This window comes from Clarias gariepinus, chromosome 19 (assembly GCF_024256425.1).
Source record: "Clarias gariepinus isolate MV-2021 ecotype Netherlands chromosome 19, CGAR_prim_01v2, whole genome shotgun sequence".
Classification (NCBI taxonomy): Eukaryota; Metazoa; Chordata; class Actinopteri; order Siluriformes; family Clariidae; genus Clarias; species Clarias gariepinus.
The window spans coordinates 8,651,138-8,926,950 of NC_071118.1; the positions used below are offsets into that span (position 1 = coordinate 8,651,138).

At 37.8% G+C, this 275,813-nt stretch overlaps 19 protein-coding genes and 2 pseudogenes across 28 annotated transcripts; 11 read left to right on the forward strand and 10 right to left on the reverse strand.

The window, feature by feature from the left end:
* Window positions 1–1,118: 1,118 nt before the first annotated feature.
* On the reverse strand, window positions 1,119–7,239 carry bicdl2l (bicaudal-D-related protein 2-like). Its single transcript, XM_053478939.1, has 6 exons — window positions 6,682–7,239; window positions 5,320–5,442; window positions 3,807–3,962; window positions 3,241–3,320; window positions 2,977–3,097; window positions 1,119–1,685 (listed from the first exon to the last, which is right to left on the reverse strand). The coding sequence occupies exons 1-6, from the start codon at window positions 7,090–7,092 to the stop codon at window positions 1,365–1,367; spliced, it is 1,212 nt and encodes a 403-aa protein (XP_053334914.1). The 5' UTR covers window positions 7,093–7,239; the 3' UTR covers window positions 1,119–1,364.
* Window positions 7,240–8,497: 1,258 nt separating this feature from the next.
* Window positions 8,498–14,318, forward strand: phkg1b (phosphorylase kinase, gamma 1b (muscle)). The gene is given in 13 exon segments (XM_053479011.1): window positions 8,498–8,570; window positions 8,775–8,916; window positions 8,918–8,970; window positions 10,818–10,896; window positions 11,220–11,285; window positions 11,757–11,831; window positions 11,833–11,924; window positions 12,066–12,102; window positions 12,104–12,305; window positions 13,845–13,866; window positions 13,869–14,014; window positions 14,062–14,107; window positions 14,110–14,318. Coding segments are annotated over 13 exon segments (1,242 nt in total).
* Window positions 14,319–16,625: 2,307 nt separating this feature from the next.
* On the reverse strand, window positions 16,626–21,749 carry sumf2 (sulfatase modifying factor 2). The gene is made up of 10 exons (XM_053478871.1): window positions 21,701–21,749; window positions 21,489–21,587; window positions 19,601–19,748; window positions 19,259–19,373; window positions 19,137–19,181; window positions 18,317–18,467; window positions 18,159–18,214; window positions 17,808–17,892; window positions 17,546–17,687; window positions 16,626–17,402 (listed from the first exon to the last, which is right to left on the reverse strand). The coding sequence occupies exons 2-10, from the start codon at window positions 21,565–21,567 to the stop codon at window positions 17,297–17,299; spliced, it is 927 nt and encodes a 308-aa protein (XP_053334846.1). The 5' UTR covers window positions 21,568–21,587; window positions 21,701–21,749; the 3' UTR covers window positions 16,626–17,296.
* tmem179bb (transmembrane protein 179Bb) lies at window positions 18,174–28,849 on the forward strand. Of its 2 annotated transcripts, XM_053478873.1 has the most exons (6): window positions 18,174–18,273; window positions 23,827–23,936; window positions 25,263–25,459; window positions 26,496–26,633; window positions 27,297–27,375; window positions 28,458–28,849. In XM_053478873.1, exons 2-6 carry the CDS (start codon window positions 23,838–23,840, stop codon window positions 28,599–28,601), a joined length of 657 nt encoding a protein of 218 aa, XP_053334848.1. In that variant the 5' UTR covers window positions 18,174–18,273; window positions 23,827–23,837; the 3' UTR covers window positions 28,602–28,849. The 2 variants fall into 2 exon arrangements, with proteins under 2 accessions (XP_053334848.1, XP_053334847.1); XM_053478872.1 differs by lacking the exon at window positions 18,174–18,273 and having other exon boundaries at window positions 23,699–23,936.
* Window positions 28,850–31,559: 2,710 nt separating this feature from the next.
* On the reverse strand, window positions 31,560–41,448 carry LOC128507774 (transmembrane protein 151A). The gene is made up of 2 exons (XM_053478869.1): window positions 40,927–41,448; window positions 31,560–35,524 (listed from the first exon to the last, which is right to left on the reverse strand). Exons 1-2 carry the CDS (start codon window positions 40,984–40,986, stop codon window positions 33,908–33,910), a joined length of 1,677 nt encoding a protein of 558 aa, XP_053334844.1. The 5' UTR covers window positions 40,987–41,448; the 3' UTR covers window positions 31,560–33,907.
* A 3,761-nt stretch (window positions 41,449–45,209) lies between these two features.
* ovol1b (ovo-like zinc finger 1b) lies at window positions 45,210–49,089 on the reverse strand. Its single transcript, XM_053479040.1, has 4 exons — window positions 48,816–49,089; window positions 46,671–46,864; window positions 46,176–46,389; window positions 45,210–46,089 (listed from the first exon to the last, which is right to left on the reverse strand). The coding sequence occupies exons 1-4, from the start codon at window positions 48,913–48,915 to the stop codon at window positions 45,770–45,772; spliced, it is 828 nt and encodes a 275-aa protein (XP_053335015.1). The 5' UTR covers window positions 48,916–49,089; the 3' UTR covers window positions 45,210–45,769.
* Window positions 49,090–52,085: 2,996 nt separating this feature from the next.
* On the forward strand, window positions 52,086–53,503 carry tmem223 (transmembrane protein 223). Its single transcript, XM_053478955.1, has 2 exons — window positions 52,086–52,701; window positions 53,057–53,503. Exons 1-2 carry the CDS (start codon window positions 52,224–52,226, stop codon window positions 53,353–53,355), a joined length of 777 nt encoding a protein of 258 aa, XP_053334930.1. The 5' UTR covers window positions 52,086–52,223; the 3' UTR covers window positions 53,356–53,503.
* A 2,139-nt stretch (window positions 53,504–55,642) lies between these two features.
* On the forward strand, window positions 55,643–58,188 carry fosl1b (FOS like 1, AP-1 transcription factor subunit b). Of its 2 annotated transcripts, none has more exons than XM_053479061.1 (4): window positions 55,643–56,141; window positions 56,451–56,717; window positions 57,182–57,289; window positions 57,465–58,188. In XM_053479061.1, exons 1-4 carry the CDS (start codon window positions 55,995–55,997, stop codon window positions 57,600–57,602), a joined length of 660 nt encoding a protein of 219 aa, XP_053335036.1. In that variant the 5' UTR covers window positions 55,643–55,994; the 3' UTR covers window positions 57,603–58,188. The 2 variants fall into 2 exon arrangements, with proteins under 2 accessions (XP_053335036.1, XP_053335037.1); XM_053479062.1 differs by having other exon boundaries at window positions 56,454–56,717.
* A 2,528-nt stretch (window positions 58,189–60,716) lies between these two features.
* LOC128507705 (acidic fibroblast growth factor intracellular-binding protein B-like) lies at window positions 60,717–70,853 on the forward strand (annotated as a pseudogene).
* Window positions 70,854–74,299: 3,446 nt separating this feature from the next.
* Window positions 74,300–87,119, forward strand: LOC128507876 (EGF-containing fibulin-like extracellular matrix protein 2). Its single transcript, XM_053479010.1, has 11 exons — window positions 74,300–74,430; window positions 77,089–77,288; window positions 79,102–79,150; window positions 79,321–79,533; window positions 80,140–80,262; window positions 80,360–80,476; window positions 81,659–81,778; window positions 82,552–82,671; window positions 82,842–82,968; window positions 85,263–85,458; window positions 85,570–87,119. The coding sequence occupies exons 2-11, from the start codon at window positions 77,196–77,198 to the stop codon at window positions 85,729–85,731; spliced, it is 1,320 nt and encodes a 439-aa protein (XP_053334985.1). The 5' UTR covers window positions 74,300–74,430; window positions 77,089–77,195; the 3' UTR covers window positions 85,732–87,119.
* A 12,856-nt stretch (window positions 87,120–99,975) lies between these two features.
* Window positions 99,976–103,492, forward strand: npas4b (neuronal PAS domain protein 4b). Its single transcript, XM_053479026.1, has 8 exons — window positions 99,976–100,150; window positions 100,430–100,593; window positions 100,768–100,870; window positions 100,967–101,258; window positions 101,362–101,471; window positions 101,569–101,704; window positions 101,801–103,326; window positions 103,432–103,492. The coding sequence occupies exons 1-8, from the start codon at window positions 99,976–99,978 to the stop codon at window positions 103,455–103,457; spliced, it is 2,532 nt and encodes an 843-aa protein (XP_053335001.1). The 3' UTR covers window positions 103,458–103,492.
* A 5,007-nt stretch (window positions 103,493–108,499) lies between these two features.
* Window positions 108,500–111,022, forward strand: mrps12 (mitochondrial ribosomal protein S12). 2 transcript variants are annotated; one of them, XM_053478880.1, is made up of 3 exons: window positions 108,500–108,664; window positions 108,819–108,877; window positions 110,596–111,022. In XM_053478880.1, exons 2-3 carry the CDS (start codon window positions 108,829–108,831, stop codon window positions 110,976–110,978), a joined length of 432 nt encoding a protein of 143 aa, XP_053334855.1. In that variant the 5' UTR covers window positions 108,500–108,664; window positions 108,819–108,828; the 3' UTR covers window positions 110,979–111,022. The 2 variants fall into 2 exon arrangements, with proteins under 2 accessions (XP_053334855.1, XP_053334857.1); XM_053478882.1 differs by having other exon boundaries at window positions 108,500–108,653.
* A 1,469-nt stretch (window positions 111,023–112,491) lies between these two features.
* Window positions 112,492–121,103, reverse strand: nlrc3l1 (NLR family, CARD domain containing 3-like 1). Its single transcript, XM_053477780.1, has 6 exons — window positions 120,888–121,103; window positions 120,499–120,711; window positions 118,002–118,193; window positions 117,809–117,908; window positions 115,329–115,569; window positions 112,492–114,404 (listed from the first exon to the last, which is right to left on the reverse strand). Exons 2-6 carry the CDS (start codon window positions 120,648–120,650, stop codon window positions 112,861–112,863), a joined length of 2,229 nt encoding a protein of 742 aa, XP_053333755.1. The 5' UTR covers window positions 120,651–120,711; window positions 120,888–121,103; the 3' UTR covers window positions 112,492–112,860.
* A 6,002-nt stretch (window positions 121,104–127,105) lies between these two features.
* cnksr2b (connector enhancer of kinase suppressor of Ras 2b) lies at window positions 127,106–182,648 on the forward strand. Of its 7 annotated transcripts, none has more exons than XM_053479287.1 (22): window positions 127,106–127,400; window positions 144,039–144,202; window positions 147,003–147,205; window positions 151,476–151,581; window positions 152,595–152,636; window positions 154,376–154,495; window positions 155,432–155,491; window positions 158,074–158,142; window positions 158,345–158,491; window positions 159,863–159,996; window positions 160,471–160,661; window positions 161,972–162,061; window positions 162,641–162,846; window positions 164,056–164,104; window positions 164,224–164,399; window positions 164,644–164,717; window positions 164,804–164,875; window positions 165,327–165,394; window positions 166,615–166,706; window positions 170,133–170,634; window positions 178,470–178,669; window positions 181,358–182,648. In XM_053479287.1, the coding sequence occupies exons 1-22, from the start codon at window positions 127,337–127,339 to the stop codon at window positions 181,406–181,408; spliced, it is 2,880 nt and encodes a 959-aa protein (XP_053335262.1). In that variant the 5' UTR covers window positions 127,106–127,336; the 3' UTR covers window positions 181,409–182,648. The 7 variants fall into 7 exon arrangements, with proteins under 7 accessions (XP_053335262.1, XP_053335263.1, XP_053335264.1 ...); XM_053479288.1 differs by having other exon boundaries at window positions 170,136–170,634; XM_053479289.1 differs by having other exon boundaries at window positions 151,494–151,581.
* A 7,494-nt stretch (window positions 182,649–190,142) lies between these two features.
* On the forward strand, window positions 190,143–203,716 carry sms (spermine synthase). The gene is made up of 11 exons (XM_053477875.1): window positions 190,143–190,319; window positions 193,889–194,009; window positions 196,958–197,045; window positions 197,396–197,460; window positions 199,435–199,610; window positions 199,711–199,865; window positions 200,286–200,375; window positions 201,983–202,097; window positions 202,231–202,310; window positions 202,617–202,732; window positions 202,913–203,716. Exons 1-11 carry the CDS (start codon window positions 190,274–190,276, stop codon window positions 202,941–202,943), a joined length of 1,083 nt encoding a protein of 360 aa, XP_053333850.1. The 5' UTR covers window positions 190,143–190,273; the 3' UTR covers window positions 202,944–203,716.
* A 6,993-nt stretch (window positions 203,717–210,709) lies between these two features.
* Window positions 210,710–222,105, forward strand: ppme1 (protein phosphatase methylesterase 1). Its single transcript, XM_053479074.1, has 14 exons — window positions 210,710–210,948; window positions 213,096–213,187; window positions 214,376–214,470; window positions 214,629–214,686; window positions 214,809–214,860; window positions 214,948–215,102; window positions 215,253–215,343; window positions 216,696–216,761; window positions 216,847–216,973; window positions 218,868–218,997; window positions 219,458–219,502; window positions 219,619–219,683; window positions 221,109–221,176; window positions 221,658–222,105. Coding segments are annotated over exons 1-14 (1,131 nt in total). The 5' UTR covers window positions 210,710–210,862; the 3' UTR covers window positions 221,659–222,105.
* A 6,390-nt stretch (window positions 222,106–228,495) lies between these two features.
* Window positions 228,496–229,461, reverse strand: LOC128507860 (odorant receptor 131-2-like). The gene has a single exon (XM_053478994.1). The coding sequence runs from the start codon at window positions 229,459–229,461 to the stop codon at window positions 228,496–228,498; it is 966 nt and encodes a 321-aa protein (XP_053334969.1).
* Window positions 229,462–238,712: 9,251 nt separating this feature from the next.
* On the reverse strand, window positions 238,713–239,690 carry LOC128507870 (odorant receptor 131-2-like). Its single transcript, XM_053479003.1, has one exon. It carries the CDS (start codon window positions 239,682–239,684, stop codon window positions 238,713–238,715), a length of 972 nt encoding a protein of 323 aa, XP_053334978.1. The 5' UTR covers window positions 239,685–239,690.
* Window positions 239,691–250,246: 10,556 nt separating this feature from the next.
* On the reverse strand, window positions 250,247–251,218 carry LOC128507865 (odorant receptor 131-2-like; annotated as a pseudogene).
* Window positions 251,219–260,250: 9,032 nt separating this feature from the next.
* On the reverse strand, window positions 260,251–261,324 carry LOC128507841 (odorant receptor 131-2-like). The gene has a single exon (XM_053478968.1). The coding sequence runs from the start codon at window positions 261,214–261,216 to the stop codon at window positions 260,251–260,253; it is 966 nt and encodes a 321-aa protein (XP_053334943.1). The 5' UTR covers window positions 261,217–261,324.
* A 792-nt stretch (window positions 261,325–262,116) lies between these two features.
* Window positions 262,117–272,704, reverse strand: LOC128507706 (odorant receptor 131-2-like). The gene is made up of 4 exons (XM_053478772.1): window positions 271,742–272,704; window positions 266,770–266,892; window positions 266,577–266,691; window positions 262,117–262,286 (listed from the first exon to the last, which is right to left on the reverse strand). The coding sequence occupies exons 1-4, from the start codon at window positions 272,696–272,698 to the stop codon at window positions 262,117–262,119; spliced, it is 1,365 nt and encodes a 454-aa protein (XP_053334747.1). The 5' UTR covers window positions 272,699–272,704.
* Between the last annotated feature and the right edge of the window lie 3,109 nt (window positions 272,705–275,813).

A 275,813-nucleotide genomic window follows, 5' to 3' on the forward strand; every position in this document is an offset into this window, starting at 1 on the left:
GTGGACCTTGTGTTCGGGTCCCCTCCACAAGTGGATTTACCCAGGAAGCCGGGTTTGGATTATTTTTTTTCATTGAAAGACAAACTGTTCCGTGTCCACGAGTTGGCACGTAGACACTTGGCGGACGCCGGTGTTAAACAGCGCCGCGTGTATGACACTCATAGCCGGGGGCGAGACTTTGCTACTGGGGAGCAGGTGTGGGTGTATTCCCCCGGAAGGAAAAGGGGGCTCTCCCCTAAGCTCATGTCTCACTGGGTGGGCCCCTGCACGGTCATTGCCCAGCTCTCCGATGTAGTCTACCGGGTGCGGTTGGCGGGGCGGTCGCGAGTGGTCGTGCTCCACCGGGACCTTCTCGCTCCCTATCGGCCCAACGCCAGTGCAACACCGAACTCTGTGGAGGCCAGCCCGCCTCAAGAAGAGGGCTGCAACCCTTCTTCCCCCGCTAAAAGACTCCGGCGTTCACAACGCCAGCGCCGACCACCTCCAAGATTCGCAATAGTGTCCGGGGACGGTCACAGCTCGGGTGGGGGCAGTGTGGCGTGGGTGGGGTTTGAGTTACAACCATCATGCTTTGCGGGAGGGAGTGTTATGTGTTCACCGTGTTGGGGAAAGGTGTTTGGGGTAGTGGTTTCGGCCAGGGTGTGTGTGTGTGGGTAGATGTTTGTTTTAATTAGTGTGGATGTGTCTTTTGGGAAGTTGGATGTGCTGTCTTGTGCTGGTATTCAATAAAATACTCCCAGCCATTTGCATTGGGCAGCCAGGAAGCTCCCTCGTCTCTCCATATTCCTGCTTAGCGGTGAAAAACGCTACAATATTATATTATATTATATTATATTATATTATATTATATTATATTATATTATATTATATTATATTATATTATATTATATTATATTATATTATATTATATTATATTATATTATATTATGCTTTAAAGTGTAAATAAGTGTGGTTGGTGGATGCAGTGTCGGTCCCAAGCCCATTTAAAATGAGAGGGGTGCGTCAGGAAGGACATCCAGTAAAACCTGTGCCAAACTTGTATGTGTGGACCAGTTGGTCCACTGTGCCGACCCCTTGCCGGGAGCAGCCAAAAGACCAACAACAACAGCAGCACAATGAATGTTTCTATAGATAAAAGTCATTTTATTCTCTACATATTTAAAAAGTATATACTGTATAATTTACAACAAAAGAATTTGTGCATAGCAGTTTACGGGAATATGGCACCAAGTAACACACAAGCTAATCTGTAGATAGATTTTGTATTCCCAAAACAACACACTCACGAGAAATCAGCAGCAGTTGACACCTTCAGGTTTTTTAGACAGTTGTGTAGTCTATAATACAAATTAACTAAGTAATGCTTAGTCAAGAGAGACTGATTGGAAACTATCGTCTTTGCTGCTGCCTGAAGAATCCAGTTGGAACGGGCTTTCTGGCTGGCTGAGGACTGGAGAGGAAGGCTGACTGGCACGTCCTCGTATCAGTCTGTCTTTCCAGCGCTGGGCCACAGGTGTGTTAGGGGAACGAGAGGCAGGAGAAGATGCCCGACTCAGGACTGGAGACTGGAGTGGACTAGGCTGTTTGGAGCGTCGCAGTACGCCAAAACCTCTGGACTTCTTCTGGGTCTGTTCTGCCTGCTGCTGACTCAGGAGCTGGTGGTGAAGGATGGTCTGCACATCATCCTGTTAGAATTGTATGAAGGTAAAGTACAGAATTATGTAAACTTTCAGTAATGTTTAGATACACAAATATGTAGGACTGTTTGGCCCAGGCATAAACAAACAAAATAGATTTTTCCCCAAACTGTGAGCTCATACTGTATACTGTAAAAACAGGAGATCATTTACATAGACACGTTTGTTAGAGGAGTTAAATAGGGAGTGTAAGGTGTGAAAATGCGTTATATGAGTGCCCTCCTGCAGAGACACAGTTACACATACCAGTGACCTTATTTCTGGTCTTGTGTGAGTTTTTATGATTTAATACACACTTGCGGAAATCCTTATGTAGGGCAACTTACATAACTGATCGAATCTTACAATCTTTTCAATTTCAATTTAGTCATAAATTAAGCAAGTCTTTAAAAACATCTACTAAACTGCAGACAAAAAGACAGAGGGAGTTTAGAACACTCACACTCACACCCACACACACCCTTTCACCTACGTCTATTCAGGACTATTTATGGTATGTTGTAGAACCTGAACTCTTTATCATTCACTTTTAATAATGGTCCCTCCTAGAAACCAACTGTCAGGAATGCAAGCTTACTAAATTAGCCTGCAAGATCAACAAAAAGCATTTAAAAAACAAAAATTATTAATTAACTTGTCTCTTATACAAACAAGAAATTACCAAGCCTGTAGAATAACCCACATCAGACAATGCACCAAATGCTTTGAAAACTAATAATAACAAATTTCAAATAATGAAACACACCCATATTATGCTGATACACTGATTATGTATCTGAGTGTTTAAATTTTATGTGGTTTATGCTTAAATTGTTATGGGGGCTATACAAAAAAGTGTTCATAACATTTTTTATTAAATGACATACAGAAGTATATATCAATATCTATTTAATATATTATCAAATAAATAAATAAATAAATAAATATATATATTGTATATATATATATAATATATATATTGTATATATATATATAAAATACATATATATAAAGATTATATATATATATATATATATATATATATAATACATATATATATATATATATATATATATATATATATATATATATATATATATATAAAATACATATATATATAAAGATTATATATATATATATATATAATACATATATATAAAGATTATATATATATATATATATATATATATATATATATATACACACAAAGATTATATATATATATATATATATATATATATATACACACACACAGTATATATTCAATGTAATGTTACATTGAACAGAACACTAAACTCACCTTCCAGGCCTCCAGCTCGACAGCCATCTCCAGTCGTCGCTGCACCGCCTCCAGGAGCTGATTGTTCAGTGACATCAGTTCGTTCTTGCATTTCAGGAGCTCTGTCTCCATGGCTTTTTTCCTATCAGGTTCAATTTGTGCCACAGTGCAAATGTTAGAGTCAGACTTATTAAAAAAAAAACTGCATTTCAAAATTAATTTCCAGAAGTTTCTGGGGATTTATGATTTATTTGCATTCACTAACAATAAAAACGACACACTTACTTTGCAAGAGCATCATCTCGGTCACGTAGAGCTTGTTGTAATACACCGACATCATCTGTCGTCCCATTTTTAGCTGTTCCCTGTGAATGAAATTAAATTTAGGTACTCCATCCAAATGTCCACCAAATTCAACAAGTCCTAACTTTGATCATCCTGTAATTGAAAGCTAGCTACCTTGAAATTAGATTTTAGGGTTAATGGACAAGTTTGAGATCACTCACACACTCATCCTATATACTGCCTATCCTCTATACAGGGCTGTGGGAGTCCTGAAGCCTAAGTCCTGAAGACTGGAAGATTGCATACCAGTCCATAAGGACACATGCTATGAGGAATTTGGAAACACCTATTACCCACATCTTTATGTCTTTGGACTGTAGGAGAAAACCAGAGTACCTGGCAACCAGAAAAGCCACCAACTCACCAGAACATGCAAACTTCAGACATAACATAGGCCTGAAGGTGGGACTCAACCCCGGAGGTGCGAGCCCACAAGGCTAACCACTACGCCACCATGCTGCCAGTTTGAGTATTGAGATAAAATGATAAGGATGGTGAAGATTTACCTGAGATGCGTGGTTGAGAGCGAGTGTACGTGCAACAGTCTTCAACTGAGTCAGCGCATTATCCAGTGAGTTGCTTTCAGAGGGCAAATCTGCTGTTGTCTCTGAACCAGTCAGTGGGATCAGGAGCTTTACAATGGACTGAATTTCCTCGGTCACCTAGAGATTAGAAAAATTTTTTTTTAAATGTACAATGTATCCCTTGAAAATTAGCAGAGTAAAAATAAAATGCAAGAATAAAAATGGCCCTAGTTATTACAAATATGACAGCAATTCCAAGCATGACATGTATAACTATTCTAAATATGACATCAGTCAAAAAACTGTGGAATGATATGCATATGGGAATTATATATATATATATATATATATATATATATATATATATATAGGTTATGTATATATTTTTAATAAACACTATTTTTTTATTTCATTTGATTCACTTGAGTTAAAATTGAGGTCCTTTGTACTTTTAGCACACTCGTTTGTGCTATCATCGGTACTCCTTTTCAAATCTCTACAATTCCGCAGTCATCCACAGCCAGGAGTCCGAGAGAGTGATGTAAATTGGCCATGCTTTCTGGTTGGGAGGGATGGCATACTCTCTCTCTAACCTGTCAATCACAGCAATACTAGCCATTTGTGGGTGCCAGGAAGCCTGCATTTGCAGAAGGGGGTAGGCAGCATTTTTTTTGTTTGGTGTTACACTGCCCTATGATGCAACATGTGCAACAGGTCAAAAACATTTGGTTGCCTGGCTTCACTCGTTTTAAAAGAAGCTGTCAGGTGGGAATGCGTGACAAGTTTGGTGAGACAAAATCAATGTGAGAGTAATGCAAAAGTTGACATGTGTACGTACAGTGGTTGTTGCTAATATTAAGACAACATTATGTATTATAGTGCTTCCTGCACAGAAAACGAGTTCAGCTAGTTAGTTTAAGTCTACCAGACTAAAAAGTTGTGTAAATTAGATTAATCTGGTTTCATTAATGGTTGGAACAAACCATTAATTAAATGTTCTTGTTTGTCTAATTGTGTGTCAAATTTCTGTACATGATCTTCAGGAAGCAATCAAGCATGCAGAGATTCAGCAAGTGACACCAGAGTACTGCAGAGTACTATTGGAGTGTGTGTCCGTCCGGATCTAGCATGTTTTTTTAGGAAGAAAGGACTTTATACTAAATTTTGCTTGTTGTATAGTAACAATCTTCATTGCATGAAATAAATTATTCTTATTATCTTGATAATATTTTCAAAAAGATTGTAAATGTCATTAAAACACTGAATTTTACTTGAAAATCTAATGTAAAACAATGTTGAACATTTAACAGATAAGATACTGCATCATGAAATATGCATGATACCACTTACAGAATGTAAATGCAGGCCACATTATACCATTCTATGAGGTAAAGAGTGAATGTGTGTTTAGGGCTTCTTTCATTTGAATATTCATAAAAGTTGATTTTTTTTTAGGTTTGAGTAAATAATTGTTTTAAGGACTTGACTGACTCACCCGTTCTCTGTGCTGACTCCAGACAAGCCCATCTTGACTCTGCTCCTGAAGTTTATCCACTTGAGCCTTCAGTCTTATACTCCTACGCCGAGAAAGTTCCACGTCCCGGCGCATCTGCTTTAACTGCGGTGCAAAAACACACAAAGCAAGTCAACAAACGCCCGTACGCTGGAATTTTCTGTTTCTTTATCTGTAGAATCTGCTTTCATTTTGTTATATTCAAACAGATGATAAGACCATAGGATGCACACTATCCTCACAAATGCCTATTCTCAACCTAATGTAGACCTAATTACAGTGCAAGGAGGCTTTTCATGTGATAAATGATGTCACCTGAAACCCAGCACGTCCACATTCATCATGCGGAATCTTGTTATTCCAGGTGAGAAAAACTAAGCATTTCCTTAAATTGCGTAACTTTGCTTACGTTGAGGTGAGCCCACATGACCCATACCAAAACTAGGCTGGCTAGATAGGATCAAGAACAAAACTAAGAAGTGGAATGGTGCGGGTTCGCTGCATTTGTATATTTTTTATGTAGTCATCACACTCATACTTTAACATTAATAATGTTTTTGGAAAATTTTACAAATTGTGTCCAATTTTGCAACATATCCCAATACATACCAGAATGTAACAGCATACAGTAATTTACCTTATTAGCAGCATTAGCCTTTAGGCAATGGTACAATGGTACAAATCTACACCACCTTCCAGGCATGGATATGTTACAGTATTCTTGGCACATATAATATAAACATAGGTGCTTTCGTGTTATAAACAATTTTATCATATCGGTCTGACATCATACAGGTACAGTAATGAAAAGATAAATTAAGTAGCCATACAAATCAGGTGTTAACATGGATGTCTTTTTAATGTACTGTTTTTTTTTAACTACTGTATGATCCACTTGCAAATTTTCAACTATAACCAATATTCAAGTTGTATGAAGAGTTTTAATGATAAACATAAGGGTCTGGACTCTTTCCTATGACCCAATCATACTTTGAATGAAGTCTAAACCTATCACTCCCTTTTATACAAGCTTATAAAATATGACTACAGTACCAATAATGTTATAATGTTACCAGCCATTGTGTTGAGCAACAATGGGTGCAAACTTTGGTGCATCTTATATTGGGCTATAAAAAAGTCTCAGTTTGCAGCACAGATAAATTCTTAGGGTAATTCTTCCATTATATTCAACATGAATTTGCATAATGAAAAGAAATAAAACGTAAATCCTTTTTAGCTTAGGTTCACCCTGATGGCTTAACATCTTGTATTATAACATCATAACATCAACTATTATACAATATATGTTATAAGGGAAGGGAATTGTATACTTAAATGTCTCACCGTGTCTGACATTGGGCTTGATACTCTTCTCCGGAGAGGACTCCCACTCCTGAGCAGATCCGGCAGACCTTCATCTAAGTACGCCCGAATAGGCTTGCTTAAAGATTGATCTTTTGACTCCAGGCTCAGTTGTTCTATTCCATTAGTTTGCTCCATCACACTGCTATTATTACTGCCTTCTAGCTGTTCATCTCTCTCGTTAAGCGTGGATGGAGCTGGCCTCAACAGTTCTGTGTTTGTACCTGGAACGCTTGCTTCATCCTGTATCGCAGAAACATGACCTCCCCCTAGACCATCCCTACTGGTTTCATGCATATCTCCAACAGGATGAGATGACTTAACTGGATCTCGGAAAGCAGCTGGTATTTCTTCTGTCAGATGAGTTAAATAATACGGCTTGAAGCTCTCCATTAACTCTGAGAAGTTACCACAGACGAATGCTTCTACCTAAGCAAGCAAGACGTAACTTGAATGGGTGGCACCACAAAAACAGAGTGAGAGAGCAAACTTGTTATTCCAGCTCTTGACATAAATAGCACATGCACTTTCAGCACTCATCCCACATGAAGAACAGCACATGTATTATCAAAGCTCACCTGATACAAAAGAATCACACCTGTGCCTTAGGGACAAAGGCTATCTCATCTGCTTGACGTAATAAGGACTGTAGCCAAGATACACATACATAAACACATTTATGACAGTGGGATAGGCATACCATATATTAGATATGCCAAGTTTGTTTTGTCGAAGAAGCTTTCGTGCTGCATTCTACTTACTGTAGTAAAAATAATATGAAAGCAGACTTTCTTTTATGTCCCCATTTTTGAAGTACTGACCTAATTGATCATGGATGAATGTTTTCCTAGCTAATCCTAAATTTTAATAACGACGTCAGCTTATTTATAGTAATCCATTTCTTTGCCACTGCAGGTGTAAGTGTAAAGCACAGAGACTATTAAAAAGAACAACAAACAGGAAGGGATGAACAACATCCATCCATTCATTTCTAGCATTTCTTTTTAAAGGCAGTCATTCTATTCCTGGGAAATAACAGGAATCATGTTATGTAGGTAAATAATTTCATTTTAGGTTAGCAGGACATTTTTTCAACAGTGTATTTTCCAGTGTGTATGATTTATAAAATGTATGTGTGGTTTGTTTGAAGTTGGGTGGATGTAATGCATAGGTTTACAAAAAGGTTTATAAAAGAATACGTTTAACAAAATTTATGTTATGGCATATTACATTTTCAGAGTATTAAAGTGAATAGTAAAAGATTTTCTGTTATAGGAGAGTAATCAGTGTTATGCGCTAGACGGTGGTGGCTCAAATTAATATGGCTCTAGGTTACTGATCAGAAGGTTGGGTGTTCAAGCCCCCAGCACCACTAATCTACCACCACTGAGTCCTTGTGCAAGGCCCTTAACCTCATTTACTACAGAGATGCAGTATCCTGGCTGGCCCTGTAGTCTGATCAAATCTTGCTAACTGGGACATGCAAAAAAAAAAAAAAAAAAAAAAAAAACTATGCTGTAAGGTACATGTGACAAGTAATTAAGTCTTAATCATAAAAGGCTGGTGTAATGTTGCCAAAACAAAGTGGAGCAGCTGTTACCATCAAAAAGTGGATTATTTTCTTATTTAGAATATCTAAATGTCTAGGAGTGTCTCATTCATTGTACTGTATAATACAGCATTTCCCAACAATTTCAGAGATGGTAACTACTAACAGGACCTTGTATGGAATGTAATCAATAGTACTAACATTTATAATTTCCCAGTTAAATCAGATCAGCCTCTCTGAATCTTCATGATGACCAAAGAGGACCAGAATCCAGAGCGGGTGGGTGGAGAAGAGTTCTTTGATAAATATGGACCCTGGGAACGTAAGTGTTTCTGGGCAGAGGTAGCTTAATGGTTCCAGAAGGTCCCATGTTTAAACCCCTCCACCACCCTTTAGCAAGGCCCTCAACCCTCAACTGCTCAGATGTATAATGAGAAAAAATTGTGCCTCTGGATAAGGGCATATGAAATATAATATGGGATTAAAATAAAAAAGGAATGATAAAATGTCTAGTTTTAACTCCTAGAATTTACTGTTACCTTCAGAGGTGTAAGTAGTGTGGTCTGCTGTTGTGTGGAGAAGAAAACTGGCCAGAAATATGCTGTAAAGATTATAGACATCATACCATCAGATAAAATGACAGCTCAGGAGATAGAAGAGATTCAAGAGGACAGTGAAGGAAAGTAAACTGCTTTGTAAAGTCTCCAGACAGAAGAACATAGGTATGAACAAACAAATTTCATTATTTATTGTACATAGTTTAAGAAAATATTAGGTACATTGCGACATTCAAAATGGGCCCAGCTCATGAGGATTCCATATCAATGTCCCATTCTTGCAGTATTCCAGAGTTTGCAAGTAGACACTTGTGGCTTTTTTTCCTTTCTTTTTTTAATATAAGGGAATGTATGAAGGGTCAATTAAGGGATGGTGCTATGTGTAATTACACTATTTGAATTAGACGGTGTCTTTTCATAATAAAGTACCATATCATTTATAAAAGCTTTGTTTTCTTTCCAGTGTCACTGTGCAATTATACTGGCTGTATAAAGGACACAAGAGCTACATGCTAGCTAGTAAAATCATGCACTACCTCAGAAAAATAGCTAGCTTATGCACTTAGTATGTTCAAATCCATGTTTCTAAATGTTTTTCTTATGATATGCAAAGGTGAAGACACAATTTCCCTCACTTTGTAGTTTGTAAAAACTTTAAGTACATGGTTGCTAGCTAACTGCTAAAAACATGCTAGCATTTAGCTGTTCAGTCTTTTATATGAAACATTTAAAGGTGAAAACAGAACAAATTTGTCACGGATATTAGCATTTACCTCATAGACAGTGGTAGATTATTTAGAAAAGACTTTGTGTTGTTTTGACTACACTGGAATACTTACTAATAATTGCACCATACTGTATGAATAATTGATATTTTTCACATATTTCACACATCACATCATATGATCACATATTTCTGTGAAGATTCTCAGTCATCCAGGTGAGGTTATCTGGAAGTTGAATCACGTCATCTGGATTAAAGAAGCTACTTGGATAAGTAGTAAAACGTTTATACCGAACAAGAAGTCCAGTTGACAGAATAATGTCCAGTGGCATGACTCAACTGCCAGATAATATTGCTTTAAAACTTGTTAACTCCAAGTTGGAATTGAATAGAATTTTTCCCATAAACTCATTGACAGCCATCACCAACTACAGAGCGTTGTTTATCCCAATAGCTCAGAATAATTACAATATTTAGCTGGTAGATCACATATTAGTTGCTTTTAGTCAAACCGAAAATTACACTTCATTTAATAGCAATTAAAACTAAATTATTACTTTGGCTGGATGACTGGATTTTTATAAAAGCAGAACTACTTTCTATTTCTTTCCTAAAATACAACTGAAAGACAGTTGTCCAAGATTTAAGTTCAAGACACACACACACACACACACACACACACACACATATATTTATTTATTTATTTATTATTATTATTATTATTATTATTGCTGTTTACCTGTGACCTAAGGTGATACCTCAGGTAATATCTGAATTTCACCTCTGAAAAACACTTCAGTATTTCTGTGTATTGTTGCTGTGGCAACCAAGGAGCATGCTGAGAGTTTATCTATTTAAACAGCCTCATACTTGACCTTTGCTTACATCTAACTGCATACATGTAGATATAATTAATATTAGCACTTTACAAAAACTGTTTACGCACAAGACTCACCCTTGCTTTAGTGGATAATCTCTAATACTGTAGCCCAAGAACTGGTGCTGTGATCATGGCGACTGTCCTGTTTTCAATAGGTCTCTTCTTCAAAATAAACTCATACTTATTATTTTTTTATTTGCACTGTTTGCCTTAACAATCCTAATATCAGGTGTCGGTGAAAAGATAGCGTAGTGGTTAGTACTGTGGCCTTGTTACATCCAGAGTTAAGAGTTCGAGTCAACGTCCATGGAGTTTGCATGTTCTTCCAGTGCTTGGTACATTTCCCTTCTTTTCTTCCAGATAAGCAGTATAGAGAAAGAATGAATTATATGAGGTGTCACTAACAAGAGGATGTGTTAATTTTTGAGTGTGGTTTGTCTAAAGATTTCTTCTTTATCTTGTTTTAAGGTGACCTTGTCACTTTTGGTCTTAACTGATTTAAAAATGATACCAGCTGTAGGACAAACGCTTAATTTAATAAACAACTAAACTTTTATATAAATCCTATCTTGTTCCCTTTTTCTTTGTGTTAAGCACCCAGATCTATTCTCATTTGTCCTTAGCCACAAATAGCACAAACAGATCTAGTTACTGTTTCTTAGCACAGCTTCCACTTATTCCCTTCCAGCGATATCACAAACACTGTGCATCACATCTTATAAGGTATATCCGGTTATTGAATACCCTGAATTAATTATGTAGTTATAACTATAATTAACTATATTATAAACGCTTTATTGTCTTTCACTTTACATTCTTTGACAATTACATCACAGAGAAAGTGACACTGAGTGAAAAAAGATAAGGTCAGAACCTGTTTTGCTCTCTCAAATTTTAATAAAGTAATTAGGACAATGCAGTAAACTTAATGAAATCTGAAATATTGTTAAAATACTGGCTTTACACACAGACACATACTGTACATATACACAAACACTTACTTTACCTCATAAGGAGGTGGAATGTGGCTTGAATTCGCATATTTTGCTGATTTTACCCAAAGTCTTTCCCTCCTAAACTACTATTCAGGAATAAGAGACATCATCCTCGATAATTTCACACATGCCTACAGATGAGGTTTAGGATTGTTTAAGTCTGTCAGTGAAATACTGTAAACCATGCTGTTTAAATTGCCGTTGGCATTACGTTGTCATGCAACAGCAGCTTAAATATTGCAGCTTTAATACTCTTAACACATTACAGTGAATCATGAATCATTACAGAAAATAACAGCCAAACCTATAACCACACATATGAGTCCTCATTAAATGCCTTGTTCTGAAACAGAAAGATCATGCATGCTCTCCTGGAGGTGGTAGAATTTCTTCATAGTCACAACATAATCCACAGACACCTAAAGCCAGTTTGATGACGACATGACAGTTAAGTTGACTGACTTTGGCTTCTCCCTCCAGATAGAACCAGGGCATGTGCTGAATGCTGAGTCATTCTGTAGTCATTCCTCTTACACTAACTGGGATATTAAGCTTGTACTTATATTCTCATTCGAAAATAGGCTATAAAAGGGCAGTTGTAATGTTTAGTGGATGTAATAGGCACCTTATGGGGTGTAAAAAATTACATACCTGCCCTCAGAGGTTTGTGGAACACAAGGTTTCTTAGCTGGTGAAATTAAAGTGCTTCAAGGAGCCCAATCATGCCGGCTATCTAGATAAAGATTTTGAAAATTTTGTTATCTCATTGTCTTCTCTTTTAGTTGGAGCTGTGGCATTCTGGAACAGAAAGCAGATGCTGATGCTTTGAATGATCCTAGCTGGGAAATATGGCTTTAGGTCTCCAGAATGGGACGACCGCTCAGACACTATGAAATACTTTGTATGCCTTAGTACCTCAGTGACAGGTCTGTATAATAAAATAATCAGTTAAGGATCTGGATGGTTTTGGTCTACTAGGCATTTTTTCAATGTTTACAGAAACATTTTTAGGAAGATTTTCAGGGAAATCTTCCCGGAAAAAAGCTACAATTCCATTGGAGTAGAGCCACTAAAACACACAACATGATCTTCAGTGAACTGGACCTTTGCAGTGGGAACAAGAAATCTCACTTTAAGGTAAGATTCTCATAGGAATTTGGCTTCTAGTAAATGTTATGTCACTTAACTGGAGATAAAAATACTCAATATGTGAGGTGGGACAAGTGCATATCGTTTACCTCATATATTACCAGTAAAGTGATTTTTTTATTTATTTATTTCACAAAGCTAGTTCCTATTGCAAATTTCTAGTCCACTGAAGACAGCACACCTTATTTCAGTTACCCAGCTGGTATTGCACTCGACCTTCAGCCAACCTCTTACAGGTGACGAACCCCACATAATGGTTCTAGCTGACCATTTCGGGCTGAGCCTGACTTGATGATTTGGGTGGTACAGCCACCAGATACCACCACCCAGGCCTGGGTCCAAGAGCAGGTCTGAGTAACTCTAACCTGGACAGGCTACACTTTAGCTTTGTTGCCCTTATAATGAGAATAATTCAGTGGCTATCCACAATCTTTCACATACATGAGCTCACATATACCTGAGATACACCTATTTAGTGTCCCTGCGATTGCTAGGGAAAGAGAGAGCATGCTACCACTCAAACCTAGACATCATTGCCAACTGTGCCCTTTAGACTTCCTCTTGTCATGCATGGCTGTGGCATCATTAGGTTTCTCTCATAAAAGGTAACTCGGGTAACTCATAACATCCCAAACAACAGTGCAAAAAAAATTCCCTTGTGCTACTTGAAAGGCCCAGAGTATTAAGGGGCCAATAAAATAGAAAATTTGGTCTGGAAAGTAATTAAAGAGATCCCTTAAACACAGCCTCAAATGAGCAAGGTCTTTTTTTTTTTGTCTGAGTATATGCAAGAGTTTTATTGCACAATTGTCACTTCTGTTATTTAACCAGTGTATTTGCAGTGCACTGCCAATGCATAATAGGAACTTGCTAAGGAATTGTGTAATTGTGGAAATTTTAGTTCCCCATAATCAGGAGTGGTAAACTAAAACGTATGACTGTTCAGTTCCTTTAAAAATTCCTTGGTTACAAAGGCCCAGATAAGCAACTAACTCAACTGAATGGCAGACAACAATTAATGAAGAGTAAATGGATATATACTGTGTACAAACAGTATAAGGTCATTCACAGGGATAGGTTTTGATTTGTAGCAGCGCTTAACATTACCATGCTTTTCAAATTTTATGAATGGAATAGATGACCCACTCACATGCATGTACATAAATTAAATCAGCTGAAATAGCTTATCAGACCTAAATTCAGGGAATATAAATAATGTGGAAACACACTTGTGGAAAGACAATTGTTGTAACAGGTTGTAAGCAGTCTGTGCAACATAGTGTTTTTTTAGATGTCCAGGTTACTGGTGATGGATCGAAAAAACACTACACAAGCAAAGATCCTCTAAGCCACTTTTTCCTCGAGCAGTATGATGGAGCAGAACACTTACAGGAAATTTACTATAAAAGCATAAAGCTGATTTGTTTCCATTTTTCCCCAATGTTGTTGTTTTGACTAACTGTTCAACTGCAGAGTAAGTAAGTATGAATAAGTGTATTATTTCCCAGGTTATCTGCCTCAACATACTGGCCACCATGTGCATCTACTGCAACTATCTATGCAACTAACTATGGAAGTAAATTACAGTGACCCTTTTGCCATCAAACCACTACAGATAATCAATGTCTGTGCCTTTAAGATCTTCGGTCACTGGGTGAAGAAAGGACAGACTCAAAATAGAGCAGCTCTATTTGAGAACACTCCCAAATTCATCCTGCTGTCTATTGCTGATGAGAAGAGCGAGACGTCCGTGAGGACCCTGTGAGACTGTATCACATGACTGCAAAAAGGTCACTACAGAATAATTCATCCTATAAAGCATTAAACAAGAGTAATGTCTTTTTCATTTCATTCAAACCTTAATAACCTTAAAAACAAGTAGCAAGCAAATGTTGATGTGAACCTAATGTGTCAGTGGAAAAGTCAGGATTAGAATAAGTTCTAATGAATAATCAAATATTATTGTAAATACTTACATAATGTTCTGAAAATAAATTTGTTCCTCACCATGAGTTAAAAAAACAAACAAATTCTGCAAATTCAAAGGTTAGGTTCATGAGAGTTGAAGTTTGTCTCTCAGCCACTAGAGGGCACTGCCTCACAAATTACCGACAATTTATTAGTGGTGCTTGCAAAGCATCACTATTGTTATCTTGCAAAATTCTTCCGTACAAAAGTTTGGCGCGTAACCAGTCCCGCACCGTTTTTCATAGACCAATGAGTGAGGTGTCAAATCGTGCGGCTTATACGGGAATGGGGTGCTATGACTTTTCTAAGGGGTGGGCGGTTAATTGCCGCCCTAAAAATCCCATTGACTTAACATTGAGACCAACTTTGACGAATTATAGCGCAGAGAGTGAATTTTGTAGAGACGTCAGATTTACCACATTTGAAGAGGTTTGCAGCCTGTGTCAGAAGATACCCGGCACAGGGGGATAAGTTTGACCCCCGGGGCAGGAGAGGTCCCCAAAGTTGCCCCATAGAATTTGAATGGGGAATTTGGTGACTTTGCCCATTGACTTATAATGGGAATTAAAAAAAATTACTAGTGCCGCACCGTTCGTCGTAGACCCATGAATGAGGTGTCAACCCGTGCGGCTTATTCAGGAGTAGGGTGCTTTGACTGTTTGAAGGGGTGGGTGGGCAATTAACCGCCCACAGACTTAACACTGAGAACAACTTTGACTGAGTCCCATGAATGAGGTGTCAACCCGTGCGGCTTATTCAGGAGTAGGGTGCTTTGACTGTTTGAAGGGGTGGGTGGGCAATTAACCGCCCACAGACTTAACACTGAGAACAACTTTGACTGAGTCTTGCACCGTTCGTCGTAGACCCATGAATGAGGTGTCAAACCGTGCGGCTTATTCGGGAGTAGGCTGCTTTGACTGTTTGAAGGGGTGGGTGGTTAATTGCCCCCGCAGGGGGCAATTAACCGCCCACAGACTTAACATTGAGACCAACTTTGACTGAGTCCCATGAGTGAGGTGTCAAACCGTGCGGCCCATCTTCGGGAACGGGGTGCTGTGACTTTTCTAAGGGGTGGGTGGTTAATTGCCCGCAGGGGGCAATTAACCATACACACACTTAACATTGATTTAACTGTGGAACCGACTGTCGTAGAGACACTCTTTTGCATATATCATCATGCTCATAAACCACGCCCCCTAGCACCCTCATTAGCATGCTGTTAGCATGATGCTAACGCGATTAGCATTTTGCTAGCATGATGCTAGCAAAATTAGCATCTTGCTAGCGTTATGCTAATTTCATCAGCACATCGCTAGCATGATGCTAACGCTATTAGCATGTCGCTAGCATTATGCTAACTTTTCGCTAATAACATGTATAGAATGTTCCTAGCATCATGCTAGTGTAATTAGCACAATGTTTAGCTGATTAGCATGGTGCTAGCTTGATGCTAGCTATATTAGCATGTTGCTATCAAGATCCCATTGTCATAGAGATATGGACGGCCAGAGTTTCGCCACGGCAAGCACCACTCACATTTTCTTCAGGAAATGTACCTCTCTAGTTATTGTTGTTGTTTTACATTTATACTATAATATAACATTTATATATAATTCCTTAGGGCCACACAATATTATAATATATTTTAATTTATATATATATATATATATATATATATATAAATATATTTATATATATATATATATATAATTTAATTTAAATTGTATAAATGTAAAACAACATATTACCATAAAAAATATTTTACCCATGATCATACCAATAATTAATAATTATAACTTTTATTAATCCCAGAGGGAAATTGCTTCTTCGCATATCCCAGCGTAACTGGGGTCAGAGCGCAGGGTCAGGCATGATACGTCGCCCCTGGAGCAGTTAGGGTTAAGGACCTTGCTCAAGGGCCCAACAGTGGCAACCTGGTGGAGCTGGATCGAACCACCGATCTTCTGATCAGTAACTCGGTGCCTTAACCCTTTGATCTACCACTGCCCCAATAACTTTTGCCATCCTCACCTGTTTAGACATAACTCACTAGGATTCATACTGCTGAGTTTGGAAAACTTTAATAAGTTTAATTTTATTCGAATTTAAATGAGTTACACATATGGGGATGGCTTAAGCGGTTGGCGATTCCACAATTAGGACCAGTTATGTTTCACTGATTTTTTAATAATATAAAGATAATATAAATATACATGAGAAGGAAAATAAAAACATTTAAATTGGAAGTGTTAGACTCAGACTTCAGAAAAATAACTTGCCACTTCTGTAATGTTCTCTGGCCCAGCTTTCTGAACTGCAAATATATAATACCCTGAAATATAATAATTTTTGCATTCATGTCTGACTCAATTAAACCTGCCATTCTTCAAACATCCTTTTCCATTACACATTTCGAGGATTTATATTTATATATTTTTTTCCCTTTTATTTTCAATATGTACGACACTGTTAACACTGTAACCAAAATTACAGATTGAAAGATTTTTAGCAATAATAATAATAATAATAATTGGTGCTGGTTAGCAGTGATTATATATGTAAATTCTATAATTATTAACATTTTAAATAATTGGAACAATATAAAAAAAATATTTTAAAAAACAGGCACGCTAGAAATGCTGTTTGTATTTTCATAGTGTGAAAGTTCTTTATGTGGAATGATTTTTCATAATTAATGTCTCTGGTCTCCACAGGAGAGATGCATTATTAAAGTATCTGCTTGCCAACATAATCATTGATTTATCCATCAGCTCCTTACAGCTCAGTTTTTCCTTTGGTCTTGGTCTGTTTTTTGGCCTTGAAGTCCGAAGCACAGCGAAAGCCCAAGTTATCTGAGGCTGAATCTGGCGTGTTCCCCATTCTAAACATAAAGACGAAGTAGAAAAACATCATTCCTCACAAACCACAATAATAAAGTGTGTTTGTAAAGGTACAGAGGAAGTAAGCCACATGCGATAAAGAGTATGTTTAAAGAACAACCAGTAAGAGGAAGTTAGTACTGACCGTGTAGTGACACGTGCCCTGTGATTGGCTGATCCGTCAGCCGTGTCGATCCAGGATGCACCACGCAGGACATACATGATCTGACGCGAAGTAAAACGTGTAGACGTCCACTCCCAAACATTACCCAACATATCGTACAGTCCTGGGAGCGCACATCATACCATGTCATGACATGTCAAGCATATATATATATATACATTAATACTTTCCTGGCAGTAATTTTCTTTTTAAATGTTTTGTGATGTACAGTATGCTAGTGTACCATAATTATTCTGTGGAGGAAATGCAGTTACAGGAGCTACGCCATGATAACCATCTTCAGCCTTGTCCCCTTCTGGGAAAGACCCCTATAGTAAACACCTTATTAATTGACATGTTTAGCTTTGACAAGATACATCTTATGTTAATATATATGAAAAATACACATAATAAATAAATAAATAGAAATAAATAAAACTGTTGATCACAATTAGATCTCACAAAATGTAAATAGTGATCACAATAATAAACAGATAACAGTAATATCTGACTAATATCAGTATTTAATTATTTAACACTATGACTGAAATTAAAATGTAATTGAATCTGCAGGCCTTAAACATCCTTCACTGACCTGCCACAAATTGGTGCGATTTTGGAGGAACTTGTTGCCCCATGGGTACGTCCTTCCTGAAACACACATTGAAAGGATTGGAATCGATGTGAAACATTGACAACGAGCCAGCGAGGTAAAGAGAACTCTTCTGCAATGCTGATTGATATGTGGTTTACCATCCAGTCCTCCGCGTGCAGCTATTTCCCACTCCTCTTCACTGGGCAGCCTCTTCTTCTTCCACTTACAATAAGCCTGAGCATCGTTCCAGCTCACCTGCACCACCGGGGAGTCTAGACGGTCTTTGATGGTAGAATTTGGTCCACTTGGCTACACTCGATGTGAAAAAAAAGATCTTTGTCAGTACACCTTAAATATTTAAAAATCCAATATCTTTTAGTTATAGTTTAAACATAATTAAGTGCATGTATGAACAATATAAATGAGCACTTTATGAATTACAGAACTGTGCACAAGTCTTAACCCACCCTTTATTACTATATTTTAAATTAAATGGTGTAGATTACATTAAAAAAAGAAAAGATATTTTACTGTGACGGGTTGCAAATTGTCTAAAGATACAATTCAAAAATTGATTATTTATGTAACAACCTCAGCAGCAACCTTATTTTCCCTCTCATCTGTTTCAACTACGTAGCATTCAGCATCACAAGTATACTAATTAAACTAGTATACCGACCTGATCATCTGACATCATCTGCACCTGTTTCTCACTGATTCATGCCTTTTTTTTTTCTTGAATAAGTCATAGGTCAATGAAATCAAACAGAAATGTTCCTCTGAAACTGGTCAGGTACAGAGACTAGACTGGAAATGAGAGCCATAAAAAGTTATTCAGGAAGCCTAAAGAGCTATTCCTCAAGACTACATTAAAACATACAAGAAAGCCTGGTTGTTAGGAAGCAAAATATAAAAAATAAGGGGTTGCTCAAGACTTTTGCACATTACTGTACATACCTGAAGAAATTAGTATGTTACCTGTCTCCAAAATGCTTTCTCAATTGGCAACCACCAGGGTGCAGACTAAAAAGGGATGAAAAATGAAAATTGAAACAACCTGCCATAAAAACGTAATATCTGCAGTCACTGTGTGCTCATACCTCAATTCTCTGAGTGATTTTGCTTTTTAATTCCTTAGACACAAAGTCCTGGAACACAAAACTCCATCCAAATGTTTGAGCCTCTGTTTTATACTTTTGCAATCTGACAAATTCCCTGGAGAACAAAAACAAACGCTCTTTACTCAATAAATATACCCTGTAATCATTCTGACCCGTCTCAGTCTCTCCAGATTAAGTGTTTCTGTGGGCTTATACATCATGGGATTCTGAACAATCCAACAAAACAAATGATACAGGCCCATCTTTAACCATAAACAATCAATGATCAGCGAAATAAGCAACAATTTCTTTAGTTAGCCCGCACTCATTTTTGACAGTCACCTAAAATCAGAATTAGTTACAGGATACTTGTCCATCATAAACGTCTCGACTGTCACAGCCCTGGCAGGAGATTCGCCGTCTCGGCCATCGGCAACGTTAGTTCCTATTTTCATGTTTCCACCAGGAACCAACACCATGCTCTCATCAGCTGGAGCAAAACAGAAACAACAGAATAAGAGCCCGGATGTTTGGATGTACAGTACCTACAAAATATACCTCAATTAGCTTAGAATTGAAATCAACAGAAATAGTTTGGTTTAGTTAGTTATAGTTTTGCACATGACACTCTTATATCGAACGAATATAGAACAACTGCAACTTTGCAGAGAACAGAATATCCGGAGAAAACTGGTGTCTGGATAAACAAGGCATTAGTCAGAAAACCAACCAAGACTCAACTTTATGCTACTGCCAACATTCTGCATACCAGGGATGTTTTTTTTAGGGCAAGTTGAGTTTCTGCCAAACACAGCACTGTACCAAGACCAAAAGCTTTAGTATTATGGACTATTTTGTGTAGATTAATAATATTTACCAATTATTTCCAATTCAGTTCCAAGTTGTAAGCGGGGGAACCCTGTAAGTCACTGTGCCTACCACATGAGTGGTATTCAACATGACATTTGGTTTTGCAGATTAACACAATCATAGCAACAAGAACACCGTTATCAAAGTAGAAACTACCTTTATTTCTTTATATAATCCCCTGCTATACTGATGCACTTATCCCAGCATTTCACTAATGCTTGGATAATATCAATGTAGAAAAAATTCTCAGTACACCAGAGCCACGATCGGAATGCCTGCTTCATGTCTAAACTGCTGGCCTCCCAAAAACTCCTTAGCCTCAACATGTGAAAATGGTTGGGAGCAAGGTCAGAACTGTACGGGGGATGTAGCCAGAGGCGTCACTTCCACAAAAAAATTCAGAAAATCTTCAGGGATCAGGCGTTCCAGTCAGAACTTTAACGGGGACAACTGCAGTCACCTCAGCCAGGATTGTCATTCACAGACGTATGGATTTGTTTGCCACATTCAAATATTTTACTGTGGCTAACAGACTCATCATGGTATTGGGCTTGAAGTCTTCTATAAGTGTCAATAAGTTGCATTCATGAGAAATTTCAATTCCCGGTTTAATGTGAACGTGATTTATAAAAACCTAAATTAGTTAGTGTATTAATTAAACATTAACCTTAGTGATTTTACCTAAACAATCACTTACTGATCATCTACCATTTTATCCAGTATACAGGGTCACTGGGGGGCCTGGAGCCTATCCCCGGAGACTTAGGCCACTAGGAGGGGTACGTCCTGGATGGGGTACCAATCCATTGCAGGGTGAACACACGCACAATCATACACACACTTGGCACCGTCAATTAGCCTAATCTGCATGTCATGGGAATTAAACCCAGACCCTGGAGGTGCATGGTGACAGCGCTAACCACAAAGCCACTGTGCCACCCCTAAATAAAACAATATAATAATAAATATAATAAACTGAGGGAACAGTGACCTGGTTAGAAAATATAAATAATGTGAGTAAGAGTTATATACGTATTAGAAAATATTATTCACACTTAAAGGGGAAGATGAAAACTTTTTATGTTGATCCTTCTGGACTGATACAAGTTTTAAGGTTTTATATATATTTATATTTGCTGCTGTCCTGTTTTGTTACTTGTTATAATAAAGGAACATTTATACAGTATAGTTTATAAAATTCTTTATTTTATTTAGGTTTGCATTTCAAGCATACAAAGTACTAAACTGTACAAACTTAAATCAAACAACATGCTGATAAAGAAAAGTATAAAATTATAATTTAAGCGTAAACAGAATTTTAAAGAAAAGATCAAAAATCTGGAACTCTTTCACATCTTACCTGTTACACACATGACTCTAATCCAGAACAGTATCAATGGAACGTTATAGATCATGGTGTTTACTACTCGCATAGCCATTTCTGCACAGCTCTTCCAAGCTGCAAAAGAAATTCTAAATTATATCGCGAAAGATACACTTAAAAAGAACATAAAAAGAGTTCATTAGAGAATTTTTCATTTGTCAGTTAATATTTAAAATACAATGTAATACACTGTAACTCTTCACGCAAGCTTTAACACCAGTCTATCATCAGACCCGCTTCTTGTCTGATTCAGTACAGTTTCCTGTTTATGGCTGAGGAATATCGCCCCCTGCTGGTCTGGGGAGAACGCTACCCCGAGAGATAATCCAGTCAGCTGTGATGAAGTCATCCATTTTCCACACCATTTACTATGTATACTCATGCTGGAAGACTGGGAAATAACCTGAATTGGATGCCAAGCACAGACAAACACTCAGTCATAGAGTATGATCAATTTGTAAACAACAATCAGCCTACAGCATGTTTTTGAAGTGAGGGTGAAACCAGGGTACTTTGAGGAAATATTAGCACGCACATAGAGGAGGCAAGATTTAAACCCATAAACCCTGGAGCTGTGAGGCAACCATGCTATTCACGGCACCATTATGTTATCAATTCGACACTTAAAATTACACACTACTAGTTAATATTTAACAAAAGTAGTCCTGTGCCATGGGTGGGTTTCCTCTGGGTGCTCCAGTTTTCGCCCACAGTCCACAGACATGCAGATTAGTCTAATTGGTGTTCCCAAATTGCCTGTAGTGAGCGTGTACTGTATGTGCGCCCTGCCACATGACCCTGTGTCCAGGATGAAATATTATAGACAATGAGTGATTGAGTCCTGTGCCTGGAATAATAGTGTCTTCTCAAACACTGGAGCCAGAGATGCACTAGACACGACAGGGAAAATAATGAGATGTGTAGTGTGAAAACAGATCACTGTATGTCTTTGGTTACAACCTGGGACTTAAATGGACTAAGTTCGGATTGTATATCTACACAAAACAGCTCATAATATCTATCTATCTACCTATCTACCTATAATATCTTTCTATCTATCCCATAGTTTGCCAAATAATTTGGTAAAAAGAAAAAATCTTTTTTTAAAGTTGCTATTACACAAATTACCTCAACACTGCAAACACACCGTGCTGCAGGACAAAAGGTCCTGACCTGATCGAAGCTCATCCTACCTGAAAGAAATGCAGGAGGTGAAGACAACTCCAACTCGCATTACAGAATGAATACATGTGCTTAATGGCTTGCTGTGTGTTATGCAATGTTGGAATAGGACAAGGTTTAATGAAGACTCTTAGCATAAAATTCAGATCCAACCCCTAAACATTTGGTTAAGAATTATCTCTGTTGCTCTGAATCTCCCAAATAAGTTATGGTGCAACTAGTTAATTCTCAGTATAAAAATACCTACTCCTAAAAGATCCCAGATTTTGTTAGGGAGCATACCTAACAGCATTATTAAACCATAAGTAATAATCAGGAGCTAAACACCATTCCAATCATTGAACATCCCTCCAAGCACAATTTAATTCATTCTTGAAATGAATGAATGAAAATGAAAGAAAAAAATATATGGCACTATTCCAGAAATAGAAAACTAGAACATCTGCCAGAAAAAAAAAAACATAATGCCAACACCATCATGCTAGATGTGTGCACTACATCACAGAAATACACAAAAATACACTAGAAGTACTTTTCCTTTAAGTTTTGGTTTTTTTTTTTGATAGTAGACCTTTGTGCAAAAAAAAAAAAAAAAAAAAAAAAGGTGAAATATTGTGAGCTATATTGTGTAGATTATAAAATATCCCAGTTGAGCCTATTTCAGTTCCAAATTATAATAGTGGAAAATGTAAAAAAGTTTAAGGTAGTGCTTATGCGACCCTGATCCTGACTACGACCCTGTACACAGGATACAGAAAATGAATGAATGTGTGTATATACAAACATTCATTCAGGGTCGTAGTCAGTCGTAGTCATAATTTGGCTACCTTCCACATGATATTTCATGTGCTTAACAAAACTGCTGAAGGACGACTGTATGTTTGTTACCAGCATGGACAAGATGTGCACAGATTATCTCACCAAGAATCCTTCTTTTTAACCACACTCATCACATTTTTTCTGTAATTGGTATGAGAGAGTGTGACCAAATCAACAAATGGGAAAGAATGACATTGTCGCAGGGGAAGTGAAATAGGCTTGCGTTAAAGAAACCCATGTTCCAAATCACAGTACTCATTTTCTCCCAGACGAATGTTAGCTAGGTCTCAGTGTGTTTTTGTCTGAATGACAGAGCATGTGGAGATGATGGGGCTGCCATGGTTGCTGGCACTTGAACTTGTGCTGCATGCGGGATCGTTCATGTGTGGAGTGATAACAGCTGCCTCGGTCACCATCACACAGGTATGACAACCTGCATATATAAACACATTTTATAAGTGCACATTTCCTATTAGAAGAGAAAGTTTAACTGAGGTCAGTGCATGAGGCATTATTAGTAATAGTATTTCATTGTAATGTTACTTTTATTTAGATACTGTATCCTTATATAGAAGTGGAAATACATTTGCATTTAGTCTATGTAAGGAGAAGGTTCATGGCAAATTTGTCTATGTAAAATAAATATACACCGATCAGCCATAATATTATCACTACTGACAGGTGAAATGAATAACATAGATTATCACTTAAATACCAGTAAACTGGTGCCATAATCATGAGCACCCGAAGCGCATCTATGCCTATGGGGACCAAAGGCCAGCCCATCTGGTCTGACTCTACAGGAAAGCCAATGCAGCACCAATTGTTATGATAAAAAGGTATAGAACACCCAGTGCTGTGTATTGGGCTTAGCAGGAAAAGAGTTCTAAGTTATTGATCTGGCTTCCAAATTCCCCAGGGCATCTATGGAATGCATCAGACAATCAATTGCTGATCCACCAATTGGGAGCACCATCCTGCAAACCACAGTACCCTCCGCTGCTAACATCCTGGTGCCAGACACTATAGCACGCCCCCCAGAGCTCTTGCGAAGTCATGCTCAGAGGGACCAGAGCTGAGTTGGTGGCACAGAGGGCACCTTCACAATATTGGGCATAATGCTTTGGGTTTTAATACTATGGCTGATTAATGTATACTCAACACCTGAAATAATGTAGTATATGTACTTACAGTCTAAATGTAAGTGTATCTTTATACTATGATAAAGATTAATTATTACACTGGAAGACTGCCACTTGGTTGTTTCCTTATTGTATCTACTTTGCACCATTATTTGTTCTTTAAACCATACATTAAAATTCCTAAAATTCTTTTTTAATTAATTCTACCTCTAGCATTTATATCCTAATTACACCTTATATTTTATGCTTTGACTTACATGCAGTGCACGTGATCACTATGCAACCTTGGACTTGGTTGTCATTGTTAACAACATAATTAATAGATGGATCAGAATGACATTGGTTGGGTTAAATGGACCATTATTTGTAATTGAATTAGACATGTGAGTAACAACCTATGGTTCTACATTAGGCTTTATGAGAGTCAGATGATGAACTCTAAACAGTGTGTGGGTGTGTGTGTGTAAGAGAGAGAGAAAGAGAGGGATAGAGAAAGAGCGAGAGAGAAAGGTCAATTATAAGTACTTTTAAATTAAATAAATGTTTTAATGCTCACGCATTCATTTTTACTCAATACTTTAATTGAATGTTATGTTTTGTTTTGCAGCGTCACTTTGCAGGACAGTGTATCCTCTATGGCAGTATATCGTTCAACACCACTGACCAGTCCTTGACAGTAGAAAGTTCCAGTTCTCCCTCAGTCTGCTATTTTGTGTCAGCGATTTCAGTGTGTGTGGCCATTTATTGCTTCTCCCTCATCCTTTACTGGATCTATGCAAGCTGTGTGGATGATTATGTAAAAAGGTGAAGTCAGATCAATGCACAAGCTAACGGGAAATTTCCTCACATTTAAGTTTTAGTTGCTGGTTTGCCAGATTTTTTTGGTAGCATTTGCAGATCAATAACACATTAAATAATTGTTTTTATTTGTTATTTTGGTGGAAATATATAAGGAATAAAAAACTATGGCTCATTTATGGCTGACATAAAGCTAAGGTACCTCAGCCTGAAGGTCCTTATCCAATAACTTATATCCTTTAGTTTTTATTTTTTTATATATCATAAATGCCAAAAAGTTGTATTTTTTATTTATTTAAGAATAAAACATTATACTTTTAATTTGTTTAAAGTTATGTTTAATGTTGCAGAATGTCGATGAAATAAGTTAGTATTAATCAAAAGTCTTGAGCCCTTCATTTCCTAATATTAAACTAAATTAAAGAAATAGGAACAATTGTTATACTGTGACATCTGCCATCATCTGTACCTCTCAATGGTTTATGCCTTTGTGTGGCACCTTGAAGGCAACATACAGTATGAAGAAATTAGCCTCATTAAAATAAAAATATATATATATATCTGCTGATATAGAAAATTAATAAATTGCAATTAGAACAATTAGATTAGAGAAGTCAACAACGCTGGCTTAGTTGTTAGCATTGTTGCCTTATACCTTCAGGTTCTGGGTTCAATTACCGCCTGTACCGTCTGTGTGCATGGAGTTTGCACATTCTTCTTATGCTTAGTGGGTTTCCTCCGAGTACTCTGGTTTCCTCCGACAGACCAAAGACTGTGATTAGGAGGAAGATTAGGCTAATTGGTGTTCCCTAATTGCATGTACTGTAGTGTGTGAATGCATGTGTGTGTGCCCTGCAATAGGTTGGCACCCTGTCCAGGGTGTACCCCGCCTCATGCCCTAGGTCTCCTGGGATAGGCTCCAGGCCCCCCGCGACCCTGTACACAGGATAAAGTTGTATAGATAATGAGTGAGAGTGAGTGAGTCAACAGTGCTCTATTGTGGAATAGAAAATAATTTCTGTTCTGTACTTGTGTCTGTTAGGAGAAGTGTGGGTCTTAACGTGTCCCTAGGGCTGTGTGGATTCCTCCTACTTTTTCTCTTGGTGTCAGGGTGTATTCTGAAGATTGGTAGAGACAGCCTATGTCTCTCTGTCCTTTACAACAACTCCTTCATCAGCAGGTGAGTCCAACTAAGATGTTACTCTGGTTTTCAATACAATTGACTGTTTTTTTGTCCTGTTTTGCTCATTTATGGATCAGTTAGTCAATTTCCTATAAAAGCCCATCTGTCATTGACATTTGGTGGTTTAAGTACAAAAGTAGCTTTTTGCCAATTTTTGCTTTACTGATTATTTAAACATCAACTTGCTCATAGTAGAAATATTTTAGTGACCTTTGCAAATGAAAAATAATGGGCCAATGTGTGTTAAATTTAAACCTTTAAATGAGTATATTGTTATACCTCACAATGTTTCTCTTTTTTTTCTGGTTTAACTAAATAAAATAAACAGCTAACAAATTTGCAGTGATTAACCTGAGTCATTTGGAAGTTGAAAAAGATCAGAGGGATGGAGTTAATTTTTATTATTTAAGAATTAAGCAAGCCCCACCCACATTGCCCTCACTTGTATGGCGTTTGTATGAATTTGTCATTAGAACCCATTTCACACAACCATTTGGGCAGAATAATATATATAATGCAATACAGAGCACAAAAAACGTAAATGCATAATTTAAAGTAACAATGATTTACTTTTGAATGAGTATAAATGTATAAACTTTAATAATCTACAAATGAATAAATAATTAAATTGCATTTCATATTTTTCACATGTTGTTTCAGTTGTAAGGAAGCACAGAATATGACATGGTCGAGTCCCTACGAAGGGAGCGAATTTTACACCAAACTGCACAGTGCTGAGGTATCCCCCACACTAACACACACACACACACACACACTAATAACTTTAAAAACAGTTTGCCTATCAATCTTTTGTATCCTTTTTTTTTGTCTTATAAAATTAGATCATAAGACAATTGTAATTATTAATTACAATTATATATACTTCTAATATATATATACACAGTACTATGTACAGGTCTTAAGCCACACCTCACTTTTTGATATTAAATTCAATTCAATTCATTTATGAATATTAAGTATTAATAAGTATTTAAGTGTTATTAATTATAATCAAGTATTAAGTATTTATGTATTTAAATTAATACAGTTTTACTAAAACAGGCTGCAAGGTGCCTAAAGATTTTTTGTATTTTACAATTTAACCAGTTTTTGTGCCTAAAGAAATCAAATTGCTTGTTATTGTCACAACGTCAGCAGCAATCTCATTTTCTCTCTCGTCTGTTCCAACTACAACATTCAGCCTCACCGGTATACTAATCATCAGCCTGATCATCTGTCATCATCTGCACCTGTTTCTAATTGGTTCATGCCTTGAGTTAGATGTTTTTTTTTTAAATGCTTGAATGGTTTAATAGGTCACTGTGTTGCTTAACAAACAAAACATTCCTCTGAAACTGCTCATGTACAGAAACTGGACTTAAAATTCAGGTCAAAAAGTCAAAAAAGTGGTTTAGAAAGCTGAAAGTTTTCTTCAAGACTACGTTTAAAGGACAAAAGAGTGTGACTCCAGATCTTTTCGCTCAAGACTGTCGCACACATTTTTGTAAATATTTTCTTAGTTAAATGCCATAGTAAAGGATGTTAAAAACTGAATGCTATCCTAGTGGTTATAGTTTTAAGGCTTGGTAAAGTAAATGGGGCACCAGGACAAAACTAGGACAAACACTGTGTAGACAGTAATAGTTAGAAACCTCATGCTTATATGTATGTCAGCTATGAAAAACTGGGAAGATACATTTGATCTAAATCATATTTTGTAAGAAGCTCATTGACAATAAAAAGTTGTAGTTCTCCATTTCTTTTTCAATCATGATACTCTCTTGCTGTCACTGTCGACCTTATTATGTTTTTTTTCCTCAGAAATCCGTGTGGGTGAGCTTCTTCTTCTGGCTGTTGGTTTTGGCAATTGTGGTGGTGCAGAGACACCAGGCTCTTAATGAGGAGCGCCAATGGAGCTGTGATGAGACTGAGCCCTTCCTCCGCCGTCCAGCTCGAATCCTATGAACTCCACCACAAAACCCAGAAGTTGGGAAAATTGAGTTGGCTGAATCCCCACCCTCAGTCAAACATAAGGAAATGGTTGCTCGAAAGGCCTATTTATATATTTTTTCAAAAGATCTGTTAGTGATCACAGATCTAGTTATAAGATAGAAAGTATTTATAGTTTAAAAACTAAGTAATGAATATTTGATTAACATTTTGGTAGGCACACTGTATCATCAATATTTTCCAGTCAACCCTAAATTGAGCCTTCACCACAGCTCTAATCTGCAGGGCTGTTAATTGGTGATTTTTGGTAACTGGCAACTCTAGTTGAAGGTTTGATCTTTCCTTCCTTGAATGGTCTTTATGAGAGCTAGTTCCATCATGGTGCCTGATGGGTTTTGCAGATGCACTTGTTCTTACAAAAACTGTTCCAGAAAAACTGACTTTTTAAAAAATATATCTTAAAATAACATCTGATTGCTGTTGCTGATGTTCCTACTTAATTACATAATTCCATATGTGCCAATTTATTAGAAATTGGATGATTAGTCCAACGAATTATAATTAGACTAGTACTTAAGTTTAAGTTACTGCCACTAACAATCGTGTTAAATTGTAAAAAAAAATATATATATAAATTTCTTAAAGAGAAATACAAAGTTTGAGCAACAAACAACAGGTTATAAATCCTGTCTATGAGCTACAATAATTATTACAGTGTTGTACTATACTATATATTGGCAACACTAATGGGACAAAACCTAGACAAGACTACACCAGTAAAGAGCTGCTAAAGTACATTTTCAGAGATGGTTCAAAGTAAATAAAAAACACCTGTCATTTTCCATATTACAGTACGTGTGTGGGGGTGTGTTTTTAGCTATTTTAAGCTTAAAATCATGACTAAAATTAAAAATTTTAAGTAATGTTGTGAATATGTTAATGTTGAACATCTAGTTCCTGTTCGAACACTTAATACGGCTAATACTTTTATAACAGAACTCTACGAATGTTTAAAGTTTTAAAAACAATTAGTTTCTTCCTCTTTTTGACTTTAAAGGCTACTACATTAGTGTCTATCAGCGCCTCCAGGGTTTTCTTTATTTCATTCATATCCTGCTTTGTGAAGGAGCTGTGCGGGTGTAGGCTCTGAATCTCCTCCCTCAGCTGAGCAGCCTCACCTGCCGAAGCAGCAATTTGCATTTGACATTCGATACTGTTTTTGAAGTTATAGCCAACGCTAGCAGACTCTCCACATGACTCTCCATTTACTGCTTAGCTTCATTAGAGCCACAGTGGCAAGAAAAATACATGCTAGGTGTCTCACAAACAAGTCCTTGTGTCTGTTACTAGGAAAACAAGATTGGTACTCCCAGAGACACTGTGACCTAAATCTCTAATGGCATAAACGGGGAAAACAAGCAGCTTACTGCTTAAATCATGTCATGCTAAAAAACATCTCACAGACAAAACTAAGCATCTATACACTTCATACAGAAAAAAGTAGCATTTATTTCCATTAAGAAACTTGACTATACAACACAGGTCTTCATAAGAACATATAAATGTTGTATTCAGTACAAAATCAATGAGTGTATCAGTTTTTCAGTTCCAAGTATGCAAGCTCTCACTTACCAGAGAAGCAGAATTGATGCACTGTTATTTTGTTACTGCAGTCTCTTGTCCTTGTCTGTCCTCCGCAAATCCAAAAAGTAATTTCCAGGGCAGCTGAGCCGCTATTTCTCTCCTGTGTGCAAGCATTTTTTGGTTCATATCTTTCTCTCCCTTATTTGATCTCATTTATCATTAGGGCAGTGACTACAAAAGCAGTGCCCTTCATGCACAAATTATAGGAGAGAGAGAGAAAGAGACAAGTGGAATTGAAGGCAAAGCAGTACTGTATATAGAAATATTAGGCAGAATTTGTTTATATGTGCAAGTTAATAAAAATAAACCCACAATCATTGTAATATCTATCTAACGAGAGTTTTGGTATAAATCAATTCATCCACAGTATATCACGCATTCTTAAACTGATTATTTGTTTGTAACAAATGTTTGTATCTGATTGTAAGGTACAGCAGGTTAAAAAAATGACAAAAATAAGATCTTAAGAAGATAAAAACATATAATAATAATAATAATAATAATAATAATAATAATAAACAAGTAAACACTTAAAATCAATCTAGTAAAAGTTTAACTAAAACTGTTACTGGGTTTCGTTTCTCACGCTGATCCGCATACCTTTTCTTTTAATTTTTATTACTAGTAATTACTGAATAATTCCTTTAAAAAATATTTAATATGAAAACTATGCTTTAGCATGCATAAATAACTCAGAATGAATCTGGAATTTTTAATTGATATTAGTTATGTTATTAGTTATTAGTAAGAACCTATCCACTTCCTCGTTAATGCATAATAATGTAAACAATTAACACTGTACCAGTTAAATGTGAATGAAAAATGAAATGAAAAAAAAATTTTAAATAAAATAAAAAAAAAAAAAACCTTAATTGATCTTTCTCAATCATACATCTTTGAAGGAACTGACCGGTTAAAATGTAAAAAAAAAAAAAAAAAATTACAATAAAGAAAATCAGAGTTAAACATCTTATGCAAAATCTAAATAACACAGAAAAGTGTTATTGCATTGTAAAATATGGGCGCCGATCATGTTTCAATATACAAACAACAGGGAAAATTCTTGCTGCCTTTAGGAAATTTGGAAAGTTTCCAATATGCAGATTCATAAAAAAACATGTTTCTTGATAAGGGTATATGTAAATGTAAAGACTTTTTAGTTGTCTTATTTTTTATGAATTTGATTTGGTCGATTTCTAATTAAAAACCTGCTGTAACAAGCATTGATAACCCAATAAATTCCAATCAGTGGGTGTAAATGTTTGGTCTCCACAAGACTTTTTATATATAAATTCTGTAAATTTACCATCAAGACCATAAAATAACAGAGACTCGATGATGATTTTCACATGAAAACATGACTACTTAATTCATCAGATCAGTTTACTTTTTCCCTTCTACTACTTGAGTCTTTTTAAAATGAGCAACTTTTTTACTTTCACTTAAGTACATTTTGGCTGGACCCTGTTAATTAAGTAAGAATTTGACAAAGTCGTTTAACATTTACTAAAGTATCTCTGAAGTTTTTTCCAGCTGCTAGCAAACAGCATAATAACAAAACGGGGTGTTGCAGTGGTTAATAAAATAACTACTCATTAAACACATTTCTAAGTGTTGGACTTTATTATGTGGCCCCCAGAATTACCATTATTATCAACATCACCATCAACATCATGATCATCACACAAATAAGGTTCAGTTCTAGTGGAAGTTTCAGTAGTAACTAGTCTAATCCTACATTCACACTAGCAAGCAACAACGCAACAGATTACCATTCAACATTCAAATTGAGATTTTTACAGTTATATTCTATGCATGTTAGCTATAAATCCAAATGACTGACTTGAGGGGTTCCTTGGACCAATCCTTTAGCACATATGGTGCAAAATGTCTTCAGGTCCCCAACTACAAATTTTAGTTCCTGTTGAATTTCTGATAAGCAAGAATTGAAGCAAACCATGACAAACCTATATGCAAAGCATTATCTTATCAAATCATGTGTATAGAGAAACATGTTTAAAATGTTTGGTTCTATGCAAAAATTACCAATTTTATACTGGTTTGTGTTTTACTAATAAGCTTTAGATGCTACTACTAACTACTACCTTTTTCATTAGAACTAAATAGAACTGCTGGACAGAACATGCCCATAAATGACAACAGTAGCAGTTGCTACATGTCCTTAAGAGACAAACTACAAGCGATATGAGTGACTTATGGCTCGCTAGTGTGAATACAGGGTGATAGCAATCTTGTTGAAAAAAATGCAATCGAGAGTATTGACATCCCAGATTTTGTTGAAGAGTGAATTCCACTCAAATATGCAGGACACTGTTGTACATTCATTTACTCTGTGATGAGCTTCTCAACAGTTAGTCTTCATTCACACCCTTCCCTGCACTGTTTGTAAATCATACAACTTGTGCTTGCTAGTGAGCCTACACTACGTGTAGATGCTGATTTGAGTCAGTAAACCTGGACTCAAGCTGGTTTGTGTCTAATGAAATGTTAATCGTGTAGCTCTGGATCATGACTTGTGTTTTATAGGCATTTGTGTTGTTTTCACTAGTGACAGTCATTAGACATAGAAGTAATCTATATAGATTTTTCATCAACATACTTAAGGGCAGTCTGCTATAAATGGAACAAAAGACAAAAACTGCCATTGTTCAAGCAGCACAGGGAGCAGGTGATGTGAAGAGTGACATATGAGATTTTTTTTTTCAATGATGTTATCTTCTCATTTAACATTATCGTTTTACATTCCTCTAGTCCAGTCCAGCGTATGCAAATCATATATATGTATATGTAACTATGCAAGCCTTAAAAATTATGCTGGATATATGCAGGTTTCTTTTTTTCTTGCAGTACACATGGAGCTGAATAGAAACAACTTTAAGGCCAACGACTGCGGAGTCATGAGCACCAAGCTTTTAAAAAAGTAGTGTAAGCAATTAAAACAACTATGAGGCAATGCAATTGATTGCAGCACAAATACAAAAAGCAACGGACTACCATCAGTCTGCCTGCTCACTTAACAAGTCTTTTCCATCACTCTTTCATTCCCCATTAAATAAAAAATGATCTTTTCCCCTGAGATCTTTCGACTTTGTTTCTATTTGCTCTGATTTTTTTTTAAGGAACTGAACTTCTTTTCTATAGTATAGCTACTGTTATACCTCTAGTGGTGTTTTGCATGAACTACTTAAATTATAAATTGCTAGGTGTGGAATGTCTTCACTAAGTGATCAAGTAAAATGGTCCAAGGTTCCATGTAAAGTACATTACTCCTAGAGTGAAAAGGTACATGGACAATTTTTTTTTTCAGTTTTCATGATGCTGCTGCAAAGTATAAAATAACAGGATACTGATATGTAATCATTCATGCGTATTAGAGTTTTTTTTTTTCTTCTAAAGGGTCGTCCATGTCAACTTGACATGACACAGATTGACCTACATATGTCTCGTTTTTAAACATTTGCTGACGAGTCATTGATCACTGCTGACATAACACATTTTCTCCATCAGGTTTTACCTTACAGTTTAGCCTCTATTTTTCTTGTGTGAACCCTGACCCTGTATCATCTCTTTGATTCACTTACCTGAGTTCCTTCTACATGCAGTCTAAACACACCAGTGCAAACTTTCTAAACTACATTATCTACTGATCCCAGCCATTATCCAGTATCAATATCCCGTCCACCATGACAGCTTTCTTCTCCATGGATGATCAACACAGGAAAGTACAGAGCATCCTGATAGGCTGGGGGCCTGTCTCTCTCCTCTCCTCTGGCCTCGCCATTTTCTATGTCATCTCCCTGCCTCTGTCGTTGTTCCTCGACCTCATTGTTCTCCTCATCTTCTAGAACACCCCTTCTCTCCTCATCAGACCCGCGGAACCCCAGGCCCAGAAATCCACTTCCCTCTTCCCCTCGTCCTGCCAATCCTCCACCAAGACTCCTTGAGTGAAAAAGACAGGTATGACGGTTTCGGGGCCCGTGCAAGCGTCCCAGGGAGAAGCCACTGCGACTCAGAGTCAGTCTTCCTCCTGCTCTAATGGGAAATGAGTTGGCTCCTATAACCATGTTCCCTCTGACCCAGGAGGGCAGAGATGAGCTGCTTGTTGTCCTCCGGCATCGAGGACAGGTCTGGAGGAAGTAGCTGGAGTTGCGTCTCATTTGGGCAGCCATTGCAACAGACAACGGTGTGTTCGGATTGATGTCAAGGTCCATTAACAAGGCCTCTGAGTAGCTGGGCACTATTTGCTGGTTGCAGCGAATGTGCCACTCCAGTTCAGTAATATCCACTGTGTTTACGCGTGATATGACGTGCAAAGTGGGACCTCCAGAGCCATGCTCGAAGCCTGTCTGGTAGTTGTCTCTACTTTCATTTTCATTTGCATCCTCATTCTCACCAAACAGCTTTTCAACATGATAGTGAACATAGGCTGTGCTGTACTCAACCACCACACGGAGAGGCCAGGACAGGAGCAGAGCAGATGCCAGCCAGTAGACGCAGCGGCGTGTGTACCAGGGTGGCCGAGCAGGATCTGGGAATGCCAGCATGTGTTCTCTAAAGTCTACATTCTTTAGATGCATACCCTCACGTGCTTCCATGTAGTCATCCAGACCTTCATTATCCCCAAAGAAGCGTGCTCGCTGTGTAAGGTAGGCAGTCTCTGCACGAGCACTGGCAAAGCTGAAACACTTTGTAAAGCGCAGTCGGGTTACAGGGTGGTCCAGTAAGCCCTGCAGCTCTTTGGACACATCCTTGACACCGTGCCGAGAGTAGTCAAACTCAGAACTGGCGGTGTGCGTGTTGACCCGTTCATGGTATACCTGTGTGGTGGTGTAAGCATCTCCATTGCGATAGCGTGTCACTTGCCTGGTCCGCCGTACATAATGATAACTGATGGCCTTCCACCAGATGCATGGCGTGGCCTGCTGCAGACGCTGAATCCTGTCATACACCTGAGTGATCTCCACTTTAGCCAGGTTGGCTGTTTTTGAGTAGCAATGCCAGCACTCCACCAGGTAGACGACATAAAGCATGGCCAGGAAAGCCACAGGGATGTAGACATATCCATTGGAGCAGGGACTATCATGGTAGAGCCGGGCTCGGTCACCATAGTAGTAGGCAGGACCTTGGTCATCAGAAGCCATGACTGTGATCCGATAGAGAGAGCACCAGCCTAGTGTACCAAAGCAACCGTACATGAGCAGGGTCAGTAGCAGGCACTTCCAATGAGACTCCCGGCACAGAGAACCACTTAGGGACTGCTTGAGAGGACGTTGCTGTAGGTTGGAGATGGGATGGGGTTTGGAGAGGTAGGGATAGACAGTGTGAGGGCCATGTATGTGAATAGAGGGTAATAGTTAGTAGAGATGTGAGTGGGTAAGGATATATAGAGGGTTTGAAGGGGATGGGAATGGAGATGGAGAGAAACAAGAAAGGTGTAGAAATTAATATTAAGTTATGTGAGAAATAAACACAATGTACACTTTATTGAGTGATTCAGTTGTAAAAAGAAATAAAATTTATCCGCATTGAAAATACATGACCAAATGATAAACGGTCTCTAAATTTCTGACACATAGCTCCGACAGTAACTTGGTGAAATGTACTTTTCTCTTCCGCAGTAATTGACTTTGCTTCACCAGTCTCTTGTGGGATGAATACATTTCCTGGCTGCTCGTAACTCAAGCCAAGCCTGCTTTTAACATGCTCTGCATCAGTGTAGAGTGAGAGCACTGAATGCTTTTAGACGCATCGATGCATTATCATAAGAACCCGTGGCTGTCTCTATATAGCCATTTCTTTCACCCTAGTGGTACTTTAGGGTACTGCATGTGCTGCTTTCGAAAGGAACTAACCAACTAAGCTGAAAAAAGTGTGCATTCTCCACTTGGTCCATAACTCATAACTATTATTGAATGCCCATATGGCTTTTTTTTCTTCATGCTCTAACAGTGTCTTCCTCTCTTTAAGAACACACACACACACACACACAAATCTAAACATCACACTAAACGTCAGAGACATGCCCTTGCTGTAAAAGACTGCAGCACTAAAAGGCAATCTACAGTCCCGGAGAGGCTGTGATAGCCTGTGCTTTTCTTGGATGAGGTGCAGAAGTTTAATTGTTCTAGTTTACCAAGGACACGAGTGCAAAATGGTGTTGTGTGCAACAGAATCAATTAGGACATACAGTGCAATTGAATGTTATCTGATTGTTGCACTATCCCATATAAATAGGGTTTGTTTAATTAATTTTTTACTTATCCTATATACTGAATCAATTTTGTCCATGGTAACATTAGATTTTTCCAAATGTAGTAGGGTACATTAAGGAATATGTGTGTATATATCTGTATTCACCCATAAATAGGACATGTTGAACTCAAAGTATCATTCCATAATGATCTCTGAGTGCAAAACAACAGGCTATATTATCATTGATTATTCAATGAGTGGACGCTCTGAAGCGAGTGACTCAAGTACATCATCAAAAAGTAGAATATGGCATTAGAACGGTCAGACAGTAAAAAGGTGCATATGTTGTATAAAAAAAAATTCTCAGAGGCAACAATTATATTCTCTGGTAAACCCTTCTGGAATGTTCTATCATTAGCACTATTTGATTACACCATGGCATAGTGAGTTGGCACAAGCATATAAATAGTGTATATAAATCTGACTACCAGTTCAGGGCCACTCTAATGAGGTAAATTATTTAGCTGCTCTATACAAATCCACTGCCTTGGAAGTTGATGTGAATGCTTTTACATGATGGGCACTAGAGTGCTAAGTGCTTGAGTCAGACAGAGGGAATAAATAAGCATGAGTGCACTGTATGTGTATATGTGTGTTGCCGTGGTATTATTTCACTTTACGAAGAAGACAGCTAAAAAGTCACTGTGTTTTCACAATGCTTTCACAATAAAAAAAGGTCCCCGTGGCTTGACATGATAGTTTGATGGTTTTTCCGATGGACTGTTAAAGTGTAATGTAGGACTCTGGTAGCCTCTGTTGGTGACCTTGTGGTTACAGACTGCGGTCTAATGATTTGGCATAATGCTGCAAATCAGACTGTCAGCAAGGAAAAGAGGAATCACCAGTCCATAGCATTCATGATTATTAGAGCTGGCATATAACATAAATCTTTTGCCTATGAATATAAACTAAAAAGAAAATCCAGAAACAATTTTAATAACTTTCACTAGAGTTTTCTCAGTATGCTGGAGCCATGATTGGACTGGCTGCTTCATATCTGAAATGCTGGTCTCCTTTAATGGCCATGGAAAAATCATGGCAATCATGATTTTTTTTTAATGGCAATCATGGGAAAATTACTCATTCATTTAAAAGTAATTTCATTACAGGTGACAGTTCGACTTGAATACACCCTGTATACAGTACTGTGTTTTAATACAAACTTTTTAAAATATATTTTATGACTTTATTATTGAGTCAGCACAAAAGCATTTCTAATTTTTAAACATCAGTATTACCCCACAAAATTAAAAGCTTCAGAAAAATATTTGCATGCCAGGAAAGAGAGCAGCATATTATATAAGCGACCACTTTTTTGCCGGGTTTTGCATGCAAAAAAGAAGCAGGTGCAACATTCAAAGTGCTTAGCAAAAGTGTGGCTGGTTCTGTAGGAAACTCAGTAAAACGTAGTAGCAAATTTGCTTATAAAACTGAACTAATTGTACCGGAGTCTTAAGGTTCCTCAAAGCATTGTGACATAAAATACTTGCTTCATTAAATTCTGTTTTTTTAAGACATCCTTGCCTTTACAGCATTCATATACATGCTGTTGCAAAATAATACACAGCAAGTAGAGAAAGAAGAAGATAGATGAATTTTCCATTTGGAACCACACCCATGTGCTCTCTATGCAAACAGAGATGAGATGCTAGCAAATGAGCTTCGAAACAAAGACAGCACAGTATGTCAGTGCTGGAATCTGAGTTTCTTTCGCTTTTCTTCATTTAGTAATCAGAAAATACCTATAATATACATATTTTATACAATATAAAAACTGTACCTTTATTTTGTTCATCGCTAACATTAGCAGAGCTAGCAAACGTAGCACACAGACTCTGCACCTAAAGTTTCTGGTTACCATATTTCAGGGGTACTTTAAGCTAAGAGCATAGTATTGTGGAATGAAGGACAAAGCCTTTTTCTCATGTCATAAAATATTCAGTTGATCAGGCACTGGCATTGAAATGAATCTCTCTTCATGACAGAAAGCATAAAATTATCCAGCAGCCAGTCAGGACATACTGAGTTTGTTTGTAAAAGCAATACAGTAAATGAGGAAACTATTAAAGTGTTATAATAAATAAGAAAAGATGCTCTCTTAGATCACTGGATTTCCCACTCAGCATATCATCTATCTCTGTCTTATATGGACACTACACCACAAAAGCCTAAAAGCAAGCACACACCCCAACATGAGTAATATACATCACAGGAGAAGGAGATAACAAAAAAGAATTTAAAATTGAATAGTTTTTAATGGAATTCAGATGAACAGTGTTCATAAGTATTACATAACATTTCTATTAAAAAAAGAAAAAGAAAAAAAAACCCTCAATAATATAATCCTAGACACCCCTCATCCCCTCTCTGTGTCTCCCAGTCTATCGATTACTATGTAATATAATATGGGCGGTTAACTGAGCAAGCATGAGTGTGAGTGAAGGAGTCTCTCCCTAGGTTTAGAGCTTTACATGAAAATCATACAAGATGAACCAATATGACAATTATACCTTTGCCCCAAAATAACTCCCTCTTCACATTTAAATCGATCCCTATGGTTATATTCAGGAAACGTTATGGGAAAGGGTACTTGGGTACTTCTCGATATTACTATTAGGAATTATAAGACTTGCATTTTCAAATTTGACATCCACAGTGCTTCTCTGTCCTTAAAGATTTTAAAAGTATTTTAAAATGCTGACATTAAACCAATAACATTGAAGTTACTAAATAATGTTAGTACTATTTATGAGAGTGAAAAAGACAGACCAATTATGGATGTTAGGAGTGCAGGTTGATTAAAGGAGTGAGAGACAGAGAAATGGTAAGAGAATGAGTAAGCAGACTGTGATGTTAAAAATGACCTCGCTACACTATAAGCACATTTCTTTGCAACATAGTCACATGTTTGAAAGTAAGACGTTAATCACAAAGCCAATATGAAAAAAGGCACATATAACTTGTAACGTTGTAAATGAGAAAATCATAACAATATTTATTTTGTTTATTTACACACATACACACATACCAACACACAGAACAAACCCTTATCCATTAGTTTTTATTTCGCAAATATATCCATTTGTAACAGACTCCAAGCAGACATACTATATGCCAGTACTTACTGTAGCTAAGGTTTTCTCAAAAGCTTGTCTATGTTATGGTCATCAGACATAGGTGCATTACAAGGGTTAGCACTTCTTAATAATGCATGACCCAAAATGAATGAATTGTCCAATCCTTCCAGGAAATGGCTGTTAGACAAACCTACTCAAATCAACATGTCAGTCAGCATGTGCTGGGATCCAATCCAATTTTCAGTCTTAACTACTTGGCTTGCTTTCTTAATTGGCCTTGGGTCACTTGTATGATAATAAAAAGCAATGGACACGTTCAAGTTGTCTTATATCATCCTAAAGATGTTAATATTAGGACTTTCCAGTATTTTGGGGTGTATGCAGGACCGCAGTATTAAAACATTTTGCATTTAGACACCTAATGTAAATATGGAGAATCTGGGACAATCGATGCAGAGCATGTTAAGACAACATTAAATTCAGCAACTACACACAAAGAAAATGTACAGACATGCATTACCTAAAATATTATAGTTGAATTTGGCCACTTAATTACGCACAGGAGGACTTTACGAACAGGAGGACTTTAAATGCAATACGTGAATATTTAAAGTTTCATAAACATTTGCCTGTGCCTGAATGACCTGAATAATAATTTCCGCTCATAAAGCAGACTCTACATGGTGTGCAGATTTGTGGTGAAAAATTATTATCCAGTTATTTGTGGCACTAACAGTGCATAAAAATGTTATGCTTGAAAGAAATCACCTTTTTAACACTTCTAATTTTCTTTACGGTTTCCATGACTACTAAGAAGGTGGTGAAATACCCATAACCCCGCCCCCTTTGTAAACAGGTTATTACTTAAAATCACGTAAACTGGGAGTAAAGCGCTGACCAAAGATTAGGGATCATACGCAATAACATGAGCTACACTGTTATGGCAGACGCATTAGGCAGACTAAACTGATCGATCTGCTGCGTGTACAATACTTCTTGATGAATCATGTATGACTGATATGGAATAACGTCTGCAATCTATATTTGTTTGTTTATCTTTTTGCGTTTTACTCATGCATTCCAGTAAAAGGGTTCATGCATGATCCATTTAACCATATGCATTACTCTAGGACAATACCAATTAGGTATAACAAAAAACAAACAAACAAGCTTTGCATTTAAATTCTGCTTTAAATAAACATTTATGTGCTGTGTAAACTGTTTTAGGAAAAGTATATGTTAGGAAACAATAATGGCGCATCTTCTTAACCTTTATTTTAAAAAATAGCATGGCACAAGTCAGGACTAATTCTTATCCAGCCTAGATGAGCACTTAGATTGCTTACCTCTTCCCGTCCTCCCCCGTTCAGTGTGGGCGCCTCTCCGGTCACCGTCACCCCCTGCATCCTCAGTCGCTGATCTCTTTTTGACTTGCATACATTAGCGTTCTTGGTTTTGCTGTTGTTATTATTGTTGTTGCTGACATGTCCTGTGTCGAGACTGTCCACCGGTCCAGTCTCGGGACCTTCTTGCTCGGATGCGTCTCACCCCATCTGACAAAATGCATGCGCCGTTTCTCCGAAAATAACCTGCCATCCGCGCGGCGGATAAAATGTGACTCTGTCTCCAGCGGGAACGATCGTGTCCTTGCCCTACCTCTCCTTGACTCCGCGGACCCACATCACCAGGCCAAAACCTGCTCGTTTTATTAGGTTAGGAATACTCGGGCATCCCTAAACAAACCATTAGGTCAGGAAATAACAGGTAACAGGTACCGTTACGCCTCACTTCCTCTGTGCTCACAATGTGCACGGCCACAACACGCAGCGGTCGCGCGCCTTACAGAAAATCGCGCGTGCACCCACCTCTCTCTCTCTCTCTCTCTCTCTCGAAGTCTATCTATCTATCTCGACATTCACACTCGTTCCCGTAATGTAATTCCTATTTAAAGTCTTACCTATATTCTCTATACACGAAACCGAATTTCAGACTTTTGGGTTTCCGTCGTCTTCCCCCCTCCCTCCCCTCACACCCCTTAAACTAACTGCGCTTACCTGATCAGTCACGCTCGCCGCGGAGTGACGTCATGCTCACGCCCACTTTTTTCCACGCTATTAAAAAACAGACAAATGACTGACGGACACTTTAGATCAATAGGCTATCAAAGTCAGAAGATAATATTTTAGACCCTATATATATATATATATATATATATATATATATACTGGCCAGTGGTGACCTTTGTGTTTATTCCTATTTTCACAGCAGTGGTAGTACCTCTGGTCAACATTATCATACACAATAGGCAATTTCGAAATGCCAAATACCCTAATGAGATAGCCATATGTTTTTGGGAGGAAACCGGAGTACCTGAAAGAAACAAGCTAGTGGAGAACATGCAGACTCAGTGCACCCTGAGGTGGGAAGTTCCCTGTACTTGATGGGAAAGAGGTTGTAGAAACAGTTAAACGGTTAAAGCTAAAATAAGCTGATCAGCTCTATTGTATTCAGCGAAATTATTATTTCAGGTTGAAGCTCACGTACATGTCTGTCTGTCTTTCTGTAAGTTATTAACTCAAAGAAATAAAAAATTTGTAAGGTTGCGCATCTTATGCCTTGTTTATGCTAAGTTGTACTTCTTTCATCATCAGCCAAATAGACTCCCTGTTCGAAAATCAAAGAATCACAGAGGAAAAAGAAAATTAAGTCATCTTAAAATGACTCCAGCGCGTAAACATTCACTTATACTAATTCAGCACTGCCACTACAGTGTTGAAAATTTTAAGTAATCCCACAAAAATATTTAGTTAAGCTTTTTTTTTAAATATATATATATATCTATTGGTGCAGGTGTTTGTTTACATGGAGCAAGTAAAGTAGATTATTAAATTTTGCACATAACTGTTCATACTGTAACATCACCATTACTAAACATTTTGATTTGCGTGCATAACACTGGAGTCTCAGTCCGGGTATTATCCTTAGACAGGGTGCCAATCCATTAAAGGGCACACACAGACAAACTCACATGCTCATTCACACACTACGGGCCATTTAAAAATGCCAATTAGCCTAATCGGCATGTCTTTGGGAGGAAGGAAACCAGAGCACCCAGAGTAAACCCACCAAAACTGCACGCAGACCTGAGGCAGAATTCGAACCCAGGCCCTGGAGTGCTAACCACTAAGCAACTGTGCTGCACAATTTAGAATCACTTTGATGAAATGAGAAATACTTTTAAAATAATTCTTATGGCTGTACTGTGAAGACGTCACGTGTAATTTGCCCTGTAAATGCAAATGTCTGGGACACTCTATATAACTTGAAAGTATAAAAATAAAAATGTAAGTCTAGATCACCCTGGGTGTTGTTTAGACATGCGGTGGATAAGTAAACAAGGAACATAGAATAACAAAGGACAGGACAAGATTTATTTGATCCTAATAGATTCTTGAAGAGATTTGGCATAACAAACAATCCCATCCTATGTTACATGTGCTTAGTGAAACCTTTGTGAATTTTTAAATGCATCATTGCTGTTATTTAAGGTAAGAATTGCATGGCAAGGCTTTATTTCAAACCCTGTGCTTATTTTCCATGCACATGGCCACACCTTACAGTGATACTCTTTTTGTGCACATATTAAATAATAGATGGCTTGCGCATTTATTGGACAGAAATACACTGCCCTGGTTAAAAAGTAGTTGCTGTTTCAGAAGGGTCAATTAATGGCCTGTATCAAACAATGAAGGCTTAAAAATGACTAGAATCAGGCCAAGAACTGTCCAAACATTATTAAAACCTGGAAGGGTGGTGTTAAATAGCTAAAATAATAAATCAGTGTGATCTGAGATAACTTGAAGTTGCATCATAAAAAAGAAAAAAAGCAATAGCAATTACAGCTATGTTTGATGGTGAAAATAGGAACATTTCCACTGACAGTCCAATGAGAACTTGAGTGACCATAAGTAAAGCACATGGTAATGAGCCTAATTGTTGAAGAAGAAGAAAAAACAGGCTACATTTTATAGGAAGCATTAAGATTGGCCTGTGGAGCAATAAAAAAAAGGTTATGTGGTTTGATGAGTCCAGATTGCCCCTATTTTAGAGGGATATAGGAATGTACAGCTGCTATAAAGTCTCTGGAGAAAATATAATGATCGGAGGTTGCTTCAGTTCATGAGGTCTAGGCTCAACAACATTATGTGGCAATAAATAAAGTCAATATTTTAATAAAATGAAGTCAGCTGATGAGCTGATTCTACTGAAGGGCCATCATTGGATTTTTTTATTCCCTGATGGCAAAGAGAGCTGAGGGAGCATGAGCAATCATTTTCACACAAGAACTGACCACTACATTGTGCACCATAATCAAAGCTAAAATCAGTAAAATGATTTTAAAATTACATTTTTCTTGGCTGGGTAATGTACGTCATAAAAAAAATTAAAAAAAATTCTCATAAATCACAGTTGGTTTTCAGGCAGTTGGTCACACCTGGTCAGATGTGATCAGGAGCTCTGTGTATCTATTACTGTATGTTTTTAGTTGCAGAAATGTATGCCTGAAACACATCTATAGATGGCGCCATGTCCTGAATTACAGACCCTGGGTTATTTTGTCAGTAATTCAACAACAGCATACACTGACCAGCTAAAAGAAAGTCACCACCTGATTTAACTTCAGCAAGTAGCTTAACTGGATAATTGCTGCAGTGAGTAATATAGTTCAGGTGGCAACAAGTTATTTAACTCTCAGCTGATCTACTCATTTCTTACACAACCATGTCCTGTGGCCATGACAAACATGTTACTCTGTTTAACAAGGGTCAAATTATTGCTCTGCATCAAGAAGGAAAACAACTAAAAAGATTGCTGAAACTACTAAAATTGGGTTAAGAACTGTAAAAGGCATTATTAAAAACTAGAGAGATAGAGGGGAGCCATCATAATTAAGGAGGAAAAAAAAAAAAAAACATCCTAAATGAGCATGACAGAATGTTATATACACGCTTAGTGAAATCAAATGAAAAAAAAAATTGTAGAACCCATGGCCATGTTGCACAATGCACAGAGAACACACAGGTTTGGGACTAAACAGCTGTGTAGCAGTGAGGCTAATCAGAAAAACGTTGTGTGGTCTGATGAGTCCAGATTTACCCTGTTCCAGAGTGAAGGAAGCAGTGATGGTATATGCCAACAACAACAAAAAATCGATTGATTTCTATTTCACTGATGGAACAGGCTTATTTCTAGATGATGATGCCAGGATTCCTTGGGTTCAAACTTTAAAAGAGTCATTCAAGGAGCATCATTTTAACCCACTGAACATCTTTGTGATGTGCTGGAGAAGACATCCAGCACATCCTACATTGGTTCTTACCTCCCATCATCAACACAATATTTTAAAGAGAAATGAATACTGTATGACTCCGGACAGAAATACATGTGACATTGGATAAGCTTATCAAAATGATGCCACTGCCATAGTCAAAGCAAAAAGCAGTGTATGTCAGTGTTTGCAGTAGCAAACCCTATGGGAATAATCATCTGGTAATAACTATTCATCATTTTGCTATCTGGTCATTTACTCTCCTAAAGTGACCTTATGACAAGTTTTGTATGTTGCAAAATAAAAAGAGATCACATTTTATTACTCAAAAAGATTCAAAACAATCCCCAAACATTCAAGTAAAGTATGAACTAAAGGCACAAAATATGCATTAGAGTCCTCTACAGCTCTAATAAGCTGATTTCATCCGTGCTACCACAAATATAATTTAAGAGTGTGCAAGTATGTAATATACAATATTAAGTATGAAATATTTTCCTTTTCTGTGAACATTAAGGATTACAAGTAAAATACAATATCCTATGTCTACTTATCCATAGTGTAATTGTCGTACAATGTATTTTTTTCTTAATATGAAAGGAATACAGTCTATATTCTAATTACACATAAAACACACTGAAAAGCATTTATTCACATATCCCAAATAGGAAGGAAATTAGAAGGTTGTCAGAGCACGAAGTACTATTTTTTGGTGCAAGTGTTGGTTAAAGGCTTTGCTCAGCAGAAAGCATTTGGCGGTGCTAGTATATAAAGTCTCAGTGGTCTGATCTTAAGCATACTTATTGATTTGAAATCATGAACTGGTGATTTTTTAAGTTAATGCATAATTTTAGCATTCCTTAAACACAACAATCGGCATCGCTTAATGAGTGAGGAGAACAAGGAGACACACTTCCTCCCCGGTCTTGCGCCTTCCTTCTCCTGTTTTTGGATTTGGCTTTGATAATCATGCTGTTGGGATGTTTGACTTGGATGTGGCTGTGCAGGCTGTCCTGTGTCTGAGCGGTCACGCCACACTCTTCACATACATACAGCTTGTCCCTGCGTTCCTTGTAGGCATACTGTTGAAAAACACCATGAACTTTCTTTAGGTGAGCCTCCAGGGAGCAGCGTTGCGTGAAGGCTTTTTCACAGACAGTGCACTTAAACGGCCGTACACCTGCATAAGAAATTGTTTGGTTTAATAAGATGTGACAGAAAGAAGGGAAGAGAAGAAAGGATGGTGACATGTGATGACCAGCTCACCTGTATGAGTACGCACATGCCTCTTGAGGTCAAAAGTGTCATTGAAACCTTTCTCGCAGTATTCACACGAGTACCTCTTAAAGTCGCTGTGAGTCCTTAAATGACGTTTCATTACTCGGGCAAGACAGAAAGTCTTATGGCATACTGGGCAGAAAAAAGGGGATCCGATTGGGGTTTTTGAGAGATTCACGGCTTCATTTTCCATCTTGGTCATCTGTATAAATGATGGAATCAAAAGAGATGTCCAAATAATTTAGAATTGAACAAGACCTTCACTATAAGCATATTGTAAATAAAATGTTTCACCAAAGGTGAAATTTAGGTTGAGACTACACACTGTACAACTATAGCACTTATGCTGTATGTAATATCAGTAAAAACATTGCACCAAATTAATTGTGGCAAAGAAAATAGAGAACACATCTACTGTAAGTTGTGGCAACATGTCCACCATAAGAATCCTAATTAATTCCTCCAAAATGTAATTAATCTGACCTTATTTTTGGAGTAGATAAAAGGAGTTCGGTGAGAGCTTGACTCCTGAATGGCAGAGCAGGACAGCTGAGTATTCGAGCTGTGAGATTGAATGTGCATGTGTGTGGTCTTGCTCTGTGTGGTGGAGGGACAGATGGGCAGCTCAGCAGGGCTCTGCTCACACTCTTCATGGCCATGAGCAGAGATGAAAGACACTGGAAGGCAAGCAAAATTGGCCTATTACATCATCCAGTTAAATAAATTATAACATTTCCACTAATGGGTCAGGACCATGTTGTGTTTAGTTAGCTGAACACTCTTTCTCCTATATACTCAGTAAAGCTTGTGGTTATTTGATAATTAAAATTAGGAGCATAGAAATAGCCAAACAAGACCTAAGCTGGACACCCTTTAGTACATCACTAAGCTTTACATGATAAGTGTGGTCCATACTGATGTAATGCCTATGCATGGAATTTCAAAGGAAAAAGACTCATGGCTATTTTCAACACTCTTTATGTTGTAAAGTTGTATATTAAAAAAATACTTTAAATAGCCCTTTACAAAAGTTGTTGTTAAAGAGAAATTAATGGACTCTTTTCTGTAAAAATTCTTCATGTTATTCTGATACTGAAAATTAACAGACATCAGAATATTTTTTTTGTCATTGTAACAATTACAATGAAATTAGGTGCAATCCCTGCCTCAGAGTGACATGCAAACAATGAAAACAAATATATAATAAGGGGAAAAAGAAAAAAAAAAAATCGATAAATAAAATAAATACCAAATACCAAAATATAGTATCAAACTCAATCTGCATAAAACTGCATAATATATTATTGCACATAAAATTATGATGAGATCTAGCTGAAATAAAATTAATTGTTATTCAATGCCCTAATGGCAACAGACATACTTGTGTCAAGTAAAATGTAGGTCAAGTTAAACATAAGTGAAACATCCATCATCTATATTGCTGAGCCTTTATCAAGAGACTTGGGGCACAGAGTGGGCTACACCTGGGAAGGGGTGCCAACTCATCACAAGGCCAATAACCAAGCATAGCAAAAACATGCAAACTTTATGTACACGAGATGAGATTTGAACCCTTATCCATGCAGGTGAAACAACTGTCCTTAATACTAAGTCACCATACAACTTAACATAATTAACCAATGGAAAATTGTAAACTATACTTCCTGGCTAAAAAAAAAAAAATTTAGAAAGATGAAATTATTCACCTGCATCACCTTAAGCAACTAAGGAGAATTGCTGAAATTACTGAAATTTGGTTAAGATCTGGTCAACCAAAAAGGTTGGGGCATATATATATAGGTCAGGTCTAGGCTCAGCGAAGTTAGGGGCAATAAAAATAAGTGAGCTGATGACCTGAATGTACTGAGTGACCAGGTTATCTTATTATTGCATTTTTCATCTGATGGTCTGATTATTTGGACTGCATATACAATCAGAAACAATTATTTTACTATGGGACAATTTTACCATTTTTTACCTCCCTTCCTGGGACTGTTTTCCCAGTGCATTCCTTCCGCAAGTATTTTTTTTCTACTTTTCCAACATTCTTTTCTAGATAGTTGTTTGCACTAGTTTCTTACAACCAATACTGGCCTGTTGTCATGTCTAGTTAGTGTGACCAATTTTGTTTATTTATTGTATAAATGCATACCAATCTCTCTTTTTTCATGTTGTAATGTGCACTGTGCTAACTGTTGTGTGTCACTCAAAGTCTTAATAAAACATTTCATTCGAAATTACACAAGTTATACAGTGGAATGTCCAGAAAACCCACTTGACTTTATTATAGATAGTAGTTCTAGATGTGTTGATTCTTTCAGGATAACTTGAATGCTCAGCAAGACTTGTGGGCATTTAGATTAGAAGTTGTATAAGTAAGACTAATAAAGCTATAAATGATTAGAATTGCACCCTGAATGGCAGTTCTTGCAGAGCAGGTTGAAGTCAAGGGCCAAAATCACATTCTATGATCTCCTGTTAATAAACAAGATCCCTAAACTCTGCAACAACATGGATCAGTTCATTCACCGCACGGCTTATCTTAAAAGTCTTAAGAGTGAATTAGTAAACATAATAGCATATAAAAACAAGTTAAGTGTTAATATTTGCATCGTGAACGACACTCACCTGGTGTGTACATGTCTCCTCGGACACAGTCAGGTACTTCGTTCCAGTTTCTTTTCCCGGAAGTGGTGCTCGTCTTTTTAACCAGAAACGCTCGTGGCATTTTTCTTTCTGTTTTACGGTTTTTCCCCCTTAAAAGTCTTTTGGTTTTAATTTTGCGAATCGTTATACTTACTTTTCATCTGTTCCTTGTTGAATATAATTACTTTTAAACCTCTTTCAAACTGTCGTTTTTAGTGAACGTCACTTTTAGCTCACGCGCCCAACAATTCATCCACCTAAGAACAGGTAAGTCTCACGCATGCGCGGTAATGTAACGGTTCAACTCGCATAAAAAAAACAACACCACTTTATATTCCTCCTTTTTTCGCCGAAAATTTAGATATCTTCATACACTGTATAAAATATTAAGCCATTTAAAATAGATTTAGTGCCGACAAACCAACTCGAAGCTAGGCTAGACTCGAACCTTTATGAAGTTGAATTGTTTGTCTCATGGGTGTGGACATGCTTAGAGTAATTACTAGGACACTAGGCTTTGTTGGTGGAGTGAAATAAGAGTCGGTGGGCCTGGGGGTGTGGAAGGTTGAGATGGGGGTGCAGGTCCCATTGCTTACATATATTCAACAATTGACATTTATGTGTGGTCTTTTTATGTTTTTATACTGTTCACATCAGTGTTCCAGTTGTAACTTTCTAAAAAATTAACATAGAACAAAGTTTAATGCAAAGACTTACATTAAACACATAACTAACTAATTATGTTCATTTGGGCCATATGGACTATGAATTTTCAGAAAAAAATTCCCTCTTTGCAAGTTCACAACACTTATAAGGTTAGTTATTAGGCTTAGTGTCCACTTTCTGGGTTGAGTTAGTTTTTCATGTCTGATGTATTGCATTTCTGTATTCTATGTTATTACTTTATGTATATATTTTTTCTATTTATTATAAGTTGTTATATTGTTTTATTTTGGATGATTGTTGTTGTTGGTCTTTTGGGTGCTCCCGTCAAGGAGTCACCACAGCGGGCCATCTGATCCGCACACAACTTGGCACAGGTTTTACGCTGGGTGCCCTTCCTGATCCCAACTTTACCCAGGCTTGGGACCAGCCCTCATTCAATGGCTGGATTTTTGGGCATTGGGTTGGAATTGAGCCCAGGAATTCTGCATGGTGGGTGAGAAACCTACCACGGAGCCACCAATACCTGTTTAATTTGACGTGACTGCAAATCAGTTTTTAACTTTGAGTTTTCTTCTCTAAATGATTTATTTTCCCAAGGTCTATTTTTTCCACACATATTTACATAAATAGCTCTGTATGCAAATAAGAAGGGATTCATTGTTTGTGTTAAGATCTGATAAGGGGTATTCAGGTAGAACAATGGGCCCCACTAACGGCTCCAAAAGCAAACACACACACGCTCACACATGCACACACACACCCACACACACCCACACAAACACACACACACCCACACACACACACACAAACACGCACACACACACGCGCACACACACACACACACAGAGCTTTCTTAGGTGTTTTTGTACTAAAAAACAGAGTAGGATCGCTCCTTTTCAGTGGCTGGCCCTAAACTCTGGAACACCATTCCACCTGAGTCACGTAACATTACAGACCTCCCTTCGTTTAAAACAAAAATAAAGACTCATTTATTTAGACTGGCTTTTAATATTTTATAATTTTATGTTTTTTAAAAATAATTTTATTATTTTGTATTTTATTGTTATTGTCATTATTATTATTATTATTATTAATACTATTATTAATATATTTTAATATTTTTCATTTATTTATTTATAATTATGTGTTGTATTTTGTTTTTTTATTTTATATTTCTATTTTTATTGCCACTTTATTGTCATTTTTAGTGCTGTGAAGCATTTTGTTTAACTTAGGTTGCTGTAAATCCAATCCATCGCAGGGCACACCCACACACCCACACCAATTAGCCTAACCTGCATATCTTTGGACCGTGGGAGGAAACCGAAGTACCCGTAGAAAACCCACCAAGGACAGGGAGAACATGCAAACTCCATGCACACAGAGACAGGAATCGAACCTGGACCTTGGAGGTGCAAGGTAATAATTTAATGAAAGTTTAAATTCATGTATTTCCAGGTGTTACTTATGTACCTTTTTCATCTACTTTACACATAGACGAAGTAATATTATGTAATCAGAGTGGTAAATGTATTTGAATTAAAGGTTTTTATACATAGAATGGAAAATGCAGGGCGCGGTCTAATACTGTATAGATCTGCAGAAATCTGATTTTTCCATGGTGAAAAAATGACATAGCCAATTTGGCTCCAGGCTGCACCATGGCTTAGTGGTTAGCATTGTTGCCTTGCACCTCCAGGATCTGGGTTTGATTGCTGCCTCGGGTCTGGGTGCATGTAGTTTGCATGTTCTCCCTGTGCTTGGTGGGTTTTCCCCCTCCAAAGAAATGCAGATTAGGCTAATTGGTGTACCCACATTGCCCGTAGTGTGGGTATGTGCGTGTGCCCTGTGATGGATTGGCACCCTGTCCAGGGTATACTTCTGCCCTGGTACACCAGTGTTCTGAGATAGGCTCCAGGCCCCTGCGATGTATACAGGTAAAGTAGAAAGATGATGAGTGAGTGATTTGGCCCCATTTTGCTCTATAGTTAGTTATTATGTAAAGATGCTTTTTGGCTTACATTTTACCTCAAAGAATCAAATTAAATTGTATACAATAAATAATTACAATATTTATTATATATACAGTGTGTATATATATATATATATATATATATATATATATATATATATATATACAGTATATGGCATACATACTGTATTAATGTGACTAGAGGTCATTTTTATATTGAAGTTAGAAACATCAGATCAAAAAGAACAAGATGCAAGCAAACTGTAGAAGGTTCTGTAAGTAAATGATGTAAAGTGGCATCAACATTTTGAACATATATTTTTTAATAATATTAAAATAGTTTATAAATCAGAGGTGTTTGAAAGATTATGAAAGATAATTTTTACAGTTTTTCCTATTTCGTGTACATGCTGCAACTCGTACATATTTTGCAATACAAATGTCATTTTTATATTCCTGGGTCTTCAAAACTGTGTCTGTTTTAGGGCCAATAAACATTACGTTTGTCGAAATCAAATTCTGTGAATAAGTCACTAAGGGGCATGACGTAATCAAATTACAAAGACAACTGTAGTTTGGACCAACGCGCTTTCCGTACTAATGTGAGTGAAGTACAATATGGCGCTGTCCTACTAGGGAGCCGTTTTCGTAAAAAAAAGTAGGCAACGCGGAAGCAGACACTGTCCCCTGTACAAAGTTAAATGGATTTTATTGTATAATACGTTGGGGTATAAAAATACGTTTAAAGCATTATGGCGTCTCAGTGTTTAATATTGACAGCTCGGGTTTCTTTCTTTGCACCCCATCGCCTGACATGTGTACAGCATTTACGCACTTTTCCGCCTCTGTGCAACCGGTATGTGGGAATTATACAGAACCGCCCGGTCTTGAATCGATTTAAATGCACGTACTTGACCTCTGAAAGGCGCCACTTTGTGCCGTTACTCTGCGGTCCGCTGGTCCGAAGCTCGCATTCCGCCGTGCTGCGAGATGTGGTGCTGTTCGAGCATGACCGAACCCGCTTCTTTAGGCTCCTGGCTCTGTTCTGTGGAGGTCAGTTTCTTTTCTGGAGCTACTTGGCCTATTTTGCATTTACGGGACTTCGAGACACGCGAAAGAGCAACAAAGAGGGCAAAAAGGTCAGGACGGACCTGGGTTTTTTTAGCTTTGACATGAACCTTGGTTCAAATTCCTGGAGATTTGGATTCACTCTTGGCTGTCTTATTATAGGTAAGTGTTCTGACAGTACATCTTAGACTAAATAAACTCCACCATGACATGTGTACATACTGTACACAGACATTCAACAAGTAAATCTCCAGGGCTGAGGGTTTGATTTCCACCCCCAGTACGTGCGCGTGGAGTTTGCATGTTCTCCGTGTGCTTGGTGGGTTTCCTCTGGGTACGCTGATTTCCTTCCACAGTCCAAAGATCCTCAAATTCTTATGGATGTATACTTATGGGGAAATTTGCTTTGATATATATATATATATATATATATATATATAATTTTATTTGTATAGGAACATGACTGTATTTTACCAAACCTTTGCTCTGGTCTTATTTTTGTCTTTCTCTGCTATAGGTGGAGGGATTGTCGGACTGGGCATGTTGTTCAGCCGACGCTCCGTGAGTCGCGTGGTCCTGCATAAAGGAGGTGGAAAGGTGACTGTGTGTACTCAGTCACCTCTAGGCGTAAGCAATGCCTGGCAACTAACTGTACCTTTGAATCAAGTGGCTTGTCATGCGCACAGACAGGAATCACCTTCCTTCATCCCTCTCAAAGTAAAAGATCACAAATTCTACTTCCTTTTGGATAAGGAAGGAAACCTGACCAATATGAAACTGTTTGATGTCACTGTCGGTGCCTACAGACCGTTCTAGATGTTGTTCCATTTACACGGTTAAAAACCAAGGTTAACAAGAATAAGATTTTACTGCTGATGAAAAATGTGTGTCTTGTAGACTTTTTTATTTGAACCTTTGTACACACATGTGGCATGTAATAAAAGCTGAAATAGCAATAACAAGATTTAGGTGTATTACTCATTTACATTACATCAGTGTCCTGACTTACAAATACAAGCAGCATCATGAAGATATGCTAGTTAAATTTTTGAAGAAAATAAATGTGATTACATTACAATATTTATTTTACACTTACACCTACACAGTGTAGTATTAACATAGTGAGGCATAAATGTATTCATTTTTTATTTAGTACAAAAACAAAAAAAACTACAGAGTTTTTTGTTGCCTGCAGTAAATGGATGCAGATGACACATTGGTATTTATTCAATGAGAACAACATGCTGTAGTTTTTAGTCCTTAGTAAAGCAATTAATTTGAAATGATTCATATAGAGCTGACTGTATTTCCCTGCGCTTGTAATTCACATGAAATGTTCACTGGCAAAAGGGGATTTAAATGATAATCAAGATGTGGGGAAGGCTGTGTAAGCAGGTTCTATTACTAATCCTACAGGGAACTAAGTGCTGTCATGAAAATAATAAATGAATGACTAATTCACATTTGTTACCAAGCAAGTCAAATATGCAGAAGTACTTCAAAACCAGACCTCTGAGTGTAACACCAGGTAATAACCGTTTGGACAGCAATGAGAGATTGTAAAGTTCTTGGACCCAAGCCAGGGTCTGATCAGGCACAAACAGATCGCCTGGACTGTTGGTGTGATAATGAAAACCCTAATTATATTGGTTCTTGCATTTTGTCAAGTAATATAGTATTAATACAAAGGCCTGCCGTTTCTGTCATTTGTTTATAATTGCCATTATAAACAACTTTTTGGTGGTATATTGAGTCTGTCCTAACGATAGTGGACAGGAGTTACTAAGCTGGTGCAGAAATATCATACAGTTTTGAAAACTGAATCAGATGGCCTAAAGCTCAGTCTTATTTTTTATTATTACAGATATTGAAATCTGAGTCACAACTACTGACAAAGACAACAAAGCAGAGGCTGAATGCCACCTGAGGGACAGAGAAACAAAAAGAGAATAGGATGACTGTGGACATTAGGTAGATATCAAATATTTAAAAGGAAAAAAACTAACATAAAAAGAAACAGAGTAAATAAAAGGATTAGGGAAAAGAAATTTGAGCTAGGTATACTAATAAAGAATTATTTACACCTGGCTCAGTGTAGCTTTCAAGTTTAGTTTTAAACTGCTATGTGTAGTATAGTAAGAGTAAAGAGCAAAAAACTAAGCTGAAAAATGAAAGAGCTAGCTATGTCTGACTAAATGAGAGACTGTGAGGCTGGACCCTAATAAGATACTATGAAAAGAGAAAAACAAAGTCTGCACCATTTATCTGACTCATCTGGGGTAACATAACAGTGGAGTGTTCAGGGTAGTTTGTTATTGATTAACAGTCATACGACGAATATTAAGACCACCTGCCTAAAATTGAGTAGCAGACCACAGCAGACTAGGAACATCTTGCAAAAGCTGCAGTTTTGGAATTGCCCTAACACAGTCCTCTAGCCATCATAATCTGTTGTCAATGTCACTCAAATCATTATGTTTGTACTTTTTTTTTCTGCTTCTAACATATCAACTTTAGAAAAATAGATTCACTTGCTGCCTAATATATCACACCACTTCCAGCCGCCATTTGTAACGAGATATTGAAAATGTATCTATTGTGAGAAGGGCCAAATTGTAACGGCTAGACAACTGGGTCAGAGCAACTCCAAAACTGTAGTTCGTGTGCGATGTTCCCAGGCTGCAGTGGTCAGGACACACCAAAGGTGATCCAAGGAAGGAAAACCATTGATCTTGCGACAGAGTCATGGCTGGCCAAGGCTGACGGATGACGGGCAACGGCTAGCCCGTGTAGGCCGAAGCGCTAGTGTAAATCAAATTGGATGAAGGTTAATATTGTTTCTAAAAGAAATGGGTCGGAACACATGGTGCGTTACTGTTTTGGTGGCAAAGGGGGGGGGCTATTTAATATTAGGGCCCTATTTAATATTAGTCATAATGTTATGGCTGATCAGTGTATATTTCAATGAACCCATAAATATAAAAAAAAAAAAATCTAACATTTAGAGTTAATTCACAAACATTAAATCGGAACAATTTTGATTTGTTTAAAATGATTGATTTTTTTCGTAGTGCCGTATGTTCTGTAGGAACCCACAGAAAAGCTTAAGGCTATTAGAAACCACTTGTTTGTGTTTGTTTATTGGCGACTGAAACATGATGATGATGAGGAGGAGGAGGATGATAATAATAATAATAAAAATAAATCCCCTGCTCGTTTGTCTTTTTTTTTCATACCGGGATAGAGTATCACGTACTCACGAGGAGAAGAAGGGAGGGACTGAACCGCAGTAGTGGAGTGAAAAATGAATTGAATCACGTGCTTGACTCTCATCCCTGTTGGAGCGCTGGGAGCCGTTTGAATTCACGCTGTGGCGCGAGGGATTTCAGATCAGGGATTAAAGCAGAGGATGAGATGAAAACCTGCGAGTCTCGAGAAAAAAAGGACTGGAATAAATGACCGGTTTTGACGGTCATGATAATCCTGGTGAACTTTTTGGAGAGATGGATCCGAGCAACAGGAGTGCAGCTTACACTTATGAACTTTACACCGACATGGCAGCACGATTGGATCTGAACTCCACAACCACCCACATGAGCAAGGTGCGTTTAACAGATCGAATAGCTGTGTTTAAAAAAATAGATTGATTGCATACGATACAATACAGAAAGACAAAGTATAAACGCCTTACGCATTGCAACTTTGGCTAAAATGAGAAACATAGTCTTAACAGATACACTAATCAATACATACTTATTCCAATATACTGTATATATATTTATTAAAGGATTGAATCAGTATACCTACTCTCCTAATCATAGCCCGACCTGTTAACACTCCCAACATTTTGTTTTCTTCCTCTTTTATTAGAGTCTGTTGTTGTTGTTTTTTAAGTTTACAATATTTTGCAGAAGATGATGACAGATGCAGGCACATCCACCCTCAGTGCTGACTCTGTCACCTCCAGGCCAGATGATGAGTGGCTTCTCGAGTCCTCTCTAATCTCAGAGTCTCTAGTCTCAGAAGCAGTGTGCGCCTGGGACACCATGGCCTCGTTTCTGCCCTCTTCTCTGCCAAAATGTCCATGTCTCCTGTCACAGTGTTTCACTCCAGAGCTGCTCCATTCTGGGACACAAGACAGATCTCAGGATCCAGACAAAGTTCACAGAAATCAACTTGTACGTTTGATTTTTAAAATTTATTTTTTTACATTTATTCGTAGATGATTAATGTTCCTTTGTGCGGTTTAACGTCCTAAACAGTGGAAGTAGGGACGAGGCTTTCATTTGACTCATCCTATGGTAAAGAGGGCTGTGTGATTCACACCTTAGTCACATAGGATCTCATAGGGTGAGTCAGTGTAGTAATATTTGCGCGGGATTCAGAAAGGACACACTCAGACCAGATTGTAAATCTGGCCGTTGATGAGTAAGTGGAGTAAAATTTGGGGAAATCTGTGTGTGCTGTACAGCTGTCCTCCCACAAGATGGCAGTATCATCATTCACCTGATCCTGCCATTCTCGCTTATGTAAATGTGGGAGAAGGTTTGAAAGAATTGCATCATGAACTTTTATTTTCTTTTTCAAAATAGAGTTCCTCCTTACAATTAACTGTTATTTTTTGCCTCTGAATCACTTCTAGAGATCCGGTGAGGAGTGTGAGAGGAGGAGAGCGCGGAGGGAAAGGAACAGAATAGCAGCAGCTAGATGTCGGGATCGTCGACGCATGCTTACGGACACGTTACAAAACGTGAGTCTCTAAGATGGCATTGTACTTATTTGCTTTTAACTAATATTACATTGTTACCAATTAACCAATTGTTTTATGCCAACTCAAGTTCAAATATAATACTAATTCCTCCCATAATATACAGTATGACACTATACTCTATACGTACTGCTAAACTCTTCTGTTTGGCCTTTAGGAGACTGAGGAGTTGGAGCGTGTGAAGGCTCAGTTGGAGGCAGAAATTGCTGGGCTGGAGAGAGAGAAAGAAAGGCTGGAGTTAGTTCTGGAGGCTCATAAGCCTGCCTGTAAGATGAACGGCTCGAATCCTGAATAGTCATCATTGCTGAACATGTTCAGAACTGAATCTGCAGGTTCAGATCAGTCCTGACAGCTGATATTTTAGTTGAAGAAAGATGAAACCCAATTATGTTAACATAATACACATAAATAACATAATATTTTGCATGTTGTTTACAAATAGTACTGAATAGTACATTTTAATTACTCTGATTTTAAAGAAATCCCAGTTTTTCAGTCTAAATAGTTTAGAAATTTAATAATCAAAATTTTAGCCACCCCATTTAATATGAACTTGTATATTTAGGTCAGCATGGCCTGTCTTACAAGAGTCTATGAAACAGCTATTTGTTAATCTTAGTGTTCTTTTTGGTCCATACTGAGTCTTTAATGTCACAAATTCATCTATGTCCATTTTCAAATTTATTTTAAAAATTGGATATTGCATGAACCCTTGGCCAAAATGCTTTTCTGGACATTTTACTTCTATGTCTTATCTTGCCTGGTGCTGGAAAAGACAATTACAGGCACATAATCACAATAGACATACCTGCAACATGACATACTGTATATGTGGCCAGTAACTTCTGCCAGTGAAACACAATAAAGATATTTAGTCGATACATTAGTTTGTGACTGAGTTATTTCATGAAATCATTTATTTAAATTAATGAATTTTATTTATTCTAAATACAAAGAGTCATAAGCAGATGTCATATTTTCAATGCTAACGGAAAATTCCTGAAGGTTTTAATTTCTGAAAAAAATATGGTGCAAAACAGCTGCAATTTTCAAACTTTGACTTTCCCAAATACTTTCCATGCCATCTAATCATATAAAACACAATTCCTAACAAAGCCCTGTGGGTGATACTACTGCTTAATAATAATAATAATAATAATAATAATAATAATAATAAAAAAGGCACAATCACATCCTAACAAATTGTTTTATACAGTAATTAATAACAATTTGCACATATACTGTAAACATTTTCAATATCTACTTGTCTGAACTAAATCAGACACTTGGCAGTTTTTCCCCAGAGAGAATGTTGATTATTTTAAAATATGCACCTTCAAAGGTTTCAGGCTAAAATGTAATAATCAAATGTCATCAAGATGTGGTCAGGAATATGTATGTTGTGGCCATGCATTAGGTCCCTATTAAAAGCTTACTTATACACATCATTAAAACTACGCAGGAAAGCTTTACTTCTAAATGTTCAACTATTATTATTATTATTATTATTATTATTATTATTATTTGGTTGCCTGTGTGTCAGCAGTAGGTGGCAGCAATGTCTTCTCCAGTCTTAAACCTAATCTCTGGGATAAATGGGTAATGTAGTGCCAAACAAACAGGTCTTGTTGCTATAATCCAGAGAGTGCCTGATATGTACTGCGCATGTGCCAGGCTTCATGTCAGCAAGGTAGAAGGTATGGAGCTGGTAGTGACATGATAAACCAAAGACAGCCATGTGAGTTATCCTGTCCTAGAAAGCAGACATTTTTCAGGTTAATTTTTTTTCACCATTTACCACATTCACCATTTTAAATCTGTTTTCACCGTTATAAAATGTAACATTAATTGTTACATTCTTATAGAATAGTTATTAGCCCATTTGGCTTGACCCTTGAAATACAGGGGTTTAATCCAAACATCAATAACTCAATACAAAGTCTTTTTTGTGTGCGGATGAGTCCAGAACAGAAAGCTCTATAGCTGCAAGAAATATACAAACTATTATTGCACATTTTAAAAATATGTTAATTAAACATTTGGCATTCTCAAATTGCACATGTGAATGAGTGTTGGTATGTGTGTGCCCTGCGATGGACTAGCACCTTGTCCAGGGTTTACCCTGCCTCGTGCCCTATACTGGGATAGGCTACCCCATGACCCTGTATACAGGATTAAGAGGTATAGACGACGGTGATGGAAAAAATCTGTACTAATTGGGCAGTTTAATTTATTTTATAGTTTAATGGGCCCCTGGCCTACAGTATATAAACATTCACTAATCTTGCCTTAATGCTCTTAAAGTCTATCGCAAACAATAGTTATAATTTACGAGATTCCTTGTAATTAAGCTATTTTTAGCATTCTATCTAAATGCTAATCTATTCTATAATTCTGGTTTGTAATCCCTATTTGAATTTTTCCATGACAACACATAATTATTTTTACATTCACACATTTTTTAATGAGTTCTTATCTTCTTGGGGATTTGTTTAACCTTATAAATGGTTTGAAATTCAAGTTTTTCATGTGATGTCAATGGAATTATACATAATTGTAAGCAACAATGCCATTATCGATGAAGGAAAGGAAAGATGAAGGAAATGTACCAGCTATAGTTGAATAGATATTGAGGTCTGGATATTTATTGACTCACAGCTGATGGCATGGTGTCAATCAGGGAAACACAATTTAGCACAAGCTTGGCATATTATGAGGATAAAATGAATAGGTAAAATTGTCTTATTTATTTCACACAAATAAGACAATTAGTGTGATAATATGTGGTCTAGGGAACATTTCATTCTGAGTAACAAATTGGCCAAGGTATTGACATTCAAGTAATCCAAATGGCATCAAAAAGCTTTCAATAATTCTGAATGTAATGCAGTTTAATGCCTTTCAAATTATAAACCCAGAATTTAGAATTGGGTGGCTTAGTCCATACTTAGTCCTTTTTTTCTTGCCACCGTCGCTCTCGGCTTGCTCATCAGGGACAATCTGATCATTTAAATTCTTACACATTTTTCATATTTTGTACAAATTTCCATATAATTTGATACCATAATTTTCTTTTGATTGTCTAAAGCTGCTTTGCGACAATAACAATTGTTAAACGTGATATACAAATAAAATTGAATTGAATTAGTGATTAGCACTGTCGGGTCTGGATTCGATTCCTGTCAAATTCCCGGCTCTGTATTTGCATGTTCTCCCCATGCTTGGTGGGTTTCTTCCCAGTAGTCTGGTTTTCTTCCACAGTAAATAAACATCTGTGAGTCTGAAACACAATACGTACCTGTAAAATGTGCAGCTTTCTAATAATAAAGTTTCCTATCCTAATTCCAAGCTGTAAGAATATCAGAAAATATATTGCAATTGTCAGGATGCGGCTCTTTCTATGAGAGCAATGTCAGTGGAGATGCCCTTTAAAGTGAGACCATGGGCCAGTACAGAACCTTCCAGATGTGCAAGCATCTTTTGCACTGCCTAGCTCATAAAAAGTTATTATTTGAGGTGTTTATCTAGTGAAGTTTATTAAAATTGTGGAGAATACAAATATATACTGTAATATAGATATATATTTATAAGCTTTATGTCTGCCGTTTCAGGAGGAATGCATATAATTATTTTTGGTTTTGTTTGGTTATGGGTATTGTGAGTTCGGCCATATGTTTGCCAGCTCAACGTTCTAATGTTGCTGAACCATGACTTTACAGACGCAGGATTATTCGGGAGGCATTACAGTATGTGTCTTCTGACATGGTTGTTTAAGAAATGAGAAGCTACTCACTGGATCAGTTAGTGATAAATAGGTTTAACAGGTCAATAGTTGTCCAAATTTCCCAAACCTCAATCCTTAATGCAATTTGCCATATTCAAAGGATCTGCTGGAATGTCCTGTTGCAAGACATTTGTGAGGAGATGTGTCTCAGTGGGTCAGAGCTGTTTTGATGGTGCAAGGGAAACCTACCCAATATTTGGCATAATGTTTTAATGTTATGGCTGATAAGTGTATGTTGTTTATTTATGTATGGGTAACATATAATTGTGTCACATAAATACACCACCATTTATTGAAATTGTTAATATATGTTTTTTAACATATATGACTATGTATGTTACATACAGTATGAAAGTCTGTAATTCTCCGACTGATATGTCCATATATTATTTTTCTGTATTGGTTGTTTTGCAGACTTATACAGACTATAATACAAATGTGATATTATTTTATAATTACCAAAAATGTAATTGTTGGAAAATTGCTATATTACAACAGGAATAAAACAGTTTGAGATGCAGGGTTTAACCGGCATGCCATCAATGATAATTGGCCCATTCCAGCACACTCCATTGGATTTATTATATACTTATCATTCCTCAGAGAAACTGAGATTATAGTAAAGTTCACCTAGATAAAGACTTTATATAGGGGGTTAAATCTTTGAATCAAAAAATGAGTGATCATGCAAAACATTTTTTCTTTTATTTATTAATAGTGCTGAAATGCAGCTATTCATCATTACAGAAACTTCCCTCTATCAAATTTATCCTATTCACATCTGAAATTACAGCGGGCTTTTTGTTGAAAGTTCATTTACTCTCTAACCCCCTACTGCATTAGTAACTTGTAGGCTTTTTTCTTGGCAGAAAGTATTGGGTTTAGTAGATTCTTTTGTTGTCTTGCATGTACTGCAAATCTGTGTTCGCTCCAAGGTTTCTCAGTGATGTTGAACTTTGGGGACTGAACCTTCACTTATATCATCTGCAGCTTCTAAAAGGATGACCTGTTCATTGGATGATGGTTCATCGAATCCTTCTGGACATTATTTGAGCCCTACCTGCAGCCATTTTGTCAAATTGGTAACTTTCTCATAGCTCACAAAAACATCATAAAAATAGTAGAGATCCACCTCAGTGCTACATGTTCTACCCCTTTTATAGGCCTTGGTGATAGTCTTCAAATGTTTATAGCTATAACCTTAACTCTAAGTTTTGGCCCATCATTCCAAATCGGTTTATTTCATAATTCTTGAGATTTTTCTACACTGAAATAAAGCAATATGATTTATCATCATATTTACATTTACATTAAAATTTTATTTCCACTGAAATGGAAAATCACCCAATTTATTCAAGGAGATTAGTGCAGTTTCAGATAAGCCTGTATTTGAGTAGTACTGTAAGTTGTTCAGGAGAGACTTTTTCCCTTTTTAACTTTCCTGGTGTGAAAGATTTCTTGATATACATGATCATGGTTTGGCTACACAATTACTGTTTTTTTACTTCTTTTTTTTTTTTTATCAGAGTTTGAATAGTTCTGAGTGGCAATGCCTGGATTTTATTTATAACTTTTCTCTAATTTATAGTGTTGAATAACTTTTTCTTGGAAATCTGTTGAAAATTATTTTGGACTTAGCTATATTTTAGCATCCAGTGTACATAATTCAATAATAGTTTAAATGGATTCCCTCCTCCCCGTGCTTGGTGGGTTTCCTCCGGGTACTCTGGTTTTCTCCAACAGTCCAAAGATAAGCAGGTTAGGCTAATTGGCGTTTCCAAATTGCCTGTATTATGTGCATAGGTGTGTGTGTATGTGTGTGTGCCCTGCGATGGATTGGCACCCTGTCCAGGGTGTACCCTGCCTCGTGCCCTAAGCCTCCTGGGATAGGCTCCAGGTGCCCGCGACCCTGAATACAGGATAAAGTGGTATAGAAGATGAGTGAGTGAGTAAGTGAGTGAGTGAATGTTTTTTCTAAACAAGAAACATTCTTACAGCGCTGGTGCATATGTTCTGATTACAAACAGATTAAAAGCTTTACAGGGATTGCAGTATTCTTAAGTGAGTATTATTTAAGCGTATATCAACCTCTAAATTGTGTAATTTCAGCTATTATTATGCTTTATATGGAATCTTAATATAATATAAAAGTATGATTTGTGCAATCACTATTACTTCTTTTAAAAAACAAAAAAGGGTAAACATATTATAAATTCTAAAAGAAAACTTACAGTATGAGCAGAACTGTGTGATATCTAGTTTAACTGTAAGTGAAACGAAACACTTGAGCTCCTTTAGCAGTATTCTAAGTGGAGGAGCTAAAAGGCCCCCTGGTGGAAAAGCACAGCATCACTTCCTCCTGTCTAATTCTCTGGCCAGGTGAGAACTCATTCAGAAAGCCTCAGGAAAATGGTCTTAGAGTGAACTAGCTAAATATAGCTCCAGAATGATCTGATGATTCACAGTATTTCACTTTCCTTCATTTCCACACTTCCTTGGCCCTCCATTCATTCTTTATACTATTCAATCTCATTTTCCATTCTCCTCACTGACTCATTTCTCCAAAGCAGGGATTACGCTGCTGTCGTGTTCTTCGCCGATTTGAGAATGGCGAGAATAAGCTGCAGTATCTGTCCTTTCAGGACTTTGCCTTCTGTGCAGGCCAGCTCATCAGCTATTGGACTGTGGAGGCCGTTGGGCTGAGCTCAGAGTAATGCACCTAACACTAAATTATTATCTTTGTTGTTGTTGTTATTGTTTATTTATTTTTTGGTTTAGTTACAGTTAGAGCCAAATGTATTTCATTACCAGCCACTGTGTATTTCCAATTAGTATGAACAGGTTCTCAGTAGGGGATTCAAACATTATGAAAATAAAAATATTTTTTTAGAATAAGTATTGGTTCTGTTCTGTTTGACTAAAAAAAGTTATTTTTTGTAAACATGTTTTTATTTTCTGCGCTATGTGCAGTCTTACATTTCATGTCTTTCCCCATCATGATACTATTCATAAAAATTGTATAGATTTATTGTCTATGAGTTGAAGTCAAGGACCAACAAACGTACCTAATGAAAACTGATGTTGTTAAAATATTGTGAATTATAAATCAAGCCTGTGGTTTAGTACACTAGCAGGCCAATACAAACAAAAAATCCTGTTGGCCCTGTTGTTTACATCACTCCTAAAAATAGATGCCTTGCTGTCCCTGCCAATGGAAAACCAAGCACTGCTTATCATTGGGCCAACACTTGGCTGGTTTCAGTCTGGAAAATGGTAGTAATGGACAACTGGATGCCATGATAGAAAAAAATGAATGGACAAAACATAAAGTTTTTTCTATTAAATACTAATTGGATTTGATGAAAGTCAAGAATGTAGACCTAGAGAAAAAATATTTGCATGAACTAAAAGAAAAGGTTCTTGCTAATGATAAAGGCATGCTGGATCAACACAAAAGATACAGGAGAAGCTGCGTGTAATATCAAACTTTTAAGAACTTGTAAAGGTTATAAGGTTTTTCCCTCAAAAATTATTTTTGTTGCGGTCTGGTTATTATTCTTATTAAAAACACTATCACCTACAAGAATGCATAATGCAGGGTTGAGAAGAAACCATCACAGCCAGTACCATTGGTCAAATAAGAGGCAGGCAAGGTTAAAAAAGAAGGGAAAAAATATGGAACCACAAGACATCTTTAAAATACTTAACAAAAAAACCAAACACAAAAACAAAGGATCACACATTAACATAAATGAGCCTTTCCGCTGAAACAATAAAACAAAAGAGTTTAAATAAGCGAACCAATGAAGAATGAACTGAAAATAGGTTATAGCAATTATTGCACACTAATAACGTGTACTAACAAAACACGAGGCAAAACATGAAGCAACAAAAAAATGCATATGGTTATGTTCAACACATCCATGGTATATATTTAAATATATATACGTATCATTAAGGAGAGGATGAACGGGGCTATGTATTGTGACAAATTGGGCAAAACCTCCTTCCCTCAGCCAGGGCATTAAAGATGGGTCGTGGCTGTGTCTCCTAACATGACAATGACCCACAGCACACAGCCAGGAAAACCAAGCAGTGGCTCCGTAAGAAGCATATGGACTATTTAAAAGCAACATAACAGGTCTTTTAGTGTCAGAAATCTGGCTAATAAGCGAGTGATCAAATACTTATTTGACACAGTAATTCACAAATAAATTGTTAAAAAAAAATCATACAATGTGATTTCCAGATTGATCTTTTTAGATTCTGTCTCTCACAGTGGAAATGCACCTATGCTGAAAATTGTAGACCCATCCACGATTTCTAAGTAAGAGAACTTGCAAAATCACAGGGTGATCAAATACTTATTGACCTCCCTATATATATATTATTCCATGGGCAGAATAGAATATCCCCAATTTTCCTGAGGCACAATCATTCATTAAGATAGCAGATCATGGATGCCATCTGAAAAGCCAGCAAGAGTCAAAAAATGAAGCAATGACTTCATAATGAGTCAAGACTTGGAGTGACAATGCCCTCACCAAAGTCAGGAGGTATACTGGACAGGACATGAGTGGCCTGATTGTCGGCCTTTAGGCATGTTTGAAAAGACACCTTGTCTGCATTTGGCTTGCCTGGGCATGTTCTCTTGTCTGCTTATCCCTTCCCCGCACTTTGGTAGGCCGCCTCATCAGGCTTATGATTGGCTTAAGAGGCTACCTTGTTGGCCTTGTGCTTGGGTTTGGCTGGAGAGGCTGCCTTACTGGCTTTGTGCTTGGGCCTGACAGAAGCCTTCATTTAGCCAACTAGAATTGCACTCTATGGCCCCCTCTACCAAAATAATTCCAGGGGAGGTTTATATGCACACTGTGCTTATCCTTCTGAGGAGGATAGAAAACTCTTTGACTATTGTTAAGCTCCAAGGTCTCCTTATAAACACACACATTCAGCCCATACACATGCTTCACTTGCATACATGGTTAAAAGAATATGGACCCCTGACTATCACACCAATACAGTATGTGAGTCTTTCCAAAATTGTCGCCACAAAATTAAAAGCACAAAATTGTGCAAAATGTCTTTGTAAGCTGGGGCAATATGATTTACTTTCACTGAAACTAAAAGACCTAGCTCAAACATGCTCCAGCATGACATCACTCCTGTGCACAAAGCAAGGTCTATAAAGTTGTACAGGGTTTACAGATGTTTGCGTGGAAGAATTTGAAAGACCTGTGCAAATTCCCAGCCTAAACCCCATTGAATACTTTTGGGATGAATTAGAACACTGAATGCATGCCAGGCCTTCTTACTATTGCTCTTGTGGCAGAATGGGCACAAATCCTCATAGCCAAAATCTAAACCTTAGTGAATAGTTTTTCTTGATGAGTTGAGGCTTTTATAACAGGAAACTTGGGACCAACTCCATATTATTGCCTGTGGTTTTGATTGGATTTCCAAATCCTTTTTATCATATTGTCTTACTTTCTGTATCTCATGGGATTGGCCAGGTGGTGATGAGGCGGCCTTCCAAATAACAGCAGCCAGGAAGAAGCAAAGACAGTAAACATGATGTAAACATGGGCGTTGGCAAAAACCGGAAACGTGCAACGAACAAGTAATACTTAACAGGGAAACAAGCTTAGAAACACACTTAATAGGAACCAGACAGCAAAACAAGGAAACAGAAAGGCTTAAACAGACAAACAAAGGAGGATTGTAAGGTTGTAATCACAAGTATCTGTTATGACATGTGTAAAACATCGTCCTTATTACGATTTACATTTATTAGATACTAGTATTTAAAATGGTCCAAGTAAATATTTTACAACCTTCTGATCAGTAGCCTAAAGCCCTAAAGGAAACATCCTGTGTATATATACACTATGTTGAAATGTAAATTATGCCGAAACTGTATACTGTTTTTTTTTTTATTTTGTTTGCTCTTATTAATTGTTATTTGTGATAATTTCCAGTTTAATGTTATATTAATGAGAAATAGTGAAGACAGCAGAAGCTGGACTCTGTATGCATATGTAATAAAGACGGGGGGAAATATTAATTCAGGAATGTATCCTGATTCTGTTGTGTGGTAATTCATCCATCACCACATTGACTCCAAAATAGATTTATTATTATTATTTATTTATTTTTATTATCCTTTATTTATTTTTATTTATTTATTTATTTATTTTTTACATTTGTAATAGAGATACACTGAACAATCAGCCAGCAACATAAATAGACTGTTTTTTTTCTGAATAGACTTGATCGACCATGACCGATCAGCCTTGGATATAATCAATGCTGTGCCAAGTGCACGAGCTGCCAAGTGGTGCGACCCAAATACATTTTTATTGTGTAACGAAGCCTGCAATCAGTTTTTTTTTTCCAAACTCTGACTTAGAAGCAGACCTGTGTTAGAAGCAATGTGTCAAAGTATTACAATTGTAACAAAATAGGGGAAAGGATTAATGCATGGCATCCCTCGGTCCACCAACATACTAAGTTTGTGGTAGTGTTTTCTCTCTGCCTGCTAAGATTTCTTGTTGGGGCACTGGTGGCTCAGTGGTAGGTGTTTCACCTGCCATGCAGAAGGCCCGGGTTCGATTCCCAGCCAGTGCCCAAACCCCAGCCACTGGATGTGGTGCCAGTCCTAAGCCCGGATAAAAATGGAAGGGTTGCTTCAGGTAGGGCATTCGGCGTAAAACCTGTGCCAAGTTGTAGTGCGGACTGGGTATTCCGCTGTGGTGACCCCTTGCCGGGAGCAGCTGAAAGTACAACTGCTAGGATTTCTTGTTAGTTATGTTGACACTTCTGCAATGTGACCTGGATGACATGTGATATTGCAACAAATTGTCACAGTAAAAGTGTGTGAGAGTACAGTAGTATATACCTTGCCACCTAGGTAATATTGAATCAGAATACTTATAAAATCTTAATATAAATCAAATTGTCACCCAAGGTTCATGATTATATTCGTATTTGGTGGTTACTTGTGATTCAGATCTCTGATGTACAGTATAACTGAAGGCTGTTCAACTAAATGCAGTCCTGTTGTTTGATGCAGTTTGGTTGAGTTGCGGCAGACATTCTGCGCCTGTAGTTGGCAATGTAGGTTGTGCCAAGCATGTTGGTGGACAGCAGCTCTAGACACTTTTCTGTTTAATCTGCGTACAGATTATGTAATGTGAGACCTAGACACACTTAAGGACTAAAACTCTGCTGTATCACTTAATATCTACCTAAAAAGTGATACAGCAGAGCTTTAGTCCTTAAGTGTGTCTAGATCTCACTAAACCGTGGTTACGGGATTAAATTAAGCCAAACACTTTAGCAGTGATAAATTTACATGCGCTCACACGAGTCACTACCTTGTCCACAAGGTCAATGAAATAAGCCCTGTATATGTTTTGCATTTGTGAGTTTGGATGAGATTTAAGTGGCTTATTTAAAAACTCATGATACCAAATTTATTAAGTTTAAGCAGGCTTTCAATATCTGTAAGACATTAAACTTGTCTGTTTAAAATCGTTGTGTAGGAAATAAAAAATTTATGTCATTATGTATTACTAATCCTCTGATTCATACTGATCCTTAATTTAGCATCTGATTTCCCACTTACATCCAAAACAGGCCACACTTCTGTCATCTCTCCACAGTTCACTTGCAAAACACAATTAATTAGCAAGAATATTAATTAGGCTATTTCGTCTGAATTTATAAGCGTGAATGGAAAAAAAAAAACATTTGTATGTTGCTCATACTCACACATTACTGATGACTTTGATACCAGACTGAATGTGACTAGGTGTTGTCTTAGCACAGATCTCACCCCCAGTGTAGGAGACTGACATTCCAGATACATGAATGAACAAATAGAACATGTGTATGTGGTTCATTCAATGGATTTGTCATCAGCTTCATTTATCATTTGTACAATGATGATCAAAGTGCTAATATTTATTTGGGGTTGATATAATAATAACGTAGCATGAATCAATCTTGATATTTTTGTTTTATTATGTTTGTATAAACTTCTGATCAGTATTGCATCCAAACTGACCAACGGCAAATATGTGCAGGACCTTGTGGAGAAGCTTGTGCGAGTATTTGTGTAAGATACTTAATTTAAACCCATAATCACATATTAAAGTTCGGTACAGTACTATTCTGTAACATGTGGTTTGAGATTAATTGGATTTATGATTTTTGTGCTTTTGCTTCAGTGACACACACAAAAAAAGGTGAATCAAAATTGATAAATACAGTTCAACTTGAAAATCAAAAATTCACAGGGAAAGGACATGGGATATGAAAGACACTCATTTGCTTCTAGCGCTGGTTACAACTGCAACTGCAAAAATGCAAAAGGTCTCTATTATTAAAAAGCAGTCACAATGATTTCTGCCTTACCGTTTTCTTATTGCAGATTTTTCTATGGAAATAATTAACCAAACCCATTAACACTCGATTTATACCAAATTCACACCTTTCATACTTTATAAATAAACCTTTTATTAGTCAAGTTGTTTCTTTTAAATCCAGACATTTCTGTAGATTGATGTTAAATATCAGGCCATTTAACACTTTATCATTTGGGCCTGCTAGCATGGTATCCAATGCTCCATGAACATACTGGTTTCTATGGTAGAGTTCTTGTTAGTAATGTTCACACATATGTACATTTCCACTCAATCACATTAATAGTGTGTGAGAATGGTATATACCTTGCCACTTACTGTTCACAGTCATTTTTTAAATTTGGCTGGATATAATTTTGGTTATTTGGATACAAGGCAGGGTATCACGCAACACACCCATGCACGCACGCACGCACGCACACACACACACACACACACACACACGCACACACACACACACACACACACACACACACACACACACACACACACACACACACACACACACACTATTGGCAGTTTGGAAACACCTATTCTTCATGTCTTTGGAGCGTCGGAGGAAACCAGAGTATGCAGAGAAAACCCACCAAGCATAGGAAGTATATGCAATATCCAAAAACACAAACCCAAGGCAAAACTTGAATCTTACGACACCATGCAATCTTTATATCAATACATCAAAGAAAAAACTAATTAAATATAGACAACTTCTGTAAAATTTGCAAACAAGATAGAGAAGCACACAGATATTGATTCATCCCTATTTTTGTTAAATAAAACCTGTCAATTTTCTTAGTAGTCAGGACTTTATATTCAACACCTTTGTCTCTTTAAATTCAGTTTTATGTCCTGCAGAGTCATAGCAGAGTCGACTCTGATAAGAAATAGGAAAAACATGTAAGCTGACCATGGCCTTGGGTAATTTTTTTCACACTTTAAACAGGGCTGGAACCATTTTAACTTAAGGGGACATTTTCCTGGTTGTAGTTTTTTTTTAGCTGTCGCTGTCTGGACTGCCTTGATTAGAGATCACTGTCGTAAACACTACTTTCTCCACTCAGCTCATTGTACCCTGCCGATCAGATAAATGGTCTATTGGAGACAGGCTTTTCCTCACTTTCCTACACTAGTTCTGCCCACACCCTGATTGCATACCTTAGTTTGTGCATGAGTCTGTATGTATGTGTGTGAATGCACACGATATGTTAAATCATTACACCTTGGATTGGATTGAGAATTTCTCTAAAACATACCTATGTCTTCTAACAGGTATTAAGTGATACAGAAGAGATACATCAGCGTCATCAAAAGCTGCATCCTGCTAATGTACCATGATTAAAACGGTCTCCTGGTACATCAGAATATTTTAGACAGTGTCTTTCTTACATTCTCAAGTTCCTTGTTTTTTGTGTGAAAATTTTAGTGTTTACACTTTATGGCCATCCATCCAGCTATCCATCCAGGAACCTCTGTAAGTCCAACTAGGTATCATGAAGGCCAATGTTGATTACCATTGTATTTATTCCCATTTTACCTCCGGTTAACATGCACACGCTTTCACACACTACGGGGAACGCCAATTAACCTAATGTGCATGTCTTTGGACTGTGGGAGAAAACTGTGGGGGAGTTTCTGGGGGAACCCTGGGGGGAAACCCACCAAACATGCAAGCTCCAAGCACACAGACACTGAGGTGGAAATCAAACCCTGGAGCCGCCATTTACACTTAATGTATCTTGAGTAAAATATATTTTTTTACACAGACGTGGCTAATACCTTTCCTTCTCTTCTCTCCTACCATCCATTGTGTGCCTACTGGCAGATACAGCCTAAATGTCTTTTGAAGCCTTTGAAGAGGAAGTAAGGAAATTGTAAAGTTTTCTCTGAGTAAAATGAAAAAAAAAAAAAAAAATCAGTTTGTGAGTATTTGCCTAAAGGGGTGACTCAACAGCAGGGGGTTTCATTTACCCCGGCAGCTCAGGAGACAGCGGATGGGGGTTTGGGTTTGTGAGACTTTTACTGCCTTGTAAAAATTTGTGAACCATGATTGCAGTCACCCCAATAACCCTCACAAATAACCATAAAAACCTGCCTGAACCAGAACAGTTGTGTTACTCCTGTATGACAAATCTGACTTATATTGAGTTGTGCTCAGAGTATATTACGGCTTATTATAGTATCGGTAGTGTCTCAAAAACTTTAGCCATCTAGCCATTTGTACCTTTTTGTACTGCGCAAAAAATACCCACAAGGCTGAGACTGTGATTTCACCACTGGCCTTTTAGTTTTGTTGTTACAATTTTTGGTATCTGTTCAATATCAGCACCATGGCACTCCAAAGTTGGGGTTTGCAGCATACCATAACATGTTTAGTTAAACTTATCATGTCAAAAACAAACATTTCCAGCAATAACTTAGATATTGGCAGTGACAGACTGTTTGAGGAAAAAGAAAGGCTAACAGGAGCTATTCAACTGTGCTATATTAGGGAGACACAGTACCCGCCAAAAGTATTGGAATAGCAAGATAAATTAGTGTTTTTACTATGCATAACTCAAGTTCTTAGTGTTAGTGATTAAAAAGACGTAAAAATCGATCAGAGATGTTTTACAAGTATTGGACATAACCAGTACAATAATCTATAATACAGTAAAGTTTGGTGTAAAGAAACCACTAATGCACTAATATCCTGACCCTGAACAGTACAGCCAAGTAAAACAATAGCAGTCAATGACTGAGCCAAAAATACAATCCAGTATTTGAAGAAGACTTTGAGAGCAGAAATACAGAGGCATTGCCACATAAAAAAAACTCTCAAAATCAGAAGACTAGATTGAAATTCTTAAAGACATAAAGATAACACACAAAAACAACACAACAAAGGGGTCGAGAAGCCAGAGTGTGAAGAACGAAAGGATCTTCTAACGGTCCAAAATATACAGTTCACAGGTCAAGCACCATGGAAGTAGTGTAAGGGCTTAGGCTTGCATGGCTGCTTCTGGTACAAACTCATTAATCTTTATTAATGATGTAACTCATGATGGTAGCAGCAGAATTAATTTAATAAAACCCACAGAAACACTGTCTGTCGATGAATGTGTCTAATCTGATTTAGAGGAATTTCATCATGCAGCAAGTCAATGAACCAAAGCACAGTGTGAACACATCAAAGGACTTTATCAGCTGTAAAAAAAAAAAAAAAGGCACATTTTAGATTGTAATCAACCACAAGACCGTAACCTAATTGAGCATATTTTTACATCCTGAAGACTTATTAGAGAAACCCCCGAAACAAACAACAACTGAAAGAAGCTGGGGTACAAGCCTGGAAAAACACCACAAGAGATGAATGCAACAGTTTGGTAATGTCAGTGGCCTGATGTAGTTATGGCAAGCAAGAGATATGCCAATAAATAGTATGTCATTTACTTTAATTGACTTTAGGACTATCTGGTCCTTTAATTCTGTTCACCAAAAACGTAAGTTGGTCTGCCAACAACGGTACCATTTCCTGCCTTGTTTAACACATCTAGATGAAAGTATCAGGGAATTCTAATCTGTTGTCTCAAATTCAACTTTTGTTCTCAATCCTAAATTCCATCAGGGTAGATCAAAAACTAAATTGTTCTATTTGTTCCAGTACTTTTGGAGGGGACTGTGTGTTGGTGAAGCTTTCTTTTAGTCTTTCTCTCATCTCTGCCATCTTCATGCTCCAATAACTTTTCATGGAGATCAAAATATGGAGAAGTAAGTACTATATGGGCCATTTCCATTTTATTTTTGCAAGTTTGTGCAGGCTGAATTAAATGAGTCAGTATGCTGTTTTTGGCCTACAGGGCATTGAGTTTCATACCTGCATGCTAGTGCATTGTTTATATTACTAAAACAGAAATGCTTTCATTTTAATGGTTATATGGGTTTTACTGCATTAGTAACAATCTTAATTTGCCATTTTCAAAGGAGCAATGTTCATTCAAACAATTCCTCCATATGAAACAATGGTGTTCCTGCCCCTCGTCATAATAATGTATCCGCCGGTTATATTGTTAGGTGCTGTGACGGTGTCTGTTCCGGGTATAAGATTGGTGAAAACAAAACGTAAACCAGATATCAGAAAGTGTCATTGGTTCCAGTTTTGTGCAGATCCCTTGTTTTTGAATGTTTTTGAATCACTATGGCTTACGCACACGGCACTTAAAAAATGATGCAGTTGGTGGAAAATGATCCAGAACCCCAAGTCTCCCGTTTCTCTTTTGCTTAAATGTGCAGAGGGAAAAACACATTAAAGGGTTATAAACCTTAGGATAATTAAGGAATAGAACATGTTTATGGCAGTCAGAGGCCTGTTTTCTGGACTAAGTTTCTGTGGTGACCCTCATTAATTTGTGTCCACATTGCTTAGGCCCCCTTCCAGCCAGGAAATCCCCAGCTGAGAAACATAGGGGTGAGGAAACAGTTACTGCAGCTTCATACTGTATAACTTGGAAAAACATTATGTAAAACAATGTTTTCAGTAGCCCAGATTTTATAGAAGAACTGATTGACATAACCCAGGTGCATTGTTTTCCTCAAACTGGCAGGAGACAAGCGACAACACATGTTGCTTGTGTTTCTTACTGCTTGAGAGATGAATTTGGAATTTGGGCCCGAGACCAGGAATTTGAATCCTAGGGGGTTAGAAGGAGACAGGGCGGGAGAAGGGTGGCAAAGGGGGAGTGAGTGGGCTGTCTTAGTTGATTTTATCTCACACACTGGGAGTGGGTCCACCAGCTTACCTCACTCTGAACTATCCAAACCTTACTGGAAGCACCCTATTTGTTACAGGGAAATTCTGAGCGAGAAAAAAAAGAGCAGATCACAAAGTCACAGGAAAAGAAGAAGGAGCGGAACCTCACATGTGAATAGATGTGCATAGAGTAAGTAGTTTATTATTAATTGTCTATTTGTGTTCTGCAAATGTTAATATTAAACAGAACCTATTCATTCTCTGGAACAGAGACAATATGCAGGTTTTATTGTATCACTCATGGCTACTCTGAGCAGTTATTATTTACATTCTTTTAGTCACATAGACTTTGTGATTACATGATAGCTAAAATTGATTACAGGATCAATATGAATGCATCAAAGAATATTCATATTATAGAGTCTGGTTAGATAATAAGATAAAGATGAAAGCAAGCTATCAGATATTTTAGTGCTTTGTTTATTTTTTGTTAGATTTAAAAAAGTTGATAAGCTGTAGCATTGTTTATGATTTGGTGATACCAAGAGCATTCAAGGGAAGCAAAGGCTATCTTGTCTGGTCCACTCACACAAAAGATCTATTTTAGGACAAATTGCTTAAAAACCTTAACGCTGACTATGATAGAAAGGTGTCCGAATATACAGTGCATCACAGCTTGCTGTGTATGGGGCCGCATAGCTGCAGACTGACCAGAGTGTCCATGTTGACCCATGTCCACCACTGAAAGTGTCTACAGTGGTCATGTGTACATTAGAACTGGACCATAGAGCAATGGAAGAAGATAGCTTGGTTTGATGAATAGCATTTCTTTACATCTTGCGTGACATGCATCTATGTCACTTACCTGAGAAAGAAATGGCACCAGGGTGCACTATGGGAAGGCAAGCAGACACAGGCAATGTGATGCGTTGGGCAATGTTCTGCTGCAAAACCAAAGTCCTGGCATTCATGTGGATGTTACTCATACCACCTATCTTAACACTGCTGCAGACCAAATAGACTCCTTAATGACCAAAGTGTTCCCTAATATCAGTGATCTCTTTCAGCAGGATAATGTGCCATGCCACATTGCAAAAATGAATGGGGACATGTGTTTAAGGTATTGACTTGGCTTACAAATTCCACAGATCTCCGCTTAAAATATTAAAGCTTATATCAGATTATATCTGATCAGTGAATAAGCGGGTGGGTATCTATCCATGACACCCATACAGGCTTTTTGAGCATACTATTCAAAAGGCATGGCATTTATATGGGGTTGGTCCCACATTGTTTCCCTTTTGTGAGTGCCTCTACTTTTCTTCTCCTCTACTTTTTTCTTGGGGAATTTGTGCCCATTCAGCCTCAAGGCCATTAGTGAGGCTTGGCAGTAGTGTCAGGCAAACAGGCCTGGTGTATTCATTGTAGTTGAGTCCAGGCCTTCCAAGCCAACACTAGCAAACCACGTCTTTATGTCCCTGGTTGTGGCATTATCATGCTGGAACAGGTTTGGTCTAGATCTCTTGCATCTATTGAAGGTAATTTATAATGCTAATTAATACAAAAACATGACTAGATAATATTTTGTGACAAACGTTTGAGAAAAGCCAAAATATGGGGTCATGGTCAGGCATCGACATACTTTTAGCCATATAATGTATGCACAACCATGATCCTAAATACATACCCTGTTTTAAATTACAGTACGTTTATAATTTTGTACTTTTCTTTCTGTGAGTAATCAAGTAACAGACTGGATCTGGACATCAACTTATGACTTTGATTTCTCACAAGTAAATCACACCATTGAATGAGTGGAAATGCTGGTTAAATTGTTCAGTTAAATACAGTTTATAGTAAGCCTTTAGAGTTCTGACATTTATTTAATGTGTAACATTGATTTCAAAGTTTTTGGAATCCCTACAATTAGTAGAGAGAACAGAAACTCCGAGTCTCAGAGACTCTTCCTTAACAAGTACTAGGTTCAAGGCTTGAACATACGTGTACATTAAAACACTGATTAATTGTTCTGCAACTATTTCTGTATGTTCAAATAATGATGTTCAATCCCCTAAAACATGCAACAAGGCTTTAGGCTAAAATACTGTATCTGGTACTTGGTTGAATTCACATTGCCATCATGCTTCACAAGAGCTCTTGGAACACCAGCCACAAAAAACACCCTCATTTTACGATATTTTGCACAGGGAAATCTTTTTTTGTAGGCAGCTTCCTGCTTGATTTTAACCATCGCATACAAATTCTAATGAAAGTTGCCAATATTTCTCAAGCTAACTGAAGATCTTGTGTATGAGAACATAGTGGATGTAAACTGAAAGTTTTCCAAACATCAATGCTGTCTTTATCCAAAACCATGCTCTTACCATTTAAGCCCAGCATACTGAATACTATTGTGTAACCCTGTGATTTTGGGAAAGCAGCCTCAGTGTGATTATTTCCTTGCAGTGCCGGCCAGCATTTATGTTCCAGCACAAACATCAGCTGGTAGACTGCGCCCATCACGTATTCAGGATATAATTATTTAATATTTCAGTGTAATAATACAATGTTTATAAAAAAACAGATATGCAGTTTTTATTTCTCATGCAATTTTTGCATGCACTGGCTGATTTGATATAGGGTCATACCACAGCGATTTGATATGAATAAAGTATTTGTTCAGATTCCTGTCTAACCTTTGCCAAGCTTGCAATATGCACAGGCTTACACAGAGCATTTTTATTTCACCTCCAGTCTAAACAGTTTACATCATCTGCAGGTGTGTTAGATTCGTAATGACTTTTAGTGTTTCTTGAATCTAAATTTCTCTCTCCCTGTTGCTGAACAGTTCCACCTGCACTCTTTGGGAAGTACTGTAATTTGACTGATTGGTATCCATGTAAAAGATTCTACACATCTGTTTCTACATTCAACTGTGCACGAGTGTGCGTAAATATGAAGTGTTTGTGCTGTGTGCTGCTGTGTGTCACTCTGGTCTTTCTACCTGTGACGAACAGTCAGGCACCTGTGGAGGCCAACTCATACACGGTAAGAACAAAAAAGTATCTTCCTTATCTTTAAGTTTTAAGAATAGGGTCTACTGTCACATCTTACGTTTAATCCATTATTGATTTTATTTATTTATAATAAACTGTGTTCAGGGTTTAAACTGGAGTTTATACAGTTTTTACATGGAGTTCATATCAGTTTGCTGGCCAGACCTTTCAACGTTATTAAGTGCATTATTTTCTGACTGTCAACTTGGTATTTAAGCTAAATGAAAATTTCTTTTCTGGCCAAGATACATTGGCTTGCATAAGAATTCACCCCATTGAACTTTTCACATTTTGTAGTGTTACAACCTGAAACCATAAATGGTCTTAAATTGGGATTAAATCTACACTGAATAGACCATGTTTGGGCAAAATTGTTTACAAATCAGCAAGCATACCTAATTTTGCATAAGTTTTCATACTTAAAGCTGTTAAACTTCTAAATTTGTTATTATGACAAGGTAAAATAATTAGCTGAATGGTTAAAATGTTTTTGCAAATAAAGTGGGCAAATAAAAAAATCTATATAAAAATTCTTATTTATGGGAAAAACCCAGTTTTTATTAAAAAACTAATAAGAAGGCCATAGAACTATAAAAATTGATGATTATGAAGCAAGGCACAGTATAGAATAGTATAGTTTTCTATCGTATTGTAAAGTATTGTATTTTATTGTATTGCATCTACAGTATGTGTACACTTATCAGCCACAACACTAACTCCAAAGCTAGGAATAATTATCTATTATATTACACTAAAATGGAGACAGGATCTTGGGTACCAAAGTCTTGTCTATGCTCTTGGGGAGCAAAGGCTAATTTATCTGTTCTGATCACACAGAAAAGAACAATTTGCTGAAAATAGTCAATGCTGGCCACGATAAAAGGGTATCAGAACACTAACTGCATTACAGCCATCTTCCTATTGGGATAGCAAGCAAGGAGTTCAAGGTTGTTGATCTGGCCTCCACATTCCCCAAATCTCAATGGAATGCACAGAACAAAAAAATCTGATCGATGAAGGGCTCACCTCACAGCCCACAGCATTAGAAGGTGCTGCTGCTAACACCCTGGTGGACACTACAGCACACCCCCAGATGTCTTGAAGAGTCATGTTCCGAGGAGCCAGAGCTGCCCAGGGAGCACAAGGGGTTGGGGTTGATTTTTTGGGTTTTAATGTTATGGCTGAGTAGTTCCTGCATTGCACTGTACATTACAACTTAATAATGTAATGTTAGATGAGGTTAATAATTATTTTCAAACTATTTTATAGCCCATTGCCAAATTTGGGTTGGATTTTTAATGAATTAGGAAGCCATTAAAAAGGATAAGGTAACCATTGACAAGCCCTTGGCCCTTTCTCTCCAACCAACCTCACTCATCTGTTAAAAGCATATAAAATCCTGTTCCCTGTATGTGGCCTTTTATGGGAAAAGTTTGTGGCTCTGTGCAAGCCTTTCCAGGCTGGAAAAATGTAAAAAAAAAAAAAAAAAAAAAGAAGCTTGAAACTAGTGAGATAGATTTAATAGCAATATAGCAGATTTATATTTTTTAAGGTATTTTTGAAGTTTAAGATTATTTCAAGTCTAGAAATACTTACAAAAATTACAAACCACTTTTATAAAAGACATTAATATTTGATATTAATCTCTGAATTAGTAGTCCTGATTATTATATGGCCAGAAAAGGTTTTGGCAGTGTGATGCTGTAACTGTCGATCTTTGCAGATACAGTATGTCTCATGTATGTCTCAACTGAGTATGAAAATGTGTCTTGGTGTGTGTGTCTCCGTGTGTGTGCCTCTCTCAGGAGTGCACAGATGGCTATGAGTGGGATGCCCAGAACCAACACTGTAAAGGTGGGTGGCAGGTGATTAGAGCAATGTGATACAGTGATTCAGTGATTTGTCCTCTGATTAGCAGGAGACGGTGAGATATCACAGACTTTCTGCCCTTGCTGTGATTTTTTTTTTTTATGTCTGCCAGCCTGCTTCAGCCTCTCTATCATCCCTTATTACTCTGTTCTCAGACATAAACGAGTGTGAGACAATTACAGAGCCATGTCAAGGGGAGATGAAATGCTTTAATCACTATGGTGGTTACCTGTGTCTACCTCGCTCTGCCTCTGTCATCACTGCCCCCGAGCCATCTGGCCAGTCAGAATCAGTTCTTGCCAGCGTGTCCAACGGAGCTTTTAATCCCTGTCCTGTGGGATATGAGGCCCAGGGAGAGAGCTGTATAGGTAAGATATAGTTGGACCTGTGGCTTTCTTCATGTATCTACACAATATACTGAAGTTGAAACACCTTAAATTGAAAAGTAGCAGATTGAGCTTATTGGAAATTATATTTCAGTAAGTGAATTGTAGTATTTTTTTATTTAACATTAAGTGAGAAAATAGTAGTAAGGATATTACTGTAAGTAACCTAGTAGCCTGGAACTGAAACTATTTGATTTACACAACATTTAGGTTGCAACATTTTCATTGTGATGCAAAGCTTAAGTTAAACAAAAAGCAGTAATTTGTAAAATAAAGTAAATAAAGTATGTACTCCCCGGCTCACTACTGTATTTGGCTGCAATCCCAGCTGCCAATTAATTACAAAAAGTCTTGTGCAATATGTCAGCTTTGGACATCTGGATCCAGACGTTTTTGCCATTGCTCTCAAGAAAATTACTCAAGCTACAGTATGTGAAATAGATACCACTATTAAACTGTCATTTAAACTTTCAGGTTCCTGGTTTTGAACCACTCCAATGTAGCTCCATCCCAGCCTCTGTTCTCTTACAGATTTATTTCATAATCTTAATTAAGTCATACATAATGTTGGTGCATATTATTTTACAGATGTAGATGAGTGTGAAATTAACCTGCATGACTGCCAACCGAGTCAACATTGCATTAACACTCTCGGATCATACACCTGTCAATGTTCGGATGGCTACCGAAAGATAGGCCAGGAGTGTGTCGGTGAGACAGATGACTTTTTTTTATAGCATATCAACAAACTTATCCACAACTGTTTCCCACTGTAAACCTGTGTGCTAACTAATCTCTGCACTGGTAGATATCGATGAGTGCACATACCGCTACTGCCAGCATCGCTGTATCAATTATCCTGGATCTTTTGCCTGCCAGTGTGAGCCAGGATTCCAGGTGGCAGGCAACAACCGTTCCTGTGTGGGTGAGTGATTAACCCAACGTTAATCACACAATTTAGTGTCAGAAACAATGTACTGTATGCTTCACAGCTACAACTACAGTGCTGTGTGCATCCAAAATAATGAAATGTTTATTTCACTCTAAGTTGGTGAAACTTTAAGATATATACTCAGCAAAAAAAGAAACGTCCTCTGACTTTCAACTGTTTTTACTTTCAGTAAACTTAATGTGTAAATATTTGTATGAACACTAAAAGAGTCAACACTATAAGACATAAAATAAAAATGTTTCACAATGTGCCCCTGAATTAAGGAAGGCTCAAAATCAAAAGTACCAGTCAGTATCTGGTGTGGCCACCAGCTGCTTGAAGTACTGCAGTGCATCTCCTCCTCATGGACTGCCTATTGCGGACAGTCTGAGCACTGATGGAGGGATTGTGTGTTCCTGGTGTGACTCAGGCAGTTGTTGTGGCCATCCTGTACCTGTCACGCAGGTGTGATATTCGGATGTACCGATCCTGTGCAGGTGTTGTTACACGTGGTCTTCCACTGCGAGGATGATCAGCTGTCCTTCCTGTCTCCCTGTAGCGCTGTCTTAGGCGTCTCACAGTGCGGACATGGCAATTTATTGCCCTAGCCACATCAGCAGTCCTCATGCCTCCCTGCAGCATGTCTAATGCACGTTCACGCAGATGAGCAGGGACCCTGGGCATCTTTCTTTGGGTGTTTTTCACAGTCGGTAGACAAGTCTCTTTAGTGTCCTGCGTTTTTAGAACTGTGACCTTAAATGCCTACTTTCTGTAAGCTGTTAAGGTCTTAACGACCATTCCACAGGTGCATGTTAATTAATTGATTATGGTTAATTGAACATTGAACAAAAAAACATTGTTTAAGCCCTTTACAATGAAGATCTGTAAAGTTATTTGGATTTTTACAGCATTATTGTTGAAATACACAGTCCTGAAAAAGGGACGTTTCTTTAGTTGCTGAGTATATATATCTTGAAAGTTTTATATATATAAACTATTATTATTTGTTATATATATTATTATTATTTATTTTTGTGAATTGTTATATATATATATATATATATATATATATATATATATATATATATATATATATATATATATACTCTGTATATAACAAATGTTTCTTGTATGTGTATCATTATGGGATGTTTTGAGGTTTGTTTAATTTTCTAGATGTAAATGAATGTGAAATGGGAGCACCATGTCAGCAGAGGTGCTACAACACATATGGGACATTTCTGTGTCGCTGTGAGCAGGGCTACGACCTCGACCCTGATGGCTTCACATGCAATGGTGAGTGGTTTAATCCTTCTATTTTTTTTTTTGTGTTATAGAATTGTATTAGAGATTTAACAATTGGAATTATTGACAAGTGATCTTTTTTTACATCAGTGTTATATTAGAACTGAACAATTTTGAGGGAAAAAAAGTAAAGTTGTGTTTTACTGTATGTATACAATACTGCACAATAATGTTCTTGCAAGAAATAGTTTTAGAACAGCTGACCATCATATCTTGAAATAACAACTGACTGTTGTTGTTGTTGTTGTTGTTGTTACTTAATTGCCTAGTGCTACAGTAAATGTGTTATTTTATAGTTTAATAAATCCAGTATTGTTCTAGAATGCAGAAAATAAATCAAACTTGTATCCTGGTGCTATACAGTACATACAAATTGGATTTTGCCTAAAGATTAATTAATAACCACACCAGTTATTCTTCTGTCAGCTAAGACCAGGAATCTGAGACTACAGCGAGTACAAGATTCAGTTTCTTTAAATGCATACTGTGAGCTATAATTGTAACCCCACTTATAATTTTATATACAAATAAATTAATTATTTAAAAAGGAAGAGGATCTTGTGATCTTATTCCATTGAACTTTGGTACACAAATGCGTCCCTCTGGTTCCCCAACATTGAATTAAAAAAATAGCTAATGGTATGTTAGAACAGTGTATAACAATGTGCAATCATCGCATTGTCAAATGTTAATTTGTGTTCTTCTTATGAGTTAGCTTCTGTTTGACATCTCCACACTCAATGCCGATCTTTCTCTATCAACAGACATTGATGAGTGCAGCTACTCCAGTTACCTGTGTCAATTCCAGTGTGTAAATGAGCCAGGTCGATTCTCCTGTGTATGTCCACCGGGCTATCAGCTCGTCGGTTCACGCCTCTGCCAAGGTAAGGCCTCATGCTGTTTTTCACCAGCTCCCACCTACTGCTCCCAGTGGCACCACCAATGACAGTGGAAGCACATTAAGTCAGTGACTCATTTTTTCAGTCCTCCTAAAATCTGTCCATTCAAACTGTTCTATTCTTTTTTTTCCCACAATGTTCCTGTCTGCATGTAGATTTGAATGAGTGTGAGTCAGGGACCCATCAGTGTACAGAAGGGCAGAACTGTGTGAATATCCATGGTGGATACCGTTGTGTGGAGTCCAATCGTTGCCAGGATCCTTACATCCATGTTTCAGAGAAGTAATTGTTACACACACATACCCATATGCGCATCCTACTTAGATCTACCGATTCATTCATTCATTCATCATTGTGATGGTATGACATTACTTTTTAAGAACAGAAAATTAATTCACTCATTATTATTATTATCATTATTATTATCATTATTATTACTATTATTATTATTATTATATAATGATGGAAGTCTAAAAATTTATAGATTCCACAATCCAATGCATAATGTTTTTAACACGTTTTATAATGTGTTAGAAATAAATATATAATAAATTTGATTACCTGAATGATCCCTCCTTCTAATCAATCCCTCCCCTGATTTGACCGTTACCACTCAGGATAGGGTGGGGGCTAAAGAGTGCTTTCTGCAAGATGCCCGAATCCTACTCATGCTGCATCACAGGGCAGTGTAAAGCCACGTTTCTATTTAAAAAAAAAATTATGCTATGAATCACTATGAATTCAGGAATCGTGATGAGCCTGGGGTAGTCATACAGTAAGAGATGTGTCAAGGGGACCTGTAGTGATCCTCAGAGTGCCAGCATGAACTTTTTGATTTGAGCAGGTTCGAAAAGTTCACTGCATAGCTACACATTTTTATGACTTGTAAGTCTGCCACCTGTCCGCCGTAAGCCTATCTGTGGTCATTCCTGAGCTCCATATGCAATTCTAGACACGACAAGGTGCCATGTAAAGGAGTTTTAAGTGCCAGGATGGTATCACTGGTAAGTGATGTATGTATGTATGTACAATAAGTATGCATGTATACACCTAGCCATAACATCAACACATTAACATTGTGTATGAATTATACACCTATAATTGTCTGTCAACTGTCATTTTTAGTAGCTCCTGACCACTACAGTTTTGCAGTTGCTGTGACTCATTGTCATAGTAGCTACAGTTACAATATCTCTTAACAGTGGCTTTTGGAAGTGGGTGAGATATATTAGGCAGCAAGCGAACATATTATCAATGAAGTTGATGTGTCGGACGCAGAAAAAATGGGCAAGCATAAGGATTTAAGCTACTTTGACAAGGGCCAAATTGTAATGGTTAGACTGGATCAGAGCAACTCCAAAACTGCAGCTCTTGTGCAATGTTCCTGGTCTGCAGTGTCCAGGACAACAAAAGTGGTCCAATGAAGACAAACCAGTAAACTGGTTACAGGGTATATAAATATATATATATTTGATTTAAGGTGGCCAAGGCTCACTGATGTACATGGGGAGTGAAGGCCTGTGTTGTCCCAAGCAAATAAAGAGCTAGTGTAGCTTGATCTTCTGAAAAGGTGATGTCATGGCACATTCTTGCAGGTCACTCCAGAGTGGAATTCCCAGTGCACCATAGACCTATTTTAAATAATCTGCAACATTCTTAGTCTTAATGTTCCAAATCATCTTGTTTTCTGTCTTTGCCTAGCTCCAGTGTATTTTGCCTTAGCTCTACCTGTAATACTCCATGGCTAATGATATCAGATTGTGACAGAGGAATAGCAAGCTGTGATTTTAAAACTGTAGTATTGAAAGTATTTTCAGCAATTGTTGTATGCATGAGCTCAAAGGCCACGACAATTTACTAGTATCATTGAGATTGACAGGGGTGAGATATAGTACAGTAATACACCATCTCTTCCACACCATTTTCCTGGCATGGATGAGAATGGCATTGCAAGATTTCAAACTCAGGATCTCCTGACAATAGGACAAACATTTTGCTGTCATACCAGCCAGGAGTCACTAAGTACTGTATGTGTAACTAATCCTTCCAGTGATGGGATTGCATTCTCAAGGGGAACATTTTATGGGAAGGCATTTCCAAAGTTGTAGTGGGGGTCTATGTGAAAGTACATCGAAATATTTTTTTAGTACTGCATTTCTCCATTCTTTAAAATCGGACAAAACTAAAAAGAAAAACTTTGGCTTGACTCCTAAATCTTTCTTAAGATGACTCTAAAAATGACTTGCATTCTCATTATGTAGTCACATATGTTAAATAATAATAGATTGACTTCAACAACTGGCCACAGACGTCCATTATAAGTGAGTATCGAGTAAACAAAGTTTCTGTTCTTTTCTCAAGATGTAGGAAACTTCTTGTCTATGCACATATGCACCAGATGTGACGGATAAAGCTTAGTTAAAAACCCCCTGCAGTATTTCTTTATTTCACACATGCCAGACAGGAACTATCAGTGCCAACAGGGTCAGATGACAAGTTTGATCACAGAATATGTTCCACACATTCTCTCTCGCTCTCACTCACACTCTCTCTCGCTTCTCTTTCAAACCCTCAAGTCGTTGTGTGTGTCCGACGGTGAAGCCGGAATGCCGTGACCTCCCATTCTCCATCGTGCATCGCTACATGAGTATCACCTCTGAACGCTCTGTCCCGTCCGATATCTTCCAAATCCAGGCCACCAGTGTCTATCCTGGTGCATACAACACGTTCCACATCCGGTCTGGAGATGATGGAGGAGACTTTTACATTCGGGTAAGAGGAGATTTCATTCCTCCAAATCATAAGTAAAATGACAGTTTACATTTCATAAAGCACACAACAACAAATTATTAAAAGACGTCATTTTTTTCTGTGCATTTTTAGCAAATCAATAATGTCAGTGCCATGTTGGTTCTGGCTCGGGAAGTCAGCGGACCCAAAGTGTATACTCTGGATCTGGAGATGGTGTCCGTTAACCCTCTGATAAACTACCAGAGTAGCTCGACCCTCCGCCTTACCATCTATGTAGGACCTCACGCTTTCTAAAAATAAAAAGGAAAAGAAACCAAGGATAACAGGGGCATTGTAAGGTGGTGGGATGAATAATACTACATTGAAGGATGTCTACATAACACTTTCATAACATTTTAACAGGGTCATAATACTTATGCATTCCTTGTAGATACTGAAATATCACATGAATGGCATAAATGGATATAGACTACCTTGCATTTCTTTCAAGAGAAGGAAACATCATGCATTTAAAACAAAAGATTGAGGATGAAAAATGCATGTCTTTGTCACTCTTTTTTGTTGTTGTTTAAATATCAATTTAAATATGTTGTTTAAGATTTTAATTGAAAATAATACAATATAAACAGATTTTTTTTTTGTTGTTTTTATATCTCTTTGAGGAAACCAAGCAAGCAATGTATATTTAAGATTCAGAGAATTTGCAAAAGCCATCATATGCTACCGCTATCTGTTATTAGACAGAAAATAAGTAAAGTCAGCCCTGAGATGTCTGAAAATCGGCACAGCTGTCAATGAAAAGATTTTCTCCCTCAGTGTGACTTTAGCCTGATTATTCTGGAATGTGCGAAATCATAGTTGCATTCATTTCTCTCACTTTCCCACCATAGAGTCACACATAGAGCACACACATATACACACACACACGCACACACAATTTTTGTTAAGAACTTCCATTAACCTAATTATTACTGCAGTTTATTAATGCTATGCCTAATCGTAAATTAATAACACTTAAAAATTATAATCTTAACCTCGGTAAAAGCACATATTCCTTTTGTTACACTATTTTTCTTTAAACAGAAGAAAAGCAGATGATCCCTAGAATTGTCAGGACATTTGGTCCCTACCAGAATATAAAAATAGCCCCCCCCCCCCCCCTTCACACACACACTCAGACACATACACACACGCACACACACACACACACACACACACACACACACACACACACACACACACACACTTGTTGGTGACTCATTTAGAATAAGGCTCTTTTGTGCTAAATTATCTCCCAGAGACTTCAACTATCTCTGATCATTTTATGCATCAGGTTTCTATATATAGTTAAGGAGGATATTTTCTGCATCAGAGTTTTTAATAAAAGTAAAAAAAACTAACCAGGTACATAAACTAAGAGGAACACTTTTGTTGATGTTGGAAAACACCACTGTGTGAACATGTTTGTTCCAAAAAGGGGTGTGTAAAATAGTTTCCTTTTTGATGTTTTTCTTAGCTATCACAACAGATATAATTGTATCAGATGTGTGTTTTAGTGGTAATAAAGTGTCACCAGGTGCTTGTCTGTGTCTTTCATTCACATTTGCCTAGTTTGGCTTTCATCCATATCTGAGCAGATGAAGGTTAAGGTCAATAATAGCAGTTTAGTGGTGATGCTATTTAAACTTCTGGGCTGGTATTCACACAGCTTCTTAAGCCTAACAATTTGCTCCTGGTGACAAAATTCTTTAAATTATTAAATTTTCTTAGAATTTTCGCTTAAATTTAGTATTAAATCTTAAGTAAGATAAAAATGATTTACGAAACATCTTAGTCGTAAACACAGCTCCTAAGGTAAAAATTGTTAAGAGTAGAGAGGAGGACTATTAAGAGGCTTAAGAGAAGAAAATGGCGGAAAGAAAAAATATTCTTCAAAACACTGAACATAAAGCTAATAATAAACACTGCTCATCTGTTTAATTTGGATTTCTTGTTGTCTTACTTCCTTCCATCTCTCTTGGATTATTGACTATATGGATTATTGCCTTTTTGCTCCTATCAATTTGAAATGGATTACAAGTAATAAAATCAGTATGGTAAATAAATGTAAGAACTTTGCTGCATCATCCCTAATGGGGTCAATCACACCTCCTCACTAAGATAAAGGTTTTTGTACTTTCCTTACTCAGGGTCGTTTCAAGAAGTTTTCTAAATCAATTTCACTCTAAGACTCCCAGCTTGGACTTTTTAGGCTAAGATAGGAGCTTTGTGAATACGGGTCCTGATCCATAGACGAAAGCATTAACCACTCAAGACCTTCCTGTTTTCCAATCTCTCTTATTGAAACTGTTCTAATTATTATATGTAGCATAAAGAAAGATACATTGTTTGTGCAGTTTGTCATCAAACCAAAGCCATATGCAAGTCTGCATTAATACAATCATATTAGATAAATATCCAGATTAAGCAAATATGCCTTTTTTAAAAACCCAGTTTTCTCTCAGGTTGTCAATTCCCACACTTTAATGGCTCTCCCATATTACATTTGAACCCTTCATCAGCTGTCAACCCCAAGACACAGAGCTAGCCATCACACAGTATCTTTTCAAATTATGGCTCAGGCTCCATCACAGCACAGCCAAAATCTTGAAGGAACACACTGTCTGTGCTGTCTTTCACACATACTGCATAACCTCAATGACACTCATGATTCACTAGTGTCAGTCAGATTGATAAGAGAGCGAATAAAGCCATCCCTCTTTTAATCTTTGCTCCTTTTTGACTCCTGTCTATAGCCATAATTGAAACTAAATATATCACACAATAAATTAGACATCAATAGTGTGGATTCTTTTTTCTTTTTGTTCAGAAACACTGAATATGTAAAACATAAGCATAACCAGAGTGTTATATGGCCTGCATTCACTTGCATTTAAGTGTCTCTTTCACCTATGGCATTTTTCTGATCAACAAGGGTTAAAGATAACTGTGTGCCCTCACGGTGTATCTATACTTTACCTGAGTCATTTTATTAGTGGATACTTTTTTACTTTTGCTCCACTACATCCTACAACAAATATCTGTACTTTCTACTTTACTACATTTCTGCATGGCATTGCGGTACATAACCACAGTGGTGTGTAATGTATAAAGCAGTAATGTCGCCACCTGTTGAATATTATTACTGACAATTACACATAATGATATGCTTTGCATTTCATCCGAGAGACACTAGCAGGTGTTTAAAAACAGAAGTGGAGATGCTTGCAGACTGCGAACAACAGTGACAGACTTTCACAGTGAGAGCGAGAGAGCCTTTGGAACCTAGGGGATCTCTACTTTTACTTAGGTACAGGATTTGTGTAATTTGCCCACCAGTGTTGATCGAATAGCCCTTAACCAAGTCAACCTCCTGATAATAACTAGTAATAAAGTGTAAATATTTCAAGTCAGAGCTTTATGTCAAAGTGCTTATGAATAAAAGTTCTCCCTAAATTGGCACATCTTCTTTCTTTCTTGAATTGCAACACTGTTTATCATTATGTTTACCTTCTAAACCCTTTAAGTTGGAAGTTACTATATTCTAATGTACTCAATCAACCACATTAATATAAACCAGTGATTTCTTCTTCTGGTTTGCTCTGCAAGCACCACTACTGTCAGAACCAATATGTTACAGAATTAACTTTCTGACAAAATAGACTCATGACTATGAAAGTACACATAATTTCCATAATTTGATGTGTCTGTGAGCCTGAAAGGATTCCGTAAACAACAAGATACTGAATAAAATACTGACTGAGCATCTCATATTGCTAGATGTTTGAGCAACAATTATCTGTATAGTATGTGTTTAGGGTATATAGGGTGTGCAAATACCTTGATTGCATTAATCAGCAGCCTCCACAGGGTGACAGTGTAACACAAACACAAGCTGTGGAACAGAAGCGTGACACTCTTTCAGAGATAACATAATGAATAAGAGATAATGTTCTGATCTCATGTGAGCATGGTGAAAGAAAAACAGTTTGTAAAGTGATCGGTGCTTTGCCGTTATATTAACAGTGATCATTAATATTTCTACAAAATGTAATTACTTTATTCTTCATGTGCAATAAATGCAATTATTATCCCTAAATTAATAATCTATTATAATATATATATCGCAGGGCATGCACACATACTCATTCACACACTACAGACAATTTGGAAACACCAATTAGCCTAATCGGAGTACCCGAAGGAAACCCACCAAGCGCGGGAAGAACATGCAATCTCCACGCACACACAGACAGGAATCAAACCCGAAACCTGGAGGTGCAAGGTGTCAGAAATAATCCCTACATCACCGTCAAATTAGCTTAATTGGCATTGCCAAATTGCCCGTAGCGAAGGATTGCCACCCTGTCCAGGGTATTCCCGGCCGTTGCCTAAATTTTCCTGGGATAGGCTCCAGACCCCCGCATTCTTGTACAGGATAAGTGGTACAGAACATGCATGCATGAATGAATGAATGAATCCTTCATGCCAGTCTGCCAGTGTCTGATCGCAAAGTAAGATCCATAAAGACATCATTCAATAAGGTTGCTATGCCAACCCCAACCACACAACCCCACTTAACACTATTAAAATGAACGAGAATACAGACTGTACTTGCTTAACCTAAGTATTTGTCTTCACTAATGCTCTTGTTTCACAAATACCCATTAAAAAAATCCAGTGGAAGTCCTTCCCAGAAGAGTTAAGTCTGTTACAACAATAAAGAGAGAACATTTATTAACTTACTGAACTACTGTCAGAGCTATTATTTGGCCTTGTGTCACTTTCACATAGTGATACTTTGTAAATGTGCTTGTAACGATCAGATAACGATTCGTGATCGTTACATACTTCTGTTTAATAAGTTTACCCTAAACATACTATGTTTAAATTAGAATTAAAGTTAAATTTATTGAATATATTTACTTGTCCATCTGTTGCTGAATCTTTCTGGGCACAGCTGGCATGAGCATATTAGGCACAGCAGCGTTTTTGTGTTGTGTATAGTTACTGACACATTTTTAGACAATTTATTACAATTTATATCTGTTAAAAAAAGGAGTTTTTGTTTTTGTTCCAGTGTGTGTTAATCTTCCTTTAGCCCTTAATCAGCTGACCCCAGGAATACTGTTAAGTGAACTTTTTTTCTTTATGGCTTGGCCAGGTGTCTCTCAACCCTGCTGTTTCTTAAAGCTGTTTCCTCCAGTGCTGCACCTGATAAATTAGCAGACACTCACACACACACACACACACACACACACACACACGCACACACACGCACACACACGCACACTCACACACACTCACACACACACACACACACACACACACTCACACACACACACACACACACACGCACGCACGCACACACACACACACACACACACACACACACACAAACACACGTGTGTATGTGTGTGTGTTATTATTATTGTAGTAGTAGTAGTTACAGTCGCCAGCTTGGAGTAGATGACCTCACTCATGGCTGGTGCTGGCACAACAGAGGCCTTGTGGGTAGAGCAGCAGATGGAAGTAGGTGGGAGGCAGTGGACATGTGACTTACAGGGTGAAACAAACCTTTAGACTTTCTCCCCTCTCTCCTTGGCTGCCCTTTATATATTTGATTGAGATCTGTCTTTTACGGCATCTTCAGTCTCTACTTTAAATCTCTTTACTTAGTTGAATTAAATGATTTACTACAACAAGAAGCGAAGGGAGAATCCTGTAATACAAGATATTTATGAAGCTCACATCATTGGCTGCTTTGTTTTTAATTTAATATTTATAACAATTACATAAGCACTCATGATTTATGATTAAAAATATCAACTAGGAAGACAAACAAACAACTTAAAAGGCACGAATTAAAAAAAATGTCAATCACGATTCTATGTTTGGAGGTAAAATGTTAAAAATGGTATCTGGAATGTTAAAATAAGGGTATCACTGTCTATTTTTGTGAGAATACAGAGGCCGGGTCAGAGACACAGTAATTTCCTCTCCTCCCCCTCATAGAGCACCTCACTGTCAAGCTTTTAGAAACATCATCAATGAACTACCGCTGACAGCAATGAATGATGAACAAATCTCTGCCAGTGACTGCAGTGATTACATGGTGGCTAAAGAAAAGGCTGTCATGTAGTCGTGTAATTGTAAATGGTGTCACTTCGCCCTTCCAAATAACTTCCTTCTGATTTTGCTGACTAATAGGTCACACTTGGTTGATCCTATTTCTGTAACAGGCAGCATGGCGTTGTGCCACTCTATTGTAGAGTAAGAAAACACACACACACACACACACACACACACACACACACGCACACAGGACAAATAAGAACCAAAAGGACAAAGGTAGGCTTTACAGATATAAATGCCCAAAATTAAATTAACCCATTCAAACTTGATTTCACACAAAACTCTTATAAATAGAGTTAAGAAAATGTGGACAAGATTGTTGTTATATCCCACCATTCTCTGTAATTAATGAATAAAGACATTTGTAAAAAAAAAAAAATTCAAGATTTTATCAGCTTTTCAAATTTAACATCCAGCCCATCTGGCAGCAACAAATAAGTCACCGAGATCACATATTTTCACACTTTCTAGTTTAAAAAATATATATTAACTAAAGCTGTATTTGCATGTTTTTAGCACTATATAGCTGCCACATAATTGACTGTTTTGATAATTGCATGACCTTTGATGTTTGTATTTAATATTCCTCCTGCACTTTGAGAAAATATTTTTTTAAATGCAAATGCTCTGTGGTTTCTTGCCAATTAGCAAATTTTGCCAATTATGAACTGATTTAGCGCAGGTGTGTCATAACTTTAATGCTTTTAGTTTTTGCCGAAATGAATCACCTTGGCATGACCCATTCTAGTATTTATTTTCCAAAAAAGATAAGTGGCAATATGGAAAGATATAAAAACTGTCAATCACTGTAGTTTCATTGATCATCAGTTGTACAACCTTGGGCAGTTAGTTGAGTCTTAAATTATTTTTTGAAAATTATAACTAATGCATGAGTAATCTGCAATAAAAAAATAGGTCCAAAACCTAAACGTTACAAGAAAAAATGTCAATATCCTGATCAAAGCAGACTAAGAAACATAAGGTTTTCTGTCTTTTTTGATTCTGCAGTACTGGCTCATACAAAAGTCAGATTAAAAAGTACATTTGTGGTTTTTTTCCTCCCCTATCACTTCATTGCTACATTCTGTTCCGTGTTTGAAAAGGTTCAGTATTGCTCAAAGTTCAGTACAGCATCCCTGCTGTGCTATTAAAAACAATTTCTCCTCCCATCTCTCACAATGAACATATTTTGTTACTAAGATACTGCAGTTCTGTTGCCATGGCCGCATAGTCAAGCATCAAATGTTCCCTCCAGAAACAAATGACAATTATGAAGTGGAAAGGAGAAAAGGACAGATTTTATCCTGGGAGAGATGAGCAAATGTGTCCTAATACTAATTGGTTGATAAATACTTATTACTCATATCACGACATTTATATTATTCTGTGATCTTGTATTTGTAAATATGGTGACTTTTCCCCTTTTTCTTCTCAGTTTGGTCTTGCCGATATCCTACCACACCAAAACTTCCACCTAAGGTGGCTGGGGGCAAACATGTGTTTCTTTACAAACATGTAAAGCCCAAATGCCCTTTTCTGCCTGACACCTCACAGATGCCTGTAACAGGCTAATATTGCTGTGATTAAGAGAGAGAGAGAGAGAGAGAGAGGGAGAGAGAGAGAGAGAGAGAGAGAGAGAGAGAGAGAGAGTATGCCATTTTTGACAAGCAAGTAGCATGGCCAAGTTTGCACATAGATGGTCAGGGTGGACTTTTGGGAATTAAACTCAGAACTTCCTGATGATAGTGTCAATACTTTTCCATACAGACACACTTTCAATCATCAGTTTCAAGGAGTTGCTCCAAATACCCATTAAATCTAACACTTAACTTAGACCGAGAGAACGAGACCTGATACTCTTAGTGATTTGTAACCTCAGCCTTATCTGATTCCTTGGGGAAAGAGGCACTAATTTACCTAGTATCTAAAGCCAGCCTGGGATTTGCAACAGATGTCACTTTCATTTGAAACTATTTATTTGACTTTTTTATTTTTCTGCAGAAATTGAAGCTCTAATTCAATTTAGAGTATATATAGTTATTTACAGTATATACAGTAGGTCCTACCACATTTGTGATGATAGGAATAAATACAGTGGTCATTACTGGCCTCCACAGTCCCTAGGTGGCCTACAAGAGGTTACAAAGTACTGTACATGGATTATAGAAGTAAAAGGAACTGAACATTTTCTGGGGTAAAACATTTTGTGCACTTGATGCTCACATATATATACACTACCGTTCAAAAGTTTGGGGTCACTTTCTAACTCCATGATGGTTCCTGATTTTTATTTCTTTCTACATTGTAAAGGAATGCTGAAGGCATCCAAAAAAAGCATTAATCTCCTTTGAACAGTTAATGGTGAGATGTTTCTGCTACTTATGCTCTGTAAAGACTTCATATCGCCTCTAATCTGATTAGCTGTTAATTGGTCATTTTTCAGGCTGATAACTCTAAGTAAACTTCTCGTCTGCGGCAGAGGTAGGTTTTGGTCTCGCCCTCCTGGGATGGCCTTCACGAGAGCCAGTTTCATTATGGTGCTTGACGGATTTTGCAAATGCACTTGACAATACTGTTCCTGCAAGAACTATTACAGAAAGGCTGACCTCTGTGTCTTAAAGTAACAACTAACTGTTGTTTTTGTTGTTGTTACGTAATTACCTAATCCCATATGTGTTATTTCATAGTTTTGAAATCCCCAGTATTGTTGTAGAATGTAGAAAATAAATCACTAAAAAAACAAAGAAATTTGCAAGTGACCCCAAACTTTTGAACAGTAGTGTATATTTGGGCCTAAGTGGATGACCTTAAATTTTATTAGTCAATCTGAATCTAATTACAATCCAAGTAAGTCATACAGATATTCGATGTGTAATGCCCTTGTGTACATGTTTTTGACAAAGTATTTAAGAACTCAAGGATCAAGAAAAAGCGTGAACATCATACACACACTTGATTGTATGTGCATCAAAATGTTTGATAACCTAAAATTAAGCATAAAGAACAACCTTAAAAGCATGAGCTTCCAGTCATCTTGTTAAAATTAGCAACAGTTTTGAGAATCAAATATTACACAATTCCAAAGAATCCCCAAGAGCACAGTGTCATAGTGCTTGGCATTGTCGCCTTGCACCTCCAGGGTCTGGGTTTGATTCCCACCTCAAGTCTGTATGCATGTTTTCCCTGTGTTTGGTGGGTTTCTTCTGGGTAATCTAGTTTCCTCCCAGACTCCAAAGACATACAGATGAGGCTAACTGATGTTCCCAAATTGCAGGGAATGTGTTTATGTGTGTGGCCTGCAATGATTGGCATCCCATCAAGGGTGTACCTGGCCTTGTGCCCTAAGTCTCCTGGGATAGGCTCCAGGCCCCCCTGCACCCCTGTATACAAGATAAACTAGTATAGACAATAAGTAAGTGTGTGAACCCCTTCCTTTATTGAAAGCTGTCCTTCTTCTCAGCACATGTACATGGGGCACAGGATAAAACACCTGAATGCTTTCTTCATTGACAAACTTTAATAACAAGTAGACACAGAGAAAGTTGGTATCAATACTGCATTTGCCATTTCTTTCAAGCTGTATTTTTTAAGACACATGCTACAAATAATTGCAGTTTGTGCAAACAGAGTGGACATGCACGGATAATGTCTTATGGACATTACTCATATTCTGGGAGCTTGCATCAGTCAGCAGCTAAGGAAGCCCGCCCACCGGCATTTTGTTTTCAGCAGATGGCCACAACACCCACGTAATAAACAACAAAAAGCCTCAGGTGGGAGCTTGGGGGTCAGGGTGGCAGCTCTTAATGACTCATTCTCCCCCAGGGCCAAGTACTCTAAGAATCCAGGAAAGTTTTCATCTAGACCACAAGCTCTAGATTACAGTATATCTTACCATACTCTACGTCAACTTTTTGCAGATGTCCCTACCTTTATACCAATTTCTTGAACCAGGCTTTCTCATTTTCCTCCGCTCATTACATGGGCATTATTGTGAGTGGGGTCAAGCATGCTCTTATTTGATCAATAATGGACTAAATTGCAGGTAGGGAAATGGCAAGCAAAAGCATTATTAAAGGTAATATGTTGGCTCAGAGATACACAGGAAATGAGAGTACAAAAATACAAAAGAGGAACAAACTTATCTCTTACAGAATGACATCAACTCTGGACAAGAAAATGATAGAGACTATATCTAATAGCTAAAAACACATGTCTCTAATACTTTGATGCTGCATGAATTCACCAAATTCACTAAATTACTTTGTTAGATTTGCTCTTAAGTGAAGAGTTGGGCTCTGCAGATGTTTTGCTCTCTCTCTCTCTCTCTCTGTTCTTACATACTTTATTTAGATAGATTTTTTATGAAAACAGGTAAATTCAAAAAGATGTTTTGTGCAGAATACTAAAAATAAACCTAAAGCTCAGAGAAAAGAGAGAAAGAAAGAAAAAGAAAGAACATGCACAAGGTTGCAGGCTGCACAAGCTTTGTGAACAGAAGGATGGAGGGAGGAGGGAAATGTGGAGGCGTTCACTCCTCTAATCTAATCGTTGTTTGTGTGTGTGTCTGTGAGTGAGTTAGTGCGTGTGTTTTAAACTTTCACACACACACACATTTATGCGACCCACATATATACAATCGGCAAGCACACACTTAACACACATGCACGCTCACACTTGCATATACAGACACATATTTCTGAGTCGCACGTTCTCCTTCACACCTATATGCAGTTGTTAAAAGACTTGAGAGAACAGCTCATTTAGCACCAAGCAGCATACTGAGAGCAGACAGTACAGCTCAGGAAAGTGATGAAGTGTCACACAGTAGCATTACAACTAATCACAGTCCATAGACTCTTTGGCTAAAGTTGGTAAAGTGCGTTAGGTTTCATAGAAAAGCAGGATCATGTGCAACTTATATAGATTCTGTCTCTAAGAAAACATGACATGGTGTGCTGTTAGAAGAAAAGTAGCTGTTATAGAAAAAGAAAATTAGTGCTGATGCTTCAACCACTCTGATAACATCATGCCCAGATGTGTTGTATTCTACTTATACCACATCAGTCTGTCCATGGTAAATTGTTTTAATTGATTCAAAAAACAAAACAATTTTAACTAGTGTGTTTAAAGCTGCAGTCCATTCCCAAAATACAATACTAGTCAAAGGTTTGGATACACCAGTCAAAAGTTTGGATTAATTTTCTACATTCTAAAACAATTTTGGATTTTTTACAACTATAAAATTACACAGGCAGCACAGTGATATAGAGGTTAACCTTGTGGCTTTGCACCTTCAAGTCAATGATTTGATTTCCACCACGGGTGTGTGTGGGGTTTGCATGTTCTCCTCGTGCTAGTTGGGTAATCCATTTTCCTCCCACGGTCCAAAGGCATGCATATTACATGGGATATGAGTGAATGAATAAATGATTAAATTAACACATATTTTATTTAGGTAATCAGGTAATTAAGTAAAAACATCAACAACAATCAGTTGTTATTTTTAGAAGGGCAGCTTTTCTGAACAGTTCTTGCAAGAATAGTACTGTATTGTCAAGTGCATTTGCAAAACCCATCAAGTACCATGATGAATCCCAGAATAGCAAGTAAACTTACCTCTGCTACAGAAAAGTAGTTCATTTAAAGTTACCAGCCTCAAAAATCACCAATTAACAGCACCTCAGATTAGAAAGAAATATAAATCAGGAAATACCATGAAATTAAATAGTGGGTCAAAACGTTTGTCTGGTAGTGGTTTACCTTATGTAATTGTTTGTAAAAGCTGTGATTAACTTCCCTCATCAACCTCCATTTATTTACTTTCTTGAAGTTAGCAAAAAAAAAAAAAAAAAAAAAAAAAAAAAAAATATATATATATATATATATATATATATATATATATATATATATATATATATAATTTTAAGAAAAAATGGGGCAATACTGGAGTCTCCATTTCTGGAATGAACCGAAAAGCTCAATGTAAAATAGGGTGTTGACAGAGAGTTTCCAGACTCTTTCAAGTATTTCACATTTCATTATATTTCACACTCAACTTAAAATGGATTCAAATCCTTTTTTTAATTTAAGATAAGTGTAAAACATAATACAATGAGGAAAATTTGAAAGGGTCTGAAAACTTTTTGGCGCAAATTTTTTTTGTTCTGTTTTTAATTAGATTTTAATAATGTGGTGCATTGGCCAAACCAGTCCCTGTAAAAGTGCTTTATAATAGAAACCATATCACAATACAATAAGCATAATAGTATAAAACTGTGATTGGAATTACATGAAGTACCATTGTCTTACATGCTGTTACAGTACCGGTAGTAGTGTTTGTTGATAGTAACAACAATAACACCTCAGCCGGTGCAACTGGAATCCAGTGGCACATCGAAAGCCTAACTATCCAGAAAGAGGAGGTAGGAGACCATCAGGTTCAGCAACATTGTCCATGTTGTGCTATCTTAGTGTTTGAGTGGGAGAGTTGCCAAGCAACAGAAATTATCTTTCCTTTAAGAAACGAACCACAAGGACCTTGATTCTCTTGATTTAAAAATAAACAGGAACAAAAAGATGGAAAGAAAGATATGAGAATAGATAAATGTCCTTCATTTTTTGTGTGCATGTCGAATGTTTGGTTATACTGTAAAGTATGCATGCATGTATGTATGTATGTATGTATGTATGTATGTACAGTATGTATGTATGTATGTATGTATGAATATATATATATTCAGCTTAATAGGTATAAGTGTACTGTGGTTGAGGTAAACTTGTCAGATGTCTAGTATGATACAAGTTAAATAAATGCAGCTGATTAATGATAGTTATTATTGTTTATACACTGTGTGTGTGTGTGTGTGTGTGTGTGTGTGTGTGTGTGTGTGTGTGTGTGTGTGTGTGTGTGTGTGTGCGCGTGTGAATGCGTGTGTGTGTGTGTGTGTGTGTGTGTGTGTGTGTGTGTGTGGTACTGGGTAGACATGGTGGCTGTTACATCGTGAGCGAACAGCCTCCTACTAGTGTTGCTACCTGCATGCCTGAAGTAGAAGAGAGAAGTTGAAAAACACAACTAGTGATGATTCATTATTAATTAATATTAAATTCATATGAAAAAGAAAAGAAAAGAAAAGTAAAAAGAAAAAGTTACTATATGCCCCCTCTGTCTCAAAATGAAAAAAGCATACTGTCACATTTTATGTATATAGAGAGGGGGCAAAAATCACCATGTACCCCCAAATGTAAATAAAATCTCGAAACACTATGTTTTTACATATAAATTAAATAACATAAGTACAACTATCTCTTTACAAATGCACAGATAAACATAAAAAGCCACTATGTCTTTCAAAATAGATAGAAAAACACTAAAACTAAAAATAAAAAATTCCCAATTTCTCTCTCTATAGACAAAAAAATTCAGAACCTCACTATGTCTTCTCATATGAACAGAACAACAGAAAACCAAAATCTCCTTTCAAATTTACAGAAAAAAAAACATAAATATCTCCATATGGGCAAAAAAACCTAAACCCATGATGTCCCTCAACATATGGACAAAAAAACTGTACCCCACAAGCTAAGTCCACCTAATGAACATTAAAATCAAATGTCCTTTTAAATGGGCAGAAAAACCCAAAACACATCTATGCATGTTGACTGAACAATAAAAATCACACCTATATGTCCCTCCAAAAAAGAAAAAAAAAAAAAGAAGAATTTATATTTCCCCATGGCTAATATAGACAGAAAATACCCCCCACAAAACCCACTATGTCTTTCTGCATGTCCCTTCGTCCAGAGTGACAGTTAACCTCCGCTCTGTCCTGCTTAGACTTATATAAACACAGACGGACGTACAGATACAGTAGCTATCCACTGTCTCCGCCTCATGCGGCCTTATTTTTTTGTCCATATCGGGCTATGTGCGTTGAAGGGGATCCCATCGTCTTCTCGCGTCATCATCAGGGAGTGAATGTAGGAGATGGAGAGACACATGAGGATACTGAATCCGACGTGTCATTGCACGCCCCCGGCGCATCTTTTCTCAGACTCCTTCTCTATATAAAGGACCTGGATGCGGTATTTCCACCAGAACCCACACATCAAGCCAAGAGAGTTCTTATATTTCAGCCTGTTTATCTCTGTATAATAACAGCCTTCTCTGAAGCGCGAGGATTCGGAAACAATGTTGGTTTCTTAAAGTTTTCGTTTTCTTTTTCTTGCGACTTTTCACTTCTAAACAGTTGCCCCAATGATTAAATAGGCGCTGTAATATTTCCAGCCTGTCCCCGAACTTGCGCTTGATTCCAGTCAGTGGTGAGACTGAGAGACTGACACCTGTAGTCCAGCTTGGGGAAAATGTACCGCTCCACGAAAGGCGCTTCGAAAGCGCGGAGAGATCAGATCAACGCCGAGATCCGCAACCTCAAGGACCTGCTGCCCATCTCGGACGCAGACAAGGCTCGCCTTTCCTACCTGCACATCATGTCCCTCGCCTGCATGTACACAAGAAAATCTGTCTTTTTTTCTCAAGGTAGGTGCAGCGTTTGACTAATTACTTTTTGTCTGAACGATTCGTTTTAACCCGCTTTACCAATTTACGGTGTAAAAACATCATCGCATTCAGTCACGTTAGAGAAGTAGCTGTCCGTGGTGCTGATGTTCACACTTCTCATACAGTGCGTTCTTTTTGGATAAGTCATTGAGCTTTTGGGTTGTTTTGCTACTGTAGTGGTTTACAAAGCATTATTCTTAAAAATACATCAAGTTTTGGTGGATTTTAAAAATTAACTTATTGTTTTCTTGTGTGTAGATTTAAGCGCAGCTGGAAGCCAGGATGTGAACCCCAGCTTCATGTCTTTTCCTGCACTCTCTGAGCTCATGAACAGCTTACCGGGTTTTCTGCTTTTGCTGACAAATGAAGGCAAACTCCTCTATTTGTCTGACAACGTAACTGATCACCTTGGCCACTCAATGGTGAGACTTAATTTTTGCACTACATGCACCTAAAAACTGTCCTTAAAGGCTCAATTTCCCATATGTTTGTTTATAAATGTTGTCTTCTAACTTGACAAGCATGACAAGGATTGTTTTGTTGTTGTTGTTTTTGGAAATTGTGTAATTTCTTTTTTTTTCTTCCTATGACTACAGGTTGATCTAGTCTCTCAAAGTGACAGTGTCTATGATATCATTGATCCTGCCGATCACTTTGTCATGAGGAGCAATCTTGCCCCAGTCAATACACCTGATACAGGTAACAGAAAATAATTGAGTCATTCCAGCTGTCTTTTTCCCAGATGTTAAAACTGACATGTTTATTTATAATCTTTATACATATGTCTATTTTTAGAGCGCCTCTTTCGCTGTCGCTTCAACACTTCAAAGTTTGTGAGAAGGCAGGGCACTGGTAACAAGGTGTCTCTAGTACGAGCACGCTGCCTCCCATTGCCCTACCACTCATCATCTTACTGGACCTCCAACACAGTGTGGGTGTGTTTCTGCTCACCTCTGGAGCTCCAGGCATCAAATACTGCCAGTACCAGGAATCCACTCCCTACCCCACCAGCTGAGCAAGCTTTCCAGCTAACCTCTTTCCACTCCCAGCATAGCCGTGATATGAGGATACAGGCAGCCCAAGAATGGTGAGTTTTTTTTTAATGATTTCTTTACACATTGATTCTGATATTATTAGCCAAAATAAAATAAAACGACTGTCTACTTTACTTTTTGGTTTTTTTATTGCAGCGTTAGTGTCTATTTGGGCTATGATGTGGAGACACTACGATCTCGCTCCTGGTACAGCTTGTTACATCCCCGAGATCTTTCTCATGCCTCTGCACAGCACTGCGCCCTCTGTAAGTAATATAATATGTACCACTGTACTTTGAGTCATGCATTATAGCAGCACAAAAAAGGATTGCATGACTGAAAAATTTCTTTATTCTTTTCTAGTACGTGAAGGAGGGGAGAGGCAAGTGGAGATGGTTGTTCAAATAGAGGCAGCTGACCATTCATGGGTCTGGGTATACATGGTTCTTCAGCTTCAGACTGGAGAGCATCCTATTACCTGCCAGAACTATGTCATCAGGTACTACTTTTTTTTAACCTAATAGCTTTCTTATAATTAAATGTGCACTTTGATGTAAAAAGCCTGATACACTTTTTTTGTTCTTTTTTCCCTTAGTGAGTCTGAAGCATGGTCTGTTCGTCAGCAGCTGACCTCTGAGCAAAACCAGCTGGCTCTCCTGTACCAGGAGGGCTTGGCTCAACAGTTCTCTCATCCCATGTCTAGCCCAGAGCAAGTCTTTACTCCCAGCAGCAGTGGCTTGTCTGCTCAGTCATTTGACTTTAGCTTTACTGTCTCTGGACGCAGCTCCTCTGAGGAACTGCCTGGTACTTCCACCCTTCATTCAGGCATGTCACTAGGCTCTGGTCTCCCTGACTTCCCCCTAGATGAAAGTGATTTTTCCCAACAACATGAAAGCCACCACATAGGCTTACCAGAGAGCACAAAGTTTTCCACAAGACCATCCCCCACTCCCCATTCCACTCAGACAGTCATGACCAATAAGGCATGCCCAGCTACCCAAAACCCTCTGCCCCCTGCACCTCTTTCCAATATTGGTATGCCCAAACCATACAGCACAGGAGAGTTGCTTTGCACTCCTCCATACACCCCAAGCCTCGGAGGAGGTCGTTTTATGTTTGGTGAAGATTTTTTTAAACCAGCATTAACCAGCACAGTCACTCAAACCATGCACTCAATCAGTCACCCAACATCCCACTCAACAGAAATAGGGGTGACACTATCTGTACAACATAGCAGCAGGGCTCTATATGAAAAGTTACCTCCCACCCCAGATAGTCCATCTAGTGATGAATGTGTTCTTATGGCATTACCAGAGATCAGAGGGCCTCTGTACGTAGATGTCCCTCATCCCATCCCTCATGGTACTCCCGAGTGCCTCCTGACCCCGGAGGCTTCTCCCACTGAACAGCGCTGTCCAGGTTTTTTCTCCCAGCAAGCTAAAGATGAAAGAGAGAAAATAGAGATCTCACTTTTGGCTCAGTATCTCAGTTCAGTTGCTGAGGGATTCTGGAAAGATCACTCACCATCCACACGTCCCTCCTCCCCAGTTTTCCTGCAACAGAACACTAAGGCTCTGACCACTGATTTCCCACCCACCTTGTGCTGTGGAGAAGTTCGCTCAACAGATCAAGATGACATCTTTTTACCGCAAGACGAATTTGATACCCCTGACCCAGCTTCTTATTTGACTTCCCCTTCCCCACCTCCTCTTCCTCACACCTCATCTGAGCATACTCCTCCTGCCCCAGTGAGGACTTGCTCTCCGGGATACATCCAGAAGGAGGCCCTAGTTGGTGTGCAGCACCTCTGTAGCGTCCAGTCGACGCACTATACCAGTACGGTTGGGGGAAGGTCACTGGAGGCAGGGGTGCATGATGAGGTAAAGGATCCAAATGAGAGCAAAATGGATGAAGATATATTCACCTCAGCTTCCCCACAGTCCACCCCTGCTCCAGCAAATGACCCCACCCCTGGTCTACCTTGTGCCCAGTCCCTCCTGGAGGAGCTGGTTAACATGGAACCCATGTTCGAGGCAGCTGTCTCGATTAATCCTGCCTTGAGGCAACAACCTGAGTTGTATCAACTCCCTTTTCAAGAGTCACCACAGCACTTCTATCAAGGTGAGAATCAATTAAGGTGATAATATACCAATTGACTATTTTAAAGTAAGACATTTATTTGGGTTTTATTATTCTAACCTTTCTTTGTGTCTTGTTCTCTTTCAGATGGAACCAGTGATCACATGTTCTAAAATAAGTCTGTGACTTAATTGATAAAGTATGACATATTGTCAGAGTTTATTTTATTTAATTTTATTATTATTTTTTAAAGATTATATAAGTGAGTATACTTAATGAACATTTTAAAACAGAAAAAATGTTACTTTGTGTTTGTACATTAACAAAATGAATGTCATATGAGCACTTGTATTCATGGACTGTCATTTTGAGAAAAAAAAAAAGAAATACTTAAATGTATTCTTGTAATGGCAATTTTACAAAGTGCCACTTTGGTATTCACTTATAGTGAAGACTGTGTTTTACACAAGGATAATATTGAAGAATATTGAAACTAATTTGTATTAGTTCTATTGCACCCATACACCAATGTAGAGTTGTCTACAGCAAAGTAGAGGATTGATTCCTAAACACTTGTTATTTATTATTCCTTGGCATTGTTTACAAGAAATGCTTGTGCATGTGCAATTATATGAGTACATGAAACATTTTATCCTATCAAAATGTTATCAGTGATAATAAAGATCTTACCACATTTTCATGGTCATCACGTTTTTAATCTGAAACAACATTTATGTTAAAAATACACACTAGTCAATTAATTTAATGCAACTTCAAATGCAAATCAATGAGCAAGAGTTCATAATTGCTGCCCCTAACATTTTTTTTGTTTGTCTTTTTATACTTCCTCTTTTACATTTAATGCCTTTTTAGTGTGTCTCCATGGTTTCATGGAGCTAAGAGCTGCTAACTGACGCACATGATGAGGCGCTAGCTATTTTCCTGACGTATGCTCTTGACTGGAGGCATGGTGGAGACAATCAGTTCCCACTCCAAAACGCAGAAGCAAGCACGCGCACACACACACACACACACACACACACACACACACACACACACACACACACACACACACACAAATCCTATACTCATTCACTCAGCCTACACAGTCCATGACAATACCCTATATGGCTTTTCCTGCCTCCCTCTCACTTTCCCTGTCAGCCTATGCCTCTTCTTTTTCGAAATGTCCCTGGCACCATTCTACCTCCTGTTGCTGAGGCATTTCGAGTCCTACACAGACTCCTCCTCCATGGCCCTGATAACATGTCAACTTTATTCACTTCAGTTTCTGTCCATTAAGAGTGTCCAACCTACCAACGATCCACCTACTCCCACACATATCCAAAAATATCATCAATACCATGCCCATCCGCATCCTCCCATTGGCCACCACCAGCACACTTTCTCCCTCTCTGTCTCATCTTCCTGTCCTTGTGAGAGCAATGGCCTTTCAGCACTGAAGAGGAACCAAAATAGACAGGTTTGAAAAGAGGAAGAAAAAAAGAGGTTTGGAGGCCCACAAGGACTTTAGATGCTCGCTTGCTCCTCTCGCTTTCCTCCCACTACTGCAATCAGTCAGCCGCACTTCTTTTCATCCTCCCTCTTTCACACATCTGTGCCTGCTCATTCATTAGTCCCCTCTTTCCTTATGACTCACCCTCGCCCCTCGCATCCATCCCTCGCTCTTCACTCCTTCACTTCATTGTTGTGTTTATCACCCTCTAGTTGAGCATCCTCCAGCAACATTCACACAAACAGCCTGTATACAAGCCCACTTGTACAAGAGCGAACAAGAAACTCTTCAAGCTCTCTGTGTGCTGCAAAATGTCATAAACAGAATATTAGTCATGTTATGTTTGAGAAGGAGTAAACAGTTGTTAGGTAACAATGCCATAATATTAGCGCAATAAAAAAGATCTCTATGGCAGACAAAACCTAAAACACACTAAACCAGAGTTATTGTGTAAATCTCTGAGTTCCTTTAAAAATTCGAAAGTGTCTTCTTTATTTAGCATTGCATTCATAATACAACTGATTCTGAAAATATATCTATCTCCAGTTGGACATCTGCTGGTAAACAAAATGAACTGCATAGGCCAATGACATTCATTAGGCCACGTATAAGCTGTCACCATGTACACCTGCTGCATCATTTTTATGTACACCGCTGGCTGTAATTCAACTTGGATTTTTTTTTAAATGAAAATTTTTACATTACCAAGATAATAAATTTAATAAACCTGTTTTGGTTTTGCCTGTAGCACAGTAGATAAGTTGGTTACTAGATAAGTGCTGATTACTAGATAAGCCAACTTGTTTCTTCCATCTCTCCAAAGCATGCCAGTAGGTTGACTGAGTGTATGCACAAAATCACTCACTCATCCCAGCTGATCCACCATGATCCTGACCATGATACTGTACCTGAATGCATGCTTTCATGTGTTTTCAGTGTTAAGGACACTGTTCATAACAAATAAGATTACAAGCAGAGATACATGCAGGGTGTATTTCCTGAACAGTTGATATAATAGTTTTGTTAAACACCACAAATTAAAGCTTAAAGTCTAGAATTCAATCACATCTTGATTGCTTAATTACAAATCCAATCAAGATGTAACTAAAGTGTACACTTTAAGTTTTAAATTATGGGTTTTAACAAAAAGTTACATTTGTATTAACTATTTAGGAATTACACCCATTTATTGCATTTTAACATTATTACATTTATTACAGGTCCCTCCATTTTACAGCCAAGGTTTTTACAGTAATTTTCGAGTTGGGGGCATGTCAGAAACATAACATCATAACTTCTGCTAATATGTCAACTCTTTAGTTCTTTATTTTGTTTCTATAAGACAAAAAAAGCCTTATTCATAACCCAAACAAAAGACATCTATGGTTGCATATACTGCTTATACTGTACAGGGTTGCGGAAGCCTGGACAGGGTCTACAATGACTCTTATTGGATTTCCTGCATGTAACCCATCTATCTCCATTTCTGTCTCTAGCTCTGCTGCTTTTAAACAGTTTGCACCCATCTCTCTATCCTTTCTGTTAAAGGTTATTAATATTATGAAGCCTGCAGGTTCTCCTGCTGATCCCATTTCTTCACATCTTCATCAAAAAGTTGACTCCCATTCTAGGTCCTATAGTTTTAAATATTATAAATACTGTAGCAGCTTGGGATTTGGGGTGGTACCCAGAAATTTTAAACATGCAGTTGTGCAGCCTCAGTTAAAAAAAAAAAAAAACTAATCTTGATCTGTCTGTGTTGTCTAATTACAGACTAACCCCCACGCTACAATTTCTGTCTAAGATTCTAGAGAAGGTAGTTTATACACAACTAATAAGTTATTTTGGTGAGCATGGAATTCTTGAGGTCTTTCAGTCTGGTTTCAAGGCTCTTCTCAGTTCTGAAACAGCTCTGTTAAGAGTCTTAAATGACATTTATCGTATTACCGATTCTGGTGACTCTGCGATTCTTCTGCTGTTTGATTTAACAGCTGCCTTTGATAACAGTAGACCATGACATTCTTCTGTCACGCTTAGAACACTGGGTGGGAATTAGGGAGACAGCTCTAGACTGGTTTAGGTCCTATCTTACTGATAGAACTTTTCTATTAGCCTTGGAGATCTTGAGTCATCATCAGCTCCTCTTACATATGGGGTCCCACAGGGGTCTATCCTTGGACCCCTTCTTTTCTCATTGTATTTGTAGTCAAATTTATCTCTGTTAAAACAGAAGAAAGCCTACTCTATCAAAGCGCTGTTAATATGTCTAGATGACATAAAGGCATGGTAAGCCCAAATTTTTTTATTTATTTTAATGATAAAAAGACAGAGGTTTTGGTATTTGGTCCTGGTGCCAGGGGTAGAGTTCCACCTCTGAATTTAGGAGAATTGGAGCAGTATGTTAAACCCACAGCGTCAAATTTAGGGGTTATTTTTTACCATGGCCTTAAATTTAATAAACAGATTAGTGCTGTGGTTCAGTCCAGTTTCTTTCAGTTAAGGCAACTGGCAAAACTTAAACCTGTTTTGTCATTTAGGCTTTTCGAAATAGCCATCCACGCATTCATCACCACTCACATTGATTACTGTAATGCTCTGTATTTTGGGGTTTCTCAGGCCGCATTACATCGGCTACAGCTGATTCAAAGCTCTGCTACTCGACTATTAACGTCTGCACGTAAAATTCTCTTGGTCACGTTTAAATGTTTACATGGCCTTGCCCCGTCCTACCTCTCGGATCTGCTTAAGCCCTATGCTCTATCCCGATCTCTCAGATCATCAGATGAACTTTTGCTGATGGTACCTAGGACCAAATGCAAGCTCAGGGGTGATCGGGCGTTCTCTGTGACGGCACCCAAATTGTGGCATGACCTACCATTGACTATTCGTGAGGCCACATCATTGAGGGTGTTTAAGTCCAATCTTAAAACCGACATGTTTTTATGGGAGCCTCGTAGTGATTGGCCACGACTAAATTAGGGAGAAAATCAGGAAAAAATCAACAAAAAGAAAATATAATATATATGTGTGATGTGATTTAGATTTAAATAAAATTTTATTTATTTTTATTATCATTATTTTGTTTTTATTTTATTTTATTTATTTTAGTAGATTATTATATTATTTTATTATTTATGTGAAGCACTTTGGGGCATTCTTGTTGTTAAAGTGCTATACAAATCAAGATAAGTTGGGTTGAGTTGAGTTGAGGGTGCACATCCATTGCAGAGCACACACATTATGAGAAATTTCATCATACATCCATCTTGGAACCTCTGTACTCCAACTATGGACGGTGGAGGCCAATGGTGATTATTGCTGTATTTATTCCTATTTTTATGACTGTGATAAGATCTCCGGTCAACATTTACACATTTGGAAATGCAAAATAGCCAAATCTGCATGTCTTTGGACTGCGGGATGAAACCACAGTACATGCCCACACACAGACCTGAGGCAAGAATTGAACCCTCACCCTTGGAGGTGCAAGGCAACAGTGCTAACCACTACACCACTGGTAGCCTGCAACGCTTATCCTGTGTACACCCTGGACAGGGAGCCAATCCGTCTCATGCATGCAACTTTCTCATTGTGTTTTTTATAAGGGATTTTTGTGCAGTTCCTTAAAATTCCGCTAGACGTCAGTGTGGACTTGTCACTAAGTGAAGCGTCGAAGACCAGAAGAAAAAACTTGAGCGTGCGCGTTGACGTCAGTTCCAACATGGCGGCGATTATGGCTCTAACATAAACGCAGTAAGAGGTCAAAATCTCTCCCAGTGTAAACCCCGCTCTTGTGCAAAGAGAAAGTGAAGACACTTTTGACATTTTACGTTTTTTGGACGTTTGTCAGCAGGTAATACACAGGTATGTCGTGTCCTTTGTAGCGAAAATATCAGGACAGTATCAGTGTCTAACGGTAGTTTGCTGATATCCTGCACATGATGTTCGATGTTCATTCAGTCAGCATCGATTAAGTGTCGAATCAGATGTGTTGTTCTTTGTGTTGTTTTGGCTGCAGCCTGCTCGGTATGGCTTTCCTTGGGAATGTGAGGGCGACGCTGTCCTCAGTCATGCGAGGTGAGTCAGTCACATGTCGAGCAATTTGTTATATATTTTATATGTATGTATCACACAATGGATGGATTTATTTTGACCTTGATTTTAAAAAATGGATGTTTCAAAGCATGTTCCCCCACTACTGTTTATACATTTTGGATGATGCCATTTGTGAACCAGTCTCTGGATTCTCCATCCATTTAGGAATCTCTGTAGCCCATTTTTTTTTTGTGTTTATGACCGTGGTAGGTCAACATTCACACACTCATTCACACACTTTGGACACACTAATTAGCCTTATCTGCATGTCTTTGAACTGTGGGAGGAAACCGAAGTGTCCGTAGGAAACCCACCAAGACAACGGGAAGAACATGCCAACACCCTGATCCAGGAATTGAACCCAAGCCTGGAGGTGTGAGGCGACATTGCTAACCACTAGTGCCAGTCTCTGGATTGACCCATGTTCCATTTTCCTTGGTCACCCTTATTTGAGCAGGGAAAATGTGGTTAGAATTTATTTATTTATTTTAAAAGCTGGGGATTTAGAAATTTGGTGCTTAGATGACAATCTTTTCAGAGGAAAACGTCGGATGGTTTATTGCCTGAATGACGTTACTTTAATGTGATCAGTAACCTGGTTCTGTTTTTGTACACTGTCATCAATTCTGTATAATTAATAGTACATACTATTTTATAAAGTAATATGTATTTACATTTAGTTACATTTTAGCCATTTTTAAAAATTTTAACTCCCATATATTCTAGATACATTACCTTTAAGGTGAAATATTTCAAGCATATTTTTTTTTGTTTATTAGATGATTATGGCTTACAGCTCATTAAATAAAATAAAAACAATCCAGTATCTCAAAACATTAGCAGAACTGAATGTAATTAATACTTGAGGTGAGTTCTTTAGGCTTCTTTTCCTATAAGAAATAATGTTAATGCACCTAATCCATTCCAGCCACTCAAAAACATTACCAATATTATTATTATTATTATTTTAAATCACACAGCTTTGGAACGCATGCCGAAGGCAAAGTTGCTATTGTAGGTTGACTCTTGAAACTCTTGACTCTTTGTATTGTTTTGGCTGCAGCCTGCTCGGTATGGCTTTTCTTGGGAATGTGAGGGCGACGCTGTCCTCAGCCCTTGAAACAGCTTTTGTTGACTGAAAAAAAAAAAAAATCTTAAAATTTGTTAACTCGCTTCGCTTGGATGATTCAAAACTTGAAAGAGCTTCACAAGAAGCTGAGTAAGGCTGGTGTCAAGAGAAAGCCACTACACGCAGATACAGTTGCATTTGCAGCGACTGTTGCATTACTAGTATCAAACCACTCCCGAACCAGAGATGATGTCAGAAGCATCTTACCTGAACTAGGGAGAAAAACAACTGGACCGTTGCTTAATGGCCCAACGTCCTTTTATCAGAAGAAAATAAATTTGAGTGCATAAATAAACATACTTTTTAGTTTTTTTGACGACAAGTATGCCATAATCATAGAACTTTTTAAACAGTTAAATAAAACTTATATTGTAGAATTTTTTTTTAGTTTATTTTTTAGATATAATTGAGCTAAATATTAAAAATAAATAATTATCATTCTTAAGTTCCAAGCCTCCCAGTGATGACCTTGCAGCTCTACATTAGTATTGTAACTCTAAAGCAAATCACAGCTGTTTCATGTGGCATATACAATAAATAAATGTTCTGTTTTATTTTGTTACTTTTGCAGCCTCGCAGTTTGCATACCCCTGGCCCGGACCTCTCTTAACCAGGACGATGGCGACACTCAATCAGATGCATCGCCAAGGCAAACCATCCCCACCCCCTAAAAAGCTTGGTGCCACATTTGGTCGACCGCAGCTGAAGGCCGTAGTCCTGAAGACCATGATCAGGAAGCCAAAAAAGCCCAACTCCGCCAACCGCAAATGTGCACGGGTTCGCCTCTCCAATGGCAAGGAGGCGGTGGTGTTTATCCCCGGCGAAGGACACAATCTACAGGAGCACAATGTCGTGTTGATACAAGGAGGCAGGACGCAGGATCTGCCAGGAGTCAAGCTCACAGTAGTCAGGGGCAAATATGACTGTGCACATGTCGTGAAGAAAAAACAGTAAATAATATCAATGCCTGAAACAAGTCAGACTGTCATATATTTTTTTTTTTTGTATAAATGTTTCTAGTATCTTAAGAAAAATAAAGATGTTGAGGCCTAAACAATTTGCAATATGTAGTACTGTATATAAAGGATTTTAGTTTCTCCTTACACAGATAAGATTTAGAAAATATATGAATATTTTGGGTTTCCAAGAGCTCCCACTTTTTTTTTTTTTTAACCAGGGAATCCTTTCTAAAAAGAACTGTGTGCCCCCATAACAAAAACCTCTACAAAGCATTTTCCTTCTCGCCATCAATTTTTTTTTTTTCCCCAGTGTGGTCTAATTATGTAAGACAAAAGTGAAAAGTTGTAAGAAGCCTTTAAAGAAATCAACAAAATAACTAATTCCTTTGAATGCAACATGGACAAAGCTGCTTGGTTTCTGCATATCGGAGGTCAGGCTTAGGTTGGTTAATTGGTTGCCACCATGAAAGAGTTGCTTCACACATTTAACATGATTTTACACCAGATACCCTTCCTGATGCAACCATTACATTTTATCCGGCCTGGGACCAGCACTAAGGGTGCCCTGAATCCAGTGGTTGGTTTTGGGTCACTGCCTTAGAATCGAATTCAAGCTTTCTGCATGAAAAGCCTAACAGCGAGTCACACTGAGCATACAAAATCATCACTGTAATATTACAAAAAAAGATGATGATATTGGACTTCCTTTAACCTTAAAGTTCAAAAACTAATCCCTAAATTATTATTTTTTAATTGAGGAAATATCACTAAAACAGATCTAACAGATATCTTGGTATCATTGCAGTTAGATTGTATGTAGGGCTGCAAATAACATTTTGTTAACTAATGTTATAATAATATGATTATTGAATTGGTTAATTGGATTACAAATGGTGCATTTACTCATCAGCTCTTATTTTGCTATTAGCTAAAAAGGATTTAGCTAGAGGTTGCATATGGTAACTAACAATCAAGATAATAAAAATGAATAATCTCATTAACAATATGTTTTTTAATGAACTTTCCAAACTCTGCAACCATGGAAAATCTAAGTATCAACAATAAAATATAACTATAAAATAAAGTTTAAAATGGCAGATGGTAATTTTAAATAATTTAATTTTAATAATTAAATGATGAGTTTAAATGTTAGGAAAACTGAGACTTACGTCTGTGGTGAGAGTGAGGTAGGTGGAAAAAGGAGACTAAAAGAGAATATGGCTACTTAGCATGTGTGCGTGTTGCTGTGAGTTGAAAAGAAGTGGAGAGCACAACAGTGAGAGTGTGAATGTATGTGCAGACGTCAAAAGCCAGCAACAAAATGTGTGTTGCTAAGCTGAAAAAAGTGGGACAGTACAACAGTGTAAGAGAGAATGCACATGCAGTGCTGAACAGCCAGGAGTTGTGCATGTGTAAATTCTCCTTAAAAACAGGTGCTTTGGTGAGAACTAGAAATAAAAACCTGACTCACAGCAACACACACTAATTATCCACATCCTCTCCATGTGTATATTGTTTCCCACTCATTTTATTTTTTTGTGAGACACTCAGGTCTATGGTGTATGTAAATTTAAACCTCTTTAACAAAAAAATAATTTTGCTTGTCATGATTGTAGCAACATTTCATAGATTCATTTGTCAGTCTCTGGCCACAGCACTGCTGTTTAGTTCTGTCCACCAACCAAACCTAGCACTAATATTGAGCATTTTTAAAGCTGTAACAGTGTTTCACCTGATACCATGTCAGGATGTCTCTTGTGTCAAGAGTTATGTTAAGAGAATTATTTCCCTGCAAATCAAAAACATAATACACTTAGTGCTGACAAACTGTTCCCTCATCCAATCCATAAAACAACATAGTAAAATTAGTTCAATCCTCAACCCCTTTGAGGATGAGGGAAAAGTTCATCTATGCATCTTTGAAGGTTTTCTCTCCTGTCAGGATGGACCTTGATCTTTGTGATGTAGCGCGCAGTCTCTTCCAGAGCGTGCTGGTCAGACCCTGTACTGGAGGGAAGCAAGAAGCTAAGCTGCCTCTGATTGGTCTCTACTGACATGCCCAAGAGAAAACGTAGGAAGAGGTCATAGTTGCCATTTTGAGCTTGTAAAGCTTTGTCTACAGCGCTCTTGTGCAGATCCGTGAGATCCATTTTTGAGCCTTGGAAAAATTTAAACTTTTGACTTTCCACCAGAACATTCTTCTTTTGATTCTTGAAACAAAGAAAAACATAAAGAGCCGCCAAGTACTCCTGCATCGTTGGATGAACGAAGCAGTCCACTTTCTCCTGATACATCATAAACTTTTCTCGGTAGAACTGCATGCACAGGCCTGCACTGACCACGGCATCTTCAGCCACCAGACCATACTCTTTCCAGTGCTCTTTCTCAATCTTGAACACACCCTTCTCAAGTAGTTGGAAGGCCATCATTCCAAGCTTCATGTAGAAGTCTTTTGACAGCAGTTCCTGACCTCGCATTTTCATATGCACAAGCAGAAGGTTGGTGTAGAAATAGGTAAGAGCTTTGGGAAGTTCTCCATTTTGGAGATTCCTCTCAAGGTATCTGCGCACCACCCAGCAGAACAGCGGCAGATGGCACATAATATAGAGCGTCTTGCAGGACTTGATATGAGCTACAACTCTTTCTGCAAGCTCCTTATTGGGGATGGTCTTCCTGAAGTAGGCTTCCTTCTGTTCATTTGCAAATCCACGGACCTCTAACAACTGGTGGATGCATTCTGCAGGAATCAGGTTGATTGCTACGGGTCGTGTGGTCACCCACACATAGGCAGAATACAACAGGTTTCCCCTGATCAGGTTAGCGATTAAAACGTTCATCTTTGCTGGCTCGTTGTGGTCACACCAATAAGCAATGTTGCGAAAGTCAATGGGGGTAGCGTACTCGTCAAAGCCGTCACAAATAAACAACACCTGACAGCCGTCACATTCAAGGTTATCTACTTCTTTCATCTCTGGATACAATCTGCAGATTAAATCCATGAAGCCTATTGTTTCCTCTGTCACCTGGTTCAACTCCTTGAATGGCAAGGGGAGCAGGAAATTGATGTCTTGGTGTGATCTACCTTCCACCCAGTCTAAGATAAACCTCTGAACTAGGAATGATTTGCCAGTCCCTGGACTTCCTTTAGTTATCACTGTCCTTATGTGCCTTTTCTCAACAACCTCAGGGTCAAAAATGTCTGTGAAGGACAGTGGACTTTTCTTGCTGCGGCTGTCCTCTTGCAGATCCTGTATCTGCCTAAACTCATGCTCGCTGTTCACTGCAGCATTGCCACCGTCTGTTATATAAATGTCTGTGCACACATTCGCAAAGAGGATTTCTTGTTCTTGCTGGCTCTGGCCTTCATAAACATACTCATACTTCCTTTTCAGTGTCTTTTTCAACACATAACTGACCTTATCTGTAGGGGAGAATGAAAAACATACTTTTAAAATTTTGACAAAGAAGGATGGCATAGGACCTTCCTAACATTAGTGAACAAATACTAGTATGTAACTGGTTACAGATGGGGAGAAAATCTAATTCAGTTGTTTATCACTGTTTTTATCTGTCAATTCAAGTAAACTTATATACAGTATGTATATCTGAAATATTAATACATTGGTAGGAGCAAAGATTATTTGGAAATCTAAGCTGCTCGGTAGAAATCTGTCTTTCTGGTCTAATTTAAAATTAAGTTAGATTTTATACTCTTCTATTTGAAATTATTTTGTATTTGTATTTTATTTTGTACTGTTTAAATATATAAAGCTTATGGGTATAAAACTTTTATAGTTAAAAAACCTTTTTTTTTTTTTTTACCTGGTTTAAGGTTTAAACATTTAAACAAAATAATATTAATTTCCCCATGATATACTGTAGCAGCATTAACAAAATATCTGCCCAGAGTAGAAATTTTGTTTTTTTCGGTCACCTTAAGCTGTGTAAATGATTAGAAGTACTGATAAAGACTACTAATTATTACCCAATTAGGACAAAAGGGGGTGTATCTACTTGCCAGTTCAAACCTGGGCAGATTGTTACGTGCATTATTAGAAACGCTGAACTTACTAAATAATACAACAAAAACAAGGAGATTTAGTGCGTTTTCATACTGGGAAAGATTGTTCCGTTCCAAAGCACGATTTCTCCCCTCCCCAACAGTCTGCCTGATAACATCATAATCTGGACCTTACTTAAAGTACTCATCCATTTCAGAGTGCAACAGAAACACTGTTCTTTTAAAATTAGCATTAAAATATGTTCCCTGATTGACTTCCTCATTATTTAATTCATGTGTTTGTTACTCAATCATGATTATTTCAGTAGTCTTGACGATACTCACTTCTCTTGCACATTGCCTCCAGGTTCTCAGCAACATTTTTTAAATTCATTTCTTTTAGGACCACCAATGTGATCTTTAGAGACACCACTATGCCGCAGAGCTCCAGGATTTTATCCACCAAGTCTATAATGTCCAAACTGTCAAGCCGATCTCGAAAGCACTCTGGGTAACGTTCCCACAGGATCCTCTTGAAACGTTGGAAATTCTCTTTGGAAAGTTGCTGCAGGCTGCTCTGGAGGGTCTGAAAATGGACAAGAATTTATTTTGAAATCATTTGGCACATATCAAAAACGTGGAGATGAGATGATTTGGCTCAGTGTAAACTATTTGAATGTATTATTGAATTTCAATTTTATTAAATTCAATTTTATTTGCATAGCGCTTTTAACAATTGAAATTGTCGCAAAGCAGCTTTACACAATCAAAAGAAAAATTTAAATTTGTATGTGTGAATCAAACTGATAAGACCGTCCCTGATGAACAAGCCGAGGACAACAGCGACAGTGGCAAAAAAAACTCCCTGAGATGTTAATAGGAAGAAACCTTGAGAGGAACCAGACTCAAAGAAAACCCATCCTCATGTGGGTGAAAACGGATAGCAGGGAATTGATCTGCATCATACCGTGTGAGACTGGAAGTTAAGTATAACAGGAGATGTGTTAAAGTTAAAATAGAGTCCAGTTTGTTCCTGGAGGCTCAGGTAGACTGTATTATATCAATGTAACAGTGCTGCACATTATAATAGCAATGTACTTTGACCTGAGAGTAACATATACAATTAAATATGGTTCAGACAACGATAGTTGCGTTTACATGCACCCTAACACTGCACTACTAATTATAATTAGAGCTCAATCAGAATAGAAATGAATTAGGTAAGCACAAAGAATAAGAATAAATCAGAATCAGTAAGAATAAATCAGAATCAGAGGGGTGGTGTAAACTTTTGATAATTTGTTTAAAAACTAAATATCAGCCATAGAAACACTTGATCTGATTGTTATAAAAGGTTTATACATCTATAAATGTCTTGTTTTGTCTATAAAAAAATAGCAATAGGATTCTCATACAACGTGGGTCCACATTGGTCATCCTTAATTACAATTTTTTTTTTTAAAAACAGGGTTCCAGTTCACGATGATAAAATCCTGCGTAAGCAGTGGTAAAACCCTCTTAAACATCAGTAGCTTTATTAGTTTAGTTTTCAGCTTTTATGAGTTTTTTTTTTAATAGACATGGTACTTTTTGTATAAGATGCTTTCATGCGTTTCTCTGAGTTCAGTCACATCCCTGAGTGTGAGACTGTTATTAAACAGAACAGCGAATACATTTTAGTGTGGTACAACTACAAGCGCAACCAGTAATTACGAGGCACGATCAAGTCAAACCGTGTCTTTTGATGAAATTTCTGTTGAATAAAGGCGTAAAATCAATTAACATTTACAGAATACTTAAGGCACAGTACAGTGATAAGACTGTAAACCACAATTTAAAAATGCTGTACATCTGTGAATGACGATCCCAGCCGAGGTGGCTTCGAAGCCCACAGTAGTCGTTTCAGTAAACATTTAGCAAGTAGAAAGCCTAATCCTTGAAAATCTATTAACTTGTTGCTAACTTGCAGATGAGGCACATCTATAGGATCTGTACACACAAACACCGCTTGCACATTACAGGAACTTGGCTGAGATTTATAGTCACAACCCCCGTACAGTTCTGATCACGCTCCAAACTATTTCAAAATAAATGACATGAAGCAGGCAGTTCGATCATGGCTTCGGCATCCTGAGAACATTTTCTTCTTCTATGGTGTCCAAGCACTAAAGAAATGCTGAGATAAGTGCAATAGTGTAGCAGGGGATTATATAAGGAAATTAATGTAGTTTTTACTTTCATAACTGTGTTCTGTAATTCAGCACACTTAAAAGCCCCCGTTTGACTTGAACACCCCATGTCAATTCACTTCTGACACAAAGTCATCAGGCTTCTCAGTGTATAACATTTTCTTCATGTCATTAATGAAACACAATATAGCTTGTAGTGTGCATTTCACCTGCCTTGGTTGCTTTTTTTAATCTTAAACACAATCCACACAGAGAGCCAAATATTGTTTTAAAAGTGGATTAAACAATGCTGATTGTTTTTACTAAAGAGATCAGGAGAAATGTAGTCATGGGTTTGTCTTTAACTGTGATACATTTTCTGTATGTAATTAACAATAAGCAATAAAATATGTGTATTGTATTTCATGCTTTTCGCCAGTGTGATTTTTTTTACTGAAATCTGTAATTTTGTGGTCCTAATATATTAACATTAATAGGCCTGCACATAAGTACACGTACATATACACAACATAGTTCTCTTAAGTTAAGCTGGCAGGATAAAACACTAACTTATTATACAACAGGAATGTACACACACACACACACACACACACACACACACACATAATAATGAAGCTTTAATGAAATGTCTCTCACCTTAAAGGCAAACTCAACAACCAGGGAAGGATGCTCATCACTAGGATCAACTAATAACTCTGGCTTTAAAGGCGGAGCATCACTTGGTTGTTCTTCTAGTCTGGGGTTGAAAAAGATATAAGTTTTATTCAGGAGTCTGTGTGCACAAACAGAATAACCATCAAAATGAACGAAACCAAACAGCTCCCCTTACATTTCTTCTTCTACTTCTATGGGCTCTTCCTCTGGCTTCTCACTAGAGTTAGAAGAGCCATCGCTTGATGATGATGAAGGCCGTCTGTTCAGCCGGACTCTACACTGATTATTAGCCCCTTGTCCAGACCAGTCGTCACTGTGCATTGATTCGTAGCTGGGAGCAGGTGATGCGGCTCGTTCCACGTGATAGCTGCGAGAGGAAAGGAGAAATAAAAATGACACCATCCAAATATCAGATGTTCCCCTAGTTGTTCTTTTAGCTGCGATTAGAGTCACTACAGCTAATAACATTTTTATCTGGGCTTGTTACTGACACTCTATGAGCCCAGTGACTGGGAACACTGGTTATAACTGAGCCACCAATGCCCTCTTACGATGTTTCTCAAATATTTCTTATAAAATTTCTTATACCGGTAATTGTAAAAGTATTATAAATACTCATAAGATAAAAGGATATTTCTGTTTTAGGAAGAATGTTTTAAGCAATTTATTACTTTATTATTTGTACTCATCATGTTTATAATTTATAGACAAAGGCACATGCAGGAAGGACAGGTACAGCTCTTCACCTCACATCAGAAATGATTTTTATATGAGTTAAGAGAACCGGCTTAAGCATCTCAACACTAGTAAAGCCGCTGTTTCCTATGGTCGATTGCTGATCCCCAGTGTTCCTAACAATTACTTATTACCAAGGTTTCCCCAGACCAATTAATGATCACTGTAGTTTTTCCCCACCCAATACACTTTATTCTTTAGTTAATAAACTCTCTTTATGGGTATATTTATAAGTAATAAATAAAAGTGAGCCAGGTCTAAATGTTATACAACAGATAGTTCCAACAGAGTAATCTGATTGGACATGAGGCATTCCACGAGTGGTGATAATAACGATTACAGCACCAGCATTTTCAGCGATTAAACACTTCTGATAAAACTGTCATCTTAAAAAACACTTTGTTATACATAATTGCTTCTTAGTCATTACGTTTTGTTTACGCCTAATGCTGCAATGCTAACCAGCTTCTAACACAAGGCTGAATCCCTAATCTTTCTTTAACTCCTGATCAAGGGCACTACTTTGTATTGTATACCCTAGTGCACTAGATTTCCATTTAACACTATTTGGCATTTAACACTGGCAGCTGAATGTTAATATAGCTAATATTGTAAAGTGTGATAAAACTTACAAGATTTACAAGACTGTCCACCACCTCTATGATTTATTCTTCTCATCTTTTGGCTACATAGTACCAGTAAGAGTTTAATACTAAATGTCGGTCGATAGTTCCATCAGTCATGGTTAGTTAGTTCCGACAGTTATAGAAGTATATGTTGGTGGAGCAAAATGACTGCTTAAATAAACAAACAAATTATAATCTGTTGATAAAAAATGATGATTTACGTATATATTACAACTTGAAGTTGATGATGGAAGTTGTCGAGCATTTTTTTTATTGTTTTTACATTGATAATAGAGATAAACTGGTTGATCAACCAATAACCAGAATTGGCTAATTGTCAGTTTGACTGGCCATGACAAGTAATGACAAGTGATCAGTGATCAGCCTTAGATATAAACGATTCTGTACAAAGCTCAGAAACCTTTAAGTGGTGCAACAGAAACGCATTTTTATGACGGTACATTATAAAAAATTGTGCACGTTAAAAGCCTCTGATCTGCCTTTTTTTCAGTACTCTAAACCTACTCATGACACACTTATACAGGTCCTTAAACACAGTGAGTGCTAATTAGTCAAAAATCACACGCTTGCAGGGACTCAACTTGAATGCTTCCTGTCAAGTTGAGTGTTGAGACTTTAGAGGCATTTGAAGCAGTAAAACATCACCGTTACTTTATAATCCTACACAAAGGACACTCTGACTTCACTATTTACTCATTTTCATCCCATTTGGTAGGAATTAATCATTTGCTAAGTTTGTTTAGAAATAATAATTATGGAGGATAACATAACAGAGATACTGTAAATTGCTGCTCTCGTCATTTGCTCTGCTAAACTGTATTTGAAGTTAGTTTGTAGTATTTAAATGCTGCCTTTGGTATTTGAGTGAGAAAACTAATGTGATAAGGAACGGGCAACATTTAATTACTTATTATTCTTTTTTTAAAGGTTTAAAATTGTAACAAAATTGGGGGAAACATCTTATTGAATCAAATTCATAAAAATAGTGATACTTGAATTTTAATCGATCGAATAGGCACAGAGGTATCATGATAATATCGAATCAGGAGATGATTAGTGCATAATGTATAACACCAGATGTGCTGTCAGATGTTCATCAAAGGTAGAGATGACTACTTTGTATAAGAAAAATGGCTTTTTATATTGTTTCCTGTATGCCCAGAAAATCCTATGATATGCAAATGACCATAACTGACCAACAAGACTAATAAGCTTATGTACGTCACAAGGGGCCATACAGCGAGGTTTTGAGCTGATGTTATATTACTCTTTAGTACTTTAATGCTGTACCCCTCTGCGACTGTCTGCCACTCCATCCGCCGGAGCGCGAGCTCTCTGTGCACGACGACATCTTCCTCCTCTTCCTCTGCCTCACTGCCGAACGCTGAAGCTCCGTAGCCGAAAGGCACGCTGTTATCCGACATCGATTCATCATCCTCCATTCTTCACCTCTCCAACAGTCTTGTCTGATCTGAGGCGCAAAATGACAGATGTCAGGATAATCTGTGGACAGAAAACCAACACCGATACATGAGCTCAGGTTTCTCCCGTCACACACAACTTCCGGGTTACAGCAAACACCAGGAACAGCACAAAACTAATATGCTCCCCCGTGTTACACCGGTTACCTGGCACAAAAACATTTCCGCACTACAATCTAAAGCATTTAGTGTTTTTACCTTTCGTTCCCTTTTCCTTTGGAGAGCTGTCAATCAGTTAAACTAGTTCTGACTTAAAATTTCCTGTAAAGCTGATTTTAGTCAGCTATATTTAAAATAATTTTGATATTCTCGCCTAAAAATAATCGTACAACACGTAAATAGTATAATGTTAACCATAATTCATGATTAATCTTTTACGTTGTCCATTTCCAGAACTTTCGATTTCGAATGCGTCTGGTTGCCAGAGCCTCATGATAAAATCCAGCACGGCACGAAAATTTGCTTAATGATATATTCTCCTCATCTTTGCTCATCTAATCGATTTTGTTGTGTGTGTGTGTGTGTGTGTGTGTATGTATGTGTACATAAACCTAGGCACTTAAAACCTATTTTGGGACAATTAAGGTACGAAACAAATATGATGCAGAAAAAATTAAACGTGCATGATGGGGTATTTTCTACGATTCACTTTTGCATTTTTTGCAATAAAGAAATCACGATTGTTATTTTTTAATTTAATTTTAAGAAAGGTGGTTTGTCTTTAAATAGATATTCCTATAAGACCTAGCTACACCATTTGGAACTGTTTTTTTTTTTTTTCTTTTTTTTAAGCATATTTTAAAAATGTATCCACTTATTTTTGACGATTTTAGCATGATAGACAAATGGTTTAACTAACTAAATATTTGTAAAAAGTCAAATGTATGTTTATTTATTGTGATATGCATTAAACCGACTTGTAAATACAATTCATACAGTTATCAGCAGTTTCGGAATGTCGCCCATCCTTACAATGAAAGTCTACTGATGACATGGCAACCCTCGTAGGTCGGAGCTACTTTTTCTTCTTCTTTTAATGGAAGTTTCACTACCTAGAACTGTTGCTGCCCCCTCCTGTACACATTTACAGCATGCATGTGTGATACATGATTGGAAATTGCTTGTGTTCAAATCAGCTAAAATGACATTGGAGTTTATTTATGCAGACATGCATGATAAATAGTTGCATAGTTACGTCCCAATAAACGTAAATGTGTAAAGTCACTTAGGGAAATTCTTTTTTATAAGGCTATTTAGCAAAAGTGTTACTTAATTGACTGTTGTTCAGTTTTTATGATTAAATAAATAAATATTTCCAAAATGAAAAAATACCTCAAATCCACAGTGCAAAAATAGGCTACACTAGAGCTCATTCATACTCTTTTTGTTATTTTGCATTTGATAAGCATCTGATTGTAGACTCATATTTCAAGAAAACGTTTAAAGTCCAATATTCAGTTAGTGAATATACATTACTGTGCAAAGGTCTTAGGCACCCTGTGTTTTATAATACAAACTTAAATAAATATTATGAGTTTATTACTGAGTCAGTAAAAAAAAACTTTTCTCATTTAAAAGGTACAGAAAAATATTTATATTTCAGAAAAGAAATCTGCATATTATATAAGTGACCACTTGTTAGACACAAAACAAAATGAAAGCTGGTGTAACAGTCAAAATACTCAGCAGACCTCTGGGTGCAAAACAAAATAACAGAACAGAAAACAAAATAACAAAATCAGAAAACACAATGACAAATCTGGAAACAAAATATCTCGTCCAATTAGCAATAAGGTTTTAATTTGCAAACTATGCCTGCCTATTTATTTTGTTTTCGGATTTGTTAGTTGTTGGTTTTTTTTTTAGTTTTGTTTTGTTTTTTTGTGGATTTGTTATTTAGTTTTGTTATAAATTTTTTGTTATTTGGGTTTAAAATTTGTTAATTTGTTTTGCACTTCTCGGCCACCATCACTTTGCTTATAAAACTGCACAAATTGTCCCTGAGACTAAAGAGTCCTCAAAGCATTGTCACACCAAATACTGACTGCATTAATTACTGTTTACTAAGCTTAACAGGGTTTTTAAGGCATCATTGCCTAAGTTTGTACAGTACATTATAAAATTTTATTACATTGCCCACAAATCAGAAAAGTCTTAATCACAAGTTTATTATCTCGGAGGCCATGAGATGTTCACGTGTTTAAATGATTGTGGACTTGTTTATGCATCTGTAGAATGTAAATGTGAAAAAGTAATTTGTTTGGTTTCTATATTTAATATATCAAGACTATGTTTGTCACCAGTCAGAGATACCGAATTATCTCATGTATCACAACAGAGGTAAACCTAAATCTCAGGTCATTTTGTCAGATAGAAAAGAGACAGCATCAATATTAAGCCAATGGATTTAAAAGCAATTAAATGATATGAGATGTAATCTAGGCTTTCTTCCAGGTATTTTAGATTCCTCCCACAGTCGAAAGCTATGCACAGCAGTCTGATTGGCATTTTCAAATTCCCTGTGGTGTGTGTGTTGTGTCTGTGTGTTTCTGCATTTAGATTTTACGGTACCTTGTACCCAGAGTTCCCTGGGATAGGCTTCTGCCCACCATCACCCGACACACCAGAACTTACCAGAACTGATTTGGCTGATGGATGGATGGCTGGATGTTAGTTGGGTTGTCAGATTAATAAAAAAAATATATTTAAATATGACCTCTTTGAAAACAAAGGTTAAGAAGATCATGTTTTTGATAGGGTTGATTTTGAAGAGAAGAAGGTGAGTGAACAGAGCATTGCATTCAAGTCAAACTGGGATTTTTTTATTGTGCAGAATAACAGAACACGGTTATGAGAGGAAAACTACCTTCATTTTTCGGTTTTAATTCCTCCATTTAAAAGAACTTTAAATTCATCCCTGTTTGACTTGAATGTCCCTTGTATATTAATTTTATTAATTATATGAATCAACCAGTGATCAATTAAATTTTTTATATTTTTATTTTAGTGCCTTTAGATCCTGTGTCCATTAAATTGGATTTTTATTTTATTAAAATGCGCTAAGTTGTTATGTAAAGATTTAACATTATTACAGAATTACAGATAATACACCATGTGGAGCATATTTTTAGAATAAAAACAAACAGTGTGTAACAGAAAGGCTATAGCTGTAGGTCCATAATTGTAGGTCAAGTGTCCACCTTAGTTTAAACCCATATAGCTCATGCATTTGTATTTAATTCTATTGCTTCTGCATGTTTGGTCACATGATGTGTTAATATTCATTGCGCATATGGAACTGAAGTGTATGTTTTGTTTGTATACGGTAAGTGTCATTGATGGTGCAACAAGGAAACAGATTCCATTTTATGTGATGAGATTATAGTGTGTCCCAAATGACTGATACTTTTCACCCCTGTGAGAGGAGACTTCAGAGATCTTTCTGTGAAAAAGGGAGTCTTCGGAAGTAGTAGGGCTTATCGTGATCACTTAAGAACTGTGAGACTGAATTACTCCTCTCATTTATGTGCACATACACACACTCCACAGATGGTGAAGAAGCCTGGGTGAATAGTGAAAGACTGATTAGGGGCACAGGTCTTGAACCTTTCCCTCCCCCACCAATCCCTTTCTCCTCAAAAGCCTCTTTTTAATGCGCTTAGACTAGTAAAGATCAAAACATCTGTTAGCATCTCTCTCTTTCTCTCTCTCTCTCTCTCTCTCCTCTCTCTCTCATCTTCTCTCTTCTCTAAACCCCCTTATAAACGGTGGATATTCCTTATATCTGACTCCCTAGACATAATTCAACTGGTTCCTTTGAAAAGTGAACTGAACTGATAGGGAGATTTCCTGCAGCGGAATGCGTATTAAAGATGTAGGCGTGCTGGTGCTTTTAATTCTTTGTTGTAGATAATCCAAGCTAAAATTCTTCCCAGCATATGCCTGAACCAGCATGATTTGGCAGCTGTGTGACAAAAAAAAAAGTAGCAAACAAAATAAAACAGCAGCTACACTATCTAGGACTAAGCCTACAAAGCCTACGAGAATTATTTATACTAGTTATGTAAGAAATAAAAACCCAACAATGTCTTGCTAATTTAGAAAATGCATTGGCAAATGTCTATATTAGAAAAAGTTGTCATTTGCTAATACTGAGATGTTTTATTGCTTATACAATGGCTCCTTAAAATCAAAATGCAAATGTTTTCTGTCAATCTTACTGTCATTACTTTTTATTTTTGGATTAAACAAACTTGGAATTCTAGCAATTTTGTCCTGCATGCTTGCTGTCTCACATATTAACAGGTTAGCATTATGTAATTGTTGTTATGGTTACATCTTGGATGGTGATATCTTGCTGTGTTTTTCACACTTTTAAATAAAACATTTGTCTGTGAATACCATCTGGAGTAGTACTTTATGAATGTGCAAAACATCTTACCTAAAGATGTACCCACTATCCTGTTATACCACTTGCAGTCAGTTTTGAACAGTAACACACTTGAGTTTACCATAACTGACTGCTTTCTAGAGTAGCTCAATAGATATCCAAATTATCCAAATTGGAGCTTTCACTATTCATATCATCATTATTTGATGATAATAAAGTGCCACATGTTTCTACTAGATTTTCCTAAAAATTGGCCACCGTTATGTTAACATTTAAGGCAGGCTGACTTTATTTAAGATTTAAAAAACTTTTATTGTCTTCAATATGTACAGTGAAAACTTTTTCATATAATGTAAAGGGCTCTTAGTATATGTTTCTTCTGAGACAGTTATATAACTGATTGTGGTGGGTGTTCCATATTTATCCTGTCATTTACAAAAAAAAAAAAAAAAAAAAAAAAAAAAGTTTACATAAGCAATGCTTTCATTTTAAAATGTTCTTCAGAATTACCTATTTACAACATTTGCCTCAGAGTTAAATGAAAATGACCAAGTGTCTTGGGTAATTTATAAACTCATCCTTTGCCACTTTCCATTAAAGCTTAGCAGAAACAAATAAATATATGGAAAATCATGGGACATGGGGCACACAATTACTACAGTTGTGAATGACAATTTGGGAATGCTGATTAATCTCAACAGCATGTCTTTGAATTTGGAGGAATTTAGATGGAAACCAGAGGAAAACCACCAAGCACAGGAAGAACATGCAAATTCCACACACATAGAGCAGAGGCTGAAATCAAACCCTTGCCCCATGACGTGCAATGCCACATACTGTACTGTACATGGCGTCTATCTATCTATCTACTGTATCTCTCTCTCTCTCTCTCTCTCTCTCTCTATCTTTAATTGTATATCTTTATCCATCTATTTATATGTATATAGGGTAGATGAGTAAAGTAACCTCTCTTTAAATACTCAAAAGATTTCAATCTTTACATCTACAGTATTCTTCACACTTTCACACACTTCCAGTAACCACTGGTCAGGCTTGTGGTGGGGCTAGGGTCAGTCCAATGAACTCTAGGAATGAGACAGGCATGCGCTCTTGATGGGACATGGACAGATTTTTTTCATTTTTTGTTGATTTATTTGTTTTTGAGAGGTGGGAGGAAACCTGACGAAACCCACACAGACATGCTGAGAGAATGCACAGACCATAACCGGAGCTCAGAAGGGAACTAGAGATAGTGAAGCTGTTCCATCTTGAGACCTATTACTGTTACACTGTTAGACAATTTCATGCCTTGGGATGCTGATACATCATGTTCGCACCTTGTTACCACATCCCCCGAGGAACTGAAATGAAATGAAAGAGCGAATTCAATAATGTTACTTAGTACACTATATGGCTATTCATTTTGCACTAATGAACAAATTAGATATTCTCCACACAGTTACTCCCTGTAGATATACAGTAGAGAAGTCATGCCACACCTTATGACATCTCTACCTTTACCACAGGGATTTATTATTATTATTATTATTATTATTATTGTAATAATATGGAGTATATAAATCATTGTGTCCATTAAGTCACAGGAGACTTATGGCTATTGATGTGAATAGTTAAATGGTCTGGCTCTGTTTTGAGGTTGCACATCTCCGTGCAATATGTAAAATAAATATATAATATAACACAAAATCAATCAATCAATCCAGGATTGCGAATGATCGTCTTTGTTCGTTATGTTCCACATGTGACACGACAAGGCAAAGCGATGCGAGAAATCCAAAGGAGAGCTGGAAAGACGGGTGGCGCGCTGTTTACTACCGCACATCCACCCACTGCTCCTCATCCACCGACGCGATGTTGACGTAGTTCAGCCCACCGTGCACGAGCTGGAGAGCTGCGCTCGCGCTCCGACTAGAAAAGGACAACCTTAAGCTCGTGAGAAATCAAGTCAGCATTTAGATGGACAAGTGCGGAGGAATGCGCTGAACCGGAGAGATTTCCTCACACACACACACACGCACGCACGCACAGGCAGACACACAGACACAAACGCAGGGATGACTTGGACTTGACAGAACACACTCGGCTCGTACACATCGCCCATGGAACGCACGCGCCAGACGATCAGAATGAAACGATCCGATCTGAGGTCTGAGTAGCACAGAATTGCGCAGCTGAGTGATCCGAGTCGCTCCCTTTGCGCCTTTGTTTGGCACTGACTGCAAAAACTTCCACTAGGATGGCTTTGGTCATGGAACCTGTAAGCAAGTGGACAACGAACCAGGTGGTGGACTGGATGAAGGGTAAGGCACAGCGAGCCTGGGACAATTAAACACACAAACATGGAGGGGTGGCACTGTAATCTGATGTGCGTAACGCGCATTTAACGCACAGGGTGAAATCCGGTAGTGTTTACAGTTTGAATCACTGACGCAATGCCTGAAACACATGGTGGCACATAGCTATGACGGAGGACGTGTGTATCTATCTATGTGTGTGTGTGTGTGTGTGTGTGTGCTCTTGTTATAGTGTAAATCCACGGCAATACATTGCAAGCATGACAGCATTATAACATTGCTGTTTTTTTTTTTTTTTTACAATAATTCTACTAATTAATGATAACAGAATGAATCCCGTGCTCTTGTCGTGACGTCACACTGAAATACTAATGACGTGGCCACGTACTAAGTAAACAGACGTCCACTCATTCTGTATACACGGTCAGGGAGTCTATCCCAGGAGACTTGGGGCACAAGGCGGGTAACACCCTGGATGGGGTGCCAGTTCATCGCAGAGCACACACACACACACACACACACACACACACACACACACACACAAACATGTTCATTCACACACTACAGGCAATTTGGGAACGCCAGTTAACCTAATCTACATGTGAGGGAGGAAACCGGAGTACCCGAGGCAGGAAACTGAACCCAGACCCCGGAGAGGCAAGGTGACAGTGATAACTAATTGTCCATCCTGTCTTAATAAACAACCCTCAGAACACAGTGGAGTGTTCATCAGATCTCGCACACACACACACACACACACACACAGCTCGTCTGTGTGGCATTCCCTGATGTTTCCCGTGTCCATGTTTCCTCCAGATTTCCTCCAGGTTCTTCTATTCCTCCAAAATCTGCCTTTAGATAAGCCGAATATGCAAAATTGCCCTAAGGTGTGAATGAACGTGTGGGTGAGTGTGTGCAAAGTATTCTGTGACAGATTGGTGTCCCATTCAGAGTGTTCTTCTACCTCCTGTCCAGTGTTCCAAGGACAGGAATTCATATATTTGAACTTTAAACACAGCAAACCACTCAGGGTGGGAGATGCCTTGGTTTATATTCAATTTTTTCAATTCAATTCAATTTTATTTGTATAGCGCTTTTAGCAATTTTCATTGCCGCAAAGCAGCTTTACACAGTCAAAAGAATTATTTAAGTTTTTATGTGAATTTGTATGAATCAAAATGGTCAGTTTGTCCCTGGTGAGCAAGCCCCTCGGATTCTTTTTTCCCAGAATTTAGTTAGGACACCAGTACTGCCTGTTGCTTTGATTGACTTTTGTGAAGAATGTGGATCAATATCTTAATCCTGTCAGAGAAGATTCACACACTAGCTGGTTCACACACTGGCTTGGCTGCTTTTATGTATCAGACTGGGCTCTCTATGTGATACTGCAAGTGTATTCAGATTAGCGTAATCTACCAATAATAGTGGCTTATAGATATAGAGTTATTGACCTGCTTGCTCTCATACTCATTAGTCTGTATTCTTTCTAAAAATCTTTTTTACATGAAGTTGTTTAGCCTGTGTTTGTGTCAGAGTAAGTTTCTGATCTGCACACCCCTCAGGTCAAATCCAGCCTGCCTAACAAGATTATATCGCCAGTCGATAAAATAGGATTTAAAAAGGTCTATCCCCCCCCCCCCCTGATTCCCCCCCTCCCACCGATTCCCCCCCTCCCACCCGATTTCTTCATATTAAATAAAAGTGCCTAAAGATACAATAAAAAAAAAATGGTTGTCTATTTAACAGCCTCAACAGCAACCTCACTTCCCCTCTCGTCTGTTCCAACCACTCAGCATTCAGCATCACCAATATACCAATCATGACCTGATCATCTCTCATTATCTATACATGTTTCTCACTGGTTTATGTCTTATGTTATATGTTATATATTATGTGCATGGCTTAACAAACAAAAACATTCCTCTGAACTGTTTGTATTTGGGTATTGGACTAAAAATGAGAGCCCTTAAGGAAGTCTGGAGAAATATTCCTCAACACTGCATTAAAAATACAAACAAAAAAGGCCTTGTAGATGCAAAATATAAAGAAATAAGAGGTGGCTCAAGACTTTTGCACAGAACTGTGTGTGTGAATGTTTATAGACAAAGATTGTCTATTCAGAAGCGCCTGTGGTGAGGCAGGCTGGCAGTAGAGTCTTGGTTGGTGTAACAATGAACACTATACTGTACAAAGAAACATTATACATCATGTACATACTTGAACACATTGCCATACATTTACATAGAATTTCTGACTTATTGTAACCTCAGGCTAATGTGAACGTACTTTGAATTATAATGATAATAAGGCATTATAATGATTATCAGTCCTGATAATAGTATTGCAATAAATTTTAACAGACCTCATGATAACAATACACATTCACATAATACCCTGGAAATTTAAATTATTTACGGCTAGCCCTTGTGTGGGATCACAGGGCCGTTGGTGGCTCAGTGGTAGATTTCTCAATTCCTATGCCGGTCCCAAGCCAGGATAAAATGAGAGGGTTGCATCAAGAAGTGCACCCGGCGTAAAACCTGTGGCAAGTTGTATGGCGACCGCTAGACATGACTCTAGTCTAGCCAAAAGACAACTTGTGTGGGGTCGCTGGTGCTTTGATCTTTTTAGCTGGTGTTAATGTTAGACTGATTCTTCCTTTTTACTTTGATCTTTTCAGACAAATGAAAAGCAAAAGAAAGACTCAAAAACATATTCTTCAGTTATATGGAAAAGCAAATCTGTCAATAAAGACGGAGAACCGCAGAGAGCGTTCAGTGTTATTAGCGTTATTGTTTTTAGCAAATCTCTGTGCAGGTGACTAAGTTAGCATAGCCAGCTATAATGTGTGTTAGCAGCAACCTAGCCTACTGAAATTTTACATAGCATATTTGTCTGCTGAAAGAGCACAAACACTAATCTGCACCAGAAAAAAAAAAACATAATACAAAGACTGTAATCAGTATGTTTTTATAAAATGTTTTATATACTGGAAACTTAGCAGTGGAATTGGTAAACTAATGTCTTTTTGCTATAATGACACATTGATTACTTGTTTACCTCCTATTGCTGAAAGTACTGTTTCACAGAAATTATTTTATTGTTAGTAGGTTTAGCAGTGTCTAAAGCGGACATCTGAACAACTGGATATGCGTGAATAAACAATATTTTGCAAAGATGAGCTTTAGTAAGGTCCTGGTTACATTCTCCTTGCAGATTGGGTAAAAAGTATTAACGCCCAAAATATTTTTTTTATATGCTTTGTTCTTAATGTTTTAAGTCTTTTTATGTTTTCATTAGTGAGTGCATCTCTAGTTTTGTTGTGATTTTCAAAGCACAAAAACTTTGGTGATTCCTGCTGGTCATGCCAGTGCCAGGAATGGCTTGATATTACATTTACATTTACGGCAGTTGGCAGGTGAGTTCAGGGGTTAAGGGCCTTGCTCAGGGGCCCAAGAGTGGCAACTTGGTGATGGTGGGGTTTGAACCTGAGACATTCCAGTCAGTATTTATTATTATTTTATTTTATTTTATTTTACTTTATTTATTTTCTTAGGAATCTGAAAGATATTTTTTCCAAAATTCCAGTTGTGCTCCAACAAAACTTATATTGTAACATTTATCATTTATCCTAGAAACAGACTATTTTTGAGTTGAGGATATTGTTTTGGTACCCATGTAAAACCACTTTGCTCCCCAGCTCCTAGCTCACTTGTTTTTGGTCCGATTGGGAATTAGATATGACATGTTTTCAGCCACTTTCAGCGTTTTTCCCAGGAAATGCAGTTGGCCATTGCGCCCCCTACTTTACAGTTTCTCCAGGAATTGTATCTCATTTTAGTTTATTTCTTTGTAAATGGTTAGGATTAGGGTTAGAAGTTAAGATTAGGGCTAAAACCTAACAATGAGGGCTTACCCTAAACATGGGGATCCCCACATTTCCAAAATGAAGTACAATTAAAACATGTGAAAGATCCCTCTGTGCAACATGCTTCCTCGTTGGTAATCCTAATGTCTCTGACAGCTGGCTCTGACGCCATGTGTGCTGTGTGCACAATCAGTTTTTTATTTTCACATACGTTGCTTCAGCCATGCCCAAAGGGTGTGTTGTTATGCTGTTCAGTGTTCACATGCCCTAGATATCTGGGATATTTTGAGGAGGATGAATGGGTGTCGAGGCAAAAGTGTTGTTAGGGTTCACCATCTGTTTTAGTGCCTATTCACATGTTTTTACATTGACATTTGACCTGTCATAACACAGTTTGTGTGCTATCATGCTTAGACTGGTTTATTTCTCACTGTGTTTCCTGTGTTTTCTTTCATATTGCATCTAACCGTTTGTGTAGTATCTTGCATAAACTGGTGATTATTAATGTGTCCAGGCAAAATATCTGGCTAGATCTACCTGTTTGTTTTTTTTCTCTCTTGATTTTCTGTTTAAAATTTCCTGGTCCTGAAATTAGGTCCACCTACTGATAGAACAAAGCCGCTACACTAGCTCTGCCCTTTAGATACATGGCATGGATTGCAGGAAATCTTATCTGTAATTTAAAGAGCTTAAAAGAATTGCACACTGCCTCTTTAAGGCTTTCAATCAGATCACAGTTAGAACATGATCATGCTAACCACAAGGCACGCTACATTAATTCATCTGTTGTCTATGTTAAATGGTGTCTTGCGATCTAATTATGAGGAATATTACATTTCTGTGACCTTAAGAAGGCAGGTGAAAAAAAGGAGATTACAGTGAAAAGACAGAGGAAATAAAAGGTATTGCAGGCATGGTGGGAGTAAAAGATTAAAAAGACGCTGTAGTGACTGTATACGGATATACCACCAACAAAGTTAAGCTTCGGTGTGACTCATTGCGTTCTCATTGTTGTTTGACTTAAATGAATCCCTTCACCACAACTTGCCGCTCGCTGTGAACAGAAAATCAATGAAATGGCAACAGGCTCAGAAGATTAGAAAGCAGCCTTCAGTACACACTTCAGTGTTTGAATAGCAATTAGCACATCATCACTGCAAACCCAAATCTCTACAGATTCAAACATTTCTGTGTGATCTCACAAGATAAAAAAACCTGATGCATCACATAGTTTCACACTCTCAGTCACCAAGCGCATCACAATTATCATACTGCAGCACAGTCATTAGCATACAGCTTTGTGGTTGATGCCCCAAGGGGTCAGATAAGGTCAAACTGCAAGTTTTACAAAGCCAGAGAGGCCCATGGTCTTCACACAAAAAGCTGAATTCTGTCTTTCTCTAAGCTGGCCCCTTGGAATTCTGGGTAGAACAAAGGTGAGAAGGCTAGAAAACCAGAAAAGTGCATGTTTCAACTTTATGACATTTTATAGCAAAATGACCAATGCGTATTCACTGTGTTCATGCTGTACATTTTAGGAATTAATATTAGAATTCACCTGATTTCGAATCAGAATTTGCCTCAATAATGTGCTAATGAGTTTTTATTTCCCTAAAAGTTGTTTTTCTAATTTGTTGTTTGACACTCCATAAAGCCATTTCCCCAAACTTATTAGTCAAAAGTTGTTTATTAATGCAAATGATTTATGTTAAAGTAACATTATATAATAACACAGGTAGTTCCGGTGTTCTATTCGTTTTTCCTACCCTGTCAGAACTTCCTACCATTTGCAAAAATGTATAGTTATCAGTCCATTCTAATTTCTCAATATCTTGTTCCGATTGAATCCGTTTTGAATGGTTGTAGCACTGAGGGAAAAAAATAGAAAAATTTTATTATAGATAACATTTCCTGACATTGGGTAGCACTTTGTTACATGATGTTTTCTACTAGTAGCACTTTCTAAATCGTTGATTTAATACTATCTTTCAATCCACTGGTTGCCTGTTAAGTTGCTCATGCAACTTAAAAATAAATCCCTTGAAACTTAAGAGGCATAGATATGTGCGGGCAACACAGCAAAAATCAATCTTTTTTTTTAAACGTGCTTATATGGAAGCCTTGCTGGTGTGTGTGTTAAAGAAAGCTTCAGACTTCAAACTGTGTATTTGGGTTTTTGGAAATGTCAAATAAAACAAAAGTTATCAGTACTTTTATAAAGGGTGAATTGTGCCACTACCAGATTATGGGAATGACGTGGCAAAAATGGTGAACTCTCGAAATATGTGTATCTTTGCTATTTCTTTGCTAATGCTCCAAGCTTTTCTTCACAAACCCCACCTCCTAATCTAAATTAAAAACCTTTAAAATGCATGTCTTTTAATAATAAATTAAACAATCCAGTCATTGCCAAATTGCTGTGTCAGAATAATCAGAGTAACAAACCACCGACTGTTGCGCAAAAACAATACCTTCACCCCTGCATGCATTGTTTTTGTATAACAGCATGAGCTGTTGTGTGTTACTGCTTACATAACAGCGGCTCTAACTACAGTGCCAGCTGTAATTTAAATCACAGGTTTATATTAATGCACTTGTTCTTATAAATAGCTTTTTCTATAGTTAAAATGTAGGAGACAAATAAAAAAAAAAAAATTGGCAGATGCTCTACAGCTAATAAACAATTGATTGAAAATGTGCTGCTTTTTAATTGAACTACCGATAATTGTAAAATCTGCTATTTATGAAAAGACATTTTTTCCCATTTGGGGATTTATATTAATTCATTTATTCATCATCTATACCGCTTGTCCTGTTACAGGTTTGTGTGGCGCCACAGGAGACTTTGTGCACAAGGAGGGGTACACCCTGGACAGGCTGCCAATCTATTGCAGGGCACATACACACACACACACAACAGGCAATTAGGGAACACCAATTAGCTTAATGCATGTGTTTGGACTGTGAAAGGAAACCCACCAAGCACGGGGAGATCATGCACACAGACCGAAGGCAGGAACGACCCTACTGTAGAGTCACAAACCCACAGCACTAACCACTACACCACCATGCCTCCTTGGGGACTTATAATCTTACAATAAAGCAAAAACAAACACATCAGTCAGTCTAAGCCTTCTCCATATAAATAGTTTCTGTGGTTTTACTTTATGCTTAAATTGATGTATTTGTGGCCCAGTACACATCATGCATTAATTGACGTACCTTCTTCTGCCTCACTCACCAGCTTGCTCATTTTCGGCTTTGGATGGGAGATCGTTATGCATCTTCTAAAAGAGATTAATGATCTACTAGTTTAACACACTACACTCTTCTGTGAGTCTTAATGGCTTTGTCAGAGTAGCTACAATTGCCAGCTGGTAAATGTCCTCTTAAAGAGTAAGCTCAGAGTTTGTATCTGTTGGCTCTCATGGGCTTTGCACGTTTGGGATTAGCTCATGCATCTGCTTTAAAAGTGCTTAATATTAAACTTGATGTGAGACAGTGACTCTGAATCATGACTAGTCATTTGTAATAAGATGAACAACTACAGTTCCTTTTCTTGTTTTTTCCTCCTGTTGCTTATTATATTATACTATGCACGATCGGCCATATGAATAGTAAAATGTTAATTTTTTTGGTCACATGTTTGTGCCAAGCACCCATAACCCAGATTAACCTCCAGAGTCTTGTTCATGATGATGTAGCCTCTTGGACAGGCAGCTCTGCTCAAGTGCCTTAAAGTGCCACAAAACCCATAGTTCCTCAAGACTGCTTAATAAATGCCTTAAAGGAAACATCAGAGGAAGAAGCTGTCTGTATTTGCACACGGTGTCTTGGCAGGTAGACATACTGTATATTGCAGGCTTTTAGGTATCTCAAAGTCAAACCATTGCCTGGTCTTATCTGTAACTCAGTTATGGTTCAACAAATTTCCTCAGAACTGAAACTACTGAATAAATTAATATTTTGTCTCTGGAAATTTCAACAGTGCGCTTGTGTTTGGTGCAATAATAAACTACAATCCTTTTCATTAAGATGATCCATTTGTAATTGGAGATCTTTATAATCATATTTTCTAGTGTTTGAAGCGTCTGAACAATATTACCAGATGCTCCACAGCTAATAGCAATATTACTTGAACATCTTGTCGTGCCCAAACAGGATTGGAAGCAATGCAGACAAAACCAAAACTGCCCAAAATCAAAGTTGAAAAACCAGCAAAGTGTCATGAGATCAGTAGACTGATATCAGCAGGCTAGACAGAAACAGACAGGTTTAATGGGTTTGAACAGGTTTGAACAGGTTTTAATGCTTTGCGACAATGACCGTTGTTAAAAGCACTGTACAAATAAAACTGAATTAATGCTGGGAAACTATGAACACTAACTCAAAGGTTGTAATGTAAGTAATGTCGCTGTACTGCTAGGCGTGAGACTTCACAAAGAGTCAATGAAAGGCTAGACTATTTATGATGAGGCTTCGGATTAGAAACAAGAGCAGGTGCTGGTAGGGCGAGCAGATGTGACATTTGTCAGTATACTGTACATGTGCGCAGTTGAAAAAGTGCATGGCACATTTTCAGTGTGAAACAGTTGATCCTTCAGCAAGTTCTAAATGTAATTAACAGCCCTTCTGTTTCTCTTGCATATTTTTATAGCAGTCCACAGAACATTTGAGCATACAGTAACAACATGCTAGGGTTTATTAATGCACAATAATTGAAGGGCATATTGTCATAGCTGCCAAATTTTCAGAAAAGCTTGGCATGAGATTCTGAAAATACAGGCATTGGTTCTGGGCATAGACGCTCACAAAGCAGCATTGCACATGCCCAGCCATTTTGTCTAACACAAACCATACACTGCACCCAGCATGCCTCAGGTTCTGAATACTTTAGCGTTGCATGTGACTGGATTTATTCCAATTGGTACAATTGACATTTGAAATGTTACCACCTACCCGCTTCCCACCAGCTCCATCTAAGGCAGCAGGGACATAGCACAAACCTCTGGGCCCTATACATAAATGGTCTCATTGGAAACTTTTCCTTTCTTGAACCATATCTGTCATATTTAATTCATTACAATAATGAATTGCATTACAAGGGCCCTCCTGTCATTGGGACCCTGGGTCGTCAGTCCCACCCCCACTATAACTCTGCTGTGGGCAGTAATATTATTTACATATAAGAAAGAGAAAATGACAATATTTCCACTGAGTTTAATCATCCAGGCAAAACAATATATCACTATTTATATTCATAAAAACATTCAGGGGCGAACACACCGGATTCAGAGAGAATACAACAAAAAGCATGCAATATTATGTAAAATGCATCAGTCATGCAGGAGCCATGAAAAAAACAGATTTTATGAGGGCTCCTGCATAAATTTATATTGCCAGAGCTTTGAATCAAGTCACAAAATAACAACAGAATAAATAGAGAAAAAAATACACACAAATTTAATTGTGCAGTCAAAATGAAGTGACACTAGTGATGAAAATGACTGAAAAAGAAGCAAAGCAAAAAGCAAAGGTAATAATAATAATAATAATAATAATAACCACATTACTACTACTAATAAAGAGAATAAAAAGGATAATAATAGTAGTAATGGAGAAATATAAAGATATAAAATATAAAAATATTAAATTATTGTATTGTTGATTTGTTCTGCACTATTATGACTGGTGTGATTATTATTCCTTCTTTTAATTGATGCCTTCATGCAGCTGTAAATTAATGTTAATTCCAACCGGATTACGCAAATATTATGTCTCTTCACATTGAGAGGAAAAAGGGGCGGAGCCTTATGTCAGTGCACTTCGGACAGTATGTATGGAGGGCAAACGATTTGACTTTTAAATCAAAGCCGTTTACAGCTGGGTCATCTGAAAGAGGCTGGAGATCAATGATTTTGCTTGCACCTTTCACAGACAATTGTTTCGAATATGAAAGCATAAGAAATTGCTAGTGTGGCATGAGAGTGTATCAGTGAATGATTGCGCACGAGAGTGGGCAGCTTTGTATTGTATAGATGACACGTTCTCAATCCTGGACTAACCTCTGTCCTGCATATTTTTAAAGTTGTGAACCAAGTGCATGCTTTTTGTTTTTCACCATTCTTTCTGGAGATATTATGGGTCTATCTTATACAGTAGGGGTGAGCTTATAAGACATTGTGGTCTTGTCTCTGAGCAGTTTTGCATGTTTTTCCCATTCCTACCTCCAGTTAATTTGATTTCCTCCAAGAACATGCCAAGTAATCCCCTTTAGTGTGAATGAGTGTGTGACTCTGTTTCATGGTGTAGTCCAGGTTTACTCCAAAGGTTTTAAGTCAAACTACAGTATACACAGCTACAGTATAAGAGTCAAAACTGCCTTTATTACTCTATATAATCCCCTGCTACACTCAAGCATTTTTCCCAGCATTTTAATAGTGCTTGGATACCATCAAGGCAGAAAGTGTTCTCAGAATGCCGACGCCATGATCTGATTGTTTTCTTCACATCTGAAATGCTGGCCTCCCAGGAACTCCTTTGAATGTATTAAAAATGTGAAAATCATTTAGAGTAAGAATAGGGATATACTGGAGATGTTTCAATATCTTCAGGCTAATTTCCTGAATTGTGCAGGTGGTGTTTGTGAATGATTGTGTGTACAGTTCCCACAGACAGATGCGTCTTTTCTGCAAGTTGGTGATAAGTTGTCCATCCATTTTCAAGGATCAGGCATTCCACTCATTTAATATGCACAGAAATTACTGTTGTGGGCTCGGAGCCACCTCAGTCGGGAACACTATTCACATACTTTGTTTGAAGTCTTCTGTAAACATCAATTTTATGCCTTCATTCACAAAAAAATTAATTTCACGGTTTGACTCTTATTTTTGTTTTAACAGGATACAGTAGATTTGGGGACAAAATGCACAAGACATTTAATTTTTAGTAAAAACACATAAAAAAAACACACACAATGAAACCTACAGTATATTACTATATATTGGTCTTCAGTGGGGTGGCAAATGGCATAGAGGTTAGCACTGTGACCGAACGTCCAGGGCAGAGGGATTGAATAGCGCTTTATTCCAAATACATTTCCATTTACTCTAACTGGCAGATGCCCTTATCCAAAGCAACTTACAGTGTTGAGGATTAATAGCCTTGCTCAAGGCCCCCATAGAGGCAACCTGGTGGTCATAGGGTTTGAACCTAGGATCTTTTAAACCACAGTCCAATGCATTAACCACTGAGCTTCCCCTAGTACATGCAGATGAGGCCATTTGTGGTTTCTAAATTGCCTGTAGTGTGTGTGAATGTGTTTTTGCTTGTGCCCTGCAAAGGACTGGCAGCCCATCAAGCTTGTACCCAGCCTTGTGCCCCAAGTCCCCATGTGACCCTAAATAGAATCGGTATAAATGCGGTATAAAGAATGAGTGAGTGAGTGAGTGTTTTCCAATGTGTCACATACGTTCCTTTTTAAGAGTGACTTCTTAAAACCTATTTACAAAACTTTGGTGAAGAATGTTTCCTGGGCTAAAAGAAAAAGACTGGGTTTAATTTCGGCAGTGACTGGCTGGTGCATTAGAGAACTTCTGTAAACTCATATAAAATCCCAATGTATTATCGCTAGTACTGTCGGTATAATCAGAAAATAAAATGGCCACTGATTATGTGCATGAAATCAAATTGTAAATGCTTTTATAACAGACCATAAAATTATCCGCTCCATATACATTTGTTATATTGTTTATAAATAAATCATTTTATTTCGTATTTCACCAGAGTAATTATTTACACAGGTCTTATGTGGCATGCTACTGCATCTACTATCCATGATTCTTTAAAATAGGACATAAGTGATGTTTTCTTTACATTTTTCCAGTTTATGTTGAACAGTCAAGTGAAATTGCTGATGTGTGTAGGTGTATTTTTCTAAAACCTGCCGTATTACGCATTTTAAGCATTTTTGCTTGAGCCCACCATCACAAACAGCACAAATCCATCTGAAAAGCCCTCTGATGCAAGACTTTTATGCTGCCAAAGCTCTCATTAGCTGCTGAATTATTTAGCCGTCAAGTATAAATCACAGATATACGCACATGTTTTTGGTGGATAATGAAGGCCTAATCAAAGTTACTTGTCCAGGTACTGTTTCTATAGCAACCTACAGTGACAGACCATGGTGATTCCTTCCTTTCAGCCCAGGTTAAAATAAGCCTACCAACCCCATGTGAAAAGAAAAGGCACAAAAAAAAATCTGTTTTTTTTTTATGCTTCTATTAGGTTTATGTCGCACTAACATATTAAAAGAGATAAGGTACCAGATCTGAGGTTTGATTAGCTGGATCCTCGCCTTATTCTGTTTAAAGCTGCATTTCTCAGGAAGACAGATGAGGTAAAGAATTAGAGAGTCATGCACTGAGAAAACAAGAAGGGTTTGTGAGGTGGGAATTGAAAGTAGGTAGGGAGGAGGAGAAGGCAAATAGTAACCAGAGTAGCGGCACAATGCAGTGCCACTATCTATGTCTGTATGTTTGGTGCTAAAGTGGGTAAACTGGGAAAAAAAGACTGGTAGAAAACAGAGGTATGAAGCACTTTCAGGATGGTCTTTGATCTTTTCTGGCAATTTTTTTAATTTTATTTCTATCTGTATTTGTATTGTATGTTTTCAATCCAAAAACCATATTCATGTTCAATTACATCCTGAAATTTTGAGGAACAATAAATTAACTAAATGTGTGTGTGTGTAGGTGTATGTTGAGTTCCGCAATGTCTATAACAATCTGAAAATCATGATTGTTTTTTATTATCATTGAGTTTTTTGTATGCCTCTCCAAGAATATTACAGTGTGTGGGGATTGTGCACAGAATATACTAGGCTTGTAAATATAGTCTTGTAAAAAATTGGTTAGGATGAGAGAGAAAATATTCTTCAGGAGGGTCAGTGTGTGGAAGGTGGTGATACTGAGGGGTGTTTCCCTGACAACCATGAGGTTCTGCCAAGCACTTGGACCCTTAATAATGACAATAGTCCTTCAAATCCATGGAACTCTGTTTCTGACAGCCAGGCATTTCAGCATTTCATTATGTGTGTGTGCGTGTGTTTGTGTGTCTTTATTTAGTTGTCTGTGAATGTTTGAACAGCTGCCTGTTGCACATCTAACCCTGCTGTCTATTGAAATATTGAATGTGTTTGTCTTTTTGCATGTAAAATATTTGTGTCCAAATGTCTATTTAACATTTTCTTGCCCTTCTTTGAAATTACAATTGCAGACAGTAACACACAAACTTACACAAGCTTCAAAGATGTCTGGTCAGGGCAGCATGAATCATTTCAGATGATTGTAATTTTGCCTCCAAGCGCTGTCCATGTCAGTACACAGTCAGCATATGCACACTATGGTGAAGGTTCACAGTGCAGCCATATACACGTGCATGATTCCTAACCTCTGACCTTGGAAATGATGGTAACATTTTGAGGTCAGTGGTTCTGTGCAAAAGAAGAACACAAGCCATGAAAGCAGAAGGAGTTCCAATAGACTGGGAAGTATTTATGTTATATAATTGATATATTTCAGACAAAGGTGTATTTCTGTCCGAAGCTTCTAGTGTAATGTGATTATTGCATCGTTTGTAAAATTATTGAAATTAAATCAGAGAAGCTCTCAGTTTTTATTGGTATCTAATTATTGCACAGAAATTGCACCAAGATTAAAAGTCATTGATTGGGTGTTTAGTGCTTTTATCCCTCTAGGGTTCGGGTTTGATTCCCACCCTGTGGCGGTGTGCGTGGAGTTTGCATGGTTTCCCTGTGCTTGATGGGTTTCTCTCACAATCCGAATACATGCAGGCTAATTGGTGTTCCCAAACTGCCTTTAGAATGTGAACGAGGATGTGAGTATGTGTGTATGCCCTGAGATGGATTGGCATCCACGTGCCCTAAGTCTTCTAGGATAGGCTCCAGGACCCCGCTACCCTGTATACAACATACTGTATAAAACAGTATGAGCGGTGAGTAAGTGAGTGAGTGATTAATGATTCCCAATGAGCCATAGGAATACATATATATAATGTATATGCTGTGGACAATTTTGTTTATACAGTATGTACATTAATGTACATGTAGTCCAATTTAAAGTTAGTCATCACTAAATAAGATGTAGTGTCAGTGGTACCATAATTACCATCTTAGATGTAGTGTCAGTGGTACCATCTTCTCATCTTACACAGTAAACCATCCTCCTCTCATATTTGAGTTTCACACACACACGCACACACATTAACGGAAAGACTGTTTTATCAGAACAATTAGCAAGGAACATAGCTAATAAGTCTTGGGATCACTGCTGTTAAGTAAAAAAACAAACAAATTAACCTGCACTTTACCTTTAAAAAGAATAGCGACAGAGCAGTGTTTTTGTGTAGAGTGTGTGTGTGTGTGTGTATGTGTGTGTGAATGTGTGTGAAGACGAGAGGAGGAGGGTGTGTGTCTGTGTGTGTGTGTGTGTAAAGGAGAAAGAAGGTGTGTGCGTGAAGGGGCACGTTGTCCACTGATGCACGCGCACACAGACACAAGCGGCAGGCTGATACAGAGAGGGAGAGAGAAAATGGATCTTTAACCTCTCTAATGAGACTTGCTTTTGCTTTACACGTGCACATGCACAGAGAGAAAAAAAAAACATTGGCTCAGTTGTGATCATGTGATGCTCGGCATCAAAACAAGAAGCGCATGTGTGATTCATGACTCGGTACTCGTAAACCAAGACTTGTTCATTTTTCAAGTCAAAATGTATTAAAAAGCAATCAGTGGTTCCACTGTAGTTTTTTTTTTTTTAGTTTAAATTATACTGATACATATTTTACCCTGGCATTTTAGCTTAATTTAGCAATTTAGCTATTAGCAAAAATGTAGACATTAATAATGTGAGTCAGAAAATTTATGTTACTGATACTTGTTAATCAGTGGCGGCTGCCAGCTTTTGAAACAGGGGAAGCTCATATTAGGACTTCATCATAAAATTCATTATGTTATTTGTATGTAAATTCTGGCTAGTTTCCCCTTCCACAAACTACTTTATTTATATGAATGAACTAACTTTACAATGCTGAAACACTGAGCAAAGTCAAGAAGGCTATAATATGTTTTTAAAATTATTTAAAGAATGATTTGTACAAACAAAAATTCTTTATATCACCAGCAAACAATACAGAGTGCAGCAGTTCATCGTAGCACTTTACCTGCAAATCCGCATGGGCAGTGGCGGACTGGCCATCTGGAGTACCGGGAGTTTTCCCGGTGGGCCGCTGGCCAGTGTGGGCCGGCCCAGTCAGTACGCAAATATATAAAAAATGATGGAAACCATAATATTGCATCTTTTTCCTACTCATATGAATGAGTGCGTTGATCGCACGGGCGCCGCCGACAAAGAGCGTGTTGTTGCGGGAGAGAGAGGTTGATTTACGACAGCTGTTTACGGGAGTGTAGTCCGGTGCGGGAGATGCATTGTGGGTAATGCAGTCCGGTGAGTGTGAAGTTGAACGCGAATGCGAGATGTAAGCTGGGATATAAAGCCTGAGTTTTGTTTTCTTTTCAGTACTTTTTAGTTGGTTTAAAGTGCGGGAGCCACCCGAAAGTTTGTACTATAACCTGACAATGGGACTGAACTTGAATCTCTGTAGCGCTGATGTATACTTAAGACATGCTGTCAATCAAAAAAGGGGTTCCGCCCTTTAAACAGCTTCTCAATCATCATGAGCAGCCCAGCGTCCTGGGACATAATCGCAGCGTTTATCCAATGACCGTCTAGTTTCAAAGCACTGAAAAAAAACGTTTAAAGCAGCCGCATTGAAGTCAATGGACGCTGGGCTTCAACGGGAAAATGCACTGTGACGCTACGGGAATATATGAGAAGAAAATCAAGTCAGCCGACCTGCTATATCTAACTGATTCTGAACGAACTCGTCTTTGAGATGAACGTTTTCTAACGCATTTTTAGTCAATAAAATGTTAATACAATAGTACATAATTTGATCATTAATTTTGTGACATTATAGGGGGAGCTGAGCTTCCCTTGCAGTCTTAAAGAAATCGCCACTGTTGTTAATGCTGTTGCATTTTGTGCGTTATTTGTCATTCAGTTCACAAGTTTATTTTTTCTCATATCCAGTTATTTTGACATGAAATTAGTTCTGTACAGGGGTACATCAGCATATAGATTTAATCTATTCTGCAGGACGAGTTCTTAAAGAGAAATTTCATATTGCGAAATGCATTTACCCATAGGAAATAATGTAAATGCAGATAATCCGTTGCAGTCACCCTAAAAACTATTACCAACATTACCCGATATGTCCAAAACTAGAATCATATTTTTGCATATAAAACAATCAAAACATTAGGAAAAGACATGTAAATAAAATAAAATATGAAATTAATAGACATTAAACCTCATTTAACCTTAATTTATGATTCCTCTTGGCATGGCTGATTTGAAAACATGGCACAGTTCTTTTCTTGCTTCTTTCTTTGCTAACATTCTTGAGTTCATAGCCATGTGTTTTCACTTAATCTTGAACAAAATGCAAATAAAATCCACAAAAAGTATGTAAACTCGCTTTGTTTGGCTTTTCACTAACATTTAGTTTGGCTTGGTTTGGTCATTCGTATGGCAAAAATGCTTTGTATGCTAAGGCAATTTCTTGCAAAATTTTTACAATTTTAACCATTTTATAGTTTGTATTTGTCTCACGTTATCTGTGTTTCTTGGTCGTAGGTCTGGATGACTGTCTCCAGCAGTACATTAAGAATTTTGAGCAGGAGAAGGTCGGAGGCGAGCAGCTGCTGCGCATCACCCATCAGGAGCTGGAAGATCTCGGAGTTTCTCGCATTGGCCACCAGGAGCTCATCCTGGAAGCCGTGGACCTTTTGTGTGCACTGGTGAGCCCACACACATACAGTAGATACACAGACAGTATTTGCTCAGTGACAGTGAGACCCTGGGGCAAATCTAACTGCTGACCTCTGCTCTACATAATATCTAACACATTAGTCATGGTTATCCTGATGCTTTTTTTTTATCCTTAGGTGCTCCTTCTATTTATGCAGAGCTCAACAGCCACACAAATGAAAATGCACAGAACAGTATAAAGATGTGAGGCTGAAGCTGATTTCTTTCTAGCCTAGACTGCAGATCAATCTATTTATGACAGTTTCAGGTTGGCTAGATATTGATATGTTCCTAAGAGCATCATTTGAGCTAGTGCCCCCAGGTTCAAATGCCGAGTTATCATAATAAAAATGCTAGGTAATGTTAAGAATGTCTCCCATGAGATATCGGAGATCAAGCCAGGTTTAAAATCCAGAATTATAATATCAGAGAGGCTCGAGAGCCAACAACAGATGCTCCTGCAGCAGATACTAGAGGGTTTTTGTTTTTATAGGAGAACTTAACCCATTTTTAGTCTTCTGACATTCATATTAGATCTCTTAATAACTCACCTAACCTCACACTTTTGTCTCATTCTTCTGTGTGCCATCTTGTCAATAATGACAAGACAGAAAAAAACAATTGACCAAAAATTATCATAAGCATGGCGAGGAGATGAAAGTGCGACAGGATTAGAATAGAGGGAAGAATAACAACAATGAATGCTAGAAAATGCAATATGCTTGTGAATGATTAGGGTTTGAGAAGAAGAGCAAATAGAAACCACATGAGAATGCGGATCTGCCAGTTTGGTCTCCCATTCATCAGTCATGTTCTTTAGCCAGGTCCCTTTACTAAATCCCTTTATGCAATGCTGTTTCAAGTTGGTCCAGCATGGCACCATGTACAATTATGATTACTCATGTATTTTCCCTCAGCACTGAGATTCTCACATGCCTAATGGGGCTTGCATGTGTAGCATTATAGGAGTCGAAAGTCGTGCACATGTACAGTACAGTGTCAGCCAGGGTATGCAGAGGGGGAGGGGGAGTAAAGGGATAAGCTCACAGCTCTCATGGAAGCAATGCATTAGCGAAATCCTTCTGTAAATCCTACATGACAGTGATCCTGTGATCTTCCGGTGTTGCTGATGTGCCTAGAGTTGTTACAGAATTCCCCATAAATTTGTCTGCAGAAAACCCATCTGTGTGTCTGTGTGATCCAGCATGACTAGTAATTTTGCATGAGTAACTCTTCTACTACAGTCTGTGAGTCAGACAGAGACTGGTACTTATCACCCATTGTGTGTACAAAACACTTTGGGGAAATGATATGTAGAACTTTTTGCTCAACACACTGTAAACATTTCCTTAAGGAAGCTGTTGGTAAGTTTCCTCCTGAGCAATAAAACATGGCATCAAATCAGCAGCATGAACAAATGACAGTATTTTTGTCAACCCCACTATTTCTAAAAGCTCTCTGGACTCCATGTAGAAGGAATAGAACAATAATTTCCACGTCATGGGGAGGTGCAGAGATAAATGTAAGACATGCAGTATACACCGATCAGCCATAACATTGTAACGCAAACAGTATGAGCAGTATCCAGTAGGTTTCCCTGGTGCCGCTTAGGCAGCTCTAGCTCCTTAGGGCATAACGCCATAAGACTGTTTTTTGGCAATTTTTGCTGCATTGGCTTTTCTGTGGGATTGGACCAGACAGGCTGTCCTTTGGTCCCTGCGGGCATGTGGTGAGCTTTGAGTGTGCCCGTCATCCTGTCTCCAATTTACTGGCATATAAATTAGGATCAGTGTTATTGTGTTCATGTTACTGTATGTGATGTTAATGTCGTGGCTGAGTGGTATATATGACATATACAGTGTGAATAACACAGACAATACCTTTATTATTTTTTTTACATGATACTGTGTTTCTTATTACTTGCATAACCTCAACTGTCCATTCTGGCGTCTACTGCTTCACCACCAGCAGTTTGTATTTGAGACTAATTATCAACTGATGTAAAAATGTCCGAAACGGAATTTACACACCATGCTGTCACTGCCGCCTCTCAGGAAAGGGCTAACTGTGTATGAATACTTTGATATAATAAAAGATAGGCCTACATATTTTTTTCAGCAGCTTTTACGAACAGGAGGTTCAAGAACAATATTTTTTATTCTTGAAGGAACATTCTCCATCAGTATTGAAAGAAAAATATTTGGGCTTTATGATGAAATGGTTACCATTATTGTAATGTAACGAACCCCAAAACCAGGCAGTCTGTTAAAATGTTATTAGGTGGCTATTGTTGTCAACCTAAAAACATTAGGTCTCTAAATTGGGAAGGATGTTGCTGTTTTGAAAGATTTCCTAGCACACTTAGTTACATTACAGAGTAGAAAGCTAGACAGAAAGCCCCACAGGGCATTTTGATCAATTTTTCTGCTCATTCTTTCCCTAGATAATTTGTTTCTTCTGCTCGCCTGCTTTTTCCCCATCACTCTCTTTCTCTCTTCCTCTATTAATGTAACCTCTAATTGGAAAGAAAGACGACACATTAATTAGGATTAATAAATGTAAAAAATGAACATATGAAAAATACATAGGAGGTTGTCAGTATACTTCAGCGTAACAATACCCATAGTAACATTGTGGCTTTAGTTTTTAGGCAAAAAAAACAAAACAAAAAAAAAAAAAACAGCTTAGCTGATTGACTCAATCTGTAGTAAAGGAAACATTGTGTCTGTTAGATTTTTTTTCAATCAAATCCATCTTTGTTCTGTAACCATTCCATGTGTTTGCTGTCAGAACTATGGTCTGGAGACGGAAAATCTGAAGACTCTGTCCCATAAACTCAACGCCTCTGCTAAAAACCTGCAGAACTTCATAACGGGCCGCCGGCGAGGAGGTCACTATGATGGCCGAGCAACTCGCAAGCTCCCCAACGACTTCCTCACCTCCGTGGTGGATCTGATCGCTGCGGCTAAAAGCCTCCTGGCCTGGCTGGACAGGTCAGCTCTGCCCAAACACCGCATCCATGCACAGTTATTCATAATCATATTTGTACCAGTGTTATCAAAGCAATAATTATTTTAGTTTTTTTTATTCCTCCAATAATGTGATTTTTAAGCAGCTGTTCTCTTTTGATAAGAAAAAACTACCATAAAAATGTACAGTGGAATATGTTGTGCACTCAGTTGAGAAACAAAAAGCACAACAAAAGACTAAAGCTCTTACGTAAAGGCGTTTGGATGAGTGCACATACAAGCTTAGAGCTTAGCTTGTGTTAGTGTGTGTATGTTGTCCTCATTCGAGCTCTTAGTTTTAGACACAGCTCCTCGTTAGTCCAGTCCCTTGGCTCTTCTGCCTAAATGCGCATCTCCATAATTCCAGACAGCTGATCGTTTTTGCTTTGTGCCCCTTGATTACGGCTGGCCAGTCAGGATCTCATTCTCATTTAGCTACTGGTCATTGCTGACGTGATGCCAGCAGGAGTTTGGTTCATTTCTTTTTCAGTTAGTATGGCTAGAAACTATTAGGGAAGCTTTTTCAGTTATGAGCATTACACAGCTAGATTTCAGTTTCTCAAAACAGTAATGACGCAGATGTTTTCATAAACCCTTATTTCAACACCCGATACAATGTCATTGTCGGTGCTATACTGCGAATGGCCCAACCCATAAATAATATCCGGTCAGCAATGGTGCTGTGGCTCTTCTTTCTTATTGATGAGAGGCATAATACAGTATATTGTGTGGGCTGTAGAGGAAGGACACAGACGCAGAAAAGTTGATCCTGCACATCGTTGTCATTATCCAGATTGCGGATCGTAATACAGGCACATAAGGTTATTGTATTCATAATAGGTCACAGCATAAACAAGCAAGGGTCAAAACCAGAACACACAATACGAAAAACCCAAGGACACACAAAGGCTGAAATCTATTCTGAATTATGATTATGACTACATGCTAATGCCTCTAAAGAGTCCGTCCTTCACAGTAAGAACCCAATATGTCTATCGGTTGTTATCAATGAAAAAAGACCATTGAAGGGTCCTCCATTGTAAATCTTTTTTTCGATTAGCCTTTTGAACAGCCTTGCATGATTTCGCCCTATCATCAGGAGTTCGTATGTTCGAATCCGAGGCGAAGTTGTAGCCTCTCTCAGCCGGAGTCCTAGAGAGAGCTGCTTACCTGAGCGCTCTCAGAGGGGAGGGATTGGGATGCACTTAGTGCTCTCTCACATCAATCACAACTCTACAGCCAATCACAGGCGCCTGTGAGCTCACGAAAGCAGAAGGGACGGATAACGCAAAAGAAGGGCAGAAATAATCTCATTATGATGATATTTACTAATATTTATTTAAAATATTAAAGTACCGGATGAGAAAGGAGAAGGGTTGGGCATTGGGCTAGTAACCCGCCCCGGAAAAAAACAACCGCTACGAAAAAGGGTGGTGGCCTTAAGGATGTATACTCAGCAAAAAAGGAAACGTCCCTTTGTATTTCAACAATAATGTTGTAAAAATCCAAATAACTTTACAGATCTTCATTGTAAATGGTTTAAACAATGTTTTCCATGCATGTTCAATTAACCATCATCAATTAATTAACATGCACCTGTGGAATGGTCGTTAAGACCTTAACAGCATACCGAAAGTAGGCATTTATGGTCACAGTTCTAAAAAGGCAGGACACTAAAGAGACTTGTCTACCGACTGTGAAAAACACCCAAAGAAAGATGCCCAGGGTCCCTGCTCATCTGCGTGAACGTGCATTAGGCATGCTGCAGGGAGGCATGAGGACTGCTGATGTGGCTAGGGCGATAAATTGCCATGTCCGCACTGTGAGACGCCTAAGACAGCGCTACAGGGAGACAGGAAGGACAGCTGATCATCCTCGCAATGGAAGACCACGTGTAAAAACACCTGCACAGGATCGGTACATCCGAATATCACACCTGAGTGACAGGTACAGGATGGCCACAAAAACTGCCCGAGTCACACCAGGAACACACAATCCCTCCATCAGTGCCTGTCCGCAATAGGCAGTCCAAAGTATATATACTGTATGTCAATATAATTGTTGACAAACTATACATAAATTTTTGACTGTGTATGTTACGAGTAATAAATTGCAGCTTTATGCGATTAAATACCTTCACAGGTCCATTTTGGTGGTTTCGTTTTTTTGTGCGATTAATTATGTTGCGCTAGTTTTGAAATGGCCGCTTAATTTTTTTCGGAATGTGAGCACCAAAGTTGAAATGCTCAAATTATATAGGTACAAGAAAAAATAGGTGCACCATCAGAGGAAACAAACCCATAACATGTCAAGGAAACGACAACAAAAGCGTACGGCAGTTTTCATCATGGGAATAGCAACATAATCTGATGATGATGCAGAGAAGAATCTTTGTTTTGATCAAGGTGTCTAGTTATTGCTATTTCGAGCTTTCCCTCTGAGATAGTACCATTATAGTCATCTGCTGACTTCTACTACCTCGGTGAAAATGTGCCCTTCTAGTGACAAAATAACACTCACTGTAATGGCTATGATTTGTATAATTGCCACCACATACTGAGCTCTCTTCCACTGACCTGTCCTCAATAAAAATGTGCAGTGGACCACGAAAACTGCTCACGCTGTTTCTTTCGCCCTTTACTTTGTCCTTCTTTCTTTTTCCTAATTAACTCGCTGTTTGCCATTAAAATAATACTGTTTTTATCCTCGCCTTCCTTTATTGCATCTGTAGGACACCTATACAGTATGTGTGAAAACTATAGACAATAATTTCCACACATTTCCATGTAGAGAACAGAAAACAGAGAACATGTTACCTTATAAAACACTTATTGTGAACCTTTATTTCTCTATATAATCCCCTGCTACACTAATGCACTTATCCCAACCTGTCATTAATGCTTAGATACTATCAAGTTTTCTCAATACGCTGGAGACATGATTGGACTGCCTTTTTCACGCCTAAAACGATGGCCTCCCAGGAACTCCTTTAATCGATCAAACATGTTGTAATGGCTTGGAGCAATGTCAGGACTGTACAGGGAATGTGACAAGAATTTCCAACTGAGTTCTTGTAATGTCCAATCAAGAGGTGTTAGTGAATGATTCTGTGTACAGGTCCCACAAATAGATGCATCTCTTTCACAAGATTGTCACAAGTTGTTCATCAAGGATCAGGCATTCTACTCACTGAATGCTCATGGGAATAACTGCATTGGGCTCCGAGCTTCCTCAGCCAGGATTGTCATCCACTGATGAATGAATTTTGAAATGTTTGAATCTTTCAAATGTTTTACTGTAGCTAAGAATTTTATCACCATGCACCAAGTCATCTGTAAATTTAATCGCTTTTACGCCTTCATGCAAAAGAAACTCCCAGTTTGATTTGAACACCCATCGTACTGTACATTTGTTCTACTCTAATAGTGAATTGAGATGAAACAAGACAGGAGAGAAAATGTGATAAATGTATAAAAGCTGTTCCAATGTAGTTTTTATCCAAAACAGGATGGGGTAATACTGTAAAAGCAGCATTCAAAAATTTGTTTTGGAAACATACAGTATTCATACTTGATACATTTCATATTTGATTCATTACCTTCTGTTCCGATGCACATATAGAATAAAGACAATCATTTCAAAACCTCCCTTTTATTGTTATAATAACCTTCACTCTTCTGGGAAGTCTTATTAATAGATTTCGAAGCTTGTTAGTGTTCCAAAGGTGTTCACAGGGGTTGTGGTCAGGGCTCTGTGCCGGCCACTGTAGTTACTCCATTCCAACCTTGGCAAATGTCAGTGATAAATGGCAATCATGGTTACTGATATGACCTCATCGCACTGTGCACACTATTTGACAGCTAAGAGAAAAACCTGCTCCAAATTGGCAAAACCTGCTCATAGTTAGCTGCTAGACTGTAGAGTATGTTACTGTATATATGACTGTATAATGTCAACTACTGTATAATGTATAACTCTTGGCCGCTTATTATGAGATTGCTTAAGAATTTTGATTCATTAGTTTGATGCTATGTCATTATTTATGTTGTCTTTGTTTATTGTCAAAAAAAAATGGTTTCACACTGTTATGGAGAGTTTTTTTATTTTATGTTTGTGTGAATGTTAGATAAGCAATGCATTTAAGGCTTTAAGCATTTAAAGCAGTTGCAAGCATGCACGCACCATGACAGGCACTTTGAGTGTGATTTCCTTTTAATTAGGCTGTGGGTAAGAATGATCGTCTGGTTAATTCCAGGTGTCACGTCTTCCTCAGGTCTCCTTTTGCCGCAGTGGCTGATTATTCCCTGACCAGGAACAACGTTATCCAGCTGTGTCTGGAACTAACCACAATAGTGCAACAGGTACAAAACACCAGACCTACAGCTTTCTCCGTTTTTTTTTCTCAACCTGCTATTTTTACTGACTTGGCAAAGTATTTTAAGAAATTTTTAAAGGGCACAGGTTTGGGAGTGGGGTGATTATTTCAGGCCAGAGGATTCTGGAGAAGGAGGACAGAGATGTTCTTTCTCACTTACAGCTCTGTGCTCTGGACTGAAATAGTGTATCTGCAGCGTGGGGCATGATGACAGCTCGGATCCTGTGGGAGGAAGGAGAAACTGATGTCCCAGAACTTTGCATTTTAGAATTAGGCCATTATGGGATGTGTGTGTGTGTGTGTGCGCGCGTACGTGTTGGTGTGCGCATGAGATAGATGTTTTTGGGTATTTTTAAAGTTGATTGACATGCATGTTGTGTAAATATACGTTATATAATAGTCCTAATTACTGCAAGGCTATGGCTAAGCAACACTTCAAATCTGTCAGCTGTTAGTCATGAAAACGTTCTAAACTGGACAGCGGAGTTCCTCTTAGAAAGCAGTCGCCACCACCCACACGCTTGAGAGCGGCTGTACAGAGCCGACAGCTCAGAGTGGTGGTGCAAGGAAGGGAGAGGGTGAGGTGAGAGAAGGAGGAAATAAGCAAAGGAGACAGAGAGGAATAAGACCAGGCATAGTGTGGGAGGGCTGACTCACTCACACCACACTCCTCTGTCTGAGTGGGAGAGGGAACTCAAGCATCGCCTGCACCTCAAAGGTGATTTGGCTACAGGACCAGCACCAGAACTACTAAATAATTAGCATTTCCTACTGGCTACAGGACCACAGACAGTTCTAGTCTGGTTTACAGAGGCATTTAAACTCCGCGGGAAGATTTTGCACATCAACACATCTTTGATATAGACTTCCATGGCTAGCTAAATGAACCAGTGCAAAAACAGAAAACATCAATCTCTCCCCCATTCATGTTTTGAAAATGTCAGTTTTATAAGTTATTAAGTACATTTTTATGTTTTATTCTTTCCTTCTTTTTTTCAGGACAACACAGTGTATGAAACAGAGAATAAAATACTGCACGTGGTAAGAGAAAAGGTCTATGTATGTCTGTCTGTGTGTGCATGTGATTTAAGAGCACTATAGCTCATCTGTGCGACACTGCAGTGCTGGTCAGGACACCACTGCCCTCCTGCTATAAATACATGACAGAACCACGTGCCTTCTGAGAGCAACCGGGAGAAATCTTAAGCTGCCACGGCATGTTTTTTTTGTTTTGTTTTGTTTTAGTAGTGCGCATTCATAAAAAGAGATGGACAGACAAATTTAAGATATCTGAGGGAGATGGATGAATAGGGGATGGTATGAGGACGGGTCCGTCCTGGTATCCTGTGAAGGGGTGTAATGATGTAATGCAGGCAGAGGCAGTCTGTCTCATGACGATGCTGCGATCACACAGAATCTTTTATCCTCAGCACAGATGGTGTTGAGGGGCGTCACAATGACCATGCAGTCTAAAGCTCAGCATATTGCAGCACAGCAGGGGCTCTTGATCATGGCAGAGGGAGAGAAAGAGCTAAACTGCTTGGTTCATTAGCTGAACCCTTTATTAACTGATCTGATATTTATTTTATATACAGTACAGTGCATCTCGAAAAATGTTAATATCGTGAAAAAGTTCATTTTCTTACAGTATATAATTAAATGCAACAAGTTAAACTCTCATATATTCTAGATTTATTACATATAAAGTGAAATGTTTTAACCTTTTTTTTATCTTTTATTTCGAGCATTATTCGGCTTGCAGGTAATCCAAAATGCAATATCTCAAAATATTAGAATATTTCCTTTTAACTTTAGGAAAATTACTATTTATACAGTTTAATATTAATGCAATCAATCTCTCAGTCTAGTTCAGTACACGCATGAAGAAGATTGCTTACTTGACAGTTGTCCTTTAGGTCAACATCCTTCACAATGAAGGTAAGCCACAGAAGGTGCATATGCTTGAAAACTTGTCTGGAAGATTAAAAGTGTAGTAGGAAAAGGTGTAAAAGCAACTAAGTTGACCACAGCTTAAAGAAGAAGGTCAAGCAAATCTGATTAAAGACCTTGGATGAGCTTTATAAGGAGTGAGGCTACAGTCTGTGCATCAAGAGCCACTATATATAGAATTTCTGTATTGTATCTTTCTAATTGCTTTTTCAATTGATGTTACGATATATTTTCACATTTTATCATACTAAATTTTTGGATTCTTTTTATGTTTAAAAAGTCTAAAATATATCAGTATATAAGTTTTTCTCGTTATGAAATTATTTCAAGATGCACATGTACGTAAAGCTGCTTTGTGACAATGTTACTATTAAAAGTGGTATACAGATAAATAAAATATTATGTGTATATTATCATTAAAATTTTACATACTTAAAAATTTTAGGATTACAATTCTGATATTTAATATGTGTTGTTTTAGTTGCATTTTCTTAATGCTTATTATTAAGTTTAAAATGTATAATTTTTAAATTAAATAAACATTTTCTGTATTTGTACTGTACATGTTTAAGCAGTGTAAAAAACTCTAATTGGGGGTAAAAACTAAGAAACAATAAAACCACTGAACCAGGTACACTGTACGAACATCATTGGTAATTTCAGTTGGAGAATATTTTAGGCATAAACTTGGCGAAATTTCAGAAAACAACAGCAATGTGGACTTGATTTTTGCCCAAAAATCAACTATAAGCTGTAAGACTGTATGAAGCGCTTTCACTGCCTTACCCTCATCCTCAATCCCTCTTTCTGTCTCTTTTGTCTCTCTTAAGTGTAAGATGCTGTCTGATGTGTGTGACCACATTATCACACTCTCCTCAGACCCTATGGTGTCCCAGGCTGCTCACCTGGAGGTGGTGCAACTGGACAACATCAAATCAACGGAGGGGCTGGTGGGTGTCAGGACATTCTCTGTACTCTGCATTTTTCTCATCTATTATGAATTTCGATTCCCACATTGTGTGGCATGGAGTTTGCATATTCTCCTCATGCTTGGTGGGTTTCCTCTGGGTACTTCAGTTTCCTCCCTCAGTCCAAAGACGAATTCCTCATAGTGTGAGTGAGATACTCTGCAATACATTTTCACTCCATCCTTGTGCCCAGAGTCACCTGTACAGGATAAATATATGGTATAGAGAATGAGTGAGTGAGTGTATGAGTAAAAAATATTACTGTGCATTTCTCCTTGTTAATGCCTTATAGTACAGTTCCAGTTAAGAAGGTGTGAACTATGTGACTGTAAGTCACAGGAAGAAGTGTGACATTTATACCTGTCATTCCCAGTAAAGAATGCATAGCCAATAATTCCAATGAAGATGGCATGTGTCCTTCAGTTTTGGTGCAGTAACTGTAGCCTCTCTGTATGTCAGTATTAGTAAAAACGCATGGCCTTAGTACCCATTAGTCCCTCTGAGTCCGTAACTCCAGTGTTGTACATTAAGAGACCTAAAACTTTTGATAGAATTCATTTATATTGTATTGCAAATAAATAGCTCTAACTCCTGCTCAGAGGGCTTGGATGTATCTTGCCTATAGTGGCTGTGGGGAGGTCTGAGCAGTAATGCTGTCACCCACACATGCACATATATACCAACATGTACACAAACACAGGGGTGCATGCTGCAGTGGATTCTGTCCATGCCAAATAAGGCAGAGCAAAGGCAGATAAAAATAAACCTTATTTCACACACACACACACGTACAAAGTGTTTTTTCTTTTCCCTCTCTCTAGTCTGAAGCTTGTGTGTCAAAGTCTATTAAAGCGTGCATGTGTAGATGTGATTAGTGTTTCAAGCATCAGCTGTAAAGTGTTTGTACCCTTCCCCTAGGGCATGTACATCAAGTCGACATATGATGGCCTGCATGTCATCACAGGGACCACAGAGGGGGTAAGAGGCCATTTTTAATAATTTGGTAATTACTATCCTGCCAGACAGGTTGGCCATGTCAACCTGAAATAATAAAATTGCGCTCATGTTGTGACTAATCTGTGCTGTGCCTTAAAAAGATTTAAAGGAGCAGTTTGTCATTTTGATGTTTCTTCTGACTACATGGTGAATCACGGGTGCAAATAAAAACACAAAACAATGACATGCCTTCCCTGTTCACAAACAACCACACCCTCTGTTCAAACTACAACGATGCCATACTGTATGTTACATGCACTGTTAATAGGTATGTTACAAATCATTTAGATGAAAGAATTGTTTAAATGGCATGCAAAGTAGAGGGCAGAAACAATATGTAGATGAAATGTTTGCTCGCGCTAATACTTCTTAATAGAACGCTTCTCGTAATTCAGGAACAGTGAACTCAGTTTAAAACTCAAGTATACACTGAGCACCCATGACATTGGAATGCATAGTATTATGCCCAATATTGTCTAGGTTCCCTTTGTGCCACCAGAGCAGCTCTGCAAGGGTCTCTGGGGATGTGCTGTTGTGTTTGGCATTCAGACGTTGGCAACGGATGCTTTGGGTGCTGTGGATTACTGAATGTGGTGGTGCCTCTGTGGGTCAGGATTGTTTATCCAGTGCATCTCATAAGTACTTGATCGGATTGGGATCACATTTACCTGACAATTTTTAAGGGTTAAAGGCCCAATGTGACATAAGTCACAGCGATATTTGTTTCTTTTTATATCAATTTGTTCAAGAAATGCAGTGAGGACAGAATAATAGAAATAAATATAAAATATGACTTTTTATTAAATCATTTCCGTTGTTCAGTAGGATGAAACTTACTTAACAAAAACAAGCTTTTTAAAATAATTATGTCATGGGTACACAAATTCACAGATTGTCACAAGACTGCACCAGGATGTTAATTTGTTGTCACTTAGGGACATGTGATAAAGTGAAGGATAAAGCAGAATAAATAACTTCCCAGAACATTTAAAGGGTTTGTGACACCTGTATTTGGTTCTTATGGGCTACAGCAATGAAGCTTTCTGAAAAACTGTCCAAATACAATGACTGTTTGTTCATTAGAGTCCGACTTTTGGCTACTTTATCCACCTGCATCTCCCATGCCTGGACCACTTCCTCGAGGTCTCTCATTCTAATGCCAGTGTTCGTCGGTATCAAGCCAGTGTGATTTTGGGCAGCTTTCTTCTGTGTGTTCCACACATCTTTCTTAGCATGATAGAGTTAACTGTTGTCTGGTGATCTTAGCTTCGAGCAACGTATCTGTTTTAATTTATGATTTCCATGTTGGATCTCCTCGCCGTCCAGGTAACTCACAGCAGCCTTCAATGACATCAGTTCAAACACATTAATCTGTCTTCTGGCAACAATTTTCACTGTCCAGCTCTTGCAACCATATGTGATGGTGGAAAACATGAGGTCTGCCTGCGCTTCGTGGTGAGGCTGATGTCTTTGCTTATTCATATCTTAGTCATGTGTACCATCGCGCTACGACCCAGTGCAATTCTCCGCTTGATTTCGGGTGTGCAGTCACAATCAATCCTGTAATCCAAGGAAGATGTAATCTTGGACTGATTCGATCTCCTCACAGTCAATCACAATGTGGATTTCACAATCGTCAATCACAATCGTCACTCTTCATTTTTATGCCAATCAAACATAGGCTTATCCGTTCACTTTTCTCATTTACTCTGGGGATCAGTCCTTCCAGATCTTGGGCACTTTCTGCGAGCAGGATGGCTGCATATCTCAGATTGCATATTTTCAAAATACAATATGGACCTAAAATAAAAGGGTAGACTGACAGTAAATGTCCATTTGAGTAAGTTAATTGTGCATAAAAACCCTTTCTCTCGGCTCTGTTGAAATGCTGTTCAGCCTCAGAGATGTGAATATGTGGTGAACACCTAATATAAACTCCACAATACTGCAGGAAAATATCAAGAAAATCTTAGAAGATTGAAAATTTTCACAACATTAAGTAGCACTGGAAGAAATATTATACATTGCTTTCTGTCGTATGTGTTTGTGCATGCAGTTTCTCTTTCTGAAGTCGCATTTTGCATTTTGCTCAGACAAGTGGTGTTATTTTGCTCATGTTTGCTTATGAACAAATGCATTTCTATAGAAACGTTTCAAAATTCATGGCGCTAACGGACAAGACAGCCACAAATAGTGTTGTTTAGGTGGGCGTAATTAATCTTTGTTATAAATAGACATTCTTTAATTAAAATGTACTTTGGCAAGGGGATGTGTTCTGGATACATTTAGGGATCTTTAGCCTCTCCTGGCATATTATTAAGCTGCGAATAAATTATAGGCAGAACAAATTGAGTGAAACATAAGTGCAATTTTGGAAATTGAAGAAATCACATCAAGACATTAAAACACTATACAGTATTGTGCACAACCAGTATGACTTCTTGGAGATGATTTTGAATCATGATAATGTATATACAGTACCATGAATAGTTTATTTTTTTCATATAACACCCATTCGCTCTATGTATTTCCTTTTTCTTATCCTGTCTCGATATCTGTCTCAGTCTCCAGCTGACCGCTGTAAGAAAATCCATGCTGGCGATGAAGTTATTCAAGTCAATCATCAGACAGTGGTATGTGTTGTGTTTATTTTTCACATTTTAAGTTCAGCATCCTTTCTATGTGTTTCGCTCTAGGCGTTTATTGGCAATACAATAACATTGGCAATACTGTAACACGCTTAGAAACGTTGTATCAGATGTATCGCAATAACTTTGCAACCCGAATATTGGGGTACTTAGGTTTGAAACGGTGTGTATTTTTGTGGTTGTTTAGGTGGGCTGGCAGTTAAAGAACTTAGTCAACTCTTTACGTAGTGACCCTGCTGGAGTTTCCTTAACACTGAAGAAACGTCCTCAAAGCACTCTTACTTCTACGCCTGCCTTACTGAAGAACATGAGATGGAAGCCCCTGGCCCTGCAGGTACTTTTGGGTTCTGTGTGCGTGGATGGGAGTGATGTTTAAGTGGCATGTACAAATTGATGATCCACCCTGAGGGCGCTAGCCAACTGGAGCGCGTGGCAAATTTGATGTTCCTTCTTTTCCTCCTGCCTGTACGTTATTTCCTTTAGTCAGATTGTGTTATTCCTGCATGTCTTCCCTGTATTATGCACACATTCTCTTTTGTGGTTCTTTAAACAAGTGAAAAATCAGACATATTACGAACCAAATAAACAAATAAATAAATACACGTTTGTGTAGCAGACATACTTCAAGTAATTTATGGCCTCTTCTCACAGGTTGGGTGCACAGTATTGATTACAATTTCTTTTATATTTTCTTTTTTAAATTACATTAAATCGACTGTAAAATACTGAGGAAAAGGAGATTAAATGTCACTGTCATCAGAGCGAATGTTAAACATAAATAAGACAATGAAACGTATATTTTTCTAAAAAAACGTTCATAGCGGCTCCAATCTGAGGTGCTGATTTCCGAGGCTGGTAACTCTAAATGAACTTCTCTTCTGCATTAGAGGCAAGTTTTACTCTTTTTTCCCTGATCTGGACTTTATGGCGCCAGTTTCATCATAGTGCTTGATGTACATAACAATACTGAACTATTCCAGAACAGCTGACCTCCTTCAGCCAATTATGGTCTATAAGGTTTTATCCTGTACAGGGTCATGTGGTGCCTGGGGCTTATCAATGGAAACTTAGGGCATGAGGCGGGGTACACCGTGGATGGAGTGCCAATCCATTGCAGGGCACACATACACACTCACATGCTCATTCACACACTGCAGGCAATTTGGCAATGCCAAATAACCTAATCCGTGGACCGTTGGAGCAAACCGGAGTACCCAGAGGAAACCCACCAAGGGTTGGTGGAGGTGCAAGGCGACAGTGCTAACCACTATGTCACTGTGCTGCCACACTAACCTTGTGTTTTAAAATAACTACTGACTGTTGTTGTTGTTGTTTACATATTATGTTGTTCTTTTAGTTCACATTTCATGCACATTTCCATACTTTTCTTTTGATTCTGTAAAGCTGCTTTACCACAATGACCATTGTTAAAAGCGCTATACAAATAATATTAAATTGAATTAAATTGAATCAAATCACATAATGCCATATACAGTATGTTTTTGCTTGTTTATAAATCTCCAATATTGTTCGAGGATTGTGTCCAAACTTTTGCACTATTAATGATGTTTTATTTTTTAAAAAAAAGATTCAAAAGCAAAAAAGGATTAAACAAAAAAAAAATCTAATGTAATTTGCATTTATATGAAATGAATACAAACGTTGAAAATATAAGGCATATTCAAGATAATCATACTTCTTTCAGCCTATCTTCCCCTCGAGCCCGAGCAGTAGTGGAGCCACACCCACCAGCACCCTGAGCACACCGTCCAAACGAGACAGCTGTGCCCTCCAAGATCTCTACTTTCCCCCGCCACCAGATGAGCCGTATGTACCCAGGTACTCTCTCTCTCTCTCTCTCTCTCTCTTTCTCTTACAAACACTTACACACACATACTGTATATTTATTCCAGCAAAGGGAAGGATATTCATGGAGGGACATTCACAGATGGTATTAACTAAGATAACAGGTGGAAATAGTGATAGTGGTTGGGGATCCATGCATCTGAGGACACTTTAATGACGATGTATCTGTAATAGCACTGCATTATCTTGATACTTTTTTTATTTTTGCCCATCTTAAACTCTAGTTCCTTTGATTTCCCTCTACATTTTTATTTCCATAATTACTGTACATTAAAACAGTTCCAAGGCAAATAATAGTTTATTTGTAGTGTACAGTCTACTGTATATCTGCTCCACCAGACGAACCATAAGCACAGTGCAGCACATACACTAGGCTCACATTATACAGACTGTCCAAATTATACCCTTAGGAAAGAGAACCTCTAAACACTTTATTTTTTCTTGCAGAGAGGGCAGCAAAGTCAGTGACACTTCCCAGCATGAGGTTGCTAAGCGCTCCGAGTCGCCGAACTCTTTTCTAGACCAGGAGTGCCGGCGGCGATTTCCAATGATGGATGAGGACGCAGTTCTCTACTGTTACGAGTATGACGCAAATCGTGGGCCTCCTCCTGTGCGCAGGGATGGTACTATGACATATGGTACATGCTTTGCTCTTTTCTTACCTTAATTTAGGTTTATATGGATTTGGTTTGATACCACAAACCAGCCTTTTTAACCAAACTGACTGAAGCACCTGTTCTGAGGAGGCCTTTACACATGCTGCATTTACTTCTTTTGATTTGAAGCCTTATTGCCATTAGGTATGTTTTTTTTTTTTTTTTGGCAGGTGAGGATACTTACGAACGTATTGGCGCGTGGAGTGAAATAATTAGTCCAAGATAGTCTGAGTGATGTGTTCTCTGTACGGATCCAAGTGAACTCTAGCATTTCACTTTGAGTGGACTGTGATTTGAGCCTCAATCGATCCAAATGCTGGACGTAAGGCAAAGCCTGCGTGTATTTTAGGTTTTATTTATTTTTCTCGGTGCGAGCTTCTAAACTGAGCCAAAGGACAGTGTTATAGCTTTGCAGAAATGTGATGCAATCTGAATTCTTCGACTGAAACACAAGTTATTTATAGAATTATTTAATCATCCTCATTTTCTGTGCTTGGCTGATTTATTTATTATGTTAATAAATTTTTTTTTCTATCAACATGTTTCTGATCAGAAGAAATTAAAGAATTTGTTTTTAAACCTACGCACCCTTTAAACACACACACACGCAAACACACACACACACGTTTTATTGAGCCATTTGAAGGCACACCGTACGACAAATAAAGCCAAAGTAAGCCATTGTGCTGTAATTCAGACCCAGCAAATGATTCTAACTTAGTCCTTTAATTTAATTTGTAATCAAATTTCGAGTAATTAATTACTCCCATTTGCTCATTACATTGCATTGCTTATCACTAAAATGGAAGTAAATGGGGCAAGAAAAACAAACAAACATGCCTTAATTGGGAGGGAGTGTTTCGGAGTGATGCTTGCGACTCCCATTTAGCTGTGGGCTTTGTGTTCCAGCGCTTTTGGGGAAATCATTCCTGTTTTTCATGCTGTTTTTGTTCCTGTTTTGTTCTGTTACAAAATTCTGAAATTGTGAAAGAACACAGCATACTGAACAACCTAAAGATCTTTGAGTTGCACATCTGGAATTTGGATTTAATTGGATTTGAAACCACATATAAATTCGTCTTGAATTTGGAAAATTTGATTATATCTGTTTTTGGCATTTATACTGACCCGAACCGAATATTTTTAGGCCACAGTTTTCCAGAAAATATCCATTCCTTTCATAGTTTTACTCTTCAGCAGGTAAATAGGTGCTGTTGTGTGCTGTGTGCGGTGCAGTGTGTGCTGTTTAGCGTTGTGTGATTCTGATGCACTTCACGGTATGTGTGAGCCAGGCAAACTGAGGCCCATCTCTATGCCGGTGGAGTATAACTGGGTGGGCGACTATGAAGACCCAGCCAAGATGAAGAAAGAGCTCAGGAGAGGTGGGTGAGGGAGGAGGGAGAGACAGAAGCAGTAGGAGGGCAGCGAATGTTTTTTTTTTTAAGTTGAACATAGAAATAATGATTCGGATTTCCGTCCAGTTCTCTGAAACTCCGACCCTCATACTTCTTCTCATCGTGCTTTGTAATTTGTGGTTTTTGCTCTGTGTCGATCCTCCCTCCCTGCCCTCTCCCGTTTTTCCTCAGTGTGCCTCGCGTTGCTCTGCATGTGTGTAATGCTCTTTGTCTGAAGAATTCTGAATTTTGTGCTACCCCATTGCCATGGAAACTCTTGGCAAGATGCTTAGGCCTGATTGGCCAGGAAAAGGCTCAATGGCAAAGTGATTAAGTGCAGAGAGTATTCAGTCTATTTAGTCACAGTTGCAGAATGTATGCATCCGCATTCATAAGCCTGAAGTATGTCATCATTTTTTGTCACCAGTACACAATGACCACTTGTATCAATCATCCGTGGCTATCTGATGAGGCATGCAGATTAATTGGAGCGGCCATGGCAGTGGTGTTTCTGCACATTGCACTAATTCATGATAATTAATTGTCACATCACTGTGAACAACACAGAGAACTCCATGCTCCGTTACGTTGGTGAGGATAAGCCGGGTGCTGAGGAGTACGCCATAGGACGAAGCAGCAGCAGGCGGAGCAGGAGGAAGAATGACAAAGGGGGAAGCCCTGCCCATTATGCCTTGGTTCCAGCCCTTCAGATGGAAATGCTGAGACAGGAGTCAGTATCCACACCCACCTCAGATACCTCCTCCATCTATCACGTGAGTGACACCTGAAGCGGCGCCTGAAGCTGTAGAAAACTTTAAAACTCCTACTGTACAGTACTATCAAATGTAGTCATCCATGTTTGGAGTTTAGCCTTCAAGACATAGATTTTATGTTGCAAAAATTATATACTAATCTATTTAACAAGTCGGATATTGTGAATAACTTTCTGATCGAGTTGAAGGTAAACTGCCTGACCCAAAAAAGTCACACACTCTAAGAACCCATTGAATCACCTTTAGCTTTGATTAGAGCACACACTATATGGTAGCCAGTTCATGTGTGTAAATGATTCCTCATGCTCCCAGAACCCCTCTTTCACAGTTTGAGTCCTGGAATATGATTGTGCCATCAGGGAAGAAAAACTCCATTGATGGTATAACCTGGTCATTCAGTGCATTCTCATTTAATTACCACATAAAGTTGCTAAGTCTAGATCTGACCAACAGAAGCAACCCCAGGTCATAACACTCATAACAAGTCCAATCTTTATGCACCCTAGCCAAGACTGTTTTTTGGTTAGTTTCACTAAAAAGTGTTTTCTTATATCCACACAGCTGTTTAGTCCCAATCCTGTCAGTTCTCATCACGTTGTGTCTGTATGGAAATCCTCTTAATTTTACTATTAAACCATAGCTATGGATTTTATTGTTGATTTTTATTTTTTACTTTATCACGTGCTTACTGTATGTTGTATTCTGGTATACTGTATTCATGGTTTTATTATTATACACACTTCTTCCACTAAGTTGACTGTTCGGCACTATTTTTCCAGGTTCTTGAAGGACTCGTAGGTCAGTTATAAAATTTAAATCTTCTTTGGTGTTTTCTTTGCTTGATGCAGTGCTAAAAATTAAACTTTCTAAGATGGTGACTTTTTTTGGCCAGATAGTGTATATCTTCCTTAAACCAGATTACAGTATGTTCTTCTGTACTATTTATTATTTTTAAAATAAATAAATAAATAAATTATAATATTGCTGTGCTGTAGTGTTACTGGCAAGCCATTGGCTGTTATACAGTATGGATGATATACTGTAGTTGCATTATAAACAAATACTATTTGTGGAATTAAAAATAATGTAACAATTTAAATGTAACATTAAATTTTTTTTAATGAAATCATCATAATCAGATTTTTCACCAATTGTTGTTTTAAACATATATATTTTTTTGAGTATCTACATCATTATCTTTTTATACAGACATTTGATCAGTCCTCAGTGCTGTCGAAATCGAAGAAGAAGTTGAGAGGTGTGACACTAAATCTTACCTTCTTTTCACTGTTTAAAGTACAAGCTTGTTGTACTTATTTAGCAAACACTTTTATCCCTACAAATGTTTTTTTTTTCCCTCCTTCTGTATTTTTGTAGCTGGTTCACTATCTTCCATCAGTAAGCGCAGGATTTCCTGTAAAGACCTGGGACAGGGAGATTGCGCAGGCTGGCTTTGGAAAAAGAAGGATGCCAAGAGTTACTTTTCTCAAAAATGGAAGAAATACTGGGTGGTGCTGAAAGACACCTGCCTATATTGGTACATCAATGAGGAGGTGAGTACTGTATTTGAGAAGAAAATAAACGTTTTACTATCTTTGATGCTAATTAGGATGCTTCTTTTAAACATGAGAACTTCTGTGTGTTCGCCATGACACACTTGGAAACACACCCAGTAACAGCTGCATTCATTTTTACATATGAACTCAAAGACATGCCTGTCCACACACTCCTTTGACTGATATGAACATGTACTGGGATCTCAGCGAAGAAGTCTCTGTGTTTGTTTGTTTTTTGCAGGATGAGAAGGCTGAAGGCTTCGTCAGTCTTCCTGATTTCAAAATTGACCAAGCAAACGAATGCCGTAAGAAGTTGTACGTATATTTTGAACATGTCATAAGTCATTATTAATACTGGCATATCCCGCAATGTGCTGACTTGTTTTTCTTTGGTATTAAAGCGCTTTTAAGGCATGTCATCCTAAGATCAAGAGTTTCTACTTTGCAGCAGATAATGTGGATGACATGAACAGGTAGGAAATTACTGGAACTGTTTCATTTATTGAATTGAATTGAATATTGTTTTGTTTAGGTTAATAGAAATAGAATTGACTTTACTTGATTGCAACATTCTGGATCTAATCTAATTGGTAACGGCCAAAATCACCTAAATTAACCACCAAGTCACATCGCATAATTATGTTTTAAAGAGAACATTAGTGCGTTTTATTGGGGTTTTTATCTAAAAACTGGTTTGTCCTCATTCCTTATGCCTTACTTATTTAACAGCTGTTTTGTATTTTTTTGTTTTGGGAGAAAAATGGTTTTGTGTGTGTTTATGTGTGTGTGTGTGTGTGTGTACCTACTTGTATAATATAAATCCCACTCAATATAACTGCCCATCAGTGGTTCCATAATGTGACAGTTTGGTAGCATTTAGCAGCTTTGTATGTGACTGCTGTTTTTCTTTCTGTCGATACACAGATGGCTGAGTCGATTAAACATGGCAGCAGCAGCTCACTCGGAGCAGGAGAGGATTCGGCAGGATCATGGTGAGAGGATGCCTTCACACTTCACTGATCATATCAGTTTCTCTGATCTATGTGGTCTCAAATAAACGGTGTAGAAATTCACATAAATTTGAGTATTTTTAGTTTTTATATTTCCTTTTGCACATTTTTGTTATATTATATATATTCAATATAATTTAAACTAAAGACCTGAATAATAGCTAAGTTTATAGATTGTTTGTTCAGGTCTTATTAGGTTTAAGATAAGTGACCAAACTGTTATATTTCGGGATGAATTAAAAAAGGAAAATTATTGCTTGATGCACTTACTGGACTATGTTCCGAACTGGGAGAGGGGAACAAACATACATACCATGCATGAGGTGTCTGAAGATCTCTGTTTATTATCAGCAAAAAAAGCATATTTAAGCTATTTGGACAGGTACATAAAAAGTCTTTAAGATATAAATCATAGAAAGATGGGGAGATAGAGATGTGAGAGGAAATACATTGCATTTTCCGGTTAAATTCCACAAGCTGTCTGAACATGTATAGGATGTGTTAGGATATAATGAATTAGAAAGCACATTGATGGGGTTGTTTCATGGGCATGGGGTAGTTCACATCATATTACAAAACCTTACAAGTCTCCTTGTGGTGTAGACACTGCCATCAATAGTCTCAGTTTTAAAAACAGCTTTTATACAAAGCAGCTAACAATGATTTAAAAAAAAAAATGCATATCACGTTTTAAATGATAAATTATTTTGCGTCTACCTGCATATAAAATTTGAGCTATCTCCGTATCTTAGTTTTGGAGCACTCAATAATTAAACAGATATATCTGGTTTATATCCCGTAGGCGCTCCTGATGTAACAAGGCTAACTATTTGGGAAATCACATGCCAAATACTCTTAACATCAAAAAAACGTGTTTCAGCAAAAGCAACAATAAAATACAACCATTAAGCAGAAAATCCTGCTGGCAGGAACAATGACTATATTCTATTTTATTTGTGTATTTAGTAATATTAAAATTTTTAACCTATAGTCTATTTTGTTACATGCTTGTTCTTTCAATTAAGCAAGCTGTCACAAGCTTTCATTTGTGTTAGTGAAAAGAAAGTATTACCCAGTATATAAAGTATCATTAGAAACCGGGTACATGAGGTCCTACCTACCTCTGCAGTGTTGAAGTAATGGACTGTTTAAGTGAATGGAGGCTAAAATGTTTTTTTCTTCTGTCTCTCGTCCTTTCTCAGACTACTGGAGTGAGAGTGACCATGAAGACGTCGAGAACCTGTCTTCTAAACAGAACAGCCCTCCACCACCATACGACACCTACCCTGCCTTAGTATGTCACACAACCTTCCTCTGTGAGGAATACCAGAGGCCAGATTTTTTTTCTCTAATGTTAAAAGGAAAGGACACTTATAATAAGAGCACACATTATTATTATTATTATTATTATTATTATTATTATTATTATTATAAATGACAGTCATTTTAATTTTATTATCTGCATTGAAGAGCTGGTAAAGATAAGGGTTTTAGACCTGGAGGTACCAGGGATATAAGTGAACAGATGGGAAGGGAAGATGAAATGGAGAGGGGAGCAGAGGAGAAATGAAAGATGAAAAATGAAGCATGAAAGAGGAAGACAGATGAAGCACTTATTAATTATTAAAGCCCAGAAGACCAGCTTGTTGGCTATAGATTTTGAGGCAGAAGAGGCTTTTTTAAATAAGATCCTGTGGTAGCAGACACTGCTAATCTTATTGAGGGAAACACAAAACAGACAAATTATAATACCATGGAGAAAAGCATTCTCTCCCTCTCCCTCTCCCTCTCTGTTTGTGAGTGTGTGTTCCCGTTTCAAATTCAAAGACTAATAGGTGGTGACAGCTCTGAGGCACCACAGAGGCCAGCTACATTTCTTTCAATGCTGCTAGTGTCCTCTATTTCCTTTTTATCATGCCATTTCAACCGCTTTCATTTAACGGAATGAAGTAAAATGTAAAACTACAAGAAAGAAAATCTCAAATGACTCAAAAGCACTCAGAGTTCCAACTTTAAAATAGAAATAGAATAATGTTTTTATTACTAAAATTTGCAAACTGTGTACACAGGCTATGGCGCTTTAAAGAGAATAGCCTCCATAGCAATAGATATTCATACTTTTTTTTCTCTCTTTTTTTTTTTTTTTTACTAAATCGCAATTGTGTGGTCTATATAAATTTTAATAAACAACAAAAAACATCAGATGACAAAAAAACACACGATATATTTTTATATATAGTCATTGGATTTTCCCAAAAAGTAAACCAATGTTCGTGAATTAGGCGGGCGAAAATAAGTACAGTTAAACCTTGGATTGCGAACATAATTACGCACCTATTTATCAAAACAATTGTATATCAAAGCGAATTTTCCCATTAGAAATAATGGAAACTCTGATGGTTCGTTCCACAACCCAAAACTGAAATTATTCATTTAAAAATAATTAATACAAAATATGAAGACAAAATAATTTGCACTTTACAATAATTTTCTAACATATTAAATTAATGTATTTGGCAATGGTTTAACTATGAAATAAAATAAAATACATCACAACATAATTATGTTAACATGTGGTAACGTGGTATGCCTTGATGAATCTCTTCAGGTTTGTGGTATTTTTCCCAGCAATTGTGTGGTCACACTGTTTCCCCTACGACACATCAACTTTTTTTCTCCGGTTCAATAAGAAGAAAATGGGCCCAAATATTGGCTTTTTTCTTTCACCTTAGTAATACTGCTGTGATGACAAAGATTTAAAAATAACTGAGCTTGTAACATCCCATCACTGCACGCGACCTACTCCTGATTTGGCGTGCGCCATAACCCGGTAAATACTGCTGCTCATGCCATAATGAAAAAACACAGTATTGCAGCGGATTGTGACGAAAATTATATACAGCAATGAAGAAAATAAACACGGATTTTTATTATTTTTTATTTTTTTAAACCACATTTTAGTCTTGTCTTTTTTCGTCAACAATATTGCATGCTGATTTCATCACTGTTTTAGTCACAGGAAAAAAGGTCGCCAACGAATATTCTTTGTCATTATTTTTGTTGACGAATTTAACAGCCATCCATCCTTCTATCTAGGAACCTCTGTAGTCCAACTAGGGATTGTCGAGACCAGTAGTGACCATTGTATTTTCCAATTTTCCGGTCAGCATTCACACATTATAGCTAATTTGGGAACTCCATTTAGCCTAATCTGCAGGTCTTTGGAAGGAAACTCGAGTACCTGGAGGAGACCCATCAAGCATGGGGAGAACATGCAAACTCCACACCCACAGACCCCAAGGCGGGAATCGAACCCGGATCCTAAAGGTGCAAGGGTGGCAAGGAAAACATAATATGGCAGCATGATGTAGGTTTGAACAATAGCATCTAAACAAACTGCAAATTTTGTGGAATAATATCTTGTCAACTAAAGAAACCAGGGTGGAAAATTTGGATCATCAGGCACAGTGTCTTTTTTGGCAAAGCAAACATAACACCTCATACCAACTGTCAAATCCAATGTTGAAAAAGTGCTGATTTGGGGTTGTTTTGCAACCACAGGACATGGAAGCTTGTAATCATGGAAAAACAATTAGCTCCACTTTATTCAAATGTAAAGGCTATCTGTCCAGCTGCTAGGACTGGGCCGAAATTGGGTCATACATGAGGACAATGATCCTAAGCACACAAGCAAATTGACATCTGAATGGCTAAAGAAGAAATAATTCAAGGTGTTGGAAAGGCCAAGTCTGGACATCAATCCTACTGAAAACCTGTGACAGGAAGAGAGCTGTGCATAGAGAATACTGTCAACATCAATAAATTTAAACAATGTTGTAAACAAGATTGGACCAAAAGTTCCCTAACATGTGAAAGAAAGGTTTAGGATGAATTAGTTTCTAAACCCACACTGTTACTGAATGTTATTTTACTTTTTGAAGAAAAAAAAAATTTCACCTGGAATCCACCTGAAATTTGTCAATTTATAGATTTTATTGAGGACCATGCATTTGTTATGCATATCTTATGACCATGCATAAAAAAATAGCTATCTTACTAACATCATTATGAAACTAGGTATTACGTAGGTATTGTATCTGGTTAGGGTTTTACGCTAAGTGGATAAATGGTTGAATATCGAGCTAGCTTGGTGTTCACAACATTGTAACATTAAAATAGGTAATAATTACACTGAAAGGCTATTATGAACCTGGTTAAACTTCATGTACACAGTCTAGCAATAGTTTTTTTTATATGATTTTATATTCAGCTAGATCTTATACATACTGTTTATATATTGCATAACTATCATAAAAGCTATCCAGATGTGGTTGCAATAAGCACAACCACTTTAGGGGATTGCTAGTCTTTTTGCCCAGAGGTCAGTCAAAGCAGGCCTTTATAGCAAGCACAACAAAGTTTACCCATGCAACATACTGTATATGCCAAGATAGCCATTTTGCTAACTTATGTAATCCCAGCAGTTAAAAATAGGCTATTATAGTAAATTTTCACGTTGCACTCTAAATTGCTATAAAAATGATGATACAATTTAAAACACTTATGCAATAAAAAAAATTGACTAAATGGCAAATGTGAGCCCAAATATTAGCAGCTAGCACGTTATGGTGCTAACATTCTTTTAGTGGTCTCTTTTTTACAATATGCTCACTGAAAGTGTTCAGCATAACCTACATTGAGAATTTTCTTTTCACTACAGCAGTTAAGCCCCTATCCTGAGCCCAAACACATTCGGCCTCCATCCACAGAGACTGTGCAGCCGCGGTCTCCCCACGATGATTTCCAGAGTGAGAACCAGCGTGCCAGCATGAGTGGCTCCAGCTCTCCTGCGCGAAAGTCATCCAGCCAGCGACGGTCATGGCAGGACCTGATTGAGACGCCCCTCACCAGTTCGGGTTTACACTACTTGCAGTCTCTGCCTCTGGAGGATGCGGTATTCCTGGAACCCAATGGAGCTATGCCTGTGGAACTTCGGCGGCAGGCCACACTGCCACCTCAGCGATGCCAACTGCCTGAGCGTCACGCACCACTGACCCCCAGCCCACTACCTCCCGCAGCCCGTATAGGAAGGGAAGTAAAGCACCGCAGCTTTACTCTGCCACGTGATAGTGGCCTGCACGCCATACTAGCAGCCACAGCAGGGCCACCTGAACACAGAGATGTCCAGCAGCACCATCTGGGCCAGGCATACAGAGATACAGGTAATAATCTGAAATGCAAATGAGGCAAGGACCTCAGGGAACACATATTTTGTTTTCCTAAAATAATATTTTGGTTTTAACAAATTTTAAAGACAATGCAAATGCATGTTCCAACGGTGTGACATATGTCGAAGTGATATTTGATAGAATATCTGGAGAGGAAATTGCCATAAATTGACTGGCTTTTGAAATATGTATAGCAAATTGCCTGATGTCCCAGATTGCCCCTTTGCATTGTGGGTACCATAGTAACAGACCCAATGTGCTTAAATTTTTGTTTCACCCATGTCACTACCCCTATTTTGTGATCGGTTATAAACCCAAGTGTGATTAAATTTTTTGTGAATTTTTTAGTAGTAGTATTTTGTGTGTGTGTGTGTGTGTGCGTGTGTGTGTGTGTGCGATAAAGCCATCATTCACCTATAGAATTTCAGCTCAAATTCAAGGGGTTTAGCCAAAATATAGTTCCTCCATTTTCACAAACTCAAAAATAATTGGACCAACTAATATTTTATTATATAAAATATTAAGATATTAAAATTATTTTTAAAAGGAATTATTTTTAAAAGGATGAAAATCCTTTGCAGTCAATGACTGTCTGAATTCTAAAACCCATGGGCATCTTGAGCTGTTTTGCCAGGTCTTTACTGCAGCTGCCTTAAGTTGCTGCTGGTTTGGGTCTTTCTGCCTTTAGATTCGCCTTCAGTAATTTGAATGTGCATGGATGTCCACTCCAGGTAAGATTGGCTACTGTCTTGATTGCTTTTCGAATAAGCTTTCTCACTGTAGAATATTTAGAAAAGGTTTTATAACCCTTTCCAGTTTTTCAGATTGAAAATTGCTTCTCTAAGACCATTGCATATGTTTTCCCTCTTGGCAATGTGTTAAAACACACCAGGATGCTTCAGAGCAGCAAACTGACAAAATGTCTGCTTTTATAGAGGTTATCAAGGGCCGATGATTAGCAGCACCTGGCTGCAACTTACCCTATGGAAGCAATATGGGGTTGTTAAATAAATAATGGCACGTCGTTGTTTGTCTGAGGTTGTATTTGCCGAATACTAAGACCTATTATGATCGGATGATATGTATTATGTTTTTACACAAAACACCTTAAAAAACATAACAGTGAAGAAATAGTGCGAACTATTTTTAAAAATTGGCACTGTTTGCTCCTGGTGATGGCACTGTCGCTGTTTATTAACAACACAGTAAATCAGTCTTTTTCGACAGCATGAGCAAGACTTTTTATGATATATAATACCACCTGCACTCCCAGCTGTCTTTATTTTCTTTTTTCAAAACTCTTCAAGCACCTGTTTTTACTTTGTAATTGTGGAGTATTATGTGTAGAATGGTGAGAAATTTTTTTTGAAGTTGAACCCATTAAGTGTGAAAGATTGACTGATTGATTGATTTTATTTCATTTGACAGACAATAAGATAAACACCATATTTAGAAATTATTTTTGTTAAATTTGGGAACCATAAAGGACTACTATGGGAGAGAGAATAATGCATATGCATTATTATAGACCACTTCCTTAGACATTAAGATTTTTTTTTTTTAAGTGTCATCCTCCTCAAGAAAAAAACACCCCTTTTTTTACCCGACATAATATAAGAAAAAAGAGAAAGTATACCTGTTATTTCCAAGTGAATTCACTCACTCAGCTACCACGCATCACCCAACTCTATGCCAGGCATCTTATTTAGAATGTGTTAGCAACATTTTGACATGTGTCTGGCTCTGATGAGTTTAATGATATAACTGAGAAAAGAGCTTGTGACAATGTTGGCATTACAATGCTCAGAAATAGAGCATATACCCCTAAGTCATCTTTTTCTGCTTACATGTTTAGTGAATTATGTGAAGGTTCCATTGTGATTTGGACTCAATAGGTACCTCTGGCATGGTAGGGTTTTAAAAGTTTAAGAAACACAAATAACTTGGAAGCTTTGCAGCTTGCTTAGAATTTTTCCTTTGCACAGCTCACACACAGATAGAAATAGAGATCACATTAATATACAGTATGGGTCTCCTTACACCTTCAAGGGAACCTAAAAGCAAACCCAAAAGACAGATATGTCTAGATAACAGATGGATGGACAGGTAGATGGATGGATGAAATAATATATGATCAAAGATCTGGCTCAAGTGTGCCCTGTTAGTCACTGATGCATGGAGCTCTTCTCCTCAACACCACCTTCCAAAATGAAACCATCTGGTAATCAATTCTTCCACACTTGTACAAGCAAATTGTTTTAAACGTAAGTGTTCCTCAAAGCACAAATACAATCTGTACATAATACTTAGTAACAACACATTATTGTGTTGATATTGTGTCAGTCTTGGTCTACAAGTGCGGCATTGGATCGGATTTGGCTATTATTGAGTTTACTGATATTTTTTCTATCCTCCTGATCTGATCAAGTGGAAATTCCCACACGGAAAAAACCTATATAAAACATATATGTTTTAATATAGGTTTGATATAGGTTTTTAATATATGTGACATATATAAAATTGGCCGTTTTCCTATATTATATGTACATATATGTACATATATGCGTACATATATGCGTGCGTGCATATATGTACCTATAGACATATATGTGACATATATAAAATTGGCCGTTTTCCTATATTATATGTACATATATGTACATATATGCGTACATATATGCGTGCGTGCATATATGCGTGCATATATGTACCTATAGACATATATGTGACATATATAAAATTGGCCGTTTTCCTATATTATATGTGCATATATGTGTACATATATACGTGCATATATGTACCTATGTGCATATATGCACCTATATTTTTACCTAGATATTAGTAAAATTATTAAAATCCATAGCTGTTAGACAACATAAATAAAAGCCCAAAATGTAGAAATTTAATTATTTTTATTTTTTTAAGAACAATCAAATAGTAAAAGAACAAAAATAAGACAAAAAAACTCAACAGGAAGAAAACATATATATATTTTGAGGACCTTCTCAGCTTCGTGAGCTTTGAATTGATAGATGTGCCTGTCTGCCCTCGGGTGGCTGCCGGCCACTTCTTCAATGTAGCATCTAGAAAAGACAAAAATAATAAGACAGTATAATAATAATAAATAATTTATTTATTAAAACGTTTATAAACATCTGTAAACTCCATAAGGCATTAGCTTAGCCACCGGGAAATATCATGTTTGTGCTACATGCAGAAAGGCAGCATGTTAGCATGATTTACCTGAACTATGTAAATGGCATTGAAAGCCAATGTGTCACACAAGCTGACAAGAGCTAGCTGAAGTGAGGAAAATATTTACTAATATTAGTTTAATATTATCAGAATAAGAGTTATATAAGACTTAATAACTTACCCAGTGTGTCCTCCTGGATTCTCTCTTCAAAATGCTCCCCGTTCGTCGTCAGGGCCACACAGTCTTCTTCTGAGGTAAATGTAAACTCCTCCCACTTTCCAGAACATTCTGAAGAGTTTCCTTGTCCGGGGGCGTGACCTAGTATGTAAATTAGCCGGACTGATTTCCGTGTGATTGGCGTGTGGGCGTGTCCTGCCTCGGGTCATTAGCAGATAATGCGACAGAAATTCTAAAATGTGTTTTTTATTTAGTTAGTTCTTAGTTATTGCCTTGATAATAGAAAATATGAGCGCATTATGTATGACAGTTGCCAAAGTGAGATATGAGCTAAAATGACCAGATCCTGCCATGAGCTATATAGGAGACATATCTTGTATGTACATATAGGGCTTATATGTGGATATAAAGAAGCAATACAGGAGACCTATATGGCCTGTATATGCACATATATGCACCTAAATTTTGCTTATATGCAGCATATATATTATCATATATATGCATATATACTGCATATAGGCTTCATGTATGCGCATATATCCCCATATAGGTGAGGATAAATGCGCATATATACTGCATATAGGTGAAGATATATGCGCATATATCCTCATATAGGTGAGGATAAATGCGCATATATACTGCATATAGGTGAAGATATATGTGCATATATCCTCATATAGGTGAGGATATATGTGCATATATACTGCATATAGGTGAAGATATATGCGCATATATCCCCATATAGGTGAGGATAAATGCGCATATATACTGCATATAGGTGAAGATATATGCGCATATATCCTCATATAGGTCAGGATATATGTGCATATATACTGCATATAGGTGAAGATATATGCGCATATATCCCCATATAGGTGAGGATAAATGCGCATATATACTGCATATAGGTGAAGATATATGCGCATATATCCTCATATAGGTCAGGATATATGTGCATATATACTGCATATAGGTGAAGATATATGCGCATATATCCTCATATAAGTGAGGATATATGTGCATATATACTGCATATAGGTGAAGATATATGTGCATATATCCTCATATAGGTGAGGATATATGTGCATATATACTGCATATAGGTTTCATATATGCGCATATATCCTCATATAGGTTCTTTCCATGTGGGTTATCACTTACCTAGTGATTTAGAAGAGCCTTTACACTCACCTAAAGGATTATTAGGAACACCATACTAATATGGTGTTTGACCACCTTTTGCCGTCAGAACTGCCTTAATTTTATGTGGCATTGATTTAACAAGGTGCTGAAAGCATTCTTTAAAAATGTTGGCCCATATTGATAGGATAGCATCTTGCAGTTGATGGGGATTTGTGGGTTGCACATCCAGGGCACGAAGCTCCCGTTCCACCACATCCCAAAGATGCTCTATTGGGTTGAGATCTGGTGACTGTGGGGGCCATTTTAGTACAGTGAACTCATTGTCATGTTCAAGAAACCAATTTGAAATGATTCGAGCTTTGTGACATGGTGTATTATCCTGCTGGAAGTAGCCATCAGAGGATGGGTACATGGTGGTCATAAAGGGATGAACATGGTCAGAAACAATGCTCAGGTAGCCCGTGGCATTTAAACAATGCCCAATTGGCACTAAGTGGCCTAAAGTGTGCCAAGAAAACATCCCCCACACCATTACACCACCACCACCAGCCTGCACAGTGGTAACAAGGCATGATGGATTCATGTTCTCATTCTGTTTACGCCAAATTCTGACTCTACCATTTGAATGTCTCAACAGAAATCGAGATTCATCAGACCAGGCAACATTTGTCCAGTCTTCAACTGTCCAATTTTGGTGAGCTTGTGCAAATTCCAGCCTCTTTTTCCTATTTGTAGTGGAGATGAGTGGTACCCGGTGGGGACTTCTGCTGTTGTAGCCCATCCGCCTCAAGGTTGTGCGTGTTGTGGCTTCACAAATGCTTTGCTGCATACCTCGGTTGTAACAAGTGGTTATTTCAGTCAAAGTTGCTCTTCTATCAGCTTGAATCAGTCGGCCCATTCTCCTCTGACCTCTAGCATCAACAAGGCATTTTCTCCCACAGGACTGCCGCATACTGGATGTTTTTCCCTTTTCACACCATTCTTTGTAAACCCTAGAAATGGTTGTGCCTGAAAATCCCAGTAACTGAGCAGATTGTGAAATACTCTGACCGGCCCGTCTGGCACCAACAACCATGCCACATTCAAAATGGCTTAAATCACCATTCTTTCCCATTCTAACATTCAGTTTGGAGTTTAGGAGATTGTCTTGATTAGGACCACACCCCTAAATGCATTGAGGCAACTGCCATGTAATTGGTTGATTAGATAATTGCATTAATGAGAAATTGAACAGGTGTTCCTAATAATCCTTTAGGTGAGTGTACGTATATTCCCCACAAATTCTAAGTATCATGAGACATCTCACCATTCACAGTTATATATTTTTATAGTCACACATTTCTGTAAGTCTCAAAAACATCTCTATATAAACATCTGATCCACACTAACGTGCTAACCCCCACCATAACACACATCCCCATACACATAGTCAGAGAAAACACTGTCCCACAGAGCACACAAGGAAATGCTTCAAGCCTCTGTTTATATATTGTTATGCTTTCTTCAGGGCTTGTATATGTCTTTTTATCTCCATCTCTCTACAGTACTTTCTCTTTTTTCCTAAACAGCAACTTCTGACGATTCTTCTAGTGGCATTATTAATTTCCTTAAATCTTTAACAGTACGCTAGAGTGGATTATGCCTTATTGTGTGAATGAAACAATGTAAGCATGTTAGTAATCATGTTGCAAATTCACTGTGTTCTGTGACGTTACAATCGTCACTTTGAAATCTAATACTGTCCCCTAGTGGTAGGGTCATGTGATTGGTCTGAGAATTGACCTGACTACCAGAAACCGAAAAATAGTGACCTCAGCCCACTTTTTTGTCAAAAATATGGTGCATAAACTATATATTAAAAAGTGTTCTGTAGCATTACTTCATTACTCAATGTAAGCCTTTATGTTTGGCCATGTGTTGACATAGGGTTCTTTTCTTTTATTATCGCTATTTTCATTACATTTGTTATACTGTATATGGTACATATTTCACTGTTTGAGTTTGCTTTAGTTTTAGTCATTATATCAAGTACTGAGTGGTAGAAATATCACAATATTATAATAGATATGTCCGTAGATAACTGATAATTTAATAAGCAACAAAACACTTATTAATGTCTAGGGTATGTTACTTGACAGACAGTGAAACAAATAATTGATTTTGTGAGTCCTGTGAAAATAATTACATAAAATGATTATAATTTCTTATCTTATATATATCATAGCATTATCGTTTATATGTATTATTAGTTATCTGTGCTATTTAAACATTATTTTGTACAGTTGAATTTTCTGCTTTATTATCGCTTGGTGACTTCCAAAGAGAATCTTTGCCTATTAAATCCCTTAAATCCTAATCGACACAGATCAACACAGCACAAGTCAATAACGATATAAAAATATATATGTGCTTACAATATATGGAAGCCTTGCCAGTGTGTGTTAACGGGCAGGCATCAGACATCAAACTATGCATTTGGCTTTTCGGATATGTCAGGTAGAACCAAAGGTATCATTATTTGCGTGTATTGTTGCAAGAGTGAGTCAAAAAATATACGGATTCAGGTAGAACTTTGTCTCCACAGTTTTATTTGTAACTCCACTGTGAGCAAAAATGGATTCTCCTGTGGTAATTTGCACAAAAGAAGAGCATTTTTTTGGTCTGAGGATGCACCTGCTGCCGAAACAACTTAGAGAAGAGCCTAAACCGAAGCGTTTGGGTATCTGTAAAAAAAATAATAAATCGATACTTTAAGTAAGGTGAAAGTTTCTCCAAGAGAATCATTACTGGTGACGAGACATGGATTCATCAGTACAAGCCTGAGAGTAAACGGCAGAGTGCAGAACAGAAACATCCTGTTAAAAAAAACAACCAACTTCAGATTAAACACAGAGGACTGCTATCCAAGAGAGTTGTGATCTCGCATGACGATGCACATCCGCACACGCTGTGGGCACATGTACTTGTCTTTTGTAAAATTCTATTACAATAAATTCTACAGCCAGAATAGGGATAGTTTTGTTGACTCATCCTCGTACTATTAACATGACATCACTTCTTGTTTGATTTACTGCTTTGTGAAGCTCCAACTATCATCTTTAATCTTATGGTTTTTCCTACAGCATACCATAGACTTTCGGCATAACATGCCGGTCGCACAGGGAAACATGACTTACACACATAAACCATTCTGACATGTATGCGTCCAATGTTTTTATGGTGAAATAAATATAAAAACCTTATACCTCTCACTTTGGCAGACAGTGCTCAGCACCGATGGCTCATTAGCTTTCCTCTGTGGTGTCCACTACAGGTATGGAGCGGGAGCGCAGGCAACAGGCTGATTCACTGTGCGACCTGTATCGAGCTCTGGAAAGGGCCAGTCTGTCCCCTGTGAATGAGCATATGCCCAGCAACCGCCTGGAGTACAAGCGCTCATTTGTCCGGCGTGGTAACGACCCCCTGCTCAATGAGAAGCTGCACCGCCTGCGTATACTTCAGAACACATTCAAGGTAATGCAAATATTTGGATATGTTAGCGATTAATATAAGATAGTTAGCGTTTGTACCCGTTGTTAACTTTTAGAAAGAAGAGTTTTTAGAAATACAGTGGTAAAAAGGTTGAAGTTAAAAACAAGCTGACCAGCTTTAATGGAATCAGAGATATTATTATTTCAGGTACATGTCTGTCTGTCTTTCTGTATGACAGAACTCGTTGGCCAATTTATTAATACAAAGAAATATATTTTTTTAAGGTTGAGTGGCTTATGCCTTGTTATGTCTTGTATGCCTTAATTCATCATCAGCCAAATACGCTCTCTATTTAAAGCACATTATTTCATCTGGAACATGATTGTTTATAACATCACTTTTACTCCACATTTTGATTTTAGCACATAATTTAGCCACGCCCACTTCAAGGGAAAAAGCGCTATATTTGTCCAAAAAAAAACACTGGCTGGTGTGACATAATCAGGCACAAAACTGCTTAACATACGTTCTACTCAACATTTTAATTTAATTTATGGCACAGATTTAACTTCATGAAAATACCAAAGGACTGGCCAAGGTTCATTAAATTCTGTCTAGCCAGTTTTGCTTGACGCTGTGACAAAATCTGTGACTTTTTTTGAGACTGGTTTCTGGTCCTCCAATGTATAACATGCAAATTTTTGACCAATGTACAGTTGTATTTATTTAGATCAGACTGTATTATTACATCCTTTTATTACAACTATCCAGCTGCATATTCACATTAGACAGCAGTCTTTTCCTTCTCCCCCTGGCGTCTCCGTTGAAAGACAAAATGGGCTATCATTTAACACGAGGGAGTCAAATAATACTGTATCTATAAATGACCTTTCTAGATTTGCACACGCTTGCATACACACGAAACAGGTCTCAGTTTCTTCAAATTCTGCATCATGCACACATTCGCTATAAATACTCAAAATATTAAGTTAAGATGATATAACATAGTTTTACGTTTTCTTAAGCTAAAAGTCATCGACTTAAGATACTGTTTTTGGTGGAAAGCTAAATGATTTTAAAATGAAAGCTAACCTCATTTTCAAATTCTTATAAAGGCATGTCTTAACAGCAATAAAATGTGAGTGGATCTAAGCGCATGGGTTATTATGTTGAATTGATTCATTATTATATGTTTAGATGCTCTACTGTATCTTTGTAAATGTAAAGTGGCTCAGTGTCAGGTTTCTTGCTTGCTGGGTTAATTTCTCAGCCAATGCCCTTAAACCCCAGCCACTAGATGCAGTGCTGGTCCCAAGTTTGGGTATAATTGTAGTGTTGCATCAGGAAGTTCCTTTGGCTTAAAACCCGGTTAAGTTGTGTCCGGATCAGATGTGGTACGCTGTGGCCACCCCTCAGTGGGAGCAGCTGAAAGACTACGGCAAAAACCATATAGCTCTATAATTACATTCCTATTTATAGTACGAAGTACGGTTCAATAATAAGAGGCCCAAGTAAGTATTTAGCATTACTTTAAACTACAATATCACCTGTGATAAACTGTAAAGGAAAACTCTTAGATCTGCAGCACCTGAATCACAATACAGTGGAACCTTGGATTACGAGCATAATTCGTTCCAAAAGCAGGCTCATACTCCAAAACACTCGTAAACCAAATTTAATTTTCCTATGAGAAATAATGGAAATTAAAGTTTCTTGTTCCACAGTCCAAAAAAAAAATACATAAAAATAATAAACACAAAAACAAACAAACAAATGAATCTGCACTTTACCTTTGAATAGAATCGCGACAGAGCAGAGTTTCTGTGAAAGTGTGTGTGTGTTTGGCAAGTGAGAGAGAGAGTGTGTGACCTGGGACAGTGTCAAATTACGCGCGCGCACTCACATAAGCTCATACAGGCCGAAACAGAGGGGTTGATTTTTAACTTCTAATGAAACCTTTTTTTAATCTTTTGCTTTACACGCGCGCACACGTGTATTATAAGAAACAGTACACGCGCTGTACAAACACAAAATAAAATGTTTTACACACACACACATGGTCACAGTGTTATAGTGAACATTACACGCGTGCACGGATGTTGATTATACCAGTAAGAGACGAGCACTAAGACCCAGCAGGGGAGACGATTACCCACAATTCCGCAGCGCAAGAGAGAGAAAAAACGTTGGCTTAGTTGTGATCACGTGACGCTCGTCATCAAAACAAGAAGCGCTTGCGTGATACATGATACTCGGTACTCGTAAACCAAGACTTGCTGGTTTTTCTCGATTAATCTTTGCTCGTCTTGCAGAACACTCACAAACCGCGTTACTTGTAGTCCAATGTTTTACTGTATTGCTACAATGACATCTTGAAATTATAACAGAAACATATGATTTGTCTTATTTAAAGTTTATTTTGATATTATCATTTTCTTTTCTAAGAGTAAATAACTACTACAATTTTGCACGCAGTAAAATTTTTACCATACAGGCATACAAGAAAAAATTAGACACCCGTAGTTTTATGCCAAAATTTATGAACCAAAATTTGTTGCCATTATTATGAGTTTTATTTGTTCCCTTCTTCCGATTGGAGTATGCCTATCTTCAAGCATATTTAGAAATGAATATTCCAATTATATTGTATATATAAACAATGTCTGGACTGTATTCTCTCTGATATGATTACCTTGCATAAACAAATGCATGCAAATTATCTTTCCACAGGATGTTCCACTCAAAGAGGCTGAGACAAAGATCATTCATCGGGATGTGTAAGGAAGGCCAGTGGCAATCAGGAGTAGCCTAGTAAACTGTAGTCTTCACATCTGTACATAAAGATTCTGTATATTAATGTGAGACGAGCGTTACCTCTGCTCCAGTTTTATTCTCTTCATCTCTGCTTTCTTGTGGAGGTAGATTTACATGTACACTACCAGTCAACGGTTTTTGAAGAATATATTGAGCATGTTTTCCATCGAAGGCCTTAGTAGGTAAAGCTAATTATTAGACAGTGGTAATATTATCTGTAACCCACATTTCATTATTTCATGTCCTCCATTAGAGAGTAATCTATGTATAGAGCTTCCCCTCTGCTGACCATGTCTACAAGGGGTTCTTAATTTACCATGGATGTGCTTGGGTGTGCTTTTGCAGGCATTATTTGTGTGCATGTGTGTGAGTGTGCTCTGTGATGCATGAGTAAATGATTATCAACTGGAACCTAAATTGTCATACTGTATGTTAAGTGCATACTGTATAGGGGTGCTTGCTTTTATTAAAGTAAAAAGACAAAAACCTTTCTAAGTTTACTTGTACCTATTCTCTTCATATGTATTTTAAATTATAACATTGTATAAAGCCCAAAAAATGTAATATAGGACGTCATTTATCCATTTTCAGTGACTACTTTTACTCTGGCCAGGGTAGAGTTGTGGAAACACTTGGCATGTGGCAGAAAAACATGGATGGTCTGCCACTTCATCATAGAGCACCATGAACACACGCATGTTCGGACAGTTGGCTGTAGATCAGAGAATCCAGAAGAAACCCACATAAACACAGGAAGAATGAATTAAAATGCACATGCACATACACTACCAGGCAAAAGTTTGGACACAACTTCTAGTTCAATGGTTTTTCCTTTTTAATTATTTTATTATTATTATTATTATTATTTATTTTAACATTGGACAATCCGTTGTCTTGTGCACAGGAAGGGTGGGTACAGAGTTAACTGCTTTTTTAATTTGACTACAATTACTGTACAAATCTACATAATGGCAACAAACACTCAGTTAAGTAAAGAGAAAAGACAGTTCGTAGTGATGGACGGATGGCTTAGGATGAGTTGGAACTGACAGTGAAGAAAAGCAGCCAACAAGTACTCAACATCTCTAGAAACTCATTCAAGATTGTTGGAAAACCATTCCAGGTGAATACGTCTTGAACCTGTTATTTAGGCAAAATGCGCCTATTTTAAATAATTGAAAATATATATAACTTAACACATTTTTGTTAAAAAATATGTTTACTAAAAAAACTAAAAAAACAACTTGAATTAGAAAGTGTGCCCAAACTTTTGACTGGTACTGTATATTTACCCAAGCACAGATTTAAAACAGGGACCCATTAGCTATAAGGCCCCAACACATGCTGATGTGCCACCAAAAATGTTGATATACATTGCTCAAAAACTTTTGACTGACAGTGTTTTTATTAGATCTTTATTTGATCTTTATTACTATTCCCTTTTAACTTGCTAATTTTTTTTGTCATGTCTTCCTTCTTTTCTTTTTTCTGATTTGTTTCTGTAATTGCACAATGTGAATATGTGGATATGAAGGCATTATTTTGTATATTGGTATATTGGTAAATTATGGTCTGTTGAAACCTTTGAAGTTTATGTATTGTTTTAACACATATTGGCCTTCGAGATGCCAAATGACTGCACATCCTTTTGAGCTTTGCTCTTGTACACTGACTGAAGAAGAAACATGGAACTGCTGGTATAGATGTTTCTCAACTACTGATTGTGTTATTTTACTTTGCATGGCCACAGTCAAAGTTATGATTTTTTTGTGTTTTTGCTTTAATTTCTTAATTGGAAATGGAATTTTCTTTAACTTTTATAGCTGTAAAACTGTGTATGTCAATTACTATAACATATGGAATGACTATGTGTAATTGTTGTAAAACAACGAGAGGACGATGGTTGTATATCTAACATGTCATCCTTGTCCTTGCTTTCATCTGGCTGTCTTCTATGTGGCTTATGACTTTTGACTCTGGAATCAACCCATAGTATAGTGTTAAACATTTAAGGCTTCAGTGTTAAATACACAACTAAAATGGTTAACCAGTGAAACGCTGTCTATTTTTGTAAGCATGATATTTATCCACCGGTTTGTACGTGGTTTTATATTCTGAGCTGTGTGTTAACTGAAGATAACTGATGGTGTTGATCCCTTCGGCAGGATGAAACCTATAAGCAATTATCCTGTTGTACTGTATCTCTGAAATGAAAATAATTTTAACAATAAACAGTTTGATGTTTTGCTAAATGTTTCTCATACCATAACACTGTCCAATACTGGATTATGACTCATGAGAAGATGTTGATTAAATTTATACAATGGCACTTCCTACTGCAAAGAAAATCACAGGTTTATGTTAATACATTTGTTCGAAGAAGTCATCTTGTGTTGCTGTATAACAATGAAAAACAGATCTTTTTTTTATATGGTGGAGTTTTCTAGGAAGCAACAGATTGACCCTATTCCAAAGCAACAGGTGCATCAGGATAAGAAGTGAAGTGCATGAAGCAGTGCACCCTGTGGAGGCAGTTTTACAACGTGAGTTGCTGTAGTTGGTCAGGTTTAGGCTGAGCAATGTTATTTGGCAATAAAATACTGGATGCACTGGATGCCCAGGTTATCCCACTTATGCACTTTTTCTTCCTTGATAGCTCGTGCATATTCCAAGACTCAATTTGTGAGAGGAAAAGGTATAAGAAATATGATATTTGAGAAAGTAAAAGGATTTTGGAAAATTCCTATTAGATAAAGTGCTTAACTTATGATAGCTTAACTTATGATAAAGAAAAAATGTACACATAAGAAATCTTTTATACAGGTATATACAGCCACATTTATCATTTTTCGGACAAGGACACAATTTGCGTCATTTTGTATCTGTACCCTAGCACAGAGGATTTGAGGTGTAGACTTTTAGTCTTAATTCAAACTGTAATACAAAAACATTGCTGTAATGCCAAGGATACCACCTCAGGCAGATTTGCGGGCAACAGCTATTCTGGTTGCTACTGAAGGCAAATGCCACCATGTAGGCAATCAGGTGAAACCATGGGGCAACCTTTAGTTCTAAAAAATGAAGCCAATGTGAAAGTGCCAAAATGTGCATTTTCTAATGTCTAATGGAAGCTGTCATCAAAGTGAGTCAATTTCCATAGACTCACATGTTAAAATGCTAAAAAAAAAACCTTCACAACAGAAATCAAGATTCGCAGTCAAGTACAAAAGATTTTCCATTCATTATAACTGTATAAAATTATATTAAGCCTAATTAAGTTAAAAATTATATTAAGCCCTAATATTATGTATGATTGGGGCATGCCAGTTGCAGTGCAGGTTTCAAACCACTAGCTGTCTGCATCAGTTTAGTTAGAAAGTTAACTGAAATCATTGTAGTTTAAGACTTTAGCAAGAAATGTAGGAGTTGAACATGTCCCTTTTTTCAGAAAAAGGCATTTTTTTTCCTCCTTCGCTTCAGGGGTTGGAGCAACCTGCCAATATCCCTTAATTAAATCCAGGCTTGCCCTTGATGAAAGTGGATGATGACATCCAATATCCCTTAATTAAATCCAGGCTTGCCCTTGATGAAAGTGGATGATGACATCATCCACTTTCTGTAAAGGGTAAGCATCAAACTCTGAGATTTTGTTCTGGCACCTGAAATTATTGCATAAGTGGATTGACCCATTAGGTATAGGTACCATCAGGATAGGGCTAGACCAGGGGCTGGTGGAATTCTGTATGGTGCCATCATGGAACATTTTGGCCAGCTCTGATTTGATGGCATAACCATGGGCCACCGGGACTCGAGTGCTGGGACTTGGTGAGATCCTCACTGTGCCTTATCTGTTCCCGCTCCAGTACATTTGCAGTTACATTAACAAGAACAGAGAAAGCCAACAGTGGTTCACTACACTTTTTTAGTAAGCTAATATTATATAGCTTAGCACTTTACTGCTTATCCTGCTGTTGCAGTCATTTAATGACAGGGTCCCTGACACTGGGGCAGGATCTTGCAGTTAGCGCTGCGAAGAAGCTACAACATGCTCAAATCAAATCCACTTAGTATGGGCAAGTGGATTAATGATTTATGTCACCAGTGGCAGAAGTTGTTGAGTTCCACTTCAAGGTCTGGCACTTCATATGGAAGTACACCAGCACAACATTTATTACGAAGTATGAAACGAATCTTGGACAGCTTCCGACTTAGACTTCATTTCAAACACCTGTTCCCAGCAGTACTTTAGGCAGGTTTTCTCTTTTTGTTCCTGTCTGAAGTTGCCCTAGTAACCCTGTTGTGTCCTCAGACAAGGACACAAAAGGGTTAGAAGGAATATTTCTCTCACCTTATGCCTCAGCATCTCCACTCTCCTCCAGAGCTTGTGCCAGGCAGCCTGGAAACAAATGGGCTGGATGTTTCATGGCTTGCCACAATTGTCGTCAGGGTAATGAGGCCAGTGTGGGGGTTTTCTTCCTACCAGAAGCCTGGCCAGTCTCACCCCAGATGAAAGTCAGGAATAGGACCAATGATGATCATCCACTTCCCTCTCCAATCACCCAGCATGATGCAAGCCACGGGACCTGCTGCACATCTCCCTGCACACATGTGATCTGGAGAGGTTCACACGATTGCGCATCCTCCTTGATATAACAGTATGTGGGTGAGCCAAGGTAATCACATTCCCCATATCTCGAAGTGAACAATCCACTCCATTAACCCTGGCACTAGGCAACGGCACCAACTTGATGCTCTTGCTGCCTATTATAGTGTCACAGGGTGTTAAAGATGGTGAGTGTTTATCGATTAGCATTATATTTTATCAGCTGCTATCGGCATGGGGCCATCCTGATCGTGCCCCACTAGATGGCGATAAACACAACACTGGTGTGCTGCAGTATTCTATCAGGCAACTGTTTGTTACTCATAATAAACAGTTATAATCATCAATTTGTTTAGAAGAAATACTAACCAGCAATAATTATTTAGTCATTTTGGTTAGTTGCTAACATTGCTTACATCGCTAACAACGTGTGCCTATTCAACAATAAAACCTTACATTTTGAAGGTGAGTCAGAACAACAACTTTGGGTATGCTGCAACTAAAAAGCATCAGGGGTGCTGACAGGATTATATTTTATCGTACGCGCAATAAATGACTTTATTACATACATTTAATGTCTAGGTGCAATTCACGGATATACAGTAGAGCTACTCAGTGGGTAAGTAAGTGAGCAACAGAGAGAGAGATAGAGAGAGAGAGAGATTAATTCAGGTTTTTCATGTTACCAATACAATGCCACTATAAAACTCTAATTAACCTACTACATGCATTTCAAAGGTCAGGCTCGGTGCTACTTTTGCTCTTAGCAAAATCTACCGAAAACTGCATGTAAAATGTTGATTTCTATTTTTAAAACCTTTTTAAAAAATGTTCAGTTGTTCTCTTTTTCTTATGACTGGGCTACTTATTTGCTAAATGTGAAAATCCAGAAACGGCCTTTGACCGCCAGACACCAGTGAAATAAAACTGATCAAAATCATTCAATAAAAATGTCAGCAACGGGATTACTGGAGCATGGTTGCCAGTGCCCCTGAAAACTTCCAAAGCCTACTTTAATTTAAATGCAAAAAAAGAAGGCAATTTTCACATTTCAGATCAAGTAAGATTAAACTGAGGAGGATAAAGCTGCGGTAGACAAATTGATACCAGTATACCACAGCATATACCAATCATCACAGCTACTATCAATAAGCATTTTATTGAAGAAAAAAAATTAAACACACAAAGAGACTACAGGCCTATGTAAACCCTAATATCTCAAAATAAAAATGAAAAATATATTTAAATGATCAGTATTTTGGAATGCCAGTCAGTCAGCTTGGTTGTATCAAGGTTTGTGTTATTATTATTATTATTATTATTTAAAGGTGACAACCTTAATTTGACCCTAGTTACATCAGTACCAGAATGCATGATAATGGCAAGTGTGAACATGGCCTAGGAGTGAATTTGTTCATAAATGGTCCCCTGTGACAGACTGGCATCCCATCCATGGTGCATTCGTGCCCGTACCATGTGCTCCTTGGACCATTGTCATCCTGACGAAGACAAATGAATGAATAAATAAATAAATTCACAAATAGGGTGCAATTAATGTAGACAATTGATCTACTGGCAGCACAGTGGATTAGTGGTTTGCACTGTCGCCTTGCCCCTCCTGGGTCCGGGTTCGATTCCTGCCTTGGGGTCTATGTGCATGGAGTTTGCATGTTCTCACCGTGCTTCTTGGGTTTTCTCCAGGTACTCCGGTTGCTCCCACAGTCATGCAGATTAGGCTAACTGGCATTTCCAAGTTCCCTGTGTAAATGTATGAAAAATAAAAACATTGGTAATCAGCATTGCCTCTGCGGTCCCTAGTTGGACTACAGAGGTTTCTAGATGGATGCATGGAATAGATCTACTAGCGACAAAGTTGTAGGAAACATACCGGTATAGACACTGATCAGCCATAACATTATGACCACCCGACTAATATTGATTAGGTTCCCTCTTGCCACCAAAACAATAATATTTCAAATTCAATTTGTTTTTCATCACATACACAAACATACACAGTAAGATATGCAGTGAAATGATTACACGACTGTTTGTGACCTGAAAGTGAAGCAAAATAAGAGACAAACTGCCAAATAGAAAAAAAGTGTAAAATAAAGAAAATCTACAAATAAAATAAATTATAAAGTAGAAATATGTAAAAATTTAAAAGTATACCCTGTATTATTAAACTGTATAAAGTATATGAAATATGCAATGTGAGCAATATGCAAACAGCAGCAGTATGGGTGCTCATGGAGTGTGAAATGAAAGTATTGAGAGAGTAATGTGTTGTGTGTGTGTTCTCACCCATTTCTTTCAGAAACAGCATTAACCTTTGTCTCAATTCGAACTACTGCAGCTCTTCCACTAAATCAGACTACATGGGTCAGCTTCTGCTCCAAACTTGCATCTGTGAGCCTTGGATGCTCATGACCCTGTTGCAGGTTAACCGCTTTTCCCTCCTTGGTTCACTTTTGGTAGGTCCTAACCATTGCAGACCAGGAACATCCCAGAAGAGCTGCAGTTTTGGAGTTGCTCTTATCCAGTCATATCACCATCACAATTTGCCCTTGTTTAGTAGTTACAGTTACAATATCTTGGTACAATGTCTTCTGGAAAAGAGTGGGATATACAGTACTGCATTAGGCAGCAAGTGAACCTTTTTATCCCTGAAGCTGATGTGAAAAAATTAATTTTAGTGACTTTGACGAGGATAAATTATAATAGTTAGATTGTGATTAGATAACTGGGCCAGAGCAACTCCAAAACAGTTCCAGGTCTGTAGTGGTCAACACATACCAGAAGTGATCCAAGGAAGAAAATCAGCAACCGGGTCATGGGTGGTAAAGGCTGACTGATGCACATGGGGAGGTTGGTCCATGTAGTCCTGTCTGATCTACTGTAGCTTATATTGTTGAAACCAGTGGCGGCCGGCCCATAGGGGGCGCTGGGGCACCGCCCTCCCTGATAAGAGGGGCTAAAAATGTAAAATATATTTTTTACAAATTAAGTTTTTAAATTCGGTTTACCCACCAGTATGTGTCTACATGCGATATGAATAACATATACAACATTTCCACCTAGTGACATTCATTCAACAGTGAATTTCCACAGACAGACTTGTATCGTTTCTGTCATGGGGCGCTGAGAAAAAGCGCCCCTGAGTGCAGCCAAATAGCCAGTCATGTAGCTGTTGCTAGGGTAAATTAATAAATATGCGGCCAATCAGGTTCTCAGGATTTTATGGTCTTGGGGCGCTGGAAATTCTGCCCCAAGCCGTAGAAAATACCGCGAGATTTAAATTTTTTTTTCTTTTGAGGCGCGGCCAATCAGAGAGAGGCGCGGTCAATCAGAGTAATGATGGCGAACTTAACGAGCGAAGAGCAGTTTCCACCAAATTCGGTGAGATCCTTATTAATATACCGTTTTAGACTGTTGTGTTAAATTGCATTTTTAAAACTGTTTCTTTTTGTGTGAACCACTTTGAGATGCAACTTTGCTTGAAAGGTAATCCAGCTGATCATACCCTTTGATGTTGATTATTGTATTTGATACTCTCTTAAGCATGCATGGCGTATTATACAATGGAAATTTGTTCATTAACTTTATCTGTGAAACTGGTGATTTTGAGGAAGAGATTAAATCATTACTGTTAATTGTAATCATCGTCTGACTGTTGATTTTAATTCTTATATTGGACTAAGCAAAGAAATATTTTGTCACATCAGCCCCACCAGGAAAAATTTTCACCAGCCGCCACTGGTTGAAACATGTAATGCTGGTTTCCAGTAGAAAAGTGTCAGAACACACGCAGCGCATTAATTTTTTTGGTGGCAAAATGAGGACCTACTTAATATTAAGTGGCTGGTCAGTATGTTATGTCTGATCGGTGTATGGATAACTGGTCATTACCACACAGACGATATCAACTCAAACAGACGTGGCACAAGATAGTAGCACTATTCGCCGCCCTTGCAGGCTGTGTGTGCAGGTCGCGCGTGCAGGTTGTGCGTGCAGGTTGTGTATGACACCAGTGCACTCCTCCTCCTCCTCCTCCCCCCCACCCCACGTCCCGCAGTGTGTAGAGGGACCTGCCCCCCTCCGCCTACTTCCCTAGCTCTACTGCGGAGGACACCACAGCTCCACTTGCTCGTGTTTAAATACCGCTACACACTCGTCCCTTTTCCATACCGGCTGCCTCATCCAGGCATGGCAGACGGCCTTGTCCCATCATGGCAGTGCGACATTACACCCTCGACTTCAAGCTCTCTGCACCAGGTAAGCGGGGATGAAATGAATGAGGAGGAGGAGAAGAGACACGGGGCTGCGCAGCACAAACACGGGCCTCTTCTTCTCTCCGGTGTATTGTTTCAGTAATGTTCCTAGCCGCAATGCCGGTTTGCCGGGGGGTATAACATGCACTATATTACTGCGACATAAACCCGCTATAATATACCAGAATACCTGTTCGGTTAAAATGGTTAAACATTCTGTATTTCATGACCGTTGGATGGTTGACCTTAGGAAGGTAGCATGCGTGCTAAGGCTAGCTCTCTTCTCAATACAAACACACACTCGCCAAGCGAAACTGGATCATATAACATTTATACGAATGCAAATTCTTTGCTTTTTCGCATTTAGCTGCAACATTTCGTCATATAATATAGGTAATACAGACTGTAAAGTAGCTAGCGTCCTGCTAGCAGGAGTCTATATTTAGGTATAATTGCTATATTAAGCACGTGTACGCGACATGGTTACATAATCAGATGCTCCCTGTCCTGTAAAATCTCTCGGATTTAACCAGTATTTCAATCCATTCCTGTTAATCTGCCTTAATTTCCGCGTCTTTGTGCAACCAGGAGCCTGGCACGTACGCATGGTATACTGTTTAATCATCATTACACACATCTGCTACAGCTGTCTTTAAAACCGAAAAAAAACAACAACAATAAAACAAGAGGTCCCCTCGCACACTGATGTCATATGTTTGGGCCCTAATAAAGCGAATTGTGCTGCGCTTAAACGTCCTTTATGACGTCATAGCTAATTTGGCTTTTAGAGCAATGATGCAAACGAAAGCTTTGGAATAGAGGAAGTTACCCGTGTTGTTTTGTCAAGCTTTCTCAAAGGTAACGATATAAAACATGCCTGAAAACCATAAGTCTGTAGAAGTTACCTGATGACTTCAGGCAGTACTTTTTTTTTGTGAATCTCCAGGATCATTTGCAAAGCAAAATCACGGAGGGGATCCTGTGTGCGTCTGATTTACAGAGAATGCAGTATTCGTGTCAGTTTTACTACATGCCGCAGTCTGTCATGCAGCTGGGATTTATGTTGAAGTAAAGATAATATATAAATAAAAATGTGTAAACACGCTATATATGGGACCCCTTTTTGTGTATCAGGTGAATAAATGATCATAGAAAAATTATTTTTTTACTTATCATTTGCTCCGTGGTTGCATTCCTTCATCATATAGGCTAAAAATAAACAAAATTTCCAATTTTCTAATTGATACTTATTTTAATGAAAATTTTAAATATTTTAGCTGCCTTTTAATGGGAATTTTGTTTTTGGTTCAGCTGTGGCGAGGCCCAAAGCTTAAAAGTGGGTAATAACGTCCTTAAAATTTGGTGACGATGCTGCCTGCTATTACTAGAGGAACTAGTTTTTGTAACCATTTTAGTAACTTGAGTAATGCCTGCGACACGCTCACAGTATGAGCTCCTGGTATGTCATCTCGTAATTTTACTTTACATTACTTTTTAACGTTAATAAGAGCAGCATGTTTAGTCTCACAAGTTGTAAACTAACTTTGATGTTGTTGGTCTTTCGGATGATCTCGGCAATAAGTCGCCACAGCGGAATATCCAGTCAGCACAACAACTTGGCACAGGTTGCGATATGCCAGATGCTATTCCTGATGCAACCCATTTCCATTTTATCCGGGCTTGGGACCGGCACTGCGTCCAGTGGCTCTGGGGTTTGGGCACTGGTTGATAACCTTTAAAATGATGCATACACAAATACATATCCTGATATATATGCAGTTGCCTTACCCCTCCTAACACATTGCTTGTTTCCAAAATGATATTGATGTTTACAATTCAGAATACATTGCACCTGCAAAACCACTACGGGATTGCTTAGTAAAGCTCACACAGACTCAAATACAGCATGCTCCTGCAGGATATACCATATAATGTCCCCATTGTGAAAATGTGTTACAAAAAGCGGGTAGAATAGCATAGATTTAAAAATACTATGACATAAGTTTTTCATTTTTTAAACTAGAGTCATGTCATAACAAATTAATTATTGAGATGAAGTGAAGCAGGGGTCGTGAGCAGTTTGAAAATAGACATAATAAAAGGCTCAGAAAGGCTACTGAGGCAGCTGATTATTTTTTTATATAATGTGTTACAAATTTTTCTGATTTTCTGAATGTTTCGAAATATGCTTTAGATATTGCATGAACAACACAAAGTGTAAAAACAGCAACATATAAAATGCAATCAATCATTTTTCTCCTTTGCTCCTACTGACAAAGTGGGCAGGTTGCAAAAGCATCCTGCTGATTCTAATCAGGGTTAAAATTAGCTTTAAATTCTTGTCTGTATTATTTAGCCAAATAGGGGGATAATAAACCATGGAGGTGGTTGACTATGATATAACTGTACATTTTGTAAGTTCCTTTTTACATCTCCATTTATTCTCCTTTCGAATAGCCTCTGGTAACTGACTGACTGTTCTAAGGTTGAATCCCAAATAGTGGAAAATTGAAAGCTAGTGTGCTATGTAGGGTGTAGAGGCCCTTGTTCTGCACACCAAGTAGTGCCATTGTCCTGTGTTTAGAGAAGGAATTTTGGGGTAATAAAATGTATATAAATATATATAAATTTATACATATATAAAATAACAACATTGGCGGACAGACTGTAACATTAGATGCAAAAGTGCTATAGACAAGTGCTATAAGACTACCATTTTGTCTATAGAATGTGTTAGGTGTTTTTGTCTATAGAAAAAATGGTAGTTTGCTTCTTTTTTTTTACACTAACATTTTTCCTTTCTTTTTGTTTTTTTGAGTGATCTCATTTCAGAGCAAGCCTTATTTGCCTTATGCAAAATGAAAGAATGGGCCTTCACGGTTGTAGTCATGGTGCAGCTCAGTGTCAACAATGATGAGTCTCTAGTATAGGATTACACAAAATGTACCTCAGAATTTGTCATTGTAAACTATTAATTAAAATAAGATAGACTAGAGCTGAAGATGCTGTGATTTGCTTTGGGATTGTCAAGAATGCACAGTATTATGAATGAGTATATTAGAGGGACAGTGCAGGTAGGATGGTTTGGGGACAGTTAAAGAGGCCAGTTTACGATGGTTTGGACATTTGCAGAGGAGGGTGGGGGGTATATCGGGAGGAGAATGTTAGAATTAGAGCTGTCGAGCAGGAGGAAAAGATTTGGAGTGATGAGAGAACGTTGGACTGACCAGGAAAGATGTGAAAGTGTTAGATGGATTTTCAACGGGAATGGACGAAAGCAGAAGAAAATACCCTGCCATGTTTTACCTCAAAGTGGAATGTCATGTCATGCACCCTGGATTCACAGTTTATTAAGATGAACTTGTCTTCTACAATAAATGTTGGTGTCAGTATGCTTGTATGGATAGTGTCTAAGAAAATTGCGCTGTATAATATTAGATAATATATTTGCTCCCTGGGTTGGTAAGACTGTAGCATTAATTCCTTCTGAAAGAGAGGTCATACAAAAGTAAGGCTGATTACTACTTTGTCAGCATATTCTCTCACTACCCCCTTTGCCTTCTCATGTTCCAGCTGACCATTCTGCGACTGTTCGTGGCCTGCAGTCTATATTTCAAGAGCAGGAAATGACAGAAACTGTCCATGACACAGAGGGGCATGGATACTTGGCTACATATATTGGCAAGAATGGCAGGTAAGTACAATCACAACCACACCACACCAGATGCTTCATACTCAGTGAGACCTACAGAAGGGCTTGGTTTTCTACCCTAAAAAATCAAGTACTTATTTTTGTGAATGATTAGTGGTTATTTAAGTGATAATTGACACAATTAAAAGTGAGTAGGGTCTTTAGGCTACATTTGAAGGCAGCACCGAGTAGCAGCCGTTTCAGAAGATGAGGAAAGTCTAATTAACCACTTGGATGCTTTTACAGAGACAATTTGTTGTTGTGATGAACTGGTAATTCAGGAAAGCTGACGTTGCTGAGCCTAGACCTGTCCAACTGAAGCAACCCCAGATCATAACACTGTCCCAGAGGCTTGTGGGCACAAGTCCAGTTTTTATGCTCCCTAGCAGTGCTTTCCTTTTTTGATCAGTCTTACTAAAAGTCATTTTGTTATGGCCACACACTGTTTACTCCCAATCTTGAGTTCTCATCACACTGTATGTGTATGGAAATGCTCTGACTTTCACTAGTAAGCATGACTATGTTTTTTTTTTTTTTTTTTTTTTACTGTTGATTTTGTTTCCACATGCAACTTCACCAGTTGTTTAAGTGACCTCTAGTCATGTTTTTTTTCCCGACCAAACACATACCACAAAGTTGATGGCTCAGCACTATCATTCACTATCAAAAAAGTTCTTTACCCAGTTCCAGTAATTTAAAATATCCTTAGTTGTTTTCTTTGCTTGATGCAACCCAAATAATTTGTCTCTTCTGAAATGGTGACTATTTGACCAGGCATTGTATGTTGAGTTATACTGGTGCATTGAAAGAAGCTGTGCAACTACTTTGTAACTTTTCTTTTTGTAAGTGTACTCAACTTTAAGAGAAGTTTGCTGGCAAGACAGGGGCATTCCAGTTTAGTGGCATGTTTGGAAAACTAGCCAGTTACAAATATTAGCAGTTCAGGAAAAATCGGTACACCAATTAAACACCTGATACCCCCATTTTCTACAGAAATTTTGTCTACGCAACCTACAAGTAGCAACCTAGGTATCTGCTGGAAGAATACCAGTACTAGTGGAAATAATGGACAGTCACTGGTCCTGGACCCTTATTTCATAAATTAATTGTTGAGTGGTTAAAATGTTGTGTTAATATGTTATGATATAAAATCTTGTGTTAATATGAGGATGAAATACCTTCAGCTTTCCATTCCTCGTAAGGTTTGCATTTTTTATGTACCAACTAAGCTAAGCCAAATAAATGTTACCTGACTAGAATGCAGCTTTGCCTGAGAGTATAAATGCCCACTGGCTCTCATGGCCCCTTTCTGAATAAAAAAAAAAAAAAACAGGTGTGTTTTTATGTTCAGACCCTCTTTGAGATAACCCAACGATTGAATCGGCCAGTTAAGTGCATCCTCTGGGCAACAATGGGTATGTTTAAATGGGCACAGGGCCACTTTAGGGCCTTTGTGTTTTTGGCTTAAGGGCTTTGAGACATACTTCCGGTTTTGTGCGTGACTCGTAGTAAACACAGTCGACAGAGCTTTTTGTTGACCTTAGATGGTATGGAGCTGGCCTGGGACAGACCACATTTCATTTCTGACAACATTCTTTTGAGAGTCTTAAAAAAGGACCCATAGATTATTGTTTTGTTAAAGAAACTTAACACTTCATTACAATTGTTTTTTAAAACAATTACAATTACTAAAAAAAAAACTTTTTTGGGAAAGAAAAAACATCCAATTTTCCCAGGGTTGGATTAAGATGAAGAAAGGTGTGTCTATACTTATCTGTACTGATTATACCTGGCACAGCTACAGATTGATGACCATCTTGCTTAAGTAACTTAGCTTACAAATATATTGATCACCAAACAAAAAAGTCTGCTATTTTCAGATGTATTTTTAAGAATTACATCACAGATGGCTACCAATAGCTAGCAGTCAGTGCTTTGATTGGATGTGCTGAAACGTCGATTGAAGCAAATTATGTTAGTTCAATTTCTGATTTTAATATCAGTCAGTCAGTAATATCAGCTTGAAAGTATCAACTTGACAAAAAGTAGATTTTGCAAACATGCGTGAAGTTTGGAATCTACAATAAACATCACTAGATCAGAAAGTTTAAATTCTTTAGTATATCTCTAGCTAAGCTCAAAAGGTTTAAAAATGGATAACTTGCTAACTAATCTCTTACCTGTCAGTTCTGATGCATTTCAGTTTAAAAAAAAGGTTTACCGGTTTCCTCCCGCAGTCCAAAAACATGCAGGTTAGGCTAATTGGCATTCCCAAATTGCCTGCTGTGTGTGTGTGTGTCTGTGTGTCTTTGTGTGTGTGTGTGTGTCTGTGTGTCTGTATGTGCCCTGCAATAGATGGGTACCCTGTCTAGGTTGTACCCTGCCTCATGCCCTAGGTTTCCTGAGATAGTCTTTAGGCCCCCATGGCCCTGTATACAGGATAAAGCAGCATAGATGGTGGATGAATGAGTGAGTGTTTTGGTCCTAAGACTTGCATACATATATAGATTGACATAGTTGCTGTGGTGCTGTGGTATTGTCCCTGAAACAGATTTACTTCCCTAAGACTGTACTCTCAAGTCTGGTACATCTAATCCGTAATATTGTGAAGTACCCATAATTAGGTTAAATGGGAAATAGGGTAATAGTTAAATGTCTAAACAGGGTTTTAATAGTCAACTTGATTGACTGTATACAAACATGAGCGCCAGGCTTGTCTCCCTTATCATGTTATGGGTCATGAGGATAAAAAAAACTTTCAGCCATCTCATTTAAAAGAGGTTTTGCATTTTTTCCCCCTGTAACAAATAAGCTAATACAGTGAAATATGAACTGACCAGATTGCAGCCTTGCTGTGACCCGTCAGTGGAGTGTATTTTACGAGGTCAACTGTGGGGCATGGATATAATTGTTGACCATAATGTTTAATTTGCCATTTTGTTTTTCAACAGGCTTGCTATCCTGAGACTGTACTCTCATGGTCTGGTGACGTTTGACCTGCAGTGCTGTGAAGCAGATGATTTAGCACAAGTGGACAATGTGAGTAATCATGGCTCCCGTTTCCATAACAGAGTCTGCTGTCTCCAGGGTGTGATGCTCAAGTTGTTGTGTTTCCAGAGAATGGTAGATTTGTCAGAGCTAAAATTGCAAAATATCAGCTAATACTAACATACATAACTGTAAAGGGTCATGATAGCAAATGTATTCTTGACCCTTCTCTTAAATTAGTACTAGCTGTTGTTTGTGTGTGTTTATAGTGGCATTTCTTGGCTTTCAAGCCATTGAACTTGATTAAAATATTCTCAGATAGACCAAATCTTGACAAACGACCTTTTATGTTACCTAAAAGTATTTTATGAAGTTAACTTCTGGTTGAAATTTTTCTATAGCTACTGAATGCACTGGAAATGAAAATGAAGGCTCTGCTGAATGGAACCATTCAGAGGGTGAAAAGGTGAGAATAGATTTTTAAATAAATTTTAAAACATTAATCAATAAAATGAGTCACTCTGGGCAAGGGGCGGCTGCCAAATGGAGTAAAATGAAAATATAATGCAAACGGAGATGACTTTGTTATTTAAAAATGCTTTTTCAGGGTAGGTATATTCTTCATTTGCTTAAAAGTAAAAACACAAAATGTTCCACCTTGTATGAGAGATGGTGCAAGGGAATGGATGGTATGATTTAAATACTGACACACTCCCTGTACTTATAAAAAGCATAACAATCATTAACTGTGGCCTGTCTCCATGAAACATGCACATTCCTTGGTCATAAAATGAGCATTGCTGGTGAATGGCATCTTTGCTGAGTTCACATGCTGACTGTATCTGATTAACAGCTTTCCTCTACCCCTTATCATGAAGCAGGAAGCTATTAGAGAAATTGCACTACCTAAAGTACATCTATTTTCCAATGTCCATATTGAGCAGAATGCACTTACTTAAATGAATAATACAACAGTGAATTAAGTGCAAGGATGGTTTGACACTGCACTTCCTCAGTGGGTGGTGGACTTATGGTACCAAAATATAATATGGATCTGCTCCAGCACACAGATATCCTACCTACTGAGCAACGGCGCACTCCACAGTTCCCAACCCGGGCTTTGACCGCCACGTTGAACAAAATGTCATGAACACCATAAGCACAAAGCATAGTGTTCACTTCATTTGTACAAAACGTAAAGCATATAGCCCAAACACAAATGAGTTGTGAAGTTGTCCATGTTTTCATCACCCGGCATGCTACCAGTTTGCCGCTAGCTAACTTGGTTGTCAATTATTTTGACCTGTGATGTAATAGGTCTACCAGGAATACAATACTGACAAGCTGAAAGTTGCCATATTGCCACCTACCGATTCCCCTACTGTGCTTGTATAATGGGCCAAGGACAGTGGTGCAATTAAATAGCCAGGTGAGCTATAACCGTAGCCTAATGTAACTGTGCATATAAACATATTGAGTAAGAGAGTCTTAGAAAGTCTGACACACTCACCTGTGTTGAAGCAACCATACAGTGAACATACAAGCTTTACTTACCTTCACAGGTAGCCTAACAGACTTTATTGGGTTTATCCAGTAAAGTTGGGGGACTGGATTGAAAATGCAGAAAAAAATTTAATTTCTTTCCCATGCTCTCATTCTATTTCTCAATCATTCTTTTAAAATGCACCATTTTTTGGGGACAGAACATTGAGGTAAAATCTAGAATGCAAGTTCTCTAGTGAAGGAGAGGAGCAAGCTACTTTTCTAACACCCGACCTAATCTTTAAGTCTAGACGCAGTGTACTACTCAGTCTCCTTATTGCAGAACAGGTTATGGACTCTTTATCCCACTTTCTTGACGGCTGTTAGGCTTTCATAGCATGTCGCAATAGAACAGTATTCTTGTGTGAAACTTTGTTAAACCTCAGTAATAACTATTCATTATCTTTAAACGAGATTTGAATAAAGACTTCAGAGGTTCAAGGGAAAGCAGGCCAAACGGGCTAATCGGGTAGCAAAATACCGTTCAGTGTCTGCGATCATTGGCAGCCATCAAACACTTTGAAGGCACTGCTGTCTGGCTTAGGTCTTTAAGGATGCGTCATTCCGAAAGAAAGATGTTTTATTTCCTTAATGATAGTTGCAAACAGACCGGACTGTGGTTGATATGTCTCAGATAAACGTTTGAAAAATGTTCTAAATAACTTGAAAGGTAACTGTTATAAAGTTAGACCACAAGATACATTTGTAGAATAATGAGCTCAACAAGATGTCTTGTCAATGAGAATGTAGTAGTGTGAGCGAAAAAATTCCATTGCAATCACCATTCCGGATTCAAAGACAACCCATTTTGAAAAACCAGAAACTACGGGGAACAAAAAAAAATTTTGTAAAAAAAAAAAAAAAAACATTTGTTTATTGTGTGTTTGTTCAATGTCAGGCTGCCTGCACTACAGAGAGGGGCAGAGGTGGACAGGTACTGGCCGACAGCTGATGGCAGACTTGTAGAGTACGATATCGATGAAGTCATATTCGATAAAGACTCTGCTTACCAGAACATCAAAATTCTGCACTCGCAACAGTTCGGCAATATCCTCATCCTCAACGGAGACGTTAGTACGTTGCATGTGTTACACTGTTTTTGCACTGTTCATAATGACTTTTTTAACAGGCATGTCTAAACAGGTTGACATGTTTGTATACAAATTCTTTGTAGATTTAGCAGAAAGCGATTTGCCCTACACGCAGGCCATCATGGGCAATGGCAGGGAGCACTATGCTGGAAAGGAGATTTTGATCCTGGGAGGAGGAGACGGAGGCATCCTTTGTGAAGCAGTCAAGCTCAAACCAAAGATGATCACCATGGTGGAAATATCCTTTAGACTTTTACTTATTTTAAGGATACTTTATTATTTGTACGATTAATCACGCTCATGTAGAATCTTTCATTACAGAAAAAAAGTTTATGTAGCTTTGTTGTTCTATAAGTCACTTTACAGTATCAAACATAAAAATTTTAGCTATAAGGTTAGTACTTCTTCAATACAAGAACTTGGAAGATCAAATTGGTATGATAAAACTAAAAAAAATAGGGTAGCTTCTCCCTTCATCATCTCGTGAAATTTCTAAAAACACATTTGTACTATTTTAGAATGATGATACACATATTAACGATGGTATTGACACCCAAAACCCCAAAATTATACATCTTAATTCTATAATTCATGGAGCTGTAAAGATATGTAGTTACGAGGTCCAGTGTTTTAGGTTTTTCCTCAATGACAACTGCACATAGACCAGATGGTGATTGATGCGTGTCGGAAGCACATGAGGAAGACTTGTGGAAATGTTCTGGACAACTTGAAAGGAGACTGTTATGAAGTAAGACCACATGATGCATATTTATAATAATGAGTTGAACAAGACGCCTTCTCATCGTTTTGAGAATAGAGAAGAATGAATAAATTATTCAACTTTCCTTAGCATCGAGGCTTTAAAATGCTCATCGGAAATGGATAGTTGTTTCTACTTATCTGTCTATTTACTTATCTGTCTAGACTATCTCTCTGTCTACCTCTCTGTCTGTCTCCCTACAAGGGGTGTTCATGTCAAACAGGAACTTACCTTAGAGAAGGACATAAAAGTTGGACTGCACCGAGGAAAGAGCCGCAAAGTAGGCAGAATGTTATAGTGGGTGTTGTTTTTACAGGTTTTTGTAGTTTTAAAAAGTAAAATGTTGAAATCGGGGCCAGTTGTGTGGAAGCTTTATGCACACAGAAAAAAGAAAGTTATAGATGCGTGACTCAGCTGCATGACGTTATACTAATCAGACCTCTCCAATCATATCTGTTTAAAGCCTAGATAATAGAGCTGCGTAGAAATGTCATAATCTGATTAAAATGATTTAAAAAAGAAAAGGAAACTGGTGAAAGGATAAGAGAGTTTTGTCTGCGGAGAAGCGAGTAAAATGTAAAGAAATAATAAAGCTAAATTCTGCCCCACTCTAACCTCTAGAGCAGGGGTCTCCAAATCCAGTCCTGGAGGGCCAATGACCAGCACAGTTTGTAATTCACCAACACCTAAACACACGCACTGAACCTAGTAATTAACAGATTAGTTAAATCAGCTGTGTTTGGGAAGAAGAATCACCGAACTGTGTTGGACACTGGCCATCCAGGACTGGATTTCTTTCTTTTTTTTTTTTTTTAATGCTGCGTGGTGAGATATGTATGACTCTGTGCATGATCTGCCGTGCTGTAAGAACAGAGTTTAATTTATTATTTCCAACACTGTTTTGTCACTGTTTCCGAACTGCATCTTCACTGTTACTAAAAAACTTAGAGTTTCAGTCACCTGTGAGGACAACATACGCAATGTTAATTAATAGACATACAAAACATACAAAAAAAAAAAAAAAACAGTGTATAGGAGTGATTTTTTATTTTAAGAATTTTGATATATAGCTCTTATTACTACTCCTGAAACTAGGACCAAAATAGCCTCATTCAGATAATGTTTGGCCCATTAGGAGTGATTTCCTACTCTCAGACACTTAGTAAGTGTGGGCCCAGGACTGTACGCTGATGTGGCAATAACTTTTGATTTCCTGTAAGGTACAGTGGTGTTTGTGAAGGATTGTGTGTACCACAGACAGAGACATCTCTTCTGCACGTTGTCGATAAGGTATCCATAAATTTTCAAGGAATAGACATTCCACTTAATGGGAGCGAAAGCAAAGTGATCCAAGTCTCCTCAAGAGGGATCATCATTCACAGATGTACAGCCTCCTTTAAAACATTTGCACCATTCAAATTGATTGCATTTATGTATCTATCATATCTATTGTATTTATCTATCTAATGTACTGTACCTATCTATCTACTACATCTAAGACATTTGAGTTTCTAGGTAATGTTATTTCCCAAAGGTTTTAACTTCTAATTGATTTCTTCCTTTCATTTTTTTCCCTCTCTTTACATTATTCACAGGTTCTAGTAGAGGACTGTGTTCCAATACTTAAAAAGTTTGTAGAAGAGGGAAGAACATTTGATTTTGTCATCAATGATTTAACTGCGATCCCTATTTCTACAGCACCTGAGGAGGGTTTGTGTCTATATTTATGTGTGTGTGTAAACCTAGTTTAGACTAAATGTAAAAGATTGTTTTGTGCTTTTGGAACTGTAATAGCACTAAAATGTTACAGCTAGTTAACTTCTAAAAATCTGCATTTTTGCAGATTCAATGTGGGAATTTCTGAGGCTTATTCTTGATCTATCGATCAAGGTTCTCAGACCGAGCGGCAAGTATTTCTCCCAGGTAAGCACGTGGCTTAGGGGTTGAAGTTAATGACATGTATTTGTGTAATATACTAAGTATGGGAATATCTTTAATTACAATTTATGAAGCCAAACAATAATCTTTATTGATCTTTATTGAAAGTGTTTACACATAAACTTTTTCCACTCCTTACTACAGCCTGGTTTTGTTCCATATACCCCCTTGGTGCTTGTAAATGCTGAAAATCATTAAGCTGATGTTAAGGTTTATTTCGAGAAAGGAAAAAAAAAAGATGATGTATTATTTCCATACCTTGTTTATTTAACATGATGTTTTTTTCTATAGGGTAACTGTGTGAATCTCACTGAGGCACTTAGTGAGTATGAAGGGTTGCTGAAAAAGCTTTCATGCAAGGTGGATTTCTCCAAAGAAGTGGTTTGTGTTCCCTCCTACCTAGAGCTGTATCCTTTGACCTGCTACCTGAATTTAACTAAGCTTGTTGTTTATTAAAAAAAAAAGGATACCTGAAAAACATAATGATGTCCTATAAAGCTGGCCACATCCACACAACGGTGGATGTGGATCCATCTACATATTTCCTTTATATTTATTAAAAATGGTCCTTAATGATGCTGCCTCAGGTGGATGTTCTACACCATTTGGAAGAAATAACACTTTGTCTCTGCTTGCTGAAGACTCGCCGTTTGATGCACTGATGGGAGACATGCACATACCTCTCCATGTACTGTTTAGTTTTTTTTTTGTCCCTCTGGACCCTACTTTTTTTTTAATTTCCAATTTTTAATTTGATTTTTTAAACCACGCTACGATTGTATGTTATTTTTCAGATTTGGTTGAAAATTCTCTGTGTGGTAACTCTGTTTTGGCCGTCTAATGTGTCCTGTTCCACTGTGTGTGCAAGCATGTACGTGTTAGGACAGGATTAATCTTGTTTTTCACCTTGAGTGCAGTGAACAATCTGACAACCAACTGTTTGCATTCTGCTTTTATGCTAAATTCTGCTTTATACTGTAGCTTTATTCATGATTTTAAACCTTAACTGAGCTTTGAGTGTGATTTGACCCACTGGAAAGTTAATAGCGTTGTTGATTCAAATATGTTAAAAGGGAAAAGGGTTCTGCAGTCGCAGACGTTGCTCTACAATTTCTTTTGCTAAACTGTGAATTTTTTTTTTATTTTATGATTAGCTCTTTTTATGTTTGTTTTTTTGTGTGTGTGTGTGTGTTTGAAGGAAAAAGGCTTTTGTAGGCTGAACCTGAAAGCTGAATGTAGTTTCCACATATTTACATTCATGATTAATATTAAGGTGCTTTATTGAACTTTATTTATTTGATTTTATTTCAGTAAATACACAGTAATCTTACTCTGAAAATTCAATATGGTCATCAGAGTGATAAGCATCTATTAAAGAAGTTTGGAGAGAACATTTCTGGCATCAGTCATGTCTTTCAGATTTATTTTCCCTGATATTTAAATAGAATTTGATGGAGGAGTGGATGAGGATTAAAATGTACCAATGCAACCAACTTTGCATTGGTACATTTTATTTGGAAATTTTATAAAGAGAAAAAAGTTGCACGGTTAAAGTAAATTTTATATTTAATTAACACTATTCCTATTTATTTTTTTCCCATACCAATTATCATGTGTGGGATTGCTTTTAGGTATTTTATCGCCCCACCCCCCCATACAGTAGTCAAACTATGGACAACAATCTGGAAACTCCAATCAGCTTACAACCCCAGGACCTGAGAACATGCAAAATGCACATACACAGACCAGAAGTTTTATTTAAATATGTGTACACTCACAGACCGAGTTAAAATATTATATACACACTTCAGGAAAAGAAATATAGTAAGATGTATTTTATTAAGATATATTGGCATATTACCATAATATTATGTATATCAATATATAATGTATATCAATAAATTTAGGATTAAAATATTTAAGTTATTTTTTTTTCCTGTAGTGTGTGTGTATCATACAGAGGGGACTCAGAATATGTATACCCATTCCAACATAAAAAATATATGCTTTTCCTTCTGGTGGTCACATGATGGCATCAATGATGGTGCGACTACTGACATATGTATATTTACATTTAGGCATTTGGCAGACGCTCTTATCCAGAGCGACTTACAAAAAGTGCTTTAATGTTTACAATAATGTTTATTTAATCGTGTGTTTTCTAGGACTGTCTATATTAACCTGTTAACTTCTTGTTGTTAGCCGTTTGACTGCTCCCGTCGAGGGGTCACAACAGTGGACCATTCGATCTGTACAACAATTTTGCACAGGTTTTTACACCGGATGCTCTTCCTGACACAATCCCCCGATTTTATCCAGGCTTGAGGGATTCGTCTTTAGCTGGGAATCGAACCCGGGCCTTTTGCATGGCAGGCAAAAGACCTACCACTGAGCTGCCAATACCTGAATGTTAATGCGTTGTGTTGTGATTAATTAATGCATGCGATTACACTAGAATTATAATAATATATATATATATATATATATATATATATGCATATATACACTAAGTGCCTCCCACCCTCAGCTGCGAGGGGCTACAGCAACCACTGGATGATAAGGCGAGGATTGCGACACTCAGGAGCTAATCTAGAAATTGCTAATCTGATCTAATCATATCACCAATTTTGACCCTTATGGCTTTCCATAATAAAGTTTACCTTTAAGTCTACCCTTAAGGCGAACTATTTTTACATAAATACATTAAAGGTAAGACATTGAAAAAGTCTGTGAATTATATTGCCACCTATCTATTTCCCTGCTGTGCTTGTATAATGGGACAATTGAAGTAGGGCAAAAAAATAGCCTAGTAGCCCAATTTAGCCAAGCATGTAAACATACTGAGTGAGAAAGTCTGACCCGCACACCTGTTTTGAAGCTACCCTAACCTACAGTAAACATACAAACTTCACTGAGATTCACAGGTAGCCTGACGGACTTAGTGGATTTATCAAGACAACAACAACACAGGACTGGATTGAAAATGCTAATCGTTCTATGTCTGAATCAATCTTTAAAAATACACCATTTATTGGGGACATCTAAACATTGGGGTAAAATCTAGAATGCAAGTTCTCCAGTAAGAGAGAGGAGAAAGCCACTTTTTTAACATCTGTAATTACACTTTAACACCAGAGCTAATCTCTCAGTCTAGACTAAGTGTACAGTCGACCCACGAAATTTGCGAGAGTTACATTCCAAAATGTGGATGTGGTCAAAAGATTTCTATAAATGCTAAATATACTCCCAAAACACAGCTTAATACATTAGCCTTAAAAGAATGTGATGGTAAACCTGTATACTGTATAAATACTGTATTGCTGTATATCTCCCACTGTGATGGAATATAAAATAGCGATATCACTACTATATGTACTGTAAATTATGCAAGCGCGTTTTTCTTTGGTATAAGTAGGGTAAATACAGTAATAATTTACTATCTCAGGCCATGTTTTTCTCTATGGCTGCTTTGTGTTCTCTGTACAGTACTAAAAATGTATACAGTATTATAGCTTATATGGAAATTTAGCTTAATTTACATTATATTTGTGTTACAAAACCAGTAAATTATATTGTTCTTAATAGTTCAGTGATAAACTATGAATAGTGATATATACATTTTTAACGTGGACATTAATATGACTGGGGAAACATCAACAGATGTCCTGAACAGCAAATTTTCGTTATAATTAGCTTCCAGACGGAGGTTTGAATAAAACCAAGGTTGTGTGCTCGAGCTACCTTCAATGGGAATTCTTTTTACAAGAATACTTGTAATATATGTAAGACACTCAATTCAGTCTAGACTCAGTGTACTACTCAGCATCTTTATTGCTTGCACCATACTGCAGAACGGGACTCTTCATCACTCTTTCTTCACAGCTATTAGGCATTCATAGCATGTCGCAATAGATCAGTATTTTTGTGCAAAACCTGCTTTGTTAAACATCAGTAATAACTATTCATTATCTTTCCGCTAACAAACCAGACAGGTATTGCAACGGTGGCAGGTCAAACGGGCTAATAAAGTGGCAAAATACTGTTCATACATTTCCCAATAGGCAAAGCCCTTACTGCTTTTCCTAAGATCTAAATGAAAATGATAAATTCTAATAAAAACAGCTTATTGGAAACAAATAAATAAACCTAATAAGACCCATACAGTTATGTTCAAAATAATAGCAGTCCAACATCAGTACCCAGATCAATAATTGTTTTTGGGAAAAATCATATTTCTTTATGTTAAATATTTTACTTGTAGGTGTAGTGGAGTAATAGAAAACTAACACACCCAACAGTCATGATTGGATGCACCTGATTCACATTAATTGAAATGGGGTGTGTTCAAAATAATAGCAGCGTGGAGTTCAACTGGAGAGGTAAATTATTCTGTGAAAAACAGGTGTCAAACAAGTTCCCCTTATTTAAAGATAAATGCAGAAAAGGTTTTCCTGTGCATTTCCCTCTGAAAATCAGAGTAAAACAGGTATTTTCAGACATTGTTCAGAACAACAGCGTACTTTGATTCAAAAGTTGATTAGAGATGGAAAAATTTTTTACAAAGAAGTGCACAAAATGATAGGCTGCTTTGCTAAAATGATATCAAATGCTTTAAAATGGATATCGAAACCAGAAAGATGTGGAAGAAAACGAAAAACTACCATTCGACTGGATCGAAGAATAACAGAATTGGCAATCTCAGCCCATGATCAGTTTCAGCATCGTCAAAGAACACCTAAAGTTACCTGTTAGTACTGTTACTATTAAAAGTTGCCTATGTGAACCCAAGCTATTCCATGAAGTTAGTTGGTATGAGAGAAGAGGATGCAGAGGATAGGGTTAGATGGAGGCAAATGATTCGCTGTGACGACCCCTGAAAGGAAACAGCCGAAAGACAAAGAAGAAGATGTGAAGCCAAGCTATCAGCAAGAAGTCCCATTGTTGAAAAAAAGACATGTGCTAAAAAGGTTACAGTTCGCCAAAGAACATATTGACTGGCCTAAAAAGAAATGGCGCAACATTTTGTGGACTGATGAAAGCAAGATTGTTCTTTTTGGGTCTAGAGGCCTCAGACAGTTTGTCAGGCGACCCCGAAACACTAGGAGACACAAGCATCATGATATGGGGATGCTTCTCGTACTATGGTGTTGGGCCTATTTTTCATGGATCATGGATCAATTTGCATACATCAGAATACCTAAAGAAGTCATGTTTTCTTATGCCGAAGAGAAAAATGCCCTTGAAATGGGTGTTTCAACTATACAATGACCCCGAACACACCAGTAAGCAAGCAGCATCTTCGTTCCAGACGAACAAGATTGACGTTATGGAGTGGCCAGCCCAATCCCCAGACCCTAATCCAATAGAAAACTGGTGGCCTGATATAAAAAATGCTGTTTCTCAGACAAAACCAAAAAATGCAAAGGAATTGTGGTAGTACAGATGTCACAGATGTGAAGCAGTTCTCAGAAAGCATGGTTATACAACTAAATATTAGTTCAGAGATGCACAAAAAAGAATAAACTTCAAGCATTTTTGTTTAAACAGTAAATTCATCACTTTGTAAAGATGAATGATGACACTGCTATTTTTTTTAACAGACTAATATTTGTTTTTCTTCACTTTCTGTAAACTAATAATCCATTTAGCACATTTTTCTTCATTTTGTGATTCAGAATAGAACGTGCAGGGTGTCCAATGCGTTTGTGTGATTTAAATTAAAAGTTATTATACTGTATGAATATGGAGCTTTACTTACTTTTTTCAACACACTGCTATTATTTTGAACACAACTGTATATGATCCACCATGAACGTTCCCCTGTGCACATGGTTAGTTTGGAGTTGTAGAATTGAATTGCCTTTACGGAGCCTTGAACTCATCCCCACTCTTTCAGGATTACCTGGAGTAGCGACTGTACATCACCCCTTCTTATCCAACATCTGTGCTGATTTCTCTAATGCCCTTGTGGCTAAATGTTTCAATTCCCACAATCTCACAATCTAGTGAAAATCTAGAGTAATCTTTCTCAGAAGAAAATCAATATAACAGCAAAAGGAGCTGGAGTGGCATGTTTGTAACAAGCACGATTGGATCTGAGGCCAGATGTGCACATATTTTTGGTTGTATAGGGTTAATGCTATTATTAGGAACCATTGATATTATTTCAACTTTTTTTAAACAAGGACTTTTGTGTGGAATAACAGAACACAGTTAGAGTAAACACTACCTTTATTTCTCTATTTTAATAATACACTTATCCCAGCACAGGTAACCAGAACTATCTAATCAATGACAAATGTAAACTGCACTCATTTACCTTTTTATGTGTTAAAAACACAAGAAAGACATTTTGCCAAAACATTTGCTAGACAGTTGTGCTAGCCAAGTTAAAAAGTGGATAACAGACATGGTCACCGCTATAGGAGCAGAAAGGACTTAATATAATTGCTGCTGCAAGGAGTTCATATTTTAAATGATTTTAATTTACCATTTGTTAAATGTTAATGTTTGAGATATTGAGATAAAACTGCATAATTTTGTACATCGCACATTTGTAATCCAAGTAAATCTGAGTATAGTATTTTAAAATTTGGATTAATCATGATTTCATATACCTGTGATTAACTAGATATTTTTTTTGATTGACATCACTTCTTTCATATATATATATATATATATATATATATATATACACATACCAGTGAAACCCCGGATTGCGAATAACGCGGTTTGCGAGTGTTCGCAAGAAGAGCAATTTTTTTTATTTTTTATAAATTTTGACTTGGAAAAACTAACAAGGCCTGGTTTACGAGTACCAAGTATCATATGTACAGTATCATGCATGCGCTTCTTGTTTCACTTGATCACAACTAAGCCAATGGTTTTTCTCTCTCTTGTGCTGCGGAATAATGGTATCCCCTGCTTGATCTTAGTGCGCGTCTCTTACTAAAAATATAATCGATTTGGTTTACGAGTGTTTTAAAATATGAGCCTGCTTCTGGTACAAATTATGCTCGTATTTCAAGGTTCCATTGTGCACCACAGGCCACACACTATATATACACAAACACACTGTATATATAGTGTGTGCCCTGTGATGGATTGACACTCTGTCCAGGGTGTACCCCGTCTTATGCCCTAAGTCTCCTAGAATAGGCTCCAGTGACTCTGTAACAATTTACTGTAAGTGGTATAGAAGAAGAAGGAATAAATTAATTTCACAAGTTCTAGCATACCACAAACACTCTAAAACAAATAAATGCCATTATGGATACCAAACATTGTTTTCTTTCTATTATGCAAAAGTTCTTATATAGAAAAAGTTTTCTTCCTTTATTAATGTAGCCACAAGCATTAATATAATATAGATAATACATGTAATGATTCCAATTTACCTTATGGAACTAAAAAGAACAGTTGCAGTTTAAATAATAGAATTACCTGCCATAGCAATTTATATTATAGAAATATTATTATAATGTAAGCACTTTTAAGAACAGATGCAAGAAGAGACAGGAAGATAGCAGCATGGAATATTTGACACGTTAATATCAGATCTATGAGGAAGAGAGTAAAACTGTAGAATTATTTTCTTTTACATAAAATTATTCCTTCACATGTAGCATTTAAAAAATACAAAATAACTTCACACACATGAGTTTCACATTCAAGCAGCAAGTATTCCCAACCTCCTCCGTAATTATTATTTCTAAATAGACTTAGCAAATATTTCACTACTACCACATGGAATGAAAATGTGTACATAGTTCAGAGTGCGCCACCTGAAGGATTCTAAAGAAACAGTCGGGGTTTTACCGCTGCGGCTGCTTTTCAAGTCTTAAAAAAAATTAATAGTTTTTTGCCATCTCTTGTGATACCTAGGTTATTTAATCAGAGCAAACAGAAGAATATTTTTTCAAACCCAGAGACGTGTTTGTTTGACCAAACTGCATCACCTTTTATCCGCTTTCAAAGTAAATATAAAAGAGCAGGTTAAAAAAATCAACTCGTTTTCGAACGACACATGACTCGAGGACTAGAGTCTGACGTTCTTGTGTCAATATCAAGAATTATGCTTCTGTGGGAAAATTAAAATTAAATACGCATTAAAATCTGTTCGCTGAGTTTAAACAAGGTGTAAATCTAGCATCGCGCAGATTGAAAAAGTCTCCACTGCCTGTCTGGTCTAAAAACAGAAGCTCAGCAGGTCACTCCAGCATTACGTCATCCTCATTCGGGGGCGCAACGTCTTTGCGGGCCGTGATCGCCGTGTTGTATGGGAAATGTAGTTCTCAGACAGCCACGGCACCTATGAAATATCACTATGCTGACACTATTTCCCACAATGCCGCGCGGAGAAAACCCGCTGGTAGGCGGTGGCTTTTGCTTCTGTGTGGGGTTTGGTTAGGTTTCTGTAGCTCCCCTTGTAAACTAGCCGTCAACTAGCTTTAAACTAGTGATACACAGTTTATTTAATTACTCTTATATGTTGCAAGCAGTTTTTGCTAAGGAAAGGTGTTTGACTTAATCACAGAATGGAGAGACAGTTGCATTTGAATTTGTTAGCGTCCAGACCTCCGATGGCAGGAGGGTTACAGTCGGGATCTAAAATGAAAATGGGGTGAGTTTGTAGTTATAAGAAACGCACAAACATCAACATTTGCACATTAACCAACGAAGCTAGCTGAGGTACAAGGCGCGTTTACCGTGTGTGACTTCGTGTGTGTGTTAGCTAGCTTAGTTAGCTGTCTACCTTTTAAACACTAATGTCACGACTTTAGTCTATCTATCTATCTATCTATCTATCTATCTATCAGGCCTAAGAGTGTGTGTGTTCAGGACTGGGCAGTATGATGACGATATCGATTAATTGCAACAATACATTTTTATTTTTTAGATGTCATAATATATTTATTTTCTGTTTAGTTTTCTTTTATTTGGTGTTTATGTTTGTAAACATGAAAATGTAACACTGAATACCGCACATTTTTTGCTTGGGAATAAAACTAATATATTGCAATAAATCCCTCATGATATAATATTTTCAAACATTAGCCAATGAAAGTAAATTAAAAAAAAATCAGTCAGATTCATGTGCAGCAAATCTGTCATGTATTTGTGCTGCATTGTACCTTTTAGTTTCTTTTGCAGAACGGACTATTGTGACCACAGCCAAAGCTTTCTCTTTGTTTTTCTTTACATATTGGAATTTTGGAATTTATATAACTCAGACCATTCATAAAAATATTTTTTCATTTTTTGCCAAGTTAGGCAGCATTTAGGTGTCAAGAATCACTGACCCTCAAACTAACAGAACATTTAAAATACTTCCTTCTTTATCATCTTTTTATTTTAGGTGTATGTCAGTTAACCCTAGAGATTAGGGGGAAATTCTCTTCAATTCTTTTTTGCGGCGATTCACATATCGCCACGCTGACACCAAAATCTTTTTTTTTTTTTTTTTCAATTTTTAATAGAGATGAAGGTGGCACAATGGCTTAGTGGTTAGCACTGTCGCCTTGCACCTCCAGGGTCCAGGTTAGATTTATGGCCCAGCTTGGGTGCCAGCACTGTGTGCATGGAGTCACCTAGTGCTTGGTCTGTTTCCTCCAGGTACTCCATTTTTTTCCCACAATGACTGTGTGTGTGTATGTGTGTACGCCCTGCGATGGATTGACACCCTGTCCAGTGTGTACCCCACCTTGTGTAACTTTTCTGCCCTGGGTTTCCTGGGGTGAACCTCCAGCCTCAGATATAAATGATTCTTACAGAAGCTTTCAAGTGGCACAACAGAAACACATTTTATGGCATTACTTAATCAAAAATTCAGTGCATTAAAAGCCTCCAATCTGCCTTTTTGTCCAACTTTGTGAATTCAGCTAATTAGTCTCAAATCCACTCATTACACCCACTTGCACCCACTTGGTCTCAAAACACTGCGTGTGCAAATTAGTCCAAAATTGCGTGCATTAAAAGCCCCATGTGCACACATTAGCAACTGTCTGTACCCATGTATTTACTGTCAAGTTTTGTTTTGAAGACCATGAAGGAGTTTGAGGAGGTAAAACGTTGCGTTTTTTTTTATATATATATTTTTTTATAATCCTACAGGAGGTACACTGAAAAATTACAATACATATTTTCATCCTGTGTGGTAGGAGTGCATTATTTGCTAGTTTTGTTAAAAAATAACAATTATGACAAATGACAGAGATGCGTGCCGAGGTATCATAATAATATCATTTTGGAAGGTGAACGGCTCCTAAACTTCTATCTTACCTCCCATTTCTGTCTACAATAAAAAGGGGTGAACACAGTAAGAATTTGTACAACTTGGCTGGGTTCTGGTAAAAACTAGTAATTGTGTAGGATTGCCTCCAATGCAGCAGCTCTTTGCATTAAAAAAAAAATGCATTTGCCAAAAAAAAAAAAAAAACCTGATAAGAATCGGGTCAAAGCAAAACATAGTAATGGCACTGGCCAATTACAGGTGTAAATAACACCTTTTAGGTTCTTCATTGATTTACTGCAAGCATGGTGCAGATGAAAAAAAAAGCACTGCATGTGTCGCAGTGTTTATACCAACGTGCTGTGATTGGCTACTGATCTGATCAGGCATAGGAACAATTCAGTTCAATCTCATTGTGAGCATTGAGAACTTGACACGGATGTGGATAGAAAGTACAGGCAAAATAAAAGTCCTTAGCTCCTATGAGTTTCTTTAATTCCTTATGACACTTGTACTTTCTTCCTTGTTTAATCACTCAGGCCTGGAAGAAAGCGTGACTTCTCTCCGCTGCTGTGGAGTCAGTATTTTGAAACCATGGAAGATGTGGAAGTGGACAATGACACCAGCAAAGACATATCCTTTATTTAACTTTAGTGTGGTTTGTGGTATGTTATGTGATGTGATATAAAGTCTCACTGGAGCACATCCTATCAGTCTTTGAGTCATAAAAGGAATGAAAATAAAACATTAAATATATAAATAAATAGGCCACATGTTAAAATAAGTAAGCATGGGAGATGTGATTGCAATAGATTAGTAGATATTTTTCATTATTTTGTCATCATGATGCACATTTCAGAGGTATTTTATGGATATTGTCATTTATCTAAACAAAACATACATAATACAGTCTTATGCAAAAGTTTGGGCACCCCCTGATAAATAACAGATTTTGGTGATTTATTTCATTGAAGTACAAGCAAGAACCGAAAGACTTTTATCTGGATATAAAAAAGCAAGCTGTGATCTCTGCCAGAGGAGGTGTTACTAAGTACTGATTAGTGTGGGGTGCCCAAACTTTTGCACATGGCCATAATAATGTTTTTATTTTTGTTCAATTTATGGCATAAAAAGTAACTATGCATCACTGTTTGCTGAAAATATTGTGCATTTTTTAATTTTTAAGAGAGACTGTGTTAACATCTTTTCAATTAAAAAAAAATATATATTTGTGTCTTTCAAATAAATCAGAGTTTAATTTTGTGAAGAAATCTAAGTTAAATTTAACAAAGTTAAGAAAGACAGAAGTTCTCTGTATGATTTCTTAAATGATGCCATCGAATTAGGCTGTCTTGTCTTGACATTGTCACTCTTGGCATTCCAGACCTAAGGCTATCAGCAGTGTAAACAGTATGTGTAAACGTAAAAACTTTAAACTGACGATATTTGCTTGTGTTCCCCCAAATTGAAGCATTCTGATGGCCCTCGTTCTGCTAGCACTGTCTATACGGGGCATGATGGTGAAAGACAAAAATCCACTGGATTAAAATACATTTATATAATAAAACAGTTAAATCACCTGGAACTTAAGTAATAAATATTCCCAAAGTCACATGGCCTTTTTTTATTAATGTGATTGATGATCAAGAAGCAGACACTGCATTTTTAATTACATTTTTTCATTTTTACTAAACATGTCTGTGAGCACTTATGGATGAAAAACTAACAGACCTGATATACAGTCTAGGCTAATGATTAGTTATAAGCATTATGCTTTGCTGCCCACTTTGGCCTGCTCACCCTTCCCTGACTCCGTTGCACACATTCAGGATCTACAGCAGTGGTTCTCAGGGTCCGGTTCTGCTTCTGCTTCATGGAGGAGGCCACTCTGCTCTCTCCTGGGCTGTCTTCACTGTACGTGCTCCCAGCGTTTAATAAACCTTCTATCCATATTCTATCATTGAAATAATCTTGTAAATTAGTGACTCATTTATAACATTAATGTGCATGAGCGTTAGTGGGCATGCAAAATGAAGGTTAACTCTAAATTTGTTGCTTATTGGCTTTTTCAGGGTGTGATAAGTAGCAGAATTAAGTGCAGGGTTGTAGCTATGGATCTCAGGGCACATGGTGAGTAATGATTATGAACAATACACATTTCCTTCACTTTATTTCTCCTCTTATGCAGACTGCCTGAGAACTGTATAAAGTTTTCCATTATTCTTTTCACATGCCCTGTTTTGACTTTGTAGGAGACACAAAAGTGAAAAACCCAGAAGACCTGTCAGCTGAAACAATGGCCAAGTGAGTCCTTAGACTATTTCTAGAAATGGGCAAGTATTAAGGGTCCTTGTGTTTTTGAACTAATATACAAGCTGTGTCATCATACAGGGATGTTGGGAAAGTTGTGGAAGCCCTTTATGGTGAAAACCCACCCCCGGTAATGATGATTGGTCACAGCATGGGCGGAGCAATAGCAGTCCACACTGCTGCAGCCAATCACGTGCCATCATTGCTAGGCCTGTGTGTGATTGATGTAGTGGAAGGTAGATTTTTTTTTTTCCTTTTATTTCCTCCCTCGTTACCGATAGGGAATGATTTAGTTACTTGAAAGATATTGGTCAACACGTAGTACTGCATTTCATTTGATATGTGCACTCCTTTCATTGTGTAACCCCCCCGATCATCCTGTGTAGGTACAGCGATGGATGCCTTAAACAGTATGCAGAATTTTTTAAGGAGTCGACCAAAAACTTTCAAGTCAGTGGAGAATGCTATTGAATGGAGGTAAGCTACGATACAGGTTTTAAATTTATAAAAAAGAAAAATCTGTTTGTCTAAACATATTCTATATAGAGAGGAAACCTGCATTGTATTATTTTTAAAAAGGGACATACTATATAGGAATGTCATCCTGAACTATGCTCTTGTGTATTCTTTCCCCTGAAATGTATGTGGAAAAAGTTCTTGATAAGGTCTAGAATGACAAGGTCCTGACATTTCTGGTCACTGTGTTCTGATTAGCCAGGAAAATACGCTTTCTTAAAGGGGCATTTTGGCACTAGAGATGAAACGAATTGGCACTAGAGTTGAGAAACCTGGACTCATCAACGGATTCCCTCTGAATCACTCGTTGAACAGATCAGAGTCTCATGAGTCTTTTGAGTCAGTAAAGATTCTGACTGCGTTTCCTATGGTCTTCCACTACAGCGTTTGGTGGTAAAGCTGGACCGAGCTAGAGTTTTTATGCATATAATACAGACGTGCTGTATCTTTTAAGCTAAAGCATCACACACATTATATTCCCTTTTTGGTAGGGTTGTGTGTGGGGATGGCTGGTGTACAAATGCCCGAGCCATTAAATTTATTATTTTTTTTCATCCCAGTTTTACATAATGCACATTAGCATCACACCAACATGTAACAAATGTGTTTGGTGTTAATAAAAGCAGATTATAGAGCACTACGTCCAATCACACAATCTCTGAAAAGTAAAGCTGCTGTAGTTTATGTCATTGTGATATGGATTCTGCCTGTTTTTGCCAGGTCCTTCCACTAGAGGGAGACTGAATCAACTGAATCCTTGGACTCACTGAGTCCTTAGGATGTGGCTGGTTGACTTTGCACTACAAGTTTGACAGATCCGCTGAATCTTACAGTTCAGATGAATAACGTGAATCAGTACCAGTAATTTGGAGTCTTTTATGTTTCTAACCGTGGAGGGAGATTTCTAAACTAGTCAGTCAGCTACAGGTTTCTATAGTTACTAGCAACTTACAACTACTTAGAACAACTGAATGGTGTAAGTTTCAGTTTGTATTTTTTTGTTGTAAGAAACAAGATAACTTTTAAATTAACTGATCCAAGTAAATGAAGAAAAGGATTCGTGAATCCCGAATCATATAAAGGATCCCACTAAGTTCATGTAAATGAATGTACCTGTTATAAGTGGGTTTATTTAGGGTTTCTGATTGCTCCTGAGGTGTTTTGTTCTGTCTCCAAGCCAGAGCTGACTGGCTGCTGTCATTATAGATGTGAAAAACATTGAAACTAGCTGTTTTGCAATTTGTTTAATTTTGATTATATGTCACGGCAGGATTTGCTCACTAATTATACTGTATACTGTATATTTTTGTAAGTGTGAAGAGCGGTCAGATCAGGAATATCGAGTCTGCACGTGTGTCTATGGTTGGACAAGTAAAAAAGTAAGTTCTTTATTCATTTATTTTCCGTACTGTTAGGAACTTCTGAAACACATGTGTGCAGTGTAAAATTAGTTTGTGATTTTAGATGTGATGAGCCTTTGAGCAGTCCTGGTGTTTCTAAGAGCATCAGTGAAGGGATCATTGAGGAAGAGGAAGAAGAGGAGGAAGATGGCGAGTCTAACCAAAAACGGAAGAAAGAAGACGACCAAGAGGTAGCAGCCAATGATTATTGAAGTCATGCAGTATACTGATGAACAGCAAATAAATACTTAAAAAGTTACAGTTCCAACTTTGATGCCCTTTAGGCTACACTGCTAAAAATGAGAGATAAATGTGTGCATTAAACTGTGTTATACTCAATAGCGGCCGGTCAGTGAGGGGCGCAGGGGCGCCGTCCCCTTTAAGGTAGACAGAGAAGAATGCTACTTTAAAATTTAATTATTTAACATGATTATTTATTTTAATAATAAAATAAAGTCATTTAGTCACAATATTTCGGTGTAGTTTAGAATATAATTCATTTAAAATAAAATAAAAATCTAAACTGTATTACGTTCATTTGTGTTCATGTACGCGGGGAGCCGGACAAACAAGTATCTATGTAGGCACGTGAATTTTTGAAAAGCATGTGATTTGAGGCTGAGATTTGGATTTTTTTCAAATCATTCTTGGGGCGCAGCACCGTGTGCCCCGAAACCTCCCACTTTTGTTCTTAGCGAATCAATATTGTTTTTGAATATTTGGGCTCGTGAGATTTGACCAACAAGTCTTATTAACGGTCAGCAGATTGTTAGTTAATGTACTGAATTGTGATTGGCGTGGAAGCCAGCTGAATATAAGAGGAAATTCTGTCGCAGAGCGATCAGATGAAGAAAGAAAAAAAGTTAAAGAGCATGGATCAGATCGACCTGATCTTCTAAATAAGCAGCAGTCAGGTGATCATGCCCGAGCTTACACTCTGTGCTTTTCCAGCACTTATTATGACAAGCGAAGCTGGCTGACTGGATGCAATGTGAGTTATGCCTTTATTTTGTACTCGTAGTAATGATGCTTAATCACCTGATAAATGGCTATTTACAGGCGATTATTAAAATCCCATCCCCCCCCCCCCCCCCCCCAAAAAAAAAAAAAAAAAGTTTTTTTTTTGCACCAGTTGCCACTGGTTAAACCGTTAGGATGTAGTAATTGTAGAAGTGAGAATTCTGTGTGTAGAAGAGCCCTGCCTCTCTCTTATGTCAAAGTGAACGTCAATGTTGTGCAAGAGAAAAAAAAAAACCCAACAAGGGACAAGAAAAGCGACTAGGGCAAGTTTAATGTCAGCAAATTTAAGTCAGTTTACTTAAATTTTAGTTAGTATTTAAACAGTAAGTTTAAATTTGTATGCTTGCTTCTTGCAGTTATAAATAGTGTTCAGCTTAGAAAAGAACAATGAAACTCATTTTCCAGGAGATGTCCAGACAGAAAATGGGTGTAATGGTACTCCTTATTGGGGTGCTTAATATAAAACTAAGCTGATTATGTAGTATCTGTTATGATTTAATTACATCTCTAGACTATAGAAAGATGAAAAGCAGTGGATGAACATTGATTATTGATTAAAGATTAAATTAAAAATGTTGATTAACTTGGCATATGTTTCACTATGGATGCACATCTTTCAGTACAATTTGACCGTTTTGTAACACTATCATCTTTCCATTGGATACATTTTCTGACATGGATGTCTTAAAAATAAATGAGAAGCTGCACAATAGATTCATTAGTATTAAAATAACTGTTGCCAGCTGAAATATATCAATCACTGCTGTAATTATCCAACAAAATGGCTACTTAGCTACTGGCTTAGTTAAATGTAAACTGTGACTTTTTTATGTTAGTATATGTATGTACTGTTGTTCAACTAGAAGAGGGCAAACTCTTCTTGCAGCTAACTGCTTTGCCTCTAGGTGGTGCCAACAGCTTAGTAAAAAAAACACATGTACACTGTTCACCATATAGCGGATCCTTTTAACCGTTGGACATTCTTGTACAGATGTACCTCACAAGCATGTTAATGGAAAGGGTTCAGTGTGCCATCATGTAAATAATTGTGAATTTGATCCTTAGGTGAAGAAAGAGAGTCTCTACACCTGGCGCATTGAGCTGTCTAAGACTGAGAAGTATTGGGAGGGCTGGTTCAGAGGCCTGTCTTCTCTCTTCCTCACATGTCCTGTGCCAAAGCTATTGCTACTGGCTGGTAGGCAGACCAAAAGCCACTAATCTCACTCTAGATTTATCTTGATGCTAGAAAAAGGCATTAATAAAAGATAAGAAAAACTAGTTTTGAACTTACTTAATGAAGCGCATTGAGCACAATGATATAAAATGTAAATGTTGTTGATTGTAGGATTGTTACTTTGAACTGCATTCATTTACATAAGCTTAATTTAAAAAATATGCTATAATATAGTATACTAGTTCCTGACTGCACAGCGAGTGACTGTCATATGTAACTTAAGACATAATTCGTTGAATGCTGTAATGTCTTATTACTACTTGTTATAAAATTGAGTTTGTTTATCATGTTGTCTGCTGCCGATGCTTTTGATTCATGACCCTCAACAGGAAATACATAAATGGCTACTACTTGTGGAGGTTTTACAAGTTGTAAATTATGCAATTAAAAAAATCCCTGTGAATGTATACACTTCCTCTAGGCATTGACCGACTGGATAAAGACCTTACCATAGGACAGATGCAGGGTAAGTCTTTGGAAAATAAACGTATATGAGCTGTGATATGAACTTAATTTAGATTCCTTTCCTTTAGATCTGTATATTTAAATCATGTGCCTATTATGTTTTTTTTTTTTCCCCAGGAAAGTTCCAGATGCAGGTTCTTCCACAGTGTGGTCATGCTGTTCATGAGGATGCACCTGAAAAAGTATGTCATTTATCCCTCTGGTCACATTGAGTTTTAATATATATAAATGTAAATTTACATAGATTTACTCAGCACTGACACTGCACAAACAATATAAACATTGAATGGTCATCTACGTTAGTTGGGTCAGTTTTTCTGTCCATTTTTAGCACATGGATTTAATGAAAAGTTTGTGAAACTGAAATTGTGGGAATGTGGAAGGTTGCTTTCACACTAGGGACACAGGCGTGGATTAGAGTAGACTTAACCTTAAAGTGCAGTATGTCTAGACTTTTTTTTAATAGTGTGAACTTTTTTTTGGGCATGGATCAGCGTACTGTGCTAGAATTAGTGCTGTCAATCGATAAAAAAAAATTAACTAATTAATCGCACAATTTTTTGCAATTAATCGCGATTAATCACAATTAAAAGACTGAAACTTTTTGGATATGTAAATGTAAATAATTAATGTAAACTCAAGACAATTAAACTATTTAAATTCAAATATGATTGTTTATTGGAATTTTTGTTTAACTTGTAACACAGATTTTCTCATGTAAACAACATACCTGCAATAAACCATCAATATTCTCCAAATTAACTGTTGGCTTGAAAGCCATATTTATTACAGAAATAAAAACACAGGTATGTGCCATTTGTGTCATTTGAATTTCAAAACAATCAATGCAATTTACATTGGCGAGGCCCTGTAGAGATTGTTTCGGTGGGGTGTTTTGCTTTTAAGTGATATGTCAAAGACGAATCTTCTCTGGTATTTAAATTCGGCTTTGCAAAATGTACAGATTACTTTTGTTTTATCCACAGAACCATCCGGCAGAGTTTTATACTGAAACTTTCCGTCTAAAAGTCCTTCCTTGGTCTTATCCATACTTCTTTGCACGTTGAACACACGTCGGCCACAACAGGAAATAAAAAAAACTGCAACCACGTTAATTGCGTTAATTTTTTTTAATGCGTTAAATATTTCAAATTAATCGCATGCGTTAACGCACTAATTTTGACAGCACTAGCTAGAATCCATCTGTAAAGGTGGTCTCGACCATGGTACAGTGTACTTCAGCTTGGTTAGAATTAGATATGAAAGCTAAATATTGAAGTCAATCGCTGTTTTGAAAGTGATGTTAACAATGTTGTAAGTAATTTGTGTACGCTGTAAAAATGTGTAGTGAGTGTAGAGAGTGTAAATGTGTAAGAGTTTTTAGCTATGGACCAATATTATAACTGTGAAAGTTGGCCAAAAGAGATCGTAAGAGTAACCAGGCATAGGACAAAGCAATCATACCTATGGTCAAAGCACCCTAAATCTGGTAAAAAAATTTTGGTTAGTCTTAAGAAAACATGAGTACACAACTTTAATAAAGTTGAATCCCATTTTGAATCATTTCAAAGTCATCAAGTCTTTTGTTTATATTTGATTACCAACAGGTAGCTGATGCTTTAGCAACCTTTATGGTGCGGCACAAGTTCACTGAATTCAAGGAAGACTTCCCCTGGTAAGTGATGATGGCAAGGTGTGGGTTACCAATGTTGGAATTTATGACTACTGTACACCTTTTAGTCACATAGTAGTTTTCTTCCACTTTCATGGGTGCTGTCACAATTCCACCTGCAGTTAGTGTTGAGCAAATAACATTCTGTAAACTCCGCATATAAATGCTTTTTTTATTGTATTAATCGTAAAGTGTAGTTTTAATATCATATGTATCTCAGAAATGGCTGGTATACCATTCAAAGTAATTAATTGATGTAAATGGCAAGAAAATAATTCAGTAACCATCATTTCTGTACCTTTACAGGATTACATGATTAAATAATGCCATTAAAACAAATAATGCCATGATGGATGGCCTTTTTTCAGAAAAAAAAAAAAAAAGTTTGGAAACACTTTTAAGCTTAATACAGTTTGATTTCAATTAGTGTAGTAATTTGTTTATCTAAGTGGGGTTGTTTTTTTCCTTTGTATTTGTGCTGTAGACAATGTACAGTGTCTTCTAGCCTTCATCCGTCAGCTTAGTGCAATGAAAGTGACGAAATCCATCCTCCTCGTCTATGTCGCTCTTCATCGGAAACTAGAGTACTACCACCAACATGCAACTATCACTGCTGCAAATCCTTCTTAGCACTTCACTTATTATTATTTTTTGTCATTCTTATGTAATTAGGTATAATTGCTTTTGTTAAGCTGACCATAACTGTGTTGGCAGGATTTGTAGATCTTGCACCTGTATGGTAAGATCACTGAAGATTGCAGAGTTTATTTATTCTAATTTTTGTTTATAAGTAATTCCTTCATTTGCATTTCATCCAATGCCTTGCTTGTTTGTTGTTAAGATTAGTATGACTGCTTCATGTGTTCTATGTATTATTCATTGTCAATTTTCAAGATGGAAAAATAAAAAAAAGATGTTTGAACAAACTTGTCTGTTCTGTGAAATTGCAGGAACAACTATATTTGTAAATAAAAGGTAAAATGTATTTCAGGCTGGATAATTTATTGGCATTTACAGTATCAACATGTACATGTGCATGTTAAGAAAATCACCCTACTAACACTTTCAAAACATTGGGGAATTTTTCATTTAGGATGTCCTATGAAAACATTAACGTGCAACCTTAGCAAGTGATTGATATAATTTAAAACAATAAGAACTTGATAATTTGATTTATTCTCAATTTTATATTTAATCCTCAGAGATGGGCCATGCGTAAAATATTACAGTAAAACCTTGCAAGGTCTGTGTTTTGCAAGACAAGCAAAAAAGTTTTTAAATTAATTTTTACTTCTCTCTCTCTCCCATGCTCTGTCTCAGTATGCGTTCCTTACTTGTATAGTGATTAGCGAAAGCCGTCTACACCATATCCTCCCCCTCTCCACACCAGCCACAATACTTTTTAATAACACTTTTCAATAATTTGATTTATTTTTAACTTTGTATTTTGTATTAATCATTTTATATAAATATTTTGGGGTTATAGAATCATCTGTGTTTCCATTATTTTTTTAAGGGAAATTTTGCTTTGATAGGCAAATGTTTTGGATTACAAGCTAGTTTTTAATTATAAAATTAATTATGCTTGCAATCCAAGGTTTAACTGTAATTGAGTAAAAGCAAAAGTCCTGCATTTACAACTGACTTGATAAAGGTACTGTTGCTTGTCTTATCTCTCAGTAACCTTTAAGCCAAAGTAAGTCTCTCTTTCTCTTGTGCGGTGCTTCCTGATTGTAGATGTGATGTTTTGTCTCTGTCTACAACCATTTCCACTTTTGATTTTAAACAACTGCTACATGATTAAGAAATTTCTCGGAAGAAAAGCAAATCATGCATTTATGCATAGTAGTCAGTGGGTAGTGATATTGTTGCTTCGAATACCACACACCCCTCTGGTTATGTAATGCACCACCATACAGAAATGTAGTGAAGTAGAAAGTGGGGTAAAAATTAAGTAAAAAAAAAAATTATCCTAAACTAAGTAAAGAACAGATATGTGAAAACAGTACTTAAGTACAGTGATTAAGTAAATATACTTAGTTACCTTCCACCTTTGTTAATCCATAAACCTAGTGTTTATCTGATATAAATTATGAGTCGGTAATTGTATTACAACCTGGAATATGTTGTAGTCAGTAGTGGATATAAAATATATAAATGTAACATTGCTGTACTAAAAGAATTATTTTTGTATTTTATTATATTTTGTAGAATTACTTTATTGCATTTCAAAGCAAAATTTTATACTTTCTACTCCACTATATTCATCATGTGTTGTAAATTCCAACTTATGAAAGAGGAAAAAAATAGGTACAGCAACCAAGCCTTCATTTTGGCCGACTTGTTTTGACCTGTTAGTTAAACATTAGATGCATTTACCAAGTGATCACAGAATGTTACTAATACAAGATTAGCACAAGAGCCTGACAAAAAAAAAGCCTTAAACCTTAACTTCAACACAAATGCAAAAATGGGCTTTTTCTGTTTGCACAAGTCATTCATTTTTAAAGTGCTTTTCTGCCTTCCTCATTCCCACATAATGTCTTCTTTCATGAATTCTTCCTTGTAAGGTTTTCTAATGTTGTAAGACATTGTAATCTAATTAGAAGATTCCTGTGCCCTGAGAACACACTCCTCACTGTGCTTCCTTATGCCTTATGTGGTAACACCTTCTATATCCTGTATCCAGATGAATATACATCCAAATGGCTCTTGTCTGCTATGACCCTTTTTTGTTTAATCAGGAGAATGCAAATGTGTTTTCTCTCTCCTGTCTGTCTCCGGGTCTCTCTATGACTGACATGTTGACTGGTTCTTTTGATGTTCGGGACATAGCGCCGTTTAAATCTTTGCTCTTTCTGCTGAAATTAAACACAGATCTTAAGACATCATGCGGCCTGCAGCTGTGTGTGTGTGTGTGTGTGTGTGTTTGTCTCTCCCAGTCGATTGGGCCCGGACCGGTAAGTGTATCGAAATGCGGCAGACACAACAAGCTAAAACTCGTCTTCTCTTAGCCTAAAACTTAGCTTGGACACACTTCTTCTTCATTTAAACCTAACGTTCCTCTAATCAGAGCAAAGATGTAGAGGTAATGTTTTTTGTCCTAGTGGTCAGTTTCTTTTCTGGCATCTTATGTTTGCATGCAGAAGCAAAATATTTAATTATGTTTAAATGTAAGAAATTACCATGATTATGCTTTGTGAATGGCTAATTAGCAGAGGTGGTAAGAGTAATAAAATCAAGTAAAAGTACTGTTACTTTAGTGAACTTTTACTGAAGTACAAGTAAAGTTACCCTTATAAAAATCTACTTAAAAGTAGAAGTAAAAGTAAAAAGTAGCTCATTAAAAATTTACTCAAAGTAAAAGTTACTGAGTTACTTTTTTTTTTTTTTTTTTTTAACAGTGGGTGTGGAATGGGGGATGGAACACCCTGGCATAATAAATCTGTCCCCTTTGTTGTGCTTGAAATTTAAAGTGGTCGCTTAAAGGTGGTTTGCTTAATGAGAATTTAAAGGCATTTTACTTTCAGCTGTGTCTGCATTACTGGCATCTGCTTTGTCTGTCTCCATCATTCTTGTGAATTTAGCGCGTTTGTTCTCCATCAATCAATCAGTGCAGTGGTTTCCGGGGTGCAATTTTTTCCCTCCCCGTTGTTTTATTTGTATTATTTTTTTCATTTTCATTATTTTTTTATTTAGTCAGTAGTGAATATGATTTAAAATGTAGTGAAGTACAATACTTTAAACAAAACATACTTAAGTAAAAGTAAAATTACAGATTTTAAAAACTACTTTAAAATGTAAAAGTACACAAAAAATACATATTTACAGTAATGCGAGTAAATGCAATTCATTACTTTCCACCTCTAAGTAGTTAGCCAGGTATTTGCTAGCTCTTTAGCAACCAAAAGCAGACAAAAGCAAGGCAAGCTGAAACTAATCGATTTAAGTTTTATGTTCCATTTTCATTAGCTAGCTAGCTGTTTCACTTTAGTTTGTAGTGTTAAAAGATCTTATCAGCTAAATTATTATTTTTTTTATTATTCTTTTTGTCATATTCTCAGATGCTGATCATTAACACGTGTCAACACGTGTATTTGGATAAATGAAATGAATGTTGACTAGATTTGCATGCAGTTGATGATACTAAAACAGTGGGCAGGTGGGGTATAGTTTTACCTTAACCAACTGAGATGCTATGCTACCCTATGCCACACAATCAAACAAACCTTAGGTACATTTATTGCACTCCAAGCACATGAAACACTAATTTGTATTCATTAAAGAAAGATTATTTGGTTAAAAATGTTTGGGATTTTTCATTGTTTCTAGAGAAGGCATGGTGGCCAATGTGCAGAGATGTTAAGTTTTCTTAAAAGCAAAAAGCTTTGTTAAAAGCAAAGTCCCTCTTAAATCTGTTTTTGTTTTCCACCTACCTAGATCTCCCTCATTATTCACCTGCATGTTACGTGCTCTTCATAATGCTAATTGAGATCAGATTAATTTAACAATATATTAACAGATCTGTGTGCCCAAAGTGATATTAAAGCCTTCTCAAATAGTGAGTGGTTTAAGAAAAACTAGTCTAATTACATAACACACAATAAAGCACAGTTCTTTTGCATTTGATACTTGAGGACATTTTGGGGAAAAAAGTAGGCTATTATTGTACCTAGGATATCTCTTATATAAGTACAGGATTTGTGCATTTCATTCACACCTTGAGGTGTTGAGGTATAACGCTCTATTAGCTATACAAACTTGAAAAGCCAGTTATTAGGATTTTAAACAAACTAGATTTTTTCTGTGTAAACTTATGGATAATACTGGATATTCTGATATTAGAAAGCACTAGTGATGAGAAGAATATAGATTTTTTTTTTTGAGGATGTTATAGATAACTCATTATACCCCTATCTCACATATGTGGTTTCGCGTGGTGGCGGTAAGTACGGTTCATCATGATTTACCGCGTGTTTTTCATCTTTCCACCTGAAAAATTAAACCTATTAAAAAAATTAAACATTTAATTTATTTGGCGTTTCTCGCGGATGTTGCAGAACTTTGCGGAATGTCAGCGGGCAATCGCGGCAGCTCACGGTGCCTAACACCACATTTCACCGTGAGTCAAACCGCATAGGTGTGTACCAGAGCAGAATAAATGACTTAAAACACAGTTGCAAAGTCTTCAACATGTTTTACCCTTATCTTTTAAGCCTGTTGAAAGTGCTCTGGTCTCACTGGTGTACAATCAATATGTTTTGAAAGAAAAATTAACCTTTATTTATTTATTTATAGAAATTTATATCTTTATAATGCCTGAAATTGAGTGTTAAAGGAAAACAGGCTTTAAATTAAAGTAAATAAACAGCTAAAACACATATGTAGAGTCATATATATAGTTCTACTAGATCTTGATGTATTTTCAGGCAGATTTTTTTTAAACGTTGAATCAGCAACAGGATCATGGGCATCTAAGGCCATGTCCACACATAGCTGGATATAAAAAAAATCTATCATGTGGACAAAGATATTTTTTAACATGTAAGTCATGTGGACAGAATAAAAAACAACAACAGATTTTTCTACTGTTTTTTTTTTAATATTTATTCTGTCCACATGACTTACATGTTAAAAAATATCTTTGTCCACATGAAAACACAAAACGCTTTGTTAAGTGCAGTCAGGGGCATGCCTTATTAACAGGGGGCCAATCAGAAGCCGGAAAACATCATTAACAATTCGACTGAGTCTATTCCAAAGCCATGTGTGTTGTCACAGTTTTGTATGTAGTAACAGGGAGCTTCGTAATACATTCAGGCACCTCTGTTTGTTAACGTAATGTGCAAGAAACTGCATGTGTATGTGCAGGCATATACAGTAAAAAGTCCAGTAAGCAATGTTGTCCAAAGGCTTACTGATGCACGTGAGGAGTAAAGGTTGGCATGTGTAATCTGACAGATATATTAACTCCACTGAAGCTCTAATTGCTAAACATGTTGATGCTGGTTCTGATAGAAAGTTGTCAAAACAGGGTATTACTGTTCTAGTGGTAAAAAGCAAGATTGTACACAATATTAGGTGGGTGGTTATGATGTGCTCGGCTAAGCTGATATAAGATAACTTTGTTAATCCCTGCAGCATCTAAATACATAAAACTAGATAAAAAACCTGATAAAAACTTAGATCTATCCCATAAATTGCCCAACAACAGACCCAGCATTTTTAGTGAGTTTGTTTAGTAAGTTAATTTTGATGCCTGCACTCCAACACAAAACAGCTAAAAAAAAAAAAGATGATAAGATAAGATAAACCTTTATTAGTCCCACAAGTGGGAAATTTGTTGGTACTTGCTACGACAGAAACATCTGGAGCATCTTTTTACAAACGTTCAAGGACCTGAGTCTCCTCAGGAAGTAAAGCCGAATAAGCACCTTCTATACTTGTATAGAATTAAAATACCATTCCAGCCTTTTGTCTAGTAGATACTTATACTGTATCATGTCACAAACTTCACACCTAGGCAGTGGAGTAAAATATTTCTGCTAATGTCCACCACCATTTCTTCAGTTCAGCTGTAAGTAATCCTCTCCACACCACCTCAAAACGCAGGTCTACTCTCTACTCTGAAAAATTATGATACAGTAAAAATAATAGTTTTAATTAAAAATTGTATTAAAAATTGTAATAAAAAACTGACTTACTGATATTGACTTCAACATACTGTATCTGTATATTGTCTTATTTATGCAAATATGCAAAATGTTATGTAAATGATAAAACAGAAGAGAAAAGATAAATTCCTATTCAGTATCTAATGTGCACCTCTTTGTGTGTCTCATAGAAAATTTACCATTTTTAAAATTCTGTATTATGATATAGTACCTTTTGTATAGGCCTACAATAAAAAAAAAAAAACTAATATCTTGAAAACTGTAGCCAATAAATAGTTTTATTGTTGTGTTTTAATTCAGCTCATCAAAATACATTATATTTAATATATTATATATAAATATTTTCCTCTCTGTTGCAAAGTCTTAGAAATATTTGTGCAGTGTTATAAGGGAGCCCTATTCCACAACATCTGAAATGAGCTAGTAATTAAGGGGCACCAGCCCCTATAGTAGGCTAGGAATTAGTGCACTGGAGAAAGCAGCTAATATTAGGTTGTTAGTTTAGTTGCACTTTAAATATCTTTTGAATATCCATAGGTTTCCTTAATAATAAATATATACAATATCTACTGTATATTGGTATAATTGAGGACACATGACATGCCACTGTAAATGGTATAATGATGTACGTTAAGCAATGGCTTTAATTTAGTGTACATTGACAATAGACCTTTGTTTGCCTCTGGCACAAAGGAAATAGTACATGAATAAAGGCCATACAGCATTATCTCTCAGTCCATAGATGAGTGGGCTTAAGCAGCGTGGCAAGATCAGCACAAATAAATAGTTTAGATAACGCAAGTTCATGAAGAGGCTGCTGCTGCTGGCCATTGCTGCAGCTTTCTCTATAATGTTGTAAAGAAAGGAAGTAAGACAGAGGCCCAGCTGAATAAGATGTAGCAACACGGTTTTGTGGGCTTTTGAAGCAGAGTCTTTATCAGAGGTAACAGACCTGGCTGTGATTAAAATGTTGATATAAGTGAAAAGGATGATCATGGTGACTGACACAAAGTAGAAAATATTAAAGCCATGCAAAACATCTACCTGCCATGGTTTCTTAAAAAATCTCTCTCTTGTGCAAAATATTTGTGAGGATAAAAAGTTAGAATCCATTACTATGCCATATAGCAAATCAATTATGAAGTTTATGGAACCAACAAACCAAATGACTGCAATGGCAAAATGAGTTTTTTTCTCAGTGGATATTTCAGCATGTCTTAAAGGAAAACATATGGCCACATAACGCTCTAATGACATTACAGCAAGGTTTAAAGGTGCATTATTAAATGTTGTAGTTGAAACAAAAACCAGAAAAGCACAAGCAACAGTGACTAGTTTGAAAACTGCCATACTAAAAATGTACAACATGGAGGTAAAAATTAGCTGAATCGAGTCATTAAGAAGCATGTGGGTAAACAGAATGTAGCGTGGAGTCACTTTAAAAACAGGCTTACTCCAAACAGTATAGATCATGATGGCATTTAAATAAAGAAAGAACAGTGACATTATTATTGCAACACTAACTTTTGAGATCAGTCCCTCAGTCAGTGCAACCTGAAACATTTGTTGATGTATAAACAAAATCTCAGCTGTGCTATCATTACTGAATTCCATAATCCTGTACCAGCATGAGCATGCAGTGATAATACTCACAAAAATGATTTTAGTGACTATAAATTACCAGGGGTCTTTTACATACAAGACTTTTCTAAAATGCAAAGAAAATAAACAATCTCTTAAAACAAATTTTGTACAGGAATAAATGTGTACATGAATAAGTGCTGGAGAATTTAGATGAAGGGCATTCAGGTAAATATAAGCCCAGCCCTGAAGAGTAGGACTGGAAAGAACTACCTTTATAATGGATAACATGGTGATCCCAGAGAGAAATGATGTGTCTTGTTATGACTATGCATTTCTGATAATCTCATGTTACACAAATGTTTATTTACATAAGAAAAGATAACAACATAACAAAATTGTTTGTATATTTTTATGAATTTCACTGATACCTTACTTATACCAAAATATTACAGAGAAAACAATGGTAAATCTCTTCAATGGTAAAATTGATGTCCATTTTGGACATATTTCGCTAAATTCCCATGACGTTATTTACCAAGAAATAGAAAGTGTTGGGATGATAACATTTGGAGGCCTTAAACATATGTTTTTATGTAAATTGACATGTTCAAGAGGTGAGTGAGGTCATGTGGAAGCTCTTCAAATTCAAATTCAAATTTTATTTGTCACGTACACAGTCATACACAGTACGATATGCAGTGAAATGCTTTTTCGACTACCAGTGACCTTAAAATAAAAAACTTAAACATAAGAATAAATATAAATAAAAGGTCATACGGTAGAAAATAAAGTTAACTGGTAAAATATACTGTACAAGTAAAAATAAAGACATATTGCAGTAAAAGAAATATTGCAGAAAAATTAAATTAACTAGTAAAAGTAAAAATATACTGTGCTACCTAAAATAAAATAAGAATAAAAATATACTGTACAAATAAGAACAAAATATATATAATATAGAAATATGAAAGAAGAAAATAGAAATTTGTCCATAAGTAATTAAAAAAATGGCTGAGGTGTGCAAATATGCATAAAGTGACTGACGTCTTAAAGTGTCTTATTATTAAAGTGATTTGTGCAGTGGTCCATAATGAAAGTAGAAGTATATAGTGCGAAAATTGTGCATGAATGTGTCCATACTGTCCATGAATGCCCACTGTTGGATGTAAAAACGATAATATTAGTGCTGTATTGTGTTGTGGTTGAGAGACCTTATGGCCTGCGGAAAGAAGCTTCTCCTCAATCTCTCTGTATTGGTCTTCAGGGAGCGGAATCGCTTCCCAGACCGCAACAGAGAGAACAGTCCATTGTTGGGATGGCTGAGGTCCTTCACCATCTTCCTGGCCTTAGTCCAGCACCGTTTTCTGTAGGTCGAGTGCAGGTCAGGGAGCTCGGTGCGGATGATTCGTTCAGCTGAACGCACCACCCTCTGTAGAGCGCGTCTGTCCTGCATGGTGCTGTTCCCGAACCAGTTTGTGATGTTTCCCGTCAGGACGCTCTCTATGGTGCAGGAGTAGAAATTCCTTAGCACCTTTGAGGGCAGTCTAAAGTCTCTCAAGCGTCTGAGGTAGTAGCCTTTTTCACCACGGTGTTGATGTGACAGGACCATGACAGGTCCTGCGTGATGTGAACACCGAGGTATCGAAAGCTGTCCACTCTCTCCACTGGGCTGCTGTTGATGACTGGGGTCTGGTAGTTCCTCTCCTGCTTTGTACAAAAGTCCACAATCAGCTCCTTTGTCTTGCTGACATTCAGGAGGAGATTGTTCCTCTGGCACCATTTCTCCAGATTTCCTATCTCCTCTAGGTAGGCCGACTCATCGTTGTTGGCGATCAGGCCCACCACGACAGTGTCGTCAGCAAACTTGATGACGGCAGTGGAGTTGGTAGTTGCCACGCAGTCGTAGGTGTACAAAGCTGAGTCCCAGGTACTCCAGCTTGGTGGTGAGTGTGGAGGGAATTATGGTATTAAATGCAGAGCTGTAGTCGATGAAGAGCATTTTCACATAATGCCCTTTCCTAGCGTCCCGGTGAGTGAGTGATGTGTGGAGGAGGTGAGAGATGGCATCATCAGTAGAACAGTTGGAGCGGTATGCAAACTGTAGTGGGTCGAGTGTGTCTGGTAGTGATGAAATGATAAAGTCTCTGACCAGGCGTTCAAAGCACTTCATCACTACTGAGGTGAGAGCTACAGGGCGATAGTCATTTGGGACAGGAACAATAATGGACTCTTTGAAGCATGTGGGGATCACCGACTGAGATAAAGAGATGTTGAATATCTCAGTGAACACAGATGCTAGCTGGTCTGCGCAGGCTCTGAGAATACAACCTGAGATGCCGTCTGGTCCTGCTGCTTTCCTGGTGTTCACTCTCTTGAAGGCTCTCCTCACGTCATGCTCGGTGATGATGAACGCGCTTCTGGTGCTGGCAGTGTCTTCCTGTCTGCAGCCGTTAGCGCCGCTAGCATTATCATCGCTAGCGTCTTTAGCTGCAGCCTCGAAGCAAGCATAGAAAGTGTTCAGCTCGTCTGCCAGAGTCACGTCCGCGTTCGTCAAACCGGTTGTTGGTGCTTTATAGTCCGTAATTGTCCTTAATCCCTGCCACAGGCTCCTAGAGTCACTCTGTTGGAGTTGTGACTCTAGTTTTATCACGTAGTGCTGCTTCGCCTCTTTCACCGCCTTCCGGACGCTGTATGACGCAGCCTTGTACGGTTCCATGTCCCCCGACGCGAGTCCTGTGTTGTAGGCAGCGGTGCGAGATCTCAGAGCGTCGCGGATGGTTTTATCCACCCACGGCTTCTGGTTGGGAAACGTTTTAATAGTCTTTTTTTCCACGGTATCATCCGCTAGTTTCCCGATGAATCCCACAACCGCTTCCGTAAACACGCTGACGTCATCATCGGAGCTGTTCCTGTCTGCGCCATCGAGTGCATCCTGTAACGCGGCCACCGATTGGTCCGTCCAGCGCGCGTCCTCCCTCTGAACCGGAACTTCCTGTTTCAGCCTTTGTTTGTATTTTGGCATGAGGAAGATGGCGGCGTGGTCGGATTTACCAAACGGTGAGCAAGATTGTGCCTTGTAGCCGTCCTTGACCGTTGTGTAACAGTGGTACAGTGTCCTTTTGCCCCTGGTGGGGCAGGTGATGTGTTGATGAAAGTTCGGCACTGCGCGTTTAAGGTTGGCACTGTTAAAGTCCCCCGCCACAATAAGCGCAGCGTCCCGGTGTTGTGTTTGGTGCTGTGTGAGTGCCTCATGCAGCTCACATAAGGCAGTGTCCGTGTCCGCTTGTGGTGGAATATAAACGGCGCTGATTATGACCGATGTGAACTCCCGAGGTAGATAAAAAGGACGACACATAATGGACAGTAGTTCCAGGTTTGGTGTGCAGGAGCGTGTGAGAGGAACAACGCTCGCGCTGTTGCACCAGCTGCTGTTCACCATTAAACACACGCCGCCTCTCCTTGACTTCCCCGAGTCCCGTGTCCTGTCCATGCGGTGAACCGAGAAGAACTCGGCCGGCTGGATGGCGTGGTCCGGCACCGCTGGGTTTAGCCATGTCTCGGTGAAGCAGAGGAGATTGCAGTCCCGAATGTCTCTCTGGAACTTTATCCTGGCCCTAAGGTCATCGAGCTTGTTTTCCAGTGACTGGACGTTGGCGAGCAGGATGCTAGGCAGAGGTGTGCGGTGTGCACGGGCTCTCAGCCTGTTCCTGACGCCGGCTCGTTTCCCTCTCACTTCGCGTCGCGTCCATTGTTCTCCCTCAGGATCTCACTCGGCCAGCTCGGATCCGGAGTTAAAAACTTCGAATTGTAAGTACATTGTATACCAATAGAAACAAGAGTGTCTCTATTATAACTAATGTACTCCATGGTGATGATTTAGCCGGTTTAAAGTTACTGAAAGATATCTTAAAAAACGAAAACGAAGTAAAATAGGAATGTTTCCCTAACTAATCACCATAGGAAGGCTAAGGGTCTGCTGCACAAGCTCACACCACACAACAACATTGAGGCCTGTGTAAAAAATGTGCTGAAATACACTTTTCCTCAAGCCAGAAAAGACTGCTGCGGCACATGGTAGATGAAAGAGGCTGAAACTGAGATCAGCTGCTTTATTCCTTTCTCTTTGACATCAGGGAATTTCCTTAAGCGTCTACTGACTTTACTCCTTTTAAGCTGCTTTTTGGATGAAGCCTGTGCTGTCTGCTTGATGTGGCAAATGAAACTTGGGAAGAACAGCTCTCCCTGTTTAATTTGTGGTGTGGATGTGCAGGCTAAAATCAACCATGTACTCTCTGCATTTTAGGAACCTATGAAGTGACCACAAGCTGAGCAGTGTAAAACATGTGATTGGCCAGCACAGCCCTGACTTCAACCAGAAAACCAAGTGCTCCTCCTTCTGCCTAGCACTAAGTGTAAGTTCCTGGCCTGGTAGCAAGGATCCTTTACCATAGTGGAATGAGTGGGACTGATTCAATTCAATTTTATTTGTATAGCACTTTTAACAATTGTCATTTTCACAAAGCAGTTTTACACAATTAAAAAACTTATTTAGGTTTGTATGGAATGTGAATGTGTATGAATCAAAATGGTCAGATAGTCCCTGATAAGCAAGCCAAGGGTGACAGTGGCAAGGAAAAACTCCCTGAGATGTCAATAGGAAGAAACCTTAAAAGGAACTGGACTCAACAGGGGACCCATCCTCATTCGGTTGGAACAGAGAGCACACTTGCAGGACCAGTGAACTACAGACAGCAAAAGCTGTGTAAAAGGAAAAATGCTGCTCTGTATCATGTTAGTTTATTGAGAAAGGTGGATTAAGCCTTTGGCACGTATTCCAGCTCTCACTACTCTTTCTCCTGAAGCATAGGGGCACGTCCTAGTGCTGTGAGGAGAAGATTTATCGCCGTCACAGAATACCAAATTGGCGCTCAATTACCATGTGCGATATGATATAAAGCTCCTACAGACAGGATCATTTAGCACCTGGTCCAGCCCTATCGTTGTAGTGCCCAAGCCTGATGGTTTGTTAAGGCTTTGATTTCCATCATAAACCAAATTTTAGAGTTTGACAAGATAGGTTTGACAACCTTATCTAGTAGCTGGGGAAGGCCTTTTTCATCACCACACTGAATCTGACAAAGGGATACTTTTTTTAGTGCTACTCACAGCCAATGTCAATAAAAAGACGACTTTCAGCACTGAGCAAGGCCATTGGCAGTCCTTCCCTTTGGTCTTCACAACACCCCAGCCACTTTCTTCATGGGCATCATGCTCCGCCATCATCACCCCTACTCCACAGCCATCATCATCTCAATGATGTAATCATCCATTTATGCAGCTGGGAAGATCACCCCTACCACCTCCAAAAGGTTCTCAAGGAGCTCTAGAAAGTTTGGTTCATGGCAAAACCGAATAAATGTCTCCTGGGGCTGACGATGCATGTACCTGGGCTATCAGATCAGACATGAACTGCTTAAAATCCCAGGGAAAATGGTGAAAGCGGTCCACATCTCCCCAAACACACAAAAAGAAAGAGGTATGTGCCATTTTTGGGACTATTGAGTTATTATCACCGTTTTGTGCCCAACTTCTACACTATAGGAGCAACCCTCTCTAACCTGATCAGAAAGAGACATCCTAATCAGGGTATAGCAGAAGCAGATGGGAACGACGTAGTGCTGTGAGGAGACGATTTATTTAAAAATCAGGGCTTACTTCATGTGGGACATATTAAAGTACCCTTTGTGGTACTCAGAGACACCTTGGAAACCAAGCTTGCAGCTATCTTTTTCCCCAGAGTTTGATAGAAAAGAACATCCAGTCCTGTATGTGAGTAGGACACTCACATCAGCGGAACAATATATCCTGCTATTGAGTGTGAGGCCCTTACTATTAAGTAGGTTGGAGTGGAGTTGAAATAATACGCTTGCCTGCAGTGGAGGGCAAGGGTTCCTTCCACTGCTCCTCTCGGGGCACAGGAATGGGGCACAGCATGGCAATGCAGATGGCCTCTTACCAGGTAGTAAGGTTTTAGTTTTCTAAAGAGCATAAAGTTTGGACTTTGGAGCAATAGAAAAAGCACATGTAGTCTATGTAGTCCAGACTTTTGAAATTATTGTTTGAGAAAAGGGCACCGATCAAAAATCAAACGATCAAAAATGTTGACCCTGACCATGTGAATGTACTAAATATTCAGAATATCCCATCAATTGTTTTAAAAAAAAAAGGTATTATTTATTTTTTTCTCGATGGCGTGGTCATATTCCAGCCTAATCTTTCTGTGCCTTCAGCTGAATGGGAAAGGTATATGAGCTGGTGCCGAGGTTCTCTGATGGCCACTCTCTACCACAGTTGTGGTAGCTCTGAGCTGTGTCCTATTCTAATTTTCCTTTTAAGTATTTATTTATATGCATTTCCAACTCTAGTTCCTTGCTTGTTTGCTGTTTAAATTAATGACACTGATGCATCATGTGTTTAATTTGTTATTTATTGTCAATTTTCAAAAATAGTGGAAAATCTCTTTTGGCTAATCTGGACAAATCACTTACTCTCACTCACTCATCGTCATTACCACTTAATCCTGTGTACAGGGTCGCAGGGAGCCTGGAGCCTATCCCAGGAGACTTACGCACAAGGTGGGGTACACCCGGGACATGATGCCAATCCATCGCAGGGCACACAGGCATACCTAAAACACAGTATGAATGCAAATCAATTCCTGCTCTCTGTTTTACCCAAATGAGGATGGGTTCCCTGTTGAGTCTGGTTCCTCTCAAGGTTTCTTCATATTGCCATATTGCCAATTCAGGGAGTTTTTCCTTGCCACTATCACCCTCAGCTTGCTCATTAGGGACTATCTGACCATTCAAAATCATACACATTCACATTCCATACAAACTTAAATAATTCTTTTGATTGTGTAAAGCTGCTTTGCGACAATGACAATTGTTAAAAGCGCTATACAAATAAAATTGAATTTAATTGAACATACGCACACTTACACACTCATTCACACACTATGGGCAATTTGAGAACACCAATTAACATAACATACATGTCTTGGACTGTGGGAGGAATCTCACCAAGCATGCAAACTCCATGCACACAGAGACGGGAATCAAGTCTGGCCGAGAATCGAACCCGGACCCTGGAGGTGCAATGCGACAGTCCTAACCACAAATCATTCATATATAATTAAAGTGCCCCTATTATCCCATTTTAAAGGTTGCTACTAATGCCTAATGAGTCTCTTAAAACAGGTTTACATGTATGCAAGGTCAAAAAACACTTTAGTTTTCTCCAAAAATAGATTTTAAATTTTACCCCATTTGTGAAGCAGTTCGAAGATTCAGTCTGTCTAAACCCCTCCTGCTGTGATTGGTCAGATGACATGGTCCTTTATGACTGGTCTACCGCTACAGCGTGTGTCGGAAAACGAAACGCCCATGACCATAACTGAATGACGGCTCTGGAGACCCGTCAATACATAGAAAAGATGGCGTCGGTTTTACTGTGTAACGACCAGCTAATTTTATATTAACTTTGGCTACAAAAATCGAGAGGTCTTTTATCTGTGTCGGTGTTGTGTTAAAAGGCCGGTCAGCAAAAAGGACAAACACAAACAAGTAGATAAAGCAAACGTGTATTATACAAAATTAAATAAAGTAACCGAAAAGGTGCACCACAACCAAACAAAGATATAAAAAATATTTACAAACTACATATAATAAACGGTTTGTGTATGTGAACGCGAGTGAGTGGAAAATGTCCGAAGTCGGTGTTTATTGTGTGTCTGTTATCCGAGTATACCGAATATGGTTTGGTCTCACCGGGGTTAATAATAATAAGAGAGACCGATGACGGAGGGTGAGAAGTCTGGTCAAAAATAATCCAGTTAAAAAATCTTCGAAAGAAAATGACGGCAAACCAATAACGGCAGCGCTCGTCCACCATTACTCCTCCTCCACCCCGCTCTTTCCCAGCTGTTCCTTTGATAGCAAGTCAGGGAAAGGGCTAGGCGAATGCGCACTTCGCATGTGTGGATGCATTTTTCCCCTCGGGGCTTGCCGTAGAAGGAATAAAATTGCAATAAAAATATGGATAAAGTCAATAATGTAACACTTAATAATGTAGTAAGGACTTGAAATTGTTTATTGGCAAAATTTTAAATTGGGAAATGAATAAATAAAAAAATAAATAAAATATAGTTTCAAGCAAAGATGTGGGCCCAAGCACCTTGTGCCATCATTTCTTGGGGGCACCACACAACCTGCATGTTTTATAAACATGTTAAGACCTCCAAGAAGCCATTGCCGGTCAGCTTGGACCCTAAATAGTTGGTATGTCAAGCATCATCTAAACCTTTAAACTGTGTGTGTGTGTGTGTGTGTGTGTGTGTGTGTGTGTGTGTGTGTTTAGTCTGTGAGTGACCTGGGTGTGTGTGAGATGTGTGGGTGTAACAGTCTGTGTGTGACAAGTGAATGTGTTTTAGTGCATGTTTGTGTGTCTTGAGTCTCTGTCAACGTTTGAGTTGTGTTGTATGAGCTATGGCAGCAGATTTCAATGTTTGAGCATATTAAGTTCCCCAAAACCCTTAGAGGAACAAGAGGGGCCTCACACACTGTGACGACATAGGGCTGATGTCATTGTGCTTTGGCCCTAATAATCAGACTTTAAATTTAAAGCCAGGACAATTAGATGAGTAATGATGTAAACAATGTAATTATACCAGATTAGCAATCACAACATTTGACTCCATAATATCCGCTATAAAATCATCAACTTGTGTACTAGGTGTCCAAACATACATGTCCATAAAAATAAAATAAATAAATAAATAAATACATTTTTCCGGTGAGCACTGGCTATGTATCAAAATATTTTAAACTAGCAGCTATTACATCCTGGGTTAAGAAACCTGACATGTCCCTTCAACCCCATGTTCTTAAGAATAACATTTACTAAACATATCAGACAGGATTTAGTTATATCTATAATAATATAATATAGTAAAATGCTAATACTGTATAATATATATATATATAATTTAAGACCAAATGTTTTGATTGGGCCCACAGGACTTTATTAAGGTTTATGTAAAGCACATAAACTAAAAGGTATTAAAAATAATTAACAAAGATGAACAATAACACCCTGCAAAGTTGAGCTGTTTTGGGATAGCCACTCCTACAGTATTTTCTCTACATTGGCTTTTATGACAGTAAGACAGTAAATGTAACCTTTAAATGGTATGCTTAATCAGCTAAACAAAATGCTTTAATTCAGTGTATATTGACTGTGGTCTTAATTTTCCGCACTGTCATGCAAAAATAGTAGATGAATAAGGGCCGAACAGCATCGTCTCTCAGTCCGTAGATAAGTGGACTTAGGCAACGTGGCAAGATCAGCACAAACAAATAGTTTAAGTAACGTAAATCCAAAAATAGATTGCTATCACTGCTGCCAGCCATTGCTGCGGCTCTCTCTATAGCGCTGTAGAGAAAAGTGTTCAGACACATGCTTAGCTGAATAAAATGCAGGAGGACGGTCTTGTGGGCTTTTGAAGCTGAGGGTTTATTAGAGGTTAGGGACCTGGCAGTGATTACAATGCTGATATAAGTGAAAACAATGAACACAGTCACTGACACAAAGTAAAATATGTTAAATACCTGAAAAACATCCAGCTGCCACTTCTTTATAAAAAGCCTTTCTCTTGTGCAGAGTATTTTTGAGGTAAAAAAAGTAGAATCCATCACTACCCCATAAAGCAAGTCAATGATTAAGTTTATGGAACTAATTAACCAAACAAGTCCAATAGCAATATAAGTTATTTTTTGAGTGGCTACTTCAGCATGTCTTAGAGGAAAGCAAATGGCCACATAACGCTCTAGAGACATGACAGCCAAGTTAACAGGTGTGTTACGAAAAGTAGAAACTGAAATAAATACTATAAAAGCACAAGCAGCCTTGACTAATCTGAGGAATGCCAGACCTAAAACATACAACAAAGATGTAACAAGGAGATGTATAGAGTCATTAAGAAGCATATGGTTAAACAGAATGTAGCGTGGAGTCTCTTCAAAAACAGGCTTACTCCAAAGAGTGTAGACCATAATAGCATTTAAATAAGTAAAGAAGAGTGACATTATTAATGCAAAACTAGCTTTTAATATTGGCCCCTCAGTCAGTCCAACCTCAAACACTTGTTGATATATCAACGAAACCTCAGCTGTGCTATCATTACTGACTGCCATAATCCTGTACAGCCCATCAGCATGCAGTGTATTTACCAAAGACGTGCAATGATATTACTAACAGAACAGGATCAGACAATACAAATTATCATGAGTACAAACCAAAAACATGACATTTTACAAAATATGTAAATTGAAAAATGCCAACTGCTGGAGAACTGAGAGTGGTTTATTAAGCCCAGCTCTGAAGAGTAGGACAGTCTTTATAACTGAAAGCATAGTTACCCCAGAGAGAGAGATGATGACACATCTGTAAATGTAAAACAATTGAAAGAAACTGTACGTGTGTAACATCTCTTATTAAAGTTAGAACATTTTAACATGTAATCAAAACAAAACAAAAGGCAAAGTATGACCGTTGTAAACATTGCGGAACATTTTTATAATGAAAATTATATCACTGATATTTATGTCAGTAAATCTGCATCATAATTTGAATAATAATTTTTTTTCCAACTTTTTTGTCCCCTTTCGAAGAGTGAACATATAACAGATAAGTATTTTATACTATCTTATAATATATTCACTCAAAACGCGTGTTATATCGTTAAGTTTTATTAGTATAAGTATACGATAAGTTTAGTTTAATTGTTGCAGCACACCGCTTTTAGCCAGCATTAGCATCGCTAGCCCGTTAGCCCGGCTATCACAAGTTTGTTTACGCTTCTTCACACTGATTATTTCCATTTTTAGACACCATGTCGGTTGTGTCTCTGCCTCTGTGTGCAGGTGAGGATACATTGTAGCTGCACTCGGTGGATTTAGAGCTGGAGGCCGTTGAGAAGCTGATCCGCGACCTACAGGTGAGCTGTCCCAGGTAAATTTTTCGGCGTGAGAATTCTCCTACAACCTCAACCCCGCGTGTTTCCCTGTCCAGGTCCAATGCACCAAGGACGCAGCCCACCCCGCCCGGCGCTGGGATACCATGAAGCCTGGATACAGCAGCAGCAAAAGACGTGCGCCATGCCCCGGGCGAGGACCTCTCCCCCACCGCCGCCACCCTCCTTGAAATCTTGACCTGAAACCGATTCGGTCCTCTCCGCGAGAAGGCACACGACCCGCTGGTCAGCGGAGACTCCATTGTCCAGCACGTCCATGCTACCATGGCTAAAGGTAAGGCGTACACACGCTGTTTACCTGGTTTTCTTGATGTTGCTGCACAGGTGCCTGCGGCCCTGAAGAAGAACATTGGAGCTGTGGTTCTTCATGCTGGCACGAACGACACCAGGCTGAGGCAGACGGAGATACTAAAAAAGGACTTCAGGAGCCTGGTTGAGAAGGTCCGCAGCACATCATCCACGACAAAGATCGTCGTATCGGGACCGCTTCCTACATTTCAGCGATGAATCGAGAGGTTCAGTAGATTATTTGCCTTTAATGAATGGTTACAATCTTGGTGTCAACAACAGAGATTACCCTTTGTTAATAACTGGAATGTTTTCTGGGAGCGTCCTAGGCTGTACCACACTAATCGCCTGCACCCTAGCAGAGCTGGAGCAGCGGTCTTGTCTGACAACATCTCCAGGACACTACGAACCATCTGACTGGCAGTAAGTCATACCGTAGATTCCAATCACATTAGCCACATCACAACTCACCATACTGATATACACACACATATAGCTTGTCCTATAGAAATTGTGTCTGTTCCCCGAATAGTGTGAAAAAAGAATAAATTTGTTAAATTTGCCCGAAACAATCTGTTAACCATAAAACCAGAAAAAGGCCAAATAAGTAATCAAAATCTACCTCTAAAGTTTGGACTTCTCAACATTAGCTCCCTTGCGCTTAAAGCACTTATTGTAAATGAAATGATCTCAGATTATTGCCTTGATGCACTCTGCCTCACCGAAACCTGGCTTAAACCAAATAAATATATTGGATATTTCTATAAGCATGAGCCCCGTCTAACTGGTCGCGGTGGTGGTGTGACCACTATCTACAAGGATGATACTCACTATTACTCAGAAAATAAGGCTCAGGTTTAACTCATTTGAAGTGCTCATCTTTAATGTTGCACTCAATGAAATACGTAGTAAACCCTTGCTATATTTTACAATGGCCACTGTGTACAGACCACCAGGGCCAAATGCCGATTTTGGACATCAGACCTATTGGTTAACTCTGACATTGTTGATAGTAGGAGACTTTACCATTCCTAAAGATCATGCTAATGACACTTTAGCACTCGCATTTATGGATTTACTAAATCCCTTTGGGGTTAAACAAAATATAAATGGGGCAACTCACCAGTTTAATTATACACTAGATTTAATTATATCCCATGGTATAGATGTCTCTAATATAGAGATCTGTATCTAATATAGAGATCTTACCCCAAAGTGATATCACAGATCATCACCTCCTGATATATCCTCTACCCGTAGAACAGATTACCTGTCTCCCCACATTATCAATTTGTTAGAAATATGAATTAGACTACTAAAGACAGATTTACAAGTAATCTGCCGGATCTGTCCCAATTTCTTATTAGACCCCTAAATGCAGATGATCTAGATGAAGTAAGCAGCAGCATGGGCACGATTTTTACCAGTACATTAGACACTGTTGCTTCCATCAGATTAAAAAAAGTCAGAGATAAAACACTTGCACCATGGTACAACAGTCTTAGTTGCGCCCTAAAGAGAGAAACCCGTAACCTCGAGCGAAAATGGAGGAAAACTAAATTTCCTTAGTTTTTAGAATTGCGTATAAAGACAGTATGTGCAGCTATAGACAGGCTCTAAAAACTGCTAGGACCGAGCATCTTAGCCAACTGATAGCAAGAAACAATCCCAGGTTCTTATTCTTACAGTGGCTCGCCTAACAAAACCTAAGATGCCCGCAGAGAGTATCCCATACAGGACAGGAAGAGCTGTATAAACTTATCACCTCAGCTAAATCACTAGTGGGCACTAAATACTGTCTAGTGGGCATTTGTTTTGTTTTGTTTTGTTTATATTCAGATTTATGTTGAGCTGGCTCTGAAGGCTTGTTTTTGTGTTGAATGTACTTAAGTGTATCTTTGGGTTTACCTGTGTTTATTTAAGAGTGCGATTAGTGTCTTATTATTTCCAGTTACTCCTGTTGATTTCTCCCTCGTGTCTCTAGTGTTTCTCTCTGTCGTTAGTCAAAGCTCTAAGCCTGGTACGTTCTACGAGTGGGTGTTGTTCATAGTGTGTGAGTGTGTGTATCGCTCATAGGAGCGTGTGTGTGTGTGTATCGCTCATAGGAGTGCGTGTGTGTGAGAGTGTGTGTATCGCTCATAGGAGTGCGTGTGTGTGAGAGTGTGTGTATCGCTCATAGGAGTGCGTGTGTGTGAGAGTATGTGTATCGCTCATAGGAGCGTGTGTGTGTGAGAGTGTGTGTATCGCCCAATATTTATATATATATTTTTTTAGATCAAGCATTAGATATTTTTTAGGAATGGCGACGCGCACGGACGCAGCGGCTCGGTGCTTTCATTTCAGTGTCTAGTTTGTATGTATGTGCTAGTATTATTAGTTGTTTTATCCACATTATGTCGATCCAACAACATCTACAGCCGACAGGAACTTCTTAAGATCAGAGTGTGCAATGAGGGAAGTGTCTCACCAGAGTTTCTTCGCTTCCACGACATTCCGGCAGACATAGCGAGGAGTCCCGGCTCTCCATGGATTATAATCTTGGCTTCACTTACTGATCCCGGATTTTAGCAGCTATCCAGCTAGCAGGCTACACTGTACAGCGCCACAATAGGACCAGTGACTCCGGTAAGAGCAGAGGAGGTGGGCTGTGTGTGTATGTAAATAAAAACTGGTGTACAAACACAGTGACCGTAGACAGTCACTGCTCCCCGGACCTGGAGTATGTGACTGTTAGATGCAGACCTATATATCAGTTTACTGTGGTCATGATCACTGCTGTTTACATAGCAAGATGGCGCCGGTGAGGTCGGCTGCCGTCACGACTGCTCTGACCACCTTTTCTTTGTTTTTGTTTTTTAAGTTAGTTTTCAGTGTTTTAAAATCGGCCAAATTACCACCATGGAGTACATTAGTTATGATAGAGACACCCTTGTTTCTATTGGTGTACAATGTACTCACAATTCGGCGTTTTTAACGTTTATCCGAGCTGGCTAAGTGAGATCCTGAGAAAGAACAATGGACGCTTTGTGAAGCGGCGGCCATGAGGGAAACGAACCGGTGTCAGGAACAGGCTGAGAGCCCGTGCACACCGCACACCTCTGCCTAGCATCCTGCTCGCAAACGTCCAGTTACTGGAGAACAAACTCGACGACCTCAGGGCCAGGATGAAGTTCCAGAGAGACATTCGGGACTGCAATTTCCTCTGCTTCACCAAGACATGGCTGAACCCAGCGGTGCCGGACCACGCCATCCAGCCGGCCGAGTTCTTCTCGGTTCACCGCATGGACAGGACGCGGGACTCGGGGAAGTCAAGTGGAGGTGGCGTGTGTTTAATGGTGAACAGCAGCTGGTGAACAGCAGCTGGTGCGACAGCGCGAGCATTGTTCCTCTCACACGCTCCTGCACACCAAATCTGGAACTACTGTCTATCATGTGTCGTCCTTTTTATCTACCTCGGGAGTTTACATCGGTTATAATCAGCGCAGTTTCTATTCCTCCACAAGCGGACATGGACACTGCCTTATGCGAGCTGCATGAGGCACTCACATAGCACCAGACACAACACCGGGACGCTGCGTTTATTGTGGCGGGGGACTTTAACAGCGCCAACCTCAAATGCGCAGCGCCGAACTTTTATCAACACATCACCTGCCCCACCAGGGGCGAAAGGACACTGGACCCGCCCTCCGTTTGGTAAATCCGACCACGCTGCCATTTTTCTCATGCCAAAATACAAACAAAGGCTGAAACAGGAAGTTCCGGTTCAGAGGGAGGTCGCGTGCTGGATGGACCAATCGGTGGCCGCGTTACAGGACGCACTTGATGATACAGACTGGGACACGTTCTGAAACAGCTCCGATGGTGACGTCAGCGTGTTTACGGAAGCGGTTGTGGGATTCATCGGGAAACTAGCGGATGATACTGTGGAGAAAAAGACTATTAGAACGTTTCACAACCAGAAGCCATGGGTGGATAAAACCATCCGCGATGCTCTGAGATCTTGCACCGCTGCCTACAACACAGGACTTGCGTCGGGGGACATGGAACCATACAAGGCTGCGTCATACAACGTCCGGAAGGCGGTGAAAGAGGCGAAGCATCGCTACGGGAGAAACCTAGAGTCACAATTCGAACAGAGTGACTCTAGGAGCCTGTGGCAAGGAATTAAGGTCAATTACGGACTATAAAACACCAACAACCAGTATGACGAACGCGGACGCGACTCTGGCCCACGAGCTGAACACCTTCTATGCTCGCTTCGAGGCTGCAGCTAAGGACGCTAGCGATGCTAATGATAGCAGTGCTAACGGCTGCAGACAGGAAGACACTGCCAGCACCGGAAACACGTTCATCATCACTGAGCATGACATGAGGAGAGCCTTCAAGAGAGTGAACACCAGGAAAGCAGCAGGACCAGACGGCATCTCAGGTCATATTTTCAGAGCCTGCGCAGATCAGCTAGCACCTGTGTTCACTGAGATATTTAACATCTCTTTATCTCAGTCGGTGATCCCCACATGCTTCAAAGAGTCCATCATTGTTCCTGTCACTCACTATTTCTATATTTTTATTATGCCCTTACTTGTACAGTTTATTTTACTAGTTAAATTTTCTTTCTTTTTATTAATATTTATTTCATATATATAGTTTTATATATCGTACTGTGTATGACTGTGTATGTGACAAATAAAATTTGAATTTAAATTTAAGCACCAAATGCTAATGCTAACTTAGCTATCGAACCTTTACACCATAGCATTAGCAGTCAGCTTTTTAAGCACCCAGATGCCATGCATATTGTTGCTGAGGACTTTAACCATGTGGATTTAAAACCTGTGCTCCCTAAATTCCATCAGCACGTCAAGTGTGCTACTAGAGGAGCTAACACATTGGATAAAGTCTACACAAACATTAAACAGGGCTACAGGGCTACACCATTACCACACTTGGGCCACTCTGACCACGCATCACTGTTTTTAATCCCGGCCTACATCCCACTCAGAAAACTGCCCCTAACACCACAAGGACAGTTAAAACTTGGCCAGACGGAGCCTCTCAGCAACTGCAGGACTGTTTCAGCAGGACCAACTGGGACATATTTGAACATCCAGACCTGGAGGTATTTAGTGACAGTGTACTGTGTTATATTAAAAACTGCATAGACATTGTCACAGTGGATAAACGTATTTGCGTTCACTCCAATCAGAAGCCCTGGATGACCAGGGAAGTCCAGAGGCTGCTGAAAGAGAGGAATACTGACTTCAGGTCTGGTGACAAGGCCCTCTACAGCTCAGCCCGTGCTAGCCTGAAGAGGGGTATCCGAGAGGCCAAGTTAGATTATAAGAGGAAGATTGAGAAACATCTGGACTGCAATAACAGCAGGCAGGTGTGGATGGGTGTCCAGCATATGACCAGCTATAGGACCAGTACCGGAGCTGTGAGAGGTAATCTATCGCTGGCGGAGGAACTCAACCACTACTTTGCCCGGTTTGAAATATTCTATCATAGTGCCTCTAGTAACGAAACAGACCATCACCAGTCTTAATGACTACAGGCCAGTTGCACTGACTCCCGTGTTTATGAAGTGCTTTAAAAAGCTAGTCAGGAACCACATCATGTCATTTATTCCTCCTATGCTTGACCCGCACCAGTTTGTGTGTGAGAGTTTGTGTCGCTGGTAGGAACATAGGTTTTATTCCATCTTAAAGAGCTATAAGGGGTCATCCAGACACATTTTTCATTAAATGTTAATATGATCTTTAGGGTCCTACTGAAAAGTTTGTAATATATTTAATTAAAAATTCTCAATGGTTGTGTAAAAAAAAAAAACACTACTTTTAACTGGTAAAAACTAGCTCTGTTCTCAGCAACCTGTTTCCTTTACCATATTACCATGTTCCTTTAAATGCTTATGATCTCTGCTGTGCCCACCTCCCCAATTCTGTGGGGCGTGTCTTCACAACACACGTGGGGTATAGCCACGGGAGTGTAGTCCAGTGCGGGCAATGCTTTGGACTGCATTACCCACATTGTTTTCTTAAGTAGTTTTTGGTTTAATTTAAGTACGGAACCTACTCGGAAGTTTGTAATATCGCCTGACAACGCAGAAATTAAAAGAATGGACATCGATGTGTTTACATGACTTCTTAATCTTTAACAGACATCGTTATAAACCATCTAATGTAACACTCACCAAGTCTGGTGAAGATGAAGCAGGAACACGAAGCGTTAGTACAGATACATTTTTAGGAGCAGCTTTGTAGCAAAACCTGCTTTATATTGACCCGCGTTTATAAAGCAGTCTGGTAAAAAATTATTAGTGCAAACATGAACGCATTTAGGTAAATCGGCGGGGACATTAGCTTCAAAAACAAAATTCAGCCACTGCGTCCTCAGCGGCTCAGATGTTGGTAGTGAATGACGACTGCAATGTTCGCTATTAAACCCAACAACTGTACACCACACTCGTTTAGGCGACATATTGCTCCAGCGGCGAAAAACAATGGCCGACAGCTTCTTCTCACTTGGGGCGGATCTTTGCTAAAACACCAGTGTCAATCAACTAGTGTAGGAGCGGCCTCTTTTGGTGTGGTGTCACACTGCAAGGCATTTGAGAATGGCCTGATTTCAGAAGGGGCATGTTATTGTAATAAATGAAAAGAAAACCACTGGGCTGCTCTTTATCATCGTAGAGTGGTTGTGTACGCACTCTCCTAACACACAGTTCAGTCCAAACAGCTTAAAAAAGTGCATGTAGGCCTGTATGGCCCCTTTAAGTTATATGTCCAATGAGTTTAAGCTTGTATGTCTTAAAGCTAGGGTCACAACATAGAGCTTGTGTAAAAAAATGTCTAAGTGTATTAGAGCCTGTATGTGTTAAAGCTTGTGTCATAACATAGAGCTTGTGTAAAAATGTCTAAGGTATTAGACCCTGTAAGTCCGAGAGCCTGTGTCACAACATAGTGCTTTTGTTAAGTGTCCCAGGTATTAGAGCCTGTCTGTTGTTTATCAAGCCTGTGTTACGACCTAGAGCTTCTGTCCTGAGTGTTATCTTTCTAGAGCTACCCTTGTGTGTGTTATGTTTCTAGAGCTGTTGTACCATGTGTTATATTCGAACAACTCCTGGGCATGTTATACTGAAAAAAACAGTGTTTTGTTTGTTTTGGTTTGGAGTATGGTTTGACTCTTTGTGTTAAACCCCCCTGCGTTTATGCCTGCCATCCTTAAGCTCATGGCAATTACAACAGCCCGTCACACCCGCAACGTGACACCTTGAAGAATTTCAGTCAGGTTTCAGGCCCCATCATAGTACAGAAAATGCACTAATTAGGATTGTAAACGACTTGTTTTTAGCTTCAGACCAAGGCTGCATCTCAATACTAGTCTTACTTGATCTTAATGCTGCATTCGACACTATAGATCATAACATTCTCATAGATCGCTTACAAAATCACAAAGGTATTCAGGGACAGGCATTAAAATGGTTTAGATCATACCTGTCTTATCGATACCATTTTGTAGATCTGAATGGAGAACCGTCTGGTGTAATGCCAGTGAAATATGGAGTCCCACAAGGGTCAGTTTTAGGACCTCTGCTGTTCTCAATATACTTGCTTTCCTTGGGTAACATCGTTAAAAGACATGGAATTAGTTTCCATTGTTATGCTGATGATACCCAATTATATATCTCAACAAAACCAGACGAAATAAAGTTTTCTAGATTAACTGAGTGTGTCCAGGACATAAAAGATTGGATGACCAATAACTTTCTTTTACTAAATTCAGATAAGACAGAGATATTACTTATCGGCCCCAAAACCAGCACACAACAGCTTTTACAATTCAGCCTGCGTTTAGACGGATGTACTGTTATCACCAGCTCAACAATAAAAGACCTGGGCATAATATTAGACAGTAACTTGTCCTGGATCCTGCTTTATGATGGTTGGAGCTACACATGATCCAGACCTCATCTGCCCATTGCACCTACTGACTTATCCCTATGCTGAACTGAACTTCATGTTAATTTTAAGAACTTTTGTTATATTGAACTTTCACCTGCACAACACATGATGTTATATAATTTCTATCCGTTATCATGCAAATGAGGATGGGTGCATTATCATGCAAATGAGGATGATTGAGTCTGGTTTCTTCCTAATGCCATCTCAGGGAGTTTTTCCTTGCCACTGTCGCCGTCACCCTTGGCTTGCTCATCAGAGACATTTCATCCATCATTCATTCATTAATCTCATTATTATCTGGACAATTTTTTTTCACACATACGCACTTCCAAATATTTTCTTTTCTAAAATTTTTTTTTCATGTTTGTGAAGCTGCTTTGAGACAATGGCCATTAAATTCAGATAAGACTGAGATATTACTTATTGGCCCAAAAACCAGCACACAACAGCTTTCACAATTTAGCCTGCGTTTAAAAGGATGTACTGTTACTACCAGCTCAACAATAAAAGCCCTGGGCGTAATTTTAGACAGTAACTTGTCCTTTAAAAATCAGATGAGCATCTTATCCGTATCTGATGCAGAAAAGCTAGTTCATGCATTCATGACCTCCAGACTGGACTATTGTAATGCATTACTAGGTGGTTGTCCTGCATCCTCAATAAACAAGCTTTAGTTAGTCCAAAATGCAGCCGCCAGGGTTCTCACTAGATCAAGAAAATATGATTATATAACCCCAATATTATCAACCCTGCAATGGCTACCTGTTCAGTTTAGAATTAATTACAAAATAGTATTACTTACATTCAAGGCCTGAATATACTGTAGTGCAATGATAAGCATAACTTATTTATGATGCAAAGATGCATAGTGGACAAAGCAGTCCAATAAAGAATATAAAATGATAAGTTAGGTGTATTTAGTCATTAGGTGTATTCATTTATTTACTCGTCCTGCAGATTAACCTACATGTGTTAGTCTTTACTTGTCAAAGAATCTTTAGGTAATACATATACATTTTACAAACATTCATGAGCAAAGACTAAATAAAAATACCTCCAAATGGAGAGTGTCAGCATATGTAATTGTAAAGAGCAGAAATTATATTTAGTTTTATAAAATTAAATCATCTAATGAATCAAATTTTATCATTATGATTAGATCAGCAGAAAAGATTAGACAATAATTTGTATTACGGTCTTATACTTGAAGTTATAACATTTCTGAGACAAATTTGTGACCAGGCACACTGCCCTTTGATTTACCCTCATGCAGAAATTGACTTTCTAGCTTATTCTTCATTTTACTTCATGGTTGTAATTATCCATGTTTAACAAAATTGACCAGAACAAATATAAGAGTGGAAACTACTGTATGTGTAACAATTTCTACAATGTTTTTGTCATAGGTGTCCTTAATGCTAAATATAACATTAATAAAGTTTGCTTAAGCATCTTAATTAAAAGCTTTAAATCAGTGGTCACTTACTGTATTTATGCGCTTACATGTAGTACAGCGGAAATATTGGATGAATAAGGGTCGTACAGCATCATCTCTCAGTCCGTAAATTAGTGGGCTTAGACAGCGTGGTAAAATCAACACAAACAAATAGTTTAGATAACGCAAGTCCAAAAAGAGTTTGCTGCTGCCAGCCGTTGCTGCAGCTCGCTCCATAATACTTTAGAGAAAAGAGGTGAGACACAGGCCCAGCTGAATTAGATGCAACAGCACAGTTTTGTGAGCTTTTGTTGCATAGTCTTTATTTGAGGAGATGGATCTGGCTGTAATCAAAATTCTGACATAAGTAAAAAGGATGATCAAAGAAACAGATACAAAATAAAATATGTTAAATCCCTGATAAAGATCTATCTGCCATTGCTTTATGAAAAGCCTCTCTCTTGTACACAAAATGAGTAAAGTTAAATAGTTAGTATCTGTCACAATTCCATAAAGCAAATCAATTATAAAGTTTATAGAAGCACTAAACCAAATTATTCCAATAGCAATGTGGGTTCTTTTTTGAGTGGCTATTTCTGCATGTCTTAATGGAAAGTGTATGGCCACATAACGCTCTAGTGACATTAGAGCCAGGTTTAAAGGTGCATTACGGAAAGTTGTACCTGAAACAATAACTATAAAAGCACAAGCAGCCATGACCACCTTGAAATAGGCCAGACCTAAGATATACAACAATGAGGTAACAAACAGTTGAATAGTATCATTGAGAAGCATATGGTTAAACAAAATGTAACGTGGAGTCTCTTTAAAAACAGTCTTTTTCCAAAGAGTGTAGATCATTATCACATTTAAATAAGTAAAGAACAGTGACATTATTACTGCAACACTAACCTTTGATATAGGTCCCTCAGTTAGTGCAACCTGATAAACTTGTTGATATATTAATGAAATCTCAGCTGTGCTATCATTCGTGGTTGCCATAATTTTATACAAACCATAAGCATGCAGTCATACAGGGATAATTACACATTGTCAATGACATTATTAAAAGAACAGGATTTGTCCATGTTAATTACAATAAATATATACATATATATAAGGTACAACCAGAACATACATTTTATAACAAAATACACATTATTTGCATGAATAAATTTATGTCAAGTGCTAGAAAACTGAGATGTAATGGGTTTCATTAAGATGTGTGCCAGCCCTAAATACCAGGGCTTTATAATGGACAACACTGTTACTCCAGAGAAACATGACATCTCTCAATGGAACTTAAAGTGATAAAATAAAAATATGTATTATTATTATTATTATTATTATTTTAAATCTGAATAAAAGCTATTACATAAATATGAAAATTGTAATGCCTAATAAAGACAAAAGAGACTAAATAACAATGATCAAAATAGATGTAACAGTAAAACTGTAACCAAACCATTTCTTTTGGAAAAAACAGATCTGTTGTCCCCCACTGGTTATTCACAATGTCATAATTGTGCAACTTATAAAATATATCATATTAAAAAAATTCAAAGAATTCAGAATTCAAAGAAACAATACTCACTAAGCCCTTTGTTAGATGCACATAGACCCACATATCCACACAACTGGGTAATTTGTTCATTTGAAACGGTAGTATTTACTGTATCAGATGTCTGGAGATGCTGCTTTTCCAAGCTCCGCCAGACTGACCAATTTTTCAACTTTTTCGTCCCCTTATGAAAAGTGAACATATAACAGATAAGTATTTTATACTATATTCACTTGAAACACCTTTAAGTTTTAATTGTTTTGCAGCACACTGCTTCAAGCCAGCATTAGCATTGCCAGCCTGTTAGCCCGGCTATCACAAATTTGTTTATGCTTTTTCACGCCGATTATTTCCGTTTTTAGACACCATGTCGGTTGTGTCTCTGCCTCTGAGTGCAGGTGAGGATACATTGGACCTGCACTTGGTGGATTTGGAGCTGGAGGCCGTGAAGAAGCTAATCCGCGACCTACAGATGAAGCTGGGCCAGCTACAGCAGCGGAAAGCCACGTTGGAATCGTCACGGACCGACGCTCACCTGTCCCAGGTAGATTCTCGGCGTGACACTAATTCTACTGCAACCTCAACCCCTCGTGTTTCTCTGCCCAGGTCCAACGCACCAAGGACGCGGCCCGCCCAGGTTTCCTTCACCCAGGTGCTGGGATACCACGAAGCCTGGATACAGCAGCAGTGGAAGATGCTTTCCAGGCCCCGGGCAAAGACCTCTCCCCCTCCGCCACCACCCATCTTAGAGATCGCGACCCCGACTCCATCATCCGGCACGTGCATGCTACCACGGCTAAAGGTAAGGTGCACACTCGTTGTTTACCTGGTGCACGTGTTCTTGATGTTGCTGCACAGGTACCTGCGGCCCTGAGGAAGAACATTAGAGCTGTGGTCCTTCATGCTGGCACGAACAACACCAGGCTGAGGCAGACAGAGATCCTAAAGAAGGACTTCAGGAGCCTGTTTAAGAAAGGTCCACAGCACATCACCCACGACAAGGATCGTCATATCTGGTCCGCTTCCCACATTTTAGCGAGGAATCGAGAACTTCAGTAGATTATTTGCCTTTAATGAATGGTTACAATCTTGGTGTCAACAACAGAGATTACCCTTTGTTGATAACTGGAATGTTTTCTGGGAGCGTACTAGGCTCTACCACACCGATGGCCTGCACCCTAGCAGAGCAGGAGCAGCGGTTCTTTCAGACAACATCTCCAGGACACTACGAACCATCTGACTGGCATACCTTAGATATAAGCCACAATACAACTCACCATACTGATAGATGCACACACATAGCATGTCCTATAGAAATTGTTTGTAGTGAGAAAAAAAGAATAAATTAGTTAAATTCGCCCATAAAAATCTGAACCATAAAACCAGAAAAAGGCCAAATAAGTAATCAAAATCTACCTCTAAAGTTTGGACTTCTCAACATTAGATCCCTTGTGCCTCAAGCACGTATTGTAAATAAAATGATCTCAGATTATTGCCTTGACGCACTCTGCCTCATCGAAACCTGGCTTAAACCAAATGAATATATTGGTCCAAATGAGTCTACCACGTCAGGATATTTCTATAAGCACGAGCCCCGTCTAACTGGTCGCGGTAGTGGTGTCACCACTATCTACAATGATGATACTCACTTTTACTCAGAAAATAAGGCCCAGGTTTAACTCATTTGAAGTGCTTATCATTAATGAAATACATAATAAACCCATGCTATATTTTACAATGGCCACCGTGTACAGACCACCAGGCCCATATGTCGATTTTCTTAGAGAATTTGGACATCTGCTATCAGACCTATTGGTTAACTCTGACAAAGTGTTGATAGTAGGACAGATAATCACAGATCATCGCCTCCTGATATATCCTCTACCCGTAGAACAGATTAGCTGTGTCTCCCCACATTATCAATTTGTTAGAAATATGAATCAGACTACTAAAGACAGATTTACAAGTAATCTGCCGGATCTGTCCCAATTTATTATTAGACCCCTAAATGCAGATGATCTAGATGAAGTAACTAGCAGCATGGGCATGATTTTTACCAGTACATTAGACACTGTTTCTCCCATCAGATCAAAAAAAGTCAGAGATAAAACACTTGTGTCACGGTTCCTCAATCGGTGTCTGCTTGGTCGTGGCATAATTGCAGGAGGCGAGCTGGCGGTTCAATAATAGTCTTTATTTACAAGTCAAAACACAAGTAAAGCTCTTCCAGTGAGAGCAGGTATGAAGCTTTAATGTAAATAAACTTAACAAAAACCGACACCAACATAAACCATAATAATTGCAACAACAACAAAAGCTAGACGCCTGACTGAGCTTCAGTCAGGCTATTTATAATAAACTCAATTAGCTTTCCTCGGTTCAGGTGAATGCTTACGTCACCTGACCGAGGTGCAGTCTGGGCCTTGAAGTCCACTAAAACAAAAATCAACATAACGCAAACCAGACTAAGAGCGCTTTGGCGCCCTCTAGGGGTTAACCCTTACAACTTGCACCATGGTACAACAGTCATACTCGCGCCCTAAAGAGAGAAACCCGTAACCTTGAGCGAAAATGGAGGAAAACTAAATTAGTATGTAGTAAAGACAGTACGTGCAGCTATAGACAGGCTCTAAAAACTGCTAGGACCGAGCATCTTAGCCAACTGATAGCAAGAAACCAAAACAATCCCAGGTTCTTATTTAGTACAGTGGCTCGAAGTGAAGACTTTATCGGCTTCATTAATGAAAAAAATCAATAGTATCTGGACTATCGATTCTATCAGGATAGTATATAGAGGTTTAACCTCCAATAGTATCTCATGATCCATTTCAGCCTAAAGCTTCACATTTAGATTTTCAGTGCTTTACAGACAGGATAGGAAGAGCTGTATAAACTTATCACCCAGCTAAATCAACAATGTGCAGTCATGAACGGGGTGTATAGGCTGTGTTGTCGCTGTGGGCGGAAAGAGCAGGCATACACACAGAGGGGTGTTGTAAACAAAAAGAGTATTTTAATAATATCAATAACAAAATATTAATATATATTTATGTCTATGGCAAGACAGACATAATGACATTTACAGGCTTTAACACCTGTTACACGAAAGATAAGCGCTATGTCAAAACACAGGCTTAGGGACATATACAGGTTCTAATACCTGTTACACTAAACATAAGCGCTATGGCGAAACACAGGCTTAAGGACATATACAAACACTAAGTAGGGAGCTGACATGGGACCAAGACAAGACCAGAGACACGGAGAACCCAGAGGCGAAATAAAGACAAGACACGAAGAGACTAGGGAGACCAGAGACACGAAGAGACTAGGGAGACACAAAGGGACTATGGCTAGATGCATGGCAGTTAGCTAAACATGATAATTAGTTAAACATAGCAATTAGCTCCACATGGTTATTACAGGAGGACGCAAACAACAATACTTAAAAAAACATTAAACACACACCACACTTCACATGACAGAGTCAGCTCCACAAACATAGACACACACTGAACATCCTGACATTGCCAACACATTTTTTTTGTAACAAAACAAAACTTAAATCAAAACACAAACTGAACCAAACAAAACAAAATGCCCACATAATTACAGTAGTACAAACTAACAATGCTATTGTTAGTAATACTAAACAGCTATTTATAGATGATCTGATGAGCTACCTCTGAATCACCGGCATCACCTGACCGAGGTGCCTTTTGGGAAACTGAGTCTGCAAACAAAAACTACAAAAAACAAAACAATGACTTCTAGTGGTGGTCCCTTACATGTGCCTGTTAGACCCAATCTCAACCAAAGAAATAGTGCATACGGTTGGAGAGCCACTTCTAAACATTATTAATTCCTCATTTTATCTAGGTCACGTCCCTAAACCTTTCAAGTTGGCAGTTATTAATCCGCTTCTTAAAAAATCTAATTTGGACACTAATGAAATAACAAATTACAGACTGTTTTTAAACCTTCCGTTTATATAAAAAATATTAGAAAAAGTAGTATCAGCTCAAATATGCACATTCTTGCAGGAAAACAACATCCTTGAAGAATTTCAGCCGGGTTTCAGGCCTCATTATAGTACAGAAACTGCACTATTTAAGATTGCAAATGAATTGTTTTATGCTTCGGACCAGGGCTGCAATTCAAGACTAGTCTTACTTGATCTTAGTGCTGCATTCGACACTGTAGATCATAATATTCTCATAGATCGCTCACAAAATCATATGGGTATTCAGGGACAGGCATTAAAATGGTTTAGATCATACCTGTACCTGTCTGAACGATACCATTTTGTAGATGTAAATGGAGAACCATCTGGTGTAATGCCAGTGAAATATGGGGTCCCACAAGGGTCAGTTTTAGGACCTCTGCTGTTCTCAATATGCATGCTTCCCTTCGGTAACATCATTAAAAGACATGGGATTAGTTTCCATTGTTATGCTAATTATACCCAACTATATATCTCAACAAAACCAGACGAAATACCCAAGTTGTCTAGATTAACGGAGTGTGTCCAGGACATAAAAGATTGGATGACCAATACCTTTCTTTTACTAAATTCAGATAAGACAGAGATATTACTTATCGGCCCCAAAACCAGCACACAACAGCTTTTACAATTCAGCCTGCGTTTAGACGGATGTACTGTTACCACCAGCTCAACAATAAAAGACCTGGGCATAATATTAGACAGTAACTTGTCCTGGATCCTGCTTTATGATGGTTGGAGCTACACATGCTGCTCCTGTGCTTCGAATGATCCAGACCTCATCTGCCCATTGCTCCTACTGACTCATCCCTATGCTGAACTGAACTTCATGTTAATTTCAAAAAACTTTTGTTATATTGAACTTTCACCTGCACAACACATGATGTTATATAATTTCTATCCGTTATCATGCAAATGAGGATGGGTGCGTTATCATGCAAATGAGGATGATTGAGTCTGGTTCCTCTCAAGGTTTCTTCCTAATGCCATTTCAGGGAGTTTTTCCTTGCCACGGTCGCCATCACCCTTGGCTTGCTCATCAGAGACATTTCATCCATCATTCATTCATCAATCTCATTATTATCTAGACAATTTTTTTCACACATACGCACTTCCAAATATTTTCTTTTCTAATTTTTTTTTTTCATGTTTGTGAAGCTGCTTTGAGACAATGGCCATTGTTTAAAGCGTTATATAAATAAAATTTAATTAAATTAATGAATTAGCAACAGTGTAATGCATACCGTCATGGGCAACTGCTTCAGTTAGTGCTATAGTTAAATGATCTAACTACAGTGGAACCTTGAATTATGAGCATAATTCGTTCAAGACGTGGGCTCATATTCCAAAAAAACATTTGTAAATCAAAGCAAAATTTTCCATAAGAAATAATAGAAACTCAAATTATTCGTTATAAAGCCCAAAAAATGAAATACATAAAATAATTAATACAAAATATACAGGAGGCTTGAGTAAGGCAGACATCACTGACTGATTCTCCAGTCAGCACTCCTCTCCACGGTAGAGGCCAATTAAACCTGCTTTACAAACAGAGAGAGGGAAACACACCTAAGAGAGCAGGCAACACAGAAAATAATATTAAAAATATATGTATGTATATAATACTTCAGGACGTAACATCTGTTAAACTCATTCTCCTGTATACTCTCAACACACCCAACGATTATACAAATGTGGCCATTAAGGAGGGTCTCGAGGAAAAGGATCTCATGAGTTGCCACTGCAATGCGGTTAACTTCTCAAGCACATGACGTACATTACCTGTAGGGGCAGTCGATAATGTGTTATTCTCTGTCAGGCACTTATTAACAGCAAGCGACAGAGCGGAGTCACACACATCAACCCCCACTCCCGCCCCTAGCGATCCATTTACAATGCAATATTTTGATCAACAGCTCTATTCAGATCTTTTTTTCTTTCGCATGGCTGTGCGCCCGTGATTGTTAAGTGGATTACAAGGGCCATTTTTTTGTGTTCATGTCGCTCTTCTCACTTTTCATTTATAATGGGTGTGAAGTTATCAAACTGGTTTTGCTGGTGGCGAATAGGGGGTTTGAAGATGAATTAACAAGACAGAGATGACGTCTCTGCCTAAAATTTATTTCCCCAGCAAAACATCACATAAATATAATACAAATGTTTTAGTTTAATCCAATACAAAATAGTTTTTTTAGTTAAGTTTCCCTCAAAACTTTTATTTTTATTGATCATGCGATTTTTTTGTTCTTCTACTCTGCAGTAGTAACATTACTAATGTTGTTAATAAATATTTAAAACTAATTTTGTAAATAAATAACTAATAGATATTTTTTTGTTTTTTTTTTGTCCCAGAGTTTCTTCCTAATTTAGTTGTGTCCGATTCCTCCCTGCACTATGGGCGCTTCCACATTAAGGCTACTACTACTACCACTCAGTCAGGAGGGCTGAAAACTATGACATGTTTTCTCTGAACCACGTGACACCCGACCGCATCTTTTCGAACTGCTTGCTCACGTACCGTTGGGGGCGACGTAACACACTCGGAGGACAGCGGTATCCGGTATTGGCTGTAGAGCCATGATTAATGTGAAAGCATTATGTATCTCTCATCCCTCCCCTCTGAGACAGCTCGGTCAATCAGCTCTCTCTAGGCCTCCGGCTGCGAAAAGTTACAGCATCACCCAGGAAAAGAATTAGCGATCTCTGGATGATAGGGCGAGCACTTTACCGCTGCGCTACTCAGAGTCCCCTGAAGTGCGATACATTTTTTAAATAGTTTGTCTACACTTACTGTTGAAAAGACTTTGCGTGACTATTTGTCATCTATTGTCTGCCAAATGCAATATTTGATAAAATATAATTTTATTGTAATGGGATCCTTTGGAAATCTCTTCTCACCTTTCATTTACGATAGGTGTGAAGTTATTAAACCGGTTCCGCTGGTGTTGAATAGGGAGTTTTAAGATGAATTAAAAAGACAGAGCAGACATCTCTGCCTAATATTTATTTCTTCTGCAAAACATGAAATACCCAAAAATAAAAATGTTTAATGGTAGCAATTAAGTCAGAGTTCATAGTTCGATTTTTATATATTTCTTTTTATTTATGGACAGTTGTGCTATGCTTTCTTTGGAGAATAAACAAACCTGGCAGATAAATTGAGTTCATGAAAATCTTGGGCAGTGGCAGACTGGCCATCCGGAGCACCGGGAGTTTTCTGTTGGGCAGCAGGCCAATGTGGTTTGGCCCAGTCAATACACAAATATATTTAAAAAATTACGAAAACCATAATATTGCATGCCTTTTCTATGCAGATGGTTGAGTGTGCCGATCACAGCAGCTGCCATATTTGTGTGCCCCTGGTCTTGGGTGTGTCTATAGTAAAACAACTAAATTATAACACACAGAAAGAACTTTTTGTTTGAGGTAAAGTGACTGATGTCTACTCTGCGCACATGTTTATCAGCCTTTTAATCAAAGCACTGCCTTTTGTAAGGTAAAGGTGTGTGCCGCAGGTTTACGCAAACATTTTACATTCTTTAAAAGGCATATTCATAACATGTATTGTGCTACATTGTTTTTTGTAATCTAAATATTTTATGAGAGAAATAAAGCTGCTCACAGTGGCGCATGCTTCTTTGCAAAAGGAAGCGTTTATTAAGCAAGTATATATTTTTGTTTTGTTGCATTTATGAGGGATCAGTCATAATATACTCAGAATAATAGTAAGATGGTAAGCACGTTAATAAATAAAAAATGACTAAAGTTAAATATACACAATAAATTAATAGTTGTGTTTGCTTTACACTTATACCATTCCACATATATGTTTACAGTGGAACCTTTGATTACGAGCATAATTTGTTCCGGAAGTGGGCTCGTATTAAAAAAAAAAACCAAATTTAATTTTCCCATAAGAAATAATGGGAACTCTAATTATTCGTTCTACAGCCCCAAAAATATACATAAAAATAATTAATCTTAATTTGGTTTGGTAAAATACTCTTTAGTCCATATACCATTTGTAAGATCTTGTATTGACAAATACATACAGTATATCGACCTTGAGATTTTTTTTCTTTAATCAGTTCTGAAGAAATGATTAGATAACAATGTGCATTAAAAGCTTATTATTAAAGTTAAAAAAAAAAAGTCACAGCTTTTTTCAGCAGCCACTTTAAATGTCTAAGTGGGCCTTTGTTTCATTTAAAAGGCTGTGTATGAACACTAACTGTTATGCACACAAAGTGAGTTCAGCTTACACAGAGCAGGAGGGTAAATAGGATTAACTGTGTCTAACAACGCTAAAACACGGGTTAAACTCTGATGGATATCGAGTTACAAAGTATAACAATCCAATCATTCGTCATATAAGTTTTCTTAATACATACAATATCTACAGTATATTGATATACTTAAGCATTTAATATATACATTATATATGGTATAATGTATACTTGAAGCAATGGCTTTAGTTCAGTGTACATTGACAATAGACTTTTGTTTGCCTCTGGCACAATTGAAATAGTACATGAATAAAGGCCATACAGCATTATCTCTTAGTCCATAAATAAGTGGGCTTAAGCAGCGTGGCAAGATTAGCACAAATAAATAGTTTAGATAACGCAAGTCCATGAAGAGGCTGCTGCTGCTGGCCATTGCTGCAGCTTTCTCTATAATGATGTAAAGAAAGGAAGTAAGACAGAGGCCCAGCTGAATAAGATGTAGCAACACGGTTTTGTGGGCTTTTGAAGCAGAGTTTTTATCAGAGGTAACGGACCTGGCTGTGATTAAAATGTTTATATAAGTGAAAAGGATGATCATGGTGACTGACACAAAGTAGAAAATATTAAAGCCATGCAAAACATCTACCTGCCATGGTTTCTTAAAAAATCTCTCTCTTGTGCAAAATATTTGTGAGGATAAAAAGTTAGAATCCATTACTATGCCATATAGCAAATCAATTATGAAGTTTATGGAACCAACAAACCAAATGACTGCAATGGCAAAATGAGTTCTTTTCTGGGTGGCTATTTCAGCATGTCTTAAAGGAAAACATATGGCCACATAACGCTCTAATGACATTACAGCAAGGTTTAAAGGTGCATTATTAAATGTTGTAGTTGAAACAAAAACCAGAAAAGCACAAGCAACAGTGACTAGTTTGAAAACTGTCATACTAAAAATGTACAACATGGAGGTAACAATGAGCTGAATCGAGTCATTGAGAAGCATGTGGGTAAACAGAATGTAGCGTGGAGTCACTTTAAAAACAGGCTTACTCCAAACAGTATAGATCATGATGGCATTTAAATAAAGAAAGAACAGTGACATTATTATTGCAAAACTAACTTTTGAGATCGGTCCCTCGGTAAATGCAACCCGAAACATTTGTTGATGTATAAACAAAATCTCAGCTGTGCTATCATTACTGAATGCCATAATCTTGTACAAGCAGACAGTGATTATACTGACAAAATGGTTTCAGTGACTATAAATTACCAAGAGTCTCTCACAGACAAGACGTTTCTAAAATACAAAAAGAAAAGACAATATAAATGATATACATGGATAAAATGTCCAGTGATGGAGAATTTAGATAAAAGGCTTTCAGGAAAATGTGAGTCCAGCCTTGAAGTGTAGGACTGGAAAGAACAGATCTACATTATATCCTGTTAAATTCAATAGAAATAGTAATCCCAGAGAGAAATGATGTCAGTCTTATTATGATTATGCATCTCTGAAAGTCTTATTCTTCACAAATGTTTATTAACATAAGTAAAAATCATAATAGCTAACCAAAAAATTAACCTTCAAAACTAAACTGTTTCATTTTTAGTAAATTGATTAATGAAGTTTAATTTTTTTGTGTGTGTATATATTAACACTATTGCAATTTTTATGAACAAAATACATTTTAATGATACTTAAGAGAGAGTCAATTCATAGGGAATATCGCCCAGCTCTACCAGAAGGTTATTCACATTGGTATAGAAAGTGTTGAATAACATTTGGAACCCTTAAACATATGTTTTTATGTAAAATGACATGTCCAAGGGGTGAGTATGGTCATTATGTGGAAGCTTATAGCTAACTGAGCAATTGTTGAATTTTCAGAGATAATGATTTGGTGATGTGTAGCTTAGTAGGTCAGCAAATGTTCGGAATGCTCTCAAAAATCCCTCTATGGAACATATTTAGAATTGGTGGTGAAAGCTGGGCCTTGCTTAGCCTTCTCAGGTAGAAAAGAACTGGTGTTGAGGGACTCTCAGACATATCTTTTGTTTTACCAACATTCAAAGACAGGTTGTTGTGTTTACACCAATCTGTTAGCACCTGCTATTACTCTCTGTATGCTGACCCGAAGTTTTTGCTTGACGTAGCAAACTTGACGATATGATTGGAGCGGTGTGTCGCTACACAGTCATAAGTCAGAAATGTGAACAGCAGGGCACCCTGGGGGGCCTCAGTGCTCATTGTGGTGGTGCTGTAGGTGCTGTCCTTAATCCTCACTGACAGAGACCTTAAGGATCAAGTTATAGAGGGAGGTGCTCAGGCCCAACTGCTCAGCTCAGTGTGGGGTATGATAATATTGAATGCTGAGCAAAAGTTTATGAATAGCATTCGAACAAAGGTGTCATTGTTGTCTTGGTGTGTGAGGGTCAGATGGAGTGTGGTGGAGATGGCAATGTCCATGGAATGGTTACAACATGAGCCATCTGACAGAATCATAATTAGTTTGTAATCAACTCCATCAATGCAATTGGAGAAAGCAACAAGAACTGCTGATGTATTAGAAGGTTTCTGAATGTTCCCTGATAAAGAAGCAACCAACACATGTAACCTTTGCCATCTCAACATGTGACCTGTAAAAGGAACTGCAGTCTAAATGGTAGCTGACAGCTTTCTGGTGTCTCATGGAAAGAGTCGCAGGAACATTCTTAAAGTTCTAAGCAGCCTACACAACATTTTTAAAGAACTTATTTTTATGTTCAAAGCACATTGTCCAAAAAGTAGACCATGTACTGTAATAAACTAAGGGTATTGCTTTAGATAATGGTGTTTGGGTCGCAGCCTAAATTGTGGAAATTTAGACTGAAGAAGCTCTCTATAATCTGCCACCTTGTATTCAAAAATGTATACTGACTCAGTGGAATGTCGTGGCGCCAAAACCAATTCAACTATGTCCTTGGGCAGCATGATTATCTCCCATGTGTCATCCCCCTCAGGAATGTAATGGCCAACAAGAAAAGGAACCAGTTCTCATGACCATTTCCTCCTATGGTGCCCTTGGATGTGGGTGATCAGTTTAATCTGTAAATTCAATTCAATTCAATTTTATTTGTATAGCGCCTTTAAGAATTTACATTGTCACAAAGCAGCTTTACACAATCAAAAAAATTTAGTTTTTATGAAATGTGAATGTGTAGGAATCAAAATTATATGATTGTCCCTGATTGTCCCTGATAAGCAAGCCGAGGATGACGGCGACAGTGGCAAGGAAAAACTCCCTAAGATGGTAATAGAAAGAAACCTTGAGAGGAACCAAACTCAACAGGGAACCCATCCTCATCAGGGTGAAAACAGATAGCAGGGATTGATGTGCATAATATTATGCGAGACTGGAAGTTCAGTATAAGAGGAGATGTGTAAGATTAAAGTCCAGTTTGTTCCTGGAGGCTCAGGTAGACTGTAAGAAATTTCAGTTCCGAACTATTAAGCAACTAAAGTCACAGGTCCTCAGAGAACAACTGTCTGCATCAGTCGAGGACAGGACCACCTTCATGGAAAAGTGGAGCCATCTCCAGTCACCACACGCATCCCAGGCAGACCACACGATGCATCCATGTGATGAGATCTCCAACCAGAAGCAGGACTCTAGGACAAGTTAGACAGGTCCAGAGGGCAGAGGAGGTCTGGATCACTGGCAGCTCAGGAGCGACATGTATATCTCGACAGAGAGATAGGTAAAGGAAAAAGACAAAGGGGAGAGAGAGAGGAGAGAGAGCAGAAGAAGAGAGAGCAAAAGAGATGGAGAGATGGCAGTTAGGCATGGTCACAGTCGAACAAGGTATAAGGTAAATGTATATTTAGTGCAGGGTGCAAGCAGGGACTCCGGCAAGACTAACTATGACAGCATAACTAAAAAGGGAGAGCCAGAAGTAAACACAGACATGAGGGCTTCCTGAGATGTAAAGCAACCAATTACCTCACCGTCAACAAACCTGAGTGATCAATGAGTGGGGAAGACAGCATCTAAACATACAAGTTCACCTAATACTCTAGGTCCATGAGTCCCCCAGATCTGTCCTTTACCTAAGGCTAATCTATATACAAAAATGCTTGGCTAAATAAATAGGTTTTTAGCCGAGTCCCAAACATTAATTGGAAGACTATTCCATAACTTTGGGGCTTTGTAAGAAAAAGCTCTGCCCCCAGCTGTAGTTTTAGTAATACCTGGTACTGACAAGCAGCCTGCAACCTTTGATCGAAGTAGGCATGGCGGATTGTAAGACTCTAGCAGTTCACTCAGATACTGCGGCACGAGACCATTTAATGCTTTATACGTCAAGAGTAGTATTTTAAAATCGATGCGAAATTTCACAGGAAGCCAATGCAGTGTAAATAAGATAGGGGTGATGTGCTCGTATCTTCTGGTTCGAGTGAGGACACTCGCTGCTGCATTCTGAACTAGCTGAAGCTTGTTTAAGCACCTTGTTGAACAACCAGACAGTAAGGCGTTACAATAGTCCAACCTAGAGGTGATAAAAGCATGAACTAGTTTTTCTGCATCATTTGGTGACAATATATTTTTTATCTTGGCAATATTTCTGAGATGAAAGAATGCTATCCCGGTAATATTACCTACATGTGCTTCAAATGCAAGGCTGGAATCTATAATCACACCAAGGTCTTTTACTGTTGCACTTGATGGAACAGAAAGGCCATTTAAAATCACACTGTGTTTAGAAAGCTTACTTCTAGCGGCTTGTGGTCCTATGACTAGAACTTCTGTCTTATCAGGATTAAGCAGAAGGAAATTAATTAACATCCAATCTCTTATGTCCTGCACACATTGCTCAATGTTAGTAAACTGGTTTTTCTTATCTGGTTTTGCTGAGACGTATACTTGTGTGTCATCAGCATAACAATGAAAACTAAAACCATGTGTTAAGTTTAAAATGAAGAAGTAGTGTGTGTCCGAGCTAAGCTTTAAGCTAAAAGAATAAGAGTTATTTCTTGTTGTGTCCGCGGCACCTTAATACACTTACTAGTCCGGGCCCAATCGACCGGGAGAGACAAACACACACACGCAGGCATGATGTCTCTGTTTATTCTCAGCTAAGAGAGCACATTAAAACGGTGCTACGTCCCGAACATCAAAAGAACCAGTCATTGACATTATAACAGTCATAGAGGGACCTGGAGACAGACAGGTGAGAGGACATGGCAGGGGTAGCTCAGTGGTTAAGGCACTGGACTACGGTTTGGAAGATCCCAGGTTCAAACCCCACAACCGCCAAGTTGCCACTGTTGGGCCCTTAACCCTCAACTGCTCAGATGTGTAATGAGGTAAAAATATAAGTTGCTCTGGAGCGTCTGCCAAATGCCCAAATGTAAATGAGATGCATTTGCATTCTCCTGATTAAACAAAGGGGTTCTAGCAGACAAGAACCATTTTGGATGTATCCTCGTCGGGATACAGGATATAGAAAGTGTTACCACAGAAGGCATGAGGAAGCACAGTGAGGGCTCTGTTCTCAAGGGACAGGAATCTTCCTTATTAGATTACATTGTCTTACAATATTATAAAACCTTACACTGACTCTGGGTATGCATAAGAAAAAGTTTGCCAGAAAAGCTATATAACAAAACTTTATAAGACTCTACTTTTATTTAAGCGCACTCACAATGAAGAAAATTTTTTATGATTTTGTAAATGTTTGAAAGGAAACAGGGTGCGCTGTTCTGTATTGATTTTAGTAAATTTGAGTGGTCAGAAAATGATCCCAAACTCCAGGTATATTCACCTCACAGACGTGACAAATATATATATTTACATAAAGCGAAATACCTGCTTTTATATCAATTAATGGAAAAAATTATTTATATGAAAAGTAGATTTTTGGCGCATCCACTGCTGCCGAGATGACAAGATGACAGGATTACCTTACATCATCATCACCACAGCCGAAACCAAAGACATCACTAATTTATTAATGAATTTTTAAAATAGTCAGAGTCAGTCTGCTTGCTATTTTTCCCAATGCATTCATAATCATTAGTCTAATTCTGCCGGTGCGCTCTGGAAAACTTTTCTGCATGCGGTTAAATGGTGATTAGACTACGTAGGAAATTAAAGAGGAGGATCACGATGCCGAATCAAAATCCTGAGCCTAAACCTCGTTTAAATTAACCTAACAAATATTATAGGTAAAAAACAATAGCTTACATTTAGAAAACCTTTATAATTTCTTTCCGACATGAGTTGGCCCGGTGTTATGCACAGAGCGCTGGGATATTTCCTGAAATTTTCAGCTCTTGAGGAAAGATTGGAAGGACGGACTGTAAGGGACCTTTACAAGGACAGTAATTTTATTTAAAGCCACTGGTGACCATTGAGCCCCAACCCCCAGCTCATGTAGTGGTGGATAAATAAAACACTGGCTCAAAATGGACACTATTTCCTACTATTCACATTGTCCAGAACAGATGGCATTTCTAAAACTAGAGATGGTCTAATTTAAACAAGTTGGAATACTTTATTCAAGGTGCAAAAATATTTCCGTGTATTAAATCACCAGCTTGTGGTGCCGTTTCACAACTCTGCCTCCTGCCGTCGCTGTTCTGAAGCTGTCCAATTACTCCTAATTGGACACATTCAGAACAGAAATGTCGATCATCCTTTGCTTGGAGCTGTGGAGAGAAAGACAACAGAAAATTAAAAACCCAGTTTGAACCATGTACAATTGCATTGTTACAATGTATACTTACCTCAGTCTGTAGTTTCTTGATCTTCAACTTCGTTTTCTGTATGAGAAGGTTTTTGTATTCTATATCTAGCTTTTCTCTTTCAATCGACAGGAGCAGCTTCCGCTTGTAAATGGCTCGTACATCCTGTGACAAAGATAATGTGTCACAAAGATGCCAAGTAAGTTGCTGGTAATAATGGGTAGTTACTCACTTCACTCTTTGCTGACAGGGACGGTGGTGTGGGCACATCCTGCAACAAGGTTTACTGTTATTAAAACAGTTCTTCAGATTGCACACATATGCAAACCATTTCACATTTGGGCTTACCTCCTGAAGATCAGTGTCTGCAGACACTGTCTCTTAATCAACAACCCTAGATGTACTGGGGCCATCAAACTGCAAAATAGGGAAACCTAAATCTGTTAAAGCAAGAGAAGATAGCATGACAGAATAGCCTGTAAACCAAAACCATGACGAACTTACACATGGGTCAGGAGTGTCTTGCACAAATGTAGCTGGGAGATCAAGCTGAATTACATCATCTCCTCTCACTGAATAGTTGGTCATACCATCACTTATCAATTATCACAACTAAGAGACTGACACCCGGAGGGAAAGTAGTGGACAATACCTTGTACATATTTCTCCCGGTCACCTGAGGGGATGATCTCTGTTGATACCCCCATTCCCTACACCTGAGGCCGATCTCGATTAAGGCTCAGTGCCAGCTCCTCTGCTGGTGTGAGGTCTTCAGGTGGAGGCCCCCCACCAGTAGCAGTTGGCTGCCTCTTTTTTTGGCAGCTACAGTGACATTTATACATCTTTAATCTACTATTGAGATCACATTGCAATTTCTTTATAAGCTACTTACCATTATGGAAGATATTTTTATATTTAGTTTTTACTTGCTGGCAGGTTCTTCGCTGTCCACTTAGATTGCTTCTATTGAGATGTAATAGTGAAGGATTAATATGTAAGACCAGGGTAAGGCTACTGGGTCAGTAGAGTTCACACACACATTAGTAAAGCTCTTATTAACAACCTAGTTTTATTACACTTACGTGGTTACAAGTAGGCTTAAATCAGATATTTTTCTAATATGCTTATTTGTGCAGAACATTTCATACAGGTTCAATTTAAAGTATTTACAGAGATCAAATAATAAAGAACATTATATTATAAGATGGACATGAAAACTCAACACAAAAGGGTCCACGTTAGACACAGGAATCGAACCAACAACCGCAGTAGTGTGAAAGATTAACCACTGTAACCATGATACACTTGTAACGTTTACATAACTTACGCATTAAGTCTGTCCGCAATCTTTTGCCAAGCCTTTTCCCTAGCTTTATTTATAGCAACGGTGTTCCCTTTTTTATTTATTGTGTCTGAGTATTCCTCATACAACTCCATGGACACTGTTTGCTTAGCAGCGAAGAAAAAAACTGCCTGCATTTTACCTGTCTGGCTCATTTCGGATCTATGTTTCGTTCATCCATTCATTTTGGCTTTTTAAATATCGCGGGCGTGCGCACAAAGTGAGACTATGCAAGCCTGCCTTAAATAAGCCTCGATAAGTTACAGCTGAGCTACATTTGTGGAACGACATGAGGCTTAATTTGGAGATGCCCTAATTTGAGTCTCACTTTTGCGCGGAAGTCTGGCTTTATTTAGCTACTTTCATGGAATACCCCCCTGGTCTCCCTAGTTTCCCTGTGTCTCTAGCCTCTAGAACCCCCCACTGCAACTCTATTCTCTAGTGTAGCCGTAGTCCTTTTGGATGCTAAGCTATCTGGGAGGTGTAGCTATGTGTTTTGTTACGCTAAATGAATGTTTAGCTAATTGCCGTGGGTAGCTAATTGCCATGTTTAGTTGACTACCATGGCTTTAGCCCTAGTCCTGTTTCTAGTCCCGTCCCTCGTCCCCCTGTGTCTCTAGCCTCTGTGTCTCTAGCCTCTTTGTGTCTCTGGTCTCGCTAGTTTCCCTGTGTCTCTGGTCTCTCTGTGTCCCGTCTCAGCTCCATGATTAGCTGTAACGTCCTGTGTGTTCATCTGTAAGCCTGTGTTTCGCCGTAGGGCTTATCTTCAGTGTACCAGATATTAGAGCATGGGTGTTCGTCTGTAAGCCTGTTTCCCCTTAGGGCTTATCTTCTGTGTACCAGGTATTAGAGCCTGTGTTTCGCCATAGGGGTTATAGTCTGTGTACCAGGTATTAAAGCCTGTGTGTTCGTCTGTAAGCTTGTTTCACCTACTGTATGTGTCTGGTCCTAGTGCCTTGGTGATGCCTAATGCAGGTGATGTGCAAGTGTTCGTTATGTTTCTTTGTTACATGTTTTATGTTATTAAAATACTTTTTTTGATTAAAACACCCCTCTCTGCATATGCCTGCCTTTTATGTCCACGGCAACACCATCAGCTATTACCACCCCAACATGACACTAGTTATTGGGTCAAAATAACCCAACCAGGTGTTCATTTGTAAATGACCTACTACATCTCATTTGACCCAACATGAGCAACTCAACAATGTGTTTAAAGTACCCGAACTAACCCAGAACTTTAATAACAATAAACAGATACAAAAATACACTATATAACCGTTTTTACTTTGTACAAATACAATTGTCAGCTAGTGAACTTGATCTAAACAACATTTAACCAATGTTTTTTTTTTACTCATTATTGTGCAGTAAATATTAATAGCTCTAGTTCAAATTTATCATGTTTGTGTAAAGTACTCATGTGGAAATTACCATCACTATTGTATTTTTTCGATTTAGATTTTTTTCTATCAACATTTTTTACGACTTAATTGTACGATTCAAATTCAAATTTTATTTGTCACATACACAAACATACACAGTACGAAATGTAGTGAAATGCATTATACGACTGCCATTGACCCTAAAAGAGAGTTAAATTTTACAAATAAGAAATAAATATGAATAAAAGAAATACGATAGAAATTAAATAAAAAAAATAATAATAATAATAATTATGATTATGAGCATAATTGTACGATTATGAGCATAATTCGTTCCGGAAGTGGGCTCGTATTCCAAAACTAAAATTCCATAAGAAATAATGGAAAAAAAATTTATTTGTTCCACAGCCCAATAAAATAAATACATAAAAAAAATTGACACAAAATATAAAGTAAAAATAAAACAAATTAACCTGACTGATAAGTGTTTCCATTTATGCGCACAGACGCTGTGTGTGTGTTTTTCTCTCTCCTGCGCTGCTAAGTGTGTGTTATGTGTGTGCGCGCGAGCGTAATTTGGCACCATGCCGGTTGTGTGTGACTGAAGCACCCCTTCTCTGTTTCACACACACACACACACACACACACACACACACACACACACACACACACACACACACAAACACATTAAAGGCAAAAGAGAGAGAGAGAGAGAGAGAGAGAGAGAGTGTGTGTACTGGCACGGTGTCAAATTACGCGCGCACACACACATAACACACACACTCAAAAACTGACACACACTAACGACGAGAGAGAAAGAGAGCGTGTGTGTATGTGAAGAGCATCGCAAGAGAAAGAAAAAAACACACACACACAAGACACACACTCAAACACTGACACACAGTAAAGGCGAGAGAGAAAGAGAGCTTGTGTGTTTGTGTTTGAACAGGCGCAGTGTCAAATTATGCATGCACACACAACACACACACTCTGCAGCGCAAGAGAAAGAAAAACACACACACACACACACACACGGATGATAATTATACCAGTAAGAGACAAGCACTAAGAACCAGCAGAGGAGATGATTTCCCCGCAGCGCGCGAGAGAGAAAAATCGTTGGCTCAGTTGTGATGACCCGACGCTCGGTGTGGAAACAAGAAGCGCATAGGTATACATGATACTCGGAGCTCGTAAACCGCGACAACGCTCGTTTTTTAAGTCAAAATTTATTACAAATCTTGTCTTCTCTCGTCTTCTGGAACACTTACTCGTAATCCGAGGTTCCACTGTATTTTAAAACTGCGGTAAGTGAAAATGTTACTTTGCGCCACCTGAGTCATTTCAAGAATGACTTTGAAATGCAACTGATTTATTTTGGCCGCTGTTGTTTTGCCGTGGCGGTAATAGCCATTCCAATTGGGTACCTACTGTAAGTACAAGTTAAATGTACAATTTATGTAAAACAAACCAGGAATATCTGCAAGAAAACTCAGAATTAATAAATTTAAAAGACTCGTTTGCCCTCAAGAAGCTTTGCAGACTGTGACCTCCACCAAAGGTGGTGTTATAATTTTTAGTAAGCTGTTTAAACTTTTGAACATGCCATAATAACCATTATATAAAATAATGGTTATCAATAAACAATGTGTTTACATAGTTTCCTGTAATTTGTAATTAACATGTAATTAACCAAAAAAAAAATGGACAGAACAACTACATAACCTCTGACTTGATGCTCACTAAACACAGTTGATTCAAAATAAAGAATAAAATTTTTAGCTGCAAATGTCAAAAGACAATGCAATTTTTACGAAACCATCTTTTAAATAGAGAAACATTTTTTTGGTCTAAACGGCTTAAGCACGATGCTAATCATTAATGGCACAATGGAATCAACATACAATGGAATACAACAGATAGCAATGTACTATGCTTTGACTCACATCTGCACAAAATAAGCACAATCTTTATCATAAATCCTAATAATAATTAGTTCCAAATTCATATGGTTTATTGTGAATATATATTTAGCAAGCTTTTTACACAAAAACAAAATATTTTAAAATATTATTTTTATTTTATTTTCTAATAAAGTCCCTCTTTAAACCTGCAAAAAGTATATGATTTAATTAAACAGGTTAAACAATAGTTGGTGGTTAGTGGTGTGCATAACAATTCGTATTTAATATAATATTTTTTGTACGTTTTTGCAACAACAAATATGATACCGAACAGGGTTAAGTATTTCCAAGCATCTAAAAAGGCATTATTTGACTGTTTGTACATTGGCAGTAAACCTCCGTTTGCGCATAGCACATTGAAAATGGTAGATGAACAAGTGCCTTACAGCATCATCTCTCAGTCCATATATGAGTGGGCTTAGGCAGCGTGGCAAGATCAGAACAAATAAATAGTTTAAATAACGCAGGTCCAGAAAAAGGCTGCTGCTGCCAGCCGTTGCTGCAGCTCGTTCTATAAAGCTGTAAAAAAATGAAGTAAGGCACAGGCCCAGCTGAATGAGGTGCAGCAGCACGGTCTTGTGGGCTTTTGCAGCCGAGCCTTTATTGGAGGTGATAGACCTGGTTATGATCAGAATGCTGACATAAGTGAAAAGGATGATCATAGTTACTGACAAAAAAAAGAATATGTTAACACCCTGATGAAGATCTATTTGCCATTGCTTCATGAAAAGCCTTTCTCTTGTGCAAAACATTTGGGAGGTTAAAAATGTAGGATCCATCAGTACACTGTAAAACAAGTCAATTAAGTATTGCATCACACTCATAAACCAAATAATTCCAATAGCAATATAGGTTTTTCTCTGAGTGGCTATTTCAGCATGTCTTAAAGGAAAACATATGGCCACATAACGCTCTAGCGACATTACAGCCAGGTTTAAAGGTGCATTACGGAAAGTTGTACCTGAAACAATAACTATAAAAGCACAAGCAGCCATGACTACCTTAAGATAGACCAGACCTAAAATATACAACAAGGATGTAACAAAGAGTTGAATTGTGTCATTGAGAAGCATGTGGTTAAACAAAATGTAACGTGGAGTCTCTCTAAAAACAGGCTTACTCCGAAGAGTATAGATCATTACCACATTTAAATAAATAAAAAACAGTGACATTATTACTGCAACACTTACTTTTGAAATTGGTCTCTCAGTTAGTGCAACCTGATACACTTGTTGGTAAATTATCAAAACCTGAACTGCGCTATCATTAGTGGTCGCCATAATTTTGTACAAACCATGAGCATGCAGTGATACAGATGCAATGTAATGACATTATTAACAGAATAGGATCAGTCAATACAGTCAATATTATTTATATAATATAATATTTATATAATTATATTATTTATATTTTATAAATTACAACATAAATATTTTAAAGTACAAATTGAATAAACCTTTATGTAAGGGTTTCATTTAGATGTGAGCCAGCCCTAAACACCATGGCTTTAAATAGGACAACACTGTTACCCTAGAGAATCAGCTCTCAGAGTGGAACCTAAAGTGACCATGCATCCCTGCTTAGTCACACATATTTCACAATTTTATTTTATTTTTTTATAGTTTGAATAACAGCTTTTACATAAATATTACAATTAAAAGTTTAATGCCTAATCAAAACAATGATCAAAATAGATCTAACTGTAAAAACTTAACCAAAACTTTTACAGTATGTACAAAACAGATCTGTCATGGTCCTTTGGTTATTCACAACATCATAAATGTTATATATAAAGCCTAAAATCCTAAAAAAAAATTCTCATGTCTATCATATTCAAATAAATTGGCAATTTAAAGAGAGCAGCAATGTGATGCATACAATCATATATGGGCAACACTTTCAATTAATATTTACATTAACAATCAAAGGAGAGCAATATTTTAAGATAAGTATTTGATCTCATTCATTTTAACTGTGGCATGATTGACAGTAATTCATAACAGTCAATGAGCACAAAAACATTAAATGAGCGTCAATACCGTGGATTCATATTAAGCTTGTGCTAATATTTTAGAATCAATTTTTTTCTAAAAATCTGTAAATAAATCAGCATATACAGTGCTGTTCAAAAGTCATAGGCACCATATTATATGCTGTACCAATTTTGTTACATATGTTTATCATGTCTGCATAATTATGTACAAAATAATTTAGTATTTCCATATATAACTTAAAAATTTATAAATAAATAAAACATTACAGGAGAATATATGCCTGGCTGTAAAGAAAGAAATATAGTACAAGACAGACCAGTTTTTAGATTGAAACAAAAAACCTATGTATGTAATGTACGCTCTACATTACATACATACATAGGTATGTACCTATGTATGTGATGTACGCTTCTGGGATTTGAATAGAAAGTATCGAGTGTGACAAAGTTAACAAAAAAACTCATATTCTCCAGCAAGCTCTGTAAAATCTAATAACTATTTTACTTATAGTACTGTGCAAAAGTCTTGGGCACATACATAAATATGGCACAAGCAAAATATGCTTTTGAAAACATTTCTGCATAAAAGAAACTTCTATAAAGAGTATTAAAGAGTAATTTAAAAAAGGGTAAAAAAAAAACAATCAATATTTGGAGTGAAAACCCATTGCTTAAAATCAGGTGTTTTAGACACAGATTTGTGCAGGTTTATGAAAAAATTGTAGTTAGGTTTTAGGACTTGTTCACACAGGTGTTAAATTTTTGGATAAACAAACGTGCTCTGAACGTCCTAGACGTTAATGTTGCATTTTGTAGTGGCAATTGATTGACTTCTACACCGGCGTTCGTTTGTCTCTGTCTAACGTCAGCCTGCAGCCCAAATTGTAGTTTGTGTGTTAACCTGTGGGGGCAATGTCGAGAACTGGATATGAAAGCCCGCTGCTACTAGGTTCACCCTCTGACTGCACAACGTCGGATTAAAGGAAGTTTTTTTTAATGGTTTATGAAGAAATGTGAAAATGTCCATGTATGTTTTTCAACAATTTATTTTATTTAATTTTGCCTTTTTCCGCATTTCCCTATGTATAGCATGTAGGATCATGGGACATATCCGGTCCTCAGAAGCGTGAAATGAGCGTTAAGAAAACGCACTAGGAGCGGTTTCCTTGCGTTCGTTGGGTCATGAAAAAGCTGAATGCAATGTTTTTTTGATGCCGTATAAACGCGCGGCTAGACAAACGCACGTCACCAAAGCCTGTGTGAACACTCCCATTGACTCCTATGTGTAGAAAACACTCGCCGCTTGATCCGCGCTCCCGGACGCTACGAACGCAAGATAAACGCTCGATTTTAACGCCCGTGTGAACAAGGCCTTACTGAGCATGCTGGAGCATTCTTCTGGTAACTTTGTCACACTCGCTCCTTTCTATTTTTATGCAAATGTCAGGAGCGTAAATTAGGTTTTTTGTTACCATCTGAAGGGTTACTGTGTAATAGCGTCTTATATATATATATATATATATATATATATATATATATATAAGACCCCAAATAAAAGGTATACATATATAGACCAAATAAAAGGACCTCACTTTCTGACACAAAAATAATCTTTTATGGAAAACTAATTACTGTCCAATCCAGTCACTTAAATAAATAAACTTTAATAAATATTTAAGTGTGCAATTAAATTGTTTTAAATTAAAACATTTGTACAAGAAAAAATATTAATAAGATTACTCTAGCTTAAGAGTAAATAAATGAAAGTAAAAAATAAGCCACATTAATTTTGTGTTAATCAACCTATTATTATTATTACCTAGCAAATTGTTGAATTTTTTGTATGTCTTTTGTTTAATAGCTTTGAAAGTAGGTACTTTCACTTGTTTTTTCTTTCTTTCTTTTTTCCCTTTTTTCAGAAAAGGCATCTTATACCTAAGTAGGCATAATTATACCTAAGTAATTATCGTGTTCAAAGAAGTTTGTTTAGAGGGGTCAGCACATTTGTTTTCCTGCATCCTGTATCCATGTCCAGTAACACATTTGTTCCAGTTTATTTTAGCTGAGGAGATTTCCGAAATACTTCAGCAACATATCTGTTTTATAGATTTCTTTTTGATCATTGTAGGGAATATTTGATTTTTAGTATGTTTCATTGTATTCTGTGTGCATGAGAACAGAGTGATTTTCTTCCTGTTCTCACGACATAAGCTGTGCTTTCAAAAAACACATCCTATGGAAGTGTATGTTAAAGGTCGTAAAACTGTTAAACGCTCGTAAATGTAGAGCTACTCCTAAATTTATGTTCTTCCTTACCTTATCTGTTAAAAGCATTCCAGACTGGATGTAAACACTTCTGCATCCACCTTTTCTTTGGTTCTTTGTGTGTGTGCGTATATATA

What these genes read in the sequence shown, in the direction of transcription:
- sumf2 (XM_053478871.1), bottom strand. Translation starts at nt 21,567, where the DNA reads ATGGCTATGCGAGTAGTAAACACCATGATCTATAACGTTCCATTGATA. An exon ending in TAGAGTCATGTGTGTAACAG is followed by an intron (nt 19,749 to 21,488) that starts GTAAGATGTGAA and finishes GTTTTGCTCCAG; the next exon opens with CTGATGAGAGCATGGTGTTG. An exon ending in ATCGCACCAATTTGTGGCAG is followed by an intron (nt 17,893 to 18,158) that starts GTCAGTGAAGGA and finishes TGTTTACTATAG; the next exon opens with GGGTCTTTCCCAGAAGGGGA.
- LOC128507841 (XM_053478968.1), bottom strand. Translation starts at nt 261,216, where the DNA reads ATGGCATTCAGTAATGATAGCACAGCTGAGATTTTGTTTATACATCAA.
- nlrc3l1 (XM_053477780.1), bottom strand. Translation starts at nt 120,650, where the DNA reads ATGGAGGATGATGAATCGATGTCGGATAACAGCGTGCCTTTCGGCTAC. An exon ending in TGGCAGACAGTCGCAGAGGG is followed by an intron (nt 118,194 to 120,498) that starts GTACAGCATTAA and finishes TTCCTCTCGCAG; the next exon opens with CTATCACGTGGAACGAGCCG. An exon ending in GGAGGCAATGTGCAAGAGAA is followed by an intron (nt 114,405 to 115,328) that starts GTGAGTATCGTC and finishes TCTCCCCTACAG; the next exon opens with ATAAGGTCAGTTATGTGTTG.
- bicdl2l (XM_053478939.1), bottom strand. Translation starts at nt 7,092, where the DNA reads ATGGAGAGCTTCAAGCCGTATTATTTAACTCATCTGACAGAAGAAATA. An exon ending in CTCTCAACCACGCATCTCAG is followed by an intron (nt 3,321 to 3,806) that starts GTAAATCTTCAC and finishes TTTCATTCACAG; the next exon opens with GGAACAGCTAAAAATGGGAC. An exon ending in CGAGATGATGCTCTTGCAAA is followed by an intron (nt 3,098 to 3,240) that starts GTAAGTGTGTCG and finishes TGAACCTGATAG; the next exon opens with GAAAAAAGCCATGGAGACAG.
- LOC128507706 (XM_053478772.1), bottom strand. Translation starts at nt 272,698, where the DNA reads ATGGCGACCACTAATGATAGCGCAGTTCAGGTTTTGATAATTTACCAA. An exon ending in AACGGAGGTTTACTGCCAAT is followed by an intron (nt 266,893 to 271,741) that starts GTACAAACAGTC and finishes TCTTTGTCACAG; the next exon opens with GATGTACGAGCCATTTACAA. An exon ending in TCAAGAAACTACAGACTGAG is followed by an intron (nt 266,692 to 266,769) that starts GTAAGTATACAT and finishes TTCTCTCCACAG; the next exon opens with CTCCAAGCAAAGGATGATCG.
- LOC128507876 (XM_053479010.1), top strand. Translation starts at nt 77,196, where the DNA reads ATGAAGTGTTTGTGCTGTGTGCTGCTGTGTGTCACTCTGGTCTTTCTA. An exon ending in TGGAGGCCAACTCATACACG is followed by an intron (nt 77,289 to 79,101) that starts GTAAGAACAAAA and finishes TGCCTCTCTCAG; the next exon opens with GAGTGCACAGATGGCTATGA. An exon ending in TACATCCATGTTTCAGAGAA is followed by an intron (nt 82,969 to 85,262) that starts GTAATTGTTACA and finishes CAAACCCTCAAG; the next exon opens with TCGTTGTGTGTGTCCGACGG.
- cnksr2b (XM_053479287.1), top strand. Translation starts at nt 127,337, where the DNA reads ATGGCTTTGGTCATGGAACCTGTAAGCAAGTGGACAACGAACCAGGTG. An exon ending in CTCCTGGCCTGGCTGGACAG is followed by an intron (nt 147,206 to 151,475) that starts GTCAGCTCTGCC and finishes GGTTAATTCCAG; the next exon opens with GTGTCACGTCTTCCTCAGGT. An exon ending in ATCGAAGAAGAAGTTGAGAG is followed by an intron (nt 164,105 to 164,223) that starts GTGTGACACTAA and finishes GTATTTTTGTAG; the next exon opens with CTGGTTCACTATCTTCCATC.
- fosl1b (XM_053479061.1), top strand. Translation starts at nt 55,995, where the DNA reads ATGACCGGTTTTGACGGTCATGATAATCCTGGTGAACTTTTTGGAGAG. An exon ending in CAACCACCCACATGAGCAAG is followed by an intron (nt 56,142 to 56,450) that starts GTGCGTTTAACA and finishes AATATTTTGCAG; the next exon opens with AAGATGATGACAGATGCAGG. An exon ending in AAGTTCACAGAAATCAACTT is followed by an intron (nt 56,718 to 57,181) that starts GTACGTTTGATT and finishes AATCACTTCTAG; the next exon opens with AGATCCGGTGAGGAGTGTGA.
- ovol1b (XM_053479040.1), bottom strand. Translation starts at nt 48,915, where the DNA reads ATGCCACGAGCGTTTCTGGTTAAAAAGACGAGCACCACTTCCGGGAAA. An exon ending in AGGAGACATGTACACACCAG is followed by an intron (nt 46,865 to 48,815) that starts GTGAGTGTCGTT and finishes CTTGCCTTCCAG; the next exon opens with TGTCTTTCATCTCTGCTCAT. An exon ending in TTATCTACTCCAAAAATAAG is followed by an intron (nt 46,390 to 46,670) that starts GTCAGATTAATT and finishes TCATTTATACAG; the next exon opens with ATGACCAAGATGGAAAATGA.
- tmem179bb (XM_053478872.1), top strand. Translation starts at nt 23,820, where the DNA reads ATGACAGAGCATGTGGAGATGATGGGGCTGCCATGGTTGCTGGCACTT. An exon ending in CCTCGGTCACCATCACACAG is followed by an intron (nt 23,937 to 25,262) that starts GTATGACAACCT and finishes TTTGTTTTGCAG; the next exon opens with CGTCACTTTGCAGGACAGTG. An exon ending in CCAAACTGCACAGTGCTGAG is followed by an intron (nt 27,376 to 28,457) that starts GTATCCCCCACA and finishes TTTTTTCCTCAG; the next exon opens with AAATCCGTGTGGGTGAGCTT.
- LOC128507860 (XM_053478994.1), bottom strand. Translation starts at nt 229,461, where the DNA reads ATGGAATTCAGTAATGATAGCACAGCTGAGATTTTGTTTATACATCAA.
- npas4b (XM_053479026.1), top strand. Translation starts at nt 99,976, where the DNA reads ATGTACCGCTCCACGAAAGGCGCTTCGAAAGCGCGGAGAGATCAGATC. An exon ending in TGCACAGCACTGCGCCCTCT is followed by an intron (nt 101,472 to 101,568) that starts GTAAGTAATATA and finishes ATTCTTTTCTAG; the next exon opens with TACGTGAAGGAGGGGAGAGG. An exon ending in TGCCAGAACTATGTCATCAG is followed by an intron (nt 101,705 to 101,800) that starts GTACTACTTTTT and finishes TTTTTCCCTTAG; the next exon opens with TGAGTCTGAAGCATGGTCTG.
- LOC128507774 (XM_053478869.1), bottom strand. Translation starts at nt 40,986, where the DNA reads ATGCAGGGGGTGACGGTGACCGGAGAGGCGCCCACACTGAACGGGGGA. An exon ending in ACGGGGGAGGACGGGAAGAG is followed by an intron (nt 35,525 to 40,926) that starts GTAAGCAATCTA and finishes TCCAACCTACAG; the next exon opens with CAACGTCCTCTCAAGCAGTC.
- tmem223 (XM_053478955.1), top strand. Translation starts at nt 52,224, where the DNA reads ATGGCGTCTCAGTGTTTAATATTGACAGCTCGGGTTTCTTTCTTTGCA. An exon ending in TCTTGGCTGTCTTATTATAG is followed by an intron (nt 52,702 to 53,056) that starts GTAAGTGTTCTG and finishes TCTCTGCTATAG; the next exon opens with GTGGAGGGATTGTCGGACTG.
- sms (XM_053477875.1), top strand. Translation starts at nt 190,274, where the DNA reads ATGGCAGTGCGACATTACACCCTCGACTTCAAGCTCTCTGCACCAG. An exon ending in AGATGATCACCATGGTGGAA is followed by an intron (nt 199,866 to 200,285) that starts ATATCCTTTAGA and finishes TGACAACTGCAC; the next exon opens with ATAGACCAGATGGTGATTGA. An exon ending in TTCTACAGCACCTGAGGAGG is followed by an intron (nt 202,098 to 202,230) that starts GTTTGTGTCTAT and finishes GCATTTTTGCAG; the next exon opens with ATTCAATGTGGGAATTTCTG.
- ppme1 (XM_053479074.1), top strand. Translation starts at nt 210,863, where the DNA reads ATGGAGAGACAGTTGCATTTGAATTTGTTAGCGTCCAGACCTCCGATG. An exon ending in GGATCTAAAATGAAAATGGG is followed by an intron (nt 210,949 to 213,095) that starts GTGAGTTTGTAG and finishes TTAATCACTCAG; the next exon opens with GCCTGGAAGAAAGCGTGACT. An exon ending in TGTGATTGATGTAGTGGAAG is followed by an intron (nt 215,103 to 215,252) that starts GTAGATTTTTTT and finishes CATCCTGTGTAG; the next exon opens with GTACAGCGATGGATGCCTTA.
- LOC128507870 (XM_053479003.1), bottom strand. Translation starts at nt 239,684, where the DNA reads ATGGCAGTCAGTAATGATAGCACAGCTGAGGTTTCGTTGATATATCAA.
- mrps12 (XM_053478880.1), top strand. Translation starts at nt 108,829, where the DNA reads ATGGCTTTCCTTGGGAATGTGAGGGCGACGCTGTCCTCAGTCATGCGA. An exon ending in GCTGTCCTCAGTCATGCGAG is followed by an intron (nt 108,878 to 110,595) that starts GTGAGTCAGTCA and finishes TTACTTTTGCAG; the next exon opens with CCTCGCAGTTTGCATACCCC.